Source organism: Microtus pennsylvanicus, chromosome 21 (assembly GCF_037038515.1).
Source record: "Microtus pennsylvanicus isolate mMicPen1 chromosome 21, mMicPen1.hap1, whole genome shotgun sequence".
In the NCBI taxonomy this organism is placed as follows: Eukaryota; Metazoa; Chordata; class Mammalia; order Rodentia; family Cricetidae; genus Microtus; species Microtus pennsylvanicus.
In genome coordinates, this window is record NC_134599.1 from 10,055,944 (window position 1) to 10,338,737 (window position 282,794).

The following is a 282,794-nucleotide window of genomic DNA, read 5'->3' on the forward strand; positions in this document are numbered from 1 at the left end:
ATTCTAAGTTATGCTCTATGTTTTGCATACAGAACAAAAGTTCTTTAAATATATGTGGGAAGTTCACATGTACTTCCTCTCTAAAGAAAACGAATCTTAGGACAAGGGGCTAATTTACGACTGCACAGAAAGGAGCACACACACAGCTCACGCCCTCATGTTTGTTGCCTCGTCCTGTTCCCACCCCACCCTACCCTAGTGGCCACACGTAGCAAGAACTTGTCGCAGTATTTGACCTTGATGGGAGAAGAATGATATTTCAAAAAGATTTTAAAAGCTTAGAAATTCGCCCCCCCCCAAAAAAAACACCAGGTTATTCTTCCATTCCCAAGTCAATTACCCTGTGAAAAGAAAACCGTGTTCCAGCCAGCAAGACCTCCTGTGCCTTCAGATTCCATGCAAAGGGAAAGGGAATTCTCCCACAGTCTCTATGCAGTTTGTCCACAGACGTGCTCACTGGGTAAAGTCCAGTCATCGTAAACAGACTTTAGATGGTTCACTGCTTGGCATTGGAAGAACAGTGCCTGGGAGTTTTCCTGCAGTTCAGTCTTGAGTAAACAAGGGCCCTTTTCAGCTTTTAGTGTGTTAGCTTGGCTCACTCCATACCATGAATTACTTTTGTATGAAGGCTACCATAAGAATAAAAAATACTGCAGCATGCTTGGCTGGCAGCAAAAGTCTGCACAAGCTAATGCAAGCAAGTTCTGCGAGTCAAAATAAACAGCGGGGAATTGGGTGTGAAGAAAATATACATCAGGTGAGTCCACCTGACTGCTACAACTTCCAAACTTTTGCGGAGTAAAGCCAGCTTTTGTCAAGGTCACTTACTGCTCAGAATAAAAGCTTTTTTGGTTTCTACAAAAATATACAGAAAGCAAAATGAGGGTACAAATGGGTGTTCGAACAAGCATGCCTCGTTTCGACCACCTGTAAGAGGCAGAACTTTCAACATAAGGTGAGGCTCCCACGTGTTTATCCTTCTGGAGACGCGCTGCTCCTCTGATGAGTTAAGAGGCCCCAGACAAAGGAGAAGCCGGGCTGTGAATGACCCCCTATGTCATCATCGCTTTCTTGAAAGCTTTGTCCTCGTGGCTCCTATTGGAGGGAGACTCAAGAACCTGCTTGTGCTCCCCCCCCCACATTCCTCTGAATATGAAAGCTCTCCTTTGAGCGTTAAACTGGGGGGCTGTGTCTGCAGAGAGCCTGTTACAGGTCCACACACTTCCTAGAGGGTTAACCTCCCTGGCTGGTTGTTTCATCTGTGGTCTCATCTGATTTACTCCTTCTATTTGGGGAGGTTAGATCTTTAAGCCCATCTCTTCAGAGCGCAGACTTTGAATTCAGGACTTGCCACTCACTAGCTGTGTGGCTAGAGTTGGCCTGTGACTCACACACTGTTTTCTCCAGAACACTGAAAGAATACAAAGGGCAGGGGTGAGGTTGGGCGCTGGGGAGGTGGCTAAGTCAATAAACTGCTTGCTGTACAAACATGAGAACCTGAGTCTGAAAATCCATCTGAAAAATGGGCGTGGTCATGAGAGCTTGTAATCCTTGCACTGGGGAGGCAAGCAGGCAGATCTCTATGGCTCACTAGCCTACCTGCTTGGTGAGCCCCAGGTCCAAATGGCGACCCCAGCTCAAAGAACAAGGAAAATGGCTCCTGAGTAAAATGCCTGAGGTTGACCTCTGACCTCCACAGCACATGCATGAACACACACACACACACACACACACACACACACACATACACAGGTAATTCCTCTAATTCTCCAAATTTATGACAACCCCAAATTTCTCTCTATTAGGCCCCTCCTTGAACTCCAGTTCTCCGGCATCTCCCATCTAGAGGAGACCTCGTTGTGTGAAATAATAAAGGTTCTTTCCAGGTACATTAGAGAGTTGTGCGGAGATGCATTTCCAGGAGATCATCCTTAGTGATGCCAGTCACTAGCAGGGGGAAAAGCTGGTATAGCTTCCAGAAGACTCAAAGTGCTCCCACTCACAGCCTTGCGACCATCATAAAAATCATTCCTGAGACTCTGAGGGAGGGAATCCTCATCTTAGACACATGGCCCTCTCCTCCCCTAGGACTTGCTGTGTTGTAGGCACCAATGACCCCTATCCTTAGCCCCACTGAGGAACTGTCTTGCTGCCTATAGCAAAGTAAGGCTAGACTGTTTGTGGGATAATGCTCTTGTACACTGTAAGGATTTGTCATTCATATTAGTTTAATAAAACACTGATTGACCAGTAGCCAGGCAGGAAGTATAGGCAGGGTAACTAGACTAGGAGAATTCTGGGAAGAGGAAAGGCAAAAAGTCAGTCACAACCCAGACCCAGAGAAAACAGGATGAAAATGCCTTACTGAGAAAAGGTAACAAGCCACATGGCTAAACATAGATAAGAATTATGGGTTAATTTAAGTTGTAAGAGCTAGTTAGTAATAAGCCTGAGCAATAGACCAACCAGTTTTTACTTAATATAAGCCTCTGCATGTTTATTTGGAACTGAATAGCTGTGGGATTGGGCAGGACAGGAACTTCTGTCTACAGAATACCTACATAAAGCCCCCCGTCCTTCATCCTTGTCTTCTCTGCCTCACAGTTCCACTGCCCAATCAGACCTCTGATGTAGCTTTCTGAAATCCTTCTTGGAAGAAGAATTCTATTCATGTCCTTGGCCTGTTTCATTGCCTAGGTTTTGCCAATCTCTTATGCCCATAGACTGAACTTCAGTTCTAAGCTGGAATGACCCCATACTAGAACATAAGCGATAGGGAGCGGCACATCTTCCTGCTATCTTCTTTTATCGAGCTATCTATACCAAATTAAAGATAGTACTTGAATATATGCAAATAGAATATTATTTGATATAAAAGAATAAAGTACGACACTTACTACAGTATGTGAAAACATTATGCCAAGCCAAAAAAGTCTCTCTCTCTCTCTCTATTCTCTCTCTCTCTCTCTCTCTCTCTCTCTCTCTCTCTCTCTCTCTCTCACACACACACACACACACACACTCACCACTGTTTGTGTGCTCTCAGTTATGTAAAATGCTGACAGCAGACATGACCACAGAGTCAGAATGTAAATTATTAGTTGTCAGGGCATGGGGGTGGGAGTAAGAAAAATGAGGAATTACTGGTAAGGGGTTCAGGTTTCTTTTGGTGATACAAAATATGTTCTAAAACTATAAAGTGAAAATAATTGTATGATCCAATGGATAGGCTGAAACTCTAATTGTACACCTTAACAACATGGATTTTATGGTATGTAAATTATATCTGAACAAGATTATTATTCTGTTTTGAAAAACAGTGTCTGGAGGCTGGGATACCAGATGAGGCATCTTTGCTGCTCCCTCAATGGCTCCCCTCCTCCTCTCAATAGCTCTGCCCCTGCTGCTCCCAGATGCTCACCTCCTCTATCAGCCCAGTGACCACACAGGTGTGAAGGCTGCAGAAAAACACTTTCCTAAGCTCTAGATACTATGGCCCCATGGTGTCAGGACAAACTACCTTGATTGTCTTAGCACATTGCTTACCCGACAAACCATAGTAATGCAAATAGGAAATACAAAAGCTTTCCATTCCTCTTTAAATGACCACAAAAAATTTTTTATTATCTCTTTACACTTCTGGTCTTAAAAATAAGAGTTATGACAATTACAAATTTTTACCTTCTCACTACCTGAGCCATATTGTTTCCATTTTCTTCTCCAGAGCTGAGTGATGAAGATTTGTGCTGGAACTATGAAGAAAGGTGTCCGGGAAGGTTCCAGGGAGAATGGAACTTTCAGAGCTACTGGGTCTTCCTTCTTTCCTTTCCACAGTGCATCCCGGGTGTGAATGGGGACACAAGATGTCCCCTATTTAAGTGACTGAGGATGGAGGAAGGGGAAAGCAAGAAGAACAGCAGACAGCTCTGCTTGCAGAACATAAAAATGATGCTGTTTCCCAGCACTCGGGAGGCAGAGGCAGGTGGATCTCTGTGAGTTCGAGGCCAGCCTGGTCTACAAGAGCTAGTTCCAGGACAGGAACCAAAAGCTACAGAGAAACCCTGTCTCAAAAAATTAAAAAAATAATAATAATAAAAATGATGCTGTTGAGACAGTAGTACAGCAAATTTAAAGTCAAGTTTTGCTTTCCGAGGATTTGGACATGTGGTTGAGCCTTACTTCATGCCATGTGTTTGCTGAGCACATTTTTTTTTTACTTGTTTGTTTGCTTTTGCTTTTATCACAGCTCTCCCTGCCTTTCTGGAAGCTTCCAATCCCAAAGGCTGATGCTCTGCTGGGGAAATAATTTGAGTGCCTGTTCTAAAATACCTCTTTTGGTTTGTTACTATGCCAAAACTTCCACCTGTAAGTGTGAAGGTTCTTCTGTATGGGTATTCCTTAAGATCCATTCAAATATGTCTACAGCTTCATGGCTTCTGGAGTTCAGTCCTAGGGGACAAATATATAGTGAGGACAGATAAAGGAGACCAGACCAACTTGAATCTGCCAAAATGTCCTGAGATACTGTGAAAGTCTTGGTTACAACCCATTTCTTGCCCCCCCCCGTGTATGTGTGTGCATGCACACATGTATGCATGTGTGTACATGTACAAACATTGAATTTGCTACTCACTGATGTAGCTTCTCAGAATGTTCACCCTACAGCTGAGAAAGGTCAAATGACTCACGGTCATGAACCAGGATTTGAACACATAAAGTTGGTGTTCTCATTACTGCCCTGTATTTTCCCCAACATGCTGTCCCAGGCAAAGTTACAAAGTACCCCATGAATATTTGCTTTGGGTACCCCAAACACTTCTTTTACTTTCCAGATATAGTTTCCCTACAACTATCTCAAAATCTAACTTTTCAGTGTCTTCTACATGGATGAAAATAACTAAATTGCCAGCTGACCAAAGAATAGCCTGTTCCATGAAAGCCCATCAGTTAAGTGGATGCAAAGAAGCTTCACTTCAGAATTTCAGGCATCACTGCGCTGGGGGGATGGAAGGTGGATTTAGAAGAAATATCTTAAAAATTTGGAAAATCTGAAAGTTCCCTGAGCAAGCTGAAGACTGCTCAGCATGGTATTTCTATGAACAGAACTGCTGGGGCTCACGGCCATTCTATTGGTGTACCCCCAATCTGAGTCCACCATGAACCGCATCAAATCCCCATGTGATGGGACATCTCATCACAAACACGAAAAACAATACTCTGTGTTGTAGATGGGGAGGTGAAAAACGAAATGATTGCTAGCCATGAGTCCTTTATTCTAGACTTAAAGAAAGAAAGAGACGACGGCAAGCCCTGCTTTTTAAATTCCTCTCAGTCTGGTTTCCCTGACAAACCTGGTTGATGGGCATCAGGGACCCGAAGCCAGCTTCCTAGGGAAAAAGTAGCCATCACTCATGCGTCATTGGATTTCTTTGACAGACGGTCACATTCTGCAGAGCCTGGCATAAGCACATCATTATTAAGACTTGCCTTAGCATTTCTTAACTGATCACGGATGCTGTGGTCCTTGGTGGCTCCTCTCTCCTGGCACTGTTTGTAGTTATTTGACCTTTTCTCGGTGGATAATCCACACAAAAAGCCCTAATTACTTCCCCAGCTTTGGCCAGCTAGCAGTGCGAATAATCAATGCGTCTCATTTCAGTATTGCACAATCAGACGCTTATGGCGTTTAAAGAACATTTTCCCATTGACCTGCCACAGCTGTAGGACAATCACCAGCGGCAAAGCTGCTGCTGTAATCACAAGATGACCAGGTGACCTTGCGGGTTTAAAGTTGATGACTGGGTCCTTGGCTGGGGCATAGTCATGATACAGAACATATCTGAGGAGAGAAAGGATGCTCCATTGTATACTAATGTGACATGCTCGGTCCCAGGAGCCATGTTCTGAAATATTGACAAACCACGAGACTCATATTGGCAGGTAAAATTCTGTATTTGTATCCATGGCTCAGTTTCTTCTGCCTATTGCACATATAACAGTAAAGAATAAGATGGGAGGGTGCTAGCCTCCTGTAACATCTTTTTTATACTTCTTCTTAACATAAATGTGAAGATAAATTTGAAAAAAGATGGCTTCCAGTTTTTTTTTTTAAAAAAAACGCGTGCAACTCATATAGCATGTTCAAATTGTAATAAATCCTCATCGGTTCTCCATCCAACTTTCTGCACAATGTTCACTATTAAAAAGGTGAGAAAGGAAACCGGCCATGGTAGCACATGCCTTCAAATCCAGATCTCAGGAGGCAGAGGCAGGTGGGATCCCTGAGTTCCAGGACAGCCAGGGTTGCTACATGGAGAAACCCTGTCTCAAATAAAGAAACAAAACAGATGTGAGCTGCCATGTGAGTACTGTGAACCCAGGTACTATGGAAGAACAGCCACTACTCTTAACCACTGAGCCCTCTCTCCAGCCCCATACAAAACAATAAGATATAAAGGGGCTGGAGAGAGGGTTCAGTGGTTAAGATCACTGGCCACAGTCGGGTGGTGGTGGTGCACCCCTTTAATCCCAGCACTCAGGGTGCAGAGGCAGATGGATCTCTGTGAGTTCAAGGCCAGCCTGGTCTACAAGAGCTAGTTCCAGGACAGGCACCAAAGCTACAGAGAAACCCTGTATCCAAAAACAAAAACAAAAAACAAAACAAAAGAAACAAACAAAAAACAAAAACAAAACAGATCACTGACTGCTCTTCCAGAGGACCTGGGTTCAATTCCTAGTACCTACATGGCAGCTCACAACTGTCTGTAACTCTAGCTTCAGGGGATCTAACACTCTCACAGGCATCCATGTAGGCAAGACACCAATGCACATAAAATAAAAATAAATCATTTTTTAAAAGATGTGAAGTGTGAGGTTCTCTGAAATTACAACTGGCTACCAAGTTTACATGAAGCTTAATTGTCACTCCAGCCTCGGGGAAGTGGAAGATGGAACCATTTCCGAGGCTGGATCAGGGTGTACTGCTGAAAGCTTTTTGGAACCAAGGATTCACCATCTAAAACTTGGCAAAGGGAGTGTTCCGTGTCCTTCTGAAGATCTGCAATACATATTATCCCGAAGGCTGGGGAATGTGTTTCTCCAACCAAATTTGGAAAATAGTTTTGTTTCCTTATTATTAGCTTATATGAAAATTGAATTTGTGAACATTGCTTCTCGTCTGCAAATGGGAGTGAATAGTCTTCCCACACGAGCTTTTTTTTTTTTTCAATTTTGCTTCCTTTCTTATGAAAAATAAACAGAATACGATCAGTAAAAAACAAGCAAGGAAACAAATCGTCGGGACAATAGAACAGTTATTTTGCGGAAAGGAAAGACGAAGGAGAGCAAGTGTCCTAAATTAACAACACAGCGGAAGAGAGTTTGAGAATGGGAAAGTCCCTGATAAAAAGCAAAGGGAGGGAAGGCAGGAGGCGACGGGCCCTGTCCCTTCCCAGACTCCATGGCAGAAGGAGAGCCAGCTCATCGGCATGCAACTGATGATTTATCCAGCTTGCTGTCAGAGACAGCACTGTCTAAAGACCCAGCAGAGAATGAGAGAAAACAGGCAGGCCCTGGAGCAAGCCAAGGAGGCAAATCACTGGGAACACATGCACAACAGAGCTCCGATCGGCTGATGTGGGATCTTGATTAATCCCAAGACATGGAAGCTTTCATGTGTGGGTCTCCTGGGATGTGTAACCCAAGTTTGGACCGATCCTGGGAGAATGCAGTGCATAGTATTAGGAGCGAATAAGCTGGCTTCTAAACAGCACTTGAGCTCCAGCCAGCATCCCAGTTCGGTTGTAACCCATGCTTGGCTGCGAATTACAACATTTTCCCTATGGGTGCTTATGGCTTTGCTGGACACCAAGGCCTTACTTTCCTGTCCTGCAGAACTCCAGGATTACAATAGATCTTTCCCATATTCTGCAGGACTGTCTTTCAACAGCTCAATAATTCTGTGTAACTAGTTCCAGCTTACATTGTATCTTGGATTGGGAGCAGGGTAGGGGAGTTAGAATGTAGCAATGTTTTCCTGGAAACACTCATTCTTACGTGTTGCCAAACTGTTGAGGATATGAGGTTATTATTAAGGTCGGCGGTGACAGGCAGTTGGAAAGGTCGGGAGTGGGGGAAGGGAGGCAGAGGCAACACCAACATGAAGGAAGGGTCCCTCAACTCCCTAAGTAATTTCATCTGCCATTCGAAAAACCCAGAATTAGAGGCATAGTCGGTGAATGACATAACATCGGTGTTCTGAGTGCAGGATTGTTTCCGCAGTGGGGCATTAACCAGCCCACGCATGCTCCGTCATGGCTGTCTCTGTCCTCTGGATAACCAGCAACGTTCTCGAGCCCATTCTCAATCTAAACAGGAAATTTCTAGGAAAAGACACTTAAAGGGGCTGAGAAGACATACACACAAGAAACAAACTACATGAATCTCCAAGGACTAAGAAACTCAAGGATTGAACGTGGCTTTGGGGTAGGGGCTACACGCAGCCAATATAATTTCCCCCGCTGTGTGGATGAGAAAACCGCAATATGCAGAAGTTAAACGACAAAGATCGTAGCTCTAGCAGAGAACACAAAGGAGCCATCCAAATTCAGTGGTGTGTGTGGTATGTACGTGTTTATGTGGATTATGTACATGTGCACGTGGGTGCAAGTACACACATGTGTGTGTCTATGTGCAAAGCCAGAGGTCAACACCAGGCACCTTCCATCACTTTCCGCCTTCCTGTTTTGAGACAGGCTTTCTTACTGAATCTGGAGATCAGTTCAGCTACCCCTGCTGGACAGTGTGCTCCAGGGATCCTCTTGTTTCTATGCCCAGCTCCTGCGCCCTGTGCCGGGGTTACACACTGCACCTGGGCTTTATGTGGGTGCTGGGGCCCTGAACTCAGGTCCTCAAGCCTGTGCAGCAGGCACTTTCCTAACTTAGCCTTCTCCTCCACCCCACAATGTTTCTTCTTTTAAAAAAGGATTCATCTCTAAATTAATGTTTTTAGGCATGTCCATGTGGTCCAGTCTTGTCTTGGACTCACTGTGCCACTGAGGATGACCTTGGACATCTGTTCCTCCTGCCTCCCCCTCCCGAAAACTGGGATGTGCCATCCTGTGCCACCAAACCCACTTTTGCGCATTAATGAGGATGGGACCCAGGCATTGATTAGGCAAGAGCTCTACCATCTTCAGCCCCTGGATTATTTTTTAAGTTACTCTTTGGTTTGTATACAAAGAAATGCGATTCATCATGACATTTTCATACATATATACTTATACTCTGTTCCTATTTGCTCCCCACTGCCCTCCTCCATCCCACCCCTCATGGTCGTCTTTCCCAACAGTTTCCCCTCTGTTTTTAGGTCACACACATTCCTTTACTGTCTCTTAATCTGTATCCCCATAGCTCTTTTTCTCCTTATAGCCCCTTCCTACTTCCATGTCCTACACACGCATGTAACACATTCACATTAATGTAAACCTAGATTCTGCACATGAAAATCAAGGGCTATTTGTCTGCCCCTGGCTAATTTCATTTAACATAATTATCTAATATAGAGAATATTGTCAAGAGATATTTGTAGATAAATTAAATTGTATGGCATTTTCTTTAGTATAAGAAAATACTAGCTTTATCTGCTATAGAAGAGAAGTGCAAACACAGGAAAATAAAACACCTAAAGGTTAGGTTAGGAGAGACTTATCTTTGATCCCAGCACTTGGGAGGCAGAGGGAAGTGGATTTCTATGAATTATATGAATTGGAACTCTACATTGTGAGTTCCAGAACAACCAGAGCTATAGAGAGAGACCCTGTCTCAAAAGAAGAGGAGAAGGAAGAAGAGGAGGAGGAGGAGGAGGAGGAAAAGGAGAAGAAGGAAGAAGAGGAGGAGGAGGAAAAGGAGAAGAAGGAAGAAGAGGAGGAGGAGGAAAAGGAGAAGGAAGAAGAGGAGGAGGAGGAAGAGGAGCAGGAGAAGCAGGAGGAGGGAGTAAAGGGGAGAAGGGGGAGGAGGAAGAGAAGGGGTGTTGGAGGCTGTGGACCCCCAGACCCTGAATTTCCTGTAAACAACTTGTTATGCTTGCAGCTGCTCTGAGCAAAACAGCTTGTTTTCCTGTGTTTGCAACTGCTCTGAGCCTGAGACCCTCGGGAGTTCCTGATGGCAAGGGAGTGGTTTCTGGTGGGTTTGGCTGGGGCGTGGCTAGCAGTTAAGGATCCCTATATAAGCTGCTCTGGAGCACACTAAAGGGGGCATTCTTGGGGAATTTAAGGATGGCCCATGTTTCTGTCTCTGTGTGTATGTGTGTTTCAATCCAGGCCCTTACCTGGCTTGACGCACTAGAGGCGTAGTACCGTAGTACTATAGTACACGTAGTACAGGCACTACCGGACCGAAGTACACGTAGTAGCCCAGACATTACAGAGCGGCAGGAGGAAGAGGAAGAAGAAACTCAAACTCAGCACTGAAATAAACAGGATGAGCGTGTTGCAAGCGTTTGCCCCACCTTGTCTCTTAGGACTGCACATCAACTCCGTGGGCCCCCGAACAGCTGGAGAGAGGAAAGCCAATTGTCTGGTCTACTCTTCAGCTGCCGTCTCGTCAGATGGTAGTTTTCACACTCAGGATAGACCTTTGTGTGACCGGGAAACCAAAGGAATGCTACACAAACTTGCAGCCTGTGGTTAACATTTTCACTAAACTATTCCAAGCTTCTTGATATAAACACAGTTCCCTGCTTCTAATCAGCCAGCTTATCTGAACATTGAGGCTTGTTGACTTTCTCAGGGCTTTGGTTGGTTGTTTGCTCTGAGGATGTTGGCCTCATATAGTTGATAGTTTGGGGAAGGCATTGTACAAAAGGCCTAGCAATGAATGCAGAGACTTTGTTATCAAACATTTCCAGAAAAAGATCCCGGTTAGTCACTTGGGTCATTTATCTGCAGGAAGCCAAAAGTCTGAATCTCACACACATTCTTGAACATTTAACAAATGCTAAAACTTGGGTTGGTTGACTCTAGAACGTAACACTGTTCTTTCTGAAATCATATCTCCAGCCCCAGTTTGGCTTGCCAAGAACAACCCTCTGCTCAGCCCCTCGGCTGGGACTCCTTTGGGGATCCAGCAAGCAGCTCCCTCTCTAAGGACCAGCTGTTCCTAACTGATCTAACTTTAAACCTGAACGCGGAAAGGGCACATGATGACCCCAATTGTGAGCTAAGAGTCATCAGGGGACACTGAGCTTGCAATCCTGTGTGGAGCTGTTAGAACCAGGCTGGCAAGATCGGAGGAGTCACCCCTAGCTTGGGTCTCTCCTTCTAGTGTGCAGGTCCAGGGTGTCAGCCTTTAACCACAACCAGAGGATGTTTCTGGACTTACAAGTTGTCATTTGTCAACCAAGTTGAGCGCATCTTAAAGATGACCTCATCCAAAGCTGCCCAAACTTTCCTGGATCACAGTCAATGGATCTCTTTGTAATTTTTTTCAAAGCATTTTCAAGCCAGAAGTCGAAATGACATTCTCACCTGCGTCTGTCTCCCAAGCCCTGGGATTAAAGGCATGCAGCCTCGCGTGTCAAGTCGATGGGCCGCATTCTCATCTTAACATATCAGGAGCTGCTTTTAAACAAACACACAAAGAAAAAAGAAAATGTATTATTACTTATTTTTAACCACAGTTATTGCCTATTGGGATGTATATACTTATTTACAGAGTACGTCGAAAACCTTGGAGTCTGTTTGAGTTCTACCACCCTATTCATTTTCTATGTTGATTTTCAGTTAGTATTTATCTTTCTTTTTCTAAGTAGCAATACCCTAAAAAATTTATCTTTACAAAAACCACAGCATCAAAACAAACAAAAAACAAAACAAAAAAAGCAAACATAGTATGAGCTACTGTAATAAAATATTTCAAGCTATTATTTTACCCGGTGTCTGACACTGTGAAGTATCATCCCATTGCCCTTTCAAATTCACAATCTTCTATAACACCCTTCCTTTAGTTCCTAAATCTCCCTAGGGCACTATAATGCAGGATTCTGGAGCTGTAAGTCTAGTCTTAATGTCTTGTTTCACTGATCAGAGAAGTAAGTCAAAGAGTAACTAAGGAACTTTCTCTACTTTTTCCTAATTATAACGGAAATCCACCTCGGAAGCTGTGTTCAGAATACTAAGAGTTCTAAACCCTGTCTTGTAAAACTTAATCTCCCAGGTCTTGAATCTGCACAGTAAATGATGGGTTAGAGATAACCCCAGATTCCAGGGCATCCCTGTCTTTGCATTCACTACTTGATGGTCCTCAACTGATGAAAAAGTAATTCACGAAGAAGAGAGGGACTTGGGTAAGGGACCAAGAGTGGCTCCCAGCCTTCAGAGCTTCTACCTGGGACTTCTCATCACCTCCACACTGGGCTGTCTCATCACATCCATTTCCTTTCTTCCTTATCTGGAGACCCTCTTGCATGCTCCTACAACACCAACCTTTTCCTTCCCTGTTTCTCCACTTTTTGTTTCTTAATGTCTTCTACTTCTACTCCCTTATAAAAGAACAAGCTATCTTTATAATAATAGTTACAATTTTCAAACTCTGCTGTAACTAAGATACAGTCATTTGACTAATTTCTGCCCAATGAAATATATGTAAAGGTAATGTATGCAATTTCTAGAAAGCACCCTTGAAGAGAAGAAAGGCACACATACACGCTTGCTTATACTTGTTGTCTGAAGTAAAAACCTGGCTGACACTGAAGGAGCCATCTTGGGCCATGTAGAAGAAGCCATGATTACGAAGATGATGAAAAACGACATACAAGGAAGTTGAATCTTTGCATGACTCCTGTTCTGCATATCTTTGAACTTCATTTATAGAAGGAAGAAACACATTTATATAATATTGAAGCCACTGTTATTTGAGTGTTTTTCCCAGAGCCAGCTAGATCTAGTGCTAACAAAAAAAATACAAGGCAATCATAAAAGCAGTGTAACAGACCATGATGTACTTTAGAACAATTCCTGCTGGCCTGGTGGCACACACCTTAATCCCAGCACTTAGGAGGCAGAGGCAGGTAGAGCTATGAGTTTGAGGCCAGCCTGGATTACCTAAACAAACAAACAAACAAACAAACAAAAACTCCTACAGAGACTAACCCTACACGTTCAAAACATACAATACTTTAGGATGCTTAACTCCAGGCATCTGTCAAAAACAATCAAAGCCAAACTTGCTATGTCCCCCCAGAGAATAAAGCTATTTGTTAACAGCCTATTCGTCCTGTGGAGACATGCTTTATAAACCATGTGAGTTCTGACTGAACTATACGAAAGAATTAGTGTGTTTTCATGAGAGGAAAACTCCTCCCATAACATTAGTCCAGTTTAAAATGACAATCTGAGTACTTCATCTTCATTCTTGCTCATGACTCTATTAATGACATAAAAGAGTTTGTAAAACACAAGCCTACAGGCATGGTGGTGGTTCAGGCCTTTAATCCCAGCACTCAGGAGGCAGAGGCAGACAGACCCCTGTGAGTTTGAGGCCAGCCTGGTCTACAGAATGAGGCTCCAAAGCTACACAGAGAAAACCCATCTCAACAACCCAAAATAAATAAATAAATCTTTTAATTTACAAATTTTTATAACTTAGGATAAAATTTTTTTGAAGATTATAGATTTAAACACACACAAGTTTAGGGCCAGATTAGCCCAGTGTTAAGAATGCTTGTCTAGCATCCAAGAGGCCCTGGGTTCAATCCTCAGAACCATAAAATAAATAAATAAATAAATAAATAAATAAATAAATAAGCAAAAACAAGTTAAAGAGTCACAGTGAGAAACGAGCAGGCAAAGGTGTTTGCCACCAAAGCTAACAACATGAGCTTGATTTCTGGAACCCACATAATGAAAGGTTTCCTTAAGTTTTCTTCTGACCTCTTGTGTCTGTCATGACACACACACACACACACACACACACACACACACACACACACAAATACATGCCAGAAAGAAATCTCTGGGGGGCTAGGAGAATAGTTCCATCATGCTTTACCTAACATGCATGAAGCCCTTGGTTCAGTTCCCTGAATTACAAAAATCCAGGTAGCATACTGCATGTTTGTAATCCCAGCACTTGGGAAGTAGAGGCAAGAGGCTCAGAAGTTCAAGGTCATCCTCAATAAGGCTCAGGACCACCCTGGGATACATAATACCCTGTTTTTGTTTGTTTGGTTGGTTTGGTTTTTTTTTTTTTTTACATCTGTTGATTCTTTGTGGATTTCACATCATGCATCCTGATCTCGCTTACCTTCCTGCCCCCGGCATCCGCCCTCTGCCCTTGCAACCTCCCCTCAAAACAAAGCCAAATTTAAAAGAAAAAGTAAAAACCAAACCAAAACAATAAAAAGCGGAAGACTCTTGTCGTGGAAGGTGCTGGAGTAGTACTTTCTCCTCAGGACCAGCCTGAAAATAAGGACTTGGAGATTTACTATTAATTATGAACACTTGCTTTAATTTAGGCTTGTTTCTAACTAGTTCTTGTAATTCAAATTAACCTGCTCCTACTAATCTACATTTTGCCATGTGGCTTTTTCCTTTCCTCACTAAGACACATCTGACTTGCTCCAGTTGGATTCCACCTCCTCTTCCTCTCTCTCCCAGGAAATACCACCTATCCTCTCCTGCGTAGCTATTCATTACACCAATCCCAGCAATGCTTCTTCACACAATATACAAATGGCCCACACATTGAGACACACTGAGACACACAGTTTGCTGTTTAGTCCGTTCATCTTCACTTGGCAAAAGTGTTCATTGCCACAAGTCTTCGGCCTGGCTCAAGGCCTCTGGTTTCTGCTACACCGATAATGCGCTCTCACTGGGGCTTCTCTTGGGTTTCCTGTTGTTGCCCTGTGTCATGGAGATCCTGCTGTTTGGGATCTGTAGGTTCACCCCTTTATATGCTAGGTGGATATTGGGGTGGGCCAACTCACAGCTCTGGTTCTGGGCCTGGATGGCCAGTTCTCCTGCTCTTCGGACCCCAGATCTGAGTCCCCCTCACTTTTATCACTAGGGCCAGTTGTACTGTTTTACCCAGGCAAGATGCAGCGCTCTCTCTCACACACACAATTGCTGTAGGGGGCATACGAGACGGGGGGGGGGACGGGGGGGGGGACGGGGTCAGCTCTCCTGTTCTCATGCCCTCAGGGCTGGCTCACCTGAGACCTGACTACAGGGCCAGCTCTACTGTGCCACCCAGGCAGGGTGCAGTGCCTGCTCTCCTGTGCACTGTAGCTGGTGTGGAAGCAGAGATAGAGTTCTCTCACTCTGGTGATCCTGGGCCAGCTCTCTCACCTGCCACAGGTAACAAGGGACAGGGGCCGGGAGCAGGAGGGGGGGGGTGCAGCTTTCCTTCACTCATGCCACCGTATGGCAGATAAAGGGCAGGGCAATAATGCCCTGTTTTAAACAAGAATCATGCTGAGATCAGACTTCTCAGTAGCAACAGTGGAAGTTAGTAAACAGTGGAGAAATGTCTCCCAAACCGCAAATAGGCTGAAGTAAATGTGAAAGGAAAATAATGGCCTTCAGTTAATTCAGATCTTAATTTTTTTTCCTCAGGAGGCTATCAGGAGACAAGATCTGAGGTGCAGACTGGGTGCTAATGCATGTCTGTAACTCTAGCACTGAGGAGGCTGAGGCAGATCTGTCTGGAGTTTGAGGCCAGCCTGAGCGCTACAGCTAGAAAAAGAGAGGGAGGGAGGGAGGGAGGGAGGGAGGGAGGGAGGGAGGGAGGGAGGGAGGGAGGGAGGGAGATGATGGATCAAAATAGTGTGTAAAACGGGATCAGGAAACAGACTGCGGGACTGGAATATACAGCCCAGTCAGTAGTGTGCTTATCTAGTGAGCACCAAGCCGTGGGTCTGAGTCCCAGCACTCATAATACTGAACGTTCAGGAGGTAGAAAGAAACACACGGATTGGCAGTCCAGAGCCAGTTACATTTTTTATATGATGTTTTACTCTTTCGGCTTTTTGAGGGGCCTACCACCCAGCTCCCAGATAAATCACACAGAGGATTATTATTTCTTATGTATGCCCGGCCTTAGCTTGGCTCGTTTCTTGCCAGCTTGTCTTTTAATAACTTATCCTCACTACCTTTTGCCTCTGGGCTTTTATCTTTCTCTGTTTCTGTATACCTTTCTTTTCTTCTTTCTCCTTGGCTTGCTGTGTAGCTGGGTGGCTGGCCCCTGTGTTCTCCTCTCCTTGCTCTCTTGTTCCTTGTTTTCCTGCCTTGCTATTGGCTGTTCATCTCTTTATTAGGACCATCAGGTGTTTTAGACAGGCAAATAATCACAGTCAGCAGAGTTAAACAAGCGCAGCATAAACAAAAGTCACACACCTAAAAATAATATTCCCCAATTTTCCCTGAAAAACTAAAGCATGTACTGCATGGTCCTCTGCAGGAAAAGTTTGCCCTGCCCTGGAGGATGCCGTGGCGAGTCTAGAGGGCAACTGGCCCAAACTAGAACAAACCAGGAGAGTACCCAAGAGCGATCCTAACAACCACCACAGAAACAGATGCGACTCCCCAAAGTCTTCAAATACATTTTAACAAACAACAAGGATCAGGGGACAAACTGGCTGCAAATGCACAGAAAATTAAATAAATGAAACCCGAGAATATTATTCACATAAATAAAATATTTGTTTAAAGTGACTCAGCAAGAAATGCTATTACTAGACTAATTCATACTAAATAGTATACACAGTTCAGCTAAGAATAGCATCACGTAGTCATAATAATGCAAACCCCAAAGAGTAAACAAAACACAATTACAAAATAATTGCATGAGGATAATTGGAAAACTGGAAATGTTCCGGCAATAATGAGAATACTGGTGAGCATACAAGAAAGATAAATTCTCATTTTTTTTCACAGCCAACAGGAAAGGGCCTGAAAGTAAGGAGGGAAAAAGCAGCTTGGTGAGGAGATGCAGAGAAAGGGTCAAAGCAAAGAGAAGCAGCCGGAGTGGCTTCCTTCTGTGGCTGAGGAGTGAGCTACTATTTCCTCTAGGAAGGCAGGTGAACCATTTATTTATTTGTTTTTTTTTTGTTTTTTTTTTTGTTTGTTTTTTTTGAAACAGGATTTCTCTTTGTAGTCCTGGCTGTCCTGGAACTTTCTTTGTGGACCAGACTGACCTAGAACTCACAGAGATCCTCCTGCCTCTGCCTCCCAAGTGCTAGGATTAAAGGTGTGTGCCACCACTGCCTGACTGAACAATTTAATTTTAAAAACTATGAATATTCTTGACACAAACGCAAACCAAATTTAATATCAACCCTCAAGGAAAAAAGTTCTCACATCAATTTATGATCAAGGCATCCTTGCCAGGTAAGTTTTTTTCAAATAATGATTATAAACACTCCCGGTTTGGCATTTTCTTGGGTCTCAGAGCTAGAGATCTTAGTTTTCTTACTAACAGTAAACTGCTAAGTAAAAGGGAATGGATATTTAGGAACCCATTGCTGCCTAATCCTCGGAATCCCTTAACTCTCTTCGGCTCTGGCTGGCTGGTTGCTGAGGAGAGCCTCCCTGAGCACCAACTGCCTGGACACCAGCCACTCCACTTGAAGAACCACTTGAATATCTAATGGCGGAGTGTTTATATTCTGAAAGATTTGTAGTAAGATAGTTAACATAAGAATAGGCTATCATATTGAGGAGATTAGCCAAAGAAGGGTAAACACTTCTTAGTTCTAGCTTTTATATATACATATATATGTATGTATGTATGTATGTAAAATGAGGATATTGCTGTTGTGGTTACAAATCAATACATCTAGGAAAATATTGCACTGGTGGCATTTCCCCCAGATTGGTCTTTAGTGCATATTATCTTTCAAAGTCACAAAAACATAGAATATATATTTAAATGTCCTAGGTTTTATAAGAATTGGAGGGCCGGAGAGATGGCTCAGCAGATAACAGCACTGCTTGCTCTTCCCGAGGACCGGGGTTCAATTTCCAGCCGGCACCTGGCAACTCACAACCACCTGTAATGTCAGGCCTAGGAAATCCGACATCCTCTTCTGGCCTCCTCAGGCACGAGGCTTGAATGTGGTACCCAGATATAAGTGCAGGCAAAACACTCCTCCACATAAAACTTAAATAATGAAAGTGTTTACAAAAGAACTGTACACCGGGCCGTGATCTGAGGATTTATGCTGATATTTGACAACCAATTTGAAGTTGGCTTAATTAGTAATTCCACTGTCCAGCAGGTTTATCTGCACACCCTGGCTTTTCAGCGTGAACACTCCTAAGTGATAATTAGCTTGTGGCAACTTGCCTTTTATCCAGCAAAAAAAAAAAAAAAAAAATGTTTATAAGCATTCTCATTTGTGTCCATTTTGTTGAAGGGGGGCATGTGCTAGTTAGTTAAACACTAATTGTATTTTTAAATTGGGCCTTGAACTCACTTACAAAATAATTTGAAAAATCAGAAAGATAAAGTCTATTTACCTGTATCTCTAAGTAACCAATTATGGCTTCTTCTGGGATGTCTTAGAACTCTCTCCCTGCTCTTAATGGAATGTAGCAATTGCTGCTCAAATCACCATCCTGAGGACATTACACAATGTTATCTGTCTGTATTCTATTTCTGCTTCAAGTTGTTGTTAGATCGAAGCACTATAGGAATGTGCTTTCTACCTTTGCAAAGAGCAGATAAAATAGTTTAACTACCACGGTGAATTGCAGAATTACTCATATAAATCGCCTGCTGCTGTCTTCAGATTATGCCTGCAAAGATAAAAGGCATTTTTCAGCTCTCAGAAAAAATACATTTCCAAGGCTTTCTTTGCCTTACATATAAATTATCTCTTAAGGGACCAGGTGCAATGGGCGAAGAGTTGGCGGTCTTCCCGATACAGCTTTGAGTTTGGCTTTCTAAAGTTACTTGTTGAGTCAGAAATCACAGAAATGCAGAACTAGAGTTTAAAGACACCAAGTCACGAACTGACCCCCCCACTTCTCCTCCCTACGCCGCACCTTTTGCCTTAAGGGAAAGAAAGGAGTGGGGGCGGCCCTCGGGGAGAGACTAACTTGAAATGAATTCAATTGCTTTTCCTGTGGGTCCCCTGCCTGCACAGGTGGCTGGAAGAATCACAAATCCACGTCAGCGTGCACATAAGAAAAAGCTAGAAGATGGAAATGAGATGAGGCATCCAGGCAGCCCTCCAGCTGTGCGGCAGATGCAGGACGAACACAAGCCCGTTGCAAACACATTCGCCACGTGACCAGCCGATGCACGTCTAACAGAACGCGGGCTCCTTCCACACTAGTTTTGAGATCATCCCGCAGGGCGGTTCTACGCATCGGCACAGGAATTTCTGAAACATTTGACACTCCAGAATATTCCTTCCTTTATAGGATTTCTATTCCATGAGGTCTACCCCCAAAATATTATTTTAAAGGCATGAAATTTCTGTGTAGGAAATGGCCCGCAGAGGGGCTGCCTTGAGATAGGTCAGCAGGGAAGCTACTCGCCATTCACCCCCCCATTTGTTTGCTACCGACAGCCCAGCCACATCCCCGTTTCGGTTTCACTATCGTCTGGGGAAAAGACCCTTTTCACCTCTGCTCTAAGCAGGGCCACCAGTGCATCCCTCGTGTTTCTGATGGTAAGCTTGGGTATGACTCCCGAAAAGACCTCACGGCAGAACCTCACAATACTGTCATCTTCTAGAAGACAAGTCAAGGTGGAAGCTGAAGAGAAACAGAACCTTCGTATTTATTATGCCCTATCCTACGCCGCTCTTCTTGTGGCCAGAGTCTCATTCTTCAGGTCTTCATTCAAATGTCAACTTCTTGAGGTATTTCAGAATCTTACATTAGTCTGTCTGTCTGTCTGTCTGTCTGTGTTCTTGAGCACATTAGGAGAGGTCAAAGGACAACTTGCAGGCATGGATTCTCTCTTGGGGACAAAACTCAGGTCATCAGGCTTGGTATTAAGTGCCCGCACCGACTGAACCACCTTTCCAGACCCCAGAACCGCACTTTCTATAGCAGAATGCTTCAACCTCCCTGACGGGTTTACCTTGCTCATGAATTATTGCATAATTATTTTAATAGTGCATTTCCCCTTATCTCTTGCTTCTTTCACTCTTTAGAATGGAAGCTTACCAAAGTATTGTATTTCCATGACTCAAAAAGGATGCAGAACACAATAAACCTACTATGTACCACAGTAAACCTACTATGCATACATAGTATACACAATCAAATCATACTTTGTGTATGAATAAGTACTGAAGATTACTGAGAAAGTTGGTTTATTTCTGTTTATTACAGGAGTCATCTTTTATTATGTGATTCAGCAATGGCAACTCCAGAAAATTTTAATGCTCACACACACACACACACACACACACACACACACACACACACACACACATTCTCATTTTTTATGTAAGCTACAGGTGGGTCTCAATAGTCTTTGTTCTTTGGTCCAGGCTGATAACAGACACTATCAATGATATTTCCTAGGTCATTTCATGTCAGAAGAAAAGCGTAAGCACAATCTAAAGCCTGCAGTGTGGCCCTAGAGAGGTTTTAGTCACTTTTATACCCAGTGCTGAGTCCTGACAAGTTTTCTCTTCAGTTAGGACATTGAGGCCTACAAAAGACAACCAAAGTAGATGTTTACCATATAAACAGAAATATGCTTCTTATCACCACGTTTTTCATTGATTTAATCCCTCAAAGTTTCATATATTCAGATTTGCTCTGTATAAATTTTGGGGAAATGCTCCAACAAGGAAGCTCTGTCACTAAATGTTACTCTTTTTCAGCATCTGAAACATGCAAGAGAAGAAAGCACCAGTTTAGTCCTTAATATAAAACAACAATAACAACGACAAAAGAACCAAGCCAGGTTTGTGCTCTGCCCTCTCCCTTAGACATAACACATCTATTTCTGATATTTTCCTACTGTTACCATCAGTTGCTTTCTCCAATAGTTGTGGAATGTGGAATGCCTGTGTAAGGAGACCTTTCTCTTTCCAATAGTCACTACCAGATGCAGACAGGGGGATTTGTCCCGGCATGCTCCTGTTACTAAACTCTAGGCCAAGTAAAAGGAAAAGAAGATTGATTTCGGTAATAAATCCAAGGTGCGTGTTGAGTGAAACATCAAGTTGATTCATGCTGTGCCTTGTCTATCATCAGGCCAAGGACGACGCTTGAACCTGGGATGACCAGGTCAACTTCCACCATGCTACCAACCGGGGAAGGGGGATGCATAGATCACCTCTCAGAATGACAGTGACTGGGTAGAGCTATGGTGATTCCACAAGCCCTCCCATTGTCTTGCTTAGCAAGAGGCTTCCTCTGCTCCAACAGCTAAATACTAACTCACTCAGATCTTGACACAAGGGGAACAAAAAGCCTCTGGGATATCAACTCCCTGGGGACCCAGGTCTGACTAGAATTGAATTTCACTTGCTTTGACCATGTCAAAAACAAAAACAAAAAAAAAAAAGGAAGAAAAAGAAAAAGAAGAAAGAGAAGCTCATGAAGCCTCAGAGTGAACGTGTTCTTTGGTTTGCATATAAATGAGTACGGAAATGAATGTGGCCCACAGATAGGATACTGCAACCTTCCTCCTCCTGCCTAGCTCACTGAAGCTTCCCTGTTTTAGTGACTCACACTAGAAATCATGACGAAATGTGAATCTGTCGCATTCTGTTTGGAACCAGCTTCACGTGTTTACTGTTCATTTGGCACGCTTTGGTGGGTGTGCTTGTTGTAGCGCGTAGTCCTTGAATTTGCTCTGGAGATTTGGAGACTCCATCACATCTCCAAGATCAAAAGCCTTAAAGCTTACAAAGTTCCAAAAGGGACGGGGAAAGAGCATTCTTCAAACCCTTGTTAATTGTTAGCTGTCAGGGTGAAATCTCAGAAGTTTGTTTTAACAGGAAAAGAACATGATACTAATTTCAAGTTTTCTTAAAACTTAATGGTGAACACAAACAATATATATATATATATATATTTTTTTTTTTCTCATCCTCTAAGTATAATTGCTAGTTATGGCTAAAAAGGCTCATAAAACCATCCACTCATTTTCTTCCACTGAGCGAAAAATGTAGAAACAGCCTTGAGGATTGTAACTGTGGCAAACTAAGTGGGAAAACTGGTATTTTAGGCACATTATTTTAAATCACTCAAACCCCGAGAGAAACCTACAGCAACAGCTGTAACTTTGATCATCTTAACACTGTTGAAAAAAAAATACGTATATCCTTAAAATTAGCAATGAGCTGAGAGATGGAGTGGTAAATTGCATTCTTTAATCTGCCTGTCTTACTGTAGGATGGCTCAATTAACAACGAGACCATCTCAAAAGACGGTGCTCAATCAACTCAGTTAAGAGACTATGATTTCAGCCTGAAACATCAGAAGCTCTCATATAATGCTAGGCATATGTGCCTATTAAATTATTTTATACATCATTACTAACAAATAAAATTGGTTTGATCCACTAAAAATAATTTAAATTCACTTCAAGTGGTTGGTTTTCTTTTATTTTTTTAAGGATTTACTTCATTATGCAATCGTATGCAGGTGTGTGTCTGCGTGTGGGTATGTGATGTGTGAGGATAGTACCCTCAGTGTCCAGAAGGGGCAGTCAGATCCCCTGCAGCTGGCGTTAGAGGCAGTTGTGAGCAGTGCCAAGTGGGTGCTGGGAACCAAACTCAGATCCTCCTAAAGTCTGTGAGCCATCTCTTTAGCCCTAACCGGTTCATTTTCTAAATAACTTATGTTTCCCCTGTAACTTTTTGAAATATCATTTGAATGATAAAAGATTAAAAATATTATTTAAATACCTCTCAAAAAGACCAACTTAAAAATGGCATTTACTGATTGGATTATTTTATATTTTCTTTTCTTGTGTCAGGGTCTCTCCCTGTTAACCAGGCTGGCTTTGAGTTATAGCGGTTCTCCCAGCTCAGCTTCCCAAACACCTGAGACTTCAGGCCACTCCACATTACTCTAGATGTCTCTTCTTTTCTTTCTTCCTTCCTTCCTTCCTTCCTTCCTTCCTTCCTTTCTTTCTTTCTTTCTTTCTTTCTTTCTTTCTTTCTTTCTTTCTTTCTTTTTTCAAGACAGAGTCTCTGTGTAACAGTTCTGGCTGCCCTGGAACTCACTCTGTAGACCAGGCTGGCCATGAACTCAAAGAGATCTGCCTATCTCTGCCTTCCAAGTGCTGGGATTAAAGGCATGTGCCACCATCACCCAGCAATAAGTGATGGTCTTTCTGCCTTAAAGTCCAGCACTCAGGAGGCAGAAACAGATGGACTTCTGGGAGTTCAAGGTCAGCCTGGTATACATAGTGAATTCTAGATCCTGTCTCAAAATGCCAAATTAGTAAATAAATTCAATAATAAAAATTCACTATCATTCTTTTTAATGTTTGTTTTATTTTATGTAAGTGTATATGTCTGCATGTCTGAGTGTATGCATGTGTACTGTATGTGTACAGAAGCCTTCAGAGGTCAGAAAAGGAATCCCCTGGAACTGTAGTTACAGGTCATTATGAGCCACCATGTGGGTGCTGGGAACTGAACCCAGATCTTCTGGAAGAGCAGTAAGTGCTCTTAATCACTGATCACTGAATCATCTCTCTAGTCCCCCCCCCCCCGTTTTTTTTTTTTTTTTTTTTTGCTATCTGTGTGTGTCAAGCTCGGATAACAAAAAATTAATACTAGCAAAAAAAGGAAGGTATAACATTGACTTTAAAAATGTATGTATGGGGCTGGAGGGATGGCTCAGTGGTTAAGAGCACTGCCTGCTCTTCCAAAGGTCCTGAGTTCAATTCCCGGCAACCACATGGTGGCTCACAACCATCTGTAATGAGGTCTGGTGCCCTCTTCTGGCCTGCAGACATACACACAGACAGAATATTGTATACATAATAAATAAATAAGTATTTTTAAAAATGTATGTATGTCTTTGTGTGGGTATATGGACATCAGGTGTCCCGGGGCTGGAGGCACAGGCAGCTGTGAACCATCTGGCATGGGTGCTGGAACCTGAACTGGTCCTCTGAACGAGCAGCCAGCAGTCCCAGATATGTGCTAGAGTGGAGCAGTTCCTAGTAAGCGCAGGACCTGGGCTAGGTCCCCACCACCAAAAGGTAAATGAGGAGTAAATCTATTCCAATTCAAAATTTTCTTTTTGTTTAAAATTAGTTTGTCTAGAAACATTCACGTCCACTCAGGAGTTAATAGAAAATAACAGAGTTTTGCTTGGTTTTCTGCTTAACACTTCCTGTCTATAATGCATCCTGCATATTCTACCGTTCCCATTGGACATTTCTGGAAAGACTGCCATTTCGTGCCTCCAGATTTTCAGTCTAACATTCTGTGACTAAACTATCCGTGACTGTGTGGTTGTAAATGGTGCTTTTAGCAGGAATGATTGTCCAGAAACTCATTTAGGAGCGCACTTTCCTGAGGAATATGTGCCATTCACTTTTTTTAATGTTTCCTGAACTGTTTATTGCAATTAGTAGAAGCACTTCTGTCATTTCCGCTTGTCTTTCTGGTCGCCTTGAACTCTAACAGTGTTCTTAGAAATGCCAGTCAGAGGAAGGTGAGCACTTCCGGGAATACAGCCGGGACTTGGCCTGTCTTGGGGCCTTGTAATCGAGTGTGTGAGTGCACAGAACCTTCTAAAGAACACCGTTAATGCGTGTACTCGCAGACTACAGCTTTGAGTTAAGATGTTGCTGAAGACTTACAAACCGGTCCCTTCGCTCAGTCCTCCTTTAATCCTTTGCGGGGCAGTGAGGGAAAGAGTCCAACACAGACTCGGAAGAGTCCACATACAAGGAGAGTTACGCTGTCTGGGCTGCAGATCAAGTTCAAGACCAGCGTGGATGATTTAGTAACCTTAATCTCAAAGTAAAAATGCATACAGGACTGGGCTATAGCCTAGTGCCGAGCACTGACCTGGCCTGTACGAGGCAATGTTACACGCTATGCTGAAAAGGAAAAGGAGAGATGGGGGAAGGGTCTTTGAATGAGTTCCTCCACGGGTCACTATAATCCTGTATAAAATCTGAATCATTTGAGCTCAAGTAAATGGTGAGAAATTTAGTTTCATCGTCGGCTAAGTTGAAATGCATTTTATTCTTTGAAAATCAATTGTTAATATAGATCGGCTGTCAGTCATAAAACATTTTAACACAGCACCCTACTTCTAGGCTAGCTATTAGGGTTGATGCTAGTACTAAAATATTCCTTGTAAGTCAATGCTCTGTTAAAATTCTTTCTCCACTGTAGCTTTAGCGTGTTTTCTGAGATACTGTTTTACATTGCGATAATCATTCTCCTTACACTACAATATCTGGGGTTCTTTCCCGTTAGCTCTAGAACTTCCCAGAACCTTCTCCGCAACTCCTGGTTGCAAGCAGCATTTGAAGAAACATCAAATACACCAAGTCTGAAGCACAGAAGTGCTCCAAGAAAGAAGAGATTTCATCAAATTCACCCTCCTAAGAGCAAAGGGGGAACAAGCCTGACCTTCTTGTTGCTATGGTAACCTACCCTAACAAACAAGTGCAGGTGAGAGAAGACAAAAACCAAGAACAGTTGAGAGTAAATCAGAGATGCTTTACCTTCCCACGACCTCCCTTAAATGCAACATCATTCTCATTCTAAGAATGGAGACCAGCTAGTCACTAAAGGAAGGCTGTTTTGTCCCTATGTGTGCATCTAGGAAGGTGCGGGGGCGGGGGGATCACAGTGTGAGGGGATACCAGTGGGGACTTGCTTACCAAAAACATGACATCTTGAGAACTGACAGTTGCAATATAGTGTGTTTGGTGCTAGCTACATATCAATGTGGTAGCTCTGCAGAATGGTCTTCTAAGATCTGCACGTTACACTATTCATTTTATACCACTGCTACAGCAAATTGCCACAAACCTGGTAGCTTCAAACAACCCCTGTGGACTCAGGGACCCCAAAATTACCCATTGAAATCTTAATTCCATTGTGATGGTATGTGGAAATGGGACCCTCTAGAGGTAGTTAAGCCATAAGCATGAAGCCTCCATAGCAGCATCAATGCCCTTATAAGAAGAGACAAGAAGCTGGGTGGTGGTGACACACGCCTTCAATCCTGGCACTCAGGGAGGCAGAGGCAGGGTGATCTCTTTGAGTTCAAGGCCAGCCTGGTCTACAAAGTGAATTCCAGGACAGCCAGAGTCCCAAAAGAACTCTGTCCCAAAAAACAAACAAAAAAAAAAAAAACCAGAGAGAGACAGGGAGCTTGCCTCGTCTTTCCTTCGAATCAGGAAGTGGGCTTCCACCAGACTGGATCTGTGAGCATCTTGGTCATGAACTTCTTCAGCTCAAGAACTGTGAAAAATAAAACCACTAAGTCTATGATAGCCCCTCTGTTCCAACACAAACTAAGACAATGATGGGAGCTTCTTTTTACAGTCTGGAGCTTCACTGGGCAAAAACCAAGGTATCAGTAGGACATAGGAGATGTTATTTTCTTCTGAAGAATCTGCGCATGTGTCCATGCTTTGGTTTCACTGTTCCAGCTGCCTGTGCTCTTTGGCTTATGGCTTCTTCCATTTTCAAAGTGCTTCATTGTGCCCATTATCTGCACCTCGCCTCCCCAGGGGCAGAGGGAGAGTTGATGCGGACTACTACGATACAGACTTGGGGAGTTGGTGAGCAAACTCAGTTTATTACAAAAGGGGTGAAGTTATCCAGGGCAGAAATAGCAGTGGTGGCAGGTTCGGCTCTCATCTGGTGCGCTGGTGTTGTAGGATAGGCGCTGGGTTTGCAGTTGTTATTGGTCCTGGGCAGATGATGCAACTAGCTTTGTGGGAGCGCCTTAGCTTTGAGGAAGTACTTTTACCGCGCGCGCTTGCCTCTTGCTTTGTTGGCGTATGACCGCTACACTTCCTTCTATCTTTTCACTCAATGACTTTGCTCTGTCATTACCATGTGGCCTCCCTCTGATTTTTCTCTCAATCTCCCACATCCCTTTTAAGGACTGTGTTATGCGGGGCTAACAGTGATGACCCAGGGTAGTCTCCCCACCTCCATTGCCTTGTGTCACTATAGGTAACAGCCACAGGTTCCAGGCTTTAGGGTGTAGACGTAGCTGGGGATCATTAGCCCATCTGCGGGGCTAATGACCTTATGATGAGGCTGTGGGAATGAGCATATGGGTAGCCCTAAGTGTACAAGGGAAGAATTCGGAACAATCATTTTCCACTTCTGTTATCCACAGTTAGTAAAAGACAGCAAAGCAGGAGATGAGCAGAAAAGCATGGCGTATTTGAAGCTAATGAAGCTAAAATCTGACAGAACACTTGATAATAGGGAACAATGATCAAAAAGCGCAGGTCAGAAACAGGATGTGATTTTAAATAAGTAGTACTTTAACCGCAATGTCTGCTGCAGGAAGAAGCTTATCTCAAGAGAAAAATGAGGTGTAGCTCTGATTGTTGTAAGGATTAGTTAGACAATTTATGTAAGACACCAAGTACAATGCCTACCACGTGGTCAAAAATGCTAATGCTTATGGTTTCTTCTAAGGCTTTGAGATAAAATCCTTTTCCTTCTTCTTGGCTTGCAATGATGAATCTCCACACAGTTTCTGCCTTGACAGAAAAGCACTTGCGTTTCTCTCCCCAAAGAGGGTGCTGACAATGAGCTAAAGGAAGTCTCAGAAGATGACCTTCTCTCTCGGGGACCTCCAGCGCAATCTTTGATGTGCGTCTCTTTCTTGAGATGACCTCCTTTTCCCGGGTTAAAGTTGAGCAGCCGGGCAAGAGCTGCTACTTGGAAAAGTGCTGAGTGGCTGATGTGTGCTGTCAGCATTGTCCAAGGCCAGCCGGAGAATGTCCGCGTGGCCCCTTCCTTTCCACTCACATTTGGCAACGCCGCACGCTGCGAGGCTTGGGAAGGTGGCAAGTGATGAAGACGCATAGTTCTTTCCTGCTGTATCATACACCCACTTAAAATGCCATCACCCCAGTGGTTTGTTCGGTGAGTGGGAACGAGTGGAAATGCCAAGCGAGGGACACCGTCAACTAAGGGAAGCCAATCGCTGCCGGAGGATGTAAGAATCCGACTGTACCAACCGACCTGCAAAAGGCCAGATGTCCCCTTTCTCCATGTGCCAAAAAATCAGTAGCACAATTTTTAAGTAAGACCGGAAAAAAAAATACACATCTTTATCAACATGCAGGAAAAGAATACATAATTTACCTACGGGAGTCTTACTTCCATCCTGTCCGGATAGAGTTAGCTTATCACTGGGCTGAAGGATTTGCCTTTCTTCTTCGCTTCTCACTATTTGGAACCCAGATATAGCTTTTCTCTTTACTATCCACACGGCTTGTTGAGATCTTGCACCGTTTTCTAGAAAAGACAGAAAGAGATAACCAAGCACTTCCCAGATTATGTTCCTCCAAAACCTCCCTCCTCTGTCCCCCTTTCCGCTGGCTCTGCCAGCACCTGTTGGGACCTCTCTTTCTCACTTTTATCACCATCTGTTTCACAGGGGATATAATACAGGAGGAAAAAGGTATTTCAGGTTGGTTTTTATGCCCCACGGTGAAATTCTTCTCGAATACTCGCTAAATGCAATTATCTAACAGCTGGAGAGATGGCTTAGAGGTTAAAAGCATTTGTAGTTCTTGTGAGGACCCAGGTTCAATACCCAGCACTCATACGGTGGTTCACCACAGAAGCACGATTAATGAAATCTCAGGGTCAGAAATTAGGGTTCAACCTGAAGATCTGAACAGCAAAACAGCCAGCCACTGGCTCTTACCTCGACCTCAGTCTGAAATGGCGATCCTGCCTCCCGGAATCTTAGAATGAGACTGTGTGTTGAGAGCTGTTTCCTCCTGTTTTATAATCCTCTCTAGGGCTGGGATTAAAGGCATGCACCACTGTAATCAAAGGCATGCACTGCCCAGTTTCTATGGCAACTAATGTGGCTACTGGGCTTAAAGGTGCGTGTCATTGTGGCTACTAGGATTGAAGGTGTATGACCCTTACCTGGTCTGTAGGGCTGACCAGTAGGGCTGTTTTACCCTCAGATCTTCAGGCCGTCTTTATTTATTAAAATACAATTGAAATGCCACTACACAGCACTATCCATAACTCCAGTTCTAGGTTATCCAACAGCCTCTTCTGACTTCCCTGGGCACCAGGCACACATGTGGTGCACGTATACATGTGTACATATATACACAGGCAAAGCACTCATACACATACAATAAAATAAATAAATCTTTTTAAAAATAAAAATGCAACTATCCTTGCTGCAATGTCTCCTTTTCCCCTTAAGTGACCACCCATCATGACATGCAAGAATCATACAATGAACCAAGAACCTAAGAGCTGGTCCTAAGGAAAACAGTGAGTGTGTTTACCAGTCAGCTATCTCTGCAATAATCAATGTGAGCATTCTGACGGAGAGTCAGCTAGAAGAGGTTATAGAGCTAAAGTGAGGGGGTGGGTAAGAGAATGCATCATAAAACACTAAAGAATTTTAAAAGATTAGAGTTCCAATTTCAAGGCTTGGGGCAAAGCAAATGGTTTCTGTAATCAATTATTATCTTTCTGGAGGGTGGCTGGCCTACCAAGCATCTTACCTGAGCTCAGAAACAAACGGAGTAAGGGGCGGACAGAGATGTTCATGGCAAAGGTGGGGGGGATTAACAAATAACACAAACTCCAAAGGAAAATGCAAGCTGGGCAATATTTATTGTGCCAGTTTAAAGACTAAGATCTATTACTGTTTCCTGCCTGAGGCTTCGAAATTGTTTTCACTCTCCTATAATTTTCCAGCCGCGGACAATGAGATTATGTGTGCACGTGCGATCATCTTTGGAGACAATTAGGTTAAGGAGAACATTTCTCTACTTCCTCCCGGGCTTCCTAGCATTGCTTGAAATCTAATAGTAATAGAGTGTTAGAAAAGCAAATGAGTCTGTACAGTCTACTTCAGACTTCATTTTATACAATATATTTAAAATACTCCTATAATTTACTTGAACATCTATGTCCACAAGGTAATAAAGCAAATGAGTATCAATGAAGGGACAAAGGAGCAATTGGTGCCCCCAGTCCTGACCCCTAATGGCGTCAACAACCTGAATGCCAAGCCGTTAGTGTTCCGATGACCACACATGGCCAACTTCACTCCAAGTAATATTTCCAGTATATGTTGCGAAGTCTTGGACAAATGGGTCTGGCTTCTGAAAACGGTCACCGCACATGGGGAGCTCAGGATGTCCCTAGTGAATATGTAAGGAGAAGAGGAAGTCCTGAGCAATTGTTTGTTGTTGACAAGGGTACAACATGTCAAGGACCAAGGCCTTAGACCTATGGGACGTTAACAAAGCCTTTCCCCTGCATCTGGGCAAAACCCAGGGTCTTCCTTCGGTCCAAGGATGAGTGCATGATTAAATAGTGTGTGTGAAAACCAGCAAAGGCAGCTTCCTCCCCCCAGGGGTCTACAGTCCGAAGCTGCTCACCTACAGAGAGCTCCCACTGAGAGTAAACCCCTCCCACTGCACCATATCAGAAACGCTGACGCTCGCAGTCGGTGCAGAAGTGGGTGCAGCCCTGTTAGAGTACGCACAGTCCACCTGACCCTACCTTTTCTCTGCATGGTTCTGTGTCTGTGGATCTGAATATCTGTTCTTTCTTCATTCCTTCACAGTCACCGGACAGGGTTCACAAGCTGAGGGATGTGGCAACCACAGCCTATAAAATGCAGCCTAGGATTCGAGGCCAGGAATCCTCACGCACACTTCCAACTTTTTTCCAACCATGCCTCTCGGGGCTCAAATAATGAAAACTGTCTGGCCACAGTCTTATCTCTTATCTGAAGCCACCTTGAAAGTAAACACATTGTCGTCTTACCTCAAGTCACTGGGATGAAATATCACAAAGCCTTGACACAGGGTTTAACTTTTGACACCATTTAGTCAAACCCCTTCATGTAGTTTAGAAATTAACTAACCTGGACTTGAACACTTTTTCCTTTTTTCATTTTTAGCAATAAAGCTAAAATTTCAAGAATAAAGAAAGCAAAAAGAACTTCGACCTTTATGTTAAAGAAGTATTACTTAATTCTGGTGGCAAAGGGCATTAAAGGAGAGTGGGATTATTCAGCCAGCAATAGCACATATTTTTAAATTTATTTTAAGATTTATTTTTATTTTATGTGCACTGGTATCTCGCCTGCATGTGTTTCTGCGTGAGGGTCTTGGATCCCATGGAACTAGAGTTATAAACAGTTGTGAGCAGCTAGTTCTCTTAACCACTGAGCCATCTCTCCAGCCCTGATACCATATCTTAAGCCAGAAAGTAATGGGTGACTTCAGATCAACGTCAGGAAATACATGAAGTGAGTTTAGAGTGTCCAGTAGTGCCCCAAAATAAAGAAGTTCTCCAAAACCCCACAGTGACTGTAGAAGCACAGCAGAAGTCAACTGAAAGATTTACCAGCAGCCCACATTGACTGTGAACTGATTTAAGCAACAAAATCCACAAAATAAGTGAATATCAGTATGTCCATTTTTATATAAAGAAATGACTGAACAAACCAAGAGCCTGAGTTTGGTTGTCCTGACCTTCACACAGACGTCGTGGCACGTGTACACACACACACACACACACACACACACACACACACACACAGAGAGAGAGAGAGAGAGAGAGAGAGAGAGAGAAAGAGAGAGAGAGAGAGAGAGAGAGAGAGAGCCATCAGTGAAGAACTTGGAGGGATGCATAGATGTTAGGATAGAATGGAGAGACAATTAAAATGGAAAATTAAATGGGAGAATCTGACTCCAGCGAAAGCTAAGAGAATCCCAGTTGCCAGGGAGTTGCTTCCCACGCCCCCCTCACCTCCTCTAAGTAATCCTTGCACTCCTCCCCTTATCTCTCACTCACTCCCCAGCCTCCTTCTATCTGTGGTCTCTACCCTGAAAGGACATTGCCCAGGAGATGCTGGCCCATGGCTTCAAGTAGAGAGAGAAGTCAGAGCAAGGCAAAGCAGGCTTATACTGAAGGCCCTGTCTTCCCTTCTGTAACAACACAGCATAAAAAAAAAAAAAAAAACGAAAGAAATGACATTTAGGGATGAAGTGGAAGAAACCTGAAGAGGAGGCATGAAGCCAGCTCTGCTTCTCCAGATATTTTTCATTTCAGCTGCAGAACTGAACACCAATGCAAATTCCTCTGGATTTCAGCCCCACGGGCATTCACTCAAATTCAGTATACGGATGTCCCATCTCACTATGCACATAGGCAGATTAACCTTATTTCCTCAGCCAAGCGCAATTGATTGTGTCTGTCAATGTCATTATTTCTGTTCTTATAATATGGATATACCTGAAAGGCAGTTACATTCGCAAGTCGCTTGTTTCCTGAATGAAGTGCAAACCCGAAGGGAAACAGCTTTAAATTACACATCAACATTTTTACAATACTAAAGGTCTTCTAACATAACACAAGAGTCGTTCCTGCTTCGTTGTCCCCTCTCAGATTGCTAAAATGAATCAACAGAACTTATCAGATCCGAGAACAGGAAAATTCTACACACTACCTCAAGAACAAAGCTTAGCTCTTAGGCCCAGGGGCTGAAAACTGTTTACGACATGGTTAGCGCAGCCTTGCGGTATTGGCTGCATGAGCGTTAATATGCAAGACAGAGTGCGAGATGCTTAGCTGATCCAAATGCCAGTCTATGGATTGGAAAGACTAAAGATCACATCACCAGAAGGCTGACAGAAGTGACGCCTTGCAAAGTGCCAATGATTTATGCCAATGTCTTGCTTGATGCTGCTCTTATAGACAGCACTGTCATTAGGAAGTCCCTGCTGACTTCCTTCCACATTTATGGTGCACAAATTATAGGTGAGCCCAAAGATCGAATCCCCCCCTGCCTTTTAGACTCCAATGATCCTGTTGTTTCCCGTCGAGGCTAGCGACTGCACAGACCCTCCTTCTTTATACCACTCATGATTGTGCCGATACACACAGAGAAATGGAGGCAAAGGATGGCATCTATTCTGCTAAAGCAGGGAAAGACGCAGTCCCTGGAAGTCCCGCGGCTAGGAACTAGATGTTTTTCAGGTCTCCAAACTCTGCCACAGTCCGCTCTTATTTTGGAAAAAAGCCACCACCCGCAGTTTGTAAGAGCATGTTTGAAAACAGGGCTCTAAACTGTCAGGACACACAGGCTGAGCTCACTGTGGTGACTCACCCTCTTCCAAAACACCCCTTAGGACAGCAAAGAAGGCAGAACCTCGTCTCTCAAGAACTTTATTTAATTTTTTTTGCTGCTAAACTTCTGCCTCAGATATGCAAATATTTCCAGTGTCTGGAAATACCAGGAAAGCAATTTTAAGGTGTTTTGTTCTAAAATTCTTCTTAGAGACCATTTTCTTTTTACTTGGAAAAAGAAATCCTCCGACTTTTGTGAATTATTCTCAATTTACTGAAGTGAATTTGAGATTACAGATACGAGCATTTCTTTAAGAAGGATTGTAGTAGGCCTACAGCCTTTTTTTCCCCCTGAAATATCTTAAACAAGCCCAGAAATATTTCTATGTTGAAACAATAACCTTTCACTTCTTTGTTTCTTACTTAGCAAGAAAAGAGATGACCAAAAATACTGTATGAAAAGAGACTGACCCCAAAGAGCCCACTGCAACTCTCTGCCGGTAGGCTCTGTTGCCACAGATAACACCCAACTACAGATTGAAACCATTTAGGGAAAATCACTGATTACATAGACTATTTTCTTCTCATTATTTCCTAAATAATATAGTATTACAACTTTGGCATTCATATTATGCCAGACACAATGAATACCTGGGAAGGGGCTAAAGCATGCTGGAGGTCTATGAAAACATCACACCATTTTATGGAAGTCTGCTCATACTTTGGCATCCACAGGGCTCCTAGGCGCAAGTTCTGTTGGCTACCAGATGTTCAGAATACAAAGCGCTGGTGCGGTCCATTCCTTGCTTCGCTATTAAATGGAAGCTTCTATCAGCTACAGCTCAGACAGACTTTAAAGACCAAGCTTTCCTAGGTGAAAACCATCAAAGATAAAATGCACGTTGAAAGTTAATCAAGCAAGAGCTATGTTTTCTTTCCTAGGACAGGGTTTCTCCAGACCAGACCCATCGTGAACTTGACAAACGATGACCTTGAGCTTCTGATCCTCCTGCCTCCGTCGGCCCTGAGTGTTGTGATGACAGGCATCTGTCACCATGACGAGGTTGAAGACTGAACCCAAGGATTCCTGGATACTGATCAGGCACTCTACAAATAGAGCAATATCCCAGCCAACCTCAATTTTTTGTTTTGTTTTTGTTTTTGTTTTTCAAGACAGGGTTTCTCTGTAGCTTTGGAGCCTGTCCTGGAACTGAACTCAAACTTTTACTACCAAAGATGGAACTAGAATAGTGCAATATAAGCTATCCATGTAACGGTATTAGATTAAGAGTGCCTAGAAAGCAACCGCATTGAAAACTAGAATGTGTGTTACTTCTGTTACTAGAGGCAGTAGACAAAAACAAGGTGACAAAGACAATGAAGCTTCAGAGAAATGAATGAGGTTTAAGGCCAGTGCCAGTGCCAGCCCCAGCGGAACACTGGCTGACTGGAGGTGTACAGCAAAGCCTGGCCAGGTGGTTACTAGCATGCCATAAATGACAAGAATGGAGGACAAACAGTAAATGATTGCCCCAAGCCAAGTATAACTTAAATGTTTAATTGTACTGGACATACAGTAGTATGTCTTTTTTTTATTAAAAAAAATAAGTTAGCACAACAAATACAGCTAAAGTTCTCTGCAGCTTTGGATATTCAAAACCTTTTCAAGTCCATCTCCTTTAGAAATGACTACACTAGCAGCTACCACTGGCGGTGGCTCAGTAGGCCACAGTACACACAGGGCAGGAAACAAGGCAAATCTTCAGAGCGAGACTGAACTATTAGGGACTGGCATGGAAAGACTTCAGAAACATACCACTGGGTTAAAACCCAGATTATACGGTCACCTGTATAATGTGTTATACATAAAGAACAGTATGACATCTACCCTCGGGCATGTTCTCCTGGATCCCTGTCCTCACTTCTGACCAATGTGTGGCACATGTCCTTGGATTGTCTTTTGACACATCTGCTTGTGCCTTGCACTGTCAGTTAATTTTTCACCTGAGTGCACTGTGCAAGGCTCTATCCCCCTCCCGCACCGTACCGTCGCACCAATATGCGCCGTATGCATAGGATAAACATGGTGGGAATCCCATCCACCACAGTCGGGCTGTCTTTGGATCACCAAATCCCAAATAATGATGCGGAGATTTCTTAGTAGCTGTGAAAGTTTGGCCTAGGTCTAGGCTTGTTCCCAATGAGCGCTTATAATTTAAATTAACCCATTTAATCTATGTTCTGGCACGTGGCTCGTTGTTTCTCCTCCATACTGCCTGTCCCACTTCCTCCGTGTGTGGATGGCGAATCTCTGCCTCTCTTGATTCCTTCCCAGAGTCCCTCTCTCCACCCGGAAGAAGTTCCACCTATTCCCTCCTGCCTAGCTATTGGCCATTTAGCTCTTTATTAAACCAATCGGAACGTGCCTTGAAAGAGACACAGCTTCACAGTGTACAGAGAGATTATCCCACAGCAGTTTACTCTCTGTTTTTAAAGTCTTTATTGATACATAGCCTCACATGTAGCTCCAGCAGGCCTGGAACTCGCTATATAGACCAGACTGTCCTTGAACTCACAGAAATTCCCTCTGCCCATGTGTACCTCAGGGGTGCTGGATGCTAGTACTATTTGGGCAAATGATAATGTCTGGGCAGTGAAGAGTGGGAGCCTCCATACTTCCAAGTTCATTTCAAAGGCTTTGAGCAGTGTGAGACAACAGCATTTTTATAACCTACAATTTTCATGACTATAAAAAGGCTTTAAGTCTATTTCCCTCCTTCTGAGAATCAGTAATCTTTTATAATACTTAGCAAAAAAAACATTGGGGTATCTTTTTATAAATAAAAAATAAATTCTTAATTTATTCTCTATGTTGCATATGTGGCCTGGAAGAAAAGAAGGCTGGTTTAAAAAAAAATCACAGATTGGGACTAGAGAGATGCCTCTGTGGTTAAAAGCACTGGCTGCTCTCCCAAAGAACCCAGGTTCAATACCCAGCATCCAAATGGTGGCTAACCACCATCTGTAACTCCAATCTAAGGAGACCCAATACCCTTTCCTGACCCATGTGAACATTGTATGAATGTGGTACACAGGCAGGCAAAGCACCCACATATAAAATATATAAAATAAATAAAACCTCAACAATTCACAGATTGGCAATTAGTACTTCCATATAAGTATTTGTGTATGGCTTAGAGGAAAACATGTCCTTTAAAGCATCAAAACTGTGATATAATTTATTGTATCCATCAAATGGTATCTAGTGCAATACGGAACTGGAATAATCATGAGATTAGATTATCTTACTTCTAAAATATCTTACTGTTGCTGGGCGGTGGGGTGCACGGCTTTGATCCCAGCACTCAGGAGGCAGAGGCAGGCAAATCTCTGAGTTCAAGGCCAGCCTGGTCTGCAGAGCAAGTTCCAGGACAGCTGGGGCTACACAGAGAAACCCTGTCTCGAGAAAAGAAATTCTTAATACCTTTTAAAAACTACCACACTTGGTCCTTGTCAGTCTAGCCATCCACACCTGTGATTTTTCTTCTAACCTAAAGGAAGAGAAAGAAGGCTGAATTTTGTCACTGGATCCCAGAACCTGTGGTCAATGTCCTGTATGTAATGACCGATGATCTAAAGGCATGAAATGGATCCATTTATTTGTAATGCAAAAGGATAAATCAAGTCGTAGCATGTGAGTGATCAAATTGTAGTTGCTGTGAATGGGTGCAATGGAATTTTTTTGTCTTTTGTTTTTTGTTTGTTTGTTTGTTTGTTTGTTTTTGTTTTTCGAGACAGGATTTCTCTGTGGCTTTGGAGCCTGTCCCGGAACTAGCTCTTGTAGACCAGGCTGGCCTTGAACTCACAGAGATCCACCTGCCTCTGCCTCCCGAGTGCTGGGATTAAAGGCGTGCGCCCCCACCGCCCGGCTTGCAATAGAATTTTTTAAATAATCCTCAAATTTACATTTTTTCCTACCTCTTACTTTGTATTATTTCACACAGAACAGAGCCAAGCCATCTTAGCGTTGGACACTCTCTCAGCCTAGAAGGTCTTGTCATTTTTATTGTATCGATCCCTAAAGCCCACTCTCAAAACTGGCTGCCCACTGAAGTCTTCCCTAGCCCAAACAATTAAGTAGCCACATGCTTTGCCCAGTTCTCCTCAACACGGTGTTTTCTATAATACTGTGTGTTTAACTTTATTAGATTCCAAGGTCCCCACTCCACCCCCGCCCCACCGCCACCACCCTGTGCTGGACATGAGGCCTCTGTACTCTCACGGAGCTGTGCTCTCAAGTCTGAATCTGGGTTTCAAGATGGTCGGGACTGTGTATTTTTAATATTCGTGTTTGCAAAAGGTGCTTGTGTTTATGATTTTTTTCATGGTTCCTTTTTGTCACTCAAAACAAAACCTTGTATAAGTATCCCAGACAGCTCACGTCTACCCAGAGGCTTAAGCTATTCAGTGGTCCAGAGAGGGCCTAAGGACCCTGCAAGTCAATCGGCTTAAATGGACTGCAGTGGGAAGTCTGTCCAGACCAGTGAGCAGGAAGTTCACAAGAACAGTTGGTTTCTTTGAAAATGAGTTTCTCCACACACAAAGGGTCTCAGTCAGTCCCACAGCCCTAGAGACGGAAACCCTTTATTCCAGATCACATAATTGGCATGGAATGATACATGACCTCAGAATATTAGTCTTCAAAAATGTATGTTTTCTTTCATTAAAAATAAAAGTTATGGAGAAAACCAAATAAAGGAAAGGAGCCAAGAAAAAGTCTCTCGAGTTATCTGGGAGTTAAAGAAGTTACTTCAACTCTTCAGTCCGCCTAAGAACAAAAAGCTGCAGAAAGTGCATTTTTTATATTCTCTCTCTCCTCCCCTCTTCCTCCTCCTTCCCTAAGCTAAGCGAGTATTTTACTACATCCTCCAGCCCTCTTACTTTTTTTTTTATTTTGTGGCAAGGTCTCACTACATTGCTCTTGCTGGTTTTAAACTTGTTATGTAGCCCAGGTGGGCCCTGAACTTGTGATCACGCTGCCTCGGCCCCCAAGTAGCAGGAATACAGATCTGCACCACAGGGTCAAGCTATAGTTCATTCTAACAAAAATATAAAGAACTGGATTTCTCCAGGAAAGCTTCGGGTAACATTAGGGAATTCTGCTCTAATCTCTTTTCAAAAAAATTTTATTTGGCAACGGGCGAGGATGAGCACAAAGAGGTCAGAGGGCAGCTTACGGGAGTCAGTTCTTTCCTTCGTGTGGGTTCTGGAGATAAAACCCAGCTGCTGATTAGGCCCTTCACAAGCTTTCGCCCACTGAGTCATCTCATCGTCCCAGCATTCTGCCCCAAACTCCTTTTAGTGTGCTTCTTTTTATTTCGTGTGAATTAGGTTTTGGCCTGCATGTATGTCTGTGTGAGGGGGTCAGATCCCCTAGAACTGGAGTCACAAGCAGTTGTGAGCTGCCATGTGGGTACTGGGGATTGAAGCCAGGTCCTCTGGAAGAGTAGCCAGTGCTATTAACCACTGAGCCATCTCTCCAGCCTCCTGCTCTAAGACTCTTAACAGGTGTTGAAGAAGCATCCACAGCCCACATACGTGATTTTGAATATTATTAATTCCAAAAATCAGGAGGCAGAGACAGGCAGATCTCTGATTTCATTGCCAGTCTGGTCTACATAGCTAGTTCAGGCCAGTTAGAGCTACATAGCGAGACTATGTCTCAAAAAAAAAAAGAGGAGGAAGAAGAGAGAAAGAAGACAAAAGGAAAGAGGAAGAGGAGGAAAAAGATGAGGATGAGGATGAGGAAAAGGGGGCACTAACAACAGCAGCTGTGAAAAGGCCATTCATGGATTAGTAGAGAGGTCAGTAGCAAAGTTATAAGCTAGCTGATTTGCCCTAAACCTAGCGACTCAAGCTATTAGCAACATGCTGCAAGGTTATACATTTTTTTAAAATTTTGCAAGATTAAGTTACTTGCCCTCACTCGAGTGAGGCAAACCACTGTCTCTGTCCACCCTGATGGTCTCCCCATCCTGCTAGGGTGCTAGAGTGGTTACATACATTTTCAGACCCAAGGGGATGTGAGATCAGCAAATGCATTTAATTTGGGTCTAACTGGGTATTTACGTGTTTCCCAGTCACTTCTTTTTTTAACTTTTAATTTATCTATGGTGTGTGTGTGCGCACGCATATGGGTGCCACAGTGTATGTATGGAGGTCAGAGAACAACTTTTAGGAATTGATCTCTCCTTCTACCACACAGGTCTCAAGGGTTGGTGGCAAGTACCTTTACCTGCTGAGTCATCTTGATGACCCTATATTCATGTTTATGTATAAGTAACTTATTACCCGCTGTTTCCCATGTAAGAATGACTCTCAGGTATATTTACCATGTCTTAGTTAGGGTTTCTATTGCTGTGGAAAGACACCATGACCATGGCAACTCTTATAAAGGAGAACATTTAATTGGGGTGTCTTATAGTTCTGAGGTTTAGCCCATTAGCATCAAGATGGTACGTGATGGCGTGCAGGCAGGCATGTGCTGGAGAAGGAGCTGAGAGTTCTACATCTTGATTTGAAGGTAACTGGAAGTGAACTGTCTATCACACTGGGTGAAACTTAAGCAAAGGAGACCTCAAGGCTTAACACAGTTCCTCCAACAAGGCCAGACCTACTCCAACAAAGCCACACCTCCTAATAACACTACTCCCCTTGGGGGGCCATCTTCTTTCAAACCACCACAGGGTGTATCATGTTAACCAGAACAATATCAGAAGTCAAAAGTTGTATGCTGCCAGGTTGTGGTGGTGCACGCCTTTAATTCCAGCACTCAGGAGGCAGAGACTGGATCTCTGTGAGTTCAAGGCCAGCCTGGTCTACAGAGTGATTCCCAGGATAGTCAGGGCTACACAGAGAGACCCTGTCTGGAAAACCCTAAAAAAGTTGTATACCAGGGTTATTCCAGTATATTTGGCCAGCACGGTAGAAGATGCCATGTTCTGGTCCTCAGTTACACATTCAACATGTTCTATCTTTTGCTTTTGGTCAGTTCTTCCCCCTAGTCCTGCCTTCTTATTCCTCCAGGGAAGACTCTACTCATTCTTCAAGAGCCAATCAAATATAATTTGTTTGGTGAAGACTGCCTAAGTAGGCAATAAATTCCTCCATTGTCTGCACCCACGCACCCATTTTCCAATCTACTGCTTGTTGTCTGGTTTTTATTTAAAAACAAACCAGCAAACACTACATTTGTAAACTTGGCTGTCTTTTCCACACTAGTTGATAAACTCTTTAGTGTCTACTTAATTTGTATTTCCTGCAGTGTCAAACATGATGTCCAACCATAGTGCCTAGACAGCGTTCTATGAATTCAGTTTCCTAAACTGCCCTGGTCTTTGGTTAACATGAGGCTAGATGTCATTATTTGTCTTCTACACTGTTGCACGGACATGAATACGGATATATCATTTGTACACAAACAATTAAAAACCTAATAATCTAAGTGTGGGTGGCCTCAAGAAATGAAGTTCTGGGTAGTAAGTTAATCTTTGCAAGACTGGCTTAGAAGAAGGCAGGGAAGACCATCGAAGGTCATGATTTGCATATTGATCTAACTGTATGCTTATTCTCTTACAGGCATATAATTAACTTTGCTTTTATTGAATTTTGGTTCTAAACCAATTTTATTAGTCATAGTTGCCCTGCTAATTTCAGTGAAGTATGAGAGACGATGTTTGTTAAGGACGTAGTGTGGGGCTAAGATAACAGATTCCGTCCATACTGACCATATTGCTTTGAAGTCACTGAAGCAGATCAATAACTGTGTTCCACATTTATAACATTTCTTGGGACATGAAGCATTTCAGAGTGCAGTCTAAATTTAGTCTAAAGACGATCATCATACAGAGGACATCTGCATATAATCCATAATTAGAAACATTATGGGGCTGTTAGCTTGCATGAGGACAAAAGAATTAATTGTGGTAACACATTCTAGGCTGATCAGTGCTGGAGGATTTTAAGATATCTGTCCTATAATTAGAGACAGCAGGAGAAAATGTACTGATCTGGGATTCAAAGACGTAAACTGAATCCTGACTGGACCGTGAATTAGTTATATGAGTTTGAGCAAGATAGTTTAACTTTCTAGCTCTCTGCGTTTACATATGTGAAAAGGGGGTGATGATGTATATTAATGTTTGTCATGCTTTTCACAGGTCTGTGTTCAGGAATCAAAGGAACCCTCTCACTAAATTGAAGGCGTACATTTGGTATCCACTCCTGTCCCAGATAATAGACATTAACAAGATCTTCACATTTCAAAGCCCTGCAGGACTTGAAAAGGAATTGTTTAATTTGGTACAATATTTTATGTGGACTATATAATATTAAAGCAAAATAAACAGGAGCCAGACATGGTATCACATGCTTTTAATTTCAGTACTCAAGAGGCAGAGGCAGGCAGATCTCTGAGTTCAAGCCCGCCCTGGTTTACAGAGAGAGTTCCAGGACAGCCAAGGCTACACAGAGAAACCCTGTCTTGAAAAAAACTAAATAGATAGACAGACAGACAGACAGATAGATAACAGAACTGGGTGCGGTGGCAGAGGCAGGTGGATTCCTGTGAGTTGAAGATCAGACTGTCTGCCTCCTGAGTTCCAGTACAACTGGGGCTTTGTAGAGGCACCCTGTCTCAAATAAACAGAAAGAAAACAGAAAGAAAGGAAAATAAAAGAAGCAAAGACTGGTGAGATAAAGACTTGAGGAGCCTGAGCAGATCAGAGGCCCGCGCGATGGAAGGCTGTCACACAGGGAAACCCTGTCTCAAAAGACAAACAAAGCAAAATTGAAATGATATACATATTTATAAAGAAAGAACTACTGAAAGTGAACTATATCTTTCTTACTTGAAATACTGTGCCCCTACAGTTAAACCAGAATAATGTTCATTTCACTGCCTTGTATTGATAATTCTAGAAAATCTTTACACACTCTAGACCCCTGGGTCTCAACTACATGGTGAAGGAAAAGACCACTAGGTTAGCAACTATAGTACCATGATATAGTCCTGCTTCCTAAGCCAAGAGTCACTGAAACTCTAACTTTAGTACTATTTTTTTCTAAAGAAACATTTTCTCAAGTCCTTTTATGCTGGTTACTATGGCATATAGCTACTCTAGTAAGCTTTAACTGTCATCTTAGCAAAGCCAAGAGTTTACCTAGAGAAAAAGGCTCAGTGGAGGAATTACCCATGAGGTTGTCATGAGTGTTAATTTATGCTGGAGAGCCCAGCCCTGCTGTGCAACAACCCTTTTATATACTGTAAAGATTTGTCACTAAAATTGGCTTAATGAAAAGGTGACTGACTGGTACCCAGGCAGGAAGTATAGATGGGACAACCAAAGTAAGGATGCTGGGATACGGAAGGGTGGAATCAGAGGAGATGCTGGCAGATGCAGAGGAAACAGGACGTGTAGAAAATGAGGTAACAAGCCATGAGCCTCATGGCAGAGGGTAGATAAGAAATATGGGTTAATTTAAAGTGTAAAAGTTAGCTAATAACAAGCCTGAGCTATCAGCTGAGCATATGCGATAACCATATTCAGTCTCCATGTCGGTTATTTGGGAGCTGGTGGGAAGGACACGCCCACTGTGGGTGTCACCATCTAGGCAAGTGGTCCTGAAGTATATCAAAAAAGCCAGCTGAGTATAGGCTGATCTGTGAGTTACTTAGCAAGGGGCATCTTCCATGGCTCCTGCTGGAAGCAAGTCCTTGGTTGGAGGTAATGCTGTATGGGAGAGCATACAGACCTGCCTTCAAGACCCTTCCCCTCAGTGATGGCCTGTGACCTGGAAGTATAAACCCAATAAATCCTTTCTTCTGCAAAGTTGCTTTTGGGCAGGGTGTTTTTATCACAGCAGAAGGAATTAAAATAGAACGATGACCCTAGTTACAAAAGGAAGGGTTGGGATTCAAGGTCCAAACTCAGGGGCAGGTTTTTCCTGCAAATACGATGGCAAGAGACCCAAGGAAAGCACCAAAGGGAAGGAGAGAGTTGACCCCCACCAATTGTCCTCTCACCGCCACACATACATGCCCCAAATAAATACAAACCGTAACAAATAAACAAACAAAAAACGGTGAAAAAGAAACGGGGCAAATAAGACCCTTTCTGTGTTTCCGTTATCTCCGTCTGTAAAAGCCACCGGATGGAGCCGGGGCTTGCTCGAAACTCTGCTCTTAGTCCTTGCCCAGCTGCCTTCCAATCAGAGCATCCTTGATTTCTTTTCTGAATCATAAATTCACTACAAAGTGACAAATACCACAAGACTTCCTGTGGTTTTTCCTACATGCATGTCTGTGGGGAGCAGAGGAAGCCGTGAGTGGATGTGTAAAGAATGGACGAAGACCTGAGAGATTGTATTGTTTGACCTGGTGGCTATGGCAAGAGCCAGTGCCTCAAGCCCAGGGCCAAAGCCTCCTCCCCAAGGCCAGGCCCAGTGGGATGGCAAAGTCCTCCTCGGGTCTGAGTGTGACTGTTGATAGGGTGTAAGCACTAGTGTGTACGGAGTGTGTGCAAAAAGTAGCAAGTGCAGCTTCCTCTTCCCAGATTCTTATAGTCCGAGACTGCTCACCTACGTACACCTTGTCCTGAGACTAGGCAGCCCCTTCCTCTGTGCTGTCCTTATAAACACGCTATGTTCTGGGTTGCCTGCCATAGTACTTGCCTACTTGGCTGCAGCTTTTCTGTTCCTGTGTCTGTCCTTCCTTCATTCCCTTAAGGCCCGCTTCAGGTCAAGGCCCCAAGCCGCACTGGTTACCACACATGTCTGTGGGCCACCACCTGCACCCACTGAGACCAGAAGAGAGAGTTGGATGTTCTAACACCAGAGCTACAGATGGTTATAATCTGCCATATGTGTGCTGGATATTGAAACTTGGCCTTGGAAAAGACTTAATATAATCCCTCCGTGAGGTCCCCCAAGAATTTCTAAGAATTTTATAAGATGTTTGCTGAATAATAAGTTTTATAAATAAGCTAATATGACGGACATTCCCCAATCATTAGGTAGATGACTGTATCCTTGAGGATTCTGAGTATGTTGCTTGGTCCCTTCGGTGTTTGGTCCACTAATATGTCATACGTAACTTTCCAACCCTGTTCCATATTGCGTGATCTTGGGATCACTGCTGAGAGTGAAAAGGGCTGAAGGTATAGCTCAATGTTAAAAGTAAATACATGGCATACATACAAATCCTGGGCGTGATTCCTAGTACACACACAACAACCCAACAACAAAGGTAGTTTCTGTATCATCAACAATTAATGTTTACAGAGTACTTACTGAAACAGACAGGATTTTGCTAGAGTCTAATATGTGTGTGTGTGTGTGTGTGTATTACTTTACTTTTTTCACTACTTTCAAAATGGTGAGTCATTTATACAACTGTGACTTTTCATATTTATAATGTAGTAATTACTCCAAATGGCCATATGTAAATACCTAAGGCAGTCTTCTAAGGATTTAGTTTCTTGTCAACCTGCACAGGATGTAAAAAGATGCTTATCCAAAAGAGAAAAACCATTCTCTCGTGCGAGTTGTCACAGAGCTGCGTTCACCACTTAAACTCACTGAGAATAGATTCCTTCAGAAGACCACACCGAACTGCTTTGAGCACCAGGGAGCGGACTCCCCATATGGACGACCAAAGAGCTTCATTTATTTGTGCCTAGAACAGAATCTGAGATCAGGGCTCCTCCATTTACCTTTGCCATCCTTTCGGAACTTTAAAAACAGGCTCCTTTGACTTCAGAGACACGGCAAACACTAACCACAAGCGGCTCTCAGACTGTTTGAAAGGGGTCTGACAGGTAGAAGCAAGGCAAAACGGGCCTTCAGTCTAGGTGGGCAGCAACCTCCTGGTACTTGGAAGTTTTCCAAAGAAAAACTTTTTTGAAGGACTCTTTTTCTTGCACTAGACGTGCTAGAGGGTGACCCGAGAGAATAATGTCTGAGGACTGATGTACCCTTTTGACCCGGTGGTGTGCTTTTCCAGCCAGGTTGCTTACTGCCCAAGGGCCCTGTAGCTGGGGAGGACAATGAGAAATCAAACCCATCACAAACATATGAAGGAGGGTTATCAACACCTCAGTACACAGTGCCCTCGGCCACCATGTCCAGATCAATACGTCCATCGGTGACAGATGGCCAGAGCGTCGCTGTCTGTTCAGGTCATCCTTAGTTCAATGCTCCAGCAGAACTTAGGAATCTTGTGTCATTAGACTGTCTTTAGAAAACAATCTCGCCATTAAAGGCGGAAGTGGAGTAATGGCGGATGTCAGACGGGACGCTGCTGACAGCCTAAATATACTGAGAACGCTTAAAATGTGTTGATTTTCTGTGGGCTATTAGATTTTTTCACAGGTGGAGAATGTATCATTAAAAGGTAAATGCACGTTGAAATCAAAGCCGTGAGAAGACTTTCTGTCACATTCCCAGACACACCATAGCAAGGAAGGAAAAGTCATACTTGTTCAGTGTTGATTTGATCAAAATTGCAATTCCTGTGGGAAGGAAAGGGGACATTTGGTCCCAATGTAATTTTTAATGTGGTTTCTACTTCACAGAACCTGATTTGGGATCCACTTAGTTTGGAGACAGCGCATGACCAGTGCGCCTGCTCCGTAGGAGCATTCTCGGGACCATTCTGCAGGAAACCGAGAGTTCTCTGGACCTTCCTCTGCTGACTGACATCCCTCGGTCACACAGTGACCTAGAAGAACCCTGAATAGCTCTTCTCAATTTCAGACCTTGATAGAGTATACTCACTAGTAATCAGTACCTCAGTGTAGCAGTTCTGTGAGTAGCTGCTAAATTCCTTATGCAAGGACGCCCGCTCAACCGACTCCAAACAGGGTCTTCGAATACACCTCGCCATCCTGTGTTTATGAGAGACAACTGACAGGTTGATTATAATCGTGGGGCAAATCCCTTCTTGCCTAAGTACCACGGACTTCATTATCTGAGCGTTGGCCCTGGCCCAAAGTGTATTGACTCACACTGTTTTCCTTCATGGTGGGATTTCCGCGAACAGTTTCTTTAAATTGGAAAAACAGGCGCAGAGTCGTTGCGGGAGGCAGAGGAAGGAGGGGTGGGCCAGGCAGCCACTGAACACAATGGACCAGTCTGGTCACAGAAAGGTCACAAATATTCCATTTAGAAAGAGATTTAAATATTTGCAAGAGGAAAAAAAATCAATTTCTTTAGGAAGGAACTTCCCTTGGGCAAATCTTAAAATCAAATGGCAACATTTATACACTAATTGCTATACTGTCCCCCACGCCCATTGACAGGAGAGGAAACTGAAAAAGAGTGCCGGCCTCTGAAATGGCGGCAGCGGGAAACCTCCCGACCTGAGTTTCATTTCTTCTGGTCAGACCATGAAAAGATTTCTGACACCCAGTGTCTTTTCGCGCCCCCCCCCCCCTTCTCTGCCGTTAGGAGCAACAAGCCCAGCTGCGCAAACAGCAGGACTGTGTAGACAGACTGTGGGAAGATGCGTGCCCTGGCTCTGCCTGCAAGGATTTTTGTCGGCCATGTGCTTGGGCCTCTATGTTGGGAGACCATGGGCGGGCAGAGGATATGCCAAACTGACGGTGGGAAGCACAAGGCGGTGGAAAGGGAGTGTTTTGATGGCTGACGAAAAAGGAAGGGCGTGATTGAAAACCAGTCGCTGAGGAGAGTAAGCAATATCATGTGTGTGCTCACACTCTCTCTCTCTCTCTCTCTCTCTCTAAGTTGTTTGGGTTTTGTTATGAAACATTATAAGCATACGCCACCATGCCCAACTTATTTTGTTTTTGAGACAGGGTCTCACTATGTACCCCGGACACTTCTAGAACTCATGAGTTTCCTGCATTGGCCTCTCAGGGCTATGATTACAGGCAGGCATAACCACACCCAGTTTTGTCTCTTTTGCCACCTTCTCTTTTATCACAGACTTTGGGGCAACTACCAGGGTTTGCATCTGAGGACATCACGTATCTGTTGTTTGATTTGGGTAACTTACCCAACATCTCTACACCTCAGCTTCCTTACCTGTAAAATGGGTAAAATGATGTCAGAGTCGTGAGAGCTCTGTGAGTTGAGGGTGGGGTTTTCTTTTTCCGGTGCTGGGAACAGAATCCAAGACCTCCACGAGCTGAACCCCTGTCACTGAGATCACATTAGGACAGAGCAGGCAGCAACATCTCCTAGAAGCTGCTATAAAATCCACCAGCGCTTCCCTCTCCTCCTTCAGCCTATTGCTCTTCCCGGCGTCTGCCTTTCACAGCTGATGTAAGTTTGCGCCTTTCCCTCGTAACCCATTTTCTGTGGGTCAGGGATTTGGAGATATGAAACTTTGTAATGCCTAGAGTGGGAAGATGTTCAAGTGCAAGGGCTATTGGCCTCCACAGTTGCCTGAGTTCATTCCAATAATGAGTCTCCTGTCGCTCTGGTGAAGAACTGGCTGGTTTTATTTTTAGATTATTTATTTTGTCTTCTGTGTACGAATGTTTCGCCTGCATGTATGTGTGTGCATCACACACATGCTTAGTACCCCCAGGAAGTCAGAAGAGGGCTTCCAGTACCTCGGGACCGGAGTTCTGGATGGTTGTGGCCCACCATGTGGGTGCTGGGAGTCGAACCCAGGTCCTCTGCAAGAACAAGTGCTCTTAACCACCTCTCCAGCCCCAGGGAACTGTTTTTACGAGAGGAATTTCTAGGCATCTGGGAACTAGAAAAGAGGAATGCCTGGCTGGTTTCTCCTGATCAGAGTTTGTTCTTGGATCCCCTCAAACAATGTGGCGTGAAGTTAGAGTTAGAGGCTCAAGGTGCAGGACAGACTTCCACCCAACCTGAGCCCAAGTCTCCTGTCAATGACACTCGGGCTGGGGGTGATATGGGGCGGGGTGTGAATCACCAAGGATACTGGCTCCTTAGGTTAGTTGTAAGCCAGTTTGGAGAGCAGAGATGTGCGGTTCACCGCATACACAAAATGGTAACTTCTGTGTGGCTCTAAGTGAGCACTTCTTCACTGTGAACTCAGGGCACTTGTTGTCAAGCGCTTTGGGGGGACCCAAGGTCACTGCAGAAAGGAGCCAATATTTAAAGTGGGGGGTTAAGGTAGTAGGAGAAAAAGAAGGAAGCAGCTCCTCAGGGGGATGTAATTCTCCTTGACTGGACCTCAAGAGATGGCCCTGCCCCTGCCTGGGCAGTCTGGAGAAACACGAGTAAGGCAGGAGAAACCCAAGGAGGGCAGTTTGCCTATGGGAAGCAACACTACTGACTGTTCCTTCATGGGAACTTCTAGAGCTTGGCTCTCTGGAAGTCTATCTGTTTGTCCTTCCTCATCTTTCATCCCTGCAGTTTTCTCTTCTCACTTCAGGAGTTCTGTCAGAACAATAACCATTTCTAGGGACTTGCTCTGCCATTTACGTAATGATTCTACCCGGATGCACACCATTGACCCATTTGTCTTCTAAAAGCGACAAGCCACCTTGGTCCTGCCCTGTAGTCTGGAGATCCTGCCCTCCCACCGTCAGTTCCCACAACTCTGAAGTCATTCGTCGCTCCTTTTGCTTCCTTTTTCTTAGTTAGGGTTTCTATTTCTGTGAAGAGACGCCATGACCACGGCAACTCTTCTAAAGGAAAACATTTTATTGGGGTGGCTCGCGTGCAGTTCAGAGGTTTAGTCATGGTGGAGCATGGCAGTGTGCGGGCAGACAAGGAGCTAGAGAAGCAGCTTAGACTCGTACAGCTTGCGAAGGCAACAGGAAGTGGTCTGTCTCAGTGGGCGTGGCTTGAGTATATATGAGCCCTCAAAGCCTGCCTCCATGATGACGTTCTTCCTCCAGCATGGCGTACTTCCTCCAATAAGGTCACACCTACTCCAAGGCCACACTTCCTTGTGCCCTCCCTTTGAGGATCATTTTCTTTCAAACCGCCACAACTCCCAAAATCCAATCTATCACTAAATGTGGTTAATTTTGCCTCCCAAGTCTCCCTAGTTTTAATATGAGACTTCTATGACTTCTCACCTGGATTCCTAAATTCCCTGTTTCTAACCTATTTTTTGATCAGCCCTCGTGTCAAAGTAACCCTTTGCCACCTAACTTTAATATTTTTCTTTTAACGGCTTGTATAACATAACAAGAGATAGAATCCTCTGCTTCTCTCTCTCTCTCTCTCTCTCTCTCTCTCTCTCTCTCTCTCTCTCTCACACACACACACACACACACACACACACAGAGAGAGAGAGAGAGAGAGAGAGAGAGAGAGAGAGAGAGAGAGAGACAGAGAGAGAGACAGAGAGAGAGAGAGAGAGAGAGAGAGAGAGAGAGAGAGAGAGAGAGAGAGTCCATAGCTTTTATCACTCTGCTTCACCTCCGCATCCCACAAGCCTTGTTTGAACCCTAAGTCGCACACCAGGCTGCTTGCTGCCTTCCAAACACAGCCTGATTCTTTTCTTCTGCGCTGTCTGGATACAATGCCTTCTCCTGCCAGGTGGGCTACTCTACACACCAGGATGCCTGTCTGCCCGTGTGATTCGTATCTACGTGGGGGAACCTCTCAGTACCTCTACTGGGGCACTTTTTGTCTCCCTGGACAAAAGAGGGGAAAGACCCCTGAAAGATCAGCTGGCTTCAGCTCTTCCTCCTTTTGGTGTGCCCAGCTGTTCACCAAATACTCAATAAATGCTAATGGTGGGGCGGGGGTGTAAGCGGAGCAGCCAGTTTTCCACACAATGAAGCCGGGCACCCACCAGGAAGTACCTCCCTTTCCTGGAGAGAGCTATTCAGACTAGTGGAGTCTGACCCCATGAATCAGCCCATAGCTGGAATGAGGTCAAACATGTTCCTTTAGCTTAATAGACCTATTGAGAGGGTGCAGGACCAAGAGCCAAGGGAGGAGGAAGAGATGGCCCTGTTCGGTGATTCTCTGAGGTTTTCCCCTCCTGTTGCTAAATTCTGACAATAAATAGAGCCTTCCCCAGGGGTGTTTGTGAGATGCTCAGGGACCAGCAAATTCTTCTAATTTCCATACCCAGACTCCCCCTAGAAAAATACCTTGGTTCTGCAGTTCACTGTGTGTCCCACCGGGCATCTTAACTGTAAATCTAATGCAGCAGTGGCAATTGTTCCTCTAAATATGTCCTCAATTGTGTGTGAGTAACAATCACACCCTTTAATGACTGCGGATTCTGATCATTTCCAAATGACTGATTTTCATGGCATTGCTACCATACGCTTTCTTTATGTAAATAACTAAATATTTCTAAATTGCTTCCATTAACATATAGGAAAAAAACCATTCGTTATTTGCTTTTAAAGGGCTGGGGGATTCTATGCATACTGTCAGAACCAAGTTTCTATAACAATTCTCTAGGTACATTCCTTGTGAAAATGCAATATTTCTACAGCAGAAACTGTATTAAAACCTAACATGCTTTCATAAGTTTGTCCTTTATAAACAATGTATTTTTTTTAATATGAGACCACTTTCCCTGCCAATTCCATATCAAAGCACTAAGACTTTGCATGTCTACAGAGGAGAGTTCATGAACTCCAGCTAACCTTGTTAACAATCTACCAGGTTTCTAAAGGCTCAGCGGGGGTTGGAGTTAGAAGGCTCTGCCACCAACATCAATAACAGGAACAGTGACACTCTGAGAGCTTTCCTACCATGCTCTCCAAGGAGGGCTCCGAAAATGCAGAGAAGGTCGCCGCAGCTGAGAGAAAGCTATGGCTAGGAACTCCAAACAGAATCTAGAGGGACACATTACTCAGGCTTCATTTTTAAACAGCGAGAAATTTAAAAGTCTTGTGTGTGTGTGTGTGTGTGTGTGTGTGTGTGTGTGTGTGTGAGAGAGAGAGAGAGAGAGAGAGAGAGAGAGAGAGAGAGAGATGTGACAATAGCCACACTTCTCATTTTAAAGAGTTTTACTACAGGCTTTATAAGTTGCCAATCTATGGACAAACTATATCTGAAGGAACTTTGAATTCAAGCTTTTGTTTTGATTCATAGACAAGAAAACGCGAATGAAGTCACAAATGTTCCCAAGGAAAGGCAGAACAGGAAAATGGCTTGAATATTCAAGATGGGCCCCAGACAGGTGGCAGACCAGTTCAAAGACATGTCAAATCCAGAGAGATGGGTCTGGGTTAAGAGCTTCCTGCTCTTCAAGGGGACCTGAGTGCAGTTCAGTTCCCAGTCTGCGGCTCGCAAACACGTGCCGGGGATTCTAAAGTTCGGGGTACCCAACACCTGCACTCCAGTGTCACCTACATTCACAATGCATGGAGAATACATATGGGATACAAACGCACACATACCCACATAAATATAAAAATAATCTTTAAAGACAACAAAAAACCCACATAAAACCAAAGAGAATATTAAGAGCTGATTTCAAAGCATCTGAAAGTACTTTAATTCAATCTCAAGGTATTTCTTAAAATTAAAAAAATACTTTGCACAATATTGATTTATCTATGAATTTTTGCAAGCAGGAAAATGTGTTTCCTACCTTCCTTTTAAAACAATTCTCAAGCTAGGAATAGTGGTGCAAGCTTTTAAAACTAGCACTTTTGGGAGGCAGAGGCAGATAGATCTCTGTGAGTTCAAGACCAGCCTGGTCTGCATAGTGAGTTTTAGTACAGCTAGGGCTACGTAGAGAGACTCTCTCAAAAATAAAAAATATACTATAAAACAATTCTCGTGTGGACTAGAGAAATTGTTCCACAGTTAAGAACATTTACTGCTCTTGCAGAGGATTAGGGTTCAGTTTCCAGCAACCACATGGCAGTTCCAGATGTCTGTATATCCAGTTCCAAGAGTTCCAGTGCCTCCTTGAGTAGTGCACACACATACGTGCACACACACACACATACGTGCACATGTAGTGCACACACATACATGCATGCAAAACACCCATACACATAGCATAAAAGCAAATAAAGCTTCTTTAAAATTCTCATCAAGCTGGCTGCAGTGGCCCAGTACTTGGGAGGCAGAGGCAGGAGGATCTCTGTGAGTTAGGGGCCAGCCTGGTTTACAGAGCTAGTTCCAGGACAGTCAGAGCTACTCAGAGAAACCCTGTCTCAGAAAGAAAAAAAAAATTCTCAATCAGTTCACTTCAATTCCCTTTCTTCACACCTTTCTTCACAAAATTGACTACTTTGAACAGCTGGTTGAGATTTTAGTCTTAAAAACAAAGGGCATGGGCAGTGGGCTAGTGGGGGTAACTCAGCAGATGGGGCACCAAGCCTGATGATGCCCTGAGTCCAGTCCTTTGGGAAGAGCTGATGCCCACAAGTTTCTCTTCGACCTCCATATACATACATGTGTAAAATCAAAGTCAGGGCCCACATGTATCATATCTGCATTTCTCTGCAGCCTGTGGCGGGAGGACAATGTAGTATCTGTTCACCAGTTCTCTGTGGTGCTGCAGGGCACTTGATGGTGATGTCAAAGGCAGTGCTTACTCAGTGGTGGCATCGGCATGGGAGCTGACTGTGCACAAGGTTTGCAAGCTAGCCTTCTGGACCTTCAATGCTGAGAAAACCCGCTGTCCATCTGTCTTCAAGGCCAGACTTGCTTCCCTGTCAGCTCATCAGCATGGGAGCCAATTTTGCATGCTAAGCAAAGACTTCCGTGAGATTCGATGGGGTCCTTGTTAACTACCTCCAACTGGGCTAAGTAATAACTTCAATTTGGAACTCTGTCAGGAAAAAAAAAAAGAAAGAAAGAAAAAAGCTAATCCAATAGAGCCGGACTATGATTTCGTAAGAACTTCCACCGCACCTGACCTACCCAGAGAACATGACCAGAGTGTCCACAGCAATTTGCACTCTGCAGCTAAATTGTGTCTTTTCTAAATTGCTATAGAAACAAACTCTGCCTCTGGAGGAAGCGCCCTGTTGCTTACAATCCCTGAACAAGCTGTTTATGGAACCAAGAAAAAAAGGGGGCAGGGGGGAGAGAGGGCTAAGTAGCTGAGAATGTAGGAAGAATGTACACACCGCACACATACACACATCGACAGTCGTCTTCTGTCTTTCTCTTTCCATGTCCTTCACCGCAGCAAAGGGCCACAGATTGAACCAGGTTGCTACCTGACTCGATTATTGGGCATTTCCACTAATGTTGCTACATGAAAACAATGCATTTTTCCCTTTTGAATTTAAAATGAGGTTTAGCTCCTTCTTTTGTTGTTAACTTTTTAGTAGATGATTTTTCTTTTTACTTAGTTATGGTCAACAGTTTTAAAATAAGTCTTCCTTTTGGAGATGGGGGCCTCACTATGTCACCCTGCTTGGCCTGGAACTCTCTGTGTGGTACAAGCAGGCTGACCTTGAACTCAAAGAGATCCTCCTGTCTCTGCCTCCTGGATGCTTAATTAAAGTGGCAAACCACCACGACAGACTTTTTTATTATGGTAAAAATATACATTTATAATTCATGTCAGCTGGGCATAATGGTACACGACTTTAGCCCCAGCACTATAGAGGCAGAGGTAGGAATATCTCCGTGAAGTTTGAGGCCAACCTGGTCTACATAGTGAGTTCCAGAACAGCCAGAGCTACATAGTGAGAACCTGTCTCAAAAAAACAAAGTAATAATAATAGCAATTAATAATAATAAAATCTATGTCTAGGTCAGGCATGATGGGACACCCTGTCTGACATGTAGAGTACAGACAATGGATATATACTATGACGTGCAATTTATCCCATTCATGGGTGATTGAAGATTTTCACAATAAAATGCTGGGAAATTTGGGAGTCAAATAATGTAATTTAATTATGGGTAATTACTAAAGATCCACTTTATTATTTTGAAAGTTAAGGATAGAAGCAAAATGACAATCAATGTTATTTTACTCACATTAATTCTTTCTAGAGACTTATTTTTATTTTTTCACTATGTGTATACATGGGTCTCTTTGTGGGCTATGGGCAGATGAGCTCTGCTGCCCGGGGAGACCAGAAGAGGGTGTTGGGAACTGGAGTCTTAGGAAGTTGTGAGCCGCCTGAATTGGGTGCTGGAAACCAAGTACCCATCCTCTGAAAGAGCAGAGCAGTCTGCCCTCCTTTTGGGGGTGAAAGGGGTTTGAGACAGGGTTTCTTTGTGTAGCCCTGGCTATCCTAAAACTTACTATGTAGATCAGGTTGGCCTCAAACTCACAGAGGTCCACCTGCCTCTGCTGGGATTAAAGGCCTACGCCACCACTGCCCTGCATGCAGTCTGCCCTATTAGCCACTGAGACATCTCTCCAGTTCCTCAACAGAGAATCTTAATCCATTGTCTACCACTCCCCTTTTTGAAACTTATTTTTCAAAATTGGCCAAAGAGAGCTTTGTATACAAAAAAGCATTGTTTGGATAACAATGCCCAAGTATTTTGTTAACTTATTCAGTTGTACATAATTTATTCCATAAGTATTTCCCAGATACCTGACACTGTGCTCAGTGTCGGAGGCACAATCGTAAACAAAACACAATCCTTGGGCACCAGAAGAGCATGGTAGGCTGGGAAAAGAGAAGCGGGTCAGGAAATAGAGCCATGGCACAAAGCATAGCATGCTAGCGTGTCTTCAACAGCACAACACAGCTGGGCCACTGCACACCACGGGAGCCTCAGAGAACAGGTCCAAACTTAGTCTCACGAATAGAAAAGACTTTCTTCAGTAGGTTACAGGTGATAGCAGATTGATAGATGCTAGCCAGGTGGGATCAGTGTGTGGCTTAACCACAGAGGATGTGCTTAATACATTGCTTAGGTAATTCCCAGCACCACATCAGGAGATCACAACTGCCTGCAACTTCAGCTTGGGGAAAACATAATCTGTTCATTACGGAGTCTTAAAGCTTGTTTGGCTCATGAATAAGCAAGCTATTTATCCATATTTCTGAAATTGCCCCCTCCAAACCTTCAAAAAAATTACTTTCAAAAGCCTAAAATTGGGGCAGGCAAGATGGCTCAGGGCCCAGCTGAAGGCTCAGGAAGTGACAGCCCTGTCACCAAGCCTGAAGATCTGAGTCAGGCCCTGGGCTTCATATGGTGTAAGGAGAGAAGCAAGTCCTGCAAGTTGTCCTCTGGTAGAAATTTTTGAAACCAAAAGGTGAAAAATGAGAAGCAAAGAAGACCTTCCCTGAGGTTTTTATATGACATAAGTCCATGAGACGAAGATAAAAACACCCTTGCTTTGGTTGTTTGTATTCTTCATCGGTCTTCATAGAAGAAAAAGAAGTTCAAATTTGACTACCTTCCAGAGTTACTTGGATTTCAATGAACTGATAAATATTTTTCCCACAGTAGACGTGGTGGCATATGCCTGCAATCCCATCATGCAAAGGGCGGTCACGAGTTCCACACCAATTTAGGCTATACAGTGAGACGCTGCTTCAACACAAGAAACAAGGAACAAAAATATTTCTCAATGAACCTCAGAAAAGTTTTCCATAGTTACAAAAGATGCAAAGTATGCCCAACTCATTCCAATGCCAAGAGCCTTGCTATTTTTAATAAATACATTCATAAACTGCATTGTTTGAAAGGCTTTTCCTGAAGATCAAGGCTTGAGAAACCCCACGTCAATCACACTGCAGCTTTGTTCTTTCTTCTGTCTTGCCGTCTCCATTCAACTCCAATGTTACATTTTTCTCTCCTTTTATTTAATCTTTCGTTTGTTCATTTGCTCTCATTTTTGAGACTAGGTCTGATGCAGCCCAGGAAGACTAGAATTTGCCATATTCCAAGAATAACTTTGAATTCCTGACCCTTCTGCGCCATCACCCAAACGCAAGATTAACAGGTATGTGTTTCCAGTGGCACCTGACTTCTTTTTGGTTCTTTTAAAACAAAAGAGAAAGGGAGCAAGCGTGGTCAAGGGAACCTTTAAGCCTGTGTCTAAACACCAGAAGTATACAATATCAGCAGGGCATGGTGTCAAACACCTTTAATCCCATCACTCAGGAAGCAGAGGCAGATGGATCTCTTTAAGTTAGAGGCCAGGCTGGTCTACATAGAGAGTACCAAGACAACCAGGGCTAAGTAGTGAGCGCCGGTCTCAAAGGGAGCAGAGTGAGTGGTTAAAGTCTTCACTGACCATGGAAATAAGGAATCATGAAATGCCTTGCAACATAAATAATATAAATTCAAAATAATTGATATTTCACCCAGTTTACAAAAGAGCATTGGCTGATAATTTCATGTAGGTGAATGTTTCTTTCCTGCCCGCCAGGCCTCAAATAACAAACATGGAGACTTAATATATATATATATAAATGTTCAGCCAATAACTCAAGCTTGTTATTAGCTATCTTGTACGTTTTAAAATACCTCATATTTCTTATCTATGCTTTGCCGGTGGCTTGGTTACCTTTTCTCAGCATGGCCTGCCCAACCTGCTTCTCTGCTTCTGCTCCAGACTCCTCTGACTCCACCCCTTCTTCCCATCATTCTCAGTTCGGCTCTCCTGCCTGACTTTATCCTGTCCAATTATTGGCCAATGAGCTTCTTTATTAAACCAGTCACAGCAACCTGTATTCACCCAGTGTAAAGTATATGAATATTCCACAATTTCACATTCTAATTTCTCGGGTACAACCCTCAAATTCTTCAGGTTTTATCCATCTCTAAGTATAGTGGTGACCTGTGATGTCAGCAAACAAGTTAATCCTTATCTACCTACAAAGGAAAACCAAGGTTTCACACCAAAATGACAATATAAAATCTCACACATGTGATTTCTAACCTCAAAAAAACCTAAGATGAAACTTCCCCTGCCTGATCCTATCACCAAAATAATTACTGTATTACCAAATATTGCACATCTAAGATACACTGTTTCTGTTTTAAACTCTTTGCCCTTTGCTGGGGGATTTTATCTGACTTGTGTCTGTGGTACAATGACGAATCCCTGACTGCTAGGTCAGAGCTTCCTCAGAGGTGTAGGAATGAACTATTGGTCTCTTTTCTTCAGCTGCAAGCTACGGGATCGAATTGGTAGCAGCCTGTTGAAAGAGCTTTATCTGTGGATAACAGCCCTTATCTCGCCGCTATCTGTCAAGCTATCAATTTCTTTATTACAAGAGTTTACCTTTGGGCAGCTCATACACCAGCTGTCAATCTGTCCTCACCCTGAGACAGCAAGCCGAGCTCAGGTGTGTTGCGGTTTCGCCAGAGAAGATTGTTTCCCCGTCTTTTCCCCAGTGAACAGCTGTAGCCAAAACGCAGCCTCTGGCACTCCAGATGTGCTCCGTCACAAGGCAGAGCCAGAAGGTTTTTAATTCCTGCCTCCCAGATCACAGCTTTACAGCTAAAGATAGTCTCAGTTTCGCTCTTTATCCTATTCTAACCTTCGCTGTCCCCAGCCCTTCACTAAGGCATTTAAAACAGCAACTGTAAAACGCTTAAACACTTCAAATGTCCATCAACAGAGACCCGCTTTAAGGCCATTCCGTAAAAGGAATTACTAGGTACTGAGAAAGGAAGGATGAGAGGGGTTGGGGACAGGATCGAGAGGGAAGGAAATGGAAATGCATTTAAAGAGCAATGGAGAAAATGGGAGATGCACAAAAATGGAAGAGTATTTTTACCTTTTGTGTTTTACAAGCATAATTGTTTCCATACCCATGTAGAAACTCTGGAGATACATTAACAACTGTTAGTACTAGAACCAGGATCCGATAGTATGTGAAACAGGCTTGATGAAAGCCAGGCAAGGGAAAGAGAATTTTCACAATCGCCTTTCTTATACATTTTATTTCTGAGCTGTGTAACTATATTACCTATTCAAAAAAGGAAAAATAGTAACTCCATGTAGGATGCTAGAAGAATGGAGGGACAGATGAGAAAGTCTGGCCATGGGCAATGTAGTTTGACTGAGTGAATAAATTATCAGAAACTCAAAAAGCAAAGCTTTTTTTAAAAATTATTTTGAGTTATTTCTTTTACGTGAATGAGTGCTTGCCTGTGTGTCTGTATGTGCATCATGTGCATGTGTAGTGCTCAGAGAGCTCAGGAGAGGGCGGAGCCTCTAGAACTGGAGTTACAGATGATTAGGGAACCACTGTATGGGTACTGGGGATCCAACCGAGATCCTCCGCAAGAGCGAACGTTAACTGCTAAGGGTATCTCCAGGGCCCAGGAAAGCCTAAGTTTGGAGAGCACCAGAGGAAGAAGTTCAGAGAGGCTGTGGCTGTGGGACAAGCTAAATAACTCCAAGCATCAGTCACCAGCCCTATGGCTTTGTGACCAACTTCTGGGTTTTAAAAGTGAGGGGAAAAAGGGGGTTTTGAAGAAGATCAGCATTGAATGCCCTCTCCTTAACCATTCTCTTCCGTTTTCTAAGGGCTGTTCCTCAGGCTGCCTGTCTCACACCTTGATGGCCAAGGCTGGGGGATGCCTGAGCCCTAGGAGCAAAGTTGGTCAGATCTTCCAGCGCTACCAACCCCTCAGGGGCTGCACACGTTCTTCAACCACATGGTGCATGCTTCATGGTCTATACATCAGGGGCAAGCGCATCTGAGGAGCCGCTAGCCACAGGTGGCTGCTGAAGGAGGCAGGGCCACTCTCTTCTGGGGACACGGTCACTAGTATATTTCCCACGCTTCAGTGGATGGTCCCACACCACACGCATATGGACAACAGTAATCAGAGTCAAGAGGTTATCAATAACCAAAATAGGGGAGGTTCGTGAAATGAGGGGGGAACTGTGGGGGCACTAGGGGGAGGGGGAGGGAGATGGCAGTGGATAGCTGTGATTAAAGCGCAGTCTAGAAACAAATGTGCGCTTCAAACACATTTATTTAATTTTCTGAGGAAAATACCTGCCTCAGAAAGTGGCTGTGGGGGCTAAATAAGACAAAAGCGATCACAAATAGCTTTCGGCTCACCATAAGCTGTCTTCTCTTTATTTCTCCTTGACTCTTGGTTTTTGTTTGTTTATTTATTGTTTTCTAAGGGCTGACTCCCCAGCCTAATGCTACCTTTTCTTTACCCTTGGGGTTTTAAGGGGGCTTTTTTTGCCCCTTTTCTTCCTCCCCACCTTTCTTTTTAAACTAAGGATGTAACTTTAAATACTCCCACAGTGTTTATAAGACTATATCACCCTAAAGAAAGACACTCACACAGGAAATGGAACCTGTGGTGTTTGCCAGGAAAATTCGGGATTAAAAACATCAGCACGAAGGTAACTCCTTGTGTTTCAGGCTCTCTCTGTAAAACTATAGGTTAGCTCACTTGATTCTTCCCTAGTCCTCTGAGGTCGTCAGGGCAAGTGAGGTTCAAAGGGCGGCCAGAAGCTGCACAGCATGACACTATCTCCACATGCTTTATTGGACAGCTGTTAGCATGGCTACTGGGCTCCCCAGGTTCCAGGATGCTCCTGGCTTAGCATAGCTACTGAGCTCCCCAGGTTCCAGGATGCTCCTGGCTTAGCGTGGCTACTGGGCTCCCCAGGTTCGAGGATGTTCATGGTTTAGCATGGTGACTGTGCTCCCCAGATTTCATGATGTTCGTGGTTTAGCATGATTACTGTGCTCCCCAGATTTCAGGATGTTCGTGGTTTAGCATGATTACTGTGCTCCCCAGATTTCAGGATATTCTGTGCCATGAAGAATGTAAGTAGGAAATACATTAGCCTCCTGCAATGGATGATCATGCCCCTTAAAGCTAACATGTGGTAGAGAGGATTCCTAAGTAGGGATGGCAAGAACTTGAGCAGATCATTTACCCAACCCTGAGCCGATTTTCTCATTCTGAAATTTGCCAATAACTCTTTACCACTATGTGGTTGTAAGGGTTAAATGAGAGAATGACTATAAAAGTACTTTGTAAACTGTAGAGTTCTGTCCCAGGTTTGGGGGCAGAGAAGACGTTATCTGATTTGGCAGTGGAATGCAAGATCAAACGTAGGTTAGAGGTTGGGGGTGGGGGCTTAAAAGACCTCCCAGGGAGAGTAGCAACTGTACAACCAGCCACCGCGCTTCCCCTGCAGGGAGCACCCACTGAGGCGCAAAGGCAGACCCCGTGGCCAACCCCACCTTGAACAAATGTACTCCTTTCCATTTGCCGCAGCTGGTTGGTGCTAAGAGGTGAAGGGAGCAGGCCAGACAGCTGGCAAGACATGAAACAGAGAGGTCTATGTTTCACCTTAAAAAAAAAAAAAAAACTGTGGGAAATAGTGAGAGACCGAAAAGCAGCAGCAAGTGCTTGGGGCATTTCAGCTGGGAAGTGAGACAGAGGCAGACCCAAGACAGACCCGCACCCTCCATCAGCCATCACAGCGGCTCACATGTCAGAGAGAGAGCTGTCCTCCCTCGGGGTAATCTTGAAGGCTGTCAATGTTCTAGCCATGAGAAAAAAAAATCTATACGGAACATCTCAACATGTGGAGGCCTGATAGAGCTGAGATGCTCTTTGGGAGCCTGACTATTGCCGGCTTCTCACTTGGTGGACTGGGAATGTCGGCAGGAGGGCATGTTTCACTGGGGAGGGGAGAGCAATGTCTGAACCTGCCTGGGGACAAGTCACTGCTTCTGATCTAAGAACCCAGCAGAGCAGGGCTGGCAACCTGGGTTCAAACCCAATCCCACCCCTTACCTCACCTAGGTAGCCTTGCTTGTGTTTTGCTAAATTGCTTAACTTCAGTGGCAGAGGTGATAAACTTGATGGGCTTTCAATTCCCTGCTCTGTAAGGCAAGGGCAAGTACCAGGGCCTTCCTCTGGGCTGTTGCAGGACTCAATGATAGTTGCTAAGGCAGTTAGAAAGTGCCCAAGACAAAAGCGACTTTATAGCATTGGCTATTACAAAACTGTTTCCAAAGGGAAGCGTAGTCTCTGATCTTGTTCCTAAGGCCTAGTGATGGGAGCTGTCTGGAAACAAAAACCGCCCTGCACCTTCACGTATACCAACAGGCCTTCCGTACATCCAAGGCCATACACAGGCACCCAAGAGACATTTCAAACGCTTCTGTGATTTTTTTTCCACATGGGAGTGTTGTGTCACGGTAGGTACATAACAGTCGAAGGACAACTTGCAAGAATCAGTTTTTCTTTCCCCTAGGTAGGTCCCAGGAGGATCGAACTCTGGTACTTGGGCTCGGCAGCAAGCGCCCATACCGACTCAGCCATCTGGTGAGTCCTCAAATGCCTCTATTTTATGAACCACTTTAGAGAAGTCAAGCGTACATACAGAAGGGCAGGAAGCCTAGTGACTAAATGTTTATGTCAGACCTGTGTTTGGATCCAGCTCCATCTCTCACACGCTATGAGACCTTGGAAAAGTCACAGCATTGTGACTCTGTTCCACATTTATAAAATGAGAACAATAAAGGCAGTATCTAACAGTACGGTTGAGAATAAAGGAAGGCCACGTCGGTGCCGGCACAGGTTCTCATACAGCCCTTGGCAAAAGAGCAGCGCTCAGTAACGCGTGGCTACTATTTCCTTCACCTCAAATAATAATAATCAGGAGAGTATTTAGTATTAAACTGAGAGGGTTTTTTAATTAATCACATTTAGCGTGTGTATGTATGTGGGGGGTGTTATATGTAGACATGTGTGCAGCCTGTGCACATGCAGGCCAGAGCTGTCCTGCTCTACCCCTTTCTACCGTGATCCTTTGAGACAGGGGCTTTCACAGAATCTGGACGAGGCTGGCAGCCAGCACGTCCCAGTGATTTGTGCGTGTGTCTCTGCCTCCCACACTGCTGGGGTCACGGGTGTGTGCAGTCGCATCCAAATACTTACTTGGGTGCTCGGAGTCCAAATTCAGGGTCTCTGCTTGTGCAGCCCTCTTCCCCACTGACCACCTCTGCAGGGCCTCTTTGATTTCAAACAGCAGGGATGGGGCCAGACCTCTGGGAGACAGTGCTGTACCATTCGGCTACACCCCAGTCCCTAGTCATTCAAAACAGAAAAGAAAATGTCCGAAGCAGGATTGGAGAGATAGCTCAACGGGTAAAAACATTTACTGTTCTTAAAGAGAACCCGAGTTCGGTTCCCGGCACCCGCTTTGAGTAGTTTACAAGTGCTTTCACCTCCAGTGGAACTGCTGACTGGTGGCTCTGACCATCACACTCAGTTGCTCCCACACAAGCGTGCACACACATACACACACACACATGGGGGGGAGGGAGAGACAGAAAGAGAGAGACAGAGAGAGCATAATTAAAAATAAAATAAATTTCTTTTTTAAAGTTCCCAAATGCCTACCTCTTGCCCGACAGCGCACGACCCTCTGTTATGGCCCACTCCTCTTTTCCAGCCATCGCTTTTGAACTCAGGAGTTCACTTTGCCAAAACCACATGTCATTATTACCCACATTCGTTAAAATACCTGCATGATCTGGCTGCAATCTGACTAAATCACTGAACAACAACAACAACAACCGCCCCCCCAAAAAGCTGTCACTTTAAGAATTTGTAATGTTTTCCCCATTAACATTCCTCTCTGGTTTTATGCACTCGGTCAGGGCTGTGGGATGCAGCATAAATTATCTGCCTTCAGCAAAACGAACAGTTGAACTGCACGGCTGCCTGACAGTGCTTGTTAGCCCATTAGCTGCCCCGAGTGCTCACCAGTGACTGCCTGCCTTTCAGCTGTCTCCAGAAGTCTTTAAGTGATTCCAAACTGGGAAGTCTGGTAATCTGGTACCCAAGCAAGCCCAGTACACAGCGTGATGTTCCGGGGTTAATTTATAAACAGTCCTCCTATGTTTATTTTTAATGTAAGGTATCACCACAAATCAATGTCTTTTGCATTAGTAAAAGCCAGCCACAGAGAAAAAACAAAATGAAACAGTATTTTCGTAAAATCCTTCTAACAGAGGTTCTCTTTCTCCATCCCTCTCTCCCTCCATTCCTCCACCTCCACCCATTCTGTGTCTGAAGATGAATGAATGAATGTGTGTGTGTGTGTGTGTGTGTGTGTGTGATGTTTTGGTTTGTCAAGACAGGGTTTCTCTGTGTAGTCCTGACTATTCTGGAACTCACTCTGAAGATCAGGCTGGCCTCAACCTCAGAGATCCATCCGCCTCTGCCTCCTGAGTATTGGGATTAAAGGTGTAAGTCACCATGCCTAGTGTTTTTATCTTTTCTATCCTTTCTTTTTTCTTTTCCTTATTTTTTTTTATCTCTTTTTCTTTTTGGATGATGATGATAGTGTTTTCCTTTGTCCCACCTCACAGAGATCTTTTCTTTTTTTAAAAAATATTTTTATGGTTTATTTAACTTTATTTTATGTGCATTGGTGTGAAGGTGTCAGATCCCCTGCAACTGGATCTTCAGACAGTTGTGAGCTGCCATGTGGGTGCTGGGAATTGAACTCGGGTCCTCTGGAAGAGCAGTCAGTGCTCTTAACCACTGAGCCATCTCTCCAGCCCCCCACAGAGATCTTTTCAAAGGTTAAAGGAGGATATATGGTCCTTTGAAACATCTCAGGCTGGCTAGATCTCAGGACTCAGATTCTCTATGCAAAGTGGTACCTTAGCGACCAAGCATTCAGACCATCCAAGAGACATGTGTTGAGGAATTGAGGAATTTGCTTCTTCCTTTTATTTATTTATTTCGGTTTTTTTCGAGACAGGGTTTCTCTTTGTAGCTTTGGTGTCTGTTCTGGAACTAGTTCTAGTAGACCAGGCTGGCCTTGAATTCACAGAAGTCTACCTGCCCCTGCCTCCTGAGTGCTGGAATCTAAGGTGTGCGCCACTACCACCCAGCTGAGGAATTTGCTTCTTGTTGATGTTTCTTGCAATAAATTCATTTACTGACATCAGGTTGGGGCACTGTGCAAGCCCTGGTCCCACAGTTCCCAGTGAGTCTCCTGAAACCCTGCTGGACTTCACAAAGATACCCTGAAGATCTGGAGAGGGTGAAGAAAATGCAAACCTTTCAGGCCTTTGGGCTTAGACCACTGCTCCCTCTCACCCTGTGGACCAGTGCCAGTTGGATTCTGTGAGAACATTGCAAAATCTGTTCATCATGGCAGACACTCAAATCTCTGTTCTGGGGCTGGCTGTGTAATCCAGTGGTAGAGATTTGCCCTGGATCTGAGCCCAAGCACCCCAGAAACAGTGAGTCCCAACTGAGCACATCTGCCCATATTTCTGATGCCAATGTTTGCTTTCAAAGATGATTAAACAAATTTCTTTTCCAGGCACTTGATCTTGAGTTCTGAGAAACTCTTTCCCTTTCTCTCTCCAGAACTCTCCACGTTCCAGCTAAAAAATAAGGTAAGTACATTTCTAAAACACAAAAACAGCTGTCCAGGGACTGAAGAGATGACTCAGAAGCTGAAAGAACAAACTGTTCTTACAGAGAACTCAAATTCAGATTTCCCCAGGTCAGGAGGCTCACAATCACTTGTGACTACAACTTCAAGGGATCCGATGCCTCCAGACTCTCCCTGTACCTGTGTTCATGTGTGTGTGTGTGTGTGTGTGTGTGTGTGTGTGTGCGCACGCACGCGCACACACACACACACACACAAAGCATAAGATAATTTATAAAAACAGCTGTTTGTTTAGCTAAAAATGATTCTTCAATCCCATATTTTTGCTCTATCTGCAGCAGCTGGCCAAACCATCGCTCATGCAATGCTGCTCTCCCATGCTTGGGAAAACCCTTTTCTGCCCTGCACAACTCTGTTTGGACACTGCCACCCCCTACATCCTCACCCTCCCTCGACTTTCACCCCAAGATGCTTTCACAAGAGAATGGGAGGAAATATGAGCACCCAGAGAAATCTAGGCACCAATTCACCCCCACCTCCCGGCTCTTTTGCACCTCCTTGCCCACCTTATGTTATAGTTACTGGGGCTAACATCTGTCTCCTCCATTCAATTCTGAAGTCTTTCTTTTGGCATGTCACACTTTTTTTTTCTCTGTGTCTCTGACTCTGACTTTCTGATCAGGGTCTCACTATGTAGCCCTGGATCTCTGGGTATGAAACTTGCTGGGTCAACCAGGTTGGTCTTGAGCTCACAAAGATCTGCCTGCCTCTTTCTCCTGCGTGCTGGCGTTACCGACATCTGGCCCCACATCTGGCACTGGTGTAAGGTCAGATGAGGGAGTTTGCTTAATGCAGTCACAGTTCATGCACTTCAGTTTCCGCGTCTAGCAAATGGGCATACCTGTTCTGCTTGACAGTTAGTTGTGCTATCATAGAAGAAAATATTAAAAGATTTGTGGGTGGGTGTGTACATGTATGTGTGTAAATGTACGTGTGTGTGTGTGTGTGGGTATGTGCATAACAGAGGTCAACCTTGAGTTTTGTTCCCCATACATTGTTCACCTTGTTTATAAGGCAGGGTCTCTCACATGCCTGGAGCTAGCCAAGTAACATTAGAGCGTACACTACCAAATTCAGCTTTCGTTTCTCTTCTCTTCTCTTCTCTTCCCTTCCCTTCCCTTCCCTTCTCTTCTCTCTCTTCTCCTCCCCCCTCCTTGGTTCTGGGGATCAAATTCAAGTCCTCATTCTTATCCAGCAAGCACTTTACTGACCGAATTTTATCACTAGTTCTGAAAGTTCATTTTTTAACTACTGCATATTTTGCCTGAGTCTATTTGGACTTATATTTTATAAATAATATTTCTCTGGGTAATTTATATACAAAAATTTTGCTATGGAATTTTTACCATTTTTAAGAACTTCATACATGAATACAACATATTTCAATCATATTCATCTGCTGCTCCTCCCAGATCTACTCCCTACCTCCTCCTAATTTCGTGTATCCTTTTTTTTATAGTCCACAGATTCTAATTTGTGCTACCCATATGCTCAAGAGTGTGGTACCATTCACTGGAGCAGAGACCACCTACCAGAAGCCACAGCACTAAACAAAACTGATTGTCCCTCCCTCAGAAGCCTTTGTCAATGGCTCTTCAGCTAGGGGTGGAAGCTCATAGCTCCTCCCCATGTGTTGGAAGGTTGAGTGGCTTGAGCTTGTACAGGTCTTCTGCAGGCAAGCAGAGCTGCTGTGACATGCCCACGAGCACATGTGTGCACCTGTGACATGCCCACGAGCACATGTGTGCACCTGTGACATGCCCACGAGCACATGTGTGCACCTGTGACATCTCACAAGCACATGTGTGCACCTGTGACATCTCACAAGCACGTGTGTGCACCTGTGACATCTCACAAGCACGTGTGTGCACCTGTGACATCTCACAAGCACGTGTGTGCACCTGTGACATCTCACAAGCACGTGTGTGCACCTGTGACATCTCACGAGCACATGTGTGCACCTGTGACATGCCCAAGAGCACATGTGTGCATCTGTGACATCTCACAAGCACGTGTGTGCACCTGTGACATCTCACGAACACGTGTGTGCGCCTATGACATCTCACGAGCACGTGTGTGCACCTGTGACATCTCAGGAACACGTGTGTGCACCTGTGACATCTCACAAGCACGTGTGTGCACCTGTGACATCTCACGAGCACATGTGTGCACCTGTGACATGCCCACGAGCACGTGTGTGCACCTGTGACATCTCACGAGCACGTGTGTGCATCTGTGACATCTCACAAGCACGTGTGTGCACCTGTGACATCTCACGAGCACATGTGTGCACCTGTGACATCTCACGAGCACATGTGTGCACCTGTGACATGCCCACGAGCACGTGTGTGCACCTGTGACATCTCACGAGCACATGTGTGCACCTGTGACATGCCCACGAGCACGTGTGTGCATCTGTGACATCTCACAAGCACGTGTGTGCGCCTGTGACATCTCACGAGCACGTGTGTGCGCCTGTGACATCTCACGAGCACGTGTGTGCGCCTGTGACATCTCACGAGCACGTGTGTGCATCTGTGACATCTCACAAGCACATGTGTGCACCTGTGACATCTCACAAGCACGTGTGTGCATCTGTGACATCTCACGAGCACGTGTGTGCATCTGTGACATCTCACGAGCACGTGTGTGCATCTGTGACATCTCACGAGCACGTGTGTGCGCCTGTGACATCTCACGAGCACGTGTGTGCACCTGTGACATCTCACGAGCACGTGTGTGCGCCTGTGACATCTCACAAGCACGTGTGTGCACCTGTGACATCTCACGAGCACATGTGTGCACCTGTGACATGCCCACGAGCACGTGTGTGCACCTGTGACATCTCACGAGCACGTGTGTGCATCTGTGACATCTCACAAGCACGTGTGTGCGCCTGTGACATCTCACGAGCACGTGTGTGCGCCTGTGACATCTCACGAGCACGTGTGTGCGCCTGTGACATCTCACGAGCACGTGTGTGCACCTGTGACATCTCACAAGCATGTGTGTGCACCTGTGACATCTCACGAGCATGCGTATGCACCTGTGACATCTCACAAGCACGTGTGTGCACCTGTGACATCTCACAAGCACGTGTGTGCACCTGTGACATCTCACAAGCACGTGTGTGCACCTGTGACATCTCACGAGCAGGTGTGTGCACCTGTGACATCTCACGAGCACGTGTGTGCATCTGTGACATCTCACGAGCACGTGTGTGCATCTGTGACATCTCACGAGCATGTGTGTGCACCTGTGACATCTCACAAGCACATGTGTGCACCTGTAACATCTCACGAGCACGTGTGTGCACCTGTGACATCTCACGAGCACATGTGTGCACCTGTAACATCTCACGAGCATGTGTGTGCACCTGTGACATCTCACAAGCACATGTGTGCACCTGTAACATCTCACGAGCATGTGTGTGCACCTGTGACATCTCACAAGCACATGTGTGCACCTGTGACATCTCACGAGCACGTGTGTGCACCTGTGACATCTCACGAGCATGCGTATGCAGCTGTCCTATTGTGCACAGAAGACCTGCTTCACACTGGTCCTCTCTGACCTCTGGCTCTCACATCCTCTCTACTCCCTCTATGGTGATGTTCCCTGAGCCTCGGGTTGAGGAAATGGGACACAGATGTCCCATTGAAGCTGAGCATCCTCAGACCCTTGTCCTCTGCACTTGGTCCACCTGTGTGTGTCTGCCTTAACCTCTGTCCACGGCACAAGGAAGATTCTTTGATGAGATCTGAGAGTAGCACTGAGCGAGAAAGTCAGAGGGCAGTTTGGCACTGTTATAAACAGAAATGTGTTGTTTGGTGTTTTAGAGGCTGGTGAGTCCAAAATGAGGACTGGGAAGACTTAGTGTCTGGTGAGGGCTCTGCTTCAGGTGGTGTGTGTTGCTGCATTCCCACACACCCGGACAGACAGGCTCTGCCATGCCTCTCTGACAAACAATTAGCTTTATTCATGAAAGTAAAACCAGCCTATACTTCATCCCTAGCCATCTCTCAGAGGCTTCAATGTCTTGATATTACTGAATTATAAATTAGAGTTTGACATATAAGTTGAGGGAGGGGACATAACCATACACATTCTATGGCAAATAATTTGACAATGTTTATCAAGAGCCTTAAATTGTTTCTTTTTATTTCTAATTATTCCCCCATTATCAATCCTAAAGACAAATCATAGACATGGGGTATGTTACACAACAATGTGGAGCTGGAGAGATGGCTTAGCAGTGAAGAAAAATTCAGTTTCTGATAATTGTCCACAATGCCGGCTCCAAGGGATCCTCTGGCACATACACACACATGACTTATGCTCACACACACACACACACACACACACACACACACAGAATATACTCACACAGACACACACAGACACATATACACATGGCATAAACTTACATACATACACACATGACGTATACTCACAGACACACACACATGCACGTGGCATATGTTCACACACACAGCATAAACTCACACAGACACACAGACAAACCATATACTCACACACACATACACAGACACACACTAATAATAACAAAAATATTTAGAGAATGAGGATTGAGAATTTGCTACTCCCTTCCTCCACTCTGCATCCCCTCTGTCTTAGATAAAGTCATTCTTTCAGAAGACTTCTCTTTGCCCGTGGGTTTGGCAAGCTTAAGAGCCTTCTAGGTCAAATGTCAAGGTTAGCAAGTTTTTCTAAGATAGTTCGAGTACTAAATGTTTTCACCCTGGAAGAAGTGCTTTAATAAAAAAAAAAGAAAATCAACTGTCTATTACTTGTCAAAATTCTCATTCTATGGGGGCCAGAGGGGTGGCTCAGTGGTTAAGAGCATGCGTTGCTCTTACAGAGGACTAGTTTGGTCCAGGCACCCACGTGGTGGCTCACAACTATCAGTAACTCCAGTTGCAGGGCATCGATGCCCTTTGATGACCTCCTTCGGCATCAGGCAGGCACATGGTACTGATACACATGCTAACAAACACACACATAAAATAAAGTAAATAAATTTTACAACAATGTTTTGCTCTACAAAGACTTGATTTGAATGTGTTTTGCCTTGAATGTAAAACTCAAAATGTTTGCCTTCATTTTCAAATACTTTGTATACATTTGGAAGTGATGGGTAAGATTGGTTTTATTTTATTTTTATTTTTTAGACAGGGTCTTTTTGTGTAGCTCAGGCTGGTTTTGATCTTGGTATCCTCCTGCCTCAGCCTCTCAAGTGCTAGGGTTACATCATGTACCACCTAACCCAACTTTTCGCATGCTGTTGAAGCTATCTCTTAGGGTGTCTGTGCAACTCTCAATCCCTTTATAATATTGCCTATAATATTAAACTTCATAGAGAAAATCTTTTTGGCGGGGGAAAAAAAACCTTGAATCTCTCCTCAACCTAAATCTTCCTACTACACCACTTAAAGTGGAGAACTGCTTTTCTGACCATGAATCTTTGAGAAGTTCATGCTATGACTGCACTTGTTGAATTAGTTCTATTAGGGACAATGGTCTTGTACCCTGTAAAGATTTGTCACTTGTATTGGTTTAACGAAACGCTGAGTGGCCTATAGCCAGGTGGGAAGTATAGGTGGGGTGACCAGAATAAGAGAATTCTGGGAAGAGGAAAGGCTCTTCTGCAGTTGTCGCCCAGATGCAGAGGAAGAAAGATGAGAATACCTCACTGATAAAAGGTACCAAGCCACGTGGCTTGCACAGACAAGAATTGTAGGTTAATTTAAAATGTAAGAGTTACTTAATAAGAAGCCTAAGCTATTGGCCAAGCAGTATTGTAATTGATATAGTGACTGTGTTATTATTTGGGTCTGGGCTGCCGGGAAACAAACAAATAGTTTCTGCTTACAGAGTTCTCTTGCATCAGTCTAGCCAACTGTCATATCAAGTGCCTTCAGTGGGCTTCAGGATAAGGGCCACGAGGGACACCAGCTCTTGTTCTGCTGTGCACCATCTCTGAGGCTGAAGCACGCCGTAGTTTTTATGCACAGGGAACAGCAGCAGCCAGCTCCCAGCCTCCCAGGCAGCAGGACTGATTCACTGTTTTCCTGCTGTCCTGCACTAAAACTTAGGAGCAAAACTAAGGGTGATATTCAGAGACTGTGTATTTTCATTTCTGTGGAGAATTTAGGAATTACTTGCTGCTTCCAAGGATGAGGAGGATGTGTTTCTTGGCCTCTGTATACCAGTAGCTAGTATATGCATCTATGTATAAAAGTTTGGTAAGCCAAGGACACAACAATATAAGTGACTTACTGAAAAATCATTTCCAGGCTGGGGGTGTAAGTCAATTTGGAGAGTTCTTAGCTAGCAGGCACAGGCTCTGGGTTTAATCTTTAATCCTCAGTACTAAATATAACCAGGCATGGTGGCAGACTTCTGTAATCCTAGCACTTGAGCGTTGTATATACATGTGTGTATGACGAGATATTATAGAGGAACGCTGAGCATAGAAAACCCCAGAAGGCAGGAAGAAGTTAAGTCTTAGCTACATGGTGAGCTAGGCAATTCTCTCTCTCTCTCTCTCTCTCTCTCTCTCTCTCTCTCTCTCTCTCTCTCTCTCTCTCTCTCTCTCTCTCGTGTGTGTCCCTGGAATGTAACTGGGATATACGAGCCAAACAATCCCTTTCCTCTCGAAATTGTTTTTGATTATGGTCATTATCACAGCAATAGAAAGCCATCTAGGACAAACTGCTAACCCATGAACTGGTACAAACTTTACTGAACCCCTGCCTCATTTTGTTATAGCTGGGAAGTTTGTCACCAAGTTATACTTCTGAAGATGACTCTTTCCTTATGGTTGTTACAAGGTATCATTCAATTCAAAAGAGTTCTCCAATAAAAGCACTGCTACCTTTTTAAATAACAAAATTTTAATACATTGTTTTGCAAAAATAAAGAAAATGATACAAGACAAATAGCTTCAAACGTACCTTATCCAAGGACCTCAAATCTGAATGCAATAGAACTTTCATTCAGTTTTACGATCCCGCTAGCTTTCCAGTCTCTGGAAAGTTAACCAGCTTCTCTGCATTTTTTTTCACTGTGAAAGTGAAGAGAATACTACTCCCAGCTCCCCTAGGGTGCTGTGTGATTTAACTGGTCAGTGGTCGTAAAGCCTGGCCTAAGTGCTAAGTGTTGCCCTTAGTGCACAGTGTATATCCACCCATAATTATCTGCATCTATGGCCTATGCTTGTGAGGAGTGTTTACAAAAGGCTAAAGCTGATGCGGAAAATAAAGGGAAGAGACATGGAAGTTAATTGAGGACAGAGGAAAGAGAAATTTGGGATTTGGCACATTTTATAGTTTTTTGTTATACAAGCTGTGTACATCTTGAAATTGTGGATCATTGTGCTAGAATACATAAACCATCTACACACACTGTATGCAAGCTGGAAAACTACAGATGTGACTCAGTAGTTAAGATAGCTTACTTGTCCTGACAGAGGCCCCCCACTCAGTTCCCAGAACACACGTGGCAGCTCACGACTATCTGCAACTCTGGTTCCAAGGGATGGGACACCCTCTTATGGCCTCCATGGACTTCTGCACACACACAAACTCAGACAGGCACATACATACACAAAACAAATGTCTTTAAAAAACCCTCAGTTTACAGCACTTGGAAGGCAGAGGCAAGCAGATCTCTGTGAGTTCTAAGCTAGCCAGGGCTACACAGCAGGAGCTTGTACCCAAATTCAATGAACGAACTGATTAGTTAGCTAATTAAAATATTGAAAACTCAGCTAGGCCTGGAGTTATAGCTCAGTGCTATAGCATTTAGTTAACTACACAAGAGTCTCACAAGAATCTGGGTTGGGGGCTGAGAGATGGCTCAGAGGTTAAGAGCGCTGACTGTTCTTCCAGAGGTCCTGAGTTCAATTCCCAGCAACCACATGGTGGCTCACAACCACCTATAATAAGATCTGGTACCCCCTTCTGGCCTTCAGGGATACATGCAGACAGATGCTGTATGCATAATAAATAAATAAATCTCTAAAAAAAAAGAGAGAGAGAGAGTCTGGGTTGAACCCCAGCACAGCAGTGTGGTTAATAAATAAGGGAGCGGTTCATTTCTTCCCTCACCGCCACTCTGCCCCAAGCGGCCTGTTCGCAGTTGGCTCTTCTGACACATCCTAAGAATTCCTGCATCGCATTCTCTTTCACAGCTATGTCTGTGATTCTGAAGATTCTGGCAGTCTTGCCCAGAGGCTAGTCCAACAATTCTTAAAGCAATGAGTTTCCCAGCCAGGCAAAAAGCTAAGGTGGAATAATGGAACTAGGGAGATTTCTTTTTCAAAAGGTATCCATCCGGGGGACTAGAAAATGGTTAAGAGCACTGGCTGCTCTTTTAGAAGATCTGGATTCAGTTCCCAGCATCCACACAGTGGCTCATGACAGTCTATAATTCTAGCTCCAGGGGATCCAATGCCCAATTCTGGCCTCTGCATCCATCAGGCACCAGGCGTGCATGTAGCGAACAAGCATGCCTACACACAAAACATTCAAATGCATGGCATAAATTAGTTTAAATATATATCCACTTTTGCTGGACATGTGATGCCCACTTTGTTTTTTGTTTTATTTTATTTATTTATTTATTCATTCATTCATTCATTTATTCATTTATCTATTTTCGAGACAGGGTTTCTCCATAGCTTTTTTGGTTCCTATCCTGGAACTAGCTCTTCTAGACCAGGCTGGCCTCGAACTCACAGAGATCCACCTGCCTCTACCTCCCGAGTGCTGGGATTAAAGGCGTGTGTCACCACCGCCTGGCTCCCACTTTGAATCCCAGAACTCCAGGAGGCAAAGGCAGGCAGAGCTCTGTGAGTTCCAGGCCAAATGGCCTACATGTTAAGTTCTAGGCCAGTCAGGACCACATAGTAAGACTGTCTCAAAAAGAAATCCTAAATTTTTCATTTTGAAAGTGAAGAGGACATTATATTTAGTTGTATAATACTTTGCAAGCATACTGAGTTAATGCAATAAAAAACACTGTGGCTCTTAATACTTCCTCTTAAATGAGCTCTTCCTGCGTCAACTCTTGGTTTCGCTTTGTATTGATCTTAGCGCATACCCCTTTTCCTATGCACATATGTGTTTTCCAGAGGCCCCAAAAGGTTAGCATCTGTTATAGATCATTATATACTAACACTTTGGGCTAATGGGCAAGGACTAAATCAGTAATCATATTATCGTCTTCTGAGCTCTACGGCCATGGCAAACCACTTAACATCTATCACATCTGTTTTTTCTTTCAAAGTGAGTAATAATTGTTGAATTAGGGCATCTATAAAGTATATCTATATTAGGAGTCCTCCATTAAAAATGAGAAAGGAACATAGACTATTATAAAGACCTAGTTCTTGGGTTACATCTGAGATTATAGTCCATGGGATTTAAGTTAGACTAGGAATATATTAAAGCACTTTGGTAAACAGGAGAATATTTTTAACAGTTTTCAGTGAGGAAGCTAACATGGCTTACAAATACATATAGTTCTTTCAAAGGGCTAGTGCTGTAAGTTGCAAAACAAAAGAAAAAGAAAAGAAAAAATCTTTCAAGAAGTTTTATAGTTCTCAAACCCTTAGCTGTAATTCTACAGACTTGCCAACTATAACAGCAACTACCCAGAATCCTGCTGTCCTACAAGTCGCTCAAGGAATACAGAAGCGAAGTACCATCTGCTGTGCAAGAAGAACACCTTCAAGCTGTTAAACGAGCGGCTAGAGGTCTGTTCTAAAGTTAACAAGAATGCTGCTCACATGGGGATCATCCCTTGCTATTAACTGTGGCAAATGAGTCATTTAAAGACATCAAAATTGAACGGAACTGTCTATCAGTCATCTGCAAGAAGAGCATGTGAGCTTCGCAATAAAAAATGCTTTTGCTGGCTTCTCTGCGGCAGAGGCTTTTACAAGGTTTTTCTGGGAGCAGATTTCAGATGGCTTTTACATTTTTAAGCCTCTATTTTCCTGTTTCTCTTCTGTAGAGGTTTAAACGTTCTAAGCTGGAGTAGTTTAACAGTGCTTGTGATCTGGTCATGAAGATGCTCCCTTATTACAAGCATCCCCCTGGCATAGCACTATCCACCAGCTGCCTTGCTCAAGTTTTAACAAATTCCAATAGGACCCTCTGGTCTAAGGCTTTCTTTTCTGAGGTGTCAGTTATTCTCCATCAACCATCATCCAAAAAAAAAAAAACCATTCAAGGTACATTTCCAGAAATAAACAACCCATAGATTTGAAATTGCTAAGCAATTTTAGTAACATGAAATCTTGCACTGTCCAGTTCCCTCCTGCCCAAGACATAAATCATCTCTCTGTTCACAATATCCGTCAGGTATGCGGCACCTTCCCAACAGTTACTTAGTAACCATCTGAGTTACCAGGTCACCTGTGATGGCAACATTGCTTGTATTCAAGAATCCCTTACATAGTCCCTAGAGCTGTGTGGTAAATACCTGGGTCATTCACCTCACTTCATCTCATTCTGTAGAGAGCGTTTCATCCCATCTCACAGTGAAGAGAAAGGCAGGATACAGTAAACTACCTAGACAGAGAGTGATCACACACAGCTCTTTACCATAGTGTGTATATATATAATTACTCTATTTTATATTTCCCATGGAAGGTGATGCAATTGTATTTATATTCAAAAACAAATGCTAAATTTTCTAGTTTTCTTCTTTCCCCCGCTCCCCTTTCAAAACAGGATCTCTCTGTGCAGCCCTGGCTGTCCTGGAACTCACTCTGTAGACCAGGCTGGCCTCAAATTCACAGAGATTCGCCTGCCTCTGCCTCCCAAGTGCTGGGATTAAAGCCGTGTGCCACCACCGTCCCACTAACTTTCCTCTTCTAAGTGCTAAATTCTACCTGGAGAATTTGATTTTTCCCCCTTGTTTTTGTTTTTCTTTCTTCCTTTTTTATGAGTGAGGAAATTTATTAACCCAGCATGCTTTGTTCTAATGCTCTTGTTGGCAGCTGCCATCCGTCTGGTGATCTTATCCAGATCTCTCTGTCCCTGAGGTGTTAGCTTGAAGCCCCCATCTTGGTCCTTTTCCACCATTTTCAGCCTCTCCAGGACTTGGGAGACCCAGCGGTCCCCGTCTTGGAGCCTCTGCTGCAGTAACTAGGTTGACACTGTTTCTCTGCCATCCTCTGTCAATCCTGGTCATGGAGTCAAGGCTGGCACCATGGCGAAGGCTCAGGTGCCATGTTGTGGAAGCAGGGGAATTTGATTTTTAAAAAGGTACGAATCAAGCGGAAGGTGGCAGTATTTGAAAACGATGAAATACTACCCCCAAAGAAGTCAAATTGGTACAGGCTTAATTTTCTCTTTTTTCCTACCACTGGCAATGGTGAGATTTAACACTTACCGCTTGTTCTTCATTAGAAAAGCCAACTGGTACTTCCTGAAAAGGAATCGGTTACACAAAGAAAGATCCTTGTGGATAATCTCACACTTGGCCCATATTACCACTTTGGGGCCATCATTAGTAAGTTGAATTTTTATCCATCAAGGTTTGCTGGAGATGTCCAAAATATTTTGCAAAAAAATCTAAAAGTCCAACAAAAGACATGTTTAAACAAGTTATGATGATAAAGAAATTAAATACTTTACAGCTGCTAAAAATCACACATGCAGCATAGTTAAAAGATGAGTCACAATGTGTGTGCTATTGTATTGAATTAGAAGGTGAGCTGTAAGCCAGGCATGGTGGCACACCCTGCAATCACAGCCCTTGAGAGCTGGGACAGGAGGATTGAAAGTCCCAGCACAAGAAACTTTATCTCAAAACAAAAAGAAGTGAGAAAGAAAGAAAAGAGAAAGGCAGGATATAGAATCATATGCGTGAGCGCTGCAGCTTCGACAGGAATCAGGGAGGAAGGTTGATTTCTTCCAAAACCGGTCCAAAGAAAATATGCCAGAATAACATTGCTGACTTCTTGTTTGAGAAGACTGTGGGCAGGGTTTTTGGGTTCCTCCCACCCAACCCCGCTCCTTAATAAATTTCAGCATTATTTTCTTTTCTCTTTTCCTTCTTTGCACAAGAGTCATCTATGTGATCTTTTTCCTTCAGAGGGAATAGGATTGAACCTTGTGCACACTAGGCAGGAGTTCGCTGACTCAGCAACATCCCCAGTAATTAATCCTTGCTTGCTGGCTTTTTTTAATTATTTATTTTTATTTTATGTGCATTGGGGTTTTTCCTGCATATATGTCTGTGTGAGGGTGTCAGACTTGGATTTACAGGCAGTTGTGAGCTGCCATGTAGGCACCTGGGTCTTCTGGAAGATCATTCAGTACTCTCAGCCTCTGAGCCATCTCTCCAGCCCCTGTTGCTGACTTTGTTACTGAGACCCTCCCTCCAGTGCCTTAGCATCCCCCAGCTGGTTTTATTTCGAGACACTCACATGGCAGCTCACAACTGTCTGTAGTTCTAGTTCCAGGGGACCCGACACCCATGACAAAATACCAATGCACATAAAAATAGATTAAATAAATAGATAAATATTAAATAAATAATTTTTTGAACCTGAAAAAAAGATGGTCAGACAGATCCATAAACTTACAACTATAGAACCTTTGGAATGTCTTTACTGCTCCAACAGGAAGTGAACCAAAGTCCTGTCAGCCGGAGACCTCATCTGCCCTCCAGTTCCTTTCTATTCATTCCTTGGTTGCTTGAAGACATCTTGTACTGACTGAGAGTGAATCAAACACAGAAGACAGTAGTATGTAACCATGGGAGGTTCTCCTGACATCACATGAACTCTAGCCAGCTTCTCTTGAATACTGTCCCTGCCCTTTCGGTTATAGGAGCCCATAAATCAGCGGCAGAGCTCTGCCTGGTGCATAGGTTATTGATTTTCTATTGTAATGAAGGCAGGCTGTGTAGTCCCCTAGCTGAAAACAGCAGCAAGGTGTGAGCTCCCAGGAAAGATGCCCAAGCTGGAAACGTGACTCTTACTTATCAAATATATAAATGGGTTCTCGAAATGTGGCTTCAGTGGCCATTAAAGTCTGTGATTAATTCAGCCATAACTGAATGCCTGCTCTGTAACTGTGCTAAGTGCTGATTGCAGCGAGACCAGGACAGCTCAGCAATGAGAAATGAATGCGGTCCTTAAGTGTATCAGTCGCTCCAACGGCCATATCTAACTGTGTTTGAAATGTTTGCAACAGAACATCTTAAGACTATTAGGATAACAAAGCTTAGCGTCCTAACTTCCCTCCTGAATGATAGAGGCGCAAATGACATTCTCGGGCTGTGGTTTTAAAAATGGAGGGAGAGGACTGTGGCCGTTACTCAGCTGCTAGCCTCATCTACGCAAAGCCCTGGGTTCATTCCTCCGCACCTCATAAGCCAGGGATGGTGGAGCACAGCTGTAATCCCAGCACTCGGGAGGGAAGAGCAGGAAGATCAGGAGTTCAAGTTTATCCTGGGTAATATAGCAAGTCCAAGGCTAGCACAAAATACGAGAGACCATGGCCAAAGAGGAGAGAGAGAGACAGAGAGAGAGAGAGAGAGAGAGAGAGAGAGAGAGAGAGAGAAGAGAAAAAAATGCTTCCTGATTGCTGACTAAGTACTGGCTGTTTTTATGCCAACTTGACACAAACCATAGTCATTTGAGGAGGGAACCTCAGCTGAGAAAATGTCTCCATCAGATCCAACTGTTGCGTATTTTCTTAGTGATTGATGTGGGAGGTCCCAGTCCATGGTGGGGGGTACCACTCCTGGGCTGGTGGTCCTGGGTTCTATAAGAAAGCAGGCTAAGTAAGCCATGGAGAACAAGTCAGAAAGCAGCTCCCTTCTGTGACCTCTGCATCAGCTCCTGCCTCCAGGTTCCTGCCCTGTTGACTTCCTGTTCCGACTTCCTTCGATGGCGGACCATGATGAGAAGTGTAAGCTTAAGAAACCCTTCGCTCCCCAGCTAGCTTTCGGCATGGGTTTTCATCAGAACAATGGTAACCCTGACTAGGATAGGCTGGATAGAAACAAGGAAGAAGAAAAGCTAGAAGCAAACTGCGCAGCTTTGTTAAAGCAAAAAAAAAAAAAAAAAAAAAATGAAGGGAGAGGCAGGGCTTGTAAATCTTTTCAACTGTCAATAACAGGATTGTGCTACTGTCGTGGGATAGACAGGTGTCCATGGGGCACATGTACATAGCCAGCCATTCATTTAACAGTGTTAGCCCAGTTAATAAGGTCACCAGCGCTCACTAATGGTCATTTCTTCCTTGCAGGACCATTGCTGAACATTAAGGAATAGGTCTCCAAGTATGGAGGTCTGGTAAGATGGAGCCGTTTATAAAAGGTTATGAATTGAATTAAAATTCCAACTCATCACAGAGCTGGGAGGCAATACTCTTCTTTAGCTACAAATGCCTCTGCACCATAGGGTTCTCATATAGATGCTCAGACTAGAATTTGGTTAGAAGCCATCAGAATATGCAGGTCACACCTGCTTCTCTCATTAAAAGCACAGCAAGGAATAAAAATCATGAGATGCTGACCTGGGGAAAGCAAGGGCTTAAAAGTGCACAGGGCAGTCGAGTTCAGAATCTTTTAACGGCTCTGGAAGGAGGGAGAGTCAGCAAAATCCATATAAGGATTCCATTCAAAACATTTCCTATTTACTGGTGATGTAAATATGAGCCTTCTGCCAGTTGGAGTGGGACCTCCAAGTCTGTGCTGCTTGGGGATCTTACATGCCCCCCCAAACCCGGGAATCTAGTCCACCCTGCTGCTGCCTGGGGCACTTCTGAAGTCACCAGCCAGTTCCACAGGATCTGTGTACAAGTTTCAGCAGGCTTTGAGAAACTGAAAATCAAAAGATTATTGGTGTATTTATGGCTGATGACTAATTGTAAGTAAATTTGACACATGGAGATATTATGGTTTAAATATAAAATGTCACCCGCAGTCTCCCACTGGGAGCTGAGGAGGTTCTGAAAATTTGAGGAGGTAGGACTGGGCTGGTCCTTGAAGGTATTTTGTCCCTGTCCCCTGCCTCTCTGCTTCTGTCCATGATGAGGTAAAGAACCCACCACCGCTCTCTCATTCTCACAGGGTTCTGCCCAAGCACATAGTACTGAAAAGCCATAGCTGAGCTCTCTGAAACTCTTGAGTTGACAGAGATGTTTCTTCCCTCAAGTTCTTTCTGTCACGTATCTGATTACAGCAAGAAAGGTGACTAAGACAGAAGGTTGTTCAGAAACCATCAGTTGCATTTTCAGTGATGAACATGTAGACGTGTGAGTTATGTATACGCTAATAGTACAAATAGTTTAATCTCTGTTCTTTTTTTTTCTCTCCAGGTAGGTGTATTTACATCTCATTCATGAAAATCCCAGGAAAACAATTCTCACAAAAGAACTCTCTCTACTTTATTCGCTGAAAGCTAATGAGGTACCAAACATCTTGGTTGCCTAGTAACCACTTCTTAATCATCACTTTATTCAAATAACCATTGGAGAGAGGAGACACAACTTAGAGGGAGGGCCCTAGCATGAGTGAGGGCTTGGGTTCAGCACCCCCTCCCCCCCAAAAAAAGAAAAGAAAAGAAACCTTAAACAAAAATAAAAGTAAATACCAAGTAGTTTTAACACAACCTTTCTGGGACAGGATAGCCTGGCAGTGGCATTCAATTCACAGCCCCGCTCTGCAGCCCATGTGTGTGCGTTTCCCCTCAACTACCACTGTTGACACAGCCACAAAGACTGAAGCAAACAAGACGTGCAAAATGTAAGCAGTCTCTAGGGTTAAAGCAAAAGAAAGGGCACATTTTATTATAAAATGACATGTGACATTTTAGGTACTTCAGAATTAAAATTATTGGCTTGTGTACGTAAAGAGTGTATTTGCATCATATTAGGCAAGACAACTGTCAAACTAAAACATTTTAAACAATGCAAAAATGTATTTGTTCTGAGTGTTAAAATACTGCAAAGCGGAGGGAATAAACCTGAACCCCAGCTCTGTCTATTTCATAATAATAAAGAGTATGAAATTTGCCTTCTGTTGGCCACCGTCATGCCCAGCAGACCTTGGAGTGATTCTGCAGCTAGTTGCTGCCCAGCGGGAGTCTCCAAGCCTGTTAGACACCTAATTCCTGTGCTCTGCAATAGATCTCGCTGCTGCATCCAGCGGCACTTAGGGTCATTCCTAGGTCATGGTGGCTAAAGATGGCTGTCAATTCACTATTGGCCTGGGCTTCGAGTCTCCTTTCTCTGTGTCATCGTGATGATTTCTAGTGATAATTCAGGAAATTAACCACTCCATCCATATGCATCTGTAGGGGTCTGCCCTACCGCTCATACGTGCCTGCGTTAAAAGCTCAACGTGCAATAGCTGAAAACCCGTTGCCCCCTTAAAAGCTAAGAGCTGGGACAAAGACTCTTTTATCTGAATAAATATTTATGGTTCTCTGCTGCCTTCTGTGTTTTGAAAAGCAAGATGTAAAAGAGCAGGTTGAAACTAGCCGACCCTGCCTTTTCTTGGTACAATGATAATTGCTATGTGATCAAAAATACGTGCTGAAAAGGAGTAATTACAACAAAAGATGTCATCACCCGCATGGCCACCTGGGGCTTCTATTGTAATGAACGGCCTTGTGGGTCCCCTTGTCTGCTGAACTCGGTGTTTGCCACAGGTCTCTGCAGCTGAGAAGAACATGGGTTAACTGTAATTCTGTGTGTGGTGTGTGTGTGTCTGTGTGTGCGTGCGTGTGTGCGTGCGTGTGTGCGTGCGTGTGTGTGTGCGTGTGTGTCTGTGTGTGTGTGCATGTGTGTGTGTGTGCGTGCGTGTGTGCGTGCGTGTGTGCGTGTGTGTGTTATTGCCAATGTGGTGGCTTGAGTATATTTAGTAGGACTGTCACTCCATCTAACTACTCTGATTGGGACATGGACTTATTACAGATGGAAATGATACCATGAATTAGAAGCTCTGTAAACCCCTGCATCTTCTTCCTGGGTGAGTTTCAGGTTCCTTTCATATCCCCCTCTTTTAAAAAAAGAGACAGGGTCTCTCCATGTGGCCCTAACTGTCCTGGAACTCACAGATATCCACTTGCCTCTACCTCTCTATGGCCGGGGTTAAAGGTGTGTGCCACCACGCCTGGCTCCTTCCGTATGGCTATGTGCATTAGATGGGGGAAAATAACAGTAACAGGGTAGGTGTCTCAAACTGCTACCTTTTAAGTCGCGTTATGCTTGTGATATGCAAATGATACGTGGTCATTTTTATGATTTCCTTCATTAAGAACTGGGACATACAGCCGGTGGTGGTGGTGGTGTGCGCCTTTAATCCCAGCACTTAGAAGCAGAGGCAGGTGGATCTCTGTGAGTTCAAAGCCAGCCTGGTCTACAAACTGAGTTCCAGGGCAGCCAGGGTTACACAGAGAAGCCCTGTCTCGAAGAACAAAAACAAACACAACAAAAAAGTACTGTGACATACAAAGCAAGCATCAAAAAAAAGGAGGTGAGCTTCCTGTTTCCTTCTCAGAGAGTTTGGGGGTTTTCATTTGTTTGTTTTATTTCTGAAACAGGGTTTCTTTGTGTAGCCCTGGCTTCCTAGAAACTCACGAACTCACTCTGTAGACCAGGGTGGCCTTGAACTCAGAGATCTGCCTGCCTCTGCCTCCCCAGTGCTGAGTTTAAAGGCAAGTACCAGTACCACCACCACACAGGCCTCAGAGAGTCTTTTAAAGGACTCACTATACTTTCCCCTGGAACTAGTGAGCAAAGTTCAGGAGCTGAAAGCTGGGCATAGGTTCCAGGCGTGGGCAGATGGGCCGAGGCACAACAATAGCCGGTCGTTGATGGAAATTTAAAGCTGGCAGCAAGAGGAAGTCTGTAGCCTGGATCCTGTGAGAGAATGGTGGTGTGGTACCTGGCACCCTGGCATGTGTTGATAAACAAAATAGTAACACATTCTGCTTGAGGGAAAGAAAAAGCCCAGTGGCACCACATAAATGCTCAATGTTGCTACATTAAACTGTCTGCTACTTGAGTTCATCTTCTTGTTCTACTTTATGACTCACTAATAAATAAATAAACAAACAAACAACAGCTAGTGTCTTAAAACATATCTCTAATCCTCATTCCTCTGAAAATGGCCGGGGGGAAGGGGGAGGCTCAGATTTCTCAACGTCTAAAAATAAACTTTTCAAATAGATGATGGATCCTAACATCACATTTTTTGATATGACAAACTTGAAGACAAGGTCAAATTTATTGGACTATTGATCGAGGAGAAATCCTCATTTAAAACAGTTTTTCCAGAACCAGGCATGGTTGTAAGTGGAAGTTTCTGTCCCATCTGCCAGTTCCCAAATAACTGACACAGAGGCCTAATGTTAATTATAAACGCTCAGCTGATAGCTCAGGCTTCTGACTAACTAGCTCTTACGACTTAAATTGACCCATTTTCTGCATCTGACTGGCCACCCCTCTGACTCCTCTACTCTTCTTCCTCCCAGCATTCTTATCCTGGCTGTCCCACCTACACTTCCTGCCTGGCCACTGGCCAATCAGCTTTTTACTAAGCCAATCCAAGTGATGATTCTTCACAGTGTGCAAAAAGATTGTTCCACAGCACATGATGGCACACACCTGTAATCCCCAACCCTTACAAGGCTGGAACAAGAAGATCCCAAATTCAAAACAAGCCTGGGATATACACTGTGAGACCATATCAAAAAAAAAAAAAAAAGCTGAGTCTCACAGCCTAGGACTGTTATTCCTGATGATTTAGAATAGATGATAACACATTCAAAGCCAGCCTGGGAAACTTAGTGAAAGTCTATCCAAAACCATTTTTAGAAACTTAGAAGAGACTTGACGTTAAAACCCAGTGATAGAATATCTGCCTATCGTGTGTGAGTCCCTAGATTGGATCTTCAGTACTGTCAGGAAGAGAAAAGAGCTACCAGGTGGTTCTAATCCAGGCTTCTTTTGTCTTTCAACTAAGAAATGGTTGCGTGTATCTCATAAGATGAGGAAGTCTGGGAGTTAGATCGATACGCTATAAATTAAAGTAAAAGAAAACATCAGGTCACTGTCCTGACACAACAGATTTATTATTAAAGTAGGTAACACCATAGCAATTCAGTACATTAGTTTTTATAAAGTAAAAGTCATGAGAGATCAATGGTAATGTTGCCTTGCTGTTGCTCTTAATGGTTCATTTATAATAGCTACTTATCTCCTGTTATTTCGGCTTGCTTTAATAATGTCAGGCCAAGAGAAAAGATAATAACCATTATGGGAATATGCATTTAATTCAAGTCTCTCTAGCTATTCTTTAATCTGATTCATGTATTTGTGGAGTGGGCAGAAATAACTGAAAATGCATTGTATTCTCAGGTATGTAAAGCCCTCACTAGATTCAGAAACATCTTGGGGTTCTCTGACTATGCTTTCCTGGGTATACTCTTAGATAAGAAAATGTTTTTGCTACCATGTGTTTTGCTACCATGCCTACCATGGCCCACTAGCTCAGACCTACCTGCTGCTGTCAACATCAAGGGTAACAGCCAAATCCTGAACGGACCATTTAGACCCACCATGTTTCTAAGAAACAGCTATCTGAGCAAATAAAGGGCATGTTTTTTCCCCAGAGGTGGAGCTTAACCCACACTTCATCCAAGGATTATCTTGCAGCTTTTGAGTAGATGTTCCCTTGACCTCTGTGGGTGATAGTGAATGAATGTAACTGCATCTCAACAAGGCTCAGTGGAAAGGGTCCTTACCAACACCCAGAGACCGTCGTCTCGGGAGTAGGGGTAAAATAAATGCTAAAATGAAGAAGAGGCTCTCACGCTAGAGGAGCAAGCCTCCCTGCTACCACCACTGTGGTGAAATAGTAACTGGAAGGAATATAGGTTCTTTGGGCAACACAGGGCAGTCCCACCGCTAGTCGCTCCTGTGGAGAGCTTTGTGAAGCCTCTGCCAGAAGCATAAGCAATGCGGCTGATGGCCGCTGCTTCTCCACACTTCTGGAGGGCACTGTTGATTCTGTACACGTGATTTCAATCTAAGTGCATAAAACAAAGTATCGGGTCACTGTCCTGACACCGCAGGTTTATTATTAAGGAGTTATTAAAATAATCACTCTACGAAAGGACTAAGGACTGGCTACATTAAGTGCTGGCAGGGAGGCGGAGTCATTGCAACATTCCGACAGGGAGGATGGGGGTAAAAACTTGGACACTGTTTAGCATCATCTATGAAAGTGCGCTATGCTTAGCCTATGCCACAGCAATTTCACACTTAGTAATAGACCCAGAGACAAGGGTATAGAGTCTGAAAAGGGGTAGCAGCAAGAATGGTCATAAAATATTTCCTTAAGTGGCTCAGTGGTTAGGAGGGCACGCTGCTCTTGTAAAGGTCCCAAATTCAGTTCCCAGCACCCATGCTAGGCAACTGACAACAGCCTATAACTCTAACTACAGAGGGATTCAATGCCTCTGAACTCTGTGGGCGCCTACGCTAACAAGCATGTAACACAAACAAGTTATAAATAAAAAAATAAAATCTCTTTAAAAACCTAATTTACTTAGAAGCTAAACGTGTAGCTCAGCAGCAAGCAGTTGTCTGATATGGGCAAGGCCCTGAGTTTATTCTCCATAACCACAGAACAAGGAAGAGGAGGAAGAAGACAGGGAGGGAAAGAGGGAGTGAAAATTGAAACGCCTTAAGTGCCATCACAATAAACAGGTAACTTGTATGTAATTTATTTCTACAATGAACTACTACGCAGTATTCTTTTTAAAAGAACAATTATTGCTAGCTATAAATACTAATGGATTCTAAAGATATTAAGAGACATATAATACTGAGCTTGGAATGTAGCTCAATTGGTAATGTGCTTGCCTACTATATAAAAAGTACTGGGTTTAATACTCAGAACAACATGACCCAGCGTGGTGGTGCATGCCTGTATCATCTGTGCCCAGGAGATAGAGGATCAAAAATTAAGGACATCTTTGGCTTCATAGCAAATTTTCAGCCAGTCTAGGACCCATGAGACTGTCTTAAAGAGAGAGAAAGAGAAAGAGAGAGAACATATAGCACTTAGTACACAATTTGGTTTGTATGTAACACAAAAACAGGAATACTAATCCAATGGTAAAAGTAGTTAGGGATAGTATCAAATGGACAAGGACATAACCAAGCTTTTGGGGTGCTGAGAAAGTTATGTTTTCTAAGGGCATTCTAGTCAGGCATAGTGTACACACCTTTAATTTTAACACCCAGGTGGCAGAGGTAGGTGGATATCTGTGAGTCTAAAGTCAACCTGGCTACACAGAGTTTCAGGGCAACCAGCTGTAGCATGAGGTCCTGCTCTTGGGGTTTCTGTCCTGTCCGGTTCCCCACAGCCGGCAAGCCCCAAAGAAAATCACACCGAGATCTCCATTAATTACAAAACTGATTGGCCCATTAGCTCAGGCTTCTTGTTAACTCTTGTACCTTATATTAACCCATTGTTCTTATCTACATTAGCCACATGGCTCAGTACCTTTCTCAGCCGGGTAGATTACATCTTGTTTCTTCCATGATCTGGGCAGGACTGGGAGGAATGGGCTTCCTCCTTCCTAGCATTCTCCTGTTCTCATCGCCCTGCCTCTACTTCCTGTCTGGTTGACCCACCTATACTTCCTGCCTGGCCAATCAGCATTTATTTAAAACATGATTGACAGAATACAGATAATTCTCTCGCACCAACTAGCCATGGCTAAGTAGAGAGATCTAGACTCAAAAGGGAAGTAAGAAAGAAAGGGAGGAGGGGAGGGAAGGAGGAAGGGAAGGAAGGAGAAAAAAAGGAAAGAAAGGAAGGAAGGAAGGAAGGGAGGGAGGGAGGAAGGGACGGAAGGAGGGAGGGAGGGAAGAACATTCTAGTGCAATCTTTGTTACTGATCTGCTATGCGAAATACATTTTAGTTGTTACTATTGAATAAAACTGTAGAAAATTATTTGGCTTGGAATGGGCTCCACCACCCACTAGCTTCACCAGGCTCTAAAGAGACAATGTCCCGCTGCTGGCCAGTTGTGGAGCCAGAAGTAAAAACCTAGAACATTTGGTTCCTGGGCTCTGCTTCTAGTTCAAGGGGGATGTAATAAATAAATAAATAAATAAATAAATAAATAAATAAATAAATAAATGGCAAACTGTTGTTTGGCACAAGATATGCAGCATGCTTTCCACCAATTGAATCGCTCCAGACCGTGGCACCTACTGAGTTTCTATTTTGGGTTAAGAAAACAAACCAGAAATTTGTGAAGCACTCTGAGCTATTTAAATTGTCCTGTAAGAATAATCTGATAAACCTAAGGCCTTTGATGCTAGCCATTTATCATGTATATATATTTATGAATGTACCCCCATATTAAGGAGTTTGGCTCAAAACCAAGTTATGTTTTCTCTTCAAGCATTCCCTGTTTAAGGCATACCCAGCACCACTTAGCTGATCAAGTAAAGAGCTCGGAGGAGTCTATAGAGATGTTTTAGGATTCAATCTAGATTACAAGACCATTTCTTTCATTCCTCTGGAAATATAATCCCTTTGTGAGGAAGCTGCTTGTTAAAATGCACACTCACACACACAGACACACACACTCACACACAGACACACACACACTCACACACACACAGACACACACACTCACACACAGACACACACACAAACACACTCACACACACACAGACACACACACTCACACACACACAGACACACAAACACACACACACAGACACACAAACACACACACACACAGACACACACACACTCACACACACACAGACACACACACACACACACACACACATTCTCCAGATCTTAAATCCTATGGAACACTGTGCGTGGACTAAAGAGCCCCTGCTTTCACAGCATAAGCACCTGTGTCATAGTCCAGCCCTCTAAATATGAGACATTAAGAAAATACAAAATCCAGGTCCCCAAGTCTCTTTTGCTATGTTTTGTAGCTTCCCAGATGACCTTTTGAACTCCTGTCCCTGGGAAGGCGCAAACACCGACTTCTCTCTGACCTCTACCCCCTGTCAAAACAGAAAGGAGCCTCGTATCAGTTATTTACCCTTTTTGATTGACTGATGGGTTGCACTTTAGTTTCAATAAGCTTTAGTCTCTATGTTAATTCAAGTGACATTCGCATTTTAAGCCCTTCATCCCTTGTTACATAATACAAAAATAAATAAAACAATTGATTCTCCTTAGAGAATTTATACTTTAAGTTACCTAATTTTGAACTTTAATTTTAGTAAACAATGAGAAAGTATTTCAGAAACACGGAGGAAAACTGCAGCCTTGGGAGGGAAGGGTGTCATGAAGCACATCGGAATGCTATGGAAAGGAGCCAAAGTCTTCTTATACTGCCAAGTACTCACCGTGTGCCAGGGCAGTGGTAAAGAGAAGCTTGAGGTGGGCTAACGTGATCGTATCCTGTGCTGGGCAGTTTATCAAGAACAGTCATCCAGAGCTACACAGTGAAACCCTGTCTCCAAAATTAAATAGATAAATAAATAAATAAAAGTCTCCATGGACCGGAGTGATGACTCATCAATTAAGAGAGCTTAATGTTCTTGCAGAGGGTCCAAGTTTGGTTTCCAGCACCCAGATGGCAGTTCACAGCTACCTGCAACTACAATTCCAGGGAATCTGGCCTCCTAGGGCCCCTGCACACAAGCTCATGCTACAAAAAACTCAAAAATAGATAGATAGAGAGATAGATGAATGAATGAACAAGCCAAAACCATAACATAAACTAGATAACTAAAAAATAAATATATTTAAAACAAAAGTAAGACTCACCAAGTGGTGGTGGCACACACCTTCAATCCTAACACTCATGGGGCAGAGGCAGGCAGATCTCTATGAGTTCAAGGCCAGCCTGGTCTATAGAGTAAGTTCCAGGACAGTCTCCAAAGCTCCACAGAAAAACCCTGCCTCAAAAAACAAAAACAAAAAAAATCCAACAATGAGAAGAAGAATGCGCTGAAGGAGAGCAGAGCAGGGACTCGGTCACTTGAGAGCCACAGAAGGTTTTACAGAGAACCTGTAAGTTCAGCCTGAAAGTGTCTGACGGTCTAAAAGGCCAAGAGTGGAACAAGATGGATTTCCCAACTTTTGTCCAAAGATGGGAAGCAACCGGAGGAGAATAGCAATCTCTTATTGTTTAGCACATGACAAGCTCATCTCCTATAGCCACGAACCAAAAAGGTGGTGGTGGCAGCTGGGGCCCTTCCTTTTATCTTCAGTCACACAGAGGGGCCAGGTGGTGACAAGCCTTGCCAGGACGGCCTTGATGACTTACAGGGGAGGACAGGTGCATTTTCATGGAAGAAACCAAACCCGGTCAACACTTAGCAGAAAGCTACTTTTGCATCAGGATACGCCCATGGAACATGACTTTTTAATCCAGATCTTTAAAAATTATACTTTAGTTCTGCTTTCTCTTTAGTTGATAGAATTCCAGCCGATGTTGCCAAATTTAGGATAACAAAAGTTTAGCACCAAGTAGTCTTCTTGCTTCAAAATGGTCCCCAATACAGTGAGATGAGTGGGAGGTCCTCATTGCTTTAGCAGCTTGCAGCATTATTTCTGGAAGGCAATGTTCCCATTTGGTTCTCCCCAAAGTCTAACACAGCCAGGGACACTGCCCTGAACTGCCTTTTACTGACTTTGCACAATTTCCCAATGGATGCAGAATACCCTCAGCTTTCATGGTACCTAAATCAGATGGGAACTGAGGAGCTGGCGTCCTGTATAAATAACTTGGGCACGGTGATTAAGGAGCTTGACTCTCATGATGTTGTCTCTGCCTCATCTAGAAAAATATGTTTTAAAAAATTCTGAAGTAGATTGGTGAATCTTTGAGTCCAAGGCCAGCCTAGTCTACAGAGACAGTTCCAGGATGGCCAGGGCTACACAGAGAAACTCTGTCTGGAGGAGAAGGGGAAGAATGTCTGAACTAGAGATGGAAGATGGCTCAGTGGGTAAAGTGAGTACCTGAGTTCAGATCCCCAGCAATACATAAAAGCCAGATATGGCAACGCATCCCTGTGAGGCAGGTAGGAAAAGACAGAGCTTCCAGGGCTCCCGGATCATCTGGTCCAGCCAAATGCATGAGCTCCAGGCTCAGTAAGAGACCCCCACCTCAGAAGACAGGGTGCAGAGCATTAGAGCAAGAAGACTGAAATCCACCTCTGGCCTCCACACGCGCATGCACAGGTGTGTGCACCTGAACACACGCGTGTGTACACATCGTACACCACACATACACACGCACAGAAGTAAATTTCGAAACTCTGAAATGGAAGAAACCAAGTAAGTTTCTTGTAAGCTAGGAGAAAATGTCTGGCCAAAACCTGGTTATTCATATCTGCTTTTTCTTAATAACTTTTAGTTATTACATATAACCATTAATATGTATTTTATACATTTTACATACAATATATATAATTTTTTTTTTTTGGTTTTTTTTCGAGACAGGGTTTCTCTGTGGTTTTGGAGCCTATCCTGGAACTAGCTCTTGTAGACCAGGCTGGTCTTGAACTCACCGAGATCCACCTGTCTCTGCCTCCCGAGTGCTGGGATTAAAGGCGTGCGCCACCACCGCCCGGCTAATATATATAATTTTTAATACTTACTTACTATTATAATTGCTATGCTAACTGTAGTAATGAGTAATGTTACTATACCCAGCATGCAATTAATCTTTAAAGCATTTGTGTGTGTTGTGTGTGTGTGTATGTGTGTACATGTTTGTGTGTAAGTGTGTATCTGTGCATGGTACAGGTGAGGAGGTTAGAGGGCAGCTTCTGATGTAGTGCCCAGAATTTTGTTTTGAAGCAGGACCTCTTCAGTCATTTGTCACTGTGCGGTATACTCCGAGCCAGTCTACCCAAAGCTTCTGGAATATTCGCTTGTCTCTGCCTTCCATCTCACCCTACAAGTATTGGGGTTACAGGCCTGCACCACTACATCTGACTTTTACACAGGTCCAGGTATCTAGACTTAGGTCCTAGGACTGCACAGGGGAGTCACGTGTTCAGCCTTGACTCATTTTCAATTGTTGTTGTACTACAAGTTTGAAGGTATACTTGAGATATGAGTAAATATTTTTATTACATTCTTGCTACTAGCATGTTCTGAGCCTCGATGGCTTCACTTTTCAAGATAGCTTTAGCAGCCGGGCTGGGGTACAGACAGCGAAGTGCGTAGAGTTTGCTCTCTGGATTCCATAGGTGAGTTACTTAGCATCCTGGACCACTCCTTCTTCTTATCTGCAAAATCAAGACAACAGAAATAGCTTCTTCTTGGGGCTATGTAAGGATTATATGAGTTTGTACTTGTCACAGGGCTTGGCTCAGAACAATTCTAACTCAAAATTTCAGGAAATTGAAAAGCCACATAAATTGGATAGGACAACTTAAACATGAACAAAAATAGTCATTTTATAATTTAAGAACCTGAGAGGCAGAGCAAAAGCTCAGTGAAAGGGCACGTATGTGGGGCCTTGGGTACAATTCCCATCTCTTATCCCTAAGTTTATATTGTTTTGTTTTTCAAGACACGGTTTCTCTGTGTAGCTTTAGTGCCTGTCCTGGAACTAGTTCTTGTGGACCAGACTGGCCTCAAACTCACAGAGATCCATGTGCCTCTGCATCTCTGGGATTAAAGGCATGCATCACTACCCCCCAGCTTCTCTAAGTTTATACTGTAAGTGAGAAAAGGAAAACAGGTTTGTATGCATAAGTACCTTCATAAGTAGAACTGAAATCTTGATCTCACAGAAGCTAAGTGTGGAACTGGTGGTTACACTCTTTTAATCCCAGCACGCAGGAGGCAGAGGCACATGGATCTCTGTGAGTTCAAGGCCAACCTAGTATACAGAGCTAGTTCTAGGACAGGTTCCAAAGTGAAAAGAAAAGAAAAGAAAAGAAAAGAAAAGAAAGAAGGAAGAAAGGGAGGTGAGGAGGAAGGGAGGGAGGGAGGGAGGGAGGGAGAAAAAGGAGCAATGATATTCTGATATTCTTTGATAAAGGAATAAATTCTGGGATTCTGCAGTACAGCTGCCTATACAATTAATGATAATGCTTTATATATTTCATACTAGGAATTTGAAAATACAACAGAGATGGTGAATTTTGCTCTTTACCCTAAATTGATGACTATAATACATACTTGAATCACATTATACCCAAGACTTTTTTCTTTTGGCAGGGTGGGATAGGGGTGTCGAGACAGGGTCTCTGTAGCTTTGGAGCCTGTCCTGAAACGAACTGTGTAGACCAGGCTGGCCTCGAACTCACAGAGTTCTGCCTGCCTCTGCCTTCTGAGTGTTGTGTCACTCAGCAATTTACTTACTTTTATTGTTTTGCCTGCATGTGTGCCTGTGTGAGGGTCTAGGAACTCCTGGAACTAGAGTTACAGACAGACCATGTGGATGCTGGGAACTGAACCAGGGTCCTCTGGAAGAGCAGCCAATACTCTTGACTGCTGAGTCGTCTCTCCAGCCCCATAAGCCAGAGTTCTTTTGACTACAAAGAACCTGATGGTGTTCCAAGTTATCAGAAGTCAAGAGCTGTGCCCTCAAGAAGCTTGAGATACAGGTGGAGAGTCAAGACTAACATTATGGGATAGCCTAGTTCACATCCCAGTTAGGTGTTTACACACACACACACACACACACACACATGCACACACACACACACACACACATACACACACACGTGTTCATAGGAGGGGTTTAGCAAAACAAATGGAAAAAAGAACTGGAAACTTTCCAGAAAAAAAACAAATAATGCTTGAGGGAAATTTCTATGGTGGAGTCTGATTCCACTGTGGAAGTAGGAGCCCAAGGTTGCTTTTCAGCATCTCTTGAGTTCTGGAGCTGACGTCATAGCTCAGTCAGAGGAGCATTCCCTAAGCACACAGGGAGCCCTCGGAGATGGGGTGTGGGGGTGCACTGTGGAGGTGGAGGATGGAGGATCAGAAATTCAAGATGAGCTCCAGGCCAGCCTGACACACTGGAGACTATTGGGGGGCAGGGGACACCTAATGTTTGTAACTTTTTACCCATCACCCCTCATCCCTGTCCTTACTGAACTAGAAGCTCATTCTCAAGTTTCTTGAGGTGAGGGTGGAGCTGAGAGACAAGCTGCCCCTCCTTCGAGTCTTAAAAAGATGGACTGATGAAGGTAGCTAGCTCTCTAGGCCTTGGGCCTGGGTTTCTCCTGAGGAACAGAACTGCTAGGTCCTTTTTCCTACTGTTCTGAACTCCTCAGATCCCACAGAGGCCAAGAAAGAGTCACCCTCAGCCGCATCTGGAAGCAGGGCTGTGCTGGTGAGAAAAGAACACAGAGACTTTCTTCTTCCTTGAGACAGACTTGGGGACTTTTGTAGGCACGGGAGGTGTATTCCCAACTCCCTTTCCACTGAATCCCAAGTGAGCTAGCAAAGGCATGGCCGGAGGGGGGGGGGGGAAGCTCTGCTCTCAGAGAACGAGGCAGATTTCGGAGGCTAGTGAGGAAAGCAGCGGCTCTCAGGACCCTGCAGCAGGCTGCAGGTACCCTCAGCACCGCCAAGCCCCAGTCCGCGGTCACCCAGCTGGGAAGCCAGCACAGACTGACACAGCTGTCCCTGAAGGAGAGACCCCATTTGCTTCTCAAAATGCAAAGTCCCCTTTCAAACTTGACCAAAGCAATTCTGCGAGATCGCGGGAGGGGGCTCTAAAGCGTTCTCCTTGTGGTGAGCGATGATTCTCCCTTTACCAAGATGCAAGCCATAGTTTGTAAAAGGTCCAACATGGCTAAAAATATCCCAGTTTGAAAAGAAAAATGATCACCTTTTTCATCTTGTGTTGCAAGCAGTTGCAAACTTTTTCCCTAAGCCATTAACCAAGCACTCCTAAAGTGAAAGCCCACGACCCGATTCCCACAGATTAGCTTTGTGGCTGAATTTTTTTGCGGGACGTTTTTAATCGGAATAACTCAAAATCTTGGGGGAAAAAATGGAGATGAGCATTTGAGTTGTACCTGGAAACGTTGAAAAAGAAACATTGGGCTTTTTATGTATTTCCAATAAACTCTATAAACACAGCATCTGAAGGGAATAACCATGTAATTAGAGCTTGGGGTTGTCACCTACTCCCACTCCCCAGACCCCGCCCCCTGAAGCAAAGCAGTTAAGGGCTAGCCCCCACACCACGGAGATGCCTGGCTGATACTTGGTTTGCAGCCCTGCGATCCAAAGCCAGCTGTACTTAATGACGATATTAAAAATAGGGCACTGACTCTCTGAGGGTTCCAGTTCAGCTCTTCAGACGTTGACAGCCGGCTGGCAACAGGTTCTGCTGAGATTAGTGGACCCCCATGGGGATGAGGAGGAGGAGGAGAAGGTGGAAAGCGCTCTTCCATGAATCTGTGTGTTACTGTTTCAGGTCTGGAGTTTGGGCATCTTAAGAACATGAGTGTGTCATGGATAAATTAAGAAATGCGGGTCAGAACAAGTCAGGAGGCAAACCCAAAAAGAAAACAAACAAACAAAAAAAAAAAACAAGAAAACAACAAAGGATTCAAGGCTCCTGGAATGTTACTTACATTTTGAAGCTCCTTAGATTGTGAAGACCTTGTCAATTTAATGGAGACCAATTTAGGTGGAGGAAACTATTTCACTTATTTTCTCAAGTCTGGGTTTTAAAAAGCAAATTGTGTGTGTTTATGCGCTTTCTGTGTATTTTAAGACTATATGCCTTTAAGAGGAAGAGGCCAACACTGTACTTCTTAAACAGGAAGATAAAAACATTTCATTTAAAGGTTGTTTCAAAGACTCAGTACTTCCTGGGTAAACAATAACTAGAATGAGAGAAAGCACACAGGGTAAAGAATGTAGAAAAAGAGCAAAATTAGAATTTTAGAACTTAAAAGTGGGTTGGACTTAGGCTCTAAGATACCCTAGTTTTTATTTGAGAATTAGGTACCGATCACTGGCTCTCCTTCAAATCAATTATCACTGGGTTCTTTTTCTGATTCTCCAAAGGAGTGTTTAGCTAGATGGGCCTCACTCAATTCTGGTCATAAAGGCGCAAGGGATTTTAAGGCAGCGCTTCTGGGAGGCGTCAAGCAGGCTTCCGATCTATGAGAGTTCCAGGGTTAGCCATTGAATGTGTAGCTTCTCTGGCAAGGACATGCTAAGTTGTGTTCTCGAATGCATTGAAAGCATCTGAGCTTCCCCAGGAATGAGAGGCATTTTGCAGTCCCATCCAGTACAGAGAAAGGTACCGCCTGTTCACTGACTTCAAATTTTTACGACAGAAAGGTCACCTGTCTCTCAAAGTGGTAAATTAGACTCCAACACCTAGAGTTCCTTCTTCAAGAAAGATTATTCCTAAGGAAGAAACCCAAACCGCAGTGGCCATTTTTCACAGGCATGCTCAGCCATCAAGAAAGCTTAATAAACCCCTATTTAGTATGCATTTATGCAGTGATTACATGAACTTTGACCTCTGAAGAGCTGTAGCAATTAGGTTCAGTGTCTGGGTTCTTCTACACACCAGTCCCTACAGGCTTCCTTCCTTCTGCGGTTTATGCTCCAGGAGGGTGTAAATCATTAAAGCTCACTTTCCAGCCCCAGATTTTCTTCCACAAAAGTCAGATTTGCCCTCCACTCCTGTCTGAACAGCCATCTCAGATACTGGGGCTCCGACTGCCTGTGTTCCCCAAAGAAGTGCATTTCAATTCAGTCTGGTCCCACACTTTCGCAAAGATTAGCGTTAATGACCCAATGGGTTTCATGGTTTCTTTTCTTAGTTCACGGCATCTGAAATAAGTCGGAACTCTTCTGTCAGAATAACTTAGCATTTTAAAAAAGTATTCAGTGTCAATTATTTTAACTGAAACCTGAGTGGGCTGACAGAAAAACTAGAGGAGGCGCGGTGGGAGGGCAGCGAGAAGCGCCTCTCCTCCCCCCCCCCCACCAAAAAAGAACTAAAAGGGAAGAGGAAAGTGTTTTAAGTTTCTAGTAAACATTGTTTAGCAAAAGAATAATAGGAAGGTTGCCCCTTTCCCAAGGAGGGATGGAACTGTAATTGTTGCCTTTAGCTGAGAGCTCAGATAAACTGCTGGGACTCATTCTAAAGTGACCCCCTCGCTGCATTCATCTCTTCTTGAACTTTCGGTGAACCTGAGATTAAACAGGGGTGAGCAGCTAAGCAGTTTGTTGTTAGCAGCCTTTTCAACAACCCTTTCAGACTGAGTAAATATTGATCGGTTTGAATCTGATTGCCCCAGAGGAAAACACCGCTGCATCTGAATAGCCTCCAAAAGTAAACTCTCAAAGGTGAAGCCGAAGTGAAGCAGACTTCACAGTCACAGAGACCTAACTCAGGGTAGTTTGAGGACACCCCGGTTTAGCCAATACTTTGGATGAAGGTAGAGGAAATGGGAGGAAGGGGGAAATGTTTGAAAACAAATTTTGTCTTGCAATTACCCGGGATCCCTGATTAAGACCTTTGTTCCATTTTTAAACGTATAAAAGAAAAATGTTATTTTCTCTTGTCCATTTTTTTAGGCTGTTTCCGTTACAATTGCTGTGATTTTTCAAGGCATTAGCTGTGCCCCTCAGAGAGCAGAACAGGAAAAAAATAAAGAGAGAGAGACCTTGAAATAGAATGTGTTAAGCGCCTTTGATTTAATCGATTGGGACAGCTAAAAAGATACAAATGTTTTCCTTGTTGAAAGGTATATTAATGTCTCCTAAATGCATTGCTTGTTAGCTGATTTATTCTACAACCTAGGAAAGGCTAGGGATGTTTAGCCATAATTTATCGTTCTCTTCCCTCTCAGCTACATTAAAACAAGCACCTTCAAGATAGGAATCTCTAGGGTTCCAGCAGGTCGGACCCTGCTTTCAGATATTGAAATCGGGACCGTGGTATGCAAATGACACTTTAACACATTAAAGTATTTGAAAACCAGCCATCTGTTTTGCTTTGTGGCCTTACACTAATAAACAAAAGATACAGTATAGCCAGGCGGGAAATGAAAGAAAACGGTGGTGTCTTTGAAGTGCGCTCCATCCACTTGAATCCTTTCAGGCAACCTCAGAACCCAGCAGCTGAGGGAGGGTGCCCAGAGCCCTTGATATGCAGGCAACAACTGCTCCCACAAAGTCCACCCCACTTAACAGGGACGTGCAGGAAATCTCACAAGTGTTCTAGAAGGCCTGCAAATTCCAAAGTTGTGTAAGGTTTTCTCCCAGCCCATCTTTTCAAAACACCCTCTGCAAAGGAAGTCTGCATTTGTGATGCTGTAGATTTTCTGCTCTGCTCTAATGGCCCAAAGCCTCCAAATCTGTGTGGAAACTGAGGATGGGGACGTTGTCTCATTGGTCCAACACTGCCTAGAATGAACAAGGCTCTAAGTTCCATCCCTAGCACCACCAGGAAAAGTTTAAAACTGTTGCTTAAACCCTGAAATACATTTAAAAAAATAAAAGGAAATTGACAAGAGGTCTAGAAGAGCCATGTGGAACGCCATCTTTTGTTGACTCCCTCTGAGATCTGAAACAACTGGAATATACAAAGACATGAGTTGGTTTCCATGAGCTCACTAGGAAGAGTCTGAGTCTAGAGATGAGAGTATAAACTTTTTCCCAACTTGTGTGGCACGGAATGAGAAATGCACACCCTTCACAGCCACGGTGGCGAGGCCATGAAAGCTGAGTCTGAAGGGATAAGATTGTGCAAAGAAGAAACGAGAGGGAGTGGGAGAAAGGATGGGTGTTGATAGAAAGAATCGGGGAAGGGAGGCAAGGCTCTATTGAAAACAGATTGTCCTCCACTTAAAAGACAGAATATATTGACACTCTGCCTGGTGATCCAAAAAAGAAGAGGGGATCCTTACCACAGCTTCCTACTGAAGCTGACTAAATGGGAATCTCTGCTCTTGGTTCCCTAAGGCTGGCTGAAGAGAGCGCTCAGCTTTGGAAGGGGCTCTGTTTATATATGTGTCAGCATTCAGTTGGAGGTGAAAAGGTTAGCACTTGACCCAGGAAGTAGCCCTGTTTGTTTCAAAAATAGATCTCCTTCACAAATTTCTTCACTAGTTTTTTTCCATTTTGAACTTTGATTATAATAAAGGAGCTGTTGCTATGGTAGAAGGATCGGTGCATTAATTAGACATTAGTTGGATGAAAATACGCTTCTAGGGAAAGCTAAATGACAATGGAAGTCTCGCTTCTTTGAGAATAAACACCACCCTTCTGTCCTTCCCCATATGTCCTTCCCCTTACTTTGTAGTAAACCATGAACTGTAGCCCAGCCAAGTACACAGATGCTTAAGCATACCCGAAACTTGAATATTTTTATTACAGACATCTTAAGACCCGTAAACTCTGCTCTGGATCGCATCTCTCCAGGATCTCAGAGCTGTTCGTGATTGTACAGGAAATGGGGACTATCATAGGCTCACAAAAGGTAACTGATAGAACTCAGTGTGGTACTTCAGGGACATCAAAACATTGTGCGACATGCAGAAGACTATTCACGAATCACACAAAATATACATTCATTGTGCCATCCATCAGGTTAGCAGTCAGCTGAAAGCACACTGGATCCAGCCAAGATAACTGTGGCAAGAAATGGGGATTGGAAGAATACCTTTAGGTTACAAATAACCCAGCATACTCTTTAAATGGAGGGTGGCCAGAGAAACAAGAAGAAATCGGTAGTTTGAGAAGACTTGGCACAGCAAAGGTTCTGAACTTTGGGCTTCGCACCTTCTTGACTCTGAAAGAACAAATTGAGGCTACCTTCTGAGGCATCTGGTTCTGTTTGAATGAGAGAGGCTTTTTTTTTCCTTTTTCCATCCACAATCACACATAAACTACCAGTTTTGAGAGTTTGCCCACCCTGTTTGATATAGTGACGTACATGTTTCTAGAAAATCTGTATAAAGATAAATCTCTCAAGAGAAAGCATTTAGAACCAGCAAACTCACTCACACACAATGAGTTAATAAGGGACGAGTTAATTGTGTAAACACACTCAGTGCACCTCTTCTGCATGAGCCTTCAGATACTCTCTTCTCTGCCTGCCCTATTAACAGAGAAGGGCAATCTACAGATAAAAGGTGAGATGACCGCCTCCTGCAAACGTCTGCTGGCAAAAGGAACTGTCCACCAAAGGACATCTGAAAGGAACCACAGGTTGTGTGAAAAATCTCACAGCAGTGAGGAAGGAATGTTGGGGCCCACCGGAAACTGATGGGGGCACCCGATGTGAATTAAGGAGTTAACATCCAACCAAGTCTCCAGAATTATCTGAAACTACATTATCTTGGCCAGGAGCTCCCTGGATAGGACCAGAAAGGAAGAGAGAGACTGGAAAGAAAGTAAGATAAGCTAAGAATGTGCTTTGGGTAAGAAATCCCAGCCCAGAGAGAAGCCTGGGCAGAAGCGGCCTCAGTGGGAGGTAGTCAGGGTGTCTGAGGTAGATGATGCCGGAGAAGGGACGCAGGGCGAGGAGCTGGATTTCTCAGAAGATTCTTCAGCTTTCTCGTCGCTGCCAGGAGGAGTGGCCGGTGAGATGGGCAGGAGCCCCTCCTTCTCACGCTTCTTCTGCTTCATGCGGCGATTCTGGAACCAGATCTTCACCTGGGTCTCATTGAGCTGTAGGGATGCGGCTATCTCCACCCTGCGCGCTCGGGTCAGGTACTTGTTAAAGTGGAACTCCTTCTCCAGCTCCGTGAGCTGCTTGGTGGTGAAGTTGGTGCGCACTGCATTGGGCTGACCCACGTAGCCATACTCTCCAACTTTCCCTAGGGAAACAGAGAAAGAGAAGAAAAGGTAAAAATTCTTAAGCCCTTGTCCGATTGCCCCATGGGGCAATATTCCGTTAACTGCTCAGCACAAACCCGGGTGGGAAGCGCCAGTGACGGATGATGCCTATGTAAAGCGTTAACCTGATGCCAACCATTAGCGTGGTCAGGCTCGTGATTAATGGAACCTGTAGATATTAACAGAACTCCTCCACCACCGACACCTCCCACCCCAACCAACACACATACACATCTCCTATCTCTAGACCACTTAAACCTCAGCCCCCCCAAAAGCCAGACCCAGAAACTACTTTGCCCCAACACACCTGAGCACCCTATACCACACACTACAACTCCAGCCAACATTAGGCAGAGAAGCAAGAACCCAGCTTTTAAAAGCATTAACTTTCCTAAGAAACTAAGCGCAGCTGGCCCCTTTCAAAACTAAGCAGAACTCACCTGTTTTGGGAGGATTCCTTTTAACTTTCATCCAGTCAAAGGTCTGCGCTGGAGAAGGCGTCTCTGAAGCAGGGGAGCGACAGGCTTCTTGGTGGCTGGCGTGGAGAGGGGATAAGGAGTTATTATACGAGGCCAGGGCCAGGTTCTGGTGTTCTTGTCCATAAGAGTGATGAATGTATTGAGGCGAGCCCACCGTGCCCCCAGCATAACCCTGGTGGTGGTGGTGGTGATGCTGGACCATGGGAGATGAGAGATTTCCAGAGTAAACAGCGGGAGCACACGGGGGGTACCCACCACTTACGTCTGCTTCCTGATTTAATCCATAGGGGCCATAAGGCGCACTGAAGTTCTGCGCGCCATAGCTTGGACCACAGCTCGAGTGGGAGTAGGAAACTCCCAGGTTCCCAGAAGTCTGGTAAGTAGCCGGCTGGGGGTGGTGGTGATGGTGGTGGTGGTGGTGGTGGTGGTGGGGCGAGCTGATCTGCACCCCCCTGCCCACTAGGAAGCGGTCGTCGCCGCCGCAGCTGTTGGCACTGACCGCGCAGGATTGGAAAGTTGTAATCCCATGGTCAGAGGGGTAGGTTCGCGCAGAGCAGGTCCCGGAGTCGCCACTGCCAAGGATGGGGTATTCCAGGAAGGAGCTCATTCTTGCATTGTCCATCTGTCACTGAGTGACTGGGTCCTGCGAAGCCCTGGGTGACCGTGCCAACTTTCTCACTTCCTCCATGGGACCAGAGAAGAAAAATGATATGAATGTACAGTGCGCAAGAGGCGGGGCGGGAAGGCGGAGGGCCCAAGGGGAAGGACACGTGACTTTGTCAGCCAATGACTGAGCTGCCTGCGAAAGTTTACCGGCTGCGGCGGTGATGGATCACCGTTTCAGTGGCATTTAAATCCCCGGCGCTCCTCAGTCTAGGTGACGCGCGGTCGCCCCCCCAGGCAGCCCGGGCGGCGGCGGTCGCTGCGGCCGCTGCCAGAGCTGACTTGGAGCACGGGGGCCAAAGGGAGTAGAGATTGCCTTCTGCGCGTACTCGACTCTGCTCGCCTCCGCCTCCAGGATGTGGGGGATGGGAGGCGACCCTCCACGACCCTCTCCCCACCCAGCCCAGAAAGCTGAACTGGCAAGAGGTGAGAGGGGATGAGGCCTCCCGGCTCTCTTGAGGCGGGCATCGGTAAACAAGAGCTCTCCGCATGGTCGCAAGGACCCTGGCAGAGCCGGGAGCAAGCGGGGTGGGAAGGGTAGGAATCCAGCAGACGTCAGGGCAGTCAGCCTGGTACGGCCGCCACCACCCAGCCCCAGCAGAGACTTGAGCCCGGAACCGCGGCGCCTAGAGCAAGGCTGCGTCACTGGCTCGCCAGCCACGGAATGTAGGGGGACGTGTGCAGAGGATTGTCTGGGAGGAACCAGGGTGGGCGTGCAGGGGACCAGAGAAAGAAAAGAAACTACTGTCCTCATCCTGAGGGTCTCAGAGCCTTCTTCCTTGACTCCGAAGGGCCAATAGCGTGGCAACGGGAGCTTCTGTAATTCGACCCCAGAGGGCGGGGGGGGGGGGGGCGGGGGGGGAGCCTTTGGAACCTAGGTCTCTGGGAAAGGCCGGGTGCCTGATCTCTTCTCTGCCTCCCACCTCCCTCGATTTCTTCCCCTTTCTCCTCCCCAGTCAGCTTTGCTCCTGGTAACCCTGCAGGATCCGGAGCAACACTGCTGCTGGAGTTTGAGGGTAGAAGGCAAAGGAAAAAGATGACGCTAGCAGACATGGCCGGCACGAGGGCCTAGCCTGAGTTGCAGGCCATCTGTCCGCTCTTAGAGACCCAGGAGCTTGCGCGCTCTTGCGTAGGCCTCAGAGGGCTGGATCCCAGCTCCCACAAAGACTTCTGACCTCCCCTGACACATTTCTCTCTTTTGGGAGGGGCATGTTAGGAGTGGGAGAGCCTCGTCTTCCCACTGCCTCCTATTGCGTGGCTGAAGGGGGGGGGGGGATGGTGAGGACTGGCAGGTGGGAGGGGCAGTGGACAGATGCCTGAGTGGATGGGACACTTTCCAACGGACTGTGTAGTTGCTTGTGTGAACCTTCAGGTCACTCCCCGGAGAGGCACGTGCAAATGCGAGCATCATCCCAGGACAGAGGTCCTGTTTTCCATCAGCCTCATTCTACAGTGATGCTGATGGTGTCCGTAATTGCTGTTTACTATTAGGTTTAATATCAGCCCTGGGTGGGCTTGGGGTAGAGGAAAGGCCAAACAGAGACAGAGATGAGAATGAACACATTCTTAAGTAGGAGAAAGTCAGTGGTCACCTAAGAAGTCTTGCACACAATTCTGCATGGCTTTTATTCTGACCATGCTTCTAGCCTTGCATTCAGACATGAAATTAACAGTGCAATTTATCTGTGAGTTTGGGGGTTCCCTTCTCTAAAGTAAAAGAAAGTTTTGTGCAGAGGAGGCACTTTTTAAATGTGAGGTCACACTTCAGACTTCTGTGCTTTGTTCTTCACCCATAGAAGTCGCCTTCCCCACCCACCCACCCCCAAACCTGGCCATCCTCTGGGAAACCTTAGTAGACCTTTGTCCTTGGTCTCCCTCAGTAGCAACCAAACATTTCCCCCAACCGCTTATTTGGGGAGTGGTATTTCTCCGTGACCTTTGACTCACCCCATAGCATGGTTAAGGGGGAGCAAAGACTGAAAAGTTTCCCCTGCCCTTAGCTTCAGCTCCTGAGGACTCAAACCAGAGGAAAGCAAGGCAGACCTCCCGGAGGAGGTTCTCTTGGGAGGGCAGTCCTCCAGCTGTGAGGAAAGAGGGACTCCTGTGTGTCAGGAACAGGAAGTGAGAGGCTCAGCGCTCTGAGTGCCTAAGAACTGCTCTCCCAGCTGAAGGCCGACCATTCCTCCTCCCCCACGCCTCCCTCGTTCCTAGCCGACCATGGGCCTCCTCACTCCGGTTTTGCATTAATCTTCTAGCTCCGGGAGGCTGGCCGCAAAGCTGCCCCAGGCCTCCACTGGTCTCCTTGTGCTAGTTCTCGCTCCCTGCAACCCTCTCCCTCCACCTCGGTTCTCCTGGGCAACCTAGGTAGGGTATTTTCCTCGAGATCACAAACCTGCGCTGGGACCCGGCCCACAGACACCGGGGCTTCCACAGACCTTGCCCTTTTAACAGCGGGCTCGGCCTCTGGCGGCTGCGGGCTCATCTTTCCCAGGGAGGCTCTCCAAGACAACTTCCCCCAGCCCGGATTCTTTCCCATGCCCCACCCAGGAGGATTCGGAAAGGCCACAGCGCAGGGTAAGAGACCTTTGGTCTTTTGAGCAAGGAAGCCAGCGACCCACGCAGGAATCGAGCTAAAGTCTCTTTAAATAGCCCCTAGGAGAGTGGGTGAAAGGCGAGCTTGGGCCATGAGAGAAATAATCCTCTGCAAGCTGCTTGCTTGGCTCCAAGTCCCTCTTTCAGGACTCTTTCTCTGGAAAGAGAATGAGCAAGGAGGAGACAGACCTAGGCCCGGAGCTGTTCTTGGCATCCGCGGCTCAGCCAAGCTGTTGTTTTAAAAGAGCAATAAAAATGAATTATGACTGAACGCCTTCTAACTTAATGCTTTCGGACGGGGATCCCCGGCAAATACGTAAGAGGATTTTTATTTGTGCATGTGTTCCTGCAATTGATCTCTTTGATGACATTCTCATTCATAGAAAGCGTTTGATTTATGAGCTTAGGACGAATCTCATCCAGGAGCTGAACAGCCCTGCCACAGCCAGGACGCCCTGCTCTACTCTGTCGGAGCCTGGGGCTTGAACCTTCACAGTTCCCACACACCAAGAAGGCTGAGGAACTGGGGGAGTAGAGGGTGGAGGGAAGGGTAGGCAGCGACACCCCCCCCCCAAGAATGATGGAGGCTTCATTGTAACTCCCAAGCCTTTGCAGTTAAGAGCTGGGTTCTTAAACATCAATCAGCTTGCCCCACGCACATGTTGCTGCAGTTTCTCACGGTAAGTCATCAGAACAGAGCCCAGAAAAGAAAAAATAAATAAAAGTAGGGGCAGACAAAATAAGAGGGGGAAAAAACAGAACACCCCAATAACACACCCTAGATCACATTTTATTGATATTTCATTTAAAGTGCTCCTTCTCTGTCTAAGAAACTGGGTTAATTAATATTCTAAGGTGCAGAAACTCTCTGTTTTAAAATATCAATTTGCTAACTTGACTTCAAACTTTTAATGATTTATTATTAGCAAAGTTAACAGATCTAAGAATTAAATATCGGTGTGTGTGTGTTGTGGGGGCAAGAATCCTGGGGTGACAGGAAAGAACCCTGCTGGCATGCATTTTCCAGCTAGTAACCACTGTTTTGTTTTATTTTGTTTTCCTCTATCTTTTAGGTCTGTTTTGCCTGAACCCATCAACAACTGGGAGATTAATCAACCACACTGAAAATGGGGAGAGGAAAGGGAGGGCTTGGAATGTAGATGTTTGAAACAAATGTGTATAAATAAATGAATTTTTGATAACTTGGTTATTGACCTAGAGCCTGGTAGCTTGATCAAGGAACTCCTCTTTACTCATCCTAGATCTGGGAGTTTCTGGAGGCACTTTCTTTCTCCACTTTCAAAAGCTTGGGCTGGGGCCAACTCAGGCAGCCCAGTCCTGTTTCTATTACTAATTTCTCTATGGCTTGAGTCTCAACACTGAAAACCAAATTCATTCCCTTGGGGGGGGAGCCAAAAAAAAAACACTTGCCAGAAGCCTGGCCACTTTCTGGCTTTCTTCTTTGTTGCTGTCTATTGCAGACTTTGAACATGCCACCCTAATAAAAAATATATTAAAATTGAAAAAGGTAAACTGACCAGACTTTTATTTACTATATTAGACTAAAAGAAGCAAAACGGAATCAGTATAAGCCTAGAGGGGAAGAAAAAATAAGAAAGCTACTTATAGCAAAGGAGAATTTATTCTACCAAAAATACGCATGACAATGCATCCGAATGTGATACAAAAATAAAAAGAAAGTGACAGGACAATTTATGGTCACTTTCTTGCAGGCCTCATGTTTTGTTCTCAGGAAAATCACATAGAAGCTTGTTGGGTTCGGTGTAAAACAACTAAAACTCCAACATAATTTGTAAGAGATGGCTTTAAAACCGAGTTAGGGGAGAACATTAAACAGAAAATCTTCAACATTTAAGAAAGTAGTGGGTGGGGAGATCAAGAAGAAAATAGAACAAAAATAAACTCCCGGAATGAAAGAAGGCAAAACCACCTGGTCAAAGGGGTTTTGTGTTAGGACGCTTTGTTTTGCTTTAATGTTCTTAGTAATTCAGATGCTGTAGGTCGATTGTGGTGAGTGTGTCTGTAAAAAAGTCAAAGCTGTCAGCTGAAATATCTACGGGACTGTCCAGGGAGCCTGGCAAGCTGGGCGACAGAGCATCTGAAAGCTGCAGGCAGGAATCTGTAGAGAAAACATTAAAGTCCTGCAAAGAGGGGACCTCGAGGGCCTCGGGACTGTCATTGTTCAGGCCAGCTCCACAGTTCTGGCCCATTGTTGACAAGCAGTTAGGAACAGTGGGTGACTGGTGCTGAAAATGTTTCAAATTTTTCTCATTGCTGGTTAAAGGCGAAACTGGGAAAGTTTGGGAGTCGCCATTGTGTCCATTGGGAGCCTGCTGTTGAGAGAGCGCGTTTTGCTGAAAAGTGTAACCTTCCCTCTCCAGAAGGGCCCCGGAGACGCTCAGGGCTTGCTCAAAGAGTGACTTCTCTTCCTCGTCCTCCTCCACTTTCTCTGAGTCCTCCAGGCTTTTAAATTTCCCTTCGCTGTTTTGGTTCTCCTTGCACTGAGTCTGCCTCTTGTGCTTCATCCTCCGGTTCTGAAACCACACTTTCACTTGTCTCTCAGTCAAATCCAGCAGCGCGGCGATTTCCACCCTCCGGGGTCTGCAAAGGTACTTGTTGAAATGAAATTCCTTTTCCAGCTCCAAAAGCTGAGTGTTGGTGTACGCAGTTCTCAGGCGCCTGGATCCCCCGCCGCTGCCATCAGCAGCGATTTCCAGGGATTCTGCGGAAAAGGAAACCAACAAGAGACACACGTACAGTTGAAGGTGGAGGGGTCTGAGCAGGGTTATTCCACTGGAGAATAAATACAGCAAGAAAGAGCAACTGCAACAAGATGGCCGCCCCTGGATGCGGTGCAGCTATTGTGCTGCCTTTCCTGGGAGCCCAGCCCGGAGAAGCCCAATCTCCTCCACCTCCAGCAAATCCTGACTGTGGCTCCCCCCAACCTCTTCATCCGGGAGCAAACTTTATATTAGCTACAACACAATTTATAATTAATGCATCAGCTGCTTAGCTGAGCAAGAGCGGTCTATCACTCTTCATTACTGTCAAAAAGCCAAACTCTAGGACAACTAGACAAGAGGAGGTCAGTTCCAACTCAAATAAATCATCCTACATTACACAAGTTAGAGAAAGTCCCCCCCCCTCCTCAAAATATATATGTCTTATTGTGGAGCTCAGAATCTATTTTCTTCTCCATCAAAACCACTCCTGAGACCACAGGGGCAGGGTATCCGCCACCAGGCTCCTCTCTCTCTCCCTCTTCCCTAGAAGCCCATGGTCCCCTCCCCCATAACCGCTCTCAGGGAAGCCCGCTGGGGGACGAGGGTCCCCGGGACGTTGGGCCAATTCTCGGGACTGACCTTTGTGGCCGAGGCAGGCAGGGCCCGTGGAGGCGGCAGTGGCGGGCGGCAGCGCGGTTTTCTTGGCCGCCTTCTTCTCCTTCATCCAGGGGTACTCTGGCGGCTGCAGGGCGCCGGCGGGCACCGGACTGCCGCGACTGCCCGCGGGGCTCGATTTGGGGCGGCCGCCAGCGCCGTGGCGAGGGTGACTGCCCGGGTTCAGGCTGGGAATGGTCTGCTCAAAAGGAGGAGGAATCAGTGTCGAGTGTGAAAGCGTCGAGGTCTTGATTGATGAACTTTGAAATGTATCAGCGACAGGGGGAAAAGATGTCAGGCACTCAGCGAGCGACGGCTGGCTATTGATAAAACCAATCTCTCGCTCAAATTCGTAATTCATGGCCTTCTCCTTGGAGCCCCCTCGGAGAAAAAGTTCCCTCTTTTGGAGGGGCTTTGGGGGGGCAAGGCCCAAGAAAAAGGCGAGCGCAGACGAAAAAAAAATCTATCATAGAAGATCGCTGCTGGGGTGTTTTTTTTCTAATTCACTGATTACAGCCGTATGGGGACCGCGCTACTATTAAACTATTGAATTCATGGAGACAAGGTTGAAATTGGACCGAATTGGCTGTCACATGATTGCTTCTGCCCAATGACAATTTGGGCTTTAATCAAAAGAAGCCACTGTCTGTTTGATTGATCCAAAAAAGTCAGAAAGGAACGCCTCATTGGGGGCCATCGAGGCTTTATTTACACTTTTTTCAGGGCAAAAATACATATATTTGGGTGTGGATGGGAATGCCCCGGAGTGCGTGGGGGCGAGAGTGTCTGTTCGCCTCCTGATCTGCAAGATCTAGTGTGCTCCCTGGAGTGTGTGTGAGTGTGAGCCTGTGAGCCCTGCTGCCGGTCCCGCCAGCGGCTGCCCTCTGCCTCCCCCGCACACTCCGCGCATTGTTTGGGACTGTCGGGAAGACGCCTCGCACCTCACAAATCATTTAAGCACCTCAGCCTGACGCCTGCAGTCATTAACAAAGTAATCCATTAATCTTCAAAGTTTTGACACCCGAGGGCCTTGCATCCCAGCCACATAAGTTCTGCTAAGGCAAGAGAAAAGAGCAGAGGGAGAGAGAGAGGGAGAGAGGAGAGAGAGAGAGAGAGAGAGAGAGAGAGAGAGAGAGAGAGAGAGAGAAGGGAGGAGGAGGAGGAGGAGAGAGAAGATGAGAAGATATTGGGGGTTCCCCTTTTCTTTTTCTCCTCCTCTACTTTCCCTAAAATCAGTTCCTGGATTTCAGAACCGATTCATATATTCATATATTCATATATTCTCTCTCTCTCTCTCTCTCTCTCTCTCTCTCTCTCTCTCCCTCTCTCTCTCTCTTTCTCTCTCCTGTCTTTTTCTCTCCCTCTTTCTCCCCTCCCTCTCCTATCCTTTCCTTTCCACTTTTTCCTCTCTCCTTTGCCCATTCCACTCTACCCTGTCTGCCTCTCCTCCCTTGCTGCCCTCGCCTCCTCTCAATGTCCAGTCTGGGATATGCGCCCCCGGCCCATTGTTAGCAGGCTTTTCCACGGCAGCTTTGCATCTGGCTCCTGCGGGCAGCGGAAAAAGAGAGGCGGCTCTCGAAGCTTGCCGATCTTCCTACACCATCAACTTCTCAGGAGTGGCTGGAGAAAGATAAATGCATGTGCCAAGAGAGACAGCAGCCCCAGGTCCTTATGTCCAAATCCCCGTAGCCTGGGCGGCGGCCAGCCAAAGAAATGCCGCCCCGAGCAGGCTCGTGCGGCTCCTGGCACTCTGGGTTTCATACCCTTAGGGCTCGGGCGCGGTGAGTATTTCGGATTTCCAGGAAGACTGCTGGAACTTATCAGCAGGGAGGGCGAGGACTCTTGTTCCTCGCTCCCTTTTCCCTCTTACTCTTCTTCCAGTACTTGTCGCTCTGTTTGGGGACTGGTTGGTTCCGAAGCAGCGAGCGTTTCTTGGCAGCCTGAATTGCCTCCCACACCTTCCTGCTCTTGGACACCAGGGAGATTTGCACCCTGGTCCTCTTGTGGGAAACAGCACTGCGGAGGAGAGGGCGACTCAAGGAGGAGATACATCGCTTCAACTTCTCCTTCATTCTCTTTCCTCCAGTTCTGAGACAGGACTTCAGACTAAGTGCTGGATAGTGCTGAGGATTCAAAAGATAACACCTTTAGGAACCAAGCAAGAACTTAAAAGAAAAAAATCACCAAAACTATGAGAGAGAGAGAGAGAGAGAGAGAGAGAGAGAAATCTGATGAAGGTATCTTCTCTCCCACAAACCCTAAGGATGGTGAGGCGATTCGGGTTTTTTTTTTTTTCCTTCTTTTTTTCTTCCTTTGAAATGGACCAAGTGATCAGAGTGCCCCAGGCCGGCAGGCATCAGTGGCAGGAAAATAAATCATTCTGATGGCCAAGGAGAGAGAGGTTGGTGGGGGAGAAAATTCTATGCAGAAAATGAGAAAGGCCGACCAAGGAACAAGGACAGAACTCCATTTCTGAGGCCAGCATCTAAGGGGTTTGGGTTGGAAATGAGCTATAAAGTGGTCTCCAACCTTGACCAACTCAGAGCATTGCCTTGCAGATAGAGATGCTAGTTTGGAAAATGTAAGGTTTTGCAGTTTTCTTGCTTTTATTCCAAACAAAGGTCCGAAGGAAGTCTGGGTGCGATCAATCTTGCTCACCCAAAGCCTTGACAGCTTCTGGCCCTTAAGAACACATTTCAGCTTCAAGCTTTTTCCAAGCTCAAATGTGGCCGAGCAAAGAGGAGAGCAGGAAACGCAAGTAAACAAGGAGATTTTGTCTTTTTAAAAATTGGTTTGGGGAAGGAGAGAGGATTCTAAGGTGCTTTGCGATTGGGGGGTGGTGGCTTTGGACATTTGCTTTTACCAGAAAGTGTGGAGGGACAGGGAAGGAAAGTTAGATAGCCTGACTGCCCATACCATTGGGCTTTGTCAGGCTGCGTGGGTGAGAGCATTTTGCTTCTCTCAGCTGCTAATTCAAAAGCCATCTGGAAGAACACCCTTTTCTGAGACAGTCCAACGTTCAGATCTTCCCCCAATCCATTACTTTAACTCTGGAGATATTTTAATAAAGATTTCTTTTTAATATCCAGGAAGCTGAGGGCTAGATGTATTTTTTTCTTTGAAAGCCAAAATGAATGCCTTGGCTGGCAAGATATGGGAAACAGTATTAGAATTTCCTTGTACAATCTCTGCCCTGAGGAATGAAGGAAGACCCCAAACCATTCTTGCTTTAAAGGGAAGATTTTAGGAGTTGGGTTCAAGTGCTGACATCTCAAAGATTTTCAGGTGGAGACCCCACATGCGTCTCTTCCCTTTGATGCTGGTCCTTATTTTCCCAGGTAATTTTCTTCATGTTTCTGAACCGTTTACATAAAAAGACTACTGTATCCGCCCGGCATCAACAGCCAAAAAGCCCTCACCAAGACTGGTTTTCCAGCCTCTGCATTTCTGATGTCTGCACGTTATTTCGGTAATGAGGTTTGGGTGAGGGGACCAAGTCCACTTCCCAACAGGCCAAAATCTTTGAAAAGAAAACGTGAATCAAGCGGGGAGGATGGATGTGGGAGAAGCTCCTGCGGCATGAGACTCGCAGCTTTCTGTAGCAGCCGGTTTTGTATCCTCCGAGATTTTTCTTTTTCCTAAAATGTGAAAAGAGTCCCTAGAAGCTGCTCTCTGAGGCTCCGCAGAAATGACTCCAGCGTGTCTTCTAAGGATTTTCTTGGGGTGCTGGGGTAGTGGGTGGGTGGAGGCCACGATTTGCCACATTTGAGGTTGCAAACAAAATGGCGACATTTCCCACTTCTGCCTCTGAAAGATACAATCCAAGGAGGATGGGGGCTCAGTTCCTCCCAATTCTCAGGCACAGGCCTTTCACCTCCAGTTTTGATAATGGGGTGCAGCTCTGAGGCTTGCATTTTCTGAATTTGGTTCTTGAATTGCTAATTCTTTGCCTTGAAGATGGAAATATTTTCCTTTTCCTGTGTCTGCCTTTGACTCTGCCGGCCAATCAGCCTGCATCCTATCTTAAATCCAAACGTGGAAATGTAATATTAAGCTTGTGTAGAAGCAAATGAAAGAAGCACTTGTACAACTGCATTTTTATTAGAAAGATACCAATCTCCTTTCTCTCTCCTCCTCCCCCTGGGGCCATAAAAAGAGAGGAAATAAATCCACAGAATGGCAAAGGCTGAATTCCGGGAGGAAGTTGATGCTGAGATTCACGGAAGGGATTCCTCCCAGTCCAAGGAAGGCCTAGAGAGACTCTGGAGCTCAGTTCTTTTGCTGGAGACCCGAGAGAGCACCGGTCTCTTTGGAGCTGAATTTAGGAGACAATTTTTTCTCTCTCTCTTCCTTCTCCAGAAGCGATAATGAACCACAAAGCATCCTCGATGGAGATCTGGAATGCGATCGCTTATGGGAAGAGCTCAAGACCTGTGTAGTTCCCAAGGATGAGGCTTTGGCGGCTGGGCTTTCGGTGCGGGGGTGGGGTGGGGGGGTGGAGAAGAGCTCCGGGTTCTCGGGGCGCGTCGCCCCGCACCTGTGCGCCCCCCGCCGCGCCTCCGGCCGGCTTCCTTTGTTTCTTCCACGCCGCCCGGCACTTCGCAGTCAGGCGCCCTTCGCCTGCTTGGGCGGCAGCTGGGAACCAGGCAACCCAGCGGACCCGGAGCACTGCATTTCCCGAGCTGAGGCAGCCTCCAGAAACCGCGGCCTCTTTCTCCGGAACTCGCCGAGCTTCCAGGCGACACACTCCGGGCCAGGCCGCACGCTGGAGTCGCGGTGCTGCGGCAGCTGCTCTACTCTGCCTGTATTCGACACCGAGCCCTGTCTTCAGCCAAAGAACCCCCTTTGACACGGATCTTAATCAGAATAAAAACTTTATTTTTTATTTTTGTTTTGTTTCTCAGAATGTGAGCAGCAAGGAATGTAAAACTCTCAAAACAAATCTAGCATTTTTAGCGTTCAGTTCTGCCGGATGTCTCAAACCTAAACCACTGTTTTCAAACGCTGGGTCTTCTCTGTTCTTATTGCATCGCTACGGTCTTTATAAAGGAATTTTATTTCCCTTTCAAATAAATTTTATATGTATGCCAATACACCATTGAACAAAAGGCTCAAGAAACCTTCTGAACAATCAGGGTACAGAATTTCTTTAATATAAATACGAACGGATGGGGATAAATAATATTTAAAACTTAGACTATTCAATGCTTGCAAAAAATATAAATAAATCTGACTGTTCACAAGCATACACACACGGAAAGACGTACACTTAGTCATCTTTGCACAGGAAGTCCCTGTTTCAAAGCGCCTTTGATTTCTTTTTCTCGCTCATTACAAGAAGTGCAATTTTAAAAACTAAAACTTAAAAAAAAATAAACGTAATTGCTTCCTCTCGGGAGCCATAACGTACAAACAAATTCACATTGAAAACTCATCTAGCAAGTTTGTTCATATACCCTGTTTCTTATCAAAGAGTAGAGAAGGTTAGGGGTGTAGAGCCAGAGCCGGGGCTGGGCGGTGGGGGGGGTGGAAATGTCACTACTGATACAGCCTTTCCAGCAACCAAGATTGCTACGTCACATAAACCGTAAAAAAAGCATTACCAAAGAAAACAAAATGAGGGAGGGGTGCAGAGAAGAAAAGGGAGAGGCAGGAAGAACATAAAACAAAACAAAATTTTAAAAAGGAAAAAGAACCAAAGAAGGTGGGGAGGGTAACTCTCCTGGCACGCAGCCCGAGCCCATCATCACAGGTGGGTGAGTTTGGGCGCTTCCTGAATTCTTCCCTGAGAAGGATGGTGGGCAGTAAGGTCCGTGTAGGTGGGGTGTGGCTCCCCAGGCCCCGGCCCATGGTGGTGACCGCTGCCCAGCGGCCCAGTGCCCCCGTAGTCCATGGCAGCCGAGGTGGTGTGGGGGAGATGGGTTAGGCCAAAGAGTGCTGGCCCGGAGTTGCTCATGGGCTCCACATAGCTGCCCCCCACGAAGACGGGGCTTCCCTGTAAGTGTGGGGTCCCATAGCTGCCGTTACCCTGCAGGCTGTGAGCATGCGGGTCATAGTCAGGGGTGCCCCCTGCGCCTGACCCCGCCGCTGCGTAGCGCTTCTGTGGGGGAGGAGGGGGAGCGCAGTTGGGCAAGGGAGCGGGGTAGGAGGCAGGAGGCAACCCATAGGCGCCTTGGGGGGGCTTGGAGAAGGGAGGGGGTGACTGGGGCTCATAAGGGACACTGTTGACCAGCGAATGCATAGAGTTCAGATAACCTCCTGCACCGGGAGGCACGGGACTGCGACTTGGGGACTGGCCCCCAGACGAGGTCAGCATGCCCTTGCCCTTCTGGTCCTTCTTGTACTTCATTCGGCGGTTCTGGAACCAGATCTTGATCTGGCGCTCGGTGAGGTTCAGCAGGTTGGCCATTTCCACTCGGCGCGGCCGGCAAAGGTAGCGGTTGAAGTGGAACTCCTTCTCCAGCTCAACCAGCTGCGCGCTCGTGTACGCCGTGCGCGCGCGCTTGGACGAAGCTTGCCCAGGCGGGCTCTTGTCACCAGCGCAGCTCTCCCCTGCGGGGACACAGAAAGGAAGAGTGGTGTCAGGGGCTTCTGGCAACCCCGCCCAGCTCCCCAGCCCTAGCCTAGCCCCTCTTTACTTCACCCCACTAAAGCCCCTGTCCTCCACCAGAGAGAAGCAGGACCCTTGGTGAGCAGAAACAGCCCAGTTAGCCTGCCCTTCCTTCCGCTAAGGAGCCTAAGGAGCGAGCGAATCCTGGGCTTCAAGGGGAGGACAGAGCGGCAGAGCCTCCTGCTTGCCTTTCTGGCCTGCACTTCCTCTCTAACCTTTTACTTGTTTGGCTGATTTACTGGCCTATTCGACTATAAGCTTCCTGTGGGCAGGTGTCTCTATCTTCGTTCCTTCAATGCTGAAATGTGAGAGACCTAGTATATGCATGAAGGCCTTTCATCCTCCCCGAGTGACTGAGTGATTGGCCATTAGCTTCAACTAACCAATTCTAGTATCTACCATCCCTAAGGTCAAACTGGAAGGCCTTCTCTGACCCAAGGAGAGCAGAGCTCACTGAAGCTCTCTAGTCCTGGGAGAGAGGCCCTTGAGGAGTACTGGTTATTCGGGCTCTCGATGTCATGAAGCAGGCTGCTCAATTTGGCCCTTGGTGCCTCCTGTCTTCCTTGACTCCCCAAATACCTGCTCTGGATGTTCCAGACACGCAGGCTCAGGAGAGAGCAATGGAAACTGGAGAGGGAGGGGCCAAGGTAACCAAAGGACCGGGAAGGCCAGGGCCTTGAGGCTGAGGCTCCTCTATAGGAGTCCAGTTCCCAAAGCCTCATGTGGTTCCCATTAGGAAGATAAGCTGAATCCCCTCCCCCAGGAGATGCCCGGCTGCCTCCTTCATTGTACTGAGACTGAGCAAGGCCTGCCCAGAGCTAAGGCAGCCACTCCATCGGCTGCAGCAAACACTGGCTTTGATTATAGACAAAGCATTGATTCTGACTTGGGTGATGATTAGGCCTGCTTTTATTCTGCCACATCTCTGTATGGGAGGATGCCACTGTTTGCTTAGAAAAGAGGAGCTTTTGCCTAGAGAGACAGAGGCCCTCCGGATGGTTCTCCCTAGAGGTCTCAACTCCCAACAGTGGAACAAGGAGAGATTCCAACTTCGCCAGGGTCACACTGTCCTAGAGAAGTCCAGATGGACTTCGGTTAGGTTTATGTCTGGGGGATCCTTACCACAGAAACCTTATCAGCCCCATAAGTAGCAAAGATTCTGGAAACACTTTTCTCCTTGCGTGGGGGGGGGGCGGGGGCAGAGTGCGGGAGATACATTTCCACGGCTCCTAGACTGTGCTGGTAATGGCTGGAGGTGGCTTAAGGCTCAGTGCTTGGCCACAGGCCTCGCCTCCAGAAGGCACCCATTTACCTGAGCTGGAGCCGCTGGTTTTCTGCTTAGTGTTCTGTCTCGACTCCTTCATCCAGGGAAAGATTTGTTTGCCCACTGTGGGAGAGTTGAGCAGGGGGCTCTTGGCTGTGCTGGCGGGGGTAGGGTTGCTGTTGGCACTTTGAGGGGGGGATACAGAAGAGGGAGGCGGGGGAGCTGCAGGAGTGGGGGCAGGGGGCTGTGGTGGGGGCTGGGGAGGCTGTGGGGCTGGGGGTGCTGCCTGGGGAGGAGGTGGAGGCAAAGGCGGATCACCCAAGCCTGGGGGCTGGCTAGGAGGGCCACTCAAGGTGCGCAGACACGCTTCACTCAGCTCGTGAGCTTTGGGGTGACCCCCAGCACTGGCGGGGGACTGGAGGGAGCAGGCGGGTCGGTGGTACTCAACGCCATCGGTGCCCAAAGCCGCAGGCGGCGCGTATGACTGCTGACTGGCATTGTAAGCGAACCCATTGGCTGCTTGGTAGGGGTAGCCACCGTAGATCGCCGAGCTGTCGTAGAAGGTCGCTTTTTGCATCGCGATGTTTCACGATCGTGATCGCACACTCTGACAGGGGCTTGACACCCGTAAGGGAGCACATTGGCACGCCCCCGCGGTCACGTGACACTCCGCCGCCAATGGCCGCCCCACGCAGACCTGAAGGGAGGGGGGGGAGAAGTGCAGCGCGGTGAGGGCTCCGCGCAAATCCATCTTATTCTCAATAGCTAAGTGACATGAAAGCCATAAAAGAAAAAGTGGTCAGCAATATTTAGCAGCACGACGTGGCCCCGGGCGCAGGGAGCCGCTCTATAAAAAGCTGCTGGAATTTACTGGCAGCTACAAATATTTGCTTAACTTGGGTCTGGAGTTGGGGGATTTTCCTCGGAGAGAGGAGCAGAACCAGTAAGGGCTGGAAGCTGGGTCTCTGGAGTCGAAGTCCAAAATGAGGAAGGCTTTGGAGTTTAGGTTGGGGTCTTTCTTTTCCAGAAGAAACCGTGGCGTCCCTTTGTAGAGGCTGAGGCTCTCTCAAGACTTTGGGGGAACTCTCAAGAGGGCAAGGGGTCGCCATTTTTTTCTCCAATCCCCACTTTAGGATTTTTATTAGTCCCCAAACCCTAACAGAGGCAGACTTTCTTCCTAGCCAGCCTTTTTCTGGAGCTTTCATAGGAGGTTTGCACACACACACACACACACACACACACACATAGAGAGAGAGAGAGACAGAGACAGAGACAGAGACAGAGAGACAGAGAGGCAGCGGCTCTATCAGACCATGATGAACTTCAGAAGCTGAGCCTATCGGGTAGTTAACCTGCTCTAGTTCAGTGAAGAGGACCAACCTCCTCCAAATGAACCCTATAAGGTCAAGAAGTGGGTCGGTGAGAGAGAAAACTTTGGATAGAACCCTTCTCTCTCTCTCTCTCTCTCTCTCTCTCTCTCTCTCTCTCTCTCTCTCTCTCTCTCTCCCCCCAGGGGTGCTGGGAATGACAAACACCACTACCCCACCCATAAGTCACAAACTCAACTCAAACCCTGTAACTGTCTATACTATTTCTCCTACCCTGTTTTTCAGGCACTTTGAAGCAAGTCACCCCAGACTCTGTTTCGAAGTTACAGGAGGTTCCCAGACTCTCCTGCCTTGGACTTTCTGAGGTGCTGTTATTCTGGACAACTATCAAATTCTACCTGTTAAAACATGATGGATTAGAGAAAAAAAACAACCCACCAGGAACCTGAAAAACCAGCGTTCATCTCCATGACCACGGCTTGAACTCTCCTTCCAACTTACCGATAATAGGTTCTGTCTTAGAAACTGCTATGCAATTTGATGTATGGGGGTCATTTGGCTCCGGAGGAGGCATGGAAGCACAAACCATAAACTCCTGCCAGACTTCCCTGATCTTTGTATACTATTGTTGATCATATTTGTTATTTGGTTTATTTTCCTCCTCCAGAAATACTAAGTAAAAAGAAACCTAAAAAGCAACTAAAAATCTCATTTAGGAAGTGGTTTGTTAGAAGTGAAATCTGCATTCTCTTGGTTTTCAACTTTTACAGGGTAAACTTCTAATTCTCAGCAAGTAAAGTTCCCTGTGAGCCTTACATGTGCACACACTCATACAAACGCGCACACACACACACACTCAGAATGCTAGTCCCTCTGACCAATAAGAAAATTACCAGCCAATCCACACAGATAATGGTTTACATTTCAAACCCCTACTGTGACTATTCGATCCCAGAGTTATTTAACTTTTCTAGAAACAGCAGATATTAACCAGAAAAATAATATAGCAAGTATCCACCAATGGGTGGTTATAATCTTGTTTTTAATAATAAACTCCCTTAGATTTCATCATTAAACCAACAATCTGATCAACATCTGGAAAACAGGCACAATTAATTTTCCAGAACCTCAATAAAGAAGCACAGCAGCACTTATCCAGAGTTATTGTGCGTGGCCATGAACCCTGGAGTATTGTTTCCCTTTTGGAAATGTCTAGGAAGCTACAGATAACACTATGGAAAGTAAATAAAGGGCAAAATAAAATTTAAAAGTGAATTACAATTTAATGTCTACTTTGCTCGTTCTTACACTGAAAACAGTTCCTATTATATTTGGCAGTGTTAATGCCTGTCATTATAAATTTTTGAGATACCAAGCTTGATTAAGGTAAAACGTCAGGTTAAGAAAATTACTCTAGACATTGGAACAGCAAGATATTAGATGAAACAAAATTGATTTTGAACGTGAAGTATTTCTAGTGACTTTCTAAGCCATTAGCACAGGCTACACCAGCCTGACGCTTGCTTTAGCCTTTTCATCAGACTGTACATTGCCTTCTAAAATAACAACAACAAGAAGAACCTTTAAAATCAAAGAGCATAAGGCAGCGTCCACAAACTTAAAACATGAATTCAACTTAGAGATCCCATTGTTTGAGGTCTGCAATCACCTTAGAGCCCACACAACCCGCCCCCTCCAGCCCCCAAAGTTTTCAACCTAGTAAAGAAGTTGGAGGTTTGCCAGCCAGGAAACTTTGCTTTGTCCCCCCCAAGCAAGGGCTGAGGGTGGAGGGAGATTCCTCCACAAGGATCTGGTCCTGGACAATAACCTCCAGGTGCAAGAGCTGAAGCGAGTTGAGGAGGCTGAACTGAGTACAGGAAGCAAACCCGTTGTCTCCACACAAGGTATGCCCAAATTCCACCTCCTCCAGACTCCGCTCCTCTCCTTCCCTTAGCTGCCCTCACACGAGTTCGAAAGGGGACGTCGAGATAGAAGCTAGGGTTCCAGCCCACTCCTCCCTCTCTCACCAACCCAGAAAAGTTGAGTCTGGGCTAGGAAAGAGGGGAGAGTGGGGGCGGGGATGGGAGCGCGGCCTGAACTGAAGTGTGAGGGTATCAGTCACTGCCGGCGAGGAAGCTCCGGCTTGTGAACTCTTCTTGAACCGAGATTTAAGTCTGCAGCCATAAATCACCGAGACGTACACTCTACCATTCAGCGCTGAGAGAGGCCGGCGGTGGCCCCGCTTACCTTAACTTCTGACGGCCGCGGCGGGCTCGGGCTTGGGCTGCGGCCCCGGGTCCCCTCGGCGCGGGATGGCCAACGACCCTCAGCATCCGCCGAGCCGGCGGGCGGGCGGGCTGGCGGGAGACCCCCGAGGCCGGGGCTCCGCGGAGAGTGGGGCGACTTGCTGCTTGGGCGGCTGGCCCCGGGCGGACTGGGGCTACTGGACCCCCTCCCCTCCCCTCCCCCACGCCCGCCCCCGCCCTGCCCGCGGCCGCGGCCCCAGATAAGCGCTGGCGCGGCCGGGCTCCGCGGGGCTAGTGGCACCGACTTGGGTATGTTTCTTATGAATACTGCGCCGAGCAGGGGTCGGTCGGGGGGTGCGGTAAGGGGTGCCGGGGCGGGCGGGAGGGGAGAGCCGAGCGGCTAGGGAAGCGCCGGCGTGGGGGATGGGGCTAAGGCGAGGGGAGGAACAGGAGCAGAGCGAGCTCGGCGGCAGCGGGAGGAGGGCGGCCTCCCCCACCCCACGCCCTCCCTCTCCTTCCTAGGCGTCACTAAAGTCCAGGAAAATTATGCTAATGAGGACAAACGGCTCTCACAAAGGGGCTCTCTTGCGGGGCTCTATTTCTTAAGAATCTGTCTGAGAAACCACGCAATTCCCTGCCCTGGACATTTTTATTGGGGGTGGGGGAGAAAGAGAAATGAGTTGCCCTTACTTTGGGTAGTTTACTTCACCTGCCTCTCCCAATATAGACACCCCAAAGCCAGTCCCTGTGGTGCAGGGATAGGTCCTATTTCCAGACACATCCTCAAATGCAACTCAACTGCCTTCAGTTATATTTCTAGGCCATAAGGAGGGAAGTGTCCTGGGGAGATAGACAACTGTCCCCACAGCGAAAGGAACCTCTCCGGGCTCAGGCATACACAAAGATACCTAGAAACTGGAGTCTCCACCTCTTGCGTGCCCATTTCATTGTACTGCACGCAAGGAGGTCGCCTACAAAGAAGACAGATAAGGCTCGGACACCAACAGAAATGGACATCCATGATATTTCACCCCCTCATTAGCTGAGTGGCCTTCCTTTTGCTGGCTTGAGCAAAGGCCTGCTGAATTTCCTTGGTTATATGCCACAACTTTAAAGAGGATGGGATCATTCCCAGTACCTTCCTCAGCTTCCCAGCTTCAGAAGTAAACTCTCCCAGGTTAGGAGTGTGGGAAAAGAGAGAGGAGAGAAGAGAGAGAGAGAGAGAGAGAGAGAGAGAGAGAGAGAGAGAGAGAGCGCTTTCATGCAATTCGGAGGCGTCAACAAGGGTCCTTTCTCAAAGGAAGGTGTTAAAAATATAAGTAGTATGTTTAAATTGTCAGGGAGCCAAAGTGTCACCTTAGAGCAAAAACAAAGCCAGGGGAAAGGGGAGAAATCAAAAAGCACTCCGGGCTAGGGTGGCCTCATGCATACCAATGGTTTTTGTCATTTATGGCTGGGTAAGATTTATGACTCGGCTCCCCAAAGCTGTAAACAGAGCACAAAACAGCAAACACTTGGTCCTTATGGCATATCGCAGCGGCGCAACTTGAAAGGGAAGAGCCAGGACGTGTAGGAGGTGAGACCGGGCCGCAAAAATCCGCTCCGCGGCATTTTCTCTTCAAACCCTCAGGGTCGGATGTGGCATTTGAAGAAAGAAGGCGTGGGTCAATAATCAACCCGCACTTTCTCCTCCAAATTGCTGACGCGACTCTCACCGCCTTCTCAGCTAAGCCAGCTGCAGGGAAGGCCGTGAGAACCAGACCTGGGAGTGGACCTTCTAGTCCAAAGGGGCTGAGAGCTTTGGAGCAAGGGGCTGGGACGTCTGCAACGCGTACCTTTCCTGCTCGACCAGACCAAGTCCAGTCACCCAAGCGCTGGGACCAGGCCCGACCTGAGGAGTTGCGGGAACCACAGGAGAGCTTGGGTGAGAGCTCAACTCAGACCAGGGCCTCTACTGACCCAAACTAGGGGGCTTCTGGGCGGTGGGCCCCAGCGGGCAAAATAGATCTCTGATTTCAAGACACGGGTCTGTATCCCGGCCTTATGCCTCACATCTGAAATCCAAAAGACTGATTTTTGGAACAAGCTTAGGAGAGATGATTAAAATTAATGATTTATGATAGCAGGGTTTTGTTGGTTTGTTATTGTGTTGAGATTGAAAACACGCTATTGGATTTCCACCTCTTGAAATTGCTCACTGCCACGGGTAAGCTTTCTAGGCAAATCCCATCGTTTACCCGGCTTCTCCAAACCCGCCAAGTTTTCTTTGCGTGGCACCTCTGAGCTTCCCTAAATCCCATGGTTTCCAGAGGTACTAGAAGAAAGCATTTTCTCAGGCACAGAGTGCTTGGAGCAATGAAGGTGCCTGGTGGGACCTTTCTGCCATTCAAAGGGGTGTCCTACCCATCTCTGAAAGGTCTCACTGCTCCAAGACTATCTGTGCAAGCCAGGGAGGTAGGTGAGGAGTAACTTTTGGCAAGAAGCCTTAAAATCCAAGAATGGGGAGGGAAGTTATTGAGGAAATGCCCCGGCCGGTGAGGTTGAGGCTGGTGCTTGGAGTGCCTAGGGGGACCAGTCTTTTTAATAGCTAATCGTTTGGCCATAACAGTGGCTTTAGCTCTTTCCTGGGAGGGAAACACCGCCGTGTCCTATGAAAGCAGTTATTGGCTTCTCACTGTGCATGCTTTTATATGGAACCAGTTTACAGAGCGTGTTGTTAGATATTTATTCTGCTTGCCGGCACTGAAGCCACAATAAAAAGACGTCTCTAACAAACCTATACTCCATTTCTCCTTATTTCTAGTCAAACTATATTATTTATGAGTCTTTAACTGGGTCAAAAATGCACCAGAACTGGGTCATAAATCATATGAAATGCTGACAAGTAATTGAACAGCAATTAAAGCTAACATTTTATTTCCAAGGGGTGTTTTAGAGCACTTGAAACGGCCTCAGTTAAGCACTGTTACCACGGAGGTCGGCATGGGGAAGGCAGAATCGGCTCTTTCAGGGAAAGTAAATCTCACTCAAGCAGAGGAAGCCTGATTTGTTTTTGTTTTGTAAATAAGGAAATATGGCCTTTTGTTTTATTAAAGAGAGCAAATTTGATTCCAACTCCTCACCAGGCACCCCTTTTTCTGCTCCAAGGAGCAAAGTAAAGCGCAGTTTCTTCCACCTTTCCAAAGACTTCCTTCCACTCTTCCCAGGAGCAGAAGGTCCCCAAAGCCCAATTAGCCCTGGCCTGGCCAGTGCTTTGGAAGCACGCAGTCTAACTCATCTGCCTCCAGGCTGGCAACAGCTCCCTTTCAGGGAATATAAAGCCAGAGAAATACCTGTCTCTGCTTGCTGAGGACGATAGCTACAAAATTCCCTCTGATTTTGGGGCACACGGGCCAGTTCTTTAAACCAAAAAACGCTGATGGAAGTACAAACTGAGCCCCAATCCCCTTCTGAAAAGAAAATCAACTTCCAGTCGACTGGCAGGCTCACCAGCGCGCCAAGCTTCCCCGAGGTCTGAGCTGCCTTTCTCCATCCGTCCCAGGCAGATATTGCTCTGGAAACAATGGCAGGCCCTCCAGGTTGGACTCACTGGGTCCGGCAAGGGGAACTCTGCCCCTGCAACCCAACGCTGGACAAAGTGCCTGGAAGCATCATCAATAAAATGGCAGTGCATCTGCACATTGTCCTCATTGATTTTCCTCTCCCATCTGCTCAGGCTGCCCAGGTCAGCCCTAACCCTCCATCCTGCTCAGTAAACACTGGCCAAATGGAGAGACGCTCCCCTTCTCAGCTGCTGGCCCCCACTCTTTTCATGAGGGCTGGCCATTCTAGCCTCTTGTTGGCCACCTCTGCCTGACCACAGCTTCCAGCTACCTCAGACACCACAAGCCTTCCTCTGCCTGGGGCTTAGCTCCTGGGACTTCAGCCCAGGTTGCAGTGGGACAAAGCAACCCGAATACTAGAGAGTACTTGTCCATCTAGTAGCCCCCAAATACCCTTTACACCTCACAATATTTTCTGAGGGAATTAACCTCAGAGTCTGAGGCGCTACTGGGAGTCTTTCAGTTGCTTTCGGTTCTAAAACAGAAACAAAGGAAGACAGAGGCTGAGGGTCCTGTCCATGATCCAGTGTCTCCTCGCCTGACCTTTGTCTCTCCTAGCCATAACTCACTCTAGATATGAACAATCAGAGGAAATACCTTAAAATAAATTCCATCCTTCTGGTATGGCCTGGAGTCCCATCGGCTAGCTTGCCCAGAACTGCTCCATGAGAACTGAAAACTGCAAGCCGCTGTAAGAGCGCCTGCTCCGGAGAAGGGAAAGGAGAAGGAGAAGGAGGAGGTGGGTGCGTGGGGTGGGGGGGGAGCTCTCGCTCTAAAGAGAATCTAGAAAACGTAATCACAGATGAAGCCTTCCTGGGTCTCCGCTCCAAATGCCACAGTAATGTGCACTGTTATGTGCTCACGTGGCTACATGTCAACTTAAATCCTTTTATTTGGAATAGGGAGTCACTGAAGGAACCAGATTTCCAAACAGAACATTTCGATTTGGGGGAGGAAAAGTAGGGGATCTTGTCCAGGATAGGAGGGTCAGAGATCTGTCTCAGCAGCAGGACCATGAGGGGGTACCCCACATACATACATACCACACAAAGGAACTTATCTGCAGTTCCATTTCTTTACACACGCTCCAAACATAAGGGAACAGCAAAGCTCTCTGTCTTCTTAGTGTCCACTTAACTTTTCCTATGGCCTCTCTTCCACAGACAAATCGAATTCAGCATGCCTAACCCTACCCCCTCCAGGCTTTTCTGACCCACAGACCCGGATATCAAAAGGCAAGAGCCAAGCCCAGAAATGACTGGCTAGTCGGTGGATCAGTCAGCAGATTTCTTCATGGCATGCAATTGTATGGAGTTTGCTAACACCCACGCCATACACCACAGCCACTGGAGAAACCAAAAGGCCTATAATTACCTGACAAAATGTTAATGTCTCTTCTCCAAGTCCAGTGGTTTTGTTCAGTGGCAACCTACTAGGAAAGCCATGCTCCACTATAAAGTTGTGGATCAAGATTTTGCTAAATCTGGAGAGACCTAATGCCCGAGCCAAACCCATACTTATGCATTTCCTCGGTGCATAGCTGAGTGATACATGAAATTATATGCTTTTAAAGATGAGAAATGTAAGAGGAAATGATCTAATTGCCTCTGAAATAGGGGGAAGCATTGAACTCCACTGGAGTCTCCTGTGCTAACCTACAAGACAACCTGAGATCCTCCCTGTAGTTTCTGCACGCTCTGGCCCTAAGACAACTCCACAGCTAACAGCTGAAACTGAACTGAACCAGTTCTGCTCAGTAGAACCTGGCTAAAGCAAACACACTGTCCTTCCAATCTCCACCTTCTGTTTGGTGACATCACCCACACATTTCAACCTTTTCACAGACTGTCTAAACATCCCTAGTCCTGATTTCTGAACCTTGAGTGTCTTTTATTTCAGGAGGGTTACTCTTCAGCTGGCCCCAAGTGTGGGGACTTACTTGTAGAAACTACAGGAGACTGTGTATGAGTTTCCCCATCTTTTCTCACCAGAAGGGACCCAAAGGGAGTCTGCTGAGAACATAAGTCAAGAGACTTTCTCATGAATGATGGGGGTGTTCAAGTCATGACCTTGGAAGTGAGTGCTAGCCTAAGCTGGTGGCAACACACTTTTGGGGTTCTAGCTGGAAGACTTCCATAGAAACCATCCTAGCCATGGCTGACTCAGGTGCTGGAAAGCAAGAATCCAAACCTGTCTGGCCCAGGTTTGAGAGATAAAGAACAGACCAAATGCTGGCTTCCATAATATATTCTTCTGTCTTCCAAGGAGTCAATCCACTCGTCTTTGTGTTGTCTGCCCCACGTGACACGTGACACCCATTCCCCAGTGCCAGTCATTCACATTGAGCTTTCCAGATACCACAGAGAGACCTAGGAATATGGCCCAACAACTCCCTTCCCTAAGTTTCTGCAAAGATGGTGAGGGCCCCCTCTGAACACTCTCAACACTTCCAAGCAAACTGAAACTTTTGAGGCCATAAGTCAATGGTAGCAATCCCTGGCGCTGCTTCAGAGAAATGCCTTAGCTTCAGTGAAGCCCATTGGCATCCCAATCCCATGCTGGAGCCTCCATGACACTAACATATCCATTAATGCACCAACTGCTGCTTAACAATTAACATTGAGGACTGATGTGGGTGATTTGGAAATCTGAGGCAGTCAAAAGAAATGTAACTTTTGAGAAGAAAAAAAACCCTCTAAGTGTGAAGTAAGGGTGAAGTTAGGCTGAGCAACCCCCACAGGCACCCAACAGCTGAGTTTTCCTTCAGCACCCGGGTTTCCACTTTCCTGAAGCAAAACTGGCTGGAGAGGGTGGTCACCAGACCCTTTCCCCTCACTCTGGCCAGGGCTGAGAACCCAAGCTATGAGCCAGGCCGCCAGAGCCAAACTGGGGGAAAGTTGGCTCAGGAGGAGCAGGTGACCAAGCGTACAGAAGACTATTAGTCAATATTTGCCAGGCTGTTGTTAGATTAGATATATCTGTTCTCAAACATGGCAATCTGATTTCTCTATCAAAACTATACTTGAATGATAAATCTTTATTTACCATGAGATATTTCCTGTGGTTACAACTGCAGTACAAATGTGCTTCAGCTCTCGAGACACAAGTGACTGTGTATATCATCTTATACTCCTGCAGCTTTCAAGGTCGACAGATATGCAAATCATGTAGACACACTGAGTTGTAAATGCCTAAAATTTTCCTTCTATGCTTGATAGAAACAGACACCCACAGCTGAGATAGTAATTCCATTACCAGGACTGTTTACTTCCTATCTGATAAAAACAATGGTATCCCAAACTGCATCCCAGCCATAAAGCACCATTAAATAGTATATTGGAATTAACTGACAACCTGATATCTGTCTGGGGAGGAAATTTTAGGAAAGATTTGGCCTTAGAAAACTGACACAAAATTTGAAAAGTTTGGCTATTTGTTTTTAAAAGAAGTAATCCCTGGGTTGGAGGTACCTCATAGGTCAGTGATAGAATGCTCACCTACTATGTGCAGAGGCCCTGGGTTCCATTCCCAGCACCAGGGGAAAAAGGTTTAACCCCTGAAAGAACAAAGCAAACTCATCCTTTCCCACTAAACTTCTGAAAACTATTCCAGCAATCCCTCCCCCAAACAGGACCATAGGACCGTAATTTATAGCTCCTTTACAAGGTAATAAACCACAGTAATCACCTCCCTGCATCTCAAACTAAAAGAACAAATTAAGCCAGAGCTTGAAAAGAATTTTAAAGAGTTTTTCCCTTGCTCCAAATAGAAAAAGAAAACATTCCGAGCTAGAAGATCTGGGCTTTTCCTGTAGAAAGCACTGTGGGTCTGCTCTGAGGAAAGACTGGAGTAGACTCGGCCTGAGCAGGGCCTGCACACTGGAAAAACTGCCATCGCAAGAAGTTTCTGATCAGACAGAACGCAGGTGGCGGAGACAAGTTTTCTCAGCTCAGAGCTGGAACTGGCTGGCAATTTCAGGATGCACAGCTTCCCAGTCTCCCCAGCCACAGAGCACACTGCAGTCACCTTGCTGCCCTGGCTCCTGCCTCCTTCTGATTTGCAGCAGGGTGTCTGTTTGGGGCTTGTGGAGAGTTACAAACACACCCCTCTGGCTCTCCCTACCTCTTCTTTTGCTTCTGCACCCTCTGCCCCTACCTACTACAGGCTTTGGAGCCTGCTCTTTGTCTGCCTCATGCCCACATGGTCACGCTGCAGCCCAGCTCTAAAGTCTACCAAAGTTAAATATTGACCAAAACCTCTTTCAGCCAGCTCTAGTTGCCAGGAGTGGGGGAGGTACACTTCTCCCCGCCTCCTGGTGCAAAGTCCCAAGCCTGAGAAAGAATTTGGTGCAACACTTACCTCCAAAGATGTTTAAATCTGAACCCGGAATGCTCTTCGATTCCAGGTGCTCAGGGATTCGCTTTTTCCAGTGTCCAGGCACTCTGCAGACAAATAAACAGCAGAGGGTGAATGGTGGCTGTGAAGGAAGGGAATGAAGACTGGAGTTAGAAATGTGTCCTCTGTGGGCGCCAGGGTGGCCCCAGGGTGACGCGGACACGGAATTGTCGCCAGGGCACTGGTCCATGAGACGCACTCATAGCTCGAAATATTCCAGTCTACAAATGGCCCGAAGATGGTGATTTATTTTTGTAAAACGAATACATACTCCATCTCTGCACCCACAATCCTCCATCTCTGCGCCCACAATCTCCTTTTCCTTTTGCATAGCTTGGGGGGGGCTGGAGAATGAGTTAGAGGGAGGAAAATAAGATGGCTTTTGCTGGTGATGCGGGATCCGCTGGCAGAGCTCCGATTGTACCCCAACTTGGGGAATGTGAAGGCAAGCTTTATTTTCTTTTGCAAACAATGGGAAGCCTTGTCTGGAAGCATTCGATCACAGGCTCTGCTGAAACCTCACTAATAGCGCTCATTTCTGTTGGCGGGAAATCAGAGCCCTGCTCAGTTCACAGATCAGGGGCAGTCTTGGGAGGTTTTGTCTTCTGGTTCACTGAAGGACTGGGCAAGCTATTTCTTGGTCCTGGTGGGCTAAAGCAGTGCCCAGTCCCTAAGAACGGACCAACTCCTGCTGCTAGAAACCAAGTAAGACCAAAGTGCTGGACAATAAATACAAGCCTTCCACTCCCCCCAGCCCCCACCGACTCTACTGCAGCCTCATGCCTCCCTGTTTTAGCACTCCCTTGCTTGCTAACTAGAAAATGGCCAAATGATAGCTTTTGGGGGGTCAGGAAAGGGCAGAGAATGACCCCAGCTTGTTAGTCCTCTGTTGAGTCTGTGCAGCATTTTTGCTTCTATGGTCCTGACCCTAACCCAATCAGTACCCACCTGCCAGCCTGCTCCAAACCAGCCCTTTGTAGGTCTGTCCTACACCTATGCAAGCCAGCTGATAGCCAGGAAAGAAGTACCAAGGAGCTGGGGAATTGCCTGACTCTTGGCTCGGGAGCCTCCTAGAGTGCTGAGGCTTGGCAGCAAACTGGCAGCTGCCTTCTGCCACAAATGCACCCACAGCCTTTACCCTCCATAAGGATGCTCAGGACCAGAATCCACTCATGACCCTTTTGTTTTGTGCAAGCTCTCGATCTGTGTCTTCAAGGAGAGATACCCCTAGCCTTGGGACTCCTGATGTGATCCTGAGTATGGTGGGGGCCTAGGGCATGTACTTTGCCTCTCAACCTCATCCCAGAAAGATCTGCTGTGCCCCAGACCTCCTCCACCACCCCTACCACACACAAGGTTTGGGAGTATTGTAATTATTATGGCTATTATTGTTGTTGCTATCTATTTATCCTTAAATCTAATATTCATGGTTCCTGTTCCCCATAAATCCTTCAGACTAGTGAGTCACGGAGAGACGCTGCTCAGGTCTCTTGCTCTGCAATGGCTGCAGCCGTTGTGGCCTCTCCCGCGTTTTTTTGGCATCTACTTGCTCCCTTGCTTGCCTAGCGCCAGTGATTTATGAACACCGGGAAAAATTGAACAAAGCCGCGTGCTCCTCCTGTGGTATCTCTGCAGCCCTCCCCAGCGTGAATCAGAACATTACCAACTGTCTGCACTTCTGTCCCACTTAGTCAGCAACCAGAATATGACCACGAGGAGAGGGAGAAAGGAAGGAAGGAAGGAAGGAAGGAAGGAAGGAAGGAAGGAAGGAAGGAAGGAAGGAAAGGAGGGAGGGAGGGAGGGAGGGAGGGAGGAAGGAAGGAAGGAAGGAAAAGAGGGAGGGAGGGAGGGAGGGAGGGAGGGAGGAAGGAAGGAAGGAAGGAAGGAAGGAAGGAAGGAAGGAAGGAAGGAAGAAACTCACATTTCCCTGGACACAGAGCCTCCCTGGACTCGCAGCAATCTTACAAGAAAGCCTTGGACCTGGTAAGCGCCGGACAGCTCCGTTTTCCACACCAAAAGGCTTTGCCTTCCTGGTGGAGTTAAATTAAGCCTTTGGAGATAGGTCTGAAGGTGTGTGTATTTGAAAATCAAAGAGGAAGATGAAGTCTCACTACTGAGAGATGCATTCCTAGTGAGGCCCTGATGACTCAGATCCATTCCTGACGATCTGCGTTAATTATTTAATGAGTCACGTGACCACAAAGATCACAATTTCAATATCTCCTTCTACTCTAACAGGCGCTACACCTTTATCAGTGGCAACCAAGGTCCATACTTGGCTTTTTTTTGTTCCCCAGGTTTCCAAAACACAACCATTGTATTCCTAAAAGGGAATGCCATGGACATGCTGGGTTGAGCACTTCAGAATTAGTCATTCTGGGGCCACCAGCCCTGTAGGCACCCTCACCTGAGCAGAGTGGCCAGTGCACCTGCTCGAATGGCAAGGATAAGGCAGTTCAGTTACATCATCTCCCAGGGCAGCTTTAGAAACACATCCATTCTTCTTCCAGACTATACACACACCTGCGACCCCACCCATCCCAAGCCTAGATACCCATCTCCAGTCCTCTATTCCTGTTTACCCTGCAGCAGAAAGATGTCGATGCACTTCTGCCCATCCAGAATGGTGCCAAAGGTTCTACAGCCCACATTCTCATTAGCATAAGGAAGTTGAAGAGAGTCATCCAACTGCCTCAGTTTCCTCTTCTGTACACTGCGACAACTAAACTAAAATGCCCCCCAGTTCTCTTTCGTCTTAACATCTTCAGATTAGAAATGGGGACATCTGAGTTCTAAGGCAGCAGTGACAGATTAGGTTTCATGACGCCTCCCTGGTATTACCCCATTTCTCCTCCTCCTCTGCCCTGTATACCATCCTTTTTGTTTCCTTTTGTTTTTTTCAAGACAGGGTTTCTCTGTGTAGCCCTGGTTATCCTAGCACTTGCTCTGTAGACCAGGCTGACCTCAAACTCAGAGCTCCATCTGCCTCTGCCTCCCAAGTGCTGGGATTAAAGGTGTGCACCACCACCACCACCACCACCACCACCACCAGGCACACACCATCCTCTTTTAAGTACAAAGTATTTTCCCCCTTGATGCAGTGTATAAGAAAGGGATGCCAGGAACAGCAGTTGGAAAAGGTTAGGACTGAGTTTTTCCTTGTACGACTACACCTATTGATGCAGACAGCAAGGGAATGGTGGCGAAGGCCTATTGCTTGTACAGAACCCACTCGTGGGGCTCAGAAGCCCTAGGTCCTCATTTACTACATTCATTCTTTGGAGTGTCTCTCCTTCCACTCTGAAGAGTTGCTGATCTGTTTCTGTGTTGGAACTGCTAGAGGGAAGGCAGCAGGGGACAGCGGCACAGTTTGAGAGCGTAGGGAAATAGTGGTGTCCAGAAGACCTGGGGAGAAGGGGAAGAAGCAGAGGGACTAGGGCACTCTGGGATCGCTGATATAAAGACAGAGACAGTGTGAGTGAGCCCGCCCCATATATCTGGGTAATCTTCCCATGAGCTCCATCCTGGGTATTAAGTACTCCACTATGCCTGTCACAGATGAATTCCTGCTGTAATAAAACACCGGGTATATCGTAGATTTCAGCGAAACTAGCACAGAAAGCCTGCAAGCTGCCATTTTTCTTCAAGGGGGAGAGTGTTAAGTACTTAATTCAAACTGTGACCATTAAAGTGTCTCCTACCCGATTTAGGTTGATTTCAGATGTTGACAAAACTTTTCTCTCCAGAGGCATGCACAGCTTGGCTCTGTGACTAAAGGGGATGATTGTGGATGGGAGGAAAAGAGGGGAAAAGTGGGAGGGGGAGCATGGGCAAGGGTCGTTTTGGTAAGAGAACTACAGAGTTTACACAAAATACTGTCCTTAAAGGTCAAGGGTTTGAAGGACTAGTAGGTTTGCTTTAAAAAAAAAAAACAATTAATGAGATAGAAAATCTGTCCTCTCAGTGAACTCTCATGGCTGCCCTGACAAAGGGCAGACAATGAACGATTTCAGAGTGCACAGTGAGATTTTCTAAGCTGTTCTAGCGAGCTCCCCTAAAGGCTGCCTGGATCACAAATAGAACACCCACCATGAAGAAATGGCATAATCATTCATAGCATTTTCAATAACTTTGGTTTTGCAAAACACCAATATCTTAATCATCAATGCAAACATGACATCTTATCCCAAAGCAGCATTTAAAAAAAGGATCTTGTCTCTCGTTTCCTTTTCTGAATGGACAAATGAAAGGCACCCCCTTCACCTACCCACCAATAGCTCCAGAATGAAGTCAGTTTGTGCCTCACATCCTTCTTTCCCCACTGAGGAGAAATACAAGAATTTACCTTAAGTGATGAAAATCTGCCACTTGAGATTTTGTGGCTTGACATTCAGTTTCCACTAAGAGCCTGTGTGTGTGTGCGCGTGCGTGCGTGTGTGTGTGTGTGTGTGTGCTCGTGCGTGTAAATACATATGCATTCAAGCAAGATGCTGCCTCTTTGCCTGAGAAAGCATTATGTGCAAGAGGACCCCTCTTCCCTCCAAAGACACTTCCCAGAGAATGCCTTTCAGAATTGCTGTTGAATTACAAAGAAGTATTTATTGTATGAGGTGATTAATGATTCCTAGGGAAATTGCTATTTTCAGTGTGATTTAATTTTGCTTTACAAGTGCGTGTAGTAGAGGAGTTAATAAGTTGTAGCTGTTGCTACACTGCCTCCACAAATGCTCAGTGCCTGTTCACACCTTATAAAATGCACTTTTTGCCAGGTTCTTCCTGACTTGGGAAGCCATGTGTATACTCCTTTCCCCATGAATTCTCTTGGTCTCTCAGAGACTACAGCCCATCACTTCTTTCTAAAAGCTAGCTTACCTACAGGCAGAGAGCAGATTCCCCCACCCCTCCCCCTGGGCTTGCTTGTACTCAGTACAGCAAGTGTGGCTGAGCTTGTCCCACTTATGGAAATGGTTTTAAATCCCCTCTGATGTTACAGAAGTAGGTGAACATCCCTTCCCTCCTGTACATTTATTACAAACCCCAAAACTGCTCTGCTTCAAGGCCAGGTGGCAGTTCTAATATTATGTACAGTGTGTGTGTGTGTGTGTGTGTGTGTGTGATGCCTGAGTATCAAATTTCAACCAATGAACAAGTACTAGGGTTACAGAGATAGAGAAAGGAGTTTTCATATTTTTTTTCACCATTTAGGTCTAGATCTCTGGGTGTGCACAGAAAACCCCTCCCCCAGCACTGAGGAAAGTGACCCTAATCAGAGTTTGGCTTTCTTCCAACAGTGAACTCTTTCAACTCTACTTTGCTTAGGGTGTATTTTGGGGTGTCATTATACTTCTTACTCCCTCAGAGGATACTTTGGAGAGTGTGGTGGGGAAAGTTCACTTGACTCTAAAAGCTCTTCTTAAAGAAGCAAACAAAAATTCCCAAGCTGTGTTCAGCGAGAAGACTGTCAGACCAGCCAAAAAACCAAAAAGCAATCTCAACCCTTTGCACAAACTATTTTTTATCTCCAGGGAAACAGGCAGATTAAGTGTGAAGGTGCAACGAACGCCAAGGGGCCGCCTCTTTCCAAGTGTGCTCAGAGTTCATCCTGGGGAACAGCTGCAGAAACTCCTGGGCCTCTGCTCTGCACGGTTTCACCTTTCATTGCAGGGACGGACATGTTTCGATGCCTTACAGAGACTTGAAGCCTGAAAGCCTGGCCAAGTTTGGAAAGAAGAGGAGCCCTCTCAGGACTCAAGAGCCTTCTGCTTTTTGGAACATTTCCATAGTGGGTCAAGCTTGACAAGAATTCAGATCAAGTTGAACACACACACACACATACGCACACAGACACAAATTCTAGAGCACTCAGAATGTGACCCCAGCTTACACTGTCTACAAGGCTTCTGCACACAGGTCAAATATCTCCACCAAGAGGAGTTGGTTTCTTTGTACTTTTGCTTTTATGAAAAGCTTGGAATACATACAAATCTGCCTCTTACGTTTTCAATGTTTTTTAAAATGTTTATTCTTAGCACATTCCTTTTGACACAGCCGTATCACTTTGTACAGTTGCAAGTGGATCTAACTGCATTGCCCTCTCCCCCAAGATTGTGCCCAAGAATAAGACAACAATATCTCTATAACAGTATCTTAAATAAATGCATGGAGAGGAAACTACATGCCACACCTACCATCAAGGTCTACACATTTTGAGAATTAAATAATCTGGTGAGGTCCACAATGTCTACTCAGTAAAGCTCATGTGAGCTGCCTGAATGTAGAAGATGAAGGTCAGGGAGCTGGGACAGCCTCTTCTGCTTGTAACAAAGATACAAGTACATATCCCCAGTCAGCATGCGCTGTCCAGCTGACTCAAGGGTCTTCAATGACAAGTCGACGACCCTTGGATACCTCATAGGTATCCAAGCCTGGAAAGGCTGTCCTCCAGGTCAGCAGGTTGTTCACTATGCAGTGTCCAGGGTAGATGTCCTCCTGGGGATCGCACAGACACTTACCAGGGATACTCTCTTCTTTTTGGTTATGGTTTCCAGCAAGTTGAATTTTGTTTTGGTGTCTGATTGGTTTCCTTGGGGAGGAGTGGATGAGAATAGGAGCAGGAAAGGAGAAGGGCAGGTAAGTGACAGAAACTGATTTGGTCCCCAGATGGTTATATGGAGGAGGAGGGAATGGGTGTGGAGGCACTGGGGAGAGGGTGGGTATGGGGGTGGGGGCTATGAGTTTGTGCTTTCCCAGGCGGGCCGGCAGGGGCCGAGGTAGGGTTGGAAGATCGCATCTTGGTGTTAGGAAGTTTGTGGTCTTTCTTCCACTTCATTCTCCGGTTTTGAAACCAGATCTTGACCTGGCGCTCAGACAAGCAGAGCGTGTGGGCGATCTCGATGCGGCGCCGCCGGGTCAGGTAGCGGTTAAAGTGGAATTCTTTCTCCAGCTCCAAGACCTGCTGCCGGGTGTAGGCGGTTCGAGAGCGCTTGGGCTCGCCTCCGTTATAACTGGGGTTGACTGAACGCCAGGACCCCGAAGGAGAAGGCCAAGGAGGAGGGAGTGGAAGAGAAGGAGAGGAGGAGAGAGGAGATAGGGTGGAGAAGAGCAATTGGACATCATCATTATATAATAACCTGACACCAAGTTCACGCAAGATACATAAAACGGCAAAGAAAATGTTTCACAGGCTATTGACAACGGGAAACACCCGAGAGCCATAAAGAATGGTGCTGGGCATTGGGGCTGAAGAAAAGCTTCAAAGACACATGGCCCGGAGCCTCTGCCAGGGCAATTAAATTTATGGGGGCTATAATTACTGCCCTAACAGTTTGGCGTCTCGTAAATCTTGGGATAAAGGGACCCTGGGTACAAAAGGGTTCTCACGTTGGGACCAGGCTTTGGGCAGCGCATACACACCCACAGCCAAAGCGCGGGCCAGATGGGGGGCTCCCCTCCCGCGCCCTGCCCCGCGTCCCCTCGCCCGCTGCCCTCCCAGCGGCGCCACATACCGGCGCTCACGTGGATCTTCTTCATCCAGGGGTACACCACCGGCTCCTTGCCCTTCGGGCCCGCCGGCCCCTGGTCCGCCAGCAGCAGCGGGCACGCGGGGGCGCTGCCCCCCGTCGCGACAGCCGGAGTGGCGGAGCCTGGAGCGCAGTGCCGAGGGGGCGCAGGGGTCTGCGGGGCCGGGCTGGGGTGCGCGCCGGGGACCGGGGACTGCTCGGGTCGCGCGGGGCTGGTGCCGCGGCAGGCGTAGGGGCAGGCGGCGGCGGGCGCGGGGTACAGGCCCCCGGGGTAGCTGGACTCGCGCGCCCGTGGCGCGTAGTAGGCGGGGGGCTGGCGGGCAGCGCGTAGGTTCGGGGCCGGCAGGTGCGGGGTGGTCTGCGGCCGCGGGAAGCCGGGACCCCCGCCCGCGCCGCCGTCCCCTCCGCCCGGGCCACCGTGCGGTGCGAACTCCTCGAAGGGAGGGAACTTGGGCTCGATGTAGTTGGAGTTTATCAAAAACGAGCTCATGGTCATTAATTTGTGAAGTGCAAAAATACTAATTTTTCTCGCGGTGTCGTTTTTCTGCGCTCGCTGAGGCCCCTCCCCCTCTCGCCGCGCTTCCCAGGCCCCCCCACCCCATCCCCGGCGCCCGCCCCTCCCCCCGCTGTCAAACGCCTGCCCTTCCCCCTCCCGCCGTCGCCGCCGAAGTTCGCGCCGCTCCTCCCCCCGCCCCGCGCGCGCGCTCCCCGCAGCCCTGCGCGCCCCGCCCCGCGCCCCACGTGCCGCGACCCGGCCAATGGACGATCGGCGCGCGCGGACCCGGATCAGGAAACACGCGGGGGCGTGATGGATGCGGCTCTCCACCCGGGCGGGAGGAGTGAGCTGGGGCTTGGGTGCCTCTGCCCCCCAAGTTGGATTCGGGCTGAGAAGTCGGGGCCCGTTAGGCTGTGGGTCCTGTCGAGCCCTCTTTCTGCCCACGTCTGTCTGGGGCCGACAGAGGCCTCGGGGCAGCTGGTTTCCACGGCTCAGCGCTGACCTCCCGTCCATCCAGGCCTCGGGTGATCCTCCGAGGGTTCGAGGCCCTCCAGGAGAGGAAAGGACACTGGGACCAAGAGGCAGACCTTGACTTTTTATCCTAGCCCTGAAATAAAACGGAGGAGGCCTACAGACCCATTTTTCTCGTCCGTGTTTTGTTTTTGTTTTTGTTTTTTACCCGCACCCTGCACCTCCACCCGGCTGTCGGGGGAGTCCCTTGCGAAGCCGGCCTGGAGCCGCACAGAAAGGGTGGGTGGAATGAGCCGCTAAACAATACTAAAGGATGTACAGGGAGGGCAGCCCAGTAAAACCGCAGGGTACTTAATTTTTTCTTTCTTTCTTTTTTTCCAGAGGCAGAATTCTTACAGCATTTTTTATTTCCGAACTGGAACCTTCCTATATATGAAGGCGCTGACAAGCTAGCTAAACAGGTCTCCTTTACGGCGCTGTGGTGAGGCCTCCCCTGGAGTGGGGATGGAGAGGTGACGCCTGCACACAACCCGGCTTTCGAATCCAGTAACTTCGTATTACAGAACAAACCCCAAACAGAAACAAGCTTGACATAGAATAAAATCCTTGGCGGGTCTGATCGTCTTCTGCTCTTTTCTAACTTTTTTTTCTCTCTCCTCTTTTTGGGTGTTGTTTCCTCAGGCTGTATCTGGGGCTAGGGTTATATTTACAGGACAGCCTGTAATTTCTGAATTGCTGAAGATTAGCATATTAACGATATCAGTAGCTCCGGAAAGGAGAGAGGGGGGACTGTTGTCTGCCATTTGGTAATTGAAATTTGATGGGTAAACTAATTATGCCATTATTGACAAATAAATTACTTATTAATTCCACCTAATGTTGATCTTTGAAGTAAATACTGATGCGTTTGTCCTCCTCCCTCTCTTCTGAATAGCAGACATGCCTAGATCCCCTTTGCACGATAGTAAAACACTGCAAACTAGCCTGTCACCGGTCTAAAAATAACTCTCACGCTGGCATACAAAGCAGAGATATTTGAGTCGGTGTACCTAGTTGATTTTTCAAACAGCAATATAAACCAACAACCTTCTCACAACTGAGACAAGGAAAGTTATAACCCAAGCCTGGGACACTTCAAAAAGAACACCAGTTCTATCTTCAATTCTATCGGTTACTCATTCGGGCAACTAAATGCTGGGATATATCCATTTGATGGATAGTCGTTTAATACTTAGTCACATAAAGACTATTATATGAGACTAATCTTTAATTTAGGAAAAGAGGTTTAAAAAGGGATCATGTTAGCTTCAGACCGGAATCGTCCTGAAGGAACACAAAGAGGTTTCTCCACACTGAGTGCTTGTGCCCACAGAGAGCTGTCCACTGCCTTGTGGCACCCTGAATTTTTTTAAATGAAATCTGAGCCACAGACAGAAATCAGCACTGATTATGATCTTTAGATATCCTCTATAGACTGGAGTGAGGAAATCTAGCCCTTTCTAGCAAGAAAATATATACATAAATTATATGTATATATATCAACATAAGTAATACATATATATATATACATATATACTGTAGATACAAATTTATGTGTATTGCACATCCGGCTATGTTTCAAGTTGGAGGAAAAGCATGATAAGGAAATCTCACCGGTTCCTGGTGTCACCAGTTTTGAGCACAGGAGACCTAACCATGCCTGTTTAATATTATTTACAGGCATTGAGACACAGAATTCATGTTGTTTAGCCTCAGAATGGTCTACAGAGTCTCTCCTTTTAAGTATTGAGGAGACACTGGCACTGTTTTGTATATGATTAAGCTGGATGAGTTAGCGATGCCTGTTTCCGGAGGTTCTATGACTTGAGGAAGATGGGGCTTGCACAGAATCCCTCAAGGCCTGTAACTTGTCTCTGTGCTTCTATCATAAACACACACGGAGCCAGGACCACCAAGTGTTATCTCACACACCGACATTTTGACATTTTACTGCAAGATTTATGGCTGTAATAAACAGTTTCAGTGCCTTTCCTGAACCTTCCACAGCCTCCCTTGGCAAGGAAGCCATAGCATAATCCCATTGAATCGAATAATCTTTTGAAAAACGTTAAAACTAAAGAAAAGCACCTCTTGCCTTTACATAATATCCGAGACACCAAAGGAGAGCTAGGAAGAAACTAACTCAATTAGAAAAACAAACCCAGGTTTACCAGCAGCATCTTGCCAAGGGAAAAGATGGGGTGCCCTGGAATGGAGCAGAGAGGGGCATGTTAATCTTCGCACACCAACTGGCTCTAGTCCCAAGCGGGGTTGAAGCGCTATCTTTTCCTTGGGAAACTGGTAAGCACATTTGTTCATTTCCACGTGCAGAGATAACATATATTCCCCCAAAAGCTTTCTTAATATCCCATTAAGTGAAATAACTTTTCATCATGCCCTCGAGTTCCAGATGGAGAAGGAGAGGCGACCGGAGTCTGAGGGAAAGGGGACTAGGAGGAGGCAGGGTGTGCAGCTTGGTTTGAATCTGATTTGAATCATTTTGAATATATTTGGAACAGCCTTCCCACTTGAATGCAACCCTGTCCGAAGTTTCAAAGTGACCGAACAGTGACACCGTGTGCATTTTGTTTCTTATTAATCTTACACATTGACAGTCTTTGTTAAGTCACAGGCTCGCCCTCACCAGCCGACATTTTCATATTTGTTAGACGCGCTGACCTGAAGTTCACCTCAGCCTTGGACTTTGCGCTTCTAAAAGGTCTATACAGTGTCTTTTAGAGAGTCGGGTGCTTTGCCCAGGTCAGTCCTTCCCAGGAAAAACCAAGGGTAAAAGGCAAAGGAAATGTAAGCATTATGGGATGTATTGACTGTATTTGTCCTTTGTTCTTTAGAGTGAGGGCCTCTGGGCTGTCCTCTATCTCAGGCACTTCTCTGGAGCAAATTGGGGGAATGGCAGGATTTTAAACTGCCTGGTAGTGGCATTTAAGAGATTCCTCCCACCTACACTAGGCATTTGGTTATAGAGGAATAACATTCGACTGACTATTTTTACCAATTAATTTCTTTAGTGTGTAATTTCCTGGTGATGGTTTGAAATAAAAATACAGTCCAGACATAAGGACTGATATACATTTTAGGATGATTACCCAGGATTATTTATCCAGGATGGTATTCAAAACAAAACAAAACCCTAGTGATCAAGCATTCTCAAAACAGTGGCTTCCACAGGTCCATTCCGTCACTAGACAGCTAAAGGCTGTTTTTTGAGTATTGATGCTAAAACGTTTCCTAGGTATGTCACATGGCTTTAACCAAACACACAATGAAAAGATTCTCTGGAAGAGACCTCATTTCTGGGTGAAGGGGGGGGGACTGGGTTCTATTCTTTTCATTTCAAGCGACCAGATGTGAAGAGCTTACTGCTATGACAGCAGTGACCTTCCATTTCATCTGGCAAACCCCATTTGGCTCCAAGCTCCTGGCCGGAGTAAAAGCTTTACACATTGGCACAGTAGAGGCACTCAGGTTCCTTGCTTTCATGAAGACAACATTTGGGAAATATTTACGTTACCCCTGAATATACACGTGGCACCATTAAATCTAATTATCCTGAATGTGTAGGGATTGTCTCAAACATACCTGCGAGGGTGACATTCCGAGTCCTTAAATTAGTCCCAAAATTAAGAAGAAAAATATTTTCTCTTTCTCTTTGTTGCTTTCCTCCCTCGATTACTTGAAGGTCAACACACAGGGAAGGAAACTATGTCCCCTAGCAAGCAAATTCCAACCCACACACTTAAAGCTAATCTAGATGTATGAAAAATAAAATATTGGTTAACACTTCATTTGCAGCAGACAAATTAGGCATGGTCCCCGTCTGCTTCTAAACCCAGGGTTCCCCTTCTCTTCTGTCCTCCCACCCTCCTCCTTAGCTCACTCCCATGTCCTCAGTTCATCCTCCACCCCTGTTCCACACCTCTTTTTTGGAAGTGTTTTCTGGAGAACAGAAGCCTGGTGCTTTTACAATGTGCCCGGGTATGGAGGAACCCAGCTTCCTGCCTTCTATACCGTTACTCATCTGGCAGATTGTAGCAGTCTTTATAGCCAACAGTGGTTTCATAATAAACATAAGAGAAATGTTTCCAACCATGTGAACATAGTAACACTGATAAGCATTTTCCTGCTGGCAGTGGTGGCTTTAGGAGTCCTGTCCCTTTCATTGGGGCTTCCATGTCCCTGCTCTGACATCCTTTGCATTTAGTGAGTTGGGGGGGGGGCATAATCTATACTTGAAATTTGCCAAGAATACTCTTTGCAAGATATCTGCCCTTTTTTCCCCCACTTTAGAGATTATTATATGTATTACAACATTTAAAAAAAAACACCCAGACTAATCAGAATCACTCTCCTGTTTTCATATAAAGGGGGCATAATGGAACATTCGAAACTTGCTTCTTGGTATTTTAACGATCCTCCTATGAGTTCTAAGCATTTTTATTTTGTGACAAGCCCACAAACCCTTCTTGGTCCTCCAGCATTTAAGGTTTTGGTGTTTTGGTAATCTATGCCTATTTACCTGCTGCTATTCCCTCAGAATGGGAGTGATAATTCAATATGAAATACAGCATGTATTACTCCCAAAAAGAGGAATTTTCTACCCTTTCCTCCGTAATTGAGGTCATTCAACCACTAGGGTTCACCTGGAGTCCACACCGTGATCCACGCGTCACTCTGAGCCATTTTATCTTTTGTGCTGATAGTCAAGATCGCAGCTCTAACATCGACATCAGACTCTGTCTGGGCAGATGACTAAGAGTGCTGCACAGTGTAAACTTTTGACCCTCAACTTTTTGACCTGCAGTTGTAATGTGCTAACCACAAAGATACACAGCCCGAGCCCCCTCTTTAGGGGGAAGGGGCCCTCTAGATGTTAGGCAGTCCTGTTCCTACCCCTTTCAGTTAGAATTAGAGGATGGAGTGTATATTTCTGTGCATTTGTGACCATGTTTCCTGTCAAACCAGCCTCCTGCTTCTTCTTCTTCTCTCCCCCCCACCCTTTTTTTAAGTCAGGAATTAGGAGCTAGATTAACTTGAAATCACTGGCGACCACACAAAAGAGGACAGTTTAGGGGAGAACTAGAGAATCTTTTTGAAGCAGAAGTGTAAGAAAAGAGGGGGGAGGGTGATCTGGCAAGGGAGTGGGGGCGGTTTTTTGTTTTATTTAAAAATAAAGCCTTAGCCTTAATTGTTGGGCAAGCTGGCCCGGGCGGGCTGGTTGACTGTGAACTTGTACTAAAGCGTGCTCTGCTGGCGGGTCCTGGGGTGTGCAGATTTATATTCTCTGCATTTACTTAACCCGGCAGTGAACTGCATGGGCGCCATTTGTTAGGCGATGACAGACTTCACCTCCAGCAAGGACTGCTCCACAAAATCGCAATAATTACCCAGTAACCTTCATAACAAATATTATTATTGAAAAGGCCAGTTTGTGGAGATAGAATCGATGGAAGAACAAATTTTTTTTTTTTCAGAAAACACCAAGCATAACAAATCTGGGCTTCCCCTCCAGTTCTGAAGACTAGTGCTCTGGAGCCCCCTCCCTGTTTGGCTGAACCCCTAGATTGAACCCCTCACTTTTGCCTTGGCATCTTGTTTATACTCTTGTCATTAGCTAGAAGAAAATTTCCCCAATGGAAGCCAAAGGGCTACAGCCTAAGCTACCCTGCCTTCTTGATGATGGGCAGGGCAGGAGGAGACTCCAGCCAGAGAATGAAAGTCGTTAAGGGCATCTTGGAAGTTGAAACAGTTGCCTTCCTCTCTAACAGCCAATCTTCTGCACTGTGGTTGTAGGGATGGAACATTCTCGGACTCTCAACAAGTGAGAACCACTGTTTCTGGTAGAAAACTCTGTCTTGCTCTCCCAGAGCCAAAGGAAGCAGGACAAAGTGAGGAATCATAGGAGAAAAAGGATCTTGGCATGATGCTTGAGTTTAGACCAGGGAAACCCTAACAAACCCCTAAGCAAGTGTTACCAGAAGTGTCCTATGGTACTCACAGTCAAGGGAATACACTCTTCCTGGCATGGAGAAACAAACAGGGCTCTACACATTTCCGCTACCTTCTCCTTTTACAAGAGAACACACAGATTTCTGCCACCAACTGAAGCTGGATGTCTTCAAAAAGCCCTCAGTGGGAGGGTCTCTCTCTCTCTCTCTCTCTCTCTCTCTCTCTCTCTCTCTCTCTCTCTCTCTTCCTCTTTTAAAAAAAGATTCAAAAGAATCCATAAAAAGATATAACTCATCTACAAAATGAGCAGATAACCAATCACCTTTTTAAGTACGCTTCCCATGAAAACAGAAAGAAAACATTTCCTCCAATAACAGTCCCATAGATCTAACTGGATGCTGTATTTCTCAAAAGTCACTTAACTCCACGTGGGTCAACCTGCCCTCTTAAATTCTACTTAAGCCTTGTGAAGATTAAAACAGACAGAAATAAGCAAGCTGACACCACTCAAGGCCTGTATTTCTTTTTTTTTTTTTTAATTTGTGGGGAAGATCCCTGAGAACGTATTTGGTTCGATACAATACCATCAGCTTTTGTACCCACTCCCACACCTCAGGGTGTGGCCAGCGGGTGCTGTGGAGGCTTTCTTTCTCCTAGATACATCCACGAACACCAGCATTTCTATGACCATTGGGTGGTTTTCCCCCCCTAGTTTCAGCCACCAAAAATTAGGCAAGCAAAATCACCAGACATATAACCGAAAGAAAACAACAACCCAGCATTTTCTAATAACTCAGAGCAGCAAAACAAAGAATCCAGCATCCCAAGACACATCAAGTAGTAAGAAGCCATTTTCATGTAAAATTTTTGACTCCAGTTCCTTCCTAAGAGATGGACACCGTCTTCCTGAGTACTGAAGTTCCAATATTCACTCCACACAAAATAACTTTGTGAGTCCTCAGCTCCCCACTGTTTAGGGGAAGTGTGATTTTTTAAGAGAGTTTTTTTTCCCCCAAATGTCCTAGGTTTTTCTTTCTTTGTATCTTTGAATTTGGGGCTTCTGTGGATCTACATTGAATGAAAGAGAGGGATGTGTAAGCAACACTTTAAAATGTTTCTCTTTAAGCACTTGGCCAATTCCTTTAGCAGCTAATACTTAAAAGGAGGGCCTACCCAGCTCCAGAGAAAAAGAAGAGTTCTTTCTTATTTTCATTTTTTCGTTTCATGTCTAAATATAGGTGGAAATATTGGCTGAGCTCTTCAAACAGGATTGGGGGAATATATTAGGTCTCTGATGGGTACCTATCCTGAAAAGACCCCAGAACAGGCCAGCAGGTCCCTAGTTATTTGGTTTGCTTTGCCATTGAAGGACGTGGGAGGCTGGGGCCCGGATGGAATTGTACCCAGGAAATTTTTATTTCACCTAACTTCACTCATTGGTGCAATTTTGGAGACTGTTTTGGAAAACATATATTATGTAAATTTCCTGGGATCAAACAGAAAGAACAAATAACAAAAGAGATAAGGAAATCTCCTACTGACAAACGAGCAATTTCTTCCTAAACTACCCTTTATGGTGTGTCAAGAAAAACAACCTAATGACTCTAGGAACTTTTAAGTTGGGCATTGAAGACACCTCAATTTCCCTCAAAACTTTAGGCACAGTTTCAGAAGAAGGAATTGGTCTGCATGTTGTATAGGGGTACGCTTCTCTCTGCCCTTAGTGTTATCTAGGGAGTCACCTGACTTGCCTTTTGGGGGTCCTGAGCATTGATGTCTTTCTCCTACAAAGAAATGTAGGAAAAGGAGAGAAGGGAAGCAGAAGAAAGGCAGGCGGAAGAAAAGAAAGCGCTTTCACCCCTTTCAGTTAGCCTGGGGATTCAAAGACTAAAGTTAAATCCGGCCATAAAGTTTATTGCTTCAGACTCACAGGCGGGTGAGAACTCGGAGGCAAAAAGAAAAGAACTGGCGAACAGGGTTCAGGGCCTGGCCCTGTTCGGGGGAGCTGAGTACCCTCTACCTCCTAGGTGGGGACCCGCTGCCCCCAGCGTTCTGTGGGTGCTAGCAGTCTGGTCTCTGCCACACAGCCAAGGCCCCAGCCAGCTTCTGCTGTCTCCAGCCAGTCTGAAACCCAGCATCGAAGGCCGCCGCCTCAATTCAGTCCTGCCAAATGACCCTGGCCCGCGAAGACATATTGCCACAGCCCCATAAGGAATCCCGCCAGTATCGGCCTCGGCCCTACCCGGGCCTTTCTTTCAAACTCTCCAGTTCAGTTCAGCCTTCTACTTCAGTGGCCCGAGCCCCTTCAACTCCCAGGCCCCGCATCCCAGAGCTCCGCGACCCCCAAAGGGCCTGGACCTGGCCAAGCTTAGAAAGAGGGACAGGGGTTGCCAAGTTTCACACACAGACCCATTCTCACACACACAAAAAATCATCTTTTTGCACGCCGGCGGGAGCAGCGGAAGTCATTAACATCCCCGATTGTGAGCAATTAAAGTTAGGCCTGGGATGCGGCTCGGCCACAGGCGCTGTTCACCGTGCTGCCCCCACAAAGCTGGCTCTGACTTTGCTAATTTGGGCAGAGGGAAAACTTTCTTCTCCCATTTTTTAATTCAGAGACAGTTTCAGCGTTACTGAGCCAGAGAGAAAGAGGAGCAAGAAACTTTTCGGAGTGCAAATAAACTCGAGAGGCAAGAGCTTACCTTAACTTGGAGGGAGCCATTTTTCAGAGAGTTTTGAGAACTTGTGGTTTGGACACTTCTGGACCTAAAATTGACAATTTGAATGACCAGGCAGCACACGTAGCCTGCAAAAGAGTCAAATGGAGTCCAGCGTTAGTGAGATTATATGTTATGTGGTATATAATGTTGGATGTCAACTCCCCAAAACCATAAAACTTACTTTAATGGCCCCACGTGACGTTTTATAGCCAGTGAGCCGATCTGTCTGTGCTATGGATGATTTTACGATCTAATTCATAGACAAAACCCTATTCATTTGGCACCCAAATGTCATATAGCCGGAACTGGGGCTTATAAAGTTTACTGTTATATAACTTTTAAAAGGAAAGGCGGCATCCGTGTAAGCAGTGGGTAAATGTGCAAATCTCTAGTTGCGCTTTAGCTGCTCTGAGGAGTTTCCCAATGGAGCTAGGATGGGGTAAGTACTTTCCATTTGTAGCAAATTAATTGTAGCAAAAGAAGCAAACTGGGTTAAGTAAGAGGAGTGGGGAAGGGGTACTAGGGTGGGTTAGTGGGCAGGGGGTTTGGGGTCTACATCCTGGCAGAGGATCCCCTTCAGCAAGGCCTAGGACAGCCTTAGGGATGAAGGATCTGTGTGGGCCGGACTGTGGCTAACAAAGCCCTGGCTTTTCTCTCCTTTCTCTTTCTCTCCTTTTTGGCACCCACTAAGTTAACTTGGTTTCCTCAGAGATGGACAGGGTTGACTCAGGCCTTGGAACCTCTTACAGCTTTTCCCACCTGCTTCTGGCCTGAATTTTCTGATGGCTCAGAGTTAGGAAGGCGGTGTGAGTCAAGGTGGTGGTGGGAGGCCACCTGAAGAGGCAAGCTGCCCAGGTAGTCTCAGACGCACCAGCTTCCAGCACGGCTGGACAGACAGAAAAGCAGAAAGAGCCCTAGCTTGCTGTTTAGCACAAATCAGACGACCAAGAGAACTTACAATAGAAAGTTTATTTTTTGTTTCCAGTCAGTATTTTTTCCTCAAAAACAAATACAAAAAAAAAAGCTGATCACAGTTTGCTTAAACAGCCAGACTCGAACAAAATTTGTAACTTTGTTCACAAAAACATACATCACTGAAGCTGCGCTTAGAAGAGCCACTTCCAGAGTTCGTGCAAAGGGTCCTACAAAGGCACGCAGGGACACACCGCTTGGAGTCACAGTTTTCGTCACAGTCACTAGCCACTACACGATGAACAAGTTAAGTTGTGTCTCATCAAGTCACCTCTACAACAGCATTAATTACACAAGGAATATAGGTAGTTTGGATAAAAATATCTTTAACAGCTTGGAGCTATTGAGACAGGAACACTTCCACGCACATGCACGTTAACCAACTCAAGTGCAACACACAACATTGGCACTAAACGAGGTTGAAGGGGGGGGCTTTTTCTGTGTGTGTGGGTTTTTTTTTCTTTCTTTTTTTTTTTGTTTTAGTTACTTCAAGTAACACAGCTTGCTTCATATAAATAAGTTAAAACATCTATTTTTTTTTTTTCAAGACAAAGCCATTCAGGACAAAGAGATGAACAGAGGCAGATCTACTTATACAGGCGCTATAATGGCAATAAACAGGCTCATGATTAAAAGATGAATTAGGGCAACGAGAACAGGGCTTCTTCACAGAAGGAACACAGGGGGAGTTTGAGACAGTCACCTTAGTACTGACATTACGGAGGGAGGGCTCCGCTACTACTGCTCAGTACTTTAACCGCCCAGAGGCTCAGGGGCGGAAGGCCCCTCCCGCCGCGGCCATGCTCATGCTTTTCAGCTTGTTATCTTTTTTCCACTTCATCCTCCGGTTTTGGAACCAGATTTTAATTTGTCTCTCGGAGAGGCAAAGAGCATGTGCTATTTCAATTCTTCTTCGGCGGGTCAGGTAGCGGTTGAAGTGGAATTCCTTCTCCAGCTCCAGGGTCTGGTAGCGCGTGTAGGCCGTCCGGGCCCTTTTGCCTTCTGGGCCGCCTATGTTGTCTGCAACAGAAAAGTCAGCGGTTTAGCCACCAACTCCTTAGCACCTGGTTCTAAGACTCAGCCAGGGTCCTGAGCTGAGGGAAAAGGCTCAACAAGTCCCCCCTCACCCCACCCCCGCACTTTCCCCCCTTCCCGAATTTCCTTCCCTCTTCCTTTCTAAAGTGAAAAACAACAGGATTGGGACTCTGGGCACAACTGGCCCACCTGAGACTGGAACCCCGTCTTGTAGGACAGCCTGGCTCTCCCTCGACCCCATTCTGCTCTTTGGCCCTCCAGGAGTTGTCATAAGCAGGGCATTGCCCTTCCAGGCTGCCCACAGCTCAGAAATGCACCAAAGCACTGTCTTTTTCTGAGTTCCCAAGTGGCCTCCGGGTCACCCTCTGTTAAAGTTCCAGCCGCCCTGGCCGCCTTCTGTTCCAGCCTATACGCTTGGGGCGCCCGCTTTCTTTTTATTTTCTTTCATTTCCTCTCTCTCTTGGCCCCAAACTTCAGAATCTCGCCTTCCCTCGCCTGATTTCCCCCCCAAGCCCCTTTTAGGGGGCTGTAATTAGTAACGCTGTTTCCCCAGCGTAGCCCTTCTCATAAATTATCCACCCTGACAAGCCCGATTCACGGCCCCTACTACCATCCCTACCTCTCCATGTCCTGCTCGGCTGGCCTGACCCTTAAGCGCGCTCCGAGGCACTGGGGTTCCACATGGAATTTCTTCCTCTTTCAACATCTAAACTTTTGCTCGGCCACCCCATTCCCCCCAGTATTTGCGAATACAGGATGCTGCTGCAGTAATGGGGAGGAAGTAAAGAGGAAGGCAGGGAAAGGAAAACCGCAGGGAGAGGCTCTGCGGGCTGGAGAGAGGCGAGACTAGGCGAGAGACCCGGAGAGAGGCTGCAAAGAACAGAGGGTGACCGAGACCCGCGCCCCCACGGACGCGTGGATCAGAAAACGGCTGGCTTTACCGTGACTAATGTGCAGCTTGCGCATCCAGGGGTAGATCTGAGGTTGAGCTGGCGGCGCCGGGCTCGGCTCGCTCTGGGCGCTCGCCTGCTCGCTGCTGGCAGGGGCGTCCTCCTCGGCTGCGGACGCCGTGCCAACCCCCTCTCTGCTGCTGATGTGGGTGCTGCCCGCGTTGGCCGAGGCGCCGCTGGAGTTGCCCAGGGAGTTTTTGCCGCCGTGGTGGCTGTCGCTGCCGGGCGAGGGAGCCACCGCCGAGCAGGGCAGCGGGTCGGGCGGAGGCGAGTGCGTGGACGTGGCCGGCTGACTGTACCTGGGCTCGGCGGGCGCCGCACTGGCCCCGGCCGCGTAGCTGCGGGCGCGCTCGCCAGAGCCAAAGTGGCCGGAACCCGAACGGCCGACGCTGAGATCCATGCCATTGTAGCCGTAGCCGTACCTGCCGGAGTGCATGCTCGCCGAGTCCCTGAATTGTTCGCTCACGGAACTATGATCTCCATAATTATGCAACTGGTAGTCCGGGCCATTTGGATAGCGACCGCAAAATGAGTTTACAAAATAAGAGCTCATTTGTTTTTTGATATGTGTGCTTGATTTGTGGCTCGCGGTCGTTTGTGCGTCTATAGCACCCTTGCACAATTTATGATGAATTATGGAAATGACTGGGACATGTACTCGGTTCCCTCCTACGTAGGCACCCAAATATGGGGTACGACTTCGAATCACGTGCTTTTGTTGTCCAGTCGTAAATCCTGCCTGATGACCTCTAGAGGTAAACTCGTGCACTAATGGGGGAGTTGGGTGGAGGCGAGAGGGGTGGCGCGCGCGCCCTGGGCGCGTGCCCGCCACCCGCCGCCGCCGTTCAGTCGGACTCGAGCGCCACCCTCTGGAGGCAGGGCGGATCGCATCGCTTCCGACCTCGGGATGCAAGGGCCGGGGTCGAATTGAGGTTACAGCCCATTATGGCAAAATTATTGCATTTCCCTCGCAGTTCCATTAGGATGTACCAATTGTGAGGCCGTCAGCTGCCGATCGCACGCCCGGCGAGGATGCAGAGGATTAGGGGGAGGTGGTGACTTGGAATTATTTACAACAACTTTATTTCCCTGGCTTTGTAGCCCCTCTTATTTTTGTGTAGAGGTTGGGGTCGGTCCTGCCCGTCCGGCCCGCAGCTGTGAATTTTGAAAACACAGATATCACCTTCGGGGAAGGGAAGACCATTTAGCCAATTGAAGAAATAAATCCTGCCCACAGCAGCAGTCACAATTAAGGCTTTTTCTTTTCTTTTTTTGTTTGTGAGCGCGTGAAGGGCAGTGTCCCTGCCGCTCTTAAACGACAAGCGTCTATTAAAGACAGCTTTTGTGTAGTGTTCCTCCGAGGCGAGGTCAAATTCCATACACTCGTATAACCAGAGCCGATTTTTCTTCCGTGTAAATACGTTTTTCGTATCATTAGTTTGCTATCTGATTTGCTTATTTATCCAGCCTGGAATATCTTCATCCCTGGTCTGGTTCCTTCAGCCAACCGGGCCCCAGGTAGCAGGGTTCTTGGTGAACCCAGAGAGTGGGCCCTGACTCCCTGCAGCCTCTGAGGCTGCTTGGAAGTTGGGAACCATGGATAAAGCTTTTGGGGTCTTGCTTAGACCTCCGGGAGTAAATTGCGGGAACTAATGGAACCATTTCGTGGCAGTGCCTAGTATCTCCGTAGTTATTTTCCTGGGCTCCAAAAGACGAAATCAAATCACAAATGTTGCTGAGAGGCGAGCAGAATCTCCCTACTAGAGGCCTGGCATCTCAGGCGCCCCTGGCATGCTTATTAGCTAGAACTCTTCAGGCTCCCATGGTCCTGGGCCCCCTCTTTTGGGTCCTGGGAGCTTCTAGGTGGCGGCACCCACTCTGTAAGAGGCAGGGAGTGGGAATCGGGAGCAAGGAGCTTGCAGGAGCCTTGTCGCTCCCGAGCTTGTACTATTCCACTCGCGCCCAGGTTGGTTCGCCTCGGCTGAAGCTGCAGCTCTCCCAATGACTGTTATGCGGCGGCTGAAAGACTTGGTTCTGTCGGAGAAGAGGAGAGTTCTCCTTTGTTCCTCCGGCTTCTTGTTTAGGGGCATCCTGAGAAGCCACGATAGGGCTGGGGCCCAGCTCTTTAGGCCCTTTCTTTCCAGTAGCCAGAGCCGATTTGGCGATGCCCTTCGAGATTTGATGGCGAGGGACCAAAGCGGAAAAGCTCAGACAGCAAACCGGGCACTGCCTGGGGCTCTTTCTTCCCTCAACAACACCGCGTTTGTAGCTCAGGGAGCGCAGAGGCGCTATCACAGCAGCAGGGACATTCTGGGTGCACCCCGGGACTCCCAAGCTGACTCGGGCAGCAATGGGGGAAAGAACCTGTGTGTGTGTGTACAGTATGTCTGTCCCACAGCTGACATTAGGTGTGTGAGTTTTGTTTGCTTGTTTTCTGTAATAAGTAAATGCGCAGACTCCTGCAAAGCTTTGGACTGCAGAAGCACCCGGGTGGGAGCAGGCTGGAAGAAAACTTGGGGAGCAGGCAGGAGCACCAGGGGGCAAAGCCAATAGAGGTTAGGACGCTGGCCTGGTCCCTGTCCTGAAGTCTACTCGCCCGCCTTGGCCTCAGAGTCTTCCCCGCTGGGTTGTGTGGAATTGATGAGTTTATTTTCCTTTTTCCATTTCATGCGCCGATTCTGGAACCAGATCTTGATCTGGCGCTCGGTGAGGCAAAGCGCGTTGGCGATCTCGATGCGGCGCCGCCGAGTCAGGTAGCGGTTGAAGTGGAATTCCTTTTCGAGCTCCAGAGTCTGGTAGCGAGTGTAGGTCTGGCGGCCTCTGCGCCCGTGACTCCCATACACCGCACCTGCAGGCAGAAATATGTGGCGGGTAAGCGAGAGCAAACGAATGCACTCCGTGTGCCTTCCCACTGCAGTCTCTAAGCCTGAAAACTCCCTACTGCTACCCCAGCGTCTAGCACCGGCAAAAAGCCGGCTGAATGGCAAGGATGATTTCATACCAAGAGAGACGTTTTCGCCTAAAATCGACTTGGGGCGGGAAATTATTGCTTTTGACAAATGTGTTTTGTTAGAAAACCATTAGAAGCGAGGAAATAGCATGGGCGTTCTTAATTTGAGGGGCCAAAGTCACTGTTTCAAGGGAGGGTAGCGTTTATTTGTCTGTAAATGAAGTGGGGATCCTAGGAGCAGCAAGGAAACTGAATTCTCACATTGGTGTCTGTGAAAGATGCCATGGAGGCTCCTCGTGTGGGATCTCAGTGTATTTTTGGAAACTGAAATATGGCCAGCCTTCTCCAATCTTTGCATGTTGTTAGCAAGTGCTGTGATTCATCTGAAGGCTTGGGGGGGGGTGAGTTCTGAAGCCCTCATGAGGCTCTGTCCAGCTGCAGGGGGAAAGGGGACCCCCTGTGGGATCTTGGAAAACTTGGAGTAAAGAGATGGTTCCATAGGTGAACGGGTGGGATCTGGCCCTGGTAGGACTGTGATAGGCTGTCCCGGTGCCAGAGGTACCCAAGCCAGGTGTGAGGCTCAGGCACGGTCTCAGGAGGAGATAGAAGTTGGCTTAAAGTGTGAAGTTGAGTGGAAGGTAAAAGTGGGAGAGGAGAGGAGAGGAGAGGAGAGGAGAGAGAGAGAGAGAGAGAGAGAGAGAGAGAGAGAGAGAGAGAGAGAGAGAATATGAATATTCTGAGAAGGTGGCCTTCCACAGCTTCAGAGCTTTGCTGGAGACATTGAAAGAGGTCAAGTGAGGAAAAGAAGGCCTCTGCCTGCCTGGGTTTCTGGGCTTGCAAAGGGCAGAAGAAAGAGGAGAGGGAGTGTGGAGGAGTTTGTCCATGGTGTTTTCTGGAGACCCCTTTTGCTTGAAAACTTGAGGGGTGTTATGAGGGTGCAGCTGAGCAGCCTTCTCATCTGGACCGGACCCCCCCTCCCCCCATTCTGTTGCCCCTGTTACAGGTCTCATATAGCTTGGCAGTGAATGAATCCTTCACACACTCTAAAGTGTCACCTTACATGGCTCTCCTGGCCCAGGCTTTCCTCTGGCTGGGCCTGATTGTTCCACTGGGAATGTTTAGGGCTCTCTCTCTCTCTCTCTCTCTCTCTCTCTCTCTCTCTCTCTCTCTCTCTCCCTCTCCCTCTCTCTTTCTCAAATTAAAAAAAAGACAGATGGAAACTTTGTCCATTCTATCCTTCTTCCTATTCTATCTATCTACCTATCTCTCCTTCCTTCCTTTCTCTTTCTCTCCTTCCTTCCTTTCTTTTTCTCCTTCCTTGCTTCCTTCCTTCCTTCCTTCCTTTCTTCCTTCCTTCCTTGCCTGCCAGCTTTTCCTTCTCCCTGCACTCTCTAGGATGGGGGAGCAGGGAAATTGCCTTACCCGCACAGGAATTCATCCGCTGCATCCAGGGGTAAACAGGGCTCGTGTACTTCCGGTCGGTGCCTTCCTCATGGAGGGCTTTGCCCTGCACGCTGCTGCTGTCAGGTTTGTACTGCTGCTCGGGAGAAAAGTGCAGGTAGTCCCCGGGGCCCCTCTGCTTGCTATTGCCCGAGGGTGAGGCGCCACTGAGGTCCTTATCAGAATAGAAACATGAGGCCCCGTATTCGTAGGATGCCCGGTTGCAGGCCAGGACCGAGTTGGACTGTTGGTAGAAACAAGGTGAGGTGTATGTCTTGTCCGGAAGACTCGATGCCCCGTAAGAGGCCGGGAAGGGCCTCAGCGTGTCATAGCCGGCCGGGTAGAGGGGCAGCTGGCCCAAGAAGGAGTCCTGGCCGCTGGGCAGGCTCCCAGGGAAAGTGGGATTCACAAAATAGGAACTCATTTGCGCGCCCCTCTGCAGGACTGTGATTTGTTGTGTATTAGTACATCTGGCTATAACTATTAGTAGTCATCGAACTGGTTTGTTTCTGGATGGCCGAACGCCAAAAGCGACAGCAGCAAATCGCACCAGCTGACGCAGCGGCGGCCAATGGGAGCGAGCGCCGGAGCCCGCTCCCCGGGGACCACGGCGACCGAGGCAGCAAAGTTACAAACAGCCCCCAGCCCGCCCGCCCGCCCGCCACCCGCCCGGCAGATTAATGGGCGCACACAGCCAGCCGGCCCCCGCTCTCCCCCACACACCCCTGAACGCCAGCGGTGGGCACGGCCCGGGCAGGGATGTGTAGATCAGAGTCGAGTAGAGGCATTAGTGCCCAGGTCAATGAAAAGGCCCCACCAGGCCTGCCCTTTCCTCTTTCCCTTTTTGCCTTGTTGGTTTTTGCTGGTTTTCTCCTCCAAACAGGAAACCTGACAAGCCTGAGCCAGAAGGGGCGGTGACGAGAATGGCTTTGCTCTGGAGAGCCCTCTGTCCCAGGCGGGACCTTTGCTGCCCCTCCCCTTGGACTCCCTTAACCGTGGGTATGGGTTCTTGCGCTGGAGAAGGGTCTCTGAGAAGCCAGGCCTTCACGCTGCTTTTCAGCCCCCGCGCTTTAGGGATTCCTGACCGCCTATCCCCTCCCATTCTTACTACAGGTTGGGCCTTACTGCCAAAGGCTGAAAGACCACCCCTCTTAGACCAGGCCCAGGCCAAAGGCAGGGCCTTCCTGTACCCCCTTCTCCCCAATACTGCCCTCCATGTTTGACTTGCCTGCAATGGTCCGTGCCTGCGTGGGCTTAAAGCAAGCAACAACACCACTGTGCACCGTGTATCCTGTCTGTGAACCCAGAAAAGGAGAGGCTAAAACCCATAGTTTCAAGAAGAAATCTACAGAACAGTGTTTGTGAGACCGGGAGACCAGACTAGGAAGCCATCCGTGAGACTTAACTCCTCTCACCCAGTGTCCCATGCACGACTCCCCTAAGCTACTGGAACGGCTTAGAGCAGTGACAGATAAAACTCCACATGCACTTCTCCCTAGTCTCACTCTAGAAGCAAGAGAGATGCAGGGCCCCGGCTGAGCAGGGCTCAGAGTGCAGCTCCTGCGGCCCAAATCCTTGCGCGGGGATAATTGATGGGCTTGGCTTCCCGGCAGTACGTTGATTGCGCTGTCGTGGTGGCATACCCAATTTCCCCCTGCCTCCCCACCCCCAAAATACTCCTACTGGGGCAGTAGCTAAAAAACCAGAACAGTTCTGTCACTCTGTCACTAGCTCCAGAATCCTGAATTGCCTTGACCACCGGCTCAGGCCTGACGAGTCCCAGATTGGACCTGGAAAGCCTGTCTTGGGCTTCCATGCATAAGGATCAGTCTCATTTTGTAAAACGTGATATCGGTTCCATGGCATTTTCACAACTGTGTTTGTAGGGCTTATAAAAGCCCTTGATTTGGCTTTAAAATCCCTAATTGCGTGGGCGGCAGAGAGACTGTTTACGAGATTTGGTTGGAATTCAGGAGGTTGTTTGTAAGATCTGTAAAACCCTGGTTCGTGCGGACTGACCGGGTTTGGGCCGAGGGGACAATTGGGAATGGTCCTGTAGGAATCTGGTAACGACTTCCTTAATCTCTTCTTTGCTTTTTTTCCCCCTGACCTTCCCTCCTTCCCCCTCAAAAAAGGCGAAAGCTGGAAAAGGTCTTGCCTAAGGTCGGCCTCCAGAGAGCCTATGAAAGCACACCAAAGGAAGGCTGTACTACAAATGGTGTGCCGAAGTCTTTATCTCTCCAACCCAGGAAAGTTTTTTTCTTTCCATAAGACCAAGAGTTATCCAGGAGAGGATAAAATTTAGCGTTTCTCACAGAGAAGATGCAATACACAAAACACAAAACATGAAAACTTGGGAGAAAAAAAGGGGAGTTTTTTTCCTTAAAATGCTCTTTGAAGAAAATAAGTTTGAGTTATTGGTTCTTAAACAAAAAAAGCAGATAACAATTATTTCAACCAATGTCATTTGAAGCGAAAATAGTCATTTTGCAAGTGTTAATTGTTTGTTTTTATCATCTCTCTTTCATTCCTCCATGTCCCGCATAGGGTTGGAGCTGGTGACAGCTAACCACTCGTATATTATGCTTTGATTTGACCTGGATTCTAGATTTAATTGTCTCAGCCAATAAGAGAATTTGATTTCTCAGCTAGGAGCCATAAAATGTATTTCCAGCTTTTGTAAACATTAAGATGGGAAAAAAATTAAATTGAAATCTTTCCGTGTAAGACAAGGTTAGTGCATATTTCAGTTGGCAGTGGACCTGTTTATTCTTCCATATGTATATATGGGGGGCAGGGAGTCAGTCAGTTCTGATGGATCCACTGAGTGGGGAGCAAGATCTCCACACTCTCCACAGAGCCTCTCCTAAGGTTATGAGAGTGACCACCCCAGGACTCTCTGCTAGGTCAAAGCCACACAGAAAACTTACCTTTCATCTTCTCTTCAAAGAGGCTAGGATGGCAGTAGGGTCGCAGAGTTTTCCCTTGCCCTGGGCTGCCCATTGAGCCCCTCCACTTCAGCCAGCCTGGCAGCGGGGCCTGCAGGTGTGTGGGAGGACCCTGAAGGTCCATCTCCATCCAGTCAAATCTCTAGCCCAGAGCCCAAAGCACACAGGTGTGGCCTCTGCCAGTCAAAGGCCCTCTCCAAGAGCCGCCTTCCATCCATAGCCAGTTCTCAGGGCCAGCCAGGCCAGCAAGGCCTCAGAACTACAATTGGTCTCTCCGATGTCAGACTCTCAAAGCCAACGCCTTTCCCGACTGGCAACTGACGTGCGCCCCCAGGGCGCCTTTGGGACGCGTAGTTTGGACAGAAGCAGCCACAACCGGCCAAGCGGCCTGTACAACCAGTCTCCATGGTGCTGGGTTGGGGGCGAGGGAAGGACCCGAGTCTATTCCGGCGGCTGAGGTTTCTGTCATGGATAGCCGAAGCAGGGAGGTTTCACAGCCAAACAGACCCTGGGAGATTGCCCCTGATGCCCGCCCCCCTTCCCCTGCTTCTGGGGAAATCTCTGAGGGGCCCGTACAGCAGTCGCGCCAGGCTCGTAGAGGCGGGCCGCTGCTGGCGCCCGTCCCGGTGACGGCCACAGCGTGGCAGCAGCGAGCTCCCAGCACGGTCGCAATAAATAATCTGCCCGAGGCAGCCACAGTCAGGCAGTCAGCGGCCCTAGGAGGCAAATGCGGCGGCGCTTTATTTGGCCTGCCTGGGGCGCACCCACAGCGTTGTCCGCTGAACACCCCAAATATCAAAGTATTATTCTTAATTGTCTGGCCTATACTGAGATACTATTTTGTGATAGGAAAACAACAACAACAACAACAACCAAAAACCAAATAAACAAAAAAGAACTATAGCCCAGAATCTCGCTACTCATTCTCCAATGTCTCTGTCTCTCGCGGGAAGGGTAAATCTGACCTGGTCAGATGCGTTTTCAGGCTCAGCCACCATGACTGGTACCACCGCGCAATGCAAAGCTACAGCCAGGACAGCAGCACTCAGTGCCGCCTCGCGGCTAGCTGTGGTCCTCTCCCTGGTTGCTCAAGAGATAGGGAACCTTGAACATCATCCTTCCACTGTCCTTAGGTTGGTTGGGGCTGCCATCCTGTTATTTCTCAGACTCCGTTTTGCAATTTTCTTTCAGAAACCTTAGGTTTGGTCCTTCCACACTCGCCAACACAACAGTCTTCTGCACCGAAACAGCCCCCATTAGCACGCAATTAATTCGATTCTTTCCACCAACACAGAATTCCACATATGCATCTAGCCCCTTTCTCGGGGGCTCCAGACTTCACTCTGGTCGGAAAACCGGGCAAATGAAGCAGGCAATCACCGGAGAACTCTGAATTAGTAAGTTTTGCTTTTGTGTTTGCTTGTTTACCTCATCCTCCCTTCTCCCTGAGACTAGCCCCTCTGGAGAGAACAGAGAGTTGTGGGCTACCTCGCTTTTCTCTCCCCTCTGCCCACATTCCCAGGTCGGGACCTAGCTCTGATATTGGGGAAGTCAGTTAAATCAATTTGTGTCATGAATGAAATAATCCCAAACCCCAGGGCTTCCCCGGGTCACCGGGGAAGGGGGAGTGAAGACCTAAGCGCTCTTGCCCAGTGCCAGGGCACTGTGCCACAGAGGGAAGGCCGATTTGCCTTGTGAGTGGCGAAGGTGTTGTCGGTAGTGGGTGAGAATGAGTGACGTGTTTGGGCTGTTGTGTGAAGGGACAGTATGGATGATGGTGAGAAATGCCCCTTTTCAAAGTCGTTCTGGGTGTCCTCTGCTTCCACCGTGGCACCTCACCCACCTTTCCCTGTCTCCTTCCCACATGTCTCACCTTCAGACCGCGGCTCCCAGAAGCTCCTGCCTCTCTGACAGCTGTCCGCTTCAGCAGCCCAGGAGACGAATTGTCCTCCTTCCTGGTGCCAGAGGACGCAGGAAATTAGCCAGGTTGTGAGTTGCAAAGCGGCGGCTGCTGCTCCAGGAACTGGACGCGCCCCACCTCCAGCGACAGCGGCGGGCCTGGGCCTGGCAGAGGCTTCCCCTCACTCGCCATCGCCGGACAAAGCGCAGCCCAGGCAGGCTGAGAAGGCAGAGCTCCGAAGCACGCAGGACGGAGCGGAGCACAAGAATGCGGCTCTATTCTCGCAAGGGAAATTATAAAAAAGTTCATGTTCACGGTTCCTATCCACATGACCGACAGCGGCCAATGGAAGGGCCGAACAACTCATAAAGTTGTATTGCAAAGTTGTAAATTTTCATAAACAACAACGGATTTATGACCCTTTCCCCATCACTAAGAGGAGGCAGCTCTTACACCGGCGCCATCTTACCACTGAGGCTGTCCCGACTTGGGGCTGCAGGTTTTACAGACCCTTTTAGGTCCGATTTATTAAAAAAGAGTCCTAAGAAGCTGGTTTAACCCAGCCAGGAGATAAGAATGGAGATCTTCGCGGGCCAAGCTCAGGATCCTCTAAGCTACTTCCACCGCCCATGGACCCTGGTCCCTCGCTGCTCGCCCCTTCCCCAGCCACAGTTCCTCCTCAGCAACAGGACTTGCCTAGGTTGCGCAGCAGGCAGCAGCCGTGTCTGAGGTCCATGGCAGTCCCAGAACCCCTCCACTGCAGTGTTAAGCCCTGGGGCATCCTTTGCCTCTACTGAAGGCTAAGTGGGGGGTGCTGCGGCAAGTACCCTGAATCCCTTTTCCTACTCTGGGGCTGGACTCAGGGCGCATGCGGAATCCGGAATCAGTAGGAGGGTAGGTAAGATTATTTGAGAGCTCAGTTTGCACCTTTAGAGGAAAGGTTGAATTTGGAATTCGTTCTTGGAATGTGTGAAGTTTGGGAGGCCGTAGATAGAATATACGGTATTAACTAATAGCTGTTTTCAGTGGATGTAGATATTGGTGCGCGCACACAATAGCCAGACAAAAACATCTACAAAGAGGAAGGCACATAAGCAATCATAGACACAGAAAAACGTGCAGCTGGACACAGAAACCCACACATCCAATTATAGACAGGGAAAACGTGGATACACAACAGATATACACACATTATGGATGTGGAAAAGGGCACAGCTATGAAACCTATACGCAGCCACACATAAAAATTAGAAATACGCTTCTTCGTCCAAATCTAAACACAAACATGGAAAAAGAGACATGACACATTTATGCATGAATATTTAAAATTTGGACTCCAGGACAGTTTCTGCACGTTGGCTTCCCCTTGGTCCTTTAACCTGCAGACAGGGCTTACCCTTCAGCTATGGCCACCTCCCCTAGCCCCAAACCCCCTGAAGAAAGCAGTCAGTATTTCTTTGTCACCAGGCATCTTTATTGTTACATAAAACATAGGTAACTGGGCTGGGAAGCATGCCTTCCCTGAACCCCAGGCTGGGTCTAAGGGGGACATGGGACAACACGGGGGGGGGGAAAAAGGGGCACTCGGGTGGGTATTAGACCCCTCCCGTCCACAACAGAATTAGTTCAATACAACACACCATGCTACAAAGTCACCCCATTTAAACATCCTTCCCAAGTCAAGACATTCCTTTACAAATGATCTCCAAGATTATAGAAATGACCAAAAAAAAAATCTGGTTCAAATATACAGTATCTGTCCTAGGTAGGAAAAGTCAGGGCATAAGTATACATGGCTGAACAGTAGGACACAGAAGCAAGGGAGGGAACAGTGAGGCTGGGAACATCTCCTTAGTCCCACAAAAGCCGGTCTGCAGCCAGCTCAGGAATGCTCCCCTCCAGAAACAGGGGTAATGGCCCTGAACTTGAGGTGCCAAAGCCAAAGAAAGAGGGATTCTAGGTTGCAGCATTTGGTATGCTTTGGAATAAATATATTATTTTTCAATTTAAATAGAAGCCAATGCCCTGGTCCCTGAACCTCATTGCCTTGTCATTGACGCCTCAGTGACCCCAAAGACTGTCAGCTAGAAGCATCAAGGCCTGGCCTGGGAGGAGTGGGCACGGTGAAGCAGAAAAGCTAGCCAGCACAAAATAGGTAGTTTAGGCCTAGTAGGTAGTACTGGTCACGTGTTTTGCAGGGGTGGGGGGGGCAGGTGCTGGGTGTCTGCCACTGTAAGGATGTGGAGGGAGCTTCTTAGGAGTGCGGCCCACTGGGTTGGGCCCATAGGTAGTTTGGGGGTGCCTCTCAAGGAGGCCTGTGCTAGGTAGTATTTTGACTGTGCCAGCGCACAACACTGGCCCAGGGTTGGGGGTATCTACTGAGGTTCTCAGAGGCAGAGAGGGTCCCCAAGGTGACCTACTTTCCCCCTGGAAGCTAGAGTGGGTGATGGGGTGGGTGGGATGAGGGTGGGGACTGATTCCCTCTTTCTCTCTTTCTTTACACTTTATTTCCCCCCATTTTTGTAACTAAAATCAGTGAGTCTCTTAAAGATGCTTTTCTGACTGTCCCGTGCAGTCATGGCCCTGTTCCTGGCCCTTTATTCCTCTTCCTCCTCTTCCTCATCCTCTTCTTCCTCTTCTTCCTCATCTGCCTTGTCCATAGCTGCCTTGGAGACGGAGGGCACCGCGTCTTCGGGGGCCACAGAGGGAGCCTGGCTCTCATCTTTATGCTCTTTCTTCCATTTCATGCGCCGATTCTGGAACCAGATCTTGATCTGGCGCTCGGTGAGGCAGAGCGCATGGGCGATCTCGATGCGGCGGCGCCGTGTCAGGTAGCGGTTAAAGTGGAATTCCTTCTCCAGCTCCAGTGTCTGGTAGCGCGTGTAGGTCTGGCGTCCCCGCTTTCTATCGGGTCCTGAGAGCAGAAATTTGGACATATAGACAAACAGACAATCAGGCTGCGATGTGGACAGAAGAGTGTTTTAGTCAGGCCCCGCTGTCCAAGAGCCTGTACCTTCCACCCTGCCCAAACCCAGGCGCAACTCCCATCACCCCCAATTGAGCTGGGGGGGAGGAGTGTGAGCGGAAGACCCCGGGGCCAGACAAGCGAGCCAGTCTGTGAAGAGCCTTACAGCAGAATCCCAACTTTACAACCGGCCTTTCCAGCCGGCTACATTTCTACAATGTCCTGCTTCCCCTTGACAAAGGGAAATTGTAAATACAGAGTGTGGCAAGTGGGAGACTCTGCACTTTTGCCATTCAAAGGCAAGCCAAGCCGCTTTCCAGCCTGGCTAGAAAGTGGGCAACCCTCCTCCGCAGCCCCATGCCCAAGACCTTTCTGTGGCAATCCCACCCTCTGTCCTATTTGGTCCAGCTAGGATCTGGAAATGGCCTCTGGTACAGGGGTGAGTGGCATCCCGGAGGTCCTGGCTCTCCTTGCCTTTGAGAACGAAAGCCAGGCCAAAAGAAAAGGAGTAGGGAAGGACGAGCTGGAATCAAGAAAGGAACGGAGAACAGGAAAGAGGACATAGAGGAGAGAGATTGAGGGAGAGAAAAAGAGAGGAAGAAGGGGGACGGGGGGGGGGGGGGAGAAAGAATATAAGAGAATAGCGGATAAACTTACTGTAAAAATTCCAAGGCAAAAGGAGTTAAATAAATTTACGAGGATTGAACCCATTAATTGGGCCATAAAAAGTTTTATGGGCCTCATTTACATACAATGCTATGAGTCTCTCCACGCAATGGCGCCTCAGCTCTAATTAAAACCAGAAAGGCAGCGCCACCGGGACTTGCGGGGCCGCTGGCTGGAAGCCGCCAGACTGGGCTCCCCGCGCCCCGCGCCGGCACCCCCCGCCCCTCTGCTCCGCCCGCACACCGACCCGGCGGACAGAGGCGCCTACCTGAACTGCGCATCCAGGGGTAGATGCGGAAACTGGCCTCGGCCGGGCCGTGCAGCACGCCCTCGTCCGCCTTGTCGCAGGCGCCTTTGGCGAGGTCACTGCAGAGCCCGGGGATGTTTTGGTCGTAGGAGGCGCAGGGCAGGTTGTAGGCGTCGGGCCCCAGGCCGTAGCCCGACGCGAAGGGGCTCTGATAAAGGGGGCTGTTGACATTGTATAAGCCCGGCACGGTGGATGCGAAGGCGCCGGCGCCCGGCCCGTAGCCGCTTCTCTGCGAGTTGGGTGCAAAGGAGCAAGAAGTCGGCTCGGCATTTTGGAAGAGAGAAGCCCCCGCCGTATATTTGCTAAAAAGCGCGTTCACATAATACGAAGAACTCATAATTTTGACCTGTGATTTGTTGTCCGGCAGCTTTCAGTGTCGGTTTTACGAGGTAGCGTGATATATGATAACATTACACCCCCAGATTTACACCAAACCCCATTTTCTTTTGGACGGAGCTCGTCGCGGCACGTGACCGCCCACATGACCGCCTCCGCCAATCTCAGCAGCCCTCACAGGTGGTCTCGCGCCACGGGCCGGCGGCCGCCTAGAATGGAAGGGGAAGAGGCTCAAATACGCGGCCCACGCAGCGGCCTGCACCCCGCCTGCCCCCAGACGCCCGAAGCAGTGAGAGCCCCATCCCGGTGCCCGCGCCTTTGGATGTCCAGCAGGGCTCGCCCCCCACAACCTCATACCGATTCCTGAACCCCAGATCCAGTGTGTGGATTCCTGCTGTCCCTGTCCTCTCTGCAGACTCAAGCCCCTGAAGGGTCTCTGCAACCTGTCGGCCCAAAGATGGTCTTGAGAGAAAGATCTCTGCCCACTCTTTCTCTATAAGCAGAACGATTAAGCCCGGATCTGATGCTCCAGGGCAAACACCGCAGGCGCAGCGTCTCCTCTAGCTAAGCAGCGAGAATGCTGCCACAAACTGGAACCATGTGGTTTGAATAAAGTCAATGTCTCCCAGCTTCCTTTCTTTAATCGGCGGAGCACTGTTTATCCGCTCTAAAGGAAGCAGTGAAATATTTATCTATTAATGAGCCTCATTTGCCAACAGATTTATTAACATGAGATTCCCTTTCCTCCTCCCGGACACCGCCGCCCTGCAGACTCTCTGCGTTCACTCCTGGGCACCTGGTTGGCCCTCAGCAATCCAGTAGGTGGCTCAACACCCCCTTTGTCCTTCCCACAACCCCTGGTGTTACCCCCGGATCACGGGAAAACTGGGTCATCCTCCCGTAGCTTGGAAGCTTGAGCCCACAATTTTCTAAATACATCCTTCATAATGAAAGGTTTGAAGCAGCTTTCAACCAATTTACCCCTGGACCTCCACCTTGTGGGCCGGGAAACAGTAGACTTTTAAAGCTCGTTTAGAGAGAAAAGGGGGGGTGTCTCAGGGATTGGGGCTGTAGTCCACAGCGGAACCCCGGTTTTTTAGGAGACTATAAAAAGCAAATAAGGAACCCTCTCAAAAGGGCCAAGTGGATCTCACAACTTCACCTTTCTTTCTTTCTGCACAAACGCAGTCTCACTCCCAAACAGTCAGTCTCTCACCCTGGGCGCCTACCTTGCGGGGATCAGACCCCCAGCAGTGATAGATCAGATGAAGGCCCTGCTGCCCACCGCTCTCTGAAGGATACTTGGGTGAACTCTTTCCCTAAACGCCTCATAAACTGCCCAGGCCGTGCTGGAAGACTGGCCACCTTTTACTGCTCAACTCGATTGCACATCATAAACCCGACTTCACAATGGAATTGCCCCGGAAATGCTCCTCTAAATTATAGAGTTTGGTTGCTGGTGTACAAAGCATTTTCTTATCACTTTCAGTAGGTCCAGGCTACCCCCCTCCCCCGGTTCACCGCATCCTCTCGGGATCTTGGAAGCACAAAAGAGGAAGGACGGTTCAAATCCCGCTGCAAGGGAGCCCCAGCACCTACCTAGCAAAGGGCCCCAGACTTTGGTAGGGAGGAGGGCAGGTGGGATCTGGGCTATCTCCCCCGGAGCATAGGAACCCTAGGGCGGCAATATCCGGGATCCCCTTTATGGCGGATCAGGATGGGAAACAGAGGGGGTAAAACAGGAAGGGGGGAGAATCCAAATAACAGCGTCTTGTAACAGAGAAATAAAATTCTAAAAAAGCTAAAGGAAGACGAAGCTAACAAAAAGAAGGCTAGGAGATCAAAGTGGAGAAATTAGGCGGCTTTAGACCAATAAATTGTTCCTGGGGTGACACGAAGCAAGGCGCAAAGTGAAAGGCTAGGCAGGCCGCCGCGGTCTGTCTAGACTCTGGCGACTGGCGCAGTCTAAAGCGACGATGATGTGAAAGTGGAACCTTCCTTTAGAAGAGGCCTGACATCCAGAGTACGGAGCGATTTGAGGGGGCCCAGGAAAAATCACACTCACACGCCTTGGAAGGTCGTCTGTATTTGGCACGGGCACGACCAAGGAGTCCGGGCAAGAGGCTCTGTCCCCGTTTATCACGGCCAAATATGGTCCAAATTCTGCTGCTTTCAAGGCCTTGGCACTTGTGAGCACAAGTCTTCCATCTGAGCAGGGGTCTCGAGGTCACCGAAAACCTTCCCTTCGTTTCTGAGTCTCTCTTCCCTGGCTAGACTTCACAACACAAAAGTCTGGACAAAATCAGACTCTCAATAAAGCCTATTTAATTCTACGTTCTCTGGCCATTGGTTCCCTATTTATTTGACAGAAATGTATTTCTCAGTATGATAATATTCACATACTATTCAACTCAGGCCCTGGAGAAGACGCCTTATAAACCAGCTTTTAATCTGCAGAACAATCTAAATATTTCTCAACGCTTTCCCAGATTTAGGTCTCAGACCTACTGTCAGAGTTTGCTTCCTGTGTTTCCTGTCGCCAAATAGTCCTCAATGTTTAAATCTAGATATAGAATATAAACTCAGCTCTTGACAGAGAATGGCATTTTCTAGAGAGTTGAATGGTTCCGAGTTTGGGGGTCTTTAAATGTTTCTATCCTTCTCCCCCGCATAGACTGCAGGCTTCAGCTTCTGTCCCCCACCTGGCAAGAGAATTGTAGCTTGGATGTGGACATCAATTCCTCCCCGAAGCGGGGGAAAAAATAAGCTCGGTTTCTTGCCAGGTCTTGCCTGGATGAAGCCTCTCAAGCAGCGAAAACCAGAGAGCAGCCTGCCGGCCGCCAGTCGGCCAAGGGCAAGGGAGGCTGCCGGCCTAGGCCTCTGAGCCTCTAGAGGCCCGCACCTACCTGGGGCCTCTGTGATCGGCAGAGAGAAGGAGTGCCCCCAACCTGTGACTTTCATTGTTATATAAATGAAAGCTTCTATTTGTGCCCACTGGTTAGCGGGTTCGCCGCTTATTTGCAGTTACATAAAGAACGATTTCTGAGGATTAGGGTAGGCGAGCACCGGTGACTCTTCAGGAAGCTATAAAGCCCTTCTCACAAGCACAGGCTGTGAAGTAGTGTGTATTACATACAGAAATACAATCATGCTGTGTGTCTGTAATGCCCACGTGGATATAGGAAGATTTTAAAAAGGGAGTAGGAGGGAGAGAGGGGGAGAGAGAGAGAGAGAGAGAGAGAGAGAGAGAGAGAGAGAGAGAGAGAGACACGGAGACCCAGGAGAGATGTCAGCCAAAATCGAGTCCCTAGTTTTACAACGTGTTCAGCACGGAGATGCGAGTCGTCAGCATTTTGTGGGTTTGGCCGAGACTATTACGACCCAAATAAATGCACAGCCCAGCCTTTACTTGCAGCCGCTTCGAAGGACTGGTTCTCTGTCTGCTCCTGTGTTTTCTTTCCAAAACCATCCTACACCGGGGGCTGATCTTTGCACCCTGGCCGCATTTGCTCCAGAGTATGTCCCCGTATCTAGTATTAAAAGTAGGCTGGGAGTGGATTGGGTTTTTTTAATTTTTTTAATTTTTTATTTTTTGCTTTTATCCTCCACAGCCGGCGACGCCAGCCACAGTAGCCTTGGTATTCCATTGCCAAAGAAATATCTCTGCCAGAGAAACAAGGGCGATTTCAACCTCGTGACCGCCAGTCCCGGAGCTCCGGTGTTATTCTACTTATTTAAACATATCATTTATTTTCAAATACAGTTCCTAGTGTATGCCCTGAGTTACCCCAGCGCGGCCAAAATTCGCGGCAGTTCTACACGGGACAACCACCAAATACGGTTTTATAACTAACCAATTTTCAGCCGCCGAATTTTAAAGTCAGGTATTCAAACCGGCCGAGTCCTGATGTCTGCGCTCTCTCACTCTCTTTCTGGTGCTGGCCCGCTAGGCCCTAAACCACGGCGCAGGTTTCGGGCCTCGAGGGTCGGTGGAACTCGTGGTCACTGGGTGCTTTCTTTGTGGGGTCATCTAGTCCTGGGGCTGTAGGTTTTCGATCTCTTGTTTGTCCGTCCGTCCGTCCATCGTGAATGACTGTCCCCGCGCGCCTCGCTACCCCTAGGTCACTGCTGGGTTGGGGACTGTGACCCTGGAATGGAACCTGCTCTCTGAGCTGCAGTCCCGCACCTTCGGCACCACGGCTCCCACGCAATGCAGTGGTCTCGGAATAGAGCCTGAGATGAGAGAAGCGAGCGCCGGCGGTCAGGCAAGCCCCGGCGCATGCTTGTGTTCCCGGGAGGCTTTCAGGTTGGCATGAGCAGCAGGGAAAATAAACGACTGCTGGTCACGCAGATCCCATTCCAGAAAGGCGCGTTTCAAGTCGACATTTTAGGAGCTTCCTAGGTCGCGGCGGCGGGAGATGGCGGCTGGAGTGCCTCTTGCGTGGAGCCACACTGCCATCTCCTGGATTTTTCTTGGCACTGCAGCCGCAGCGGCTCGGGCCCGCGTGAACTTCGGCAGCGCCGGTGACCCCACCAGTGTCCCACTCCCATGGGCGGAGCGAGGGCCCTGTCCCCCAGGATCCTCGGGGAGCCGGGAATCTACGCAGCAGAAAGGGCAATGCCCATAAAAGAGGGCTGTTTCCGCAGTCTCTTTATCGGAGGCAGACAGAGCAAACAAATGAAAGGGTTTTGGTGGGATACCCTAATTGGAGCTGGACAGTTGTAAACTCATTAAGAGCCGAATTCCAGACAGTTCGCAGACCTTCCTTTATGGCACACCCTTACTGCCCAGGCTTTGAAGTTCTTTCTGTCTGCAACAACAGAGGGCATGCCAACCTGGCGGCGCATTGGAGGTGGGGGCGCCCCATCCACCGGCGCCCTGATACCCCTTTCTCGCATTAGGAGACGGTCAACATTACGGGGCAGGGAGGGGGGGAGAGTTGTGAAGAAAAGGAGTTTGGGGGAGAAGCAACGCAGAATCCTCTGGCTTCATCTGGAAGGCGCTTGAGCCTCCGAAATTGTAGTTGTTCCCCCCACGCAGCCCTTTACACCCCATAAAGGGTAACAGCCCTCATTTTCTTTTATGGCACTTTGGGGCTTGTCGGTTGCTAAGGCCTGCTTCTGTGAGGACTTAAGCTCCGGAGGTGGCGTAGCAGTGTAGGACACTGACACCGGCTCCCCTCCCCAACCTACCCTGGACCGGTTGGCAGGACCCAGTGGGGCAGGAGGGTGCAGATTTTCCATCTCCTGGAAAGCTCCGAATATATCAAGGGCCCACTTCATTGTCCATATCTAGCTCCCGTTCATCTCTTCAGAGCAGGCCACAGGCCCTCAGCTTCTGGTCCTGCGCCCCTCAACTCGACCACTCTACTTCCAAAGGCCCCAGTCCTTTTTGTGGGTTCAGGTTTGGGAAATTTTTTTTGAGTCACCAAAATGGAAAAAAAAGACCCCCCCCCGCTGCTGGCCACCGCTGCCCAGTGCTTCTGTCCAGGACCTCAGATGCCTCTCTTGCCTTCTGGCAGATAAGACACGAGGCTCCAGTGACTGGCTGTGCCGGAGTTGTGTCCCCTGCTTCCCACCGCTTTCTGCCCCTGCTTCTACCAACCCGACCCAGTAACTGGATGAGTCGGGAGAGTTTAGGCCTGGCCGGACTGGTTACCGCAGATGCCAGCTCAAGCACCTTGCTGAAGACAGAATTAGGGTTCTTTCCCCTTCATCTCAGCCCTGCCTCCACCCAGAAAATAGACCCAGAAAAAGAAGTTACAAAGAACAGATCCACACAAAGTAAAAGAATCAATATATTTTATTTGGCAAAAGTTAAATATTTCAACACAACAATTTGGTCAGTAGGCCTTGAGGTAACTATTGCAAAATATACAGTGTACGTTCAGTCAGATGGGAACCCCAAATTCATCAAGGATACAAATCTACAGTAGCCTAATGGCGGTTTCATGGTGTATAATTTATTATCAATAAGATTAACTCCATTACAATAAGCACTCATTTCCCCCCCCCCCAATTAAAATTAAGCGTAACCCATAGGTAGTAACCCTCTGCACATATGTATAGCTCCGAAATTCCTTATTTCTCCTCTGGTGCGAAAACAATTTCCAAGCCTGTCTGATTATGCGTGTCTCTTTCATATGGAGATTCTATATACATTGGACAAGACTGGAATCTGGAACACGTAAAGATGAAGATGCTCACATTTCAAAAGGAGCGAAATGGTGAATCTCTGCGTCCTGGAGAACTACCTGCCTTCTCTTTCTGAATCTGATTTCACTGGGAAATCCTTCCAGCTAGTGCACAGTCTAGTTACACAGTATCCCACTACAGAGCTATACGCAATGCAACTGCTTCTCTTCCCGCTAAACAACCTGAGTTCAAATCGAATTCTAGCTTCCACGATCACAAATGGGTGCCTCACCCAGCACAGAAGTTTGGGTCACAAAACATAATTACCACAGTAAAACACAGTGTTCAAGTATTTTGGCAGCGTGACCTGCCACACAAAGAGCAAATTAAATTAACTACAGAGACTAAAATCTATACAGCCCGTCAACAGTTGTGCATTTTATATAAAAAGGTAGTTTTTTTTCTCCTTTTGCTTTAAGTCAGAAGCAGGTAGATTTTTTTTTAAATATATATACAAGCTAGCAGTACAGCCATCAGAGCTAATGCCCTCCCTTGTGTGTGTGTCTTATAGAAAATGGAAAGCGTACAATACCTCCTCCAATAAAGCCCGCAGGCCTATGAGCCAGCCTGAGCAGGGACTGCCAGGGGGAGATGAGGCCTGGGGTTTAGAGCCGCTTTGAGCCAGTGGGATGGAGGGAGAGGAGGGAGAAGGGAACAGACAGTCCTTTCTTTTTCTTTCTAGCTTGCTCTTTCCTAAATGAGCCCCGCATGGCTCATTCGTCTTTTGCTCGGTCCTTGTTGATCTTCTTCATTTTCATCCTGCGGTTCTGGAACCAGATCTTGACCTGCCTCTCGGTGAGGTTGAGCAGCCGGGCCACCTCGTACCTCCTGTCCCTCGTGAGATACATGTTGAACAGAAACTCTTTCTCCAGTTCCAGCGTCTGATGCTTTGTATACGGGCACCGTTTCTTCCGTGTGGAGCGAGCATGAAGCCAGTTGGCGGCCGGGTTATCTGCAGGGGAGAGAGACACTGGTTTAGAATAACATATCCTGGAAGGGTGGGAAGGAGCCTCTGGGGGTGGGGGTCTCTGGCCGAAGTGCAGGATGCTGCTGAATTGGTTAGAGAAAACACAATGAGCCCTGGCAGACCGACCCACGGAGGGTCACCTACACCAGCACCCCTCCCATCCCCACCCTCCTCTCTCCCGTCCCCTGCTCTCCTTCCTCCCACAGTCTGCACGTTGTGAAAGAGTGAAATTTGGAAACCATTTTCTTTTTGCCAGCAAAGCAAAGAGCAGGCTGCCCCGCGTCCGTGAAGCAAGATTAAACAAGAATGCTCTTTCTCTCTGCAGTGTCTCCCTTCCCCGGCTTCCCTGTGACAGTCCCCACTCTATTTGACCTTCCCGGAAGGCCTTGGGAGCTAGGCGGGAGGCAGGATGCCCCAAGGCCTTTGCTCGCAGCTCCACTTTATTTGAATAAATCTGGCCAAGGGACCCCTCGTGGCTCCACAGGCCGTAGCCTCATCTTGGGCAGGATTTATGCAGCCACCGGCCGAAAGCAAGAAGTGGAGGGAATCGGAGGTCTCTCCAAGCGTCCCGGGTCAGGTTGCCCGGCTGACGTTGCTGCCGCAGTTCGTAAACAATCTAGCCGCACAAAAGACTTCTCTGCGTTGCTTTCGAAGAACCGCCCAAAGTCTGTCTGTCCTGGGCCTGGGCCGTTTAGCAGAGGGGCGGCGGGTCTCGGCTCAATTCGCTGCGCCCGCCCCGCCCCCTCTTGCTGCAGCATCCTCCTCCCCTTCCCCCAGCCGACCCGGACTGCTCCGCGCAGTTCTCTGGACTTGGGGCCCCTATCTTAGGTGTTCCAAACACCAACTTCTGGTTCTCGACCCCCAGATCCAGAGGCTCCCATCGAGGACGAAGGCAGGCTCGAGAGAAAGTTGACACGCTGGTAGATCCCGGTGGCCGGCGTGGAGGCAGCGGCCGGCTTGCAGGGAGGAGACACTTACTGGGATCGATGGGGGGCTTGTCTCCGCCGCTCTCATTCTCGGCATTGTTTTCGGAGAAGGCGCCTTCGCTGGGTTGTTTTTCTCTATCAACTGGAGGAGAACCACAAGCATAGTCAGTCAGGGACAAAGTGTGAGTGTCAAGCGTGGGACAGTCACCCCTTCTGGCCGACAGCGGTTCAGGTTTAATGCCATAAGGCCGGCTGGAGGGCAAGCCCGCGAAGGAGAGCGCGCCGGGCGTGGGCTCCAGCCAGGAGCGCATGTACCTGCCGTCCGGCGCCGCCGCAGCCACGGGCGCCTGGGGGTGCACGTAGGGGTGGTGGTGGTGGTGATACACGGCGGCGGCAGGCACCGCATTGGCGCCCGCCGCGTGCACCGGGTTCCACGAGGCACCGAACACCGCCGCCTTGGATTGGAAGCTGCAAGGGCTAAAGTCGGGGTGTTCGGCCAGTGCTGCCGCCTGTCTTGGGGGTTGGCTCAGGGCCCCTGGAGCGTAGCGTCCGGCGCCCAGCTCGTCAGCAGCATCGGCGCCCAGCAGGAAGGAGTCCACATAGTAGTTGCCCAGGGCCCCGGTGGTGGCCATCGCAGTAGCCCGCGCCTGACCGGCCCAACCCGACCCGCCGAAATTATGAAACTGCAGATTTCATGTAACAACTTGGTGGCACCAGGGGGGGGGGGGGGTGAAGTACAGTCACCTAATAAGTTGCCGGCGCCCGCGCCCCCATTGGCCACGCGCGTCACGTGTCCGCCCGGCAGAACAATAACGCGTAAATCACTCCGCACGCTATTAATGGCCCGGTGTTTTGCAGTCATAATTTTTATAGCAAAAGCCATATGTTTTTATGCAAAGGGATCGCGCCGCTCCACAATCTGGTTTGTTTTAATTGTGGCCAACGAAGATTAAAAGATCAAATCTGGCCTTGCCTCTGTACTCTGCCTTGTCACCCCCCTCTACACACACAGACACACACACACACACACACACCAGACACACACACTTCTTAAGCGGACTATTTTATATCACAATTAATCACGCCATCAGGAAGGCGCGGGTCCCGCGTGCGAGTGCGGCCAGCAAGAGCCCCTCACATAAAATTAGACAATAATTGAAGCCATAAAAAAAGCAGCCAAATCGCATTCTCACTCTACTGTATTTAAATCTATATTTATGATATTTCATAAGGAGTTATTGTTTCGGAAGCCACACAGGCTGGTGGGAAGTCAGGAACAACCAACAGATTCTTTTGCCTCACTGCGGCTCCCTGTAAAAATTTATGAGGACTTGGAAAGGTTAAATTAGACTGTTGTGTTTGGTTGGTGAGCACCTTGTAAATAATCCTTTCGGTCCTCCGAGATGCGAGTTTCCCCCCAGGCCCGCCTCAAAAAGTCAAATACAAGGCTCTCTCCACCTCAAACAGAGTGACCACCTCCCCTGCCGCGTCGCACCATCCCATCGATGCTACAACCACCTAGACTGGGTTACCGGGCCTTGCTAGACCAGTAGTTAGTCAGACATTTGCACAGCACCCAAATCGTCCTTACTCCACAAGAGGGAAGGCTCCACAGAGAAACTGCCAAGAAGGGAACTGCCAGCTGCCTGCCAGGGTTTAAGGATCTAATTGTGTCACAAGCACCGCCTGGGCCCAGGCCCACGACTTGGAGCACAAGCGGTTCAGCGAATGATTTCTCAACCAGCGACCCGGTTCTCAGCTCCATCATCTGTAAGCCCTCTCCGCGGACCGGAGTTGGGGGAAAAACATCAGTACTAAGGGAGTTTGTTTTGCTGAAGGGCAACCTAGCCTAAAAGAAGAGCACCAGCATTGGTAGTGGCCTTTCCAGGGCCCAGAACGAGCCCTTCCGGATCCTTTTCTCCTCATTTTCCCTCCCAATCCCCCCTACCCCACCCTATTCCTTCCACTCTCTTCCCTTCTCTTTCTTTTCTCCTCCTCCCTCCCTCCCTTTTTCTTCCTTCCTGTCTCTAGCCTTGGTTTTCTGCGAAACAAAGCAACAGAGATCCCCAAAACTAGGCGACTAACAGCTCAAGTCCAGTGCTACAGATCCTCCCGGGAGGAGCATTGGACATTGACTTTAATCTCATCCTTTGGCCAAATGGAGGATGTTGTTTCTCACCCCTTAGAATCTTTCGGGGATGAGAGAAAGTGAAAAGGCCACAGCCACTGTTGTTCATTGGGGAGGGGGGTGACCGTATCCCAATTCAGAACACAAAGCAACAACTCCTAGAAACTGTGTAATGAAATTCACGTGTGAATTCTGCGCCTCCCAAGAGTGTGTTTCTCATTACCTCACTTCACTATAAGCAAAACGGCTGGCCTAAGACACTTCCATCTTTCTTTTTTTGCCTACTTTGTCACAAAATAGCTCAAGTAAACACCTTCCAACACTCTAACACGTTCGCATTCCAGGAGGTAGGAATCGCCACAATATTAGGCTCTTCCAGCCAGGGAGGCTGTGCCACCCCAGGAATACAAGCCTCCTTCTTTGCTTGTCGGCAGGAAGAAGAAAGTGGCCAACACCAGGAACTGGAAGTGGCTTGTCCCTGCTGCCTCAGTCCCCTCCCTCTAATATTTTTCTTTTCTTGCAAATTTTTCCAAGTCATTCTTACCCCTACCCCCAGCACAGTCCAAGGTGTTCTAAATATCCGGCAGTCCTCTGCGGTGCAGATTTTCATTTAGGCAATGACCCTAGAGTACACCTCTGCTCTAAACTGTCTGTGAGTGCCAGAGCATGACTGTCTGCCTTTTTGCTTTTTTTTACCAAGAGCAGACATGGGTTGTTATTATTATTATTATTGTTGTTGTTGTTGTTGTTGTAGCTTTTAAAACAACATTAGTCTCCAAGTAGGAGAATTACAAAATAAATATCAGGCATTGAGTGTCAAGCTGCTGTTTACTGGTGGAAGAAGGGGGAGGATTCCCCAAAAGCAGAGCCTGTTCTTGTAAGCCCAGAGATTGGATGCTAGAGTATTTAGTGTTTTGTTCTTCCTTTCTTTTGTATGTGAAAGGGTTTGAATGCACATCTAGAAACAATAAGTGGTTATAATTACAAACCACCGCATTCCCAACTGAGAATGTTCCTGAAACCTTACCCGGATCCAGAAAATGGCAGAGAAGAGTTGGCGGGAACCGGGAGTACTGGTATTTCAGATAACAGGTTGTTGAACTCAGCAAGGAAAACAATTCCCAGCCTGAGCTGGGAAGGGAAACAGAATTCTGTGGTCTCAGGCTAGAGAGTGTGCTGCATGGGGGAAGGGATGGTTTGTTTTCAGTTTTCTGTATTGAGAGTGATTAGGGTGGCTTTCATAGATTGCGATTTAAAATCAATACGTAAGCCTGCGTCCTTTTAGTTCTTAAATGTGGCATTGTTTCCACTCACTTAAAAGGTAGTGGAGTTGGGAAAGGCCTCCTTCCCAAACACCCAGCTGGATAAGGGGTGGGGGTGGGGGGAGACGGGACTAGGCTAACGTTTTCTGGATCTGCTACCGCTGGCAAGCCAGCAAGCAGTCAAGCCTTGGACCCAGCGAGGCTCCTTCATCATGGTCAAAGCCCGAGTTAGGGCCGGTAAAGCTGGCAGAGCCGACCTGAAGCTTCCTGCCGGGAGCTCTTTCGGTAACCAGGCTCCACAGAACCTAGGCCAGGCTTCCGCTCTGATTCCAGCTTCCGAACCAGTGGAACTAGCGAAGGTTTCCTTCCCTGCCCTCGGTATGGGCACACAAAGACGCCGCGGGTACCCTCTCAGCGGATCTCTCAGGCAGCTGCTAAAGCAAGGCCGCCGCCATCCGGTCGTGATCGTAACCGAGGCCTTGTCTGCGCAGAGGCCCACCAGGCCAAAAAACCGCGTACACGAACAGCCTCCTTTATGCACCCCTTCCTCAGCAGACTCAAGCTCGTGCACCGAGAGAAAAATGAAAGCTTCAAAAACTTTCTCCAAGCTAGCCCTTTCCCCTCGGGAATGGCGATTTGGAAAGGAAACGGAGAGACAGAGAACTGGACAGAAAGATGCAAGACACAAGAAAAAAGAAACGGAAATAAGGGAAAGAGCAACGAAAAGGAAAAAGAAAAGGATAAGAAAGAAAGAAGAAAAGAGGATGGAAATACGTGAAATACACAGCGGCGACTTGGGGAGCAGAGGGCGTGCTTGCAGACGGAAGGGTAAGCAACAAGACCAGGATAGCAGCCCCGGAAGGTCCCGACTCTCCTATCTCAGCCCTCAGCCCGGGGATCTACGGGCGAATGAATTTTCCGTCGGCTCAAGGCGGGATTAGAGTGGTGCGTCCGAGTCCCAGCCCGTCTCGCAGGAGAAGGTAGAGCCCCAGACAGGCGCAGGTCTACAGTAGGGAAAGCTCAGACAGCGAGAGAGCGCCCCTGACCTTGAATGGCCCGGGGTCCAGAATTCTTACCACGCCCCCGGCGTCCCAGAATCAGCCCCTAACCTGACCGTACCTGCCCCGGGCCAGGTGTGGGGCGCAAAGCGCGAGGCGGGCTGGATGGCACAGCGCAGAGGACCCGAAGCTCCTCCTGCACTGGGGATCCGAGGATGCCACCGCAGGCCTGGCACGATAAGGGCCATGATGGCCGGCCTGGCCACCCCGGCTGGTACCTGGAGACGCTTTCAACTGAAGTAATGAAGGCAGTGTCGTGCTGTCGAGAGAAAGGTGGATCCCAACAACAGGAAACTACCTAAATCACTGACCAGTTCTGTTGCTGCCGGCGCCGGGCTGCCTCGCCCGCCGCCGCCTCCGCTGCCGCCACCGTCGCCACCAAGGAAAGAGCCCTGCGCTGTGATCGTGCCCAGACCAGCCCTGCGCCAGCCACTGCCCTAAACCCGTGGTGGAGGAAAAAGCCACCGGTCCGCAGGAAGGTACGCCTAGGAGAATGAGAGAGTAAAAGGGAGAAGGGGGAAGGAGAAAAGAGGAGGAAAAAGCAAAGAGGGGAGACGAGAAGAGAGGGGAGACCGAGCGGCCTGCCGAGGGTTCCCCAGATTCTGCAGCTTCACTAAGCAGAACTGTGCGGCAGCCTCCTCGGACGACCGGAAAGCGCAGGGGACAGCACCGAGCCCAGTCCTGTGTCTGGTCGCGGCCTCTTCGACTTGCTACCCGCAGCCTCTCGCTCCCCCCCCCCATCTCCCTCCTAGCCGCCCGCCCGCTGAGGCGCGCGCTCCCGCGACCCTCCCCCCGCTTAGGCGCTCCCCCCCCACCTCCGGCGAGCAGGAAACGCGTGGCCTAGCGGAGGGCCGCCAGGTGGGGGAGGCCCGGCAGGGGGAGGGGGTGACCCTGGACAGCTCGGCCCCGGTCCACTTAACCGCTGCCTCAGGCACCAGTGGTGCTGTGAGTGGGCTCTCCTCCGCGGATTTAGGGCGTGGGGTCTTCTGGGACCTGGACACCCGCAAAATAACTGGCCTCTGTGAGTCTCTCTGGGGCTCCCGAAAGAAATCCTGTTTAGCTTCCTCTGTCTATGCAGCTCTGCTCTCAACTGAAACCACTGGTCCAAGACAGCCACAATCCAGATATACTAGCAAGTCATAAAACTGAACAAAAGCCGACAAACCTTAAGGCACCAGGGCTATAGGGCCCAGACAAATTACGACCGTCTAGGTAATATTTAAATAGATGCCTAAAGTAATTGCAGGGGGCTCGGGCTAGCCCTCCTGTTGTAAAAGTGGTGGACAGGATAAAGTGGAAGGTGAAGATAAGAAATCAAAAAAGAGGTAAAATTAAAAAGCTTCATTCCACAGCTTTTATTCTATAAGAACATAAACATCATCTTTTTTCCACGCACAGCAGCAATACAATATTAATTTATTCTGATTTAAGATTTGAAGTAAATAAAGCTAAAACTAACATTTATAATAACGATAGAATGCATTTGCTTAAACAAGATTGGCAATTTTTCATAATAATAGACATTTATACAGATTTGTACTTATAGGTTTTTTCTTTTTCTGCACCTACAGGTTTGACCCTTTTATGCATGTAACTTCACAGTATAAAGAAAATCCAAACAATGTCTCCCTTCTCTCATCTGCTTGCCCCAGCCCACTTAGGCTCCCATGAATTTCAGAAAGCCTACGAAACAGAACAACAACAACAAAAGTGAATTAAAGCAAAACAAAAGTAAACAAAACAAAAAAAACCCAACTCCATAAGATAGGGAGAATCGTGGTGTGCTTTTCGCGTGTTACCAAATGGCAACAGTTTTAATGGCAAAAATCCACTAATTCCACATGTATAAACAAACCTGCATTATTTATCAACAGCCAGGACATGGAAATTCAAAGGTAAATCAGGGATTTTAGTCAGGCAAGCAAGACCTTAGGCAAACGGGAAGAGAAGGTTCCTTCTCTTGGCCATTTTTTTTTTAAGCTGGGAGATCTTACACAGGAAGGAAAAAGTTAATCTTTCTGATCATTTCTTTCTCATTTTTTTTTTCCAATCAGCCAGGTCAAGCCCTATAGCTAACCTGCATGTCCATGTTTCAATATTCTGCTCTCGGCCAAGGAAGAAAAGAAGGAAGAAAAGAGAAATCAGGCCTGTACTCGCTGATTAAACACAGCCCAGCACTCCAGGCTGGCGAACCCGGTGGCGGCTCCTTGCACCATTGACCTCAGGCCAGACACCTCAGCGCCGACAATGGGACCTAGGGCTTCCGGCTAAGTTTACCCAGGGCTGAGCAGGAAAGCAGATCCGAGTAGAATTGGGGCAGTACTAGCAGTAGGAACCCTCGAGGCAGCGAACCCAGCCCAGTCAGGACTTGACAGTGAGGACAATCTCAATCTCTATAGAATTTTAGCGATATGGCTTTTTCCCCCAGAAAATAAGTAAACCAACACCAAGCAAACGGACAAAGAAACAAAATGTCAGAACAAACCAGCCCTGCACAGACGAAACGGCCTGGGAGACGGCGAGTGTGGAAGGGAGCAATGGGGCTCCGGCACAGGTGCGAGTTCTGGGGCAGAGGCTGGAGGCAGAAGGAGGGGTACAGGCGCTCTGGAAGCGAAAATACGGGCGTTGCCTGCAAGTTTCATCAGGAAAAATTAAAGTTGGCTGTGAGCTCCCGGATTCGGTTTTCTCGGTTCATTTTCTTCAGTTTCATCCTGCGATTCTGAAACCAGATTTTCACTTGTCTGTCCGTGAGGTGGACGCTACGGCTGATCTCTAGGCGCCGCTCTCGAGTAAGGTACATGTTGAATAGAAACTCCTTCTCCAGTTCCAGCGTCTGGTGCTTCGTGTAAGGGCAGCGTTTCTTCCGGCCGCTCTTTGCCGTGAGCCAGTTGGCTGCATTTTCGCCTTTGGAATTGCCTGGAGTTTAAGAGAATGCAGAGGGGAAGGTTAAGTCGAGGCCACTCGGGCTGTGCGAGGGGGGTGAATTCCGGGTCTTTCCCATTAGAGGGATGCCCGAATTCATAGAGAAAGGGTTATGCCCTCCTTTGAATTTCGGAGAACAAGAAATTCCTCCAAAAGGCATGACAAAATCGAGTGGGCCTCCAATCCACACCCGGTCCTCCCAATTTACATTTTCCCCTACTTTTTTTCCAGGCACCTGTTTTAGCACCACTCGGCGGGGCGCTTGGAGAATGAAAGGCCGGAGTAGGCAAGGCCGTACATCTTGAACTTAACGCCTTTCTCTGCCTCTCACGCAGTGGCAGGGAAGCATTTCCTGCGGGCCCCCAGGCTGGGGGTAAGGGATGTTTATTTGGATGAGAAACCAGCAGCTTCACTAAGGCTTACTCTAGCCTCCTAGATTGCCCTAGGCCAGAGGAGAAGGATATAGTTGGGCCAATAGGAAAGTCCCAAAAAGCCGATTCTGGGGTCAAGGGCTGTTCCGCCCCTGTCTCTCCAAGAAACTGGGGTGTGCAGTTGGGTGACAACGAGTTCCAGCAGAAGGGAAATGGCCACTCCTAGGTTTTCAGTTCAGGGCCCAGGCGTCCGGGCGGGATTTGCCTTTTCTTCTTCTTGCAACAAGGATTCCCGCCCCTCCAGGAACTTTGAAAAAGGCACGGGGGATCGTAAACTCGAACTTCGCCGGTTAATGGGCTTATTTATTGGCGCTGGCGGCTGCTTATTTTGGATGCCTTACAAACATCCGTGCTATCTGCAGGCGAGCCACTTTCCCTCCCTGCCCCTCCCCCCGCGTGGGCCGCGCTGAGCAGGCTGGGCTGGAGACCAGGGCTTGGGGGTACTCAGGGCCACAAGAAAGGGCATGCACGAGAGGAGGGCTGCTCACTGGTGTCCTCATCCCCCAAGTCTGGGTGAGCTGGGGCCAGCGCTATGGACGTCCTGGTGTGGGGCCCTAAGCCCGACATGGGTTTTTACAGCGTCCCCACGCCCAAATATTAAAAAACAAGTTCAGAAGGTCAGCCTGCCTTCAGCTTGGGCCAAGGCCTGCGGCTGCCGCGCGAGCTCCTGGTCCTCTGCTCCTTCCTTGTGGGTCTGTCTGTCTGCCCGCCTGACTTGAGCCCTCGGTTGCACTCTGCTTACCCAGGGAGTCCTTCTCCGGCGAGGCTTTACTGTTTTCGGAGGGGGCCGGGGACAGCTCCTCAGCTGCCGAGGATGACGCGTGCGCCTCCTCGTCGCCCTGCGAGCCTCCGCCGCCGCCGCCACCGGTGCAAACCAGCGTGGGCGGCGGCGTGGAGTCGAGGGCTCGCTCCTTCCCTGCTGCCTCCGCCGAGCTCGAGGCCAGTGCCGGCGGCGGGTCGAAACCGCGCCCCGGGGGCTGCGCAGGGAAGGGACTGGCGAGCTGCTGCGTGCCGCCGCCGCCGCTGCCGCCGAAGCCCTTGGCCGTGCCGTAGGCCTGGGACAGACGGAAGTAGCCAGGCACTGGCACTCCGCTAGAAGAGCCCAGGGTGCAGCCGTCGGGCGGCGGGCCCCGCGGGAAAGGAGCCAGGTCGGCGGCTGCCGAGCCTTTGGGGCATTTGTCCGCAGAATCGTAGAGGCAGTAGGAACTCTCTTCTTTGATGTTCTGCGCAAAAGAACACGAAGTGGCCTGTGGCGGAGGTTGGGGCGGCTGCGGCGGGGGCGGCTGCTGCTGCTGGGGTTGTGGCTGCGGTGGCGGCGGCCCGTCGGGCGGTTCCATCCGGCAGGAACGGGGCGCGTCCAGCCACAGGTCTAGGGGCGCGGGCGCGTAGCCATGAGCCCCGGGACCCAGACCCCCGCTGCCACCACCACCACCACCACCACCACCGCCTCCAGGCGAAGGCGCTTCATTGCGCTTGCTGCCCAGCGCGGGGAAAAGCCCGCAGCTTTGCAGCCCGTAGGGCAGGTCGCTGGCTGGCTGCAGGTAGACCCCGCTGTGGGCGTAGTAGCCGCCTCCGCCGCCCCCCGCGCTACCGCCACCGCCACCCGCCTCGCCTCTGGCCGAGCTGATGAGAGAGTCGACCAAAAAAGAGTTCGCGGCAGGGCTCTCCGAGCATGACATTGTTGTGGGATAATTTGGCGAAGGGAGCAGATAGCCCTTTCTGGCTGACATTTCTTGTGCAAAACATGCTGAATACGATTAGCAATCCCCCCGCACCGCGGCGGGCGCCCGCAGCCAATCCCGAGCCAGAGTTTCCACGCGACCACTCCCAGTTTGGTTTCGTAGGCGCAGGGCCGCTCTCCGAGGGCGCCCTCGAAGCCCGCGATTGATATAAATATGTAATCTGTATTGATGGGCCAGAAGACGCACGCCTGACACCTATGGCCCGAAGGCCAGAACTGTGGGGGCTGCCTCAAAGTGGTGGTCAGGAGAACTGGCTCTTGAGTCTGCAAACGGCCCCCCTCCCACAAAGAATATATTTGGAAGCGCCCTTAGGCCTTGGGCTCTTAACAAGTGGGGTGTTTATGATGTGCACCCCAGCCATCTTTGGGTGCTCCCATGTCTGCAGGAGTGGCCATGAGTCCCTGTCGTCCCTTGATCACTTAACAGGCCCTGTCTCTGTCTCTTCGTTCTATTCATTTCTGGAAGCTGGTCCTAGTTCTTAAATTTGGCTCCCCAATGTGACTGGCGTGGTCCTAAGGCTGTTAAGACCCTCGGAGTGTCCAGAATCCTCAGTGAACTGGAAGCTAGCTAGTACCACTCGAACATTGTACAAAGAATACTGCCCGAAATGCACTGGCTGATCACTGCCTGGCTCCTCCGTCTTCCCAACTTCCCCACTCCATCCTTTGGCCAGTCAAGATTTTTCTCCTTCCCTATGCTCAGTTTGTTCATGGCTCTCTATTTCTGCCATACAACCTTGCAGAGCTGGCGTGAGGTGAAAACCAACTGTCTGGCAACCCTAGAAAAGGGCTTCCCCCCAGTCAAAGGCATACTCCCCATCACCCCCGAGGAGACCCAAACTCACTTGCTTTGGGGGACTAGAATATTAGCTTTGGGTCTCTGGTCTCTCTGTACTGGGAGAACTGAAGGTGAAACCCTGGGAGAACATGCCCAGCAAATGCCTCTACCACACGGCTTTTTCTCTTGCTTTCCTTAAAGCCTTAGCATTCCTAAGCCTCCCTGAGGTTCTGACAAAAACCTGTCACTACGCTCTTATCTTGCTGTCCCACCCCACCACCCAAAGACGTGGCTGGAGCAGTCCTTGTTCCAGCCATTTTGTGGTACAGTGTGCACATTTTAACAAGGTGGTGATGAGGGCGATCCATTCCCTGGAAGGTTAAACTGGGTTTGGGCCCTAGTATAAGAGGCTCCAGAGACCAGGAGCTTTGCTTAGCAGACACTGGGTCCTACTCAGGGGTGCTTTTTAAAGTGATTGGAAGTGGTTAACCTGGGACCTGCTAACCCCCATGTGTGCGCCTCATCTCAAGCTCAGGAACTGTGACCTTCTCCAGCAGGATCCAGTGGAGCTTGTGCAGTTAGTTGATGCTTTGCCCCTGACCTGTAACCCACAAGGTTATGAGGTCTCCAGGATGCCCTAGGCCTCCCAGCTCCAGTAGGAACAGGAGTGTTGCTGACTGCCCAGATCCCAGAAATTACATTGTTCAGGCCTCTACAAACGGCAGAGAAAGACTCTTACATCTAGATGATCATGTACTGGTTTCTCCCAGAATGAATCCAGCCACTGGACAACGACGACCCTGTGAGGACCCTGAGAGTGAAAACACATAGAAGGCCAGCCTCTGGCTCCTGAGATTCCAGCGACTGGGGTTGTTTGCCGCTGCTTGGCCAGCCGCCGCCCAGGAATCAGGGCTTCTGCTAACACTGGCTAGCGAGGTATCCCTGTCCCTTCTTCCTCTGTCCCCCCCCCCCAAGGTGACTGTCTGGGAGGGCTGGGTATCTAAGCATCTGAATGCAAAAGAAAGAAATGGGGAGAGAAAGAAGGAAGGAAGGAAGATGAAGAAAGAGATGAGAGAAAAGGGGAGAGAGAAAGAGAATACGAACGAACACCCATGAGCATCAGCCCGCGGCAGCTGGAAATTTCAATCTATATTAGCCACTCTGGAAACTAAAATCTGGGTCTGTGTGAAACATTAACTATCTGTTTTGCTTCTGTGTCCAAGGCCAAGGCAAATTTTCTCTTGGGTAGGCCTAGCGAGCAAGAGAACCACCAGTCTGCAGAGCTCCAGAGCATTGAAGCCAATGGCCCTCCCTTAAGCTTCCAGGATGTGCTTGGTCCCTCCTCTGTTCACCAGACAGGTGGGTCTTGTGTTCAGTCTGTCACCTGAAAATGCCCGGAAGCTGGGGGGCTGCCAGAAAAAGGGCACTTTGCTCTTCAGCGATTCAGATACCTCTCTGGCCAGAGATGCTATGTGGGGAAGTAGGTCTCAAGAGTGTTGAACGTTCCTTCAGGAAAAGGAGCAGCAGCGGGCCAGCAGGCTTGTGGATCAGGGTTAGACCCCTCTGCTGTCCCAGTCACGTAAAAAGGAGCTTCACTGGTAGTGACTTTTAAGGGACCGGTGGCCATTGGAGAGAGTATCTGAGATAGCAGAGGCTACAAGAATAAAAAGAAAGACACTGACACAGATAAGGGATCTTTCTTAACCTTCCAAGGTTTCAGGGAGTCCTCTGAGTACCTAAGGGTAGTTCTGAAAAAAAACAAATCTGCATTCCCATGACTTGATCCATCATTTCCAAGGGGTTTATAGACCCCCCCCCCCAAAAGCTCTGTCCTTAAATTCTCCGTCCAGGACTCTCATGGGACTCAGCAACCCCTGCCTATTTGTCTGGCAAAACAAGCCAGGTGCCCAGCTGCAAGCCGCTCAGGCTGGTCCTAGCCAAGGCCTTGTAGGATGGCCAAATGGGCTTCTAGGTTGGATGCTATCCAGATGCCTGCTATTGCTGACCAAGGTTAAAAAGTCAACTCCAGTACTGCATGTAAATGCCTTCTCTGCCAAAGGTTGGGAGAATCAGATTGTCCGCTACCAGCCTCGCAGACCATGGCATTGGCACTTGGATCTTCACCAGCCTTTGTGAAAAGCAGATATGTTGCTCGCAACAGTAACTTGCCCCCTCGTTAGAAACCAAACGGCATGTTTAATTTGAGCTCTTTCTTTTCTTTCTTTGTTTAAGTGTGTAAGCCTTCATGGAAACCTCTCTCTAACTGGCCGCTCTGTCTTACTCCCACTGAGATTTGCTAAGCAAGGGAATAACAGGAGAGCCTACCGTGGGATACTGTGAGGTATCTGGCGGACTGGCCTGATATGGCTGTCGCAGAGTAAATATAATGACTCAGTTAAACGTGGAAGATGGGTTGAGTGCCTGCTCGGCTTTCTTGGTCTGGAGCCCAAGGCTCCCCTCAGCCACCCTGAAGGCTCCAGTGTCTCCCTAAACCACAACAATGAGGTGTTAGCCTCCACAATAAAAAATATTTTGTTTATTGAGCTCCTTGGCTTTCAGGAGATTCGCCATCCCCCCCCCCCCAGGGATTAAGTAGAGTGATTCCCTTTTCTTTCTTTTCGCCTTTGCCCTTCCTTTCAGCTGCAGAATTCCCTTTTCCTTCAGTAGATGCCTTTGACCTAAAACCCTTGGTGCCTGCTGTCCTTAACCAGAACACTGCAGCAATCACATTGCTGTCGCCACCGCCGCCACAGTCTGTGTTTGTTCAGGAGTAAATATTGCGGGGTTTCTACCTGGAGATAAGATCCATTCTCTCCATGGGAAATGCCAGACGACGCATGAATCAAGAAAGTTTGAGGATTACTGGGCATTTGACTTGATAACCAATTCCTCTTCCTGTGTAGGCCCTTGTGAGGCCCTCAAATACATTCTTATTATGAAAATAAGTTGAGTTTGTCACTAGGACAAAACGAAACAAACAGCAAACAAAACAAAAAGCAAAATACCCCTAGGTCCTGAGAATGAAATATAAATTAGTTTGTATATAAAGATCATTCTCAGTGCTTTTTTTGGGGGGGCGGGTTCCAGATTATCTAGAGGGTGTAGAGCTGGATTGCAGCTTCATGGAGGAAAATTAATACAGTTTCAGCATGTTCAGCATTAACAAAATTTCAGAAATTCTCCCATTTATACATTTATGAATAACTAGATTTTTTTCTACAAGCAATAATCTTTTCTTGTTCTTTAAGAGTGTTGCCTTTTTCAGGGTTGTTTAATGTGTGAGGTTTTTTCTTTTCTTGTCTACCAGGTTCAATATATCCTTAGGTTAAATATTTTTCTTTCTTTCTTTTTTCTAAATCCAAGCCTCAAGATGGCCCTTGCCCCTTAGTGGGGGAAGTATTGGGGCCTTTTGTCAGTAGTCTTGAAGTACCAATGTTCTTAGTTTTGTAGGTAAAGACATGGCCCTGGTCTTAAACCGGAGGCAGCTCAGGCGTGTAAGGAGAGTTTCTACCCACTGCAGTTCACAGAGTGGGGCCTCATTTCTGTGCAGAGTTGCTTTTTTTCCTGGCACAGCTTTGGAGCCCATGCATCACAAAACTAGCGGTTCATAAGCACGAATTTTGCTCACACACATGTGAACAGGGGTAGCACCAATTTGTTCTAAAATTCCTTTTACTCAGCCACGGCGTGGTTTTTTGGGAAAAGAAAGAAATTCCTTCGAGAAACAAATGAAAATATAATAAAATAAAAATTTAAATATGGCAAAAAAAGGAAGATTTAAATCTGGCCTTCAAAAATGCAAGCACTTTGGTTATTTAAAACTTGTTTTTCTGAAAGCCTTGAACAAATGCCTGCTGGGTCAGACTTAATTCCCCATGCTGTTTAAACAAATATAATGATATTTACTAATGTGTTTTTGTATAATTTGCAAAATGTGCAATTCAAAGTCCCTTCGTTTTAACCGCTAGGAGATTTTGTTGGAAAATGTCTGCCAGGGTTATGATGCCACATTCCAAGTACGCAGTACGGGGCTGTCTCCAACATACTCAAAAGAGAGAGACAGAGAGAGAGAGAGAGAGAGAAAGAAAGAGAGAGAGAGAAAGAGAGAGAGAGAGAGAGAGAGAGAGAGAGAGAGAGAGAGAGAGAGAAAGAAAACAACCAAATTGGACTTCTTTGAATGGCCTTTTTGGGAACAAAGCTTATTTCTAGCCTGCTAGGCAGACTTCTAGACTGTACCTCCGAGAAAACAGGCAACCTCTGGCGGGCTGCCCCAGGGAATAAACCCGCTCCAAAGGCCACAGATGTTGACCACACCGTTGTTTCCAAGGAGAAATTTTGTTTTTCTTAGTCTACCATCCCTTTCTCTCCGAAGAAACGTAATCCCAGAGCTGATTCTCTCTTTTGCCTGGGTTCCTGCCATACCTAACGCATTCAGATCTGAATATTTCAGCAAAATCCAAAGATCGCCTAGGGTGAGAAACTTGGGTGAAAAGCTGGCGCACGGAGCTAAAACAGACAACTTTTCTACTTAGGCCTCCCACCGCTTTCCAACCACAGAGAGCCAAGGGGAGCGCGGGGGAGGGGGTGGCAAACGCGCATCACCCCACAAACTCAATCATGGCCTAGAGCTTCGCTTAGCCATCCCACTCCTCCCCACCTCTACTACAGTGAAATTGATAAACTTGTGGCCACTTACCTTGACTCATTTCTGAAATCACTGCCAAAGGGCAGCAGCTTCTCCACGCCGCGATGTGGAGAGGCCTAGTGAAGGCGCTTTGCTTTAAATTACAACCCCAATCACTTCTTGAGCGCGAGGTTCCCTATTTTTGAATACGAAGGGGAGCCGGGAAAGTGAAATAAGGTACCGTGCTGCTCTAAGTACCAGAAGCGAACAAAGGCCAAGAATCTCGCTGGGGTTCCCGGCTCCCTGGCGGCTTTGACATTGATCGGAAGTGCGCCATCTCGTGGCTGTTGCAGGTCTAGGCGAAGTTGGAGAGCCAGCCTGCAGCCCAGAAAAGGAAGCTGGCTCCCGGCAGAGAAAGAGGGAGAGAATGTGCCCAACCCGCTGCTATTGAGATCTCATTTTTACATCTAAGAAATTGCTGCAAAACCCCAGCCGGGTTTATAGCGGCGCATTCCAAATATGCAAATTGGCCGGCCCGGGACGGGTTTACGACCACATTGTCACAGCCATCGGAGGATGGGCTTTTATAGGGCTCAGAAATCAAACCCGCGCCCGCCCGCCGCCCGCCTGCAAGCAGTTCTCCTGGCTAGACTCTCTCTAGCAACTTGAGAGACTTTGGTTAATCTTTAACCATCCCAAAGGAAGTCTTTTCCTAAACCGGGCTTCCCTGCCCGCCCCCTTAGCCCCCCAGGAGGGTCCTTGTTCTTCTCAGTGTGTCTGTCTATCAAAGTAGACATTCATCTAGGGGGTCTGTCCCTCTCCCCTTTCAGCTGGCTTTCTCCTGTCGCGCCAGTTAGACAAACACACAAACAAATAAACAGCAGAGTCTGAAGCTGAAGGCCTCTCTTCAAATGAGACCCTCTCTGCTGCTCTGCCTCAGCCTGGGTGGCTGGAGAGAGGGTGGGGTGGCCAACAAAAGGTTCTGTCCCTTTCAGCCATGCCCTCAAGGTTATGGGTGATGTCCAAATTTAAGGCAGAAGTTCAAAGGCAGCAAACAAAGAGCAAGCCCGCATCTTTTTTTGCCCAAGGGAACGGAGAAGGAGCTGGAGCTGGACGGGAAACCCTAGAGGTTTCCGGGATTCACTTCTGCCATGATACCTAGTCTCTACTGCTGAAGGGATCCACAGGGCACACTCAGAGGGGCTCAACTCAGTCCTGAGGTGAGCAAGGTTAGACTGGGTCAGGCCATTGGCCATTGCAGGCAAACAAGGCCTTCTCTGGGCTGAAGTCAGTTGGAGGGAGCCAAGTCTCACATACTAGGCCCTGACATCTCCCATCCCTAAGATACTGCTTTCCTTGTGGACATATAGGCCAGGCTTCCTATTTGCTTCTGTTGTAGCTTAATCCTGATTCTACCACCTCTGAACACACCCCTCAGGGGCCTGGAAACTCGCCCCATTTACTGGTAAAAGGATGCTAGCTGAGGGGAGACATTTGGCAGGAAAAGGCAAACAGGGAGAGAAATGTCACACCAGGACTAAATACCCACATTTCCATCCTCCCCATTTCCCTTGTGCCCTGGTGTCTGTGTGCAGGTTAAGACATGGAGGAAATATAGGGTGGATAAGAACCGGCTGAAGGCATTCATTACAGATAGAACCACCAGGGATTTCTCAATACAGGGAGGCAGGAGAGATTCACTTGGAGAGCACCTGGCTCCCCAGAGGAAGTTCTCAGGTCTTGGGAGGATAGCTCTAGGCATGCCAACACTTTCCAAATGTTACAATATTGTAAAAGCATAAAAAGACCATCTCCAACATCCTTCTCATTCTCTTCAGCATCCTCAAAGAAATCAACGAATTGGGGGTGGGGCCTCAAGGAAGAAGAGTATTGAAACACATTAGGTTATGGTTTCTTTATTTACAAGTCTTTTGAACACCATCCCTGTATGAAGCATACATTCAAATATTTTTAGCAGTGAGCGAGTTTAACCGTGGAACACTGTAAACAGATAGAGCCTTTAAATATTTTTATTATCCCCACCCCCCTCTACATTGCATCTTAAAATTCGCTTTGGTTCCTTCGGGGGAATATATATATATAATATAATATTTATCTTTTAAAATATTTCCAAATCACTCTCCGGCTCTTCGAAGATTGCCAGAAGCTTCCAAGCTCAGTTCTGAGTCAATGAGAGCAGAGTGCAGCGTAGGAATAGGGGATCCTGGAGCAGGGAGACTTCAGCCCCTTATAGCAAAGTCAAGGACCCACTGGCCAGGCCCCGCTGCTCTGCTGCCTGACACCAACCGAATCCAAGCTTCCTAAATGTCATGGAGGCTTTGCCAAACTCTAGCATTCCACAGGCATTTCCTGCAGAGATTGAGGGACCAACAGCCCAGCATAGCCTCTGGATTTCTCAATGTCTTCTATAAACTCTGGGCTTGAGTGAAGACCCATCACCACCATTGGAAGGCAGAAAAGCCAGGTGGGCTGCAGGAGGTGACCGGTAGGAGTTCAGGCCTGGGTACAGAACAATGGGTAGGCAGGAGGGATGGAAAGATATTAATATCACCTGGACAGAGTTCTCTTTCTTCCAGGACCCCCCCAGCTTTCTCCCTTTTCACAGCCACCTTTTAGTCCAACTTCCTTTCACATTACTATTGGAAAGCAAGCCCATTCTGGACATCTAGGAACCCTCCCCTCTCCTCCTAGCCCATCCCCAAGCTGACCTAGGCCTGGAGAGCATCCAACTTCTTGACTTAGGAGTCCTGGGGGTGGGCAGGCTCTATTCAGAGGGTCCTGAAGGGGTGGCCTCCAAGGGGTTTGGCAAAGGGCCCAATCCCCAGTGACCACACCCAGCCCAAAGCTTTTGCAGGCTCTAAGAGTGAACCACCAGGGGTCCCAACCCATTCATCCTGTTGATTCACAACTCTTAGAATCCAATTATTAATAGGAAGCTTAACCATTGAGATCTGAACCAAGAGTTTTCAGGCCCCTTCCTATTGGGCTATCTCTTCAGGGGAAGCCTCCACCTCTCTCCTACATCACCCCCCCCTTTTTCCAAGTCACTGTGTGGCTTGACCTTGTCAAGGGCAAAATCTGCATATTATTTCACACGTAGGAAGCCCCCCTCCCAATTCCAGGAGGCTGGAGCCTTAGAGAAGTGGATTGGCTGAGTAGTATTGTAACCGGTCTCTGTTAATCTTTTTTTCCTTCATTCTTCTGTTCTGAAACCAGATTTTGACTTGACGATCGGTGAGGTTGAGCATGCGGGACAATTGCAGGCGCTTCTCTTTGTTGATGTAGACGCTGAAGAAGAACTCTCGCTCCAGCTCTCGGATCTGATACTTGGTGTAAGGGCAGCGCTTTTTGCGGGTGCGTTGGCCACCTAAGGAGGGAAAGAGGCAGGAGTGAGCAGGGAATAGGGGATGCAACTTGCCCCAGGACCCCCAGTGAAGAAGAAGGTCTGGCCACTGGGTCTGGAGGCCCAATCCAGGCCCCTTCAAAGTCTTTCCAGGCCCTTGCCTTCAGGCTGCTATTGCTGGCCAGAGACAAGCTGCAGTCGGAGCCGGCTTCAGATAAAAGCCAGCTCCCTAGATAGGCCCCCAGGGAAAGGACTCAGGCTGCCCCTTGAGCAAAAAGGAGGGCTTCCCACAGCAACAGGCGAGTTTGCGCTGGCTAAACCGCTTTGAAAGCAGGCAAGTGGGGGGTTGCGGGCTGTGCCTTGCCCCGCCAGACTAAACAAATAGCCGCCCGAGGACATTTCACCTTCAGCACCTGGGCCGCCTGTTCCTGAGGCAGTAAAGGCAAGCATCCTGGCCCCAGGCTTTCCCCGGTTGCAGCCGTGATTTAGCCCTTCTTAACTTCTGGGGCGGCTGCGGGGTCTTTGTCAGCCTGACTCCTGATCAAGAGCTCCTGCATCTTCCGCCAGCCTCACAGGTCTCTCGAGGTGGGAGGCGGCAGAGGAAACCCCCTACCCCGGACCTTCACACTTTACTCACTGCTACTACACAGCCAGAAGGCCCTCAGCAGTGCAGGGATGCTATTTTAGGGACCGTAGAGGGAAGAGAGGCTTCCTTAACCCTAAGGCAGGAGCCAGTTGTTCACCCCCACCTTAAAAACAACCATAAAGACAAAAAGAAAAAACCAGGTTGTTTTTGACTGATTTAATAACAACTGTGAATAACAGAACGGCTGCACGTAATTGCCACCGCGCCAAAGGAAAATGGCTTCCTTTGGACAAAAAGGCCAACTTTAGGTTAATTTGTTTCTTTTAATATATTGCTCGAGCTAAGCGGGCTACTTTATCTGTTAAATGCGCTCCTAGCGCCATCGTTAAACAGCGATGCCTTTGAATCCCAGCCGGGACTGGAGTCCCGCCGCAACACATGGCTTTTATAAAAATCTCCGGATTACCTCGCTATCAAAGGCTCCTGAAGCCCTTGTAGGGGGAATTTACAGGCGCCCACCTCCGGCTCCCCAGCCTGGAGCTGGCCTCGAGCGGGATCATGCTGTTGGGTTTGGGAGCTGAGAAGGGAAAAAAGGAAAAAGGGGAGTTGTATTTTTTTTTTCCAAGCGTGCTTTGGCCGGTGGGTATTTCACGGCCAATTTCAGCACTCGCCACGTGATCCCTCCTTTTATAACAAAGTTTTGTTGGGGGAAACCTAAAGGCCCTTCATAAACCTTATATGCTTATAAAACAGCATATAAAAATTTAACAGCGGTGCTGCGCTAGATTCCCAACTCCCCTTTCATAAAGCGCTGGGCGCTGCCTTTATACGCACCGGAGCTGCCGGCCTTGTCCTCAGTGTGGCCGGAAGACGACTCGGGGCTGCTGCTGCTCTCGGGTCGCCGCCGCCGCTCCTTCTCCTCCGCCGCCGCCTCCCGACAGCCGCCGCCGCCGTCCGAACTTGAAGTTGCCGGCGCGCCCGTGGCCGCCGCAGCCACCGCCGCAGCGGAGGTCGCAGCTGCCGCTGGGGGCCCTTTCTCGGCGCTCTTGTCCCCGGGGTAGTCGGAGGAGGCGAGGTTTTCCGGGGTGCCGTAGGCCGTCTCGAAAAACTGGTCAAAAGCCTGTGGCAGAACGCCGTTCCTGCCCACCGTGCTATAGAAATTGGACGAGACGGCGGGGGTGGGGTGGTGGTAGACGTTGGCCGAGCTCTTAGCCAGCACGTCGCCAGGCACGCCGGCCGCGCTGGGCGCCTGCAGACAGTCTCTGTGCACGAGCTCCTCCGCGGAGTAGCAGTGGGCCAGATTGCCGCGGGGGTGCCATTTAGTGGCAGGCTCAATGGCGTACTCTCTGAAGGTCACTTCGCGCACGGGTTGGACCTGGGGCAGGTTGGAGGAGTAGGAGTATGTCATTGGGCGCGAAGACGGGGTCTGGGGCAAAAAAGAAGGGAGGCTGGAGAAATCTGGACCCGAGACGTAGTAAGTACAACTTGGCAAATACATGTTAGAGGAGCAGGGACCACGCTCATCAAAATCCATCATTGGGCTACCTTGGGCTCTCCGCAGTAGCCGAGCTTAACATGATTCTCCACTGCAGCTGCCTCTTTGAAGCGGATCCGTGAAGTAGAAATTTGGAGACGTAAGCTGACGTGGAAATCTATCCCCATCCTTAGCAGGGAGGTGCTGGTCATGTGACCCGATGTTGAAATTGACAAGCTGCGAGCGAGTCCCGGCTTTTTTTTTTTAAACCCCCTCCCTTTCCTTTTTTCCCCCCTCCCCTCCCTCCCGGCTTCCTTTCTTTGTAGCCACCTCAGGGGAAGCAACAGATCGTCACTCGGTGTTCTCACCGAAAGCACGTAATCGCCGGTGTAACTCATGTTGGCTGGGGGGCCTCCCCGCGCGCAGAAAGGCTGGGGTGCGCCCCCAAGCAGCTCTCCTTTGCTCAGCTACATGGTCCTGGTCCACGGGTGCGCTGAGGGCTGCAAGAGAGCGCAACTCCCGACGCCTCCCCCCAACACCCCGGTGGGTGAGGGATGCTCTGGGCTGGGGATGGCCAGGTGAAAGCCCCGAACTGTGTGGCTCCAGGTCCCGAAGCCTGTTATCCGAAGGCTTGCTTTCGCCACCTCCTTCTTCGCAGCCCCCCCTCTCACAAGCTTGCTCTGGGAAACACCTCAGCCTCAGACCCTGGCTGGACCCCATTTGGGGCCAGGCTCCGCAGCCGTGGATGTGCCGGCCTCGTGGCTTGTCCGATTTGCACGGTGACTTGATTACACGCTCTCATTCATGGTCACTTCCGAAGCGCTTTAGTGCCTTCCGTCCCCAAACCGCTAACAGGCAGAGCAGCTTTCCTCCGCGGTTTGTCAATAATCTGCGCGGTCCGGAAGGGCCTTCGCCTTACCCGGGTTCCACCTACCCTGTATCTTTTTGCCTACTTCCTCACCCCCACACCCTGCCTTTGGAGGAACCCCCTTCTCCTCAGCTGCCTGTAAGGGTTCACAGTGACTCCGCAGAGCCAGAGGCGCTGGGACTGCGCTTCTGCTCACCGGTCCGCAAGCTGTTCTGTCTCCTGAAGCTGACGAATCGGAAACCATGCAATTGAGGCGAACCTTGGGCTGTTTTAGAGGCGCTGACATCCGAGGAGCCTTCTCCTGGGTATGCTGCACCTTTGGGGGACCCATTGGGCTGCTTGCAGCTCCTCAGAGCTGTGAGGGAAATGGAGGGTGGCAAAGAGGGAGTAATGGCCCAAGGTTCCCTGGCTAAGAGAGGACTAGCCCGCCTCTTCTTCCTTGCAAAGCCTAAGAGTGAAAGCAAAGAATATTCAAAGAGAAAAACACCCAGACAGCTCTCATCCTTCTTGCTATGTAGTCCATAGGAGAAGCACGATGCCAAAGAAAAGAGAGGTGCTCTCCTAGCTGCCTGCACCTTGGGCCACAGAGATGTCTTGAAAAAGCCAAGCTTGATGTCCAGAGAGATAATGCTCAAGAAGCCATAACTGCTAGAATAAACTCCGCTCTCTTCAGAGGAGGAAACGGAGATTAAGAAGACAAAATAATGCTTGCCATTCTGCAAGACTGGAGAAGTGTTTGGGGAAAATGAAAGAAAAGAGAGGGCACGGGGCAGCTAGGCATGGTCAAAGCAGGGAGGGGACCCAGAACTGGGGGCTCCCCACAGCTCCCTTAGAAGGAGCTAGGGTGTCACAAAAAGTCAAAAGTGAAAACCTTTCTCCCTTTCCTCATCCAGGAAATAGCCAAAGGTATTTACATATCTTGGGGGAGATTTAGAGTATAAACGCTAAGATCTTTGGTATTTAAGTGTCAACATCGATTTATTTATTTATTGCTGAGCTGACTGTAACTGACTCAATAACAAATTTAATCATGTATTGCTCTGGAAAAGAACTATTCTCATTATGTATTTTCTTCAAATAATGACCCACCATTGCATTTGAATGCCCACTGTAAATATCAATAATATCAAGTAATTACTGTGTAGCGGAGTAAACTAATTTATTAACATTAATGTTTATGTGGCTCTATACTCCCACCCCCCCTTTTTTTTACAAGGTTTGCTTATCACAAATCAAGCTCCTTGGACACGTTGGTTTAATGAACTCTTTATTCAGGATTTGTTGCAGGAACTTTCATGCCCCTTGAATCCCTGAGAGCTGAACTTGAAATTATTTGTGCATCTTCAGCTTGACATATTTGTCCACTGTGGCTTCCTAGATCACTACAGTGGTGTGAGCTGAGCGAGGAGATCTAGAAGAGCAGGGAGAAAGGTTGTTGGGGAAGGGTAGCTTTAGGCCTTCTAAAGCTGGGGACCAAAACTACAGGATGGTCCTGCAGCAAAAAAAACCCAAACAAACAAACAAAAAAAAACTTCTCTTTCCTGCAGTCGCCAAGGAGGCAAAATATTTATCTTTTCACAATATCTTTTTGGAGGCTACATAAAAGGGAGGTGAGCTTGTGAGGAGCAGCAGTATCTGAGCAGTTCCCTGGGTTGATTTTTGCTAACCTCAAACTTTTGCCCAGCAGCCCACCCAGTCCTCACCACCCCTACCCTCGAACAAAAGGAATGCGTGAAGGGTTTCAGTGACTTTGCCATAACAAAGGCGCCACCATTGCAGGGCTCGCCCCGCCCCTGGGTGAAGGCAAACAAATTCTTGCACTTGTATTAGGGCTTTTAAGACCATAATTGAACCCGGGGGCGTCTAGGAGAACCGAAAGCAGTTCTAGACAGACCTGCGGTTTTTATAGCAGTTTTGGCAGTCAACTTCAGCTTGTGCCTGAGCCGTGGGGCCCGAGGTGGCCCAGCCACGGGGGGATGCAAGGCCGCCTCCCCTGGCTACATGGCAGCTTCTTTCATAATTAGCTCGACTTCTCCGGATGCCAGGGAGAAAGGGTACCTGCAAAAAGGTCGGTGTGACACTGTGCAGGTTCGCATCGAGGCAGGGCTAGCTAGTTGTGAGCGAGAGCCGGCAGGTAGGTATCCCATGGGTGTTTCCTGGAGACAGGGCAAATTCTTCAGGAAAGGCTATGGGCGAAGAAGGTGCTCCACGAACGTGATTGTCAGAGCAATTAGACAGACAGTAGAGAAGAGGGGTGCCCCGGAGGGACTTGCATCCTCGAAGGGAGCGTGTGGGGGCGCTGCGGTGAAGATGGATGAAAAAAAAAGGCTTTTGAAGGAAACCGAAGGGAGATGGCCTGGAGCTCTGGAGCTGCCGATTGCTGTTTAGTTCTATAAACAGAGACAAGAGCTGGGATGCTCAGACCCCCAAGGCTGCTCAATAGAAGCCGCTTCGCCTGGCCCTGACCTGCTTGAACCTGGTAGAGTGAGTATTCTTTAGGCAGGCTTCAGAAACAAGGCCGGAGGCTGCTCTGAGGTTCCGACCCAATCTGGGGAAAGAAAGGGAGGTGGTTCTGCGGGTCCTTGGTTTTCACTTAGCTCTGAGCCTAACTGACTCTTCGGCTTTGCAGGAGGCCGAAGGTCGATCTTAGCCCACCAGACTCTGGGAAAGACCGGGCTAGGGATAGGACCACACCGGAAGGCCAAGTCCGAGTTCCATTCCTAGAAGAGGCGGCTGCCGGCAAGGTTATGACATTGGCCCTGGACATTGGTTTCCCAGGAGCTGTTCTTTCTCAAGAACTCCACAGCGAGCGGCCCGTCTCCAGAAAACACTCCTCAACGTTTATTTCCTTTAATCGTCAACCCGGAGCCCTACGGCGGCTAATGCAAGAGGCCAAAAATGTTTGGAGGAAGAAAAACAAAGGCAGGAAGTGGCCGCGGCCTGACGGTGCGTGTGTCTGTAGAGAAGGGAGGGAGCCGGTTCAATCTCCTCTTGTTTTTCCCAACTTCAAGGTCTAGGCAGACCCCCTTAGCGCTTGGCCAAGGCTCTTGGCCCAGAGATTGGAGGTGGCCAACAAGTTAGCCTTATCGAACTGAAAGGCTAAGAAGGAAACTTAATCAGCAAAACACACCAAGCCTTGTGGAGGTTTCTTCTGATTTTGTCCCGAAAGGGTGGGGGTTGTATTGGTATCCACAAAGGCTGCTGTTTTCCTCCCCGTCGGGCTTAAACGCACCCTGAAGGGAGGGAGGTTCAGGCACCATTCGCTCCACCCTCCTTCTCAAGGTAGAATACCAGAATAAAGTGTGTCCAGGTGCCTCGGTTGAGTCTGTTTTTTCTTGCAGTTGGAGATGTGTCCGGGGCAGTAGTAGCAGCGCTACGGGAAGCTGCCTAGGCTTTATTTTGTAGAAAGGCCTTGTCATCATCGGGGTGGCTGTACCAGGGGTGTTTCCAGTACAGTCATTCAAGAGACTAGAGCCGCAAGCACTGTCCCTTGATAGACTACATAGTACTATGCCACTTCAAGGAAGGACAGAAGCGGACATCAGGAGTGCATTCCTAGACTCTGGGCTTCCTAAAATCAACCTGAAAGGCTGTAAGGTTACTGCCTTCCCTGGCTGTAGAGCTTGGGAGGCAGCAGTTGCCAGATATCCCTAACTCAGGGGATCTGAAACCCCCATGGCAGTCCTTGGAAGGCTGAGCAAGGCATCCATAGTTTAAATGTTCAACCAAGCTACCCCCACTCTCCAGTCCCCCCCCTCAAGCCTTTCTTGTCCCCAGGCAGTTCCTGCTGGTCTGTTTGCCTCTTCTCAGCTAGCCTTTCTCAGGCATTCTCCTGCCCTTTCTCTTGTCTCCCCTTGCTTGAGTAAGGGCTGAGGTGTTGAAGTGCCCCAAGAAGGAACCTACAAGGCAGGTTTAGAGAAAGGGGTCTATTAAGTTTCTGACTTTCCTCATTTTAACCTCCCACACAGAGAGACCTGACATGGATTTCTTTCCCTCATTCAATGAGTACTAATTCCAAGCACAACCTCCTCCCTTTTCTCTTCCCCCAGGAACCCTTGCTGCTTTTCTGAGCCCATCTCCTTCTTTATTCTGAGTAATTACAGGAGCCCGGGATGAGGTGGACCCACTAGAACGACCAGGTCTTGCTCTCAATTTTCTACAGTTGCTGTTCAGTGGATTGATTAAAACACCATAAATATTTCACCTTTTGTTGCTTGCATGAGCCTTACTTTCCTCTGTTTCAAAATATTGCATTGTGTTTATAAAGCTAAACTGAAAACCAGTGCTGATCTGGTGGCCATCTTTTCCATGGGTGTGAGAGTTGGCCAATGAGGGGATTTGGTCAAATGGCCACAAACACTTACCAGTGACTGAAGCCAGATCTCCACTTAGGTACCCTCTCCTACATAGAAGGAGGTGTCTTTGGAGTATTTTTTTCCCATGGTGAACTAAGCAGATGGATTGAATGGAATGGCCCAAAGATCTTCAAGTATTTGTTCCCAAAGTATGGCAGATTATGGCCAATCCATCACATTATAATTAGGCAGAATATCAGGGGACCACTCTTATCACTACCAGGTGGAGACAGGTTAATTTGTATGTTTGTCTAGGTACCAACCCTCTCCCTGAGCTGGTCTACCTGTTCTCTAAAGCAAGAGAATAGGTCACACCTTGAACTTGACCTCACAGTTGGTTCATTGCCTGACGAGTGGGTCCAGTCACTATCCAGTGTCCCTAAACATCTGAACAAGTCCACATCCTTCTTCTGACCACTGGAGGGTGTACCGCAGAGCTCAGTCGAGGGTCTCAATCGCCCAAACAATCTGGTTATCGTTTAGTTTAGCTGAGGGGAGAAGGGAGGGTTCATTTGAGAACTATTTTTATTTTTATGGTTGCCAACTCACTAGAGATTTTATTTATTCTTTCCTATAGAGTGGGAGCGAGTGGGGTGAGGAAGACTTTGAAGGGCGAAAGTCTGGTTCTCAATATCCACCTCCTATTCACTCCCCTTCCTCGCAGCAGCAGTTCGGCCCAAACGGGGGTTTCCTCAGCTGAGTGTGTCTGCAGTAAAGACAGAGGACTGTAACACAACCAGAAGGCTGGCTCTGGTCCTCCGAGTGAGGATCTGGAGGCATCCTGAGGCCCTAAATTACAGTTGTCTCCTAGAATGGCTCCACTTGCACTGGTTACTTTTGAAACCCAAGAGCAGCCTCCGTCTCCGTGGAGGCCCGCACTAAGAGCCCTGTACTGGGAGCCTCCCCCTTCCACCCTGCCTGGCAGCCCCTCTTCCCTGGTACCTATTCCATGCTACTCACCCTGATGTAGCTGCTTGCCACAGCTCTGTTTTGAAAAAGGAAAAAGATACTTTGCAGGTCTCTTTTGGTTCTCTTTGGGGGAAAGGCTGAGTGGCCAACTAGTCTTAAGCTATGGTTTACTGCTGGGCCAGACGGGCTGACCTGCTGCAGGCTTTCGTAGAGGGATTCTCTGTCCTGTAGAGCACAATGGGGTGGGGAGGGGGTGGCGGGAGGGGCATGAGTCAAAGGGTTTTGCATTGGCATAGTCTACCTCCTTTCAAGTAGACTTAGGCAGAAAGGGCATTAAAGGTCTCACCAAAGACCTGAAAAACCCTGAGTTTGGACTGGACGAACCCAGCAGTATCTTTATTTCCATATCGGATTCCCAGCCACCAGGCCGGCTGAACCACTCACTGTTCCTATTCTACCAGAACTTCCACTCAGCCCGGTCCGTTCTCCTGGGCGCTTATATGCTCGCTCTTGCCCTGGTTAGGCCTCCGTGGACACGGAAATCTCCCGCACTGGGGCAATGTCTGCCCTTCCAGGATGAAGGCATAGCTTGGACTATCCCCAGCTTCAAAGACCCCTTTCAAAGGAGGATGGGAATAAAGGGAATTGAAAATTAAAAAGAATTTTGCCTCAGTGCTAAAGCTCAGGCTACCAGGGTCAAGATCCGCTTGCAGCAAGAGTGATGGCCTGGCCAATTACCTATCCCGTGCGTTTCTGTAATCGTGGCGGGCTTCTTTCTCAGGCGGCCCTGACCGTGAAGAAGGCAGTGGCGCCGAGGACTTGACCTTTACGGTGTGAAAAGCTGTAAGGAGCGGGAGGAGGACTCCGCGCTGTCTCCAGCTTCTGCCACCCAATCGCAGCCCAGACAATCCACTCAGGCCAGGCCGCTCACCCCCATTCCCCCTTGCATTTCGAAAGTGCTGGACCACAGGCTCGCGGCCAGGAAACAAAGCCCCAAGCGCGGCTTTCACCACCTACCTAACCCCGAGGGCTGAAGTCAGTGCTAAAGCTGGCTTCCCAAGGCCCTCACCTCTCGCAGGTCCCCAGCCGCCCCCGTCCAGCACTTGGGTGTCACGCAGTGCCAGCCAGGCCCGGACGTGCTGAGCTCCGGTGCGCCCTGGTCCTGTCTTCAGGCTTTAGGCGGCAGATGCTCGGGGGACCGCGCCGCCCGAGGCTGCTTCCCGGCCCAGGTGGAGCTCGCGCGCGCTGCTTCCCGGGGTTCCTCCCGCACTCAGCTCCGGACTTCCAGGACGGAAGTGCTGGAGGACGGCAAACACGGTTTCTTTTCAGCCTGTCTCAAAACCCCTTTTCGAGAAAATGCTCCTGTCAAGTTTTATTTCCCGTTGCAAAACCACCTTCCACGCTGCCAAGAATTAAGACCAGGAGAGATTAAATACCCGATTATTCTCCAGGGGACGGAGGGGCGGGGCGGAGAAGGGGGCACCCTCACAAAACCTCGGTCGCCTGTCCTCGTCCTCAGCAAATAGCTCCAGGAGCCAGGCGAGGCCTGCGAGGCCTGTGGTGACGTCAGCCTGCAACTCGGGATGGCTCATCGCGCGTGTCCTCGGCCCTCCTGTGTCCACGCGGCGCGGGCTGCTAGTTAGTCCCACCACGGTGACCTCCGCCGCGGTGCCGTGGCTCTTCTGCCTGCCGCCCTCGGGCCGTCGGAGCCGGGTGGGCTCAGGCAAGGTTCGGGCCTCCATCTTGAGCAGGGGTGTCCTGTGCCAGGGCAGGAGGTTTGGGGCAGCGCTTGTCCCCAACAGGCGCGACACTCGGCAGCCATCTAAGTCCACGGACACTCTGCTCTCATTCGCCCACACCCTTGCACCTGGGCAGGCTCCGCGCCTCCCGACGGCTCACAGAAATGATCTTAGACACCGGTGGAATTCCTTCTGCCGGGTGGCTTCAGCTCTGCCGCAGAGCCGGATAGAAACGAGATCGACTGTGGCAAGGCTGTGGCTGCTTTCACGCTGGAATTTTTCTGCGCAAGCATCACCTTTCTTTTATAAAAAACACTGTAAATAGCAGGCACATCTCAGGCATTCGTCAGGTAGATGCGTGAGGACAGAGTAGTAATTTTCATAACGAACGAAGCCAGATTTTATTTACCCGGCGGCCAAGCAGATGAAAACTTAATTAGCGTGCCTGTCTAAAACCCAGGCAGGCATAAATCTCGCCAGGCCTTTTGGATAAGGCCGCATCTTTTGCTTATGAAAAATGGGATGCGGGCACTCGCGGCACATTTCTCTGATTCTCCAGGTCTTGGGCTGCTGACACGCATTCGATCAAGTTTAAAGGAATGCGCATAAATCAGCAATCCCCTAGCGACTCTTCAGTCGAGGTTCACAAGCCCAGAAGGGCGCCTCTGAACCCCCATCAGGGGATTAGTAGTCCCGGGCAACCTTCCCCACAGCTCCTGGCCCCGGGAATTCACAGAGAGGAAGCCAGCCACTGCATCTTCACCCACGCAAAGACGCAGCATTGAACAGTCTGTACTATCTACTATCTGGCTATTGCTCTCACACAAACACAGCATCCTCGGCTGAATTTTGCTGCCTTCGGGTGAATCTCTAACAAAACATTTAAACTAAGCTGAGTATCTTCAAATGAACATTCTCCCCCTTTGTCTCTGAGTTCCTTTGTGTTTAAAATCTTACGCTAATTTAAAAAAGGAATTGGCTTCAGCTCAGCATTAGGCATAAATACTTAGTGAAGTCCACAGTGACGTTTTACAATCGTCCACTTAAAGTTACTTAATAAATCTGACAGTATTAGGAGCAGATGGGAAAGGTCGTTTTTTTCAAGTCCCATATTTATAATTTTTTTTATTCAGGAAGTTTCCTTTTTGAAAAAAAAAACTTGAATGAGGTTTTCAACATCATTACTCATGGATCAGTGTCTGCCATTATTGTTCCTATTGTCTTCAGAAGGAGGCCAATGTTCTCCTGGCTGCCTTTGTCCTAAAGGGTTTAGGCTGCTTGCTATGGAAAAACTGAGAAGTCTCCAGGCAGGCATGGTAGTGAGACTTCTTTAATCCCAGCATTCGGGAGACAGAGGCAGGTGAATTTCTGAGTTCCAGGCCAGTCTGGTCTACAGAGTGAGTTCATGAACAGAGAAACCCCGTGCCTCAAAAAACAAAACAAAACAAAAACCAAATGATAATGATAATAATTATAATATTTAAAAAAAAACTTTGAGAAGCCATTATAACCCATAACCGCCTCAACTAATCTGATAAATCCACGCCTATTTTAGATGAGAAGGGCGTTAGGTGAGAACGCTGCTATCAACAGCCAGTTCAGAACTAAAGGGAGGGGCACCCTGACATCTTCTGGAGAGAGAGAGAGAGAGAGAGAGAGAGAGAGAGAGAGAGAGAGAGAGAGAGATACTTTACCCCAGACTCCTGCAGTAGTGCCGGCTTTCAAAAGGGGCAGGATTTCCATCTGCAGAGCTGCTGTTGGCCTCTTTCCTAGGCCCCGTAGGCTCAGAATATTTCTTACATCTAAAGAAAAATGTCTCCCTTCAACAGAAGAGTCCCCGTCGGAGCAGTTCATAAACAGTGTTTGATCCAACTCGGAGGGGGAATTTCCAACACTTTAAACATTTTGGAGACATCGTTAACTTTGCTTGATGGTAGGTTCACTTGGAAACGGGACTGTAACACAAGGTGCAAGGCGGTGGGTCTGAAGCTGTGTTTTCATTTGGTTCCACGAACGGTTGACAATCCTCAGGGCAGCAAACTATGGTGGTACTTAACAAGGCCATCTGAGGTGTATGTTTCGGGAGCATCCTTTGTTGAAACAGCTTTATATTCTTTCCACAATTCCTCATCTATAAAGATATAAAGAAGCTCTCAGTCTTCGGGCGAGGCTGGAGATGTTTCCATCATCTGGGATTGTAACTGGCCCATATCATTTTCCACCAAATGATGAATCCAGTTCTCCCATGCGCTATTAGTTTCCTCTAACATAAAGATAAAATGAACCTGCACCTGAAAATCCAGATCCCAAAGCTCCAGGTTCCATCGACATCTTAATACATGTGTGCAAAGAATGGACTTCACACACACAAGCAAGTGTGCGCGCGCACACACACACAGACACACATCCCTATGTGTATATTAAATACATAAACATGAAATGTATTATTTATGACTCTGAACACATCTCTTGTGTTGTTAGGGGGTCGGGTCAATAGCAGTAGCTATAATACTGATTGTTAATATAGTTTTGATGGTGGCTGTTAATATTAAGTATATTTATGTCTCCCACAAATCAAATGGTAGATTTGCAAGCATCAATATAAGATTGCACACCACCCTGGAGCAACGCCCAGCCTTGAGCGGTGGAGGATAATTTTCTGAGCACTTTTTGAGATATTTAAGTTCTACTGACTTCTCAGAGAGGCGGGTTTCTTTGAATTTCTGAAATGTAACCCTAGAACTCTAGAGTTAGGAAGGTATGTGGACTTTTTATTTGCCGTAAAGATTCCCAGATAGTTCTAATTAAGGTCACAGACCACCTTGGAGGGCGAGGGCCAGGAAAGCACGGTTATTTAAGAACACCTCTTGCACTGTAACAGACATGGACAGCTTTCAAACAGATCCGCAGAAATCTGAGGCAAAGCGAGCCGCTACAAGGACGAATTAAAGTTGGCCATTAAAGAGAGGAAGCAAACTCTCACCACATAAGGAGCATTTTGTACCTTAACTCTAGCATTCGCCTTAAATTACAGTGTCTTCAGTCATTAGCAGTTAAAAATTCTCTATCTGTACAAATTCTACAATCATATACACAGGCACACAAACACTGATATTCAAATGTATACACGTATAAACATATATTATATATTGACATATGTACAAGCACATGTATCATTTACATATATTCAAATCTCCCTTTAGAGCAAGAAAAAAAATTATGAGTATCCAAGCTCTAAAACAAGTCAGGGGGGTAAGAGAGCTTGATTCCCTTGAAGCAGAATTACAAGGAGGCTTGTCAACACTAGGTGGCGCCCTTGATCTACTGATCTGACTGAAGCCGGCTCACGAGCTGTCAAAAGTCAAGGTCACAAATTGTCTTTTTTCCTCAAGGTCAAGGTTTAAGGCCTTTCCTACTCCTGTCATTTCAGCAAATACCCAAACCTGTCCTTTCAGTCACATGCAGACCCAAGACAGATTTTAAAATACGACAGTCTAGGCACTACTCAACAACTGGTTTTACTTTTCCAGGGGAACCTGGGAACCGACGCTCTCTCCCTCCTTTTTTCTTTCCTCTGCCTTTCAGAATACCTGACACTTGCATCTCCTCAGAACATTTTCATTTGTAGAATTTTAATTATGCGAGATCTTTCCCTTCTCATAAAAAAATTATAAAAAACTGACTAAGAATAGAAAAGAACGGTCTTTGGCTTGTATAAGACAAACCTGCTCCTTTTCTTCTTGTGCAGTGCAAGTTCAGCATAGAAAAGTAACTCAAGTGTTTCCTTCAGATTTTAATGGCAGCGATTATTTTATTAACAGAATTAATACCACTATCTACAGATCTAATTTTTCATTTTTAGTAGAAGTATTTAGAAAGCAGGTGCACAAATACATTTTCACAGTGTGCTGAACGTCTTTATTTACAAGATAGCATTTCTAGTGAATATGGACAAAACGAATGTGTGAACTGAAATTACTGCTTGATTAAAAATGTGCTGTGAAGATGAATCCCTAGACTTTCTAATGCGGTCTCATAACACGATAAACAAGGAAAAATACTAATCCTTTAGCAGATTAAAATACAGAATGTAGGCATTTAAATATTTTGAGAGAGCGGGTTTCCAATGTGAGCTTTCTTTTTTTCAAAGTTAAAAAAAGAAAAATGATGTCTCTAGCAAAATGTTTAACAAATATTGAAAATTGCAAATTTAAATAAGTTAAAAAAAAAAGAGAGTATATTTCAGGAGAAATCCATATTAGGATGGGACCTTCCGGGAGATGGGGCGTAAAGTGAATCTTTTGAATCATCTGGTGGGTTCTAAACATTTTAAAAATTACAACAGATCCTATGGGAAGATCTCTGACACTGGGTTAGTCCAAATGCCACCAACATGCTTGCTGTAAGTAATTGAAAGGTATTTCCAGAAGTTCGTCACCCACCCAGAGTTCCCTTGCAGCCTCAAGGGTTTAGCTGGCCGCATTTACTACCAAGACAATCAATCCTTGGATGAGCATTCTCTCTCCTTTCTCCCTTTTAAGCAATAGTTCAAGATCAACATTTCAGTTCTTTCCCCTCTAAGCCTATCCATGAGACATTTCTTTTGGAACGTATTTGGGTAGGAATTTCAGTAAGGTTTTACCTGAGCAGGCACTTAACAAGCAAAGGGGATGATGCTGGACAAGCGGATGTTGAAACAGACTTTTGTTTCTGTAACCAGTTTTCAGATTATTACCACCTAACACAGTATCCTAAAATATAATGGTCACATAAATACTTACAAGATTTGAGTAAATTCGTAATTTATCTGAAATTGTGTGTTTTAGGGGCTGAGGAGTTGACGCTAGAGCCTGCAGGGGTTGAACTGGCAGTCTCTACCATTTCTCAAGGTTTTTGTTTTTGTTTTTCAAACTGTAGATTCCATTGGCGAGAAAGAGATTCCCCTTAGGAGAGCAAAACGTCAGTGTCTCTCTTTCCAATTCTTCTGTTATTATTAAGCCTTATTATTATCTGGGCAAAGAAGTGAGTAGTCCTTAGGCATTTCTTCAAGCTGCCCTCGGCTCCAGTTTTAATCCGTTAACTAGTGGTCTTCAGCTTATTGATGACTTTTTTCTCTTTGACCCTCCTGTTCTGGAACCAGATTGTGACCTGCCTCTCAGAAAGGTTCGTCGTGGCTGATATCCTCCTCCGTTTGTCCTTGGTAATGAATTTGTTGGTAGCGTATTCCCGTTCGAGTTCTTTCAACTGCACCTTAGTGTAAGGCACCCGCTTCTTCCTCCCCCTCCTGTAGGAGCTGGCATCTGAAGGATGGGAGACGACGTCTGTAAGATAAGAGAGAAGGCAAGTTACACTGGGAGCCCACCAGAGCCAGGACACAGGCGACAGCTCAGTCTGAGCTCCCGGCCCTATTTGCAAAGCCTGGTTGCTCTTTGACACGCGCTCTGCACAATCCGGCCTTCTGCCAAAGCCTGGAGCGTTAGGTAGGAGGTGGCATGGTTAGTTGTGTATTGAAATGGAATCGCCCGGAGTTCCAATGACCACCCCAATCGGGTTACCCTTCATGTACTGCGCTCGGTCGCCTGACCCAGCGGTGCACGCCTTAGCCCTCAACAGGGCACAACACTTCTGTAGAGCCTGGCTCTCAACTTGCCCCAAGTTTAAACATTCTAAGCTTCTCCAACGAAGCCATTTTTCAGAGAACCATCAGGGGCAATGTGGTGAGCTCGAGATTAAGTCAACTTCTCATCTTGGAGTCAGTGTCAAGGGCTTGGGAGGGTGGGGCACACAGGGAGAATGGGGCTGCCCGAGTTGGAACCCACAAGCTCCCTCCCAGTCACCCCTCACCGAAGGAGGGCCAGGGGCCAGCTCAACTTAGAATAGGGCAGACAGCGCCAGCCAGCCTGGCTCAGACTCCCAAGGGTTCAAAAATTGCTAGGACAGGCCAGGGAGAGTGCAGGGGGGACACCCGAGTGACCCCGGGGTGCGAGCCCAGGATAAGCAGGAGAAGAGCCAGAAGGCCGGGGCTGGAAAGGGGGCGCCATTTACCGGGTAGAGTGGACTTCCAGAGGTGGGGAGGCTGCGTCTGTTCTTTGGGGCAGTACATTTGGCCGTTCCAGCCGTTGGGCAGCGCCCAGGGCTGGTAGCTTTCCATTGGAAGCCCCAGGGGCTCGTGGCGCGACTCGCCAGGGCCCCCGAGCCCCGGGACCACCGGCATATCCAGGTAGCCGGGAACCGGCTGGTGGTGGTGATAAGGCCCGGCTGCGTAGCCCTGGTGGTAGAAGGCAAACTCCTTGGCGCGGGAGCTGAACTCCTCGGCCGCCGGGCCCGCGGTGTCCATGTACTTGTCGGCGAAGGCGGCGGCGGCCGAGGCGGGCTGCGCGCACGATTTGATGGCGTTGGGGTGCGGGCCCATGCGGGCGCACGGGTAGTAGCCGCTGCCGAAGTAGCCGTAGGGCAGAGCCGCGGGCCCCGACGAGCTTTGTGCCGCCGCCGAGCAGGGACTGCATTGCTTAGCGGCCTCGGCACCCGCTGGTCCCGCAGGCCCGGGCCCTCCCGACGACGACGCGGCGGCTGCAGCGGCGGCAGCGGCAGCGGCGGCAGCAGCGGCGGCGGCGGCGGACGGGGGCGCCTCCCCCGGCGCGCTGCTGTAGGCGGCCGCGGCGCCTGGCGCCAGGGGTGCGGGATGCGCCATCAGGTTGCGGCACTGGTTGGCCGCGGCGGCAGCGGCGGCGGCGGCTGCTGCGGCTACCGAGAAGTTGCCCCCCGCGGCCGCTGCAGCCGGGTGGGGGAAGCCCCCGCCCCCAGCTCCCGCCGCCGCCGCCGCTGCCGCCGCCGCTGCCGCCGCCGCCGCCCCTTCCATGTTCTTGTTGAGCTCGTCGGCCACCAGGCCGCCGCCGTTGTCGTAGAGGAACATGACGGTGGGCTCGATCCAGCGGGGGTGGAGGAGCACGGAGGCTGTCATAGCCCGAGCCGCATGGAGAAGACCCCAGTGGCGCTGTTTTAAAAAGCCCCCAAGAAGTGAAGAGCGCGCCGCGCGGGGCCGGGGCCCGAGCGAGGGGGGCGGGTCGCGCCCTGCGGGGTCGCGCCAGGCGGCCGCCCATTGGCCCGCCCCCGGCCCGCCCCCGGCGTATGCAAAGCGGGCGGCTCCAGCTCGGCTGGGCGCTGGGCCCGCCGTCCCCGCCGCCGCCCGCACGGTCCTCCGCGCCAGCGCCCGCCGCGCGGCCGCGCAGCAGTCACCCACGGAGGAGGCGGGGGACTCGGGAGGGTGGAGTGGGGAACACAGGGCGCGCGCCTTGCGGACTCCGATCTCTTCCCAGGTCTCGCTGGGGACCAGGGCGTCGCGCCCTGGGAGGCTGGGGTAGGGAGCTTGCGCGGACGTGGGCGCCCGCAGTTGGGATGCGACCTGAGGTCGTGGGGACAAGTCAGGTAAATTCTCCTGGAGCCAGGCAGGAGAGATTAGCTTGAACTGGCACAACATGGCCCGGGGTGTCTGGGGGGCCTCTGGAGCTGTTTTCTTTCCAGGTATGGATATGTCTTTCTGCAGCTAGACCCAACCAGGGATGTCGGAGCTTTCGTCTAGGACACGTCGAGATTTGGCTCCCCCCACCCCTAGGGAACTAGGGCAGGGCGTTTGTTTCCTGTCAGTTCCTAGGAGAAGTCTGGCGCAAGGGTCTCAGGACATTCCGCCCGGGAAACTTGGGCTTTATTTTAGGAGCTCTCTTCCCTTTTCTCAGGCCCTGAAGGACAATTTCCATTAGGCCACAGACTCAGAATATTGGAACAACCAATTGTATCTCCCTACTCCCCTCACACACATACAACAACACACACACAGACACACACAGATGCACACAGCCACAATCTCCCACTTGTATATACAATTCACTATTAGTTCCAACTCCGCAACTGCTCTCTCTGGTCTGCAGAGAATTTCAGATGAAGAAAGTACCCTTCATGCATGCTTCTGTCTCCTGCCTTTTCCTGAAGGGGTTTGAGAGGAGCAGGCCCCAGTTGGACTACTGGGTGGGACTCCAACCCCAGTTCTGGGCTTCCTACAAAGCCATTTCATAGATCCTGAGTTGGACACGATTCTCCAGACATCTGGGAACACACTGTTGCATTCCATTTTGGGAGAAGAGAAGGGGGATCTTCGGTGTCATTTCATGCCTTTCCTCCCAGTAAGCGCTCAGCCTGTGGAGGGTGCGTGGTTCTGAAGAACCAGAGTCTCCATGTCTCTGAGAGCCTGGTGGATGTTTGTACTGAAAGAGCTTCATGAGTCTCAATGTTATGGTGAGGGATTCTGGGGACCCTGCCTCCTTAGGACTTCTGATTGTGCAACTGTAAACTGGTCAGAAGTCCAGAGGGTAACAAACGATCAAAGTGAAAGTGGGTGCATTCTGGAATATACAAGCTGGGAACAGTTCTGAACTCTTTGGTCTCAGGCGCCCTGGTAGGCAGCCAGGCTTGGACCTGTCTTCTGGTCCCAGCTTGTAGACTTATCCCTTAGCTAGGGCACCACGCATATCACCCAATTCATCTGCTGTTCTCTAAGCCCCCTGGGTTTCTGGCAAGGTTGGGACCCATAAGGCTAGGCTCAGGCTTTTATCTGCCCAGATTCTGGGTTTGTTCTGACTAATGTTAAGTGTCGCCCAATAAAACCTTCCCTGATCCCCACACCCAATTCTCCTCCACACCCCATGCATCCGTCTTTTCCCTCCTGACATTTTAGCAGTCCTGGGTAAATATTGATTTGGCCCCAGCTTACCTTCTCTCTGACTGGTCATTTGCAGACTGAGAAACCGAGCTCTGGGAAGACTTGATTTTTGTGTTCCTTTGGAGCCCTTTTCATCCATTCCCCCTGACTCCTTCCTCCCTCTAAGTGGCATTGTAAAACTCAGCAGTGACAAAGAGACAAAGTAGGGTTCCAGGCTCCAGTTCTTGGAGACTCGAGGGCTTGAGGGCAGTTTACACACAGGTCAGACACGGCTGGAGGCCAAGGTCAAGTTGAAAGTTGCTGTCTAGTCAGCGTGAGAAAGCGCAATGAAAGCCTGGAGACAGGCGGGCGGGCTCAGGCAGCGGAGGAGGCCGATTGCCCACCTCCCCTCACTTGCAATTCCCCAATTCTTTGCATTTCCAGTGTCAGGCTGTTTGGCTACTCCACATCATTTTTTTTTTTTACTCTTTGTAGAGTTTTGGGGGCGGTGTTTACGGACTGGACTGATTCTTCCTTGCTGCTGCCCTGCTTTAGCTGGGTTTTTTGAGCCTCCGAAGTTTTCCAACTAGATTCGGAAAAACGAAAACACAGCTCGGGAAGCCTCCACCAGTCGATTCGTGTGCCAATTCGCCTCTGGCAAGGGCTGAACTCCTGGTACACAGAGCAGCCAAGACCAGCTCCACATTCTTCCCTCCCCCCCTCATTTCACTGGAGCCGGGAGCTCCGCGCTCAGGGGAAGGGCCTCAGTTCTACAAACTACCAAAGCCGGCTGGGTCGCTCCACTCCAAAAAAGGTGAGAAAGGATTTCATCTTTTTCTCAGAGGAGCCAGAAGCAGGTTTGTCTGGGAAGAATGGAGCAGCAGGGAAGGCTTTGGGCTGCATCTTGAATTCATTGAACTTTGCTTCCTACACGTGGCATCCCCACCGTGGAAGGGCTTTGGCTCTGATTTACTGAAGTTTATCTTTTCTAATCAATTAAAAAACCCGCAAGTCCTGATTATTTAGAGAAAAGCGGCCTCCTTATTTTCTTCCTGCCTCTACACTGATAGGATTTTCTACTAGGAGGCGTGTGTCAATGGCATCTTGGTATATCTGACTTTTTTTCCCTTCTGTGTTGTGTCTTCACTACTTTTAAATGATGGCATTTCCTGCTAGGTATTGAACTGTGGGCATCCCTGGAAATTGTTTCTTGAGTTAGAATGCACTTTGGGAATAATTTGGGGTAAGACTTCCTAGAATTTCTACTCACTTCAAAACAAGAATAATCCCTCAGTCTTTCAAAAGAGGCAGAGAAGAGATTTGATTCGTTAATGACTTCTAATACGATGCTCCAGGCAGTACCAGACCAGCTTGATATGGAGAAAGAAAGGGCAGAAGATAAAGATGGCCCTTGGAAAGTCAGTAGTCTCTTCCAATGTTCCTCCTCATTTCCCAAAGGCACAGGCAAATTCTGCTGTCTTTCCAGCTAGCAGGGCCTGACTTCCTGAGCTCTTTTTGTCTCCCAGGTTTAGGATTCGTCTAAGATTTGATAGAAGCACCAACACCTTAACAATTTTATCTTCAGGTTCTCCATGGCTTAGAAAAGAGAAATTAGGGCACCCACAATGACCTTCAGGCCGCAGTGGTCCTTGGAGCCAAGCACCGGGCTGGGGTGGAAGTTGGAGAAGTCTCCTTACTGTCCGAGCTTTGTTTGATGCTCCCGGATTTCTCAGCAAAGCCCTTCAAGGGCAGCATGATTGCAGACAGGCCTTTGTTACAGGAGTTTCCATAGCCTTTCTTCTGCTCTTGGTTTTTTACTAGGACAAGCCAGTGTCCATGGGCTTTGACAGTCCTCTTGCATCTGGCTTGAGACTTTGGCTCAGTTTTTTTTTTCTTGATAGAGGACTCCTTACCAACCAGGACTGCAGGATCCTGGGCTCCTAGGGTTGAAGAAAAAATGGACAAAGGGAGACCAAGGTCTAATCGAGTTTGATTTTCATTAGCAAATGAAATTTACCTGCTCTCACTTTACCGCGGCGGCTGTCAGCATCAGCACTGCTCTGGGGAACTACTTCTTTGCATTGATCTGGTATTAGGATAAACATTCCTGTTTGGCTTTAAAGACACTTTGTATTTGGAGATATTCATGTGTTTCCAATGTATCCAAGCCACTTTATGAGCTGCCTTTGCAGGACATCTTAACCCTCTGGTTTCCACCCCAGGCAGGCTGAGGGCAAAGAGATAATGGCAAAGCAAGAAAGATCCAGAAGGGGAGGGAACTGAGGGGCCTAAGAGGAAGAATGGAGAAATTCTCAAAGAAGGCAGCATCTCAGAATCCTCACCAGGTCAGAGCAAGTGGGAAGCTGAGTTTTTTGAGGGTCCTCAAGCCTTTAAGCACCAGGGTGACAGTAGTGCCTTAAGGTTGTGGGGGAGAAAGGGTTGTCCTGAATTCGGGGCTGGCTGGAGCACAGGGGAATGTCAGAGCTTGAAACACTCATTTGAGGTTTTCTTCTAGAGCGAAGCAATAATGAAGTCAAAGAGAAAGATCTGGTGCTGTGGGGATAATTTTGGAACAAGGGAAATAACTCTGTACTATGGTGACCAGAGGCTTATAAAAGTGGAAAGGGAAGTCAAGGAAGAAAACCACAGACCTTGCTCCTAAGATCACCTAAGATCACCTCGGAGATGGACTTGGAAGAAAGCAAAATGTTGGATAAGTGGTCCATCCACTGCCTGCCAGATCGAACCAGGTACAAAGGAACCAGCCCGGATCCGGAGCCAGCCGTAGGAAAGAGACTTACAGAAGGATAGATAACAGAAACTCAGAGAGAACCCCAGTTGTATCACTGTTCTCGGTTTCTTACAGTCTCAAAGAAGGGAGAGAGCAACCTTCCACTCCCGGTTTAGAAGAACCGACAGAAGATCTCAGGCTCTGGGGAGGAGCAATCTCCTGCACCCGCCCGCCGAGGTTAGACGGTGGCAGGAGCTTTCCCTGTCCTCACTGCGCGCTGCCCTTCTCCAGATCTGGAAACTCAGTCCTCACCGAAGGACTCCAACGTAGGCAGCAGAGGGACCAAAGTTCCAGTAAATAGGCTCAACCTGAAGGAGGACGCTCCTTTCCACAGGGAGTGACAGGCAGCCCGGCCAGGGACCAGCTTGTGGGACTGCGCGGGGGCCCAAGCCACTCTGGGAGAGAGCTCACAGCCACTGGGACCCGGTACTGGTACCTCCTGACAACCCAGCGCCTGCAGCTGCCATGTGAAAAGGACCAGGAGTCTGTACCCAACGCCACCAGCCCCCACTCCAACCCTAGGTTGATGCTCACCGCCTGCTACAAAACAGGAAACCAGAGCGGGGCTGTGGATTCTTTATGTCAACAAATACACCGAAGACGTTCAAGAATTCGAAGGAAGTAGGGGGGTTTGCACATAAGCCTGATCTTTTCTGGCTCAGTGTTTTTCTGCAGAAATCAGCGTGGAGCCAGGAGATCTGGGCCCACAGAAGTCCTTGTCTGTAAAGACTGGTCCCACACTCCTGATCTGGTTGTGAATTTTTAATAGGCAAAACAACAGAAGGATGGAAATTTATCAGTAAGGAGAAAGGTTGGGAACTCAAAACCCCTTCAAGTACACACCGAGGTGTAATCAGATTTTTACAGGCATGGCATATACTGTAATCGTAACGTTGTGTGTGCCTTCATACGCACGTACAGGCACACGCGTAGTGAATGCATGCCTAATGTGTTGTTGGCGAACTAAGACCACTATATCAAGTCCTAAGGGGGGGAAATCACCTCGTCAAATCAGCCTGGCGGCCGATGTGTCTCCCCTGGTCCTATTCCAATTCCCTCCCGACTCTGTAAATACTGCAAATACACCTGTCTCCAGTGGAAGGCCATTAGCACCTATCTGGTTCAGCTGTCTTCCCCTAGAAATCGTTGTGTAGCTCTGGGCCCCACTGAGCAGTCTCAAGCTTGTGAAGGAGCCTCGGCTGGCTGCCGTCCCTTTGTCTGCAGGACTGGAGCCCTGCGCGGCCCAAAGCTCTGGGAAAATGGAGCAGCTCAATAGAAAACTTTTTGATATTACTTTTTATAGGTATTTACACTCTGGTGAGGGTAGCTGGGTACAGAAGCTTCCCTAATCAGCCCCCGACCTTGGGTTTGGATACTCGGCTTATGGGCTGGGGGAAAGAACTGGCCGGAGAGGAAAGAAAGCATAGGGAAGTCAGAAAGAAAGAAAGGTCATTTTTTGTTCCTGGGAACTGAAGGGTAAACGGGCAATTCCAGGAACTACCCAGTTGACCACATTTCCCCCTCCCTTGCAGGGAAAACATTTTCTACCTTTGCCTAAAAGAATTAAAAATTATACTTTAAAATATAATTTCCAAGAATATATGCAAATGTGTACCAAACCCCTCTTTGCCCAGCTTACCTTTAACCTTATGATCATTTACCTTGCGCTCATTTTTTGAATATTTAAAATTAAATTAAATTCCAGGCATTGAACCACTTTGCTCTCACTGTAAGGTTTTGAGGATATTTCAAGATTGAAAAAAGGGTGGAACATGAGTTCTATCAGTTTGGGACTAGATAAAAACCAAAGTTTCACTGAGAAGGAACCTAATCCAAAAAGATTTGGGATTTTATCTGAAATTGTATGTGTCTTCTTTATAAAAATCACACAGTCACAGGAGGGATTGTATCAACCTTTTTCGTGAGCCACTGAAGAGTTCTGTAAGTCCTGTAAGATTAACGTGTCTGTCCGTGTTCTGATCTGATGCATTTTCATTCTAAGCAAATGACTATATCCTAATTTAAAACACCCTTTCCCTGTAGAACCCCAAAGAAATGTCTAATGATCAAACTAAGAGGAGAGAGCTATACTGGACTGATATAAAGTGATGGTTATTTTCAAGAAGACAAATAGTTCTATGTACTTTTAAAAATATCCCATCTGCGTTGCAACAAGAGCTTTTTTTTTAAAAAAAAATAGTGAATAAAAGCATTGCCGTTTCGTTAACTCAATGATCTATTTGAAAATGAACGTGGGGTTCAGAAAACTGAAGTTGATTTAAATAAAAGTCTTAGCAACTTTAGAAACCAAAATGGCAAAACCAAATTATAAAAATTCTTGAGTTTGACAAATTCTATAACCTGCAGCTGCTTAATAAGATTCATCCCCACCCAGCCCAATTTCTTTCCAAGGCCAAAGTATTAGGCTGTTTAAAATTTTTTTAATTACCCTTTTTTTGGTGCTAAATATCTGGGATGATTTTTACAGTAAGTATATATAATTGTTCATGGCAAAGTGCTATTTGACTAACTCATAAGGGATGTATAAATTAAACAGGAGAATTTATGTGCATATACTTTCTGTCAGTTTCAATAGTTTGTGGCAAAAAGCTCTGGAAATGTTCCTAGGGCATTGCCTCCCTGACTGTAACCCTAACAAATTTGCTCTTGAGTGGCCCAGGGCACAGTGGCTGGCAAGAGAGGAGGTGTCTTAGGTCTCCCGATGTTAAGATGGAGTTCACTAAGGGAGTTAAAGCTTGGGTCAAGGTCAGGGCAAAGACTGCAGAATGAAGAATATAAAATATTCAAAGGAAGAGGGAATTGGGAAAAGAGACACTACCAGACGAAGAGAGAGCTAGGAAGAAGGGAAATGAGGAAACAGTGAAGCTGTAATTCCTGACAAAATATTTAAGCCACGGCAACTCAAGAAAGACCTGTGTTTTAAAATGGACGTGGAAGCTCCCCGCTCCGCAGAGCCTAGTTTGCTCCAGAAGCACGCTGTGCTGTCTCTACACCCCCATCCCCTACCTCCCACTGAGGTCCCATTTTTGCTGCCCAGGCTTCAAGCCTCCTTGTGATTTCTCTAATTACACAAAAATAATTTGAACGCTGAGAACCTGATTAGGGTCCAGAGTTAAATTCAAAATTGAGTTTCTGTCTATAGAGAGGTGAAGCATGTGAATTCCAGCTGGGATCTGCTTTGGTCAGTAGCTGAGTTGGGGACAGCCCCTCAAGCCTGCTAGCAATTACTTGCTCTCAACCACTTTTAAAAAGGCCATATTTCTTTACATTTTTAGGATCTAATGTGAGGTTATGTAGGGTCATGGGACCCTTGGCTGGTGCAAAGTAATTTGATGTCACTGAGAGCAAGCAGACTCGTTTGTCACCCCAGGAATAGAAGTCCCTACAGCTGTGCTAGAAACAGGACGGAGTGTGGAGAATGTATGGTAGTGGCGATGGTAGGACCTGCGTAGAATCTAACTAGAAGTTCACTGTTAATCTAGATTAACTAGCTAGGTGGGCTGGCCAAGGTCAGGGGACTTTTCAGGTTGTGCACGTGTGCCTAAGTTTGGAGTGAGTAAGGAATCTGAAAGGCTCCAAACAGCTCCCTCTAAACTCAGCATGAGACCTGGGCTACTCCCTACCATTGGATCCTGGGTTCCTTTGCGTTCAGATCTTAGACTTTCATTCTCTGGTTAATTCAGCTGCTGTCCTTGTCTCCCAGCCCCCACCTAGGGCTGCTTCAGTTATTCTTAGCGGGCTCAATAAAACCTAAGTAAGTTTCCTATGGTAGGGGATAAATTCCATCTAGCCAACAGGTAGTATGGACTGGGGCGGGAGCGGAGAGAGCCACAGACTTTGTAGTCTTTGGAGCATGCACTTCACATCCGTGAAGAGAACTGGCTACTGTTTATGAAAAGTTGTAAAGCATTTTGGCCACGAATGGTCCCATCTACCATTTCCAATTTTTAATTATTTTTCTTAAATATGGGAGTAAGCAAAGACCATCCTTTGAGAATCAAGGGGATTCTAAGTCCAGACAGGATTATGTGTAGATGTAGAGAAAGTAACTTATTGGGAAACACAGAAGAGAAGAGGCCATTTCCCAAAGCCACGGATAGTCCTGGTCCTGGCAATGAAAAAGACAGGATGAATAGGCCTTGCTACAGGGACAGCTCCCAGAAGCCACTGTGTCCTTTGCAGCCTTTACCTCCAGAAGGTTCCTGTATTGAGATCCACTTTTGGCTCCACAGTATACTGGGATTCATACATTAGAAGATGATGTAGAACAATGTCTCTTGGCTTTCGTTTTAGTTTTTAAAAGATTTATTTTAATTTGTGTTGTATGGATGTTTTGCCTGCCTGCATGTATGTTCACTATGTGTGTGGCGATTGGATCCCTTGGACCTGGGGTTATGGATAGCTGTGAGTCACCATGTGGGTGCTGGGAATCAAACACTGGTCCTCTGCGAGAGCAAGCGCTCTTAACCACCGACCTATCTCTCTAGTCCCCTCCCCCATCACCTTGTAATCACAAAGACAAGCAGCATCCTGATGCTACTCTTTTCCTGAAAACTCTAGGATGACATGGTATCATAACAAATGGAGATCCCCCCCTCATTATAATCAGCCAGGAGGCTGCCCGGGATAAGGATATCCTCATTCTCTTAAAGCAGATGAATCCAGCTCCCAGAGGAACTATGAGGAACCTCTCTGGAGCACAGAATGTTGATTTGGCCTCAAAGTTCCAGCTGCTGCTAGGGCTGGGCGAGGGAGACAGAAAAAGTGGTCCATACGTGAAGTTTATTCCCATAGGGTGGTTTAGCATGGGTGTCCTCCGCATATCCACACGGAGTGAGGTGTGGTCTCAGGAGTCCACAATGGAGATGAGTTGATAATGCTGCCTGAGCACCCTGGGTAGCTGAGTCCCTGCTGTCTGCTAACTGCCCAGTGGACTGCAGTCCAGAGCTGGCAGGCTGTCTTTCTTGCCTCTGGCCTTAAGTGACTCTACTCTGTCACTTATATATAGGTATCTGGGGCTCTTCCAATGTAGGATCAGGTGCTTCTCGAAGAATTGGAACAGACTGTTCTGGAATTGTGGACAACATGTTATCAACTGGATACTAACTAGTACCACAGTCTGGAGACTCAACCAGAGCTGGGGAAAGGACCCCTCGGAACCTGCTCTGAGATCTTTGACAGTTGAGTGAGCATGTGGCCGGCTAAAGTCTGCACTGGGGAGATTGGCTTCTCTCAGGGGCCTCGCACCTCTCCCTGCAGAGGCAGAGGATGCTCGAGGACGTCACTGCAGTTGCGATCTCTCCCCACTAGATGTCTTCCAAGTTAATCGGAATTACAAAGCGTTGTTTTCAGGGACTTGGTTTCCCCCGGCTGGTTTTGTTTCTCACGGCCCCTTCGTCGCTCCAAATCCTAGCCCTGGAAGTCAGCTAGAATAAAAGGCGGACTCCGTGCGGGTCCAAGTCGCTCCGCTCACGCCTTTGGAATCTTTTTATGACCTTTGATGTGTTTAAATAACGCGGCCAGGCTGAGCACACACCTCGGATTAAACTTTAATCGGCTGCAGTCAAGGTCGTCCAGGTGGTAAACGCGTTTCCTGTGACTTTCCTAGCGGATGCGGCAGGGTCCAAGGTCTGGGGGCACAGCCCTGGGCTTCGAGCCTCACCTCCTGCCTCTGCCTAGACTTGGGAGGGACAAACGTGGGGCCACCCCATAGAGGTCCAAAGGAGACTAAGGAAATGGAATCGGAGGTGGACACCCAGGGTGGCCTAATGACCGAAGTGTTTTTTTTTTCCTTAATGGGTACTAAGACAGAATAGTTAAAGACTCCAAGCGCCACTGCCAATTTCCCCTCAGCTCAGAGAATGGCTGAAGTTCCAAAGTCATGGTCAGTGCCTTGATTATTCTCCCAGCATGGTTCTGCTTCCAGGCAACTGGAGTGGGGGTCCTCTGGTAGTGATAGCTAAGTCAGCTTAGCTGATTAGGCTGGAGGTTGCCAAGCTCATTCACGTTAGATCAGGACTACAGCCACCTCTCTGTGGGCCATACAAGGTTAGCTTTCTCTTTGGTTTTCTCTGTCTGAGTCACTGGGTTTGAATATAGCTTTCTAAGCCAATACACCTGTCAGTGGAGAGCTCTCTTACAATGCCAGGACAGTGTGAACAGCGAGGCCTCTGTCTGTACTTTTAAAAAGTGATTACTAACGGTGACTTCTGGGGAAAACTGGATGCGGAGGTTTCACTGCGTGTGTGTGTGTGTGTGTGTGTGTGTGTGTGTGTGTGTGTGTGTGTGTGTGTTAATTTGTGATCAGCTGACTATGTTAGCTGTTGGGATATACCTGCTCACATATTGGCCAATAATCACTTTGGGAAAGTTTCTCCTTTAATCAAGCTATATTTGGCTTCGGGAAAGCACTAAAGTGAAGCATCTCAAAGCTTGGACCTTAGCTTTACAGTGTCTCCTCAGACTTCCCTCTGGGACCAGTTCCTGGTCTGGAAATGCATACCCTGTCCATGCCCATGGAGAACTATGTTGTCTCAAAAATAAACACGAGCCTCGTCTTTAACCCCTGCTCCCCGCCCTGAGTACTTGTAGGCAAGGTCTCTAATGCGCCTCTCGCCTCTCGAGCAGAGGTTCCCACAGCTCATACCTGTGGTAACAGTAAACATCAGTTGTGCTGGTGGTGCAAGCTTTTGCTCACTCAAAAGGCGGATCTCGGTGAGTTCAATGACAACCTGATTTGCATAGGGAATTCTAGAACTAACAGGACGTATAATGATGCCCTGCCAAAATATTAATATTATTGTTAATTGTAACAGAAGCGATGCATATTTTATTTATATTTTTCAGCATTGAATATCGATGACAAGGCCTTGTGCCTGCTCACAAGTGCCTCGCTACTGAGCCACATGTCCAACCAATTATTTAGTAGTTCTTTCCCCGGAGGTCAGGAAACTCCCGTGTACTGAAATGGGGTTCTTAATCTCTGAGCTGGAGACAATATCATCACCTACTAAAGTTAGTTTAAAAATTCCTTATTTCACAGAAACTTCTGGGAGCTAGTAACGCCACTCTATACCTTGATCTTTGTAGCCGTTCACAAGTGTATACATATATAAAAAATCACTCAGCTGGGTATTTGAGATTTGTATACTCAGCTATATGTAAGTTGTACAGCAATAAAAAAAATTTAAGTGCTTCCTCATAACGACCTGTGAAGTAGGTCCCGAGGTTATTATAATCATCTCCATTTTACAGACCACACAACTAAGACTCAAGGGAAGCTAGAGACCCAGGCCTCTGTGGATGGAAATAACTACCTATGCTTCTTTCTACAGGCTCGCTGCGCCATTCCGCTCTTCCTCTTCTTCTAGATTCCCCAGGTAGCAGGAAGCTCAATCTAGAAACTGGGTTTGCAGGGTCATTGCGAGGCAAGAACTCAACAATCTAGTCTGCCCCTTTAATTTTCTTAGTCTTCGGGTAGAGAAGATGCTGGGGACAGCTTGGTACCCAGAGCCCGGAGGCCTAGAGGGCCCTACTGGCAGTCTCCTGTAACAAGGAGCCGTGGCCTCGGGGCACGGAATGCATTTTCTTTTGTATAGTCGCTGGTCGCTAGTCTCTGTCCACAATCAGAGCGGCTGGGAGACCTTATCACGACAGCCTCACTCTCTGCCTTCCCACCCCCTACCCCGCCACTGTTTTTTCAAAAGCTCTACCGAAATGAGGTGAGGTGAGGGGTGTTCTGCAGTTGGATGGCCAAGGACATAGAAAGAGGTTGTTATTTATTCCAGGCACGGTCGCAAAAGGCTTCCAAAAAATATCGAGCGGAGATATTTTATCGTTCAGTCTGTCTGCAGCCTGTAATTATGTGTTCAAGATGTCTAATGTGTGCAAACGCATTAGCTGCTTTCTCTTGTTGAAAACCTTAGCTGGGGGCGTGGGAGAGGCAAATCTGGAGATAGTTATGTCGTACAGTCGCAAACATTATTCTGCCCTTACTGTAAATGGCCAGGCCACCTTTATGAGAAGTCAGGAAAACTTTAAGGAGTAGCCGCTGCGTTTACCCAGGAAGGCTGCTTTTGTTTTGTTTTGGTTTGATTTTCTTCCCTCTCCCGGATTGTTCGAAGTGTCTATCTGTAGGCTTTCAGGTCTGGTTCGGGGCGCGCCAGAGAGAGGGCTCACCGCAGAGGGAGGCTGTGTCAGCCCCTGGTGCCATGGTCCTCGAAGGCCTCGCCACAGGGGCTCATCGGCACAGGGCGGTGGCTCGGCCTGTGGCGGTGGAACCCATGGAGGCGGGGAGCCCTCGGCGGTGGCCGGGCCCCCTTGAGCAAGGTCAGACTCCTCCCGCAATTTGGAGTTGTAACCATTTAGTCTTCACTTTCTCAAGGCCGGGCTCACCCCACTCCAAGGTCACTTCCACTCCAGTCTGAGAGGAGACGTCTAGAAGGAGGCCTTGCCCGCGTGAGCAGGTCTCAAAGGCGCGGACCGAGCCTTGCTGGGGTGGGGTGCAGGGTCAGTTCTAGCAAGGCTGACCTGGGGTGAACTTGCTATTTCGGGTCCAAGCCTTATGGGGCCAGAAGGACAGCTGGGATGGGGGAACCCCGCCTCCATTCTCGGGCCAGCACGTCCTCACCCCAGGCAGGTCAACCTCCCACCTTTCTCAGTGGCCAGGGCAGGCGCCAGGGCTCCGGAGGGAACCTTGTAAGGTCCTGTGGTGGCACCTGCCCCGCACCCAGCGGTCCTCACTTTGGGCCCGGGTTCAGGCTGCGGCCCGCCTGCAGAGTGAAAGGGACCAGCTCAAGGGTGGCAGATCGCGCCTTGCCCCCAGCTTTTGAGCAGCAGGGGCGTGTGTTTGAAAGTCGTTGGTGGTAGCTCTCTCCCTCCTAGCATGAACTAAAATTTTCATTAATTCATTTTAGTTCATGCTTTTAGCCCCAAAACAAGGCAGCGGCTACGAGAGCCCGGCGGCGCCCAGCAAAGTTGCTGGGCAAAAGTGTCTCTGGTGATGTGTCCTCACTCCCATCCGCCATCGCTCAGTATAGCTGGGTCCTGACAGGAGGGGTGCTATCTCGGCAGGAGGGGTGCTATCTCCGGTGTCACACCGAGGGTTTCTTTGCAGGCTCATCACCCAAACCAATGGATCTGAGCTCCCTTTAACTCGGCCTTCCACCACCCCGCAAGTCTTAGTTTTTCGTTAGAAAAGATTCGATTTTTAAACTCATTTTTGGTTGCTGCCGCAAAACAAAGCAAAACAGAACAGAACAAAACGCTCCCTGTGCATTGCGGGGCATGTAGTAAAATCTGCGTGGTGGGATCTGGGCCTTTTCCTGGCCTCTGTTGATGCCTGGGGGTGGGGGGAGGGTGCGAAAGGACCTGAGTGGACAAGGAAATTCCAGGGAGGGGAAGTGCGTACACAAAGAATTAAAATAAAATTGAGTACCTTGTTCCTGATCCAAAGGGAAACCCTTTGGGCTACAGTTACTTGGGGACTTGGAGTCTGGACCCTCAGATTTAGGGAGAGGTCCCTGAGGTTCACTTCCAATCTGCCTCTTGAGGGCTAGGGCTCTAGTCTGAGGGAGTTTGCAGGAGGTCCTGGGTGGCTGCGCCCTTAAAGTAATTCCCCCGCCTCCGGCGCGCTTTGAGTAATTTTGCATAATGAGGTTTCTGTGGCTTCGCCAGATCTGATGGGGGATGGGATTGTGTTAATTATGCGATGGAAAGACTTGGGGGAAAAGACAATTTTGAGAGGAGCAACTCTCTTTCCTGGTCTTTCTTTCCTCATTACCCTACCCCAGTCTTCCTCTTCATCTCTGTCCCTGTCCGCCCCCCCCCCCCCCCCCCCCCCCCCCCCCCCCCCCCCCCCGCCACCGTGTGTGTGTGTGTGTGTGTGTGTGTGTGTGTGTGTGTGTGTGTGTCCTTCGTTCCATCCACGGGAGTCATGCTTCCAAATGACGTCAATCTGCTGGGACACAGTCGAGCTAGAGAGCATATTTCAGACCAAAGAAGTAGCTCTTCCTAAAGGCAGAACAATTAAATTAGAGCCACCTTCAGTGTCCTGCAAGCCCGAAGGTCCTCACATATACAGTACTCTGCAGACACTTTTAGAAGTGATTGGCTGTGCGGCTAAGCAGAATTTAGCACAGACTTCCTGGCTCAACTGAAAAATCAGAACCCTTAAGCAGTTCTCAACCTGTGGGTCAGGACCACATTTAGATTTACCGACCCTTTCACAGGGGTCCCTTAAGACCATCGGAAAACACAGATTTTTATTTACATTATGATTCATAATAGTAACAAAACTACAGTTATGAAGTATCAAGGAAAATAATTTTATGTTTGAGATGTCACCACAGCATGAGGAACTGTATTAAAGGGTCACAGCATTAGGTAGGTTGAGAACCGCTGCCTTAGAGGAAGGAGGGAAGGCATAGGTCTTTATGCGTTTTTGAGTGTCCTTTTCCTGTCTCTTCCTTTTTCTCTCCCGTAGAATCACATTTTCCTAAATGTTCTCATAGCAATCTACTATGCGATCTTCCCTACAGGAAGGGAATGTGAGCAGGGCTTCTGTGGTCCCTTCCATGAGTGTTCTTTAGCCACCCAATAAGAGCCTGGGGGAGCAGAGAGCTATCTGCCCACAGCCTCCTGCTTCTGAGTCTGAAATGGGGAAGAGCTTTTCTTCTGAAGCTGCTCGGTCCTGGGCTGGGAAAGGCTGGACTTGACCAGGTTGCCAGAGCAGTGGGCCATCTCCCTAGCAGCTGTCCTAACCAGGGAGTGGTGGCCAGAATTCTGCAGGACTCAAACAAAGTGCTGAGCAGGCCACCTGGAAGACCCTGATCTCTCCATTCTTCAGATCTTCCGGAGGAGGAGGGATTACCTAGTTGAGCCAGCCCCTTGCCAATTTCAGCCTCCACATTGGGTTTTTCCTGTCCAGGAATATCGGAGCTTTGTTCAAATCTTTTCCTCGCAGACCTACGCTCTCTCTTTTGCTTTCTGGTTTCTATTAGGACAGGGCTTCATGTAAGATAATCTGGGTTTCTCCCTCTGACCTCTGAAACATGTAATTTGGGGGAGATACTGTATTTAAAATGCCAGTCCCAGTAATGAGCCCAGCTTAGCAGTGTGAGCTCTTACCCTCCCCTTAATGAACAGAGCTGTCGAGAATTCATTTCACTTTGATCTAGTTTGTGACCTGAGTTTTTGGCTTAAAGAAGACTGGGCAGCTAATTGGATTCTTCAGTTGCCTTTAATCTCCACCTCTGGACTTGGAACCTGACCAAGCTGAATTAAAAGGAGTCTGATAAACAAGATGTAGCTGGCTCCCAGGTTAGCAGCAATGAGAAAACCACTCCCTCCTCCCCCTCCCCCCACCAATGTGGGCTTTAATGACCACAGTGTGGTTGGCACCTCACAAAACCCACAGAGCTATAGGCTCCCAGAACCTAGAGCACGGAAGTCTTCAGAAGGCTTTCCTCTCCTTCCTGACACCCTGGATGTGACTTCTTAATTAGGAAGAGAAGGAGAGGTACAGGGGGAAGAGGAAGAAAAAACTTACAATTGGTGCAAGAAGCAAGGTTGAAATCATCGTAAAGGGAGGCGGTGCACAAGTCCAGAAAGCAAGCCAGGCTGAGCTTTGGAGGGCCAGACAGTAAAGATTTGAATTTCTAACTGTGCTTCAAGAGTTGGGGGATGCAGGGGAGAAATAGGAGATGAGGGCAGGGTTAGGCTGGGAATCAAGTGTTTTATTTTAATCTCTTCAGATGCCAGGGCTTTGTGCTCTGAAGGCAAAGCAGGAGACCCAGCCTGCTGGCTCCTCCCATTCTCAGTGGGAGCCCCCGAGAAAAGGGTCTCTTAGGCTCCCTCCTGAGACTCCAGTTGACCTTTTGGGGGGGGGGGGGCATTTGTTCTAGGTCAGCAGCTTTCAACTTGAACACTTGTCAGTTTGGGTCAGATGGCTTCCTTTGCTGGAAAGGCTGGCCCTGCGTATTTAGGATATGTAGTTGCATCTTTGGAGTCTACCTATTAATGTCAGTCGTGAGGACAAAAGATGTTTTCAGACATTGTCAGGTGTCCACCGCGGGCAAGAGTTGCTTCTGGTTGGGAACCATCAGTGCCAGCCTCTGTGAGGCAGACCTGTCTAGTGGGAAAGTTAAGTGTTTTGCTTAAAGTGATCTTCATAGAGGCTTAGAGAGCTCTCTAGCCAGGAACAGAAAAACCTTCCTAGGGCTGTCTTGAACATCTATTGCAATACCTTTCTTAAAGCTTTGACTAAGCATATAGCTTCCTGGGCATGCAATCTGAACTTTTAGATTTATTCTGAATCCAGGATAAAGGTGTTGGTGAGTTTGTTTAAAGTAAATACTAAGTGAGAGGCGGGCAGGTTTTACCTTTTCCTGTAATGTTGACTACAACATGCTTGAGGATGCTATCGAATGGTCCGGCCATTCTTAAGCCTTCGTGAGTAAGTGGTGTCTGTGAATGGGAAGTCTATTGCACGTCTTTGGGTGTGTTGCTGTTAGCACATATAGGTTCTACAGCTCTGCAAATATTCCCCAACCCCAGCTCCCAAAACCATCCCTCTTGACTCTCACTAAGCACTTCTCACAGGGGCTTTTGTTGTTGTTTTTCCAGATAGGGTTTCTTTGTAGCTTTGGAGCCTCTCTTGGCACTCACTCTGTAGACCAGGCGGGTCTTGAACTCACAGAGACCCACCTGTCTCTGCCGCCGGAGTGCTAGGATTAAAGGCGTGCTCCACCACCACCCAGCTCTCATGTGCAGCCTTTTGTAATCAGGGAGTGAGTTTGTAATAGCTTCCCCCCCACCCTGGTTGGTTTTTCTTTTTTTTCTTTTTCCTTTTCGTTTCTCTTTCTTTCTTTCTTTCTTTCTTTCTTTTTTTTGGTTTTTTGAGACAGGGTTTCTCTGTAGCTTTGGAGTCTGTCCTCGAGCTAGCTCTTGTAGACCAGGCTAGCCTCAAACTCACAGAGATCCACCTGCCTCTGTCTCCCTAGTGCTGGGATTAAAGGTGTGCACCACCACCACCTGGACCCTGGTTAGTTTTTCTTTTTTTTTAAAGGTTTATTTATTTTTTAAATATATTTATTATGTATACAATATTCTGTCTGTGTGTATGCCTGCAGACCAGAAGAGGGCACCAGACCCCATTAAAGATGGTTGTGAGCCACCATGTGGTTGCTGGGAATTGAACTCAGGACCTTTGGAAGAGCAGGCAATGTTCTTAACCTCTGAGCCATCTCTTCAGCCCCCCTGGTTAGTTTTTCAAGACAGGATTTCTCTGTGTGTTTTTGACTGTCCTGGCACTCACTCTGTTGATCAGGCTAGCCTTTAACTCAGAGATCTACATGCCTCAGCCTCCCAAGCGTTGGGATTTAAGGTGTGTGTCACCACCACTGGATATTGTCATAACTTCTTAAATAAAATTTAACTCTTAGCTAGATGGTGGTGGCGCACGTCTTTAATACCAGCACTTGACAGGCAGAGGTAGGTGGATTTTTGTGAGTCTGGGGCCATCCTGGTCTACAGAGACAGTTCCAGGACAGGCTCCAGAGCTACACAGAGAAACCCTGTTTAGAAAAAAAAAAAACAGAAACAAACAAAACCTCAAAACAACAATAAAACTTGCCTTCCATAATGATGGAAAATAATTTGTAAAATAACAATTTTATGGACCTGGAGAGATGTCTCAGCATTTAAGAGCACTTTCTGCCTTCCTGGAGGACTGGAGTTCAGCTCCCAACACCCATGTCAGGCAGCTCACAAACACCTGCAATTCCAGTTCCACAGGATTTGATGCCTTTGCCTCTGGCACCTGCAGTCCTATGCACGTATTCATACACAGACGCTTATACATATAATTGAAAATAATTTTTAAAATATTTAAAAACAATAGGAATTTTACTATAGCCATCACTGTTTTTTGTTTGCTTGTTTTGTTTCGTTTTTAAGACAGGGTCTCACTGTGTAGCTCTGGCTGTTCTGGAACTCACTGTTTAGATCAGACTGGTCTCTAACTCGCAGAGACGCACCTGCCTTTATGTCCTGAGTGCTGGGATTAAAGGCGTGTGCTATCATTTCCTTCTCAATGAGTATTTTTTTTTCTCTTCTTGACTTCTCCTTTTGAGTATCCCCAGGAAAAGCAGTAAGAATTGAGAATGGTTGGCGAGTTCACAAAGGCAGTTCTATTAGGCTTGAATATTAGTAATAACACAAAGAAACATAAAGGTTAAGTTTTGTATACACACACACATTATATATATTTTTTAGGTATTTTGTACTGGCAGGACACATTTTGGAATCAGGATATTGAGATGCTGTCCTTTGGTATTCAACAAAAGTCACCGAGTTAAAAAAAAAGTCACTGAGTACTTAAAACTAATCACATTATGGATGCTAACTAATTTAATTTGCCTAACAACTCTGATTTAGCTGGGCGGTGGTGGCACACACCTTTAATCCCAGCACTTGGAAGGCAGAGGCAGGAGGATCTCTGTGAGTTTGAGACCAGCTTGGTCTACAAAGTGAGTTCCAGGACAACTAGAACTGTTACACAAAGAAACCCTGTCTCGAAAGATCAAAAATGAAAAATTAGTTAATTAATCAATTGATACCAATTCCAATTTATAATCATCTCCAGCTCTTAGATGGGGAAAGAAAACCAAGGCTCAGCCAGGTAAAGGAACTTGCCCAAGGTCATTCTGCAATAGGAGGTGACATTATGATTGCCCCCTCCTGTGCTGAGAATTAAGCCATGACTTTTGTGCACACTAAGCATGTGACCTAACACCATGTCCCAGGGTCCGTATTTCAGTTACTAATTTCCTCTTTCCTTTGTGAGCTTGCTGAGTGGAGACAGTAGCCAAGATGACAGCTAGAGACGATGGCCCAGTGGTTACGAGCACATGCTAGTCTTTTTTTTTTACAGGGCTTTATTTTTATTTATTTATTTATTAAAGATTTCTGCCTCTTCCCCGCCACCGCCTCCCATTTCCCTCCCCCTCCCCCGATCAAGCCCCCCCTGCCCTGTGGGAAGTCCAAGGACCACCCACCTCCATCCAGGTCTAGTAAGGTGAGCATCCAAACTGCCTAGGCTCCCCCAAAGCCAGTACTGTGCAGTAGGATCAAAAACCCATTGCCATTGTTCTTGAGTTCTCAGTAGAAGCATACAGAACACCAAACACACATACTAGTCTTGTAGAGAGGACCAGAGTTCTGCGTCTACCACCTACTTCTGGTGGCTCACAACTTCCTGTGAGTCCAGCTTGAAGAAACTCACAGCCCGGTCTGGCCTTCTCTGGCACTGCACTCATGTGGACATCCCTCACACGTATACCCATCATTAAAAAAAAATAAAATTACAAACTATGTTTTAAAAAGGAGGACAGCTGTTGAAGACATGGGCATCTCTGCACTAAGTATGGAGCCATTCTCTAGAAACGTCCGTCTGAACTGGCCTCAGGGCCAGGTTCCTCGTCAGCAGCAGGTCTATTAATAGAAGATTTTCTGATGAACGTAAGTTATAGGAAATGTAGTGCATATGCTGGGCATTTACTACCAGAGGGGCATGAGAGACCTAATGAAGGAGGGAAGGCTGTGATTGTAGAAAAACATCCATCCTGGTAACAGAACTCAGTGGCAGCCAGAGACGGTCTTCACAGGTTTCCGGCCCTGCTGGTGGCCCCTCCACCAGGCTCCATACAGGCAGGAACCCCCAGAAGAGGAAAGGGGCCTGTTAGAGGGGTCGTCAACCTGTCACCACCACTCGGGTGAATACGGCCTCTGAGTAGGACGGGCGGGGGTGGTGGTGGTGTGGGGGCTGCTTTATAACACTCCCAGCTGCAGGACTGGGGGCAGGGCTGAGGACTGTGAGAGAGAAGTTGAAGCTGAAGGTAGGCCACAAGGAGGTAGACCCACGCCTCTGAGCAGTAGACGGTTTAGGGAGGTGCTAGCACTAGTCGGCCCTGAGCGTGGATAGAGAGGTCTTTTCCCTCAGGGTCTCCTCACCATTTGCCTGTGCGTGCGTGGATTCCTGTGTGAAGGAGGGGTGACAGCCCTGGAGAAATGATCCTGTGGGGAATGACATAAGAAACCTGGGATGGAGCTGTGGGGACAGTGTGAGAGGAGATGGGAAATGTGGGGTGTGGGAAGGTGGGCAGAGGAGGCTGGGGTGCTGGTGGTGGACCTTGGTGGTACCTCTAAGTTTGGCAGACTGAAAGAGCTTGCTGCTGGTGGGCTGGAAGGTGGATGCTGGAGACCAGTGCCATCTGGAGATAGACGCAGGGTAAAGGAAGTTTGGTTGAGCTGCTACTGTGTACCAGATGCTGTAATTTGCTGCTTCTTTTTCTTCCTTAAGATTTTTATTGTTATGTGTGTGTGTGTGTGTGAGAGAGAGAGAGAGAGAAAGAGAGAGAGAGAGTATGCGTATATGTCCTGAGTATACGGATGAACACAGAGGCCAGAAGAGAAAACGGGATCCCTCTGAGCTGGAGTTGCTAACAGTCATGAGACCCCAACATGGGTTCTGGGAGCTAAACCTGGGTCCTGTGGAAGAGCAATTAGCTTCCTAATAGCTCAGCTCTCACTCTCGCCCGTTTTAAATCTTCTCAGAGGGCACCATCCCCCCCCCACCAGCTTCTCTGAAACACCAGCTTCTCTGGTGTTGCATCCATTTCATACATAAGTGAGGAAATTGAGTCAGAGGTCAGTGACTAAAGCAAAGTCTTCCTTGTTGGGTGACAGACCCTTTTTTACTCAGCTGCTGGGCATTGGGACTACAGGGGAAGCCTACAACAAGGAATGGTAAAGGGCCCATGGAGCTTTCTGTCTGTGATTTTATTTGTTTTCAGGGATAGCCTAAGAGGAAGTGGTGCTGTTCTGCATTTCCGGTTCTCTGCTACCCCCAGTCCCATCTCAGGAAGATATGCAATGATGATGAAGATCTTTTGTTTTTGGGGGTGTGCAGGAGGGAAGGTATCATCCCTTGGGGTAGGGGTTCCAGAGTGCAGTGGCTGTGTGATGATGCCAGCTGGAAGGGCTGGACAAGAGACCCAAGTTCCACAAAGCTCAAACTGTGGACCTGAAGAAATCCCCAAGGTCTGGACCAGACTCACAGAAACCTGCCTCCAAGCCTCAGGGCGTCTGCACTGATCAGAGAGGGAAGCACTAGATTTGGCACATCGTCATGGCAGAGAGGACATCATGACTCACCTTCTGCCTGCTCTTCTTTGCAGCTGTCCTTGGCTCCCAGCTCCATGACGTCACTAGCAGCCAGAACCCTCGGCAAGCACAGGATTTAGGATTTCTTTTCTTTCTTTGTTTGTTTGTTTCTTTCTCTTTCCCTCCCCCCTCTTTCTTTCTTTTTTGTTTTTGATTTTTGAGACAGGGTTTCTCTGTCCTGGATTTCACCTTGTAGACCAGGCTAGAACTTCTAACCTGTAAGGGAAGCTCCATGATGCAACATGGATCCACACTGTGAGTTTGTCTCAAATGAGACCTTGCCATGCCAGGTGCTATACGTGATGTGTATGTTCTAAATATTTATTTTAGCTTATGTGTTTTGAATAAATTTTATTGAAGCAGTATGTGCAAAACCAAACATAGAGTCAAGAAAATACCACAAAGTGAAAGACATGGGTAGGCGCAATGCCAGAGAAAGAGAACAAAACCAGTTCCTTGCTACCCCAAGGAGCGCCACTATCCTGTTGTTTAACCAACACCCAAACATTTACTCTTATTGGTCAAGTAAGCAATGCTGGGATGTTTATGGGCCCTGGGTGAGGATGTTGCAGGCTGTCAGGAAGGTGCTATCAGTAAGAGGCCTGTGACTGGGTTCCCTGCTTCTGAAGTGGCGTGGGATCTTTGCTTCTCCTCAGTCTTGTCAGGGGACTGGAGCCTCAGTGTCTCACTTCTACACCATAATTGAAATTTGAGGTCACCTCTTGTGATCCCCTCAGTGGAATGGGGTGTGGTCTTCACTCCTCCTACCCATCCTAGGACTGCTGAGGTGGGGGTTGTATGTCTCAGAAGTCAGAGGATGGGTTCAGAGTGCAGGATACTTTGTTACTCTCGCTTGACACAAATTCTGATGTATTGTAATAATAACACATCTCCAACAAGCTTGTTGGAGTCAATATGGGGCCCGAGGTTCATCATGAAACCTCAGAGATGCTGCCCGGAAATCACTCGGGCACTGGAGGAGCAGCTAGTTGTAGAGGGTCTGCCTGCATACTGTTTGCATATGCATGAGGTCTGATCCGCAGCAAAGCAAAACAAAGGGATGGATAATCTCTTGCTACTCCCCAACCCGGGGTCTTCATAGTCTTGCTTGAGAGACAGTCTGCTGCTTTTCCCAGGGTAATCTTCCTAGAGAACAGACCTCAGGCGTGCCACAGTCTAGTCTCACTGCTATTTATCATGCATTTCCATATACCAACATGAAAATCCACAGTGGGCTGAGAAAGGTGAGGCTCACATCTGAAATTCCAGGACTTGGGAGGCCATAGTAAGAGGTTTGTCATAAGTTCAAGGTCTGCCTGTGCTGCGAAACTAGACCCTGTCTCAGAAAACCAAATGTCAACACTCTGAGATGTTAGAAAGGAACAGAACACAGGATCATTCACTTTGTTGAAGAACAAAGGATTCGGGCTTGGGTTCTAGAATGAAGACTCAAAATTCAACTTCCCATCCTGAGTGGTGGTGGCTCAGGCCCTTAATTTCAGCACTCGGGAGGCAGAAGCAGGTGGATCTCTGAGTTTGAGGCCAGCCTGGTCTACTGAGTGAGTTCCAGGGCAGCTAGAGTTCCACAGAGAAACCTTGTCTTGAAAAACAACAAAACAAAAACAACGTGAGCCTCCTCCTTGCTTTGTGACCTTGGCCATGTTGGTTCATAGCTGCACAGTTTAGTTTACTCAGACTGAAAACAGATGTAACACTGTCACCTAAACCTAATCAGCCCATAAATCTGTTGTGAGATCTGAATTTTATGGTTCAGATAAAGCACTTAACTCAGGCCCTCAAGGACCTAGATACAACAACAACTATGTAATTTATTTTTTTCATTTTATTCATTTACTTATTTTTATTTAATTTATTATTACCATTAGTTTTTGAGGTACAGTCCCATTATGCAGCCTGAAACTCACTATTTTGATCAGGCTGGCCTCCCACTCCCAGAGATCCGCCTGCCTCTGCTTCTTGTGTGCTGGGGTGTGTGTCACTACGCCCAGCTTATTTTCATGTTTTGGTCTCATATTTCTTAGGCTGCCCTTGAATTCTTTGTGTGGCTGAAGATGACCTCGATGACCTTTGTACGTTTTCATTATTTATTTGTTGGAGGAGGGGCATGCACACGGTCTGACATCAGTGTAGAGATCAGTGGACAATTTGTGGGAGTTGGTTTTCTCATTCCACTTTGGGAGAACCAGAGATCAAATCCAGGTCATTAGGTTTGGCAGCAGACATATTTACTGGATCAGCCATCTTGCTCATCCATGACCTTTGGACTTCTGATCCTCCTGCCCCCACCTCCTGAGTGCTGGGATTTACAGTTGGTGTCACCACAATGGGTTTATTCAGTGCTCGGCTTCCAACCCAGAGTCTCCTGAATGCTCTTCAATCACTCTGCCAACTGAGCTATGTGCTGTGGGACAATGGTCTGGTGCTTTGTAAAGATTTGTCACTCGTATTTTAATAAAACGCTGATTGGCCAATAGCCAGGCAGGAAGTATAGGCGGGGCGACCAGGTAGGAAATAGAGGCGGGGCAAGGAGACCAGGAGAATTCTGGGAAGAGGAAAGAATAAGTCTGCAGCCATCACCCAGATGCAGAGGAAGCAAGATGAGAATGCCTCTCTGATAAAAGAACCAAGCCACGTGGTTAACACAAGCAAGAATTATGGGTTAAGATGTAAGATATAAGAGTTAATAAGAAGCCTGAGCTAATAGGCCAACCAGTTTATAACTAATGTAGACCTCTGTGTGGTTTTTGGGTTTTACTGTCTGTGGGACCTGGTGAGACAGAAACCTCTGTCAACAGCTGTGTCACATCCCTAATATCTAGACCAAATTAAGTATTCTCAATATTTTATACGTTTTTAATTTTATAAACATGACAAGAAAACTTGCTCTGATTTCACAGGTGGTAAAGTAATGAAATGCTGATATGTATTACATGTGGCTAAACCTCAGAAATATGCAAGGAGATAAAAGCCGGAATAAAAGAGCAACCACTGTATGATTCCAACTAACAAGAAAAATATTCAGAAATGCCAGGCAGTGGTGGTGCACTGCTTGAATCCCAGAACTCAGGAGGCAGAGGTAGGAGGGTCTCTGTGAGTTTGAGGACAGACTGGTCTACAGAATGAGTTCTAGGACAGCCAGAGTTACACAGAGAAACCCTGTCTTGAAAATCCAGGGGGAAAAAAAGGTGATTTATAGGTAAGAGAACAGAGACATCTGGAAATGGGAAGGAAGATTTGCTATAGAGATCACGGAGGATCTCACTGGGAGGGCGAAGGTAGTCCAAAATGGATTTTTTTTTTGGTGTGGTTGTACCATCCTAGGACCAAAAAACATGGACTATTCCACTTAAAATGAGTGAATTTTATGCTATAGAAAATATATAGCCAGTTCTGGAGCGACGGTCCAGCAGTTAAGAGGACTGGCTGCTTTTATAGAACAGCTGAGTTGTTCAATTTCAACACCACATGGTGGCTCACAACTGTCTGTAACTCAGTCTCAGGAGATCCCACACCCTCTTCTGGCCCACCATGTACAGACAAAAATGTACAGGCAAAAAGCACCCATACACATAAAAGAAACAAATAAAAATAGAAATGCTCATCCGCAAAGGTTTAGCCCCCTCCATCCAAAAATACCTCCAGGAGAGAACAGAGCCCGGAATTCCCTTTGTTCCTTAGACAGCGGCTAGTGGATAGGAACGGAGGAGGCCAACACCTAGGGGGCGCTACACTGAGAATCACCACGATGAATGCTGGGAGGACAGAGACCAACAGGGATATCAGGAGAGAAGAATTGGAGAAGTAGAAAAGAACAAGACCTCCTGAGTAAATCGGGAGCATGGGAGCCTTGGGAGAGGGTTGAAGGGGAGGGGAGAGTCAGGGAGGGGAGCTGAGAAAAATGTAGAGTTCAATAAATATCAATAAAAAAAATAAAAACAAAAGGAAAGGAGAATTGAGAAGGATGGGCTTTTCCAGGGCTCTGAAAGAGGACATGACAGTTGTGTCTCACTTAGCAAGCACCTCCCTCACACTGTTCCTAAAGCTCCCGAAGCATGGCCATTCAAGCTGCCTGCTGTTTGAGCTGCGCTGTTACCCTTAGGCCAGAGAGGGTGGACTTGAAGCCCAGGAAGTTAAGATGGTGACTTGAGTCACGAGCTACTATGGTAGAGTCAAGATTGGAACTCAGAGCACCTGTCTTTTGACTCTGATTGGGAGGGTGGGGAACGAGCCTGTGAAAAAGCTTAAGTTACATTGTGAGTGTGAGGAAACATGCTTAAAAAATATTTTTAGTTACTTTTTAAAGCTGTATGTGTACGAATGTTTTGCCTGCATGCGTGTGCGCCGTGTGCATGTCCACAGAAACCAGAAGAGGATGTCAGTCAGATCAGATCCCCTGGAACTGAAATTAAAGATGATTTTGAGCATCCTTGTGGGAGGGTGCAAGGAATTGAAAGCAGGTCCTCTGCAAGGGCAACAAGCAACCCTAACCACTGAGCAATCTCCATACCTGAAGAAAACATGGTTTGTGTGTGTGTGTGTGTGTGTAAAAGAACCACACTGTGGTGGCATATGCCTTTAATAAAAAACAAAAATACCCCCCTCACCAAAACAGAACAAACAAATTTAAAAAAAAAAAGCAAAATGCTACATCAGTTCTCTTGGTGAGGGGGGTGGATTCTTCCTGTTTATTGCTACTGAATGCCATTTTTATATACGAATATATAATTAAAAATTATTTATTTATTATGTATACAGTATTCTATGTGCACACTAGAATGTAGGCACCAAATCTCATTATGGATGGTTGGTTGTAAGCCACCATGGTTGCTGGGACTTGAACTCAAGACCTCTGAAAGAGCAGCTAGTGCTCTTACCCTCTGAGCCATCTCTTCAGCTCTACTTTTTTTTTTCTGTTTTGAGACAGGGTATCACTGTGTAGCTCTGGTTAGCTTGGAACTCACTATGTAGTCCTGACTTTGAATTTATAGATCTACCTGGCTGTGCCTCATGAATGTTGGGATCAAAGGTATGTGCCACCACACCCAGCTGCCTTTGTTACATTTTTATATGTGTGTGTGTGTGTGTGTGTGTATGGGTACATAGGTGCGAAGGTCAGAGGACAACTTTCAGAACTGCTTTCTCTCCTAACGTCACGTGGGCCGTTCAGGTTGTCAGTTTTGGCAGCAAAGGCCTTATCCACTGATCCGTCCTGCTGATCCCAATATATGAATATTTTAAACTTTTTTTATTTTTTTTATGTGCATTGGTGTGAAGTGTCAGATCCCCTGGAACTGGATCTTCAGACAGTTGTGAGCTGCCATGTGGGTGCTGGGAATTGAACCTGGGTCCTCTGCAAGAGCAGTCAGTGCTCTTAACCATTGAGCCATCTCTCCAGCCCCAATATATGAATATTTTAAACATTCATTCAAGCCTTATCCTCTCTGTATGATTGAAACGTGGCTGTGTTCATTCTCAGAGTTTACACTGAACTCAAGGTTATTTTTTATTTAAGATTTTTTGAGATAGGATTTCTCTATATAACAGCCCTGGCTGTCCTGGAGTTTGTTTTGTAGACCAGGATGGCCTCGAACTCACAGACCTCCACCTGCATCTGCACCTGCCACCCAAGTGCTGGGGTTGAAAGCAAGTGCCACCAAACTCAGCTTTTTTTTTTTAAAAAAAAAAAGATTTATCACCATTATCATCATTACCATCATTACTATCATTTTACAGTACAGGTGAGCACCCGCATGTAGTGTGTGCACCATATCCTCGCTTGGTGTTCCTGGAGGGCAGAAGAGAACACCAGATCCCTGACACTAGAGCGGCAGATGGTTGTGCACCTCCATGGGGGTGCTGGGAAACATATCTGGGTCCTCTTAAGAAGTCCGAGTTCTTAGCTGCTGAGCCATTTCTTCAGCTTCCTGAGTTTGGGTTTTTAAAATGATATCCAAACTGATGTAAACAATCCCGGAACAACGGCCCATGTGTCCAGTCCTACTACCCTTTCCAGCTTCTTTCCCAGAATCCCCCCTTCTACACCTGTTCACACCCCTAGAAATCTCCAGCTTCTCAGTTTAGTTCCTCCACAAGACATGAAATCTTTTGAGACTGAATAGGAGGAAAATGCTGTTTTAAAGATCCACTCTTGCTGGGCGGGGGGTGGTGCACACCTTTAATCCAAGCACTCGGGAGGCAGAGACAGGCGTATCTCTGTGCGTTCGGGACCAGTCTGGTCTACAGAGCGAGTTCCAGGACAGCTCCAAAGCTACAGAGAAACCCTGTCTCGAAAAACCAAAACCAAAACCAACCAAACAAAAAGATCCACTGTCTTGTTTTGCTGCACGGAGAGACAATAATTACAGGCCGAGGACAGGCAGTCCAGGAGTGAGATTGGGCTGGGGTGTGGCTCAATCACTACTCATCTAGCATGCGTGAGATCTGTGATGGATCCGAGCCCTGCAAAACAAACACATGAAAGGGCTGGTGGGAAAGCTCAGAGGTTAAGAATGACCACTGCTTTATTGCTGAGGACCTGGGTTTAGTCCACAGCACTCCAATGGCATCTTACAGACTTCTACCCTCAGAAGGCACTGCATCCATATGGTACACATACACATGAAATTAAACTCAGGCACATATACAAGCAACTAAATAAATAAGTATTTTAAAAGTCCAAAACATGAAGAAGAAGAAGAAGAAGAAGAAGAAGAAGAAGAAGAAGAAGAAGAAGAAGAAGAAGAAGAAGAAGAAGTAAAAAAGAACAAGAAACAACTTAGAAAGCTTCCAAAGGGAAACCATCATATTTTCATTTAGATGACTTGAGCACCTGGTCTGCAGACATGGCTCGGTGGTTAAGAGCATGAGCTGCAGGTAATAGCACACGTCTGGAATCCCAGCACTCCTAAGGCAGAGGAAGGCTCATCTCTTTGAGTTCAAAGCCAGCCTGGTCTTCAAAGCTACAAAGTGAGTTCCAGGACAGCCAGGACTGTTACACAAAGAAACCCTGTCTTGAAAAACAACAACAACAAAACAAAAAAAACAAACAAAAACTCCCACCAACCAAACAAAAAGAATATAAATTGCCCTTGCAGAGTGTTTGAGCTCGGTTCCTGTTATCCATGTCTGGCAGCTGACAATGGCCTAATGGTTCCAGGGGATACCAACTCCTCTGGGTCAATGTGGGCAACTGCATTTATATGCACAGACCCACAATTAAAAAAATAATAAAAACAAATATTTAAAGATAATTCTATTCCAGGCAGTGGTGGTGCATGCCTTTAATCCCAGCACTTGAGAGGCAGAGGCAGGTGGATCTCTGAGTTTGTGGCCAGCCTGGTCTACAGAGAGTTCCAAGACATCCAGGACTACAAAGAGAAAACCTGTCTCAAAAACAAACAAACAAACAAAAAAAACAAAAAGATTTTATTTTTAAATGTGTCTGTGTGTTATTGGTGATGATGAGACACTTAGTGTTCTGCTAGAACAGTCTCCTAACTACTGAACCATCTCTTCAGACCCTAAAAATAAAATGTTAAAAAACAAGCAAACAAACCTCCATTACAGAAAGAAAAAAAAAAACAAAAAAGGAAGAAAGAAAAGGAAATAAATTGAATGAACAGAATAACTAACTCTTGCTTCTTTCATTCTTTTGGGTCACAGGACTTAGGAAGACATGTATATATAAACCAGGAAACCTGCAGTAGACATTAAAGCCTGGAGCTTTCTTGGATACTGAACAGGGAGGAGAGAAGACGTTGAGGGATGAACACGGAAATGGGAAGATCAGAGAGTGGACAGTGATAGCAATCTGCTGGTCGGCATGGAAGGCATCTGACTTCTTAATCTCTGCTTTGCGTAGGAGGAAGTAATGAACTAATACACGCTCATTTAGAAAGAGATCAGCAGATGCCTTGATAAATTCATGCCACACACACTCCCAAAGCAACATGCACATGGAATATACATGTTTGCTACATGATCTCCTCCAAAGTCGCTGACCCCATCTGATTAGCTGCAGAACAGTTTCCCCTCCACTCTAGCAAATGTGGGCACCGATTGCTGTTGCAATTTAACTGCTTCATCTTTAGAGAGCTTAGTCTTGTTTGCCGGTGAGTGGATCTCCTTTGTGTTGAGAATTTATGTGTGCTGTTGCTTCATTCAACTGTCTTTATGTCCCTATATTGTTGGGTTGTTTTCCTTTTCTTTTCTTTTTAACCAAAGCAATATAAGTATTCTTTTAAAAAATATTCTTGAACGCATTGTGTAGGAGAAAAACATTTCAAGAAGTAACATTACGAAGACAAACTGAATGACCAAACTTAGAAACGACAAATTGTTTCCAAAAAGGTTTTATCGCTCCTGTCCCCTCAAGAAAAAGAACACAGAAATAATTGCACGCTAAGGCAGGAGAATACTCGTGTCTTTTCTTTGATTCTGCCGATATCAGAATCAAAAAACCGTGTCTTCGTGTGTGGTGGTCTGTCTACACAAAACGCACAGACTTGAAAAGAGGCTTGTATATCTTTACTTGGCAGAGTATCGCCTTGGTAGATCGCGAGAGGGAATGGGGCGGGGGTACTGACGTCTGGAGCGCGGAAAGAGCAGTTCAGGACCTTGGGGGGTGAAGGTGTCTGCAGGACTCCCCACAACTCAGAGGGATTGGATCCCGCCGCGCGAGTTTTTCTCGGCAGATGGAGAATTCCTTTTTAAGCCCAGACAGGAAAGGGCGCAGACACCAGCCCACTGCTCCTGGAGGGTCGAATTTCCTCCCAACAAATACCAAGCGTCGGAATGGAATTCCTTCTCCTGGGTGCACTCCCCGCCTCTGCCGCCCCTGCTGCCCAGGCCACCGGCTCGCCTTTGCCCGGAACGCGCACCTCTGGGCTGCTTGGCTCTCACCGCTGTGAGCTGTGCCTGAGCGGAGGGGCCCTTGTCGCTCCGCATTTGCTGTTAACCCAACCTGTGGCGGTCACTGCGGATGAAGTGTGCCCTGGTGTCCTTGCAGAAGGAGGCAACAGTAGAACCTGTCGCCAGCGTGCGTGTCTCTTGTGTCACCATAGGCCGGAGACCTCAGACCACTTTCGCTGCATTGTGCCTTTCGGATTTGGCGGGATCATCCCGAAACATTTGAGTGCTCTGAGAGTTTGGTTCTTGTCAGCCCGGATGAGGAGAAAGGCCTAAGCTAACCTAGCCACCACCGAAACTCAGAAGGGGCTGGGCAAACTGTGGGCAACTGATGGGAGGCTGTAGAGCTTGGACCGGTCAGTCCCAGCCTTGGGTAAGATGCATGCCCATGCCCCGTGCGGTCTACCCAGGTACACCTAGAGACATGGCTGCCCCGCTCCCTCTTCCGGGCAGGTTCCCACTTAGACCGCTTACTCCCCAGGTTAGCCACTGTGGAACAGTTCCACCCAGGCCTAGTGGGGACACTCCTGGACTAGTCATTGTTTAGTAAACACAGAATCTTACCGGGATTCAGATACAAACATAAGAAAAGGAAACATCTACCAACACCATCGGCTTCAGCTGAGACTCTGCTCCACCCCAGTCTTGATCCTCTAAGGTGACAAAGGCATTTTCTTCCATTTCTCTGTGCAGGCACAGGGGTTTGTCCCCTGAAGATTTTCCTACTGCTGTGTTTGTTGGTGGCAGGTCCACACCCCCGTGGCTCTTTGAGAATCTAGTTAGTTCTTTCTGGCTCTTCAGGGAAAACTGGAAGACAGAAATCAGAAATATGACAGAGTTAAGAGTCACAGAATACCTGGCTGAGACATTCTAAAAACTCAATTCTTTCAATGTCTATGGCTGGGTTCACCCAGAGTCCAGATCGTATTCTGTTTACCAATTGGGGCCCAGAGGAAGACAGTAGCTTCTTTAAGCTTACACAGGGGTGGGGCCAAGTTTCAAACCTACTTCCCTGGATCTGGGTCTATTCTCTGGGCTGCACAGCAGTGGCCACAGGTTATAAATGACCTTCGGGGGGGGGGGCTCCTGGACTTTCTCTGTCTGCATGGACAGCGGGAGTCAGTGAGGGCTGGCATGGGTCTGGCTTTCAATTTTCAGTGCCAGTCAATGTCTGAGAAATTCTAGAGCTGTGGGCAGTTCTGCTCCTGACGCTCACTCAGAACTGGCAACTGTGTTTGAAAGGGCTAATTTGATCTTGCTGGAAATCAGTCTATCTAATCATTAGGGAAATCCCACAAGCCTTTGAGCTTGCCTTCTATAGGTATGTGGGGACATTTGGCTGGCTGTCATAATTTGAGTCCTGTCCCCCCATTTTTCAATGAATTGCTATAAGAAATTAGCCAGACTAGCAGAGAGCTACGGTGGTGGGGACTTCCTATTATAGAGCACATAGGAAAATGAGCTGCTGGCAGAAGTAACTGGGGTGGAAAAGAGAAGTACTCTGAAAGCGACTTCGTGTTTTAGGGACGATCATTTCCCACTCAAGGCTAAAACGTGCCAGAGGCCTTAATATTTCTGCACGAAGGAAATAGCAGTGTGAGGCTTTCATGTCGAGTCAGCACATGGAATAGCCATCTGAAACTGTGTTAACTTGTTAGACGTATCGTCTTACTTCACACGGAGTAAGTGAAGACTTTACAAAAAGCTGTAGTTGCTGCAGGAGAGGCTGGGTTTGGATTCGAAACCAAGAGAGCGCAGCAATGGCTGCTGTACACGAAGTTACCACCCAGTCCTGTCTTAGTAAGGCTCAAGGTGTTTACTAGTTCACTCGGGTTTTACAGACAATGGGCACAGGGATTAGGAGCCGGCTCTTTTTCTCAACAGGTCTGCTGAGAAATGTATTCATTTCTCGTTCTGTCCCCCAAAGAGCTTCTCATTTGTTCCCTCTGCATCTGACCCCTGGGGGCACCTGCACACACATGTCACACACACAGACGTATACATACTCATGTGATTAAAGGTAAAATAAGCCAGGTGTGGTGGCACATGCCTTTAATCCCAGCACTCAGGAGGCCGAGGCAGATGGATACCTATCTCACTTGGCTATCACCACCATGCAGGCACAATGTTTTTTTTTTACACATTACATATGTAAAATAATTGGGTTACACCAAGCGCGGGTGGAGCACTCCTTTAATTCCAGCACTCCTGAGGCAGAGGCAAGTGGATTAGGTTATGCGGCCAGCCTAGGCTACAGAACGAATTCCAGGACAGCCAAGGGCCACACAGAGAAACCTTGTCTTGAAACCCCCCTATGATGATGATGATGATGATGATGATGATGATGATGATGATGTCAACAGTTAACCCCAGCAGCTTCTTCTCAAGCCTACCTGGAGGAAGGATAACTGTAATCTGAATTCCTGTGAAGATGCAAACTTGCTATATTACACATGCACACACACTCCTTGTCACATACAATCACTAATGCTGTTGTCAACTTGAGTAGATTTAGAGGCATCTGGGGATGGGCCAGAGAAAAGGCTCAGCACCTAAGAGCACTCGCTGCTCTTGCAGAGGACCTGGGTTCATTCCCCAGCTTCCGTTTGTTGACTCACGATCGCATCCTTAACTCCAGTTCCCAGGTATTGCACACCCTCTTCTCACATCTCCAGGCTCCAGGCGAGCACCCAGGACACATGCACGCAAGCAGGTGAAACACTCATCAAAAGAAAATAAATCCGAAAAGACAAGAAAAAAGAAGAGAAAACTGTCACCTAGGGCATGCCTTTGGTGTATCTGTACGTGTGGTTTCCAGAGAGTCCTAACTAAGGTGGGTGTACGTAGCCTCTGGAATGGGGTCCCAGATGTAATAGACATTGTTTAATAGCCCGTGCTGTAGTCTCAATACTCCGGAGGCAGAGACAGGAGGATTCCTGCAAGTTTGAGATCAGCCTGATCTGTTTAGTGAGTTTTAGGCCAGCTAGGGCTTCATAGCCGCATGTTAGTAAGGACTGAATGTAGGGTCTCATGCATGCTAGGTGAGCACTCGCTATAATATCCCCCGGTTATGTGCACATATCTTTCTCTTCCTCTCCCTCTCTCCCACTCTTTCCCTCTTCATCTCTCTATCTCTCTCCTTTTCTCTTTCTAAGATTTTGTTTGCTATATTTTAAAAAAAATGAGAAAAGATCTCTTTATATAGTCAGGCTGTCCTACAGCTTGTTAAGGAGACCATGCTGGCCTCAGACTCACAGAGATCCATCTGCTTCTGCCTTACAAGTGCTGGGATTAAAGGCATGCACCACCACATGCAGCTTATTTTACTCTTTTTTTCCTTAAAGACGGAGTTTCTCGGTGGCCTTGACTGTCCTGAAACTTGCTTTGTAGATCAGGCTGGCCTCAAACTCACAGAGATCCATCTGCCTCGGCCTCCCGAGTGCTGGGATTAAAGGCATGTGCCACCACACCTGGCTTATTTTACCTTTAATCACATGAGTATGTATACGTCTGTGTGAGTGTGTGACATGTGTGTGCAGGTGCCCCCAGGGGTCAGAAGCATCAGATCTGCTGGAGCCGGAGTTAGAGGAGTCCTAAGCTGCCTGATGATGGTGGGAATGCTGGGAGTCCACTCAGATTCTCCGAGGAGTAGTATGCACTCCTAGCTGCTGAGCTCTTCCGGCCTCCATCCAGCTCTCTTTTCGTACCTTTAATTCTGAGACACTGTCTCCCTAAGTCACCCAAGCTGGCCTTGAACTAATTCTGTAGCCCAGTGAGTCCTCCTAGTGACTGGCCTTGCAGGTCTTCAGCTTGGTGCAGTACTGGGAATCGAGTCCAGGGCCTCACCAACGGTAAACAAGTGCTCCGCATGGAGTTACGGCCCCAATCCCTGCTGCCTTTCCTGCTTTGCCCACAAGGCAGGGACAACGTAAGCCTGCTGTATTCTTATCAGAACTGGAGGCTCAGCTCCCACAGGCTGAGAACTTTGTCTTGTATGTTGTACTAGTGAGAAATTGCCTCTAGTGTCATAAAGCCTGAGAACAGGGTGTGGGGTGTTATTCATTGGTAGACAGTACACAGGGTACACTTAGCATTTGTAAGGTTCTAGGTTTGATTTACAGAACCAAAAGTCAACCATCCAAGCATAAAAAAATGAATCTAAAACAACCAATCTAAAACAGTGTCTTAGTTACTGTTCTATTGCTGTGAGGAGACACCATGACCAAGGCAACTTACAAGAGAAAGCATTAACTAGGGGCTGGCTTATAGTTTTAGAGAGTGAGTCCATGGCCATCATGGCAGACATGCATGATGCTGAAGCAGTAGCTAAAAATTTTTCATCCCAGGGCTAGAGAGATGGCTCAGGGGTTAAGAGCACTAACTGCTCTTCCAGAGGTCCTGAGTTCAAATCCCAGCAACCACATGGTGGCTCACAGCCATCTATAATGAGACCTGGCGCCCCCTTCTGGCCTGTGGGCACATATGGAAGGAATGCTGTACACATAATAAATAAATAAATCTTTAAAAAAAATTTTCATCTTGATCCACATGCAGAAGGAGGGAGGGAAAGAGGGAGTGGAGAGAGAGAGAGAGAGAAAGAGAGAGAGAGAGAGAGAGCTGGGTCCTTTTGAAACCCCAGAGCCCACCCACAGTGACACACCTCCTCCAACAGCCTACCAATTGGTAAACAAACATTCAAATATATGAGCCTGTGGGGGCCATTCTCATTCAAACCACCATACATCATACATGGCTTAAAAATAAACGGCAGGTTAAATTCCCACCCTGAAGTCTGGGTAGGGGTCCAGGGCTGGTGGAGAGCCCATATGTCAAGCATACAGACTGTTTCCATCTTACCGCTCTGTCGATGTAAGTTCAGGTTGTCAGTGGACAAGCTCCAGGCAGCAGGACAACAGAATGCTAAAGACTGACAGTGGGCTTCTGCCTTAATGTCTTTACTGGAACGCTGCTAGAAGCAGACGTGATTTCTGATATGGGATGCCCCTCTGTATGCTGTGAATATGTCTTATTACCATAGCCAGGCAGAATAGAGACAGGCAGGAAATCCAAGCAAAAAGTAAGGGAAAAAGAAGACAGAGTTGAGGGAACCGCCAGCAACCACCAGAAAAGAAAGATGTGAGGTAACAAAGCACAAACCTCATGGTAAAATATAGAATGATAGAAATGGGTTAAGTTGCAAGAGCTAGTTAATAATAAGTCTGAACCAATAGGCCCAAACAGTTCATAATTAATAGTAAGCCTTGGGGTGGTTATTTGGGAACTGGTGGGTGGGAGAGAAGCCCCCAGTTACAAATTTCTGCTTCTGTTCCTTTGAGTCTGCGTTTAGTCCCAAGGCCTCTTCCAGCTGTCACTGAAACGGGGGTTTATCTTCAGACTTGACATCCATGTGCTCAGATGAAGAAAGAAACCCTTTCATCATGACTGAAGGGGCTAGGGGAGCAGTCAAGTATGTAGACGGGTGACTTAGCATCCCAGAGGCCCAGGGTTCTATAACTCGATGGCTAGCAAAGACAGGAGCACAGAATAGGGACTCAGCAAATGTTGCGTAGGTTGAGGTAAGCTCAAGTGTCCTTGGAGAACTTTCTGAGAGCTTCACTAGGGATGTTAACAAGACATGAGTCAGTGGGGCACAGTGACACAGAGGGAAGAAAGAGGAGACCAGGAGTTGAAGGCCAGCATCGGATAAGTAAGGTTTTTGCTTCACCGCCACCAACAAAAACACTGAGCCCAAACAAGCAAAAACTAAAACCAAGCCACTGGAGACGTTCTCTGTGCTCTGGAAGAACAACTTTGGAGGAGATGGGCAAAGAAGACCAAAGGACTTTTTTGCTTTTCAAATTTGCTGCACCTTTAAACCATCTTTCCCATCTCAAACACCACTGAGATGGATCCAATAAGACTTCTTTCCCCTTTTCTCCTCTCCTCTCCTCTCCTCTCCTCTCCTCTCCTCTCCTCTCCTCTCCTCTCTCTCTTCTCCTCTTCTTTCCTTTCTTCCCCTTGCTCAGGCTGGACTCAAACTTTTAGGTTCAATTCATTCACTTTTCTTGTTCTCCTAATAGCTGGGACTATAGACATGGCACCATGCCTGGCTTGCTTCTTCCTTCCTTTCTTTCTCCCTTTAGTTTTGTGTGTTTTTTTTTTTTTTGAGATGGGTTTCTTTCTATGTAGACCAAACTGGCCTCGAACTCACAGAGATCCACTTACCTCTGCCTCCTCGGTGCTGAGTGCCACCACGCCCAGCATCCCTTCACTTTTCAAATATATCCACTTCCTACTGACACAGAAGAAAGTCTTACACGATCAACTGTAACTCTTCCATCATGTTAGGCTAAGCTTGGCAGGAATAGTCCTTACTGAGCAATTAATGCTAGCACACCAGTGGAAGTCTCCTAAGGACTGAGCTCCTTGGGTAACAGTGAAAGAGTGAGCTGTCTTGGAAATCCATTCATGTCCTGAGTTCTCTTTTCTTCTCTTGTGTCTCCATTCTTTAGCCCTCCTCCCACCCATCCCCATAATGCTGGTTAAGTATTAATGGATTACCAAGTCTCAAGTCAGCAATGCCTTGAAATGTGGCTCCTCCCAGGGGTATGAACTCTGTAATATGCAGAAGAGAAAGAACCATTACAAGTCCAAAGAGTAAAAGCTCTAATGGCAGGCAATACGGTTATGTGTGGGCTAACAGCTATGCAGAGATGGCCAATCAGATTCCACCCACTCCATCTTCAAGAAAGTTGAAGTGTTTAAGGTTATGTGAGTTGACCAGATCAGTACTGAAGCCGGGTCTGTCTGGCTTTGAACACATGCTGTTCCCAATGGTGTGTTGCCTCCATGGGTGGAGTTTGGCTGTACACATCTTCCTTTTATCCTACACGCACACAGTAGGGAGTTGGCATGCCATAACGGCAATTGCCAGCATTTATTGAGTCTTAATATGTGTTAGGATGTCTTCTGAGTGTTTTATATGTGCCAACTTATTTAATCCTTACTGGCACCTTACTGGCATTTTTATAGATGAGGAAGCAGAGGTTGAAATAATTTAAGACATTTCTCAATACCACACAGCAGGTAAAGGGAGTGGCAAAGCTGGAAGGAGAACACAGGCCGGGTACTTTGAGCTTTTGTGCTCACCTGTTATTCTAGATTTCCACTAGGTTGTCATGAAAAGAACCATTTTACTTATAGCCCCATGTAGGTGCCATGTAGGAACAGGGCGTATTCTGTGAAGTTATTTCCTGGGCATTATTCCCATCATGCTCCCTGCTTCCTCCCACTTTGAGAGAAATGTTGAGGAATGAGTGTCTCAGTTATTGTAAAGTAAGATCTGGAAGCCAGTAACATGGGGGTGGGGAGGGCATGCACAAGAACTAGGCCAGTGTTAATTCTTTTCCATCTCGTTAACCCTTCAGAACGGCCCCAGAGGCAGACCTCTAATTTTCTCATTTGGCAGCAGCGTTTTAGATTTAACATCCTGCAGTTTTGGGTGGTCCAAGGTCACTGACTGGTAGTGCCAGAGCTGAAGTTCAAGCTCAGATCTGGCTTGCAAATGTATCCTCTTGCCATGTCATGAATCTCTTGGAAGGACAGAAGTCTTGGGTAGACAGGTTAGAGAAAATTGCTTCCCATTGATTCTGTGTTCAAAGCAGCTACAGCCCACTTTCCAGTTTCCTAGTCATCCCGGGGCCTGTCTCTCCTCCTGAACTAAGTCCAGGCCTTACTCTAATTAAGTCCAGTTCCTTCATGCTCCTTTGCTAGATCATAAGATCTCACAGTCCAGATCCATGTAGAAAAACCTGTATCCATATAGATTTGTGCCAGGCAGGATGGTGCTCGCCTTTAATCCCAGCACCTGGGAGGCAGAGGCAGGTGGATCTCTGAGTTCGAGGTCAGCCTGGTCTACAGAGTGAGTTCCGGAATGGCCAGAGCTATACAGAGAAACTCTGTATCGAAAACCAAAAACAAAGTCAAACAAGACCAAACAAACAAACAAAAATGGATTTGTGGCTACCGGAAGTAAAATGTGTAGTTTACAAGCAAAGGGTTCCTGAGGAGCTCCCATTCCCTGTCTGTGTGACTTCAGGCAAGTGGGTTAATGTGTTTCTGCCTTGCTTTTCTCAGCTGTTAAATGGGGAGACCCATCTCTCCCTATGAAGGTTGTTGTAATATTTAAACGGCAGTATGCAGGGCTGTAAGCTTTTGGAGAAGAGTCAGATTCCGTTCCCAGCACCCACATGGCTACGCGGCATCATCTGTAACTCCAGTTTCCCTAGAATCGGATGCTGTCTTCTTCTGGCCTTCGTGGGTACCAAGCATGCACATTGTACACTGTCATACATATAGGCAAACACTCATACACATAAAATATGAATTAAAAAGTAAAAATAAAGTAAGATAAATGAAGTATGCAAATTATGTTCTAAGCTGAAAGCCAAGACATGCCCTTTGCTCTGTCCGCTGCTTGTATCAGCAATAGAAAGGCAGGGTTTTTTTTAAAATGTTTTATTTATTATCTATATAGTATTCTGCCTGCATGTACACCTGCAGACCAGAAGAGGGCATCAGATCCCATTACAGATGGTTGCGAGCCACCATGTGGTTGCTGGGAATTGAACTCAGGACCTTTGGAAGAACAGTAAATCATCTTAACCTCTGAGCCATCTCGCCAGCCCGAAAGGCAGGTTTAATAAAGACAAAATTGGTCTACTTTTGGAGTTAATCTGGCCCACAGTTGCCAAAGGACCATATTGAGCACCGAAATCATGACTTGATGGGACTGTTGTCACCTGTACTCCAATCCTTCCTTGAAAGCCCAGCTCCAGAACAGAGTTAATCTAGAACTTGGGTTCCTTTTGGCCCTTTTCATAATTATTTTCATAACATTGGCATTTACTTCCTCCTATGGTTCTTTCCAAGAGCAGTAAGGTCAAGTCCAGGATAGTTAGGAAAGCATTCCAAAGTTGACATGTTGCCAACGATGGAGGTAATGAAACAACCTCAGGCCAATGGTAAGGGTCCTGGTCCACAGTCTGCAGCCTCATGATGTATACTTTCAGTTGTTAGTAGCATCTTGCAGCTCTCTCTCTCTCTCTCTCTCTCTCTCTCTCTCTCTCTCTCTCTCTGTGTGTGTGTGTGTGTGTGTGTGTGTGTGTGTGTATTGGTAGGTTTTAATGATGGGTCAGGGACCAAGAATAACTCTTCATTCATTCTGTCGAACCCCTTGAAAAACTATTTTTGTTCCTTGAGACTTTGTTCCATGTCACGGCTGTGAGGTGATGTTGACTAAGACTCTTGATATGTCCACATCTTGGCTACTGAAATTGGTCACTGAAAAGAACGATCCATTCTCTACTTTCCTGCTTCACTAGAGGCCTTGTGGAGGAACAAGGAGAATCCAGGCAGGGAAGGCAGCCTGCACATCTAAAGAACAGATGAATGAAGCTGGGTGTGAAGGCACGTCTTTACTCAAAGCGTTCAGGAGGCAGAGGAAGATCTCTAAGTTCAAGGTTAGCCTGGTTTACAAGTGAGTTCTAGTATAGCTGGGGCTGTACAGAAACCTTGTCTTGAAAAACGAGAGAGGGGTGGGGAGGATGATTAGGCTGTGGTGGTATATACTTACACTCCCAGCACTTGGTACTCAGGAGGTAGAGGCAGGAGGATAAGGAGTTCAAGACCCATCTAGTCTACATGAGACATAAGATCGTGTCTTAAACAAATAAAAAAGAAAAGGACAGGAAAGGGAAAGAAGGAAGGGAAAGGAGGGAGGGAGGGAGGGAGGGAAAGAGGAAGGGAGGGAGGAAGAAAGGAAGGCAGGAAAGAAGGAAAGAAGGGAGGGAGGGAGGTAGGAAGAAAGGAAGGAAAGAAAGAAGGAAGGGAGGGAGGGAGGAAGAAAAAAAAGAAGGAAGGAAGGAGAAGAAGAAGATGCTTGGTAATGATATGATGATACATAAGCCAGATATAGTGATGAGTGCCTATAATCTTACTGCTCAGCACGCTGAGGCAGGAGGACAGTGAATTTGAGGCGCCAGATTAGACAACACAGCAAGACCCTGCTTTCAAAGATGACTCAAAGGGTAAAGGCTCGTGCTGCCAGGGCTGATGACCTGAGCTCAGTTCCTGGGACCCACACGGTGGAAGGAGAGCTCATGAAAGTCATTCTCCAACCTTCCCGTGTGCACCATGGCGTATGCAACGATGCTACAGAAATAAATGCAAAAAAAAGGAAAGAAAGCAGAAGAAAAGGAGGACCATGTGTGGTATCTGATAAAACAAAACAAAACAAAGACAACTAGGCAATGGTGGTGCACGCCTTTAATTCCAGCACTCAGGAAGTAGAGGCAGGCAGATCTCTGAATTCCAGGCCAGCCTGGTCTACAAGAGCTAGTTCCAGGACAGGCTCCAAAGCTACAGAGAAACCCTGTGTCAAAAAACAAAACAAAACCAAAAAAAAGAAAGAGAGAAAGAAATAAAGAGAAAAAGAAAAGAAAAAAGAAAGACTCTGCTTTGAGGGGAAAAACAGAAATAAATAAATAAATAAATACATAAATAAATACATAAATAAATAAATAAAATAAAAAAGACAAAGATGTCAGAAGGCATAACAGTGTCTCTCAGATTGCTATTGGGTGGTCCTTGAGCAGGAGTTTAATCCCTCTGGAACTATTTCTTTTCTTTTTTGGGAGGGGTGTATTTCTTTACCTGTAAAGAGGGAATATAAAATAGATGTTAGAATTTTTTTGGTTTTGTTTGTTTGTTTCAAAACAGGGTCTTTGTGTGGCCTTGGCTATCCTGGATCTCACTCTGTAGACCAGGCTGGCCTTGAACTCAGATACTTGCCTCTGCCTCCCTAGTGCTGGGAATAAAGGTGCCACCACTGCCCAGCTACATTTAGAATTTTCTATTTGACAAGTGTCTTGTAACAACTGGAATAGTAGCCAAGAAAATTCTCTATGAATATGGCAGATGATGCAACTGTTTGGGTTTTTTAGTTTCTTAGTTTTCAGTTTATGCTTATAGGTTTTCTTTTCCTTCATGCATGTCTGTACACCGTTTGTGTGCCTGTTGCCTGTAGAGGTGAGAAGAGAGCATCAGAGTCCCCAGAACTGCAGTTATAGGTGGTTACAATCCACCAAAGGATCCCAGGAACAGAATCCCGATTCTCTGAAAGAGCAGCCAGTGCTCTTAACCACAGAGCATCTCTCTAGCCCTATTTTTTTTTTTTTGAGACAGGTTCTCTATGTCACAGTGGCTGACCTGGAACTTGCTATCTAGACCTTGCTGGTCTTAAACTTGCAGAGCTCTTCTTGTCTCTGCCTCTGGCATTCCAAGTCTACAGGTGTGCGCTACTATGCCAATCTTGTTCTTGTTTTTGTTTTGAAGTAAGATCTTACTGTATAATTCTGGGTGGTCTGGAACTCACTGTGTAGATCAAGCTGGCCTCAAACTCAAAGATATCTGCCTCCAGAATGCTGGGAATAAGGGGGTGTGCCATCATTCTGATTTAGTGTATGTGTATATATAAAATGTATGCAGTGTTCAGCCCGCATGTATGCCCATACACCAGAAGAGGGCATCAGATCTCATCACATATGGTTGTGAGCCATCGTGTGGTTGCTGGGAATCGAACTCAGAACCTTTGGAACAATGGTCAGTGCTCTTAACCTCTGAGCCATCTCTCCAGCCCCCTGTTTTAGTTTTGTTATTACTATTGTTATTGATATTTGACACCTGAGAATGGATCCAGAAGCTTATGGGCTAAGTTTGCTCTCCGTCAAAACCTAACTCCCCGCTCTGCTGACTGTCATACTGCTCCTTGGTACCCCTGTGAAGTCCAGTGCTTTTAAGATCAAAGGCTCATAGAGGCAGGCCTGGTGGATGCCAGGAAGTAGGGGAGGCCTGGCCCACAATATTCTTCCCTTGAATTCAGCTGTTACCTCTGTCATTTAGTTAGCTGTGTGTTCCTGAGCAAGCATTTGACTGCTCTTTGACTTGGCTCCTCCATCTGTATAATGGGCACAATGAAAACTCTAGCAATCTCCCTGGAGTTGTGGGGATTGAGTGGCTTATGAGCAGAGCACCTGGCCTAGTACCCAGCACTCAGAAGACACAGCTCTTCTTTATTCCTCATATTGGTACCTTAGGCCCAGGGGACCTAATTTATAAAACTCACTGTATCTATAACAGCCTAGATAGAGTATGTGTAGAAAAATCTGGCAACGAGACATGATGTACACATCTGTAGCTAAATGTCTCAGCTCTTCGGGGCCCTTCTAGGGATGTTTGATCTTAGCCTAAATTAACATCTTGAGATATTTCCAAAGGAAAGTCCTCCTATAGGATGGGAGTATAACTCAATAGTGAAACCTTGGGTTCATCCTAGTGAAGGGTAGAGAGTTCAGTGATATCTTTGTGGTTGTTGTTTTGTTGTTTTGATTATAAGCTAGGACCTCCTATAGACTAGGAAGACCATAAACTCAATTTTTGTGTATATAAATATATATATATTTAACTTTTAACATTTATTTTATTTTTAAATTTTTAAAAATTTATTTATTTATTAAGGATTTCTGCCTCCTCCCCGCCACCGTCTCCCATTTCCCTCCCCCTCCCCCGATCAAGTCCCCCCCCTCATCTGCTCGAAGAGCAATCAGGGTTCCCTGACCTGTGGGAAGCCCAAGGACCGCCCACCTCTATCCAGGTCTCCTAAGGTGAGCATCCAAACTGCCTAGGCTCCCCCAAAGCCAGTACTGTGCAGTAGGATCAAAAACCCATTGCCATTGTTCTTGAGTTCTCAGTAGTCCTCATTGTCCGCTATGTTCAGCAAGTCCGGTTTTATCCCATGCTTTTTCAGACCCAGGCCAGCTGGCCTTGGTGAGTTCCCGATAGAACATTCCCATTGTCTCAGTGTGTGGATGCACCCCTCGCGGTCCTGAGTTCCTTGCTCGTGCTCCCTCTCCTTCTGCTCCTGCTTTGGACCTTGAGATTTCTGTCCGGTGCTCTAATGTGGGTCTCTGTCTTTGTCTCCTTTTATCGCCTGATGAAGGTTAATATTCAGGAGGATGCCTATGTGTTTATTTTTAAATTTTAGTTTATGTGTGTACATATTTTTCAGGCATGGAAACCCGTGCATCACATGCATGCCTAATGTCTACAAAGGAACGAAGAGGGGGGCTGGAGAGATGGCTCAGAGGTTAGGAGCATTGCCTGCTCTTCCAAAGGTCCTGAGTTCAATTCCCAGCAACCACATGGTGGCTCACAACCATCTGTAATGGGGTCTTCTGGCCTGCAGGCATACACACTGACAGAATATTGTATACATAATAAATAAATAAATATTTAAAAAAAAGAAACGTAGAGGGTATCAGATTCCTTGTAACTGGAGCTACAGCAGGCAGTGAGCTGCCACATGGGTGCTGGAACTAGAAACCCAGTTCTCCAGAAGAGCAACCAGTGCTCCCAGCCTCTGGGCCATCTCTCCTGACTCTTGTTGGTTTATATTGAGAATGACCTTGAACTTCTCAGTCCCCTGCTTTCACCTCCTGAGTTCTGGGATTGCAAGCCTACACTGTCATGCCCAGTTCATGTCACGCTGGCAGTGGAACCCAGGTTTTATGCCTGCTTGACATGTGTTCTACCAACTGAGCTACATTCCCAGCCTAGGTATCTGTGTGTAACTCAAGCCTAAAATGCTGCGTTCACAAGATACTTGCAGAACCATGCCCCCTTAAGGATTAATATGCCCATAATACTGAGAGCCTCTGCAAAACTTGTTTCTGTACCCTATCCCTCCTCATCCTCAGTTACTTCCAATGCTCTTCTGTGTTCTGTTTGTGTACAGAGCTACTTAGAGATGAGAAAGTAGAAAGGACAGGGATGCTCAAATATGGCAAATACAGTGTCACATGCATGCATGTCTCAGGTAAAGAACTGCAGAAATGGTGAGATCCCCAGGGTCGCAGATTTTGATCCTGAATATGCATCGCAATAACTTGGGGGGCTTGTTGAAACACATTACTGGGCCCATTTTGAAGAATCTCTGATTTCCTAGATCCCAGAGTGGAGTTTTCCGATGCTGTGGAGACCACACTCCAAGAGCACTGTTGGCAGGAATCTGGAAAATGTTCCTTGTTTATTAGTGGACCCCAGGATTAAGTGTGGAAATAGTTGCCCAAGATTTGTAAGCAAAGCAATGCCCAGGGGCTCCATAGCCCGGGGCCGGGTGAGTCACATCAAGTGGAATCATGCATATTGGGAAGACGACTGAACTTCTTTCTGTCCCATGATACAGTCGTTATTGGGGCTGGGGGAGTGTCGTTCAGCCCTGGTTCTCAAATGACTGGGGAGGAGGTAGGGTGGCATGCAAAGAGAGCTACAGCCAGTTCCCCACCTGTATTTAATTACCGGTCCTAGGCGCTGAGACTGTGTGGGCGGAGACCTCGCATTCAGACGCCTCAGGAGTCTAACTCCAGGGAGGGCGAACCCGGAGTGAGGCTCACTAAGGCGCCAAGATCAACTGACCTCTAGTTAGGAAGAATTTAGGTGCCTGTCGCGGCAGAGCCCAAGGATCTGAGCCAGCGAGGATGCTGCGACTAGACGCGACTTCCGCCTCTGGCGATAGGCAGTGGGGGGCGCACCAAGACAGCAGTTCGAGAGCCCTGCTTTGTCACCGCGGCAGCAAGGGGCGGAGAACGCAGGATGGGACTGCGAAGACTGGATGGGATACCCGACTGTCTCTCAGCAAAAAGGGACACTCGGGCGATCGTGAGGCTGCACCTGGTGCCGCTGTGGTGATGAACCGAAGGGACGTGGACACCATAGCGAGCCAGCTTGTGTGCATACTCTTCTCCTGGCCCTCAGCGCTTGTTTTCTGGGCTGACATCACTTCTATGCCTGCCTAGCTGGTACGAGCTGTGTCCCACCCTTGGTGGCCCGCGGTGGTGCGCTCTCCAATACTCACCAGTCTGGGCAGAGGAAACACAGTCCCTCCACGTCGCGGCGCCCTGCGGGCCATCTTGCAGTTTATCTATTCTTTCTGTAGTGTCGGATCCTCTGAGTCTAACCCTAACAGCCGCAGCCTCCCTGCCAATTAGGGAAGGGTGGCCCTTGTCCAGATATTTCAATACTCAAAGCATCTTGATTGTCTGGGTGTTAGGGGATGCAATGTGGTCACGGGTTCTGGGGACGCAGGGCCAATGTCCGAAAGAAAAAGCTTGCTTTTGGAAGCTCCTCGATATGAGTTTAAAAAAAAAATCGTTCGCTTTCCGCTCCTAGCTGTGTGTCCCTGAGCAAATTTTTCTAATCTTTCCGAGATCCCGTTTCCTCTCTTCTGTAGCTGCACGGACTCATCTGGGGTGGGAGGGGACTTTATGAAAGTCAGCCTCCGGAAGTCTCAAAATCGAACAGAAGACCCTAGAGAAGTCCGGCTTCACAGACTAGTTGGACTAGCTGGCCTGGGCAGAGTAAGAGACGCAGGGTCAGTTTTCCCATCATGCACCCAGAAATTTCTGGTGTTGGATGCCTGACTGCGTGCATCTCCTGTAGGGGACAAAGGGCAAGGAGAGTGGAAGGGGTGTCAACATCCTTCCAAGCTGGGAATCCAGAGAAGACAGGGAGACCAGCACTCATTAGATGCTTCAGGGTCAATAGGGGCATTTAGATTCCTGCATTCGAAGGTCGTCCTGGTGCCACGTGGTCTGTCTCCCTTTTATATACTATCAGTGGATGTGGTGTACATTGTGGAAGGCACTTGAGAAGGAAATTAGGCACATGGAAAAGGCTGGTCTTTGGGTGAAGTGATGAAAAGCAGAGCAAGCCCTGGGCATTCATGGTGCACGTGCATGAAGTCCCAGGGGCAGAGGCAGGAGACTCACCCCACTTGAGGACAGCCCCAATACTGCAGAATTTCCTGTCCTATTAGTCTAGGCTACCAGCCAGGCTCTCATGTCACCCGCTGACCCCCCCCCCCCTGTAAAGTGCAAAGCCTCTTGGTAGCAAAGTGACTGATTAGTTCAGGCAAAGCCCCAGGTTCTAGCTGCAGAATCACAAAATAAAAACCAAACCAACAAAAGCAGAGACACCCCTCCCTGGGCTGGGAAAGGAAGTCCTGAAGTAAGAGAGTGATGTGGTAACAGCCAGGCAGTCCCAGGCACTCTTGTCTCTATAGCCAGTCAGCCAGAGTCAAGTCCCACCTTTTAGGAAAGCTTCAGTCAGACCATCTCTCCTTGGTACAGGGCCAGAGCCTAGAAGTTTTCAGTGTAGGATGTGTACAGACCAGTCCTGGCATAAGCAGGCCTGGCCAGACACTTAGGTTTTGTCCCTTGGGCCAAGCAATCAGGAGGACAGTTTGAGGGTGGAAGCTGCCATATAAAGAAAAGACCCAGATACATATTTATCTCCCTAAAAATGGACTAGGTTGTTCTGTTTGGAGTATGGTAGCTCTAAGTATCTTATGGGAGGGGAGAGAAATCCCAGAAACGAAAGACTAATTTCAGGACCTCTGTGAATTCTCTAGGAAAAAAGGTTGCCAGATATCTATGGGACTATAATTCCCAAGGAGTTAAATGTGTTGTGGTAGTTGGCTGGGCATGGTGACCACACAGGCCTGTAAATCCCAGCACCCGGGCAGGCCGACGCCTGTCATTTGGAGCTAGGCTAGTGAGTTTCAGGTTGCCCTGTGTGACTGGTCTTGTGGCCCGGGGAGAAGCACTCAGAGTCGATTGCAATGGTCTGAGGGGATGCCTTAATGTGTCCCAAATCAGTGGTTATAGTGACACTTGGGTATTTCTGAGCTGGATCCTGAAGGTCAGAGTTTCTACCTTCAGGCCCTGAAGACCTGGTTGGCCACAGTGGTTATTTTCTCCTTCAGACTCCTGCACAGTCTTCACCCAGCTGCCGTTCCCTACCCTGTAAAGGGAGTGTTTGTCTCCAAATGGTTTACAGCTATTTCTTTTTCCTTTACTCCCCTGCAGGTTGGAGGGGAGTAACCAGAGTTTCATTGTTCTACCCCCTTTCTGAGTTCATCAAGGAATGAGGCAGGAGAGAAAAGACCCTGGGGAAAACCATACGCTGACTTTTTAGGAGGAAAGCCTCAAAGCCAGTACCTGGCACTGTATGGAAAGCAGGGTCTCCAGCATGCCAGCAAGAATTCTACCACATAGATAACACCGCAGCCTCAGAACCTGGTTTGAGCGTGGACTTCAAGGCAGAGGGAGGAGAGTAGCATGCTCTTACCCGTGCATATACTGCCTTCCTGTTTAGGCTTCTGGGCTGCAAGCCAGGGATAATTCATTCTGTGCCGTCCACCCCAAGCCTGCTGAGGCTGGAAAACATAAACCCATAGAAAACAGAACAGTGGCTGATCTTACCATGGGACTCTTTGTCCTCCTGGGAAGAAATGTATGATGTGGAGGGGTGGCATCAGTGTGACTCTGGATTCTTTTCTCCAAGGAGGAGCTCTGGAGGCTGGGAAGGACATGCTAAGGACCCAGACCTGGCTAGATTCTAGAAAGACTGTAGGGGCCAGGTGGTGGTGGTGTACCCCTTTAATCCCAGCACTCAGGAGGCAGACACAGAGGCAGGTGGATCTCTGTAAGTTTGAGGCCAGCCTGGTCTACAAAGTGAGTTCCAGGATACATACAGAGAGAAATCCTGTCTCCAAAACCAAAAAAAAAAAAAAAAAAAAAAAAAAAAAAAAAAAAAAAAAAAAAAAAAAAAAGGCTGTGGAATATTACCTCAACAGGGTGAAAAGAAGTCATTGCTGAGGGATTCCCAAGACAGGCAAAAAGACAAGAAGACCTTATGAGGAGCCTAGGCCTGACAGTCATCAAACCCTGGCTAATGCTAATTGTTAGGTCACCCTACATCTGAGGGAGAAAAGGCACTGCAGCCCACCAGAGACCCTTGATGAACTCTTCTGTAGATGAAGAGACATGGATGTCAACAGCTTTGTGATAACAGCAGCTCTCACCAGGCTAGGGTGGCGCACATCTCTAATCCCAGCAAGCACTCAGGAGGCAAAGGCAAGTGGATCTCTGCGGGTTCGAGGTTAGCGTGGTCTACAGAGTGAGTTCCAGGACAACTAGGGCTACACAGAGAAACCCAGTCTTGACCCTCCCCCCCAAAAAAAGAGCAAGTTTCAGAACAGTAATGATCTAAGAGACCATGCCCCTTCTGTTAGAGCAAGCCTTGGTCTTTGTATGCAAGTGGAGAGAACAAACTGCACGGACCCCATCCAGGCCTTGTCCCAAGGGAGGGGGTTTGCATCATCTTAGGAAGGGCCTCAGGTGTCAATCCTTTCTGTCGGCTCTTCTCTAGACTGCTGTGGGTACTCATAGTGAGTGGGGATATGGGCCTCTAGTCAGATGGCAGAACAGAGAGAGGAAGCCACTAGACTCTGGTTTTCGGAAGATGAGGAGGGCACGGAACAGAGAAAGAAAAGGCAGAACTGGATGCCTTTGGGGGTTCTTAAAAGCATCAGGCATTGGGGGGCAGGAAGCACCCAGTTCCTTTTCACTGATACCTGTGTCCTGATACATCAGGAGGCACAGAGGCAGAGAGCACTTGTTCAAACCGGATTCAGAAGCCTCCAGGTCAACCTTCTGAAGCGGAAACGGTTCTGTGCTGCCCACCGCGGCTGTCCTTAGCAGACCTCTCCTCACTCCTCCCCCACCCCCAGCCTATGCCCAGGGAAGAAGAGGAGTAGGCAATCCGTTCAGTTTTGATTTCTGGGCTCCTGTAGTCTGACTTCCAGTGAATCTTGTTCTTCCGGCAAGAGGTGGGGGTAATGTCCCCCGCAAGGGGCACCACTCAGTGACTCTGAACTCTGAAAGAGGCCTGGACAGCTGACAGACACTCCCACTGCCGGCCCTTCTAGCTGCAGAGATCAAGCCTCACAGAAACTTCCAGGGAATAGCCCCAACACAGCTTGAAAGGTCACAGAGGACCAGAGGACAGTATCTACGACAGCTGGGAGACTCTTACTAGTTAAAAAGGATGCTCTCTTTGTTCTTACGTTTGACCAAAGAAAAGTTAATTTTTTTTCTTTTTCTCTGATAACGCCCCCACCCACCCACCGGCAGGAAGCTGCGGCTCTAACTCCAGCACCAGGTCTCCGGACTTTCACCCTTTGCCTTTCATCAGGCGCAAGCTCCGCGATCCAGGCTTCGAAGGTGCTGGGGATGGCTCAGGACCGCTGTCCACCGCGCCTGGTGGGCCTCGGATCACTCAGGCAGCCCCCACAACAGCCGCCTCCTCTCTCCGGAGCTGGGTTTTCATGCAAAGAAGCGAAGCGAAGCTGTTTCCCAGGGTCCGCGCGACTAGTAGCAGAAACAGAGCTTCAGATTCCATTTAAAACCACCGGCGCGACATCTCCCGTCGGCGCTCCAGGATTCCCAGCCACCCTCTACCACTCCTAGCCAAGGCGGAAGCCGAGCCTGCAGCTTTTGAAGTTAAGAGAATTTCAATCGGCGGCAAGAAGCTGGCGGCACCCGAGCCTGTCGCCCCAGCAGGGGGGAAAGAACGGCAAGTCGGCAGGGCGGCAGGGGAGAGGGACGCTCCGGGACCGGACTCATTTTAGACTGTTGTTGCCCCCTCTTCGTTTTCGAAGGGTTATTCTGCTTCACGTACTATCAGAATTTTCCTGCCTTCTTCCTCTGTGCACTAAACAACCTTCATAATACAACGACAGTGACGATTAAATTTAGCACACTTGCCACGCAGGGGAAAACAAAGACAAAAACCTGAGACAAAACAAACCCGAAAACGTGCCCTACTCCAACACCCTCTTTTCAACTGTCGCTGGAAAAAATAAAAATCTCACCTCTCTTCATTTGACGTCGGCCAACTGCTTATTTTAGAAGTGACATTTAGTTGGATATCTTTTTCCTGTAAGCACTGGGGCGGGACGGGAGGGGGGGGGGACGATAATCAGTAGGGACCTAAAATCTAAACAAACGGAGGCTGCTTTTTAAAAGGTGGCCTGACGTCTGGAGAGGAATGGAGGTGGGGGTGGGCCGAGGAGGGATGTCCGTGAAGCCCAGATCAGGAGCTTAGAGGAGGCTGCCGCCCCCCTCCTGGGGATGTAAGGAGAAGCCCTGCTCCATAAGACTGACCCAGGAAGGAGACTAAGTGGCACCCCTTGATCTCACAACCCTGCTCTGCTTTCATCTCCAGGGAAAATACTGAGTAAAAAAGGATCAAACATCGAACATTCCCATTGAATGCAAAGCTGGGGGCGGGGCAGGGAAGCCCAGTGTCACTCTAGGGACCAACCTCCCTAGGAGGGGGGAGGGCAGTGAGGAGGCTGTGAGAAGGTGGTTTGTTCGTGGGGGGTGGGCAGGGAGAGTGGGTGTCACACAGAGGCAGCTCTTGAAGATTTTGGTGCAACAGCAGCAGCAGCAGCAGCTGCTGCTGCTACATGGTCCTGAGACAGACCCAGACAGTAGAGAGAGCAAGCAGGTGCTGGGCACACAGGCTCTGGCTGCAGTGAGTGAGGAAGGCGGGACAAGCCAGAATTGGTGGCTACTTCCTCATGGCAGAAGGACCCACTATCACCCCTCCCCTCCCCACCCCCCACATAACTACTCTTGACCCCTGAAATATTTCTCTAGATTTCTGGGCTAACAGTGCTCAGTAGATGGTGGCTTGGGGACTCATAGGGAGTGGAAATACCTACTGGACACTATCCTCCATGGTCCTCTGCCCTCGTCCTACAGGCAAGGTTAACAAATATTTGCGGCATCAGAACAGAAGAGGAGAGCAGGAATGTGTAAGGGGGGGACAAACCGTCCACCCCCAGCCCCAAGCTCTTGCTTCTTTCATCGTTCCCTAATCCCAAATGAGAAAGATTGGGGAAAGGAAAGGTGGTGAGAAAATGAGAACAAGGGAAGAGAGAGCTGAGAGAGAGAAGTTGTAGAAACTTTCCTAGAAGCCTGGGCTTTGCCTAGAGGCAGAGAGGAGGAGCTTTTTTTCAGCTAGGTGGGCAGGCCGCTGCTCACTTCGGAGGGGGGGGGGAACTGCCGCGGAGGAGCCAGAGAGAGGGGAGCTAAACCTAGAAGATGAAAAAGACCCATCCCACCTGCCAGGCTTCCAAGGAGAGTCTATTCCCTCTCCAAAACAGCAAGTCCCAGAATTCCACAGCCCAGTTGCTGATCACCTGGGTTTTCAGGACATTTCAACGACTTTCTCTTCTATCCTCAAGTTTTGGATATAGAAAATCTATTCTGGGCAGAGCCCTAGAGAGGACCCTACAAGTTCAAACCCTACTGATGCCATTTGTCACACCCTCCACTCTATCCACAGCTGCCCTAAAACCTCCAGTAAAGGCCAGCACCCTCTCCTACCTGATATCCTTCAGTGCCACCAGAGTAGGGCCCCTGGTTGCCAGCGCCTCTTCCTTAAGAACAAGCCATTTGTTGCGGAATTCGTTGCCTCTGAACAAATATTTTAAACACACGGTAGAAAAAGAAAGACCACTCAGACCCCTTCCCCATCCAACATACCTGAAATAGCCTGGAGACCGCAGGAACCAAAAGATGTTTTCTTCTGTGAATAGCCAACGCCAAGTCAAGTCAGGCCATCTAGCTAGGGAGAGATAATTAACAAGAAAAACAACGAATCATCGAACACTTCGAATTTAAGCCAGATTATCTGGGGGGGGGATTTTCTTCTTCTTAAATCCTGGAATACCCAAGGCCAGTTTTTTAAGAGGGGAAAAAAAGATTATCTCTTGGTTCTTGGGGAAGAAAAATAAACTTTGGTCTTAGAAAAGAGACAGGTGGGGTTGGGGAGACGAGGGAGGAAAGGGTACCGCAAACTCTCCAGACAACCTGAGGGGGGGGGGTTACATTTTTCAGTAGCTTGTAAAAAATTTTTTTGAAGCCGGCTTGAAGGACAGGCGGTTGCATTAATGCTCAGAGAACTCGGGTTTGTAAGCAGCGTCTAAAAAGCAGCTACGAATGTTTCCATTAGTATTAGATCGAAACACCAAGTTAAGAAAATAGAAGTCAAAACAACAATAAAATTTCAAAAGCGTTCTCAATTACCGAGTCCCGCTGCCCCTGTGGAACTCGCTGCGCGCCTTAAGCGCTCCCTTTTCTGTCTGCGGAATTCCATTTGCATCCTCTCTGCCTGGGTGTCTCCCTTTCTCAGTGTGTGTGTCTCTCTGTTTTCACACTCTCCTCCCCATTCGAGCGAGGCCCACACCTGGCGCATCACTGCCGAGCCATTAGCTGCGGGTCTCCTTTCATCTTCGCTGTGGCAGACGTTTCTATTTATCCACTTGCGTTCGCCGAGTGGCGTCACCAGCGGTACTGTAATGACGATTGCAGCAGGAGGATGACAGCTTAGAAAGAAGAGGGCAATGGGGCTTCCTCCCAGAGGCGGTGCGGCACAGAGGAGCGCTCGCATCACAAGGTGACCCTAGCTCCCCACTGCCATCTCCGCGGTCGCCAAAGACACCGCGCTGGGGCTACTTGGCGCCCGCCTAGTCTCCTGGCCTCCTTAACTCCTTTTCTCAGCCAAGATCCCAGGGAGCCTGGGGTTAGGAGCTTACTTGGGGGCCATCCCCCTCCCCCCTCCGGAGAGCCCGGGGATGGAGAGCCGAAAGGACATGGTTTTGTTTCTGGATGGGGGTCAGCTTAGCACTCTGGTTGGTAAAAGGGTCTCTAATTTGTCCGAAGCCGTGAGCAGCCCACTGCCTGAACCGCCAGAGAAGATGGTGCCCCACGGTTGCCTGAGCCCGCGAGCCGGCCCTCCGTCTGCCCGGGAGCGTGGCGGGGGAGGCCCGGAGGAGGAGCCGGTCGATGGACTAGCCGGCGGTGCTGCAGGGCTGGCCGCCGAGCCACGGTCTGCCGGAGCCGCCGTGCTTGGCCCGGGACCCCCAGTCTCCTCCGCGGACAGCCTTTCTGGCCAAGGGCAACCCAGTAGCTCAGACACCGAATCGGATTTCTATGAAGAAATCGAGGTGAGCTGCACCCCGGACTGCGCCAACGGGAACGCCGAGTACCAGCACAGCAAAGGTAGCCACCTTGCCCCTCCGCTCCCCGGTCCACGCACTGCGCCCACACTTTACTTCATCTCAGGGCAGGTGGAAGATACTCCTTTCCCTTGGGGCAGGATGGCTGGGGTGGGGGTGGGGGGGACACCTGAACAACTCTTAGGCTTTCTGCACCTTGGTGTGTGTAGGGTCTCTTGTGTTATCGTTTTGGTGGGACTCAGAGTGACAGCTCTCAGGAATATTAGGGTGGTTGACACAAGTCTTGGGCTTGAGGGATCCAAAACGCAACCCACCCCCCCCCCAGCTTTTTGTAGGAATGATTTTGCTGAGCAGGGAAGACACCTTGCATCGGGTAAGGCAAGATCAAACGCTAGTCTGGGCAGTTTGTGACTGGAGGGGTGCAAGGCGCATGGAGGCGCGGAAGCCAAGAGTATATAAAGGACTGTAAAATCGTGGCGGACTCTGGTTTCCAGAGTGTTGCAGCCCTCCGACCAGTTTGCACGTCGGTCAGAGGTCCAAATTACCTTGTCACTTCCCGGGCTGGCGGCGCCAGGTCGGAAATGGTCCCAATGGTCTAATTGCCTTTGGTCTCCGGTTGCATTTGAAAAGGCGGGGATTGGGCCCTCCCCTCCCCCTTTCCCTCAGTCTCACTTCTCCACCCAAAGGAAAAGCAGCTGCAGGGGGCTAGAGCCCCACCCTTCTCTGGGGTGGGTCTAAGGGGTTGATACTTTAACTACAGAAACCTTCTCACCAGGAGCTAATGGGAGTGGGGGTGGATGGCTCGGAAGGGAGCCTCTCTCTACTCCAACAGTATCTACAAGGAATGAAAAGCTGGGAACAGGAGCCCATCAGCAGACACACCTCCACAAAGCCGTGGGAATGGGTGGGAAAGGCTTGCACCTACTTTTAGGCCAACACGGCCTTGTTGACTACCTACTTCCTTCTCTGACCATCACGTCACCAGCGTAACCTAGATTCTCTACTGTACCCTGTCCTCACAAGCTGCATTCAAATCTACCCTTCCTGCAATGTATGCAACCCAACACTTTCTCACACCTGTGCAGGAATTCTGGCACACACCCAAGAGCGCTCACTGCATGCCCAACAATCCACAATCTACTAACCAACCTCAAGAGTTCATAGTGTTCCAGCACCATCCTTGGCCATCCCTGCCAACCGGAGCAGAGAGCTCAGGGATTATGCCCTTTGCTGTACTCAGGGGCAAGAGAAGGGGAAAGGAGATTGGAAGCGGTTAGACCCAGCATGCCTCAGGTCCAGGTCTTCCAAACAGCCACTTTAAAGTTGCCCCAAACCCTCTATTCCAATCATTCAAGACCTTCTGCCGATGCTTCCAGAGTCCCCCCCCCCCCCATCAGTGACTTGAGGTAGCTGAAGGGTTCTCCTAATGGCTCTCCTTCAGCCTGAAGTCTGCATTGTTTGTGTTTTTGTTGTGTCTCTGTGTATGCACCTGTGTGCTCTGGGCTCCTGTGCAGGGTCGGGCTCTGATGCACTTGGCGGCAGTCCTAACAGTGGCAGCGAGGTCCCCAAAAGCAGCAGTGGCAGCGGCAGTAGCGGCTCACAAGGCACCCTGGCCTGCAGCGCCAGTGACCAGATGCGCCGATACCGCACTGCCTTCACCCGGGAGCAGATTGCACGGCTGGAGAAAGAGTTCTACAGGGAGAACTATGTATCAAGGCCGAGGAGATGCGAGTTGGCAGCAGCCCTAAACCTTCCTGAAACTACCATCAAGGTATGCTGGTCTAGGACGCTCGAGGCGGGCATAAAACAGGGTTAGTAGGAAGGAAATGGCAATCACTTATCTCCTGAATTGCAGTCGGGGAGTCTAGGCCTGGATTTTTCCAATCCGGGCCGTGCAGAATTGCCCTTTGACAGTCCCTAGGCAGCCTCTGCTCCCACGAGGTGACTCTGTCCTTTTCCTAGGCAAATAGTCTACCGAGGCAGGTGACATAGAGGAAGTGTCTCAAAGGACAGGGAGGAAATGGGACATGAATCTGGGGGAAATGCCTTTTACCTCCACAGACCAATCAAGGCAGATCCTGCGATTTGCACCTTCACTCGCAGTGGGGAAGGCGAGCAGGTCCCTAATTCTCCTTCCTACGGTTTCAATCTGGAATGGCTGTGGGTGACCTGCTCTTGTTCAGGCGCAGTTGGCTTTGGCTCTTCCCCGCCCTATGGGTATTGCTTCCCAGTGCTCATCCCGAGTTGGGTCTGGGTCTCTTGCAGTCATCCAATACCCCCCCTCCTGTCTCCCCAGGTGTGGTTTCAGAACCGACGCATGAAGGACAAGCGTCAGCGGCTGGCCATGACGTGGCCGCACCCCGCCGACCCCGCCTTCTACACGTACATGATGAGCCACGCGGCGGCCGCGGGCGGCCTGCCCTATCCCTTCCCGTCACACCTGCCCCTGCCCTACTACTCGCCCGTGGGTTTGGGTGCAGCGTCCGCGGCCTCGGCTGCCGCTTCGCCCTTCAGCAGCCCGCTGCGTCCGCTTGACACGTTCCGCGTGCTGTCGCAGCCCTACCCGCGACCCGAACTGCTGTGCGCCTTCCGCCACCCACCGCTCTACCCCGGCCCGGCGCATGGACTGGGCGCCTCGGCCGGCGGCCCCTGCTCCTGCCTTGCCTGCCACAGCAGCCCGGCCAATGGGCTGGCACCTCGGGCCACTGCAGCCTCGGACTTCACTTGTGCCTCCACCTCCCGCTCGGACTCCTTCCTCACGTTCGCCCCCTCCGTGCTCAGCAAGGCCTCCTCCGTGTCATTGGACCAGAGAGAGGAGGTGCCCCTCACAAGATAAGGGGTCGCCCTCGGGCTGCTGGCTGCAGGACGCCATGGGGGTGGGGTGGGGGCCCTTCGGGACTCCTCCACCGTCCCACCTGCCAACCCTCTTCCCAAATGCAGAGGGGAGAAAGGAGAGGGCACCACAAAGAACTCAGTCTAGAGGATCCAGGAGCCCCGGAAGTGGCAGTGGCCATCTACTTGGGAGCAGGAATGGGGTGGGAGAGCAGAGGTTGTGGGAGCTTCCTCTGGGGAGGCCGGTCTTTGCCATTCTCCACCAAAACCACAGCGCCATCGGAGGTGGAGGCCTTGGTTCAACAGCCAAACAAAATTCAGCAGCAACAACCCACCCCCACGCCCCTCATACCCTGTACCTGGGCCCCCACTCTCCTGTCAAGGGCAAGCATTGAAAAGGGAAATCGCGGTCTCTTGGAACAAAATGCTGTGTATGCAGAGCAGGTAGAGATTAATCTTCAGGAGCTTTTCCAAAGCGTGGCAGGGGGCTTGTTGATGGCAACATACCAGCCATTTAGGGGAGAGATGATTTACTGCTAGGGAGAATTTTGCCCCTTGGCAAGGAACCTGGGGCTGATTCACCTTCTTGGAGCCCAGCATCTTTCTGATCTAGCCTCTGCCAGCCCCTGACCTCTTTCCATATTCCTGCCTTTGTGACTCTCTCAACTTGCCACTCCAGCCTTCTCCCTTTCTGTTTCAGGTTGCAGGAAAGCTACAGGGGCTCCAGGGTCCCTAGGAGACCAACCTCTTCTCCCTTAACCCAGCACACACCCCGATTAGCAAGTCATGTGTGAGGAGGGTTGAATGTTGAATGTATGTATAATAATGATCGGCCCTCTGCTGGGCCACCAAGCCCAGAGCTGAGCTGTTCTAACAAGGCACCCTGGGAAGATCTTAGGGAATGGAGACTTACATCCTCTCATTGTCTCTCCACATTGCGACAAGGCCTTGGCTTTACCTGCCCGTAGAAACCTTCAGCACTCTGGAGGACCCTGTCTCTACCCTTCACTGGGTTTATTAGGGAGCCAGCCGCGGACTCCTGTACTCATCCTTTAGCCAGCGTTTGAGGAAAAGGACAACTTTAATCACCCAATGCAAGCTTCACCCCACTGGGAGGGAGTGGTTCTTCCTGTAGGGCATGAATTTGGTTTGGTCTGGGGTTTTCCTTTGCAGCCCAAAGAATTTGCTGTTATGATTTGTTAACCATATTGCAATAAAAGCTCAACACGATTCTTACTTTAGCATTTAAACATATTTTTTTTTGGAATCAGGGAGCATGTTTACTATTTTTGAATTTCCAATTTAGCTACCATGGACATGGATAGAAAAAGAAGGGCTCACAAAAGGGGTCTCCTAAGTCCCTGTTGGACTTTAGCAGGCTCCACACAGACATTGCTGGAAGATGGAGGGCTGTCTTCCAGCTGCCTTGGGTGTATGTTTGGTTAGTTCTGGGACTATCTGAGACTTGCAATAGATAAATGGGACCTCCCCTAAAGTGTTGAGTCTGCCTAGGGCCCACCCCTCTAATGGATGGATCCTTCAGTTGCTCCAGTAGGGGAGCCCAGATTTGCCATCTTGAGACCTTCTTCCAGCCCAACCCCAGATGCGATAAGTGGGCACTGACACGTGCCAGACTACTTCAGAGAGCTACGCTTGCTGGTACGGTCAAGCCTTCATCCATAGGAGGAAGTCACTGCAGGAGGGTTGGAATAGTCTTGGTGCCATCCGTCCACATGCTAGATATCCCACCTGAAGGATGGAATTCTGGGACTTCAGGGTAAGATTCATGAGGGTCAGGTAGTGCTTGGAAGTCATCCCAAACACCCACTCATTCTAGAATCCCTGCTCCAGAGCCTTCATTATCAAGGCTAAGAAACTTTAGACTGTATAGTAGCAAGGGTTCTCTGCTGGTGTCTCGGCTGGGTAGGTGGGGACACCACTAACGCCCTTTGCCCTCTGCCCTCTTGTATGTAGTGGCCCCTATATGGAGCCTTCCACCCAACAACTGTATCCCACCCCGGGCCCTCAAAGTTCCTTCCAAAGATCCCAGCAAATTTTGCAGTTGCTCGGCATTGGGCAGAGATTGCTTGCGACAGGTAAATGGGCTGCGGGTTGCCTTAATGCCAGGCGTATTTTCAGTTAATAGGGAGGGAAAATGAGGTGTCTGCAGCGATATTGGAAAGTACAAGATCGATGATCCGGCCTCGTGTCCAATCAGCAGCCTTTAATTGACTGTATTTTCTGGGTAATTGAGCCTCTCTTCCTCCAAATTGAAGTGGAAGATATAACAATACATCTTGCCAGGAGGAATTACTCATTACTTCATAATGAAATTTCCCTTTTGCCAGGGTTTGCGGTTTGACAGTAGGCACCACTTCTCACTCTGTGGCCCCCCACTCCCCCAAGAGCTTAGCCGCCTGCATCAGGCCATGCCATCTGGCTTGAAGTGCCCCACTTTGTCTGGGAGAGTGGCGTTGACTATGAAGACACTGTCCATCTCTGGCTTCAATTTCTGTCTGTATAAGGGGCAGGACAGACCAGGCAAGGAGCCTAACGTGGGACTGTTTTTGGTTTTTTTTTTTAAGTTCTGAGTATCTTGTCTTAGTTGAACCCTAGTGTGGTCCCATTTTGCCTGAGCCTCTGAGCTGTGTGCATCCAACAGGGGCTAGGGTGCACCCGTGAGCTTCAGCTTCTGGATCCTTCCCCACCCACCTCCACCCTCATCAGCATCCCACCTCCACCCACATCCCACCTCCACCCACCTCCACCCACCTCCAGGCTTTGGAGCTCTGAGTCCAAGATCATTCTCAACAAAGTTTAGCATTTCACTTCCAACTCATTTCCCCCTGCAGCTTCTGAGTCCTGGCAGGACCTGCAGATCTGAAAACAAGGTCCAATGCTCAGCTTGGGTTTGCCTAGACCCGCAAGACTAACCACCACCCTGCAACCCAAGTGTGCGTGCGCAAGGCCCGGGCCCGTCGCTGGCTTGTTAGTGTGTGATTGATTGCCTTATTAAAGCGTGTTCTTGTAAGTGTGACCAAACTGATTGCATTGCATATGTTTGGGATAATGCTCATTTTAAACAACAGGATAAAGCGGATGAGCTCGGCAGAGCCTCGAAGACGAAATGATTCCGGCCAGCACTTCCCGAACTCTGGCATTAAATTACTCAGTTACATAGCAAATTGCTTAGCTTTCCCATTGTTACCACTATTTTTTTGGTGATTGGGGGGGGGCAGGGGCTTTACAGTTTGATCACGTGGTCTGTCCTACTGATGGCTTTTCTAGTCACCATAACAGATCCACCTTCCTAGACTCCAAACCTGTAAGGAATCACTCGACATGGAGCCCTCCACACCCCAGGCAGCCAGAAAAAGAGGTTCATCATGCACCCTGTCACCCAAAGGACACGGCCCCGGCCCCAGAATGGAAGCCTTGGGACCCCACAGTATGCCTCCTCCATCCTAAATGCTTTTATGGAAGTTTAAAAGATCCCTTTGTTCTCCAGGCTTCTCCTGCTCGGTTGCTTCTATTATTCTCCAACCGAGGAAACACCCGTTGCCATATGTCCTCCCGAGAGCACGGGTGTCACAGTGGACAGTGGTGGAAGATGTCCAGACGGATGGCGTGGTCCACGTGGGACGAGCTTCCTGGACTAAGCATCTTCCCCCTGTACAGTGAGGGATGGAAAAGAAAAAGAGTGTAGCAAGGTGTGTGTGTGTGTGTGTGTGTGTGTGTGTGTGTGTGTGTGTGTGCGCGCGCGCCCTAATCATCTCCACTCCCGGCTATTAGTTACAGCAGCATTTTCTTTCTGTGCACCCAGCTCCCGACAAAGAAATCCTCAGCTTGTGTCCACTCACACCAGAAAACTTGCATTAGAGCCAAACTGCTCGAAAGATTGAACTTCTTAAGGAACACCTTTGGGGGATGCTGGAATTCTGATTTGTTCAAGATGATGACGGTCATCAGGACAAGTCGGAAAACAATGCCACTCTTCAGGGTGTCATTTGTAAGTGCGGTTGCACAGATTCATTCGCAGTCCCCAGCTAAAGCCAGTCTGCGGGAGAGAATAGATGTATCGGCAGATTTCTTCCCCTGCTCCCCTCCTCCCAGGCTCTGCGGGGACAGGAACATTGGAGTGCAGTAGAGAGAACACCAAGGCCAAACTCACTCTTTACTCAGTGTATGGGACCCTGGCAATGTTGACCCTTAGTGGGGAAAAACAAAAACAAAACACAACCCCAAACCCTCACTATAAAACCCATCACGTTATCTACAAAACCAACAGAAACACAAAGTCGCTTCCAAAATTGCCTTCTCAGCACAGAAAGTCCGTGATAGTCTGAGCAGGAGGGAGAAAGATTGCCACTTAAAAATAACATGAAAGCATTAAGTAATTATTTAAAACAAGGCTGTTTAGAAAAATATTTGTATTTATTGCAGCTGCTCAATTGGCCTCGTTAAAGTCGGCAAGCATTTAAATTGTGTTACAATCTCATTTAAATCCTGCTCCGTTCCAGCAGGCTGAAGAGCTTGAATAGACCAATCACTTCATAATGATGATGAACGAGAAATTAATTCAGATACAAGCAAGACAATTTAGGCCTTCATCTGTTTAAATAGCCTTCCGATATTATTCGCCATCGCGGGTCACAGATTGAATCAATTGTCCAATCTTGTGAAAGTCATATCCTTACATCTTCATCGAGATTATTTATAGCGCAGTGAGGGCTGCTGAAAGGTATACGCCGTTAACAGGGACAATTACTTAAAGGGAAACGTTTATAAAATGGAAAACAAATGCCAGGGTTGGTAACAAATGGAATCAAACGCAGCCATTCCAATCTGGCAGCCGGAGAGAAGGGAGCGGCCACAGCCGCTCAGGAAGAGAGGCAGATTCTAACCTCTCCCGGGCCCAGGTGAGGCCGGGAATTGAGGGCGCGTGCGCTGTAGCTGTCGTTGTCGCTACGCGATCACCTCAGTCTGGCCCTTGCTTGCTTGTTTTAGGCTCTTGCGTTAGTAGTGCAGAAGGCAGTCCGGCCGGCAGTTTTCCGGAACCCGCATCTTGAGGAACAGTCCCCCCGCAGGGGTCCCAGTTTGTGCTTAGGTCTCAGTTCCCCTTGTGCCGGACTCCAGCCTTTCTCTGTTCACCTCTACCAGGTGGTCTTGGTGGTGGAGAAGCAGAAGGCGTCCTGTGCACAGAGTGGAGGTTGCTGGTAGTTTTTGATCCCTGCAGGCTCAATCGCCTCTTAATTTAGCATCCTTCTAAACTGAAGGGCTCTTGGTTCCGTAGGCCCCTCCATTTGCTCCCTTCTGTACAGCCCGCTGTCTCCCCACCCGAGAGCAACGCCTAGGTCTCCCCACTCTGAAGTGTCTCATCCTGATTTTAAATCTTGAAATAATCTTTTCCCAAGAGGCCAGGCTCATATCGTCTCCCTTCTTTGTCAGGAGGTCCTCTACCAGGACACATGGAGTGTTACGACTTTGAGGGGACAGGTGCCTTCTCAGAACGTCTCTCCCACCCCCATCACTCTGCGCGCTGCCTGTTTAGGAAAGACCGGCATGGCAGGAGGCCGGCAGAGAGATGGGGTCTAATCTCAGCCAGCTAAAAGAACCTGTCCCGGGGAGAAAGAGAGAGAGAGAGACTTCTAGGCGGCGCTCTTAGGGGGAAGTTATTGGGGTGGCCTCAGAACACAGGAGCAGGGAAGATTGGTCCGTTCTGTTCGCAGAGCCTGGAGGATGAGGGAGAGCAAGTGGATCCTGAGAACACACACAGGAGGAATCCTTCCAGCTCTGGCCTCGGGATGGTTTATTTTTTTATTTTTCATTTTCTTCTTCTTCTGTATTTCTCTATTTGAAACAAAAGCCCAACTAACGGGTTACTGGTGCTCCGGAGGACCTACTCCTGGGAGCGACTTTGATGTATTGCTGTCCAATTAGTGCCTTTAATTGGTGTCCTCAGGGACGGGCAGGCCGAGAGCTGGGACGCAGCCTCCTCTCGACTCTCCTGCACACTGAAAAGGTAAAATTTATAACGCGCTGTGGGAACCCCTTGGGAGGGCAACGAGCAAGGGAGGAAGTGAAGGGAGAGTGGCAACTCTGTCTTGCTGAGGATGCCCTCCTCCTACCTCGGGGGGGTACATGGGGAAGGGTCCAGAACACGAGTGTTCTGCTCAGTTTTCTGTGCTGGAGCGTCAGAGCGGCTATGTCGCCGAGGATTGTGAATTTCCTTGCAGAAAAGCCAAGGGAGTTTGCATTGTCTGTAGATGCCCAACCCCATGTGGTCTCCCATCTCGTTAATAATGGCTGTTTGTTAACAAGGATGCGGAGGTTAAATAATCCGGGTGGAAGATTAAACACGCCTCATCAAGGCGCTGGGAGCTGAGCCTCGGAGCAGAGACCTGCATCACAGCCAGCTAGCCTGCTGGAGCCTGGAGGAGGGTGGGAATAAAGAGCCACACTAAGGTAGAGGAAAAGGGAAGTTCTGGGGCTCTTGGAATGGCCAACTCCTAGACCTGCTAAGTTGAGAATCCAAATCAGGCTGTTCCAGCAGGAGGTGTTTGTCCAGTTTGTGGAGGAATCTGCTTGGGGATCAGAAAGCAGCTCCTGGTTCTGAATTCAAGGCTCTCATCTTTCAGTTCCTCCACTTGGAAGTAAGGGGTGTTTGTATACCACGTGACTAGCACTCTTGGGACACAGGAAATGTGGCTCCCGTACCCTTAAGAGCTGTTTGAGGAGCATCCCAATATTCTCTCCAGTCCGCTTGTCCTTTTGTATGAAATGGACAGGAGATGGATGCTTCGTGCTGATGATCTTCTTTCCTCCATTTCCCCGGGAGAATTAAAGAGTGGCGCTCCCTTTCCTCTACACTGTCTCTACTTAACCTCGGAGAGTTCAGTCGAGGAGGATTTCACTTAGCAAATATTTAGGGCCTGCTCTGTGCTAGTCATGATGGGATGTGTGTGCTTTTAAACTGGAGCGCCGACTAACAATTCCTATTTTCCCCACTATCCCCAAATACGTGTCATAAAGGAAGACAGGGAAAGAAATTTTGAAGGCAAGAATAGAATGGGCGCGTATTTGCATGACAGAGAAGCTGCTGAGTGAGGTGTAATGGAACTGATAAAAAAAAAAGATGTAAAGGACTTGAGACTGCGGGGATGTCACTGAGGACAGACAGTGCACACAGTAGCTCCTTGATCAGGTGTGGGGGGAATTGCAGAAGAGAGGGGGAAGGGCTCTCTGGAGTCCTGGGGAACAAGGGCTCGGAATTTGCTAAGAAAGGATATGTACATCAAATGTTGCCAGTTTTCTATTTAAATGTTGATTCAACAGTTGGAATTATACTCGCTACCTGATTTCAAGAGAAATCACTTTTCATTTTTTTACCAAGCAGATAACTCAGCTGCTAGGCTGGTACTCCAAGCTTTCCTCCTCAAAGAAGATGAGTTAGCATCCCATTGAGGTTTCCTCCAGACAGCAGTAAGGATGGTTTCCGAGTCTGTCTACCTTTGGTTGGAAAGGCCAGAGGTGATGATGCTGGCCCCTGAGGCAGGCACAGTGGGGGCTGAGTCTCTGCTGGTAGCATCCTCTGTGCTGTGCTTGTCTGGAATCATTTCCCTGACTCTCAACTCTGCTGAGTTGAGCACTGTTTTCATGCTCACACTGAGACACAGGGAGCTCGGAGCAGGCTCGTTCCTGGCCTGTGTTACACAGTCCATGGATCAGTCTGACTCCAGAACTTGTGCTTACAATCATGCCACTAAAGCTAACTTCCTGATGTAGCAGGGTGACTGCGGTCGATGAGTATGTTTCTCCTAGAGTTGCTAATATCAAATATCAGTTCTAGATAAAGGCAGCCAGTGTGGGGGAACGGGATGGGCTGACACTCATGTGTCTATTTTAACAAAAAATATTTGTGCTTGTTGCTTGGGATTCAACCCGTGACCTCATACATACTAGGTGAGCATTCTGCTCTAGATGTCTATTATTATTATTAATTATTATTATTATTACTATTGACTTTTTGAGTCTTGGAATTCAATATATAGACCAGGTTGGCTTCAAACTCAAGGCAATCTGCCTGCTTCTGCCTCCTAAGTGCTGGGATTAAAGACCATCCCACCTAGCAGATGTCTGTTTCCAAATAGCATAACTCTTTCTTCAGTCAGTGCTTTTTAGAAAATATTCTGCAAGCCAATGTGGCCCAATACATGAATTCAACGAACATCTTTAGTATCTTTTATATGGGTGATACCAGATTAAAGTTTGCACAATGTTTTCATTTCACATTCAGTGTTGATATGGATGTGGGCCTCCTCACTATTAATTTGCACTGTGCTCAAAAATAACTCATAGTGGAGACAGCTGTGGTGAAAAGGCTCCTATCGGGGGCACACGGTAGCTTTGGCAGTGAGCCTGCCAGAAGAGAGCTCGGGAGACACCGCAACTTGTTTGCTGTTTGATTCATAGCCTCCATTTCTTTAGTATCAGAAACTTTATGTTTTACAAAATACAAGTGTATTGACACCTATTGGCAAAAGTATAAATAATTTGAGTCACATAAGAACATATTCTGGCCAGGTGGTGGTGACACACATCTTTAACCCCAACACTCAGGAGGCAGAGGTAGGCAGATCTCTGTGAGTTCAAGACCAGCCTACAGAGCAAGTTCCAGGACAGCAAGGGATACATAGAGGAAATCCTGTGTCAAACAAACAAACACAAAACCAAACTAAAAAGAGTGACAGGAATCATAGTCTGGCCGGACAGTGGTGGTGCACACCTTTAACCCCAGTAGAGGTAGGCGGATCTCTGTGAGTTCAAGGCCAGTCTGGTCTACCAGAGCAAGTTCCAGGACAGCTAGGGCTGTTACACAGAGAAACCCTGTCTCAAAAACAAAAGCAAACAAAACAATCATATTCTGGAGTCAGGGTCCCTGGGCTTAAATTTTCACCACTGATCCTTACAAGTTGTGTAACCCTGAAGGTTTTCAAACCCTGAGCTTCAGTTTCCTCATCTGCTCAACTGAGATTAGAAAAACAGGCCTGTGGTTGTTACACATAGAGTAAGTAGGACAGTTGCCTTCTTTCAGAGTGAGCGTGCAAAGGCTAGGATGCAGAGACAAACAGAAACCATTGCCCTTTTGTTAAGTAACTGTGGAGGTGACATGCCATCACTTGGGATAGGAATGTCATAGTTATCAGAAGTAGCCACTAGGTCCAACCCAAGTTCAAGGGGCAAGTGCACAGGCACAGGGCATCAGATGCAGGAGGCAGGAGTCTTTGTGTGCTGTTCTAGAGGTGCCTTACGTGGCTCTGTATTTATGGAGAGTTAGAACAGCCGTTGAATTGCCACTGTCCTCTCCCACTGATTTAATAGAATGGCCAGCCCTTCATGAAGATTCTCCTACCCCAACTACAGGCTCCATGTAGCCTATTTTTGAGAAAGGGTCTTTCACTGGCCTGTAGCTTGCCAGTCAGGGTAGGCGGGCTGGTCAATGTCCCTCCAGGATAGGCTCAGCTCTGCCTCCCCAGTGAGTTCTAGGGCTAAGGCCTAGGTCCTCCTGCTTGCAAGGCAAACACTTTTCCAAACTGGGTTTCCTCCCTAGTCATCGTCTTTATTATTATTATTATTATCATCATCATCATCATCATCATTATGTGTACAATGTGTCTGTGTGTGCAGTTAGAGGTGTACCATTGGTACCCATGTGGAAGGTGGAGGTCACAGGAAGGTTTTCAGGAGTTGACTGTTTCTATTCTGGTTTCTGGGGATCAAATTTAGGGGTGAGGCTTATATAGCAAGAGATTTTTATCTTTCCAGCCCTGTTTCTTTTTTCCTTTTCTTTCTTTTTTCTTCCTTTCTTTCTTTTGAGACAGGATCTTACTATGTAGTATAGGCTGGTCTTGAACTCAGGATCTTCTCGCTTCAGCCTGCTGGGATTATAGGTGTGAGTTCCTATATACCAGCTCTGAACTTCCAGGAGGGTGAGGCAGTTTGGAAAGAGACAGGGTCTAGGGAGAGAAACTGGGTTTAGTTCCTGGTTGGTGTTTTTTTTGGTTGAACGGGCAGGAACCTTTAATCTCCTAGACTAGTCAAGAGCATCAGTCTTCTCCTGAGGCGAAGGCTACAAACAAGTGATGGACAAAGAGCATCTCCCTGGTCTGCCCTCTTCCCTTTATCATCCATTGACTCTTTGGGCAGAGAATATGATTTAACCGCAAGTCTCACTTTTTCTGGGGTCAGAGCTATTATCTGCAGATTCTACCTGTTAGATTTGTCACAGAGCTGGGACAGACTGCTGCTGCTGCTGTTGCTGGTGGTGGATGAGCTGTGGAAAGTTCCATGCTGCTGCATATTAGAGTCCCCTGCGGGAGACCGTCCACTAGGCCGTGCCCTAAATTAGCTGAATGTGACTCTTACCATCCGCGACCTGGGCATCTGCGGTTTCTGCAGCTCTCCAAGAAAATCTAGAGGCAAAGAAACATGCTGTTTACCAAAGTTGGGTGACCTTACATGCCTGATATATTTCGCTTGGGCCAAGTTAACATGTCCGGATGTAAGGGATAATTCTATTTCTCGGTGGCCCCGCTGGGAATAGGATATTCTAGCTGAGCATCTCTGGAGTTGAACTCAGTGGAGAAACCTAGTGAAAGGCTGGGGTGGGAGTGGACAGGATAACCCCGACAGCACACAGAGGACCAACCTTGCTGGCATACTTTCACCTGCATGTCACCCTACTAAACCCCCAGGAAGGAAGTGCAAGAGCTGAGTGACCACTGAAGCTCGGGTTACAGACACTGGGAGATAAGCGAGCTTGGGGAAGAAACCTTTGGAAACCTGAGAGACTTCTGTTATCTAAATGACCAGGACTGGCCAGGTGCCCTTAAGAATTAAGACTGTTTAGGATCAGAGATGGGCTGGCAGGAGTGGGGGTGGGGTGGCGGAAAAATATTCTGGCCGTCTACAGAACATGTCTCCACCCCCAGGGAAGTACTCAGCACTGCCGGAGTAGATTGGCTTCTGAAATAGCATGATTTTATTTATTTTTTATTTTTAGACAGGGTTTCTCTGTAGTTTTTGATACCTGTCCTGGAACTAGCTCTTGTAGACCAGGCTGGCCTCGAACTCACGGAGATCTGCCTGCCTCTGCCTCCTGAGTGCTGGGATTAAAGACCTGTGCCACCACCGCCCAGCTCGACATGCCCCAGTTCTAAGGATCTTTTTAATAAATTAGAATTACGATTTAGCCTGGTGAGATCTTACTCTTATTTCATCTGTAGCAGGGTTTGAGTAAGGGCTTCCCAGCTGGCTTCACTGTGGTTCCCTCCCTTATCCACTCGTCCACCTCATCCACTGATGAACTCTTTGTTGTAAATAGGAGCGGCGGGGCTGCGTCCCCAGCACCCCAGCCACCTGGCTAGCTTATGCCCCGAAATAACAACACACAAATTGTATTCATTTAAACACTGCTTGGCCCTTTAGCTCTAGCCCTTACTGTCTAATTCTGATATCCCAATCAACCCATCTCTAATAATCTGTGAGCACCGGTCTTACCGGGAAGATGCTAGCCTACGTCCATCCTGGGTCGGAGCTTCATCAAGTGTGTCTGCCCGGGAGCAGGGCATGGCGTCTCTCTGAGCTAACTTCCTCTTCCTCCCAGCATTCTGTTCTGTTTACTCCTCCCACCTATGTTTTAACCTATGAGGGCCAAGCAGTTTCTTTATTGCTTAACCAATGAAATCAACAGATTGATATATGACACTCCCACATCAACTCTTAGCTTGTTTCCCAGTCTCAATCACTGAGTCATCTCATCAGCTCTCCTAAGCTCATTTTTGATGTTTTTGTTCCTGTTATTTTCCTATAAGACTTCTTCATGAATTTTGGATAATTAACCCTTTATCAGAGAGGTTGACTTCATATACTTTCCCCCATCTATACATTGATTTTTTTTTTAATTTTCTTGGCTGTTTCCTTTGTTGTGTTTGTGAATATCACTGTGATAAATTTGGGATGCACATATCCTTAGTGGACGGTGCCTTCCCCTCCTTAGAGTTCAGGGTTTACCCAGAAGAGGGATTGCTAGGCCGGATGAAAGTTCTATTTTCAATTTCATTGGGAAACTTCCTACGGTCTTCTGTAAGGCTGTACCAGTCTATATTCCTGTTAGTGGTACAGCAGGGGCTCCCTTGGTCATTTCTTGTGCCCCTCTCCCTCACTAGGGTTGAACCCAGGGCCTTATAATAGGTGAGCACACTACCACTAAGCTTAGATTCTACCTTGAAATGCTTAGAAATGCCTTTTGAGACATAGTTTTGCTAAGTGTTCCAAGCTGGCCTTGAACTTGCTTGCCTTTAGATTTCAACCTTCCTGCCCCAGTTCTCTAAGTAGCTGGGATTCTCTCTCTCTGTCTCTTTCTCTCTGTCTCTCTCTGTGTGTGTCTCTGTCTGTCTGTCTCTCTCTCTCTGTGTCTCTCTCTCTGTCTCTCTCTGTCTCTCTCTGTCTCTCTCTCTCTGTCTCTCTCTCTCTGTCTCTCTCTCTCTGTCTCTCTCTCTCTCTGTCTCTCTCTCTCTCTCTCGTCTGCCTTGCATTCACAACCATAGGATGATACAGAACATTGATTGCTTTTGCTCCTGGACACTCTTAACTGAAACACAGTAGCCACCACACAGAAACCTTTTCAGGTCTCTTATTTATTTTTTTTTTAATTTCCTTTTCGCCTGTTTATCCCTCCCATATTTTGATTTGATACTCTCTACTGCTTTTAATTTGTGCTTTGCTGATGATGAAAACCTGGAAAATGATCAGGCATTTTTCATATACTTGTTAGACCAGGCTGGCCTTGAACTCAAAGATCCGCCCGCCTCTGCCTCTCCAGTGCTAGGATTAAAGGCGTGCGCCACCACCATCAGGCTTCTTATTGACCAATTTTATGCCTGTCTTTGGAAAAACTATCTAGTCAAGTCTTCAGCTCATTTTTTTTTAAGAATTATTAGTTTTTTTTAAAAAATTAAATCTTTCAAAAAATTTTATGTGTATGGGCGTCAATGGAGACTCAGATCCTCTTCCTACACACCTCCCTTCAGTATCACTAGGGGGATTTCTTCAAAGCAGAGACTCTATTTATAAGATGTAGATGTTTTTAGAGGCCTTTGGAGATAGTTTCAGTTGGTGGATAGTTGAACGGACAGACTTTGTAGTTTTGTTTTCTGGAAAAGGAATTTTGCTGTGTATTCCAGGCCGGTCTTGATTTGCTTCTCACCTGAGGGTTACAGGTAGATTACAGGTATGTATTACCATGTCTCACAGGTGAAATGTCTATTGAAGTTGGGGAGGGGGGTGGCACAGGCCTTTAGTCCTAGCACTCGGAGGCCAAGGGAGGTAATCTCTGTGAGTTCCAGGACAGCCAGGACTGTTACACAGAGAAACTCTCTCTCAAAACAAACAAATAAACAAACAGACAGACAAAAACAAAAAGAAAAGAAGAGAGAAAGAAAGAAAAGAAGAAAGCAATGCCCTTTGAAGTGATTTTTGTGAAGTTAACTGCATACACACACGCACACACACACACACACACACACAGAGGCCCACATTTGTGTAAACGTGTGTTCTACACTGAATTATACTCCCAAGCCTCATAGCATACCTTTGGATGTGTGTTATAGGTTTTCCTATTGATGGGTGGTACTTTATTTACACCCATGATGACTTTGAGATGACTTTCGGTCCTCAGTGAGGAGCTGCGGATCTTCTAATTTTTCTCCTTTTCCTGTGGCGTTAAGTCCCAGTGACATAATGAGTTAGCTTGGCCCTTTTTTCTACAGTGTAATTTTCGGACAAATCATGCCTACAAGATTGCTTTGACATAGATAGCGTTTGAATGCTTTGTGCGGTGTTACCCCTTGATGGACAGTCTTGTTGCTTAAAGGAAGTCACTTCTGTTATTGGCTAATGCACACGGCTCGCAGCATGTTCTGTGCCCATTCCTCCCATCCTTCAAAGTCAATTATTCTGATTTCAGAGCAAAGCAATACATTCTTGGGAGGAGGGTTATCTGCAATAGCTTTATTTTTGTTTGCTGCAGGCCCTCCGCCCTTAATCCCATTTTCCAGGCTGTGTTTTAATTCCTATCGCACTGGATTTAAAACTACATAGCAAACGGCACAACCCGGCGGTGTTATAGGGACCAGGGGAGGAGAACTGATTTCTAGAATTGTGTTTACCAGGTGCTATTATCTGTTGATTTTTGTGAAGGATGAAAATGCCTCATGTCTGCCTTGTGTCAAAAGGCAAAATGAGCCGAATTAAACGGAATATTCCTGCTGTGAGGGTGCTAAGTGGTTTTCAAAGAGCAAAGTTAATATGAACTGATTTCATTTTTGTACTTAGGCGCTTGAGTGCAAGGAATTGTGTTTTAAGGCACACCCTGCTAATAACGCCTATTATAATTTGGTGTGCTTTTGATCTAATACACGTGGTAGCTTTAGCATTCCAGTATTCATGTCAAACAACGTCCTCTATGACTGCTCTCTGTACATTTAATTTTCCAACTGTCTCTTCAAAGTAGCTGCTAAATTGGAACAAAGAAATCATCCTGTATGATTTAAAACATCCCATTTAAAGCAGTCACCAAGAGCCCAAGTTCACTGTAAATTCTGAGGGATTGGAAACAGTGGGTTTGGCTAGGGCTGCAGAAGGTAATTTGAGATCTTCCACGGAGAGGGCAGCGTGAAGACTTTTCAACAGGCAAAGTGAGGGCAGTCCGGATCTGTAACAGGCAGGGTTGCTTTCTCAGGAGTAAAAAGGCAGCCAGGTCCTGAAAAGGGGTTAGACTTTGAAACCATGCAAGCCTGAGTTCAAATCCCCTCTTGTCATTTATTAGCCGCGTGTGAAAAATCAACCTCTCAAACCCTAGGACGTTTCTGAGTAAGAATTTCCACCCATCTCTGGCGCAGTGACCAATTCGAAACTGACATCAGCACCCAGACTTCCTGCCTCCCTCCCAAGGCAGAATGATTAGCCCACATCCCCTCCCCCACCACCTCCCTATACCTGAAGCCGAGGTGGGAACTTTGAAGTGCAGACCCTGTCAGCAGGGATTACCTCCCCTGCTGAGGAGGCGCAGCCTGTAATGGGAATTGCAAATAACGTCGATAAAATCCTGTTTGGAGTGTTTGGAATCTAGGGAAATACTAAGGCCCTGTGAGACAGTGCCTGGTGCCTGGGTCTCAGGAGCCTTGGCTGGCTCCGCTTATGGAAGGCTGGAAGACTGAGACCAGTTCCAGTGCTCAGCCGAAGGCCAGGCCATTCTTGGGCCAGGAGACGCAGTTCTTTTTTTTTTTTTTTCTCTTTCTAAAGTATTCGGAGGGGACTTTTAGAGAGCCCAGTGGGGATTTGGACCGTGGGGATGGTACCAATCCAGCTTTGTTCTTCCACTGTCGTAGGGCTACTTCTGGCCTAGAAGGATATCTGTCCCTCCAAATTCTTCCTTTGCATTTTTCAAACTTTTAAAAAGAAAGAAAACTTTTTTTTTTCCTTTTAATATGTGTTGGCGTTTTGTCACAGGTGTCAGGTCCCCTGGAACTGGAGTTACAGACAGTGGTGAGCTGCCATGGGGATGCTGGGAATTGAACCCCGGTCCTCTGAAAGATTTTTTTTTTCTTATTTTGGTTTGGTTTTTCAAGACAGGGTTTCTCTGTGTAGCTTTGGTTCCTGTCCTGGAACTAGCTCTTGTAGACCAGGCTGGCCTCAAACTCACAGAGATCAGCTTGCCTCTGCCTCCCCAGCGCTGGGATTAAAGGTGTGCGCCACCACCGTCCAGCTTCTCTGGAAGATTTTTAAAAATTAAAAAAACGAATGCGTATAGTGTTTTGCCTACATGTATGTCTGTGCACTGTAAGCAGGCCTGGTACCTGTGGAGGCCAGAAGAGGGCATCAGATCCCCTGGAATTAGGATTCCAATGGTCGTGAGCTGCCATCTGGGTGCTGGGAATCAAACCTGATCCTCTGGACGAGCAGCCAGGGCTTATAACCTCTGAGCCTTCTCTTCAGCCCCAGCAGTTTTCAGACTCTTAAATGTCTCTTTCAATAACAAACTTTTTTACAATGGATAAGCTCTGAATGTTTTATATGACCCAGTATACACACAAGCTCACACGGGCATACACACACACACACACACACACACACACACATACACACACACACACACACGGTCCTCTGGAACAAATATTTGCTAAAGACAATATTCACATTTACTCATGGGCTCTGCTGGGCTCCTCCCCATTCTAGTTTGTAGATACTGTAACCCGCGAGATTTCTTTACTCGCTGTAAGAAACACACCAGCCTTAAATGAGTTATCATCAGTAACCCTAGAACTTCAAAGAAGATTCAGGCTATGACGAGTAGATTCTCTTCACACACTCATTCTGGGCCTACTCACTCATTATTTTGCCTAAACTATATAGACCCTGGACCCCAAAGACTGGCCCAAAGTTGACCAGGCATGTGAGGTTTTTTTTTTCTTTCCTAATTTACTGTTTATAGTTTTGTGGGTCCCCAATGATTCCAAACTGGATTTCCCAGCTCTTTGAGGACACAGCTGATGGCGAATATAGATCAACGGAGGTGATAGGTGGAAGGACCTGTGTGCTTACAATGAAGTCCCTAAGCCAAGCAGTAGGGGCGCACGCCTTTAATCCCAGCACTCAGGAGGCAGAGGCAGGCAGATCTCCCTGAGTTTGAGGCGCCAGCCTCGTCTATAAGAGCTAGTTCCAGGATAGGCTCCAAAGCTACAGAGAAACCCTGTCTCAAAAAACCAAACCAAACCAAACCAAAAAAACAACAAAGCTCCCTATTCCCCTGCCCTGTTCAGACCCCAGACTGCCATCCCCTCCCCCGCCCCCCCAGCCTTGTGATCCTTCTACTTCCTCCCAAGTGCTAGGATTGCAGATGTATTTCACCATGCCCAGGAGTTTGAAAACCTGATGTTTCTGTAACTTTAATAACCTCAGAGAAGGCATATAAATATAACTAGACAGTATGTCAAGATGCTTTCTCTAGGGAGAGAAACATGCTTGCAGGGCATTGTGAGAGCAGCATGGCTGACCATGGCGGAGTTGGGGACTTTCTTGTCCTCCTTCTTTGGGAAATGGGATGGGATGTTTTATCCTTTATGAGAGAGACCTGACCCACGGAACAGTTTGTGAGGCACAATCCCAGTTAGCCCTATAGGCTATGGTGTTGGTAGAGCCTATTGTTTTAGTGAATGTTTCTCTCTCTCTCTCTCTCTCTCTCTCTCTCTCTCTCTCGTTTTTTGAGACAGGGTTTCTCTGTGTAGCCCTGGTTGTCCTGTCCTGGAACTCACTCTGTAGTTCAGGCTAGCCTTGAACTCAGAGATCTACCTGCCTCTGCCTCCTAAATTCTGGGGTGTGTGTCACCATGCCCAACCCAAACACTTTCTTTAATTGAGGAGACACCGAGGAAAAAAAAGACAAAATAAAGAAGAAGAAAATGAGACATCCTTCCAGATTCCCAAGAGCACATAGGATACAAATTTCATTTCAGTGTGTTAAGGGCCAAAGATATATAATAGGGGAGATATATAAGCAAATATCTATGAAATATTTCTCATATGCCAGACTCTACCTTAGGTGCTGGACATAATCTGATTTAAGACAGATGGTCTTGGAAGGTTTCCTGCAGGTAATGACATTTGAATGAATGGATGATAAAAAGTGAACTAGATACACAGTAGAATATTACTCTTCTACAAGGAAAAATGAAGTCCTATAGTTTGTAGCAAACTGGAGAACGTTATGGTGTTAGCATTCAGGCATTATGCTGACAGGATGCACTCAGGCTAGCCCAAGGTCCTATGGCTGCTAGGTTGATGGAGGTGGGTCTTGTATCTTATCTGTTGCTTTCATTGGTTAACTAATAAAAAAACTGCTTGGCCCTAATAGGACAGAAAATTAGGTAGGTGGAGTAAACAGAACAGAATGCTGGGAGAAAGAAGCTGAGTCAGGGAGTCGCCATGATTCTCCAACCGGACCCAGACGCAGGTTAAGATCTTCCCTGGTAAGACACCTCATGGTGTTACAGGAATATTAGAAATGGGTTAGGTCAATATGTAAGAGCTAGCCAATAAAAGGCTGGAACTAATGGGCCAGGCAGTGTTTAAAAGAATACAGTTTCCGTGTAATTATTTCGGGGCATAAGCTAGCCATGCGGGCGGCCGGGTGCCGGGGACGCAGCCTCGTCGCTCCTACTACAACACTAGGTCACTATGTAGTCTGTACCCAGCTGCTAAAGATCCCCCTTAAGAGACGAGCTTTGCCCATTCTCTCTCTCTCTTCCTGCAGTTCTTCTGAAGAGGCAAGCAAGTCTCTGCCTCACACTCTCTCCCCTTCCCTTTACCCCTCTCTCAACAAACTCCACACTCGGGCTCTGTCTGCAGGGCTCATTTGTTTCCCGCCACCGTGAGGCTCTCACCCACCAAGGTCTCTCTCTTGTACAGTTTTACAACAATGGTAAGTGCAATAACCAGACAGTAAGGTCCACACTACATGGTTTTCATTTAAAGGTAGATGCTAAAGTGAGGAAGTCCGAATGGGAGCTGAGTTTTCAAGGAAGAGAAGGAGTTCGGAGTTAACCAGCAAAAAGGTCAGAGAGTAGGAAGATGCATTTTCTAGCACCTCGTGGTGATTTGAGGAGATAGAAGGCCAGTATGGTTGGCTAGAGATTGGTGCAACAGAGGCATAGATTATGTCTTTGTAGGGGATTCTGTAGGTCTAAGTAAAGCCATGGGCTTAGCATGTCTTCAGTAGACACATCATTTTTGTTGTTGTTTTGTTGTTGTTTTTTGTTTTGTTTTTCTTTTTTTTTCTGGTTTTTCAAGACAGGGTTTCTCTGTAGCTTTGGAGCCTATCCTGGAACTAGCTCTTGTAGACCAGGCTGGCCTCGAACTCACAGAGATTCGCCTTCCTCTGCCTCCCAAGTGCTGGGATTAAAGGCGCATCACCGCCCGGCTACGTTGTTTTGTTTTTGTTTTTCAAGACAGGGTTTCACCTGGTGACGGTGGTGCACACCTTTAATCCCAGCACCCAGAAGGCAGAGACAGGAGGATCTCTCTGAGTTCCAGGCCAGACTGGTCTACAGAGTGAGTCATGAAAAACCAGAAACAAAACGAAACAAAACAAGACAGGGTTTTTCTGTGTAGTTCTGACTATGAAACTTGTTCTGAAGACCAGGCTGGCCTCAAACTTAGAGCTCCACCAAGGCCAGATTTATATTGGAAAAGAATGCTCTGGTTTCTTTGGGAAGCAGATTCAGGTGGGACTGTTCAAATGGTCTTATGGGCTCTAATGGATGTGGGCCTGTGTGTGCATCCATCTGCAGAACTTGATGAGTTGGGTACTTTTGCAGAAGGTAGCTTAATTTTGTAAATTCTTCATCAGGCAAAGAACAGTCTACCCACTGGAGAAAACTGACAAAGCCCAGGAGCTGGGAGAGAGTGAGAAAGGCAGAGAGGAGGGAAGAGCCAAGATTTAGGTAACAGGTAAGCCCTTCAGAATTTGTGAGCAGCCAGGCATGATGCAGGAGGTGGCACATGCCTTTATTTTTTTTAATATTTATTTATTTATTATGTATACAATATTCTGTCTGTGTGTATGCCTGCAGGCCAGGAGAGGGCACCAGACCTCGTTACAGATGGTTGTGAGCCACCATGTGGTTGCTGGGAATTGAACTCAGGACCTCTGGAAGAGCAGGCAATGCTCTTAACCTCTGAGCCATCTCTCCAGCCCCGGCACATGCCTTTAATACCAGCACTCTGAAGCAGAGGCAGGAAGATCTCTAGGAGTTCAAAGCCAACCTGGTCTATAAAGCCAGTTCCAGGCGGGTCAGGTTCACATAGTGAAACCCGGTCTCAAAACAACACTAAGACGGAACATAGCAAACATCTCCCACCACCACCACCACAAGCAGCTTGTTAACAGAGTGGGGACAGTCGGTCAGCAAAGGAGGAAGACTGAGGAGCACTTTGAAGGTCAGTGTGGATAAATGTGGATCCATTACCTGCCTGGGAGTGATACAGGGGAGGGAATAGGTTCTTTGGAGAGTGAGGAAGAAGAAGGAAGAGGGGAGAAGGCGTGAGGCATCTGCCTTGGGAAATGTTCAAAATGAAGGTGCTTGAGGTACAGAGATGCCCATGCCAGGGCTCGCTGAAGTCTTTCTGTGAGCGACTGCTCTGGATGGGCCAGGCGCTGGGCTGAGGAGTTTCTATAGCTCACCCTTAACCAGGGCAGTGGCCCCGAGGAGTAGAAGCCGTTGACTCCATTTTACTTGTGGGGAAACTGAGCAGCTGAGCATTTTGGAATGCTCACGTAATTGGCTGATTCGTATTTTATTTCATTCTCAAAAAGTTTTCAAGAAATCCCTATTCTGCCATTCTGTCCTCTTACGGTAAATTTCCCATCAAAAAAACCTTTTACCTTCCCATTCCGCCGTCTCCTCATTTGCTACAGACAATCATAGAAAGAATGTTGCCAATTTGAAATGAGGTATGTCTCCAGACTTAGACTTCTTGTAAGACAGCTCTGAGGCACACATTTGTAAAATGGAGAAAGAACAAAGCCCACTACTCCCAGGGAGGTAAAGCTGGTCCAGCATTCAGTACATTTAGAAACAGTTGGACGTGGTAGGACATGCTGGTCATCTCAGTACTCAAGAGGCTGAGGCAGGATCGCGAGTTCAAGCCTGGACTACACAGTCAGACCCTGTCATGAAACAAACAAGAAAGGGATGATGAAAGAAAAGAAATGCAGGACTAATGACTTCCAATGAACAGCCAGACACATTGTTGCTGGGGTAGGAAAAGCGCGTGTTTCTGAGCCAACTTCAATAACACAGGAGCTTCAAAGAGATTTCATGGCTCTGCTGAACTGTGGTTGAGCTACTTCCTCAGATCTTCATGGATCAAAGTTCAGGCTCCACCAGCAGGAACAGGAATGGGGAAGATTGAGACTCACAATACGTTCTATTGATATCTAGGACTGAAATTAGGACCAAATGATCAGCAAGGCTCTCGAGTATCGCTGCGAAACAGCTTTGTTATAAAACTCAGGGGCAAATGCTGTCTGCCTTCGTTTTGGTTACGGGCTGGCTCAGACTTTGGACGCCTGTCCTTCACCCCAGCTTCACCTACGACAGCCTGACATTTTACCTGGGCTAGTCTCTTCCTGACTGTCACTGGCACAGGTGGTGAGCCCTGAGAACCAATGTGGTTTGGATTTGGTTTGGTGTCTAACAGCCCCGCCCCACCCCTTGCCTGTTTGACTGGTTCTCTCGGCCTCCTTCAGTCTCAGGCCCTTGGTTCTCAGACTGGGTCAGTCCCGGGCTCTTTCCAGCGTGGATTTTCTCAGTGCTGACCAGTTCAAAGCAGGGATGACAATGCTGACATAAGGCGCTATTGTCACAATTATTATGCCTTTTGGTGTTTGTCAAGTTGGTACAAACCTAGACCTACCTGGGTAGAGGGAATCCCAGCTGAGGAACTGACGCCATTGGGCCAGCCTGTAGGTGGGGGCATTTTCTGGCTTAACCATTGACAATAGACGACCCAGCCCACTGTGGGCGGGGTCGCCCTTGAGAAGGTGGTCCTGGATGGAGCTCAGGAAAGGAGGCTAAGCAAGTCGTGAGGAACAAGTCAGTAAGTCGCTGTGGTGGTTTGAATGAGAATGACTGCGTGGAAGGAAGCACCTCGGAGATGTGTCTCTCAGGCAACAAGGCTGGGAGGCCAGAGCCCCCCCATCAGATAAAGCTACAGGACTTGAAGTTTTCACTGCAAGGCTTCGTTCTGTCTTGCCCAGTATTTCTTCAGTATGCATGCTCCCCTTCCTCCCTTTTGAAGCAGTGATTTATATTCTGTTTCGTTGTATGTGGACGTAGGAAGCTTGCTTTTGACTTTTGACAGGGTTACAATTAAGAGATTGCCTTGAGTCTCAGAAGAGACTTTAAACTGTGAACAGTGTCGAGAGACTGAGAGATTATGGGGAATTGTGAGGTTGAACTGAGCCTTGCATTGCAATGTGGCTACGGGGTTATGGGGACAAGAGTGGGATGTGGCCGTTTGAATGAACGTGGCCTCCATAGGCTCAAATATTGGTCGCTAGTTGTGGAATTGTTTGGGAACGATTAGGAGGTGTGGCCCTGTTAGAGGAGGTGTGTCACTGTTGAGTGGGGTTTGAGGTTTCAAAAGACTCAGACATTCCGAGAGTATTCTCTCTGCCATGCTTGTGGATTAAGATATGAGCTCTCAGAGCCATACCTCTGCTCCGCCATTGTGGACTCCAAATCTCTGAAACGGTAAGTCCAATTCAGTGTTTTTTTCTTTCTTTCTTTCTTTCTTTCTTTCTTTCTTTCTTTCTTTCTTTCTTTCTTTCTTTCTTTCTTCCTTCCTTCCTCCTTCCCTCCCTCCCTCCCTCCCTCTTTCTCTCTCTCTCTCTCTCTCTCTCTCTCTCTCTCTCTCTCTCTCTCTCTTTCTCTCTCTCTCTCTTTCAAAGAAAAATAGAAAGGGGTTCTCCGTGTAGTCCTGGCTGTCCTGAAACTCACTCTGTAGACCATTCTGGCCTCAGAGTCACAGAGATCCACCTGCCTCTGCCTTCTAAGTGCTGGAATTAAAGGCATGCATCACCACCACCTGGCTTTTTTTCATTCATTCATTTATGAGACAGGGTTTCACTATGTACCCCTGGTTGTCCTGGAGCTCATTATGTAGATCAGGCTGGCCTCAAAGTCACAGAGATCCTCCTGCCTCTGCTTCCTAAATGCTGGGATTAAAAGCAAGTGCACTAGGTCCCACTTAAACACTTCCTTTTGAGTGTTGCCTTGGTTACAGTGTCTTGTCACAGTGTAGAAAAGGGACTAGGAGAGTAGTGTTTCTCTGGCTTCTGCTTTGGTTCCTGCCTCCAGGCTCCTGATCCACTTGAGTCCTGCTTTTACTTCCCTCTGGAGTGTGACCAGAGAGTTGGAAGAAGAAATAAGCCCTTTCCTCCCCTGGTTGCTTTTGGTCACGGTGTTTCAGCACAGCAATAAAAATCCTAAGACAGTTACTCTTTTCAAGTCTCTTATCAGGGACCCCCAATCTCAGGGACCCAGATATCTCCTCTTCCAGAGGTTTTGAACTCT

The 282,794-nt window shown here is 47.5% G+C and overlaps 12 protein-coding genes and 3 long non-coding RNA genes across 18 annotated transcripts; 3 read left to right on the forward strand and 12 right to left on the reverse strand.

Annotated features, from left to right (window-relative positions):
• Positions 1-98,062: 98,062 nt before the first annotated feature.
• Positions 98,063-100,670, reverse strand: Hoxa1 (homeobox A1). Its single transcript, XM_075955233.1, has 2 exons — positions 99,981-100,670; positions 98,063-99,521 (listed from the first exon to the last, which is right to left on the reverse strand). The coding sequence occupies exons 1-2, from the start codon at positions 100,639-100,641 to the stop codon at positions 99,166-99,168; spliced, it is 1,017 nt and encodes a 338-aa protein (XP_075811348.1). The 5' UTR covers positions 100,642-100,670; the 3' UTR covers positions 98,063-99,165.
• A 158-nt stretch (positions 100,671-100,828) lies between these two features.
• Positions 100,829-104,476, forward strand: LOC142839453 (uncharacterized). Its single transcript, XR_012908753.1, has 2 exons — positions 100,829-101,108; positions 104,348-104,476. It is a non-coding gene; the product is annotated as an uncharacterized LOC142839453 (long non-coding RNA).
• A 533-nt stretch (positions 104,477-105,009) lies between these two features.
• On the reverse strand, positions 105,010-107,091 carry Hoxa2 (homeobox A2). Its single transcript, XM_075955331.1, has 2 exons — positions 106,658-107,091; positions 105,010-106,017 (listed from the first exon to the last, which is right to left on the reverse strand). Exons 1-2 carry the CDS (start codon positions 107,031-107,033, stop codon positions 105,275-105,277), a joined length of 1,119 nt encoding a protein of 372 aa, XP_075811446.1. The 5' UTR covers positions 107,034-107,091; the 3' UTR covers positions 105,010-105,274.
• Positions 107,092-111,576: 4,485 nt separating this feature from the next.
• On the reverse strand, positions 111,577-155,581 carry Hoxa3 (homeobox A3). 2 transcript variants are annotated; one of them, XM_075955138.1, is made up of 5 exons: positions 155,499-155,581; positions 143,313-143,416; positions 126,082-126,164; positions 114,595-115,243; positions 111,577-113,224 (listed from the first exon to the last, which is right to left on the reverse strand). In XM_075955138.1, the coding sequence occupies exons 4-5, from the start codon at positions 115,121-115,123 to the stop codon at positions 112,419-112,421; spliced, it is 1,335 nt and encodes a 444-aa protein (XP_075811253.1). In that variant the 5' UTR covers positions 115,124-115,243; positions 126,082-126,164; positions 143,313-143,416; positions 155,499-155,581; the 3' UTR covers positions 111,577-112,418. The 2 variants fall into 2 exon arrangements, with proteins under 2 accessions (XP_075811253.1, XP_075811254.1); XM_075955139.1 differs by lacking the exons at positions 126,082-126,164; positions 143,313-143,416; positions 155,499-155,581 and adding an exon at positions 118,122-118,309.
• Hoxa4 (homeobox A4) lies at positions 132,132-134,218 on the reverse strand. The gene is made up of 2 exons (XM_075955114.1): positions 133,623-134,218; positions 132,132-133,131 (listed from the first exon to the last, which is right to left on the reverse strand). The coding sequence occupies exons 1-2, from the start codon at positions 134,131-134,133 to the stop codon at positions 132,782-132,784; spliced, it is 861 nt and encodes a 286-aa protein (XP_075811229.1). The 5' UTR covers positions 134,134-134,218; the 3' UTR covers positions 132,132-132,781.
• Positions 144,280-146,949, reverse strand: Hoxa5 (homeobox A5). The gene is made up of 2 exons (XM_075955141.1): positions 146,279-146,949; positions 144,280-145,322 (listed from the first exon to the last, which is right to left on the reverse strand). The coding sequence occupies exons 1-2, from the start codon at positions 146,838-146,840 to the stop codon at positions 145,072-145,074; spliced, it is 813 nt and encodes a 270-aa protein (XP_075811256.1). The 5' UTR covers positions 146,841-146,949; the 3' UTR covers positions 144,280-145,071.
• Hoxa6 (homeobox A6) lies at positions 147,127-151,284 on the reverse strand. The gene is made up of 2 exons (XM_075955142.1): positions 150,660-151,284; positions 147,127-149,135 (listed from the first exon to the last, which is right to left on the reverse strand). Exons 1-2 carry the CDS (start codon positions 151,099-151,101, stop codon positions 148,876-148,878), a joined length of 702 nt encoding a protein of 233 aa, XP_075811257.1. The 5' UTR covers positions 151,102-151,284; the 3' UTR covers positions 147,127-148,875.
• A 2,405-nt stretch (positions 155,582-157,986) lies between the features above and the next one.
• On the reverse strand, positions 157,987-164,080 carry Hoxa7 (homeobox A7). Its single transcript, XM_075955575.1, is given in 4 exon segments — positions 157,987-158,439; positions 159,425-159,692; positions 163,986-164,036; positions 164,039-164,080. Coding segments are annotated over 4 exon segments (678 nt in total). The 3' UTR covers positions 157,987-158,122.
• A 1,532-nt stretch (positions 164,081-165,612) lies between these two features.
• On the reverse strand, positions 165,613-169,790 carry Hoxa9 (homeobox A9). 2 transcript variants are annotated; one of them, XM_075955324.1, is made up of 2 exons: positions 167,940-169,784; positions 165,613-166,946 (listed from the first exon to the last, which is right to left on the reverse strand). In XM_075955324.1, exons 1-2 carry the CDS (start codon positions 168,517-168,519, stop codon positions 166,708-166,710), a joined length of 819 nt encoding a protein of 272 aa, XP_075811439.1. In that variant the 5' UTR covers positions 168,520-169,784; the 3' UTR covers positions 165,613-166,707. The 2 variants fall into 2 exon arrangements, 1 of the variants encoding a protein (XP_075811439.1); XR_012908724.1 differs by having other exon boundaries at positions 166,862-166,946; positions 167,334-169,790.
• Positions 169,791-173,688: 3,898 nt separating this feature from the next.
• Hoxa10 (homeobox A10) lies at positions 173,689-183,277 on the reverse strand. Of its 2 annotated transcripts, none has more exons than XM_075955323.1 (2): positions 182,904-183,277; positions 173,689-175,251 (listed from the first exon to the last, which is right to left on the reverse strand). In XM_075955323.1, exons 1-2 carry the CDS (start codon positions 182,911-182,913, stop codon positions 174,977-174,979), a joined length of 285 nt encoding a protein of 94 aa, XP_075811438.1. In that variant the 5' UTR covers positions 182,914-183,277; the 3' UTR covers positions 173,689-174,976. The 2 variants fall into 2 exon arrangements, with proteins under 2 accessions (XP_075811438.1, XP_075811437.1); XM_075955322.1 differs by lacking the exon at positions 182,904-183,277 and adding an exon at positions 176,431-177,418.
• A 1,486-nt stretch (positions 183,278-184,763) lies between these two features.
• Hoxa11 (homeobox A11) lies at positions 184,764-188,318 on the reverse strand. The gene is made up of 2 exons (XM_075955460.1): positions 187,616-188,318; positions 184,764-186,219 (listed from the first exon to the last, which is right to left on the reverse strand). Exons 1-2 carry the CDS (start codon positions 188,316-188,318, stop codon positions 185,987-185,989), a joined length of 936 nt encoding a protein of 311 aa, XP_075811575.1. The 3' UTR covers positions 184,764-185,986.
• Positions 188,319-188,433: 115 nt separating this feature from the next.
• On the forward strand, positions 188,434-192,437 carry LOC142839359 (uncharacterized). The gene is made up of 2 exons (XR_012908728.1): positions 188,434-189,428; positions 191,753-192,437. It is a non-coding gene; the product is annotated as an uncharacterized LOC142839359 (long non-coding RNA).
• A 6,409-nt stretch (positions 192,438-198,846) lies between these two features.
• Positions 198,847-203,173, reverse strand: Hoxa13 (homeobox A13). The gene is made up of 2 exons (XM_075955554.1): positions 202,172-203,173; positions 198,847-201,447 (listed from the first exon to the last, which is right to left on the reverse strand). Exons 1-2 carry the CDS (start codon positions 203,085-203,087, stop codon positions 201,203-201,205), a joined length of 1,161 nt encoding a protein of 386 aa, XP_075811669.1. The 5' UTR covers positions 203,088-203,173; the 3' UTR covers positions 198,847-201,202.
• Positions 203,174-232,054: 28,881 nt separating this feature from the next.
• Positions 232,055-240,288, reverse strand: LOC142839454 (uncharacterized). The gene is made up of 3 exons (XR_012908754.1): positions 240,007-240,288; positions 238,639-238,750; positions 232,055-234,588 (listed from the first exon to the last, which is right to left on the reverse strand). It is a non-coding gene; the product is annotated as an uncharacterized LOC142839454 (long non-coding RNA).
• A 16,096-nt stretch (positions 240,289-256,384) lies between these two features.
• Positions 256,385-259,604, forward strand: Evx1 (even-skipped homeobox 1). The gene is made up of 3 exons (XM_075955701.1): positions 256,385-256,811; positions 258,283-258,539; positions 259,065-259,604. The coding sequence occupies exons 1-3, from the start codon at positions 256,385-256,387 to the stop codon at positions 259,602-259,604; spliced, it is 1,224 nt and encodes a 407-aa protein (XP_075811816.1).
• Positions 259,605-282,794: the final 23,190 nt, after the last annotated feature.

Excerpts from the sequence above, each read along its gene's own strand:
- Hoxa1 (XM_075955233.1), bottom strand. The coding sequence starts at position 100,641 with ATGGACAATGCAAGAATGAGCTCCTTCCTGGAATACCCCATCCTTGGC. Across the intron at positions 99,522-99,980 it reads AAGGAATCCTCCCAAAACAG|GGAAAGTTGGAGAGTATGGC; the intron begins GTGAGTTCTGCT and ends CTGTTTCCCTAG.
- Hoxa2 (XM_075955331.1), bottom strand. The coding sequence starts at position 107,033 with ATGAATTACGAATTTGAGCGAGAGATTGGTTTTATCAATAGCCAGCCG. Across the intron at positions 106,018-106,657 it reads TGCCTGCCTCGGCCACAAAG|AATCCCTGGAAATCGCTGCT; the intron begins GTCAGTCCCGAG and ends CCTTTTCCGCAG.
- Hoxa3 (XM_075955138.1), bottom strand. The coding sequence starts at position 115,123 with ATGCAAAAAGCGACCTTCTACGACAGCTCGGCGATCTACGGTGGCTAC. Across the intron at positions 113,225-114,594 it reads AACCAGCGGCTCCAGCTCAG|GGGAGAGCTGCGCTGGTGAC; the intron begins GTAAATGGGTGC and ends GTGTCCCCGCAG.
- Hoxa4 (XM_075955114.1), bottom strand. The coding sequence starts at position 134,133 with ATGACCATGAGCTCGTTTTTGATAAACTCCAACTACATCGAGCCCAAG. Across the intron at positions 133,132-133,622 it reads GAAGATCCACGTGAGCGCCG|TCAACCCCAGTTATAACGGA; the intron begins GTATGTGGCGCC and ends CCTGGCGTTCAG.
- Hoxa5 (XM_075955141.1), bottom strand. The coding sequence starts at position 146,840 with ATGAGCTCTTATTTTGTAAACTCATTTTGCGGTCGCTATCCAAATGGC. Across the intron at positions 145,323-146,278 it reads CAAGCTGCACATTAGTCACG|ACAACATAGGCGGCCCAGAA; the intron begins GTAAAGCCAGCC and ends TTTCTGTTGCAG.
- Hoxa6 (XM_075955142.1), bottom strand. The coding sequence starts at position 151,101 with ATGAGTTCCTATTTTGTGAATCCCACTTTCCCTGGGAGCCTGCCCAGC. Across the intron at positions 149,136-150,659 it reads GCGGATGAATTCCTGTGCGG|GTGCGGTGTATGGGAGTCAC; the intron begins GTAAGGCAATTT and ends TTCTGCCTGCAG.
- Hoxa9 (XM_075955324.1), bottom strand. The coding sequence starts at position 168,519 with ATGGCCACCACCGGGGCCCTGGGCAACTACTATGTGGACTCCTTCCTG. Across the intron at positions 166,947-167,939 it reads CAAGCCCCCCATCGATCCCA|ATAACCCGGCCGCCAACTGG; the intron begins GTAAGTGTCTCC and ends TCTCCCCTGCAG.
- Hoxa10 (XM_075955322.1), bottom strand. The coding sequence starts at position 177,418 with ATGTCAGCCAGAAAGGGCTATCTGCTCCCTTCGCCAAATTATCCCACA. Across the intron at positions 175,252-176,430 it reads GCCGGAGAAGGACTCCCTGG|GCAATTCCAAAGGCGAAAAT; the intron begins GTAAGCAGAGTG and ends CTTAAACTCCAG.
- Hoxa11 (XM_075955460.1), bottom strand. The coding sequence starts at position 188,318 with ATGATGGATTTTGATGAGCGTGGTCCCTGCTCCTCTAACATGTATTTG. Across the intron at positions 186,220-187,615 it reads GGACAAGGCCGGCAGCTCCG|GTGGCCAACGCACCCGCAAA; the intron begins GTGCGTATAAAG and ends TTCCCTCCTTAG.
- Hoxa13 (XM_075955554.1), bottom strand. The coding sequence starts at position 203,087 with ATGACAGCCTCCGTGCTCCTCCACCCCCGCTGGATCGAGCCCACCGTC. Across the intron at positions 201,448-202,171 it reads CTGGAAGTCCACTCTACCCG|ACGTCGTCTCCCATCCTTCA; the intron begins GTAAATGGCGCC and ends CTTATCTTACAG.
- Evx1 (XM_075955701.1), top strand. The coding sequence starts at position 256,385 with ATGGAGAGCCGAAAGGACATGGTTTTGTTTCTGGATGGGGGTCAGCTT. Across the intron at positions 256,812-258,282 it reads CGAGTACCAGCACAGCAAAG|GGTCGGGCTCTGATGCACTT; the intron begins GTAGCCACCTTG and ends GCTCCTGTGCAG. Across the intron at positions 258,540-259,064 it reads TTCCTGAAACTACCATCAAG|GTGTGGTTTCAGAACCGACG; the intron begins GTATGCTGGTCT and ends CTGTCTCCCCAG.